Here is a 288,358-nt window from a genome sequence, read left to right on the forward strand (position 1 = left end):
CGACCATTGAAACAAACAAAAAAGAAAAGGTCCAGACCCTGATCCCCCTGAAAAACATGCCGTCCCCGGCTGAGCACAAGGCTGCAAGATATCTTGCCAGCCCACCCCCCCCCCATCCGGAACGGGGACTGCGCAAAAGACCTGGCCAGCTGCTCCAGACACCACCAGTCGGGGAACGACCCACCAAACCCTCCCCAGCTACAATACTGGGTGGGTTGGGAGGGATTTTCAGACGAACTTGACTGCTTCAGCCGAAAAAATGAGCAGGGAAGGAACAAACAGCGCGAAAACCCGGACGCTCGCTAACACGAGATCCGATTGGCCTGAGCCAGGCCAAGTCCTAAGGCAGCCAATCAAAATCGCTGATGGAAAATTAATAAACCCCGCCGCAGTTACTACCTCACAAGGGTGACATTACTGATATGGCAGAGGCTGGGACAATTAAGCTAGATGCCTTACTCCCCGAAACAGCAAGAAAAATCCCAGCCAAAAACGAACCCAAAAAGGGGAGACCCCATGAAGCCAAAAACGCTTTTGAATAGACAAGCTATTAAAAACCGCACATAACTCAAGAAACTACAGGACTTGCAAAAAATATATGATATTTGAATTCTTCTACACACTCGCTATGAAATGATCAATGCAATTTTTGCCAAAGTTCACTACCATTTGCAAGATGCTGTGAACTACCAAATCGCAACAGTTTAAAATAGTTGCTAACCTTAAATTGAAATATTTGGCACGGCATAATGGTGTTTCTGTACAATAAAGATCTGAAACTGTTATGACATACTACATGATTGCAGTGACATGGATCATGTTTGTTTTCTTTTTAAATGGTGAGAAGAATGTCAAATTTGAGCGTAATACTACAGCCGATGACATAAAATAATCAGGTACAGCTGATTAACATTAGACTCGGGGCGGGGGAGGTTGCGGTTGCAGATGTGCTAGCACAAATAGAAATTTATAACAAGTTGAACTTCTTCTGTGAATAACTGAATACAAATATCCAAAGTTTATAAATAAAAACATACTTTGACTGCTCAGTGCCAGAAGTAGGTAAGTGCAATAGCTGCCATGTGTGTAAAATACTACAAAATACATGTGTAAATTGCCAAATGTTCACAGGGTAGCTATTGCACTTAACCACTTCTGGCACTGAGCAGTCGACTTGTGCTCAGAGCTGAACACCTCACTTCACCGCTATATTTTTTTGATACATGTATGTGTGTTACCGTCAACTAAGCCGTTTCAACTGCTCTGCACCTCACTTCACCGCCATATTTTTTTGATACATGTATGTGTGTTACCGTCAACTAAGCCGTTTCAACTGCTCTGCAAAAGTCGCGTCCATTCACTCCCCATGTATTTATGGGGAGACGCTTTTTATGACCTTCAAGCTGAAGGTCAGGTTTTAATGACATGTGCCCTACTTTGTAGCTTATTTCAACAATTATTTTACAATTTAAATCGCTACACTATTGGGCTATTCCAGTCAGTTTTCTCAGCATAGAAAATACCAAATTTGCCTTTTCTTTAGTCATTGGAAGTTGATTTCCCTGATAAGAAATCAAACTTTCAGATTTGTTTCATCAGGCGTGGCCCCTGGAACTTATTTTTTGGAACAAGGCACTTCGACTGTGACAGCAGAGTCGGAGCGAAGTGCCAAAGTTTTGTGAGCTGAGGTTCAAAATAAGAAGTACGTAACCAGGTAACCTGGCCAATTTTGTGCCTATTTTTGCATTTTTCTCAAAAATTATAGTGCATGGTGGCAAGTAAGATATGTATATTATAGGGGCAAGGACAGCAACTACTGCACTGAAAATTTAGCAACTCAAGGCAAGTAGTTATTGATTTATTGATCAAATATTGGTTTTCCCTCATTTTTGACTGTAACTCCACAACTGTTGTCTGTGTTGAAATAAAATTTCCAGTGCAGTAGTTGTAGTCTTGACTCCTTACCCCTATATACATATCTTACTTGTCACCAATGCGCTATAATTTGTGAGAAAAATGCAAAAATAGGTACAAAATTGGCCAGGGGTGTAGTACCCCCTTAAATGTCTGGACAAAACTCTTAAATTGGATCATTTGGGCAACAGGCAACCAGTGGAGAGAGTGCATGGAGAAGAGGAGAGGCATGACAGCAACTGGGTTGCCTGAGGATACCCCTCATTACCCTGCATCATCACCCATCAACCGTTGCTCAGTTGAAACACATCAAATGAACAATTCAATACTCATAAACTTCTGATGTGGGTTTAAGTTCTGTTGCCTGCAATTTGTACAACTTTCCCAAAGGTGGAGGGATTAGGGAAGGGAAAATACCACACACAACATAGTTTTTGTTTTGTGTACACATGCCTTCAAAATCTGTGATTAGACATCAATCCGTGGGCATCAATCCCAACTATGACCCCATTTACACAGAGAGAAGTCTACTTCAATTGCGACAATCAGCGTGTTTATACTGAGCGTACGGCTTTTTGACCCGCTATTTTCCGGGCACAAAATACCGATCATAATCCGCCACCGTTACCCAGCTTATTTTTACTGAGACCAGAAAGCCGTGTCTCTTATACGATGCACGGCATTTTTTCCTGTAAACCGAAAAGTGCGGAAAACAGATTTGACGGTTGTATCCTAAATTTAAATGTCTCGCATGGCAGCTCATGGCATATGACCTACAAGTCACAATTTAGTGTTTTCGTAAAATACAAATTGCATTAATTTACCAGTGGATCTAGTAATTGGCTATTATGATAATTAATTTACAGCCAAAATATAACCAACTATAAAGAAGTAGGCCTAGACTAAGTAAAGTCATATCCATTTTACTTCATCAAGTTCATCAGTGCGAGTCACACATCATGCCAGTGTATATAATATCAGAAAGAAGGAACCTACTACATTATAGGCCTAGGCTAGACTATACAAGTATAGAATATAAATCGCGTTATTTTTGCAACACGCATGACCTCGACCCGGCAACCGATCACACGGCTCGTTTCTACTGCGCGGATTACACACTTTGACCCGGCATGATCCATCTCAAGAGGTGGATCACGAAAGGCGAGCACATGACCCGGCATGACACGGCAACCGATTACCCAGATCGTTTCTACTGGGCTTGTTACCCGGTATTACCCGGCACGGCACGGCATGGCACAGAATTTGGCCCTCAGTAGAAACACACAGATTGAATTAAGATGGCGACTAAGGATCAACATATTATTTGTTGATATGGCATTTACTCAGAAGTCAAGTTAGTCAACTTCAAAACAAATTGTGAATTTGACTTCTATGCCATCACTTACTCATGCATCAAATAACCATTAAATATGAACTCGACTTCTAAATTATAATTGCATCTTCGTTTACACTGCGAAAGTCGAGTTTGAATACAGATTATGATAAAAGTTTCTTCGGGTCATCATCCGAAGTCGACTGCTGAAGCCGAGTTCAAAACACGGCGACCCTGTTTACACACAAACGAAGTTGAGTTCAAATTGGACTAAAGTTGACTTCAGGCTCTGTGCCCGGGCTCTGTGTAAATGGGTCTATTCTAGCACAAACTAGAAGAAATGAAACCTTGAATTTAGACAAGATAGAATCAAAGGAGGAAAGGCAGAATAAACTGACCAATTTAAATATATGTATGACATGAGATTGACGTTGTTTTGAAAGCACTACAAGTGTAATTGTAGATTTTACACAGAATTTGAAGAGTTTAACTTAAGATTTCATGGCTCCACTCCAGAAACATGTTCAAAATATTGGTTTAATACTTCAAAAGTTGTAAACAATTTGGCATCCTAGCGGTAGTTGCATATATGTTTGAAACCAGTTTTGAATCAGGTCCTTGTTTTGATTGTTTTGCTTTTGTAAATAATACATGGTAAACAATCAATGAATTAAGGGTAAAATTTGCAATTGAATGTGTTGTGGATACTAGTTACTCTAGAAGTAGTGTTATGGTAGCGGGCAGTAATGTTACGCTTATCAGTAACCGCGTTTGACTAGACCGTACATATCAAGGCTATATGAGCGAGAGCCGCTATTGACATGTTCTCTCACTTGAGCAAGGTATGCTAAAAATAGACACAAGCTAGTGTAAACATAGGCTGTTATTGTCAGAGCATCTGAGCCTGCCAAACCCGCCTGACTCGATGAAACTGCTCCTCAGGCAGGGTGATAGAGGAAAAAATATGGGGGCCTTGAGAACCGTAGTGACGACATTATACGTCGCGTTGGTGTATACGATATTATGATGTGTTTAGTCACACGGGGGGCGTTTGTCTTGTGAGGAACTCCCTGTGGATGTATTCAAGCATAGTATTTTATGTGGTTTTTGTGGCTCGCACCCTTTTCACAGTGAGATGTTTTGGTTTTTGAATAATCAGTCTGATTATTTGCTGGGATGAGTGAAAATGGATGATAATGTGTGCGTGTGTGAGCAAACGAGCGCAATATATATAGACAACAGAGCTTGACTATATAAGTAGCTAGGTGTTTCCAGTTAGGATTTGTGTGTCTGAGTTTGCAGTCATGTTGGAGACATGGTGAGTGCAAGTGTAATACACGCTGTGATAAATCGCGTAAAGAAGCTTTAGCGGTCAGAAGGGTGCATTATTGAGTATTTCGCACTACTACAGGTTGATGCACAATCATCTTGGAAGGGAGGGAGGGGAGGGAGTGTGAGGGCTTCAATTGCTGTGATGTGATTGTTATCAATCTCGGTAATACTTTTGATTTAGGTATCTATAGGTGACAAAATTGGGAGAGAGGGAATTTTAAAATAATATCTCTAAACAACCACTGACCAGTCTGCTAGGCTTGAATTTGTAATATTAAGGGGGTACTACACCCTGTGGTAAATTTGTGACTATTTTTTTATTTTTTTCAAAAAATAATAACACACTGGTAACAAAAGTTATGTATATTATTGGGGCAAGGGATCCAATTACTACACTGAAATTTCAGTAACTCAAGACAAGCGGTTTAGTATATGATAGGAAATGAGGTACATCCTAGCGGTACCTTATTTCATATCATAAATAACGAACCGCTTGTCTTGGGTCACTGAAATTCCAGTGTAGTAATTGGATTTCTTACCCCTATAATACATAACTTTTGTTACCAGTGTGTAATTAGTTTTGAGAAAATGCAAAAATACACTAAATTTATCGAGGTGTAGTACCCTTAATGTGAATTTTATGTTATTGGAGTTTTGACAATTGTAATCAAAACTAGAATGAGAGTTGTAAGTGATAACATCAAAATAATATATTTGTCCGTCTTCAGTAGATGTAATCTGTGATGTGATGTGTACACATCAGCTTGCAATGTTTAGATTCTCTATGTGATTGTGTAATGATATGTACAAACAGGGGTCGAAATGAGATCGTCTGAAGCAAGAGAACCTTCTATTGAAAATTGCTTTGAATGTGGCTTTGTCTTGAACCAGGGGCAATTTCACATCAACCTTAGGCAAATGCAGAGCAAAAATGAATGCTGTTCTGAAGATGATTGTGCCTTTTAACCTGAGGCAGTTTTCAATAAAAAGTTGTCCCTACATGTATAGCAGTCATGCCAACTAGTACAGTTTCACCGTATTTTGTATGGTAAAACATGAAAAATACGGTGGTACGGTCTACTCCCGAAAAATATATATGGTATTTGATAATCTTGACCAAAATAATAATAAGTCATGCCTCATAAAGATAAACTGCTGCAGTAATAGACTACCGATCTGAATTGATATCGTTTGACCTGTTGAATTGCATGGTAACGTAGCTGTCATTTGATTGGTTGATATTTGTAAACATTGCATCAATTTGGCCTTGTCCAATCGGCACGATTGTCTTAAAAAGTATTTTGGCATCGTAGAGGCGAGCTCTATGCTGGTTCAATGCAACAAAGCACTTGTGGTGTGTGTTTGTGTTTGACTTTTCGTTCATGTGGGACACCACAAACGTAAATAATGGCATTCAAAGATAGGAAGAAACATGGAAGAAAACAATGTTTTAAGGACGAATATGCTGTGAAATGGAGTTTTCATTGTGAGGAATAGGAAAGACATTCACTGTGCACTTTAGTTGCACAATACATGATTTGTAGGAAAGGTACAATTTTACAAAAATACGGTTTTGGGGTGCAAAATACAGCATTTTGGTTGTCTGAGTTGGCATGTCTGCTATAGTCATGAAGATTTTCATGGGAAGCAGGGGCATTTGCAAGTTCAGCAGGAATTTATCCCTGGTTCCTGCGTACAAATTGGTATAATTTTATAAGTGTTAAAACTAGGAAAAATCCCATCATTGAAAACCAGCATTGTATTGTATGATATAGTTTGAAGGTTTTCCATGTTATTGTTTATGTTTTTCTTTGTTGCTAAATTGTGTTCAGGAATCATACATGTTTGTATCTGTTTAATTAAAAGAGTAAGGACTTCATATGGTAATGAAAATACCCAATCAGTTAGCAAACTCACAAAAGCCTCACATTTGTTTAAAAAAATCTCTTTTATATTGTTGAAGACATGGAGATGAATTTCTTTTCTCACATTCAAGTTGATTGAATGTTCACATAGAGATAGAGAGAGAGAGAGTGCTCATTTGACTAGCTCTATCATATGGCCAGGTATTGAAAAAATGTGTGATTTTGTGAGGAGATAAAGTAAAACAAAACTTCCCATGATGAGAGCAACATTTCCCATAAATCTTGATTATAAAGGTTTCTTTTTAAACAGACTTTCCCTCCAAATGTCAGATTTCCTTGGAAAAGCTGGAGCTTATGATTTTAGCGCCTCGATGTTTGGATGCTTGTTTCCTTTTCTTTCTTTCTTTCTTTACTTTTCCCCAAAAATATTTTGGAAAATATATGACAAGATTCATGATTTGACCAAAGTTGCAACTTGAAAATGTACACAACACTTGGAACCATGTATACTGGCCTTTGGAACCCCAGCAGGGACTGTCTTTTGGAATTTGCAGGAGAGCATTAAATAGCTCTTCTGGAGCCTTCAAGGAGAGCTGTTTAGAGCATTTACAATAGAATGTAAGGGGAGAATGGTCAACTACATGTAAGAAGAGCTAAAAATCACTCTCCTATATCAGATTTAAGGAGAGCAGCAGAGAGCGATTGCTAGATCGCTCTCCTCAAAAGGCAGTCCCTGCCCCAGGCATATTTTTTGTATTTGTGTGACAGAATAAAAAGTGTTTTTTAAATAATGGAAACTTAACTTGCGCCACAACAAAAATCGGGACAAAAATGTCGTTAAACACAGAATTAATTAAATTTTAACATCCTTAAATATGCCTAAATCCTTTTTCAATAACTAACTGTACAACAGAGGATGGTTACCACTCAAGAAGTCCCTCAAACTGTAAATTTAGGATGACTTATGTGCATGAATAGGGGGTCAGGTCTTAAATTTGCTCACGAACAGACTTTCGTTTTTTCCACGACAGTAAACCTAAACCTAGCACACCATACGTGACCATACACTGGGGGCTTCCGCCTGGAACCATAGACTGTAGACGGGCCAAGCACAACGGTCAAACTCAAACCAAGGGGAGTTAGTTTTATAAGTCTGAACATGGATATGATTTACTTTTAAATATATATTTTAATTAAATGATGTAAGCTCCACTTACTCTGCATCATGAGAGATACCACTTCTCAGTGGCATTTATGTAACAATAATAAGACTGGTCTATTTTTATGTCCATTCTCAATTCAACCACTTATATCAATAAAAGTTGTTTGATATATAGCGAAGTAACTAGATAATGGTGTGTGCCCGCTACATTTTGATTGCCTGTGCATCTTCCGTTATCAATTATCTAAATATATTTCATTTAATTAGGGATGAGTTTGTGTGCAATTATCACATCTCTTGACCAATAAAATATCTGATGGTTTCTCTGATAATATGGTGTCTATAGGATAGGCTAAGAGTTATGTAAAACATTTTGGAACTTGTGTTATCAATTCTAAAATGCATTTCATTTGTTTGCGATGTTTCTGTTTCTGACTGCTGAAATTATGTTTTCACTATTAGAGAAGCGGTGTAACAAACTAACTCCAGTGAAAACATAAAAGGTCAATTTCTATTTATAATTTGGTTTCATGGTCTGGTTGTACAGAATTTACATTGTTGAACCTTCTTTAACTTTATGATCTGATGATGGTTATATAGGCCTACATAGTTGGTGGAGCATTGAAATGGTAAACATACAAGGGGCAAAGTTCATGATTAGGAGCATCTCCAGTGGCAAAGTTCAATAAACTCCATTCAAGCATATAGCTCAGAAGTTGACCTCAAGTTGAAGAGTATGAGTTTTTGTACCCAATACACTCAAAGGTGATTCTCTGAATGTGGAAGCTGATTGGGGTGAAAGAACTGTGTACTGACAGATGAGTATATTTAGGATCCTAGTGAAAGTTATTGGCCCAGACATGTATTGTGACTGCTCAGTCACTTGGAATCCAGGTCTAGGATAGTCTCCATCACAGCCATTTGTGCTGGTTGTCACTATGACTCCGGCAATCACATTATGCCTTATATGTTTTAAGAAAGATTATTATCAAGCACGAATCACATGGTTTTATTTGAAACAAACTCATATTGACCATAAAAATGAATAAAAACAGCTGGCTCTCAACATGCGATATTCAAAATTCTGGCGCCAAAATTGTGCTCAATTATGCACCGGACAATTTTGGCAATATGAGTTTGTTTCAAATAAAACCATGTGATTTGTACTTGATAATTAATTATTATTGATTCTTTTAGTTATTGTGAGCTTACCTGATAAGCCATCTATTAAGGAGTTGAACCTGCATTTTTTACAGGACGGAGTGCCCGTCTCTCTATCGTTAGCAATTCACCAGACTCAAAATGTTGGGGGAGGGAGGTCACCACACCTCCTCCACAGCGGGTCTGTTACCTTCCCAGCATTTAAGAATGCTGGTACTCTATACTGCCAACTATGGAATTATGACAATTGCATGTGGTGATGTAAGTTGCAGTCTTACTTCCAGGTCCATGATCTCTCTCACCATGCGTAGGTAAGAGAGGTGGATTCCGGGTCAAACTCACAGCTAGGAAATAAGATTGCAAATCACAAGTGAGGTTAATTGTCACACGCTTTTCGCGAATATTAAACTAAAGTACAATTTTGTTACAAGTTACTGTGAGAAGAGACAGTCTAAAATACTCATTGTATCAATATCACTTTCAGAATACCAATTTCTACATTCTGGGTGATGATTATGTTGACATGCAAATGACAAAAATCAATGCAGGTGCCCTTTAAATTTGTCACCAGAACAATGCACGACCCCAAAGAGGGAGTGCATTGTAATGGGGAAATTTAAAGGGCAAGTGCATTGATGTGTGTCATTTGCACGTCAACAAAATCATATCAATCATTATTTAACTTAAAACCAGATCTTATTTAAAAAAAATCAAATCAAGCTCACCTGTAATTTACTTGACAAGGCCATTGCTACATATTTTATATGTGCGTTTGTCATTTAGTAATTATACGCAAACACAAATTTGTGTACTTGCATTCAAAACAAATCATGAATATTAATGATACAGAGTATGAATGAATAACATTGGCAAATCGATGGGGGAAAAAACATTAAAATTTTTTGATGGCCCGAAACACCGCACCAGCTTGTTGCCCTACTTCAACATGATATCGCAAAATCATTGTGGATCCAGTTGAGCATGGCTTGCCTATTGATTGGAAATCACACATTTAAAACTAATACCATGGGTGACATGTCCTTTTTAGGTTGAATGCTTACACAACACAGTCTACATTCCAGCACTAGATGTGATGAAGCTTTATGAATCGGTTGTCACACAAAATCAATAGTCATATTTCCGTACCATCTATTTGCCTAGTATAAAATGTGAGAGAATCCCCAGCAAATTGTGAGTCCAATGATACATGTGTGAAATGCTTTCTGCTAAAATCTTAGAAAATGGTCTTTTGGCAATAGTTTTAATTATTATATTTATTGTGATTTACAAGCATTATCATTATTTTCATCATCATTATAATGAAAACCTTTAATTTAACTTAAAACTGTAAATATAAATTTAATTTGAATAAACTGAGTAAAAAAAACCCCTTTTTTATTTTGGCACATTTTCTTACAATCATAGTCGTATACATGTGTAAACTTCACAATCCTCCAGTGTCACTGTAAATATTTGCCTTATGTTGCACATGGGCTCCTTTTCTAAATTTCACGTACAAACAGAGCTCTCCTCTGACAATCCCAACAAGAATTAAAGATCCTTGCCCTTATTTGATTTTTATGGGAGGGCACTTTCAGTTTGTGCCTAAAATTTCATTTAAGTCAATGGAGCCCATGTGTGCATAATTAGGCAAATTTTAACCCTGTTTACAGTATACAGTTGAGTAACATGCTAGAGTACTCAATTTAACCTTCCCTCTAGTTACTGGATGCCTAAATCTACACCAAGATTGCAGTGTCAATGCTTTCTGTGATCAGTAGTTGCTGATTTCAGTGATCCGTGAACTTTGTCTTTTTTAAAGACAATTCTTGTTTGTGTCTGTCTTGATTGCATTTTAATTATGTGTCTTTATTACATTTTAATTATCTTTATCTTGCTTTTGTTATTTCCAGAATTCAGTACGAGAAGCCATCCTTTTGAACTCTGCTTCGTATGTGGATGAGCTTTGTCAGTATTTTATGAGTCTCCGATTATTCTCCGTCAGCATAGAAGGACATCGCTCCTTTTGACCACTGAACTTTGACCTGAAAGGTGTCATATTGGAAGACAAGCACAGCTGGTGTACCCTATAAGAGAGGGTACTTGGTTGTCTGAAAGTAAGCGGTTGGAGCTGGAGGTGGAGTGTGCTGCAGAGATAACAGGAATACATAACAAATCACAATGTCATCTCCACAGCCACAAGGTAAGTGACAGAGAATTGAACATTTTTGCATTTCCCATAATGCATTGGGAAAACATTGAGATCATGAAATATTGGCATTGCTGTCACATGACACGAGGCTGTACTTTCATTTCCTGGCACAAAGCAGATACACTATTTTTTGTTTTGGTAAGCAAGTGACGTGCATTGAGGCAGCTGTTTTGCGCACTCATCTCTATGCGCACTGATGTCACTGACTCGCCGAGATTAAAAATAGTAGTGGAATGATGAACTTCAGAGTACAACTTGAGGATGTCCGTGCCCTTAACTAGCTGGAAAGTGCAAGGTTTTGTTTGTCTATATGCAACTTAGGCGGTGATTTATTGACTGTATGCTAGAGTTATAAGTGCAACTTTTTGCTTCACCTCAAGTTTGGTAGTGATGTAGGTGCATATTATGCTAGACCCAGTATCAAATTGTGCGCTTATTAAGTGAATTGTGCATTTATATAACAAGGGTGGTTTGGTCGATTGCTTGCAGCACAAACGCACAAAAGCGTTGACATCACTACTGTACGGAACTTGAGGGGAACCAAAGCATATTGCTTATATGTGTGCACCATCTGTACCTACCTTACAGAGGAAGCCCCACCAGAGCAGTTGTTCTGGGGTGAAACCAAACCTGCCTGGTTATCAAATAAATCAGTGACAAGGTTATTTCTGAATTTGATAGGTGCTAATTGATGTTTTAATGTTATTGCATCAATTAGTACCTGTCAAATTCAGAGATAACCTTGTCACAGATTAATTTGATAACCAGGCAGGTTTGGTTCACCCCAGAAGAACTGCTCTGGTGGGGCTTCTTCTTTAACAAAATATGAGCAGGGCTTATAAACTGTCCTCATATTTGTTAAGCCAAATGAGTTGTTTGTCATGCGTTATCAATTGTCCAATTTTTAGCATTATACATGTACATTATATCTTTGACCATTATAATCATGATGTTATTATATACAATGTATGGTTACTTTAACAAAGTTCATTTCCATTTATAAGGAAGTGTAATAAAGAATAATGGATCTGAGGAGGAAACCAAAAGATAGAGGAAGCCTATAGGTTTGTTACAAGGAACCATCTTCCTTCCCATCTAAAACAAAACCGGACTGGATGGTGAACTCGGTAGCATAAATTGAGAGGGTATAGGGCAAGGATAGGGTTTATAACTAAGTTACCGTAAAGATTCGCCTAATGGCGCACATGGACTCCTTTGCCTTTGGGTAAATTTCTGGGGAAACACGCAGTATGTCGTATAGCTCCCAGAGTAACAAATGTTACCTGCCATGGCACGGCATGAGACGCTATGATTTGGAAAATGGTGCTCTGTGGAAACACCACAGTATGTCGTACTGCTCCCAGAGTAACAAATGTTACCCACCATCGCATGGCATGATACGCTATGATTTGGTAAAAGATGCTCTGTGAAACATGCAGAATGTTGTTATTGTCGTACTGCTCCCAGAGTAACAAATGTTACCCGCCATGGCACGGCATTATACGCTATGATTTGGAAAATGGTGCTCTGTGGAAACACGCAGTATGTCGTACTGCTCCCAGAGTAACAAATGTTACCCACCATCGCATGGCATGATACGCTATGATTTGGAAAATGGTGCTCTGTGGAAACATGCAGTATGTCGTACTGCTCCCAGAGTAACAAATGTAACCCGCCATGGCACGGCATGATACGCTATGATTTGGAAAATGGTGCTCTGTGGAAACAGGCAGTATGCCGTACTGCTCCCAGAGTAACAAATGTTTCGCGCCATGGCCCGGCATGATACGCTATGATTTGGAAAATGGTGCTCTGTGGAAATATGCAGTATGTCGTACTGCTCCCAGAGTAACAAATGTTATCCGCCATCGCACGGTATGATACACTATGATTTAGAAAATGGTGCTCTGTGGAAACACGCAGTATGTCGTACTGCTCCCAGAGTAACAAATGTTACCCGCCATCGCATGGCATGATACGCTATGATTTGGAAAATGGTGCTCTGTGGAAACAGGCAGTATGCCGTACTGCTCCCAGAGTAACAAATGTTTCGCGCCATGGCCCGGCATGATACGCTATGATTTGGAAAATGGTGCTCTGTGGAAATATGCAGTATGTCGTACTGCTCCCAGAGTAACAAATGTTATCCGCCATCGCACGGTATGATACGCTATGATTTAGAAAATGGTGCTCTGTGGAAACACACAGTATGTCGTACTGCTCCCAGAGTAACAAATGTTACCCGTCATCGCATGGCTTCAAATCAAATGTGTATTCTAACTTTTCTGAGAATTTGAACCTGTTCTATGTCATTGGAAAAGGAATTCAAGTCATTGATGGTTATGAAAGCCATACCTAGGCCTTCTACATTTATAATCTCCATCAAGATATCACAGCAGAGGTTGAATCCCAGTTAAGTAGACTACATGATTGTATAAGCTTAGGTTTGCCACCATTCAGGACATACTGTATGTCAATATTTTCGCGTACAGATATTTTTGCAGTTTCAAGTATCACTGACAATTCCGGGAGGTGTTAAATTCGCGGTTGTTTGGCACCTTATATAATAAAATACATAAGAAACATATTCGCGGTTATTTTCGCGGGGAAATATTAATCCGCGAAATTCGCGAAAATAAAACCACAGCGAAAATTTCAGCGTATACAGTAAGCAATATTTATCACATATCTGTAGAATATAGATAGAGGGGGTTGTTAATAGCTTACCAGTAGTGTAAAAGAAAGTTAACCCTTACATTGAATTAATTATGTAAATTATGTGTGTCTGACTGCAGACCTTTTTGGCCTAAAGAATTAAGCAAATGTGATAAATTATAGGTGATACTGTCTGGTTAAGTCCTGGTCTCCTGAACAAAGCTGAAGATGTTCTCATCTGATCATTCTCAACTTTTAAAATAGGCTGTTGTTCTGTCTTGTCCAGCTTAATCAAATTTAGTACCAAGTGGGGATTAGCGTCAATCCGGCTTGATTGGGGGGAGGGGGAACCCTGCCAAAATGTTGAATGTGGCTGAAAAGAACAAAAAATGGGTAATTTTGCCGAAAGGTGGAGGGGACATCTCCCCCGGGATTGACGCCCATGCCCATGGGGCAATATTTTGTACGAAATATTTCCTGGTAGTGTACTAGTGTTGCACTTGTTTGGTTGTCAATCAATGGAGTAGAATAAAAAACAACAGAGTTTGACAAAATTCAGCCTTTATTGTGGGCATGAAAACATGCTGTAGAAAGATGCCGGTCTGATCTGACATTTAGAAAATCAGAAAAAGGGAGGGGTTTAAACTTTGTTGGTATAAAGGGTAGATTGATAAAAAGTGTGGGAGTGAAATAAAAAAGTGCGGGGTTGTTTCAATCCAGAATTGATTGTTTTAGAAAGGTTAAATCAGGATACCAAGAAAAATCGCCAAACTTACTTTCAAACATGTATATATCGCAAGAAAAAAAACTATCTATATTATAAGCATGCCCTTTCAGTCTGTATTTCTTGTTTGACCAAAGTCAAATCACAGTGATCATATTGGGCAGAAAGGGTGCTGGTTCGACGCTCAGAAAATCTGATTAAGGGTGGGGGTTTAAAATTTGTATGAAGGGTGAGACTGAAAAAAGGGTGTGAGTAAAATAAAAATGGGATGGTTATTACAACAGAGAATTAATTAAAGATAAAATTATCTTAGATGCTAATGTGTCAAATACAGGAAGGATTGCACCCAGGACCAGCCATTTGGCATGTTTGGACCATGATGTCAATGTTTCTTTCTTACTCAATGAACCTGTTATGATATGTTCCTAGACAACAATGTCCTTGCGTTTCCTATGGTATGTAATCATGTTACAGGCAACATTGAATTACAAGTATTTAAACATTGCAATTGCCACGCAATCAAGCTTAACTAAATTATTACTTGTTGTATGATGTCAATGCATGTAATATCTTGCTTAGGCCATGTCAAATTAAGTTTTGGTTCTTGTCCCCTAGTGCCTCAATTTCTGGGATTTTTTAAAAAAAATTTCAAAAATTTAAGACTTTGGAATGCATTAGGAAAACTTTATACAGAACAGGTCTTTGTGGTACTCTAAGGGGCAATGGGGCGTATCCCTAACAATCTCCCATTCAGATCCCATTTAGTTGAAATTTGTGGGTCCCTAACTTATTTTTGTGGGTCCAAATTACACTTTAAGCATCCGATGTATGAAAAGCAGAAACATCCAGAAATGCCAATATACTGGCGCACACGATAAATAGTGAAGTATTCTGAATTCGGCACCTAAAACCTATCCAAGTCGAGCCCAATTACTGGGTAAAAGATGACTTACGGTACCGTGATCGGCCGCCTTTTTCGTAATTAAACAATTACTACCTAATAACAACTACTTTTTAAAATCATTGGTTATTTTGTTATATTTGCACGGTTGAAAATACAACTACGGCGAAAACATGTTTTCACATTATCACCAGGAAATGTACCACCGACTCGGCTCAGTCGGCTCACAGCAAAACAAATGTATATCGAATAATATGATGGATAATAAAAAATGTGCTACAACTTGATTTTCATAAATTACATACAATTACTAAAATCGCTGATACATGATATACAGTGTGGGCTCACCCATCGCTATTTCATGCACAGATGTTTGATTAGCGATACGAGGGGAACTGTAGAAGAGGTTGACATGTGCAATTTTTCTTCAGATCGTGCAAATATTATGTGACAATAATGTCGATAATGCTATTTACAATTTCTTGGATGGGATTCTTTCCAGGTCCAAGTACAGCCTGATGGACCCATTCAGGTTGTAATGTAATCTTACTTTTTCTGGGTCCAGTGAGTACAAATAGTGTCCTGGACGCGAAAACGTGAAAAACTGTGAACCCTGCTAGCATCCCTCCCTCATCAATTCATGAAAATCCTCCGGACAGAACCAAAACATTAATTTTATGCGGCCTGATTGAATGCGCTACAAATTTACAATAGGCCAATAACTCCATTAAAACTGAACTTGCGGTTCCTATGATATAATCATGTTACACACAACATTGAACTACAACAGTTCAACGTTTCTTTTTACCATAATTCATATGTAAATATGATTCATAAAATCAACTTTAATAGTACCGGTAACAAAGACCGCATCAGGCTGGATTGCTTGCCACACAGGTGTTAAAATTGTCGTTGGGGAGGAAAAACCTCTTATGTGTCATTGGCCCCTAAACATGTTTAAAGCAAAACCTCTTATGTAACCTGTTGGCAGTTTTGTTTTAAACATGTTCAGGGGCCACAAGCACATAGGTGGTTTTTCTTGCTCAATGACGAAATGTTGATTTTACATAACATTATGTGGCAGCGACAGGCATTCAAAGATTAAACGGAAAGGGCATAACTAAAACCCTGAAAGAATGATATTTTTACATGCACTAGGAACATAATACAAATTATTTTTTTAATGAATAAAAACCTAACCAAAAAAAGGAACAATGAAAAAAATGAGAGTTGAAATTTGATAAATTTCTTCACATTGCACTGCGATATTGCAGCCATGCACGCTTGTGATTGGCTGCTGGAAAATCAAGGTCAGCAGAATGACCATATAATGCAGATTCCATATCGTGCCCGCTATATATCATTGCAGTATTTTTACAAGCATTGCATCGCGCGATGTGGAGTCAGAATCAACCTTTTTTTTCAACATAGTGGACATATTTATTGACTTAAAATATATTGCTCAAAACTATATTTTTTGGCCAAGGTGGAACTTACCTGTAGTGTACATGAAGTGTACTTTAAGCATGCAGTATAAGCCTCATGCATGCAATCTTCTGGACTGCGTAATACCCCTATGGACAGGACTGCATTATACGCCTGTGCCTGTGTTTATCGTGGAGTTACAAATGTGCCGAGTGTTCCATTTTAAGCATTTTTATTTAGCAAACAAATAACCCTGACACTCAGCCAAAATGAAACCCTAGTTGGATAGGTTTAAAGGTAACACAGCCTATTTGCAAAGGAAGTTCTTGGCAGCGTCTAATTGAATAATTACTGATTCCATCCAGTACGTCACTAAGAAACTAATGACATCACAAGTTCACAACATGGAAATCCTGGTTGCTAGAACATAATCCTAACAACTGCACCAAGTTGTCATACAGCAGGGACTCACTTTCGTAATACATCAATTGATTCTCATAAACTTACATGGCGAGAATCATCCAGTCGTATCTACTTCCCAGCTGAATGCAGGGTAACAATTCACATCCCACATATTTAGTGGGGAAGGAGGAAGTCCAGAAAATAGTTTTTATGACCTTCAAGGTCAGATTTTGAATGCTCGTACTCGCAGTAGGCTAACCTCCAATGTCATCCGCAAAATTGTCACCCGAAATGTTTCTGCTGCAAACGTTAGCACATATTCAAGCACCTCAAAAGGTGGTTGATGGATTCACTTCACCTGATCTGTTTCTGCTGAGGCCATTACCGCATATTCCTCACATCACCCCAAATTCACTCACATTCGCTGGAATTCACCTGCAACCGTTTGCTCGGTAGAAACATGCTGTTTCATGATGTTGTGTAGCTTGGTCTATATTTTAAGAGTTTCCATGTTTAAGATTAAAATTTACTTGCAAAATTGCTGAAACATTTTCTATCTCCCAAATCGTAACATTATAGTTTTATTCATGGTTCTGAAAAAAGAGGAAAGAAGTAGGGGGGGTAGAGAATGAAATGTGTATATACATATGAATGCATTGAGGTATTCCAGTTGAAATCCATACTCCCCCTATGGAAGACATGACCTTAATATTCTGCATGATAGGGGAGTGTGAATTTCATATTGGGTTACCTGAATAGGTGACTCCATTTCAAATCTGCGCCCCTTGACTCCATTTCACATCTGCTCCTCCCCCTGTTTTGGAGATTTAGATCACATCTTTCATAGGGGGTGTATGGATTACAACTGGAATAGCCTATTGAGTGAATGATGTGTTTTCCAGGAACACATCAAAATAACAAGGGTCTTATGATCCAGACAGACAGTTCAGATAAAGTTGTTCCTTGTGTTTCTTGATTTGATTTGCCCCTAGTGACTCAGAGGAAGTGACACAAATCAGTCACATTAATATCTTTTATTTTTGATTTATTTTTGATGTTCTGTGTGCTAAAACTGGGTTGAGCCATGTCTGGTCTTTTTTTTTGTGATAAATGTGCTGACTATAGGCACGTTCACAAGCTTTTTAGCAATGCGGTTGTTGTGCAAACACTTGAAAAATCCGCAATGTTGAATTGACTTGAGGACTTCGGTGCTTTTTGTCCTAAAATTGATCCCCCAATATATTCCCAAGAAATTATCTAGATTTTGTTAAAAAAGGATATATGAAACCAAGTCCAATGTTATTTGTTTGTTCAGCATCATACGTTTTATGAGTAGCAAATTGATGTACTGTATTCGTTCCAATAAGCCCCCCAAATTAGCGCCCACCAGGGTATTTTCAATTTGCGAACTTAAGGTACCATTAATGTTGAAGTGACTGATATAGACGTTGATCAGTTGATACAGTGAAATAGCTTGAGGATTTGAAGTCATGTATAAACTTGCAATACATTTACTACATCAGAAAAGCTACTAGAATGTCTTGGGACCCTATTATAACATCTAATTTGTCTCTAATATAAAACTGCCCTTACGAAAAAATTAGGTAAACCAGGTAACGATAAGCGCCCACCCAAAATGACTTTGTAAAGCACCCTGGGTGCTTATTGGAATGAATCACCATCATCATCAGACGGCTGCGGAGCAGGCGACTACAAGCTTTCTCCAACTATTGCGCTCTTGGGCAAGCGAAACAAATGTATATCAGAATAACATGATGGATAATAAAAAATGTGCTAAAATAAAGTAAATGTTGGTATTTATACAGCGCCTTTCACATGTGAACATGTACCAAAGCGCTTTACATTTATTCCGCCGTCGTTTGAATATGTCAGCTGCCATACAATGCCCAAGGCATGCTCATACCATTGGGCGGCGCTCAATGGACAGTATTCATAACAGCTCCCCATTTCACACCTGGGTGGAGAGGAGTAATGGAGATAAAGTGCCTTACTCAAGGGCACAACACGATGGCGTCGCCGGGGCTCGAACCCGCAACCTTCCGATTATGAGTCGTAGCCCGTTCCGCTCGGCCACCGTGCTCCCATAATTTGGCAAGAGAAGGAATCTCATCATAGTATGGGTAAAATATTTGGATTTAATAATAGTATCCCATGTTGGTAACAGATAGAGAGAATGTTGTGTTTGACTGTGTATTTCATTTGTTTATTCAGATTTTGTATGATTTTGTTCAGATGAGAAGGGAAAATATTTATGGTTTTCTATTTTTGACCACCACAAGTGAAGTGTGCACAGGATGTCCATAACACCACTCAAGCACTCAAGCAAGCCGAGGTATAGATATGTGTAATTAGTTAAATCCCTCCGAAAAAATAAGTCTATATTTAGCAGGTTGTTTGCACATCTATTTGCGGACTGTTGGAATTATAACAGGGGCCTAGTGCATTCATCAAACTCTCTGCAAGCGTAGGTACCTGGATGCATGGTTCACAATGGCGAAAGTGGATCCATTGTTTTTGCTCTGCGAGTGAATGCTGTGAGTATGAACAGTGGGGATCAGCGAACAAGCAAGCTGTGCACAATAAGAAAAGCAAAGGTCACATTGTGTGTAAATGGCATCGGAGGCTGATGGCTAAATACTGCACCAGCCTGCGCTATATTTAGCATAAACCGATTGAGTTTCCAGTAGCGGAGCGGCAATCCAAAAATAGCACGTCGATTTGCTGTGGGAGAAGTGTGGTGGTGATAATTGGTGGCTATTTATAGCAGGTCGCTGCTGCTGCTTCTTCATATTGTACCAGGCAACTTGCCTGCGCTGCGCTGCCTGCCTGCGCAGGCTTGCCTGGGTTATATGTCTCTGTAGTCTTGATTGCTTGTAGTAGATGCAATAAACCCTGCATATATTGTACAATGAGGACTGATAGGGAGTTTACTAAATTCTTCTTCAGATTTCCCCCTTCATCTTCTTTGCATCCCTCAACCGTGTTCTGCAACATATGGGATGACATTTAATTAGATTGCTTGCGATTGTTCCATGTTATTTTTATCCTTAGTAACTTGGTTAGAATTACCTGACGGTATTGTTACAAGACGAGCGGAGTCATTTAGTCGTCTTTATTTTGATTAAAAAAATAGAAGCCATTAAGTTGATTTCTTTTGATTTACTGTATGTATTTATTTTTAGCATAATAAAATTGACTTGTAGTTTAATAATAAGTTTTGTGTTGCGGTTTAAATGCATTGAATTTTGTATGGTACTGGTCAATTTTATGGCCAATGGTTAAGGTTGTTCAATCAAAAAGGGTTTGCTTCTGACATGTTCTTAGGGTAATGATTATAATGGAGTCTTTTTTTATCAATTTCTTCTTGTCATATGCTGTTATTTTGTCCGCAAATTATGCGTTGATGAAAATAGTCAAGAATGGTAATCCTCTGCTTTATCCAGAGTGAAATATACTTCCAAAGATTTACTTTATTACAGTTTTAGCAGGGGCCAACTGTAACAGGGGTCATCATCATCATCATCATCATAAATGCTTCTCGTCAGCAGTTTGACATAGCGCCATCAATAAAGTTTCTCCAAGTAGGTCTCTCTCTCAAAAGTTCAGTCGTTTTCTTTATGGTTAAGTTGTCTTTGATTTCTTTCAGCTCTTTTTGAATTGCTGATATCCACATAGTTTTTGGTTTCCCTCTTGGTCGTTTTACGTGTCGTTTGTATTCTTGAAGAGCTTGCTTTGCTGGGGTATTATCAGGTACGGTACCAAAGGAGCCGCCTCTTCTTGATTTTGTTATTCCTCTTTGTTTCCTTGGTTTTATAACAGGGGTATATCCAAGTGGGTCCACAGTAACAGTCTATGGTCCAACTGGAACTAACCAATAGGTCCAGGAGACATTTCTACACACATCAGAGTAAAATGTTAGCGATGCATGTTGTCAAAAGCTCATCCCATTACCACAAACAACTTTCCCCACCTCACAGTGTATAAATGCATGAAAATTATAAAAAAAACTTGCCGCCTTTTTAATTCTATTTTTAATCTATGCAATAACATACATTTATTAGCCTGTGTTTATTCATAAATGGTATGAGTTTCATACCCAAAATAAACAGGCAGTAATTTATTTGTCATATATTTACATTGTTGTTACAGTGTTGCTATGTTATTTCATGTTGTAGCACTTTTGTGTATGAATTAATTTCCCGAGTGCAGTGCAGCGAGTTGCATAATATTACCCAGTATGGCTGTCTGTTTTCATATGATGTGATTGTTTATAAAAAGGCTTGGAAACAGTGATTATTGCGGCAGTGTATTGAGCGTGTCAAATGAGATGATGAAGCATCCAGGGGCTGCAAAAAATCAATGATGTCACATACGGTTTAACACAATATATTTACAGTATTATATTTTTGTGATTTGAGCTATTTTGAACAGTTAGCGATTTCTGTTATTTGTGGTTTCGTAGAGCAGTGTCCAATACTATTCAAAAACCTGGTACGTAATACGCCAGAGGCGGACTGTACTTTACGGAAGAGAGAGAGAGAGAGAGAGCTATGAAGCAGGCCCGTACGCAGGATTTCATTTGGGGGGTGCTGATTTTGAAAAAGTGGACTTTTTTTCCAGGGGGGGGGGGGGCAATTTTGTGAAAAGTGTCCAAAAAAGCGTTAAAAAACTAAAATTTTTGGACTTTTTGTATACTTTTCCAAAATTTTTCAAATCATAATTTAAGGAGAGAGGAATGAATGATACATATGATTTGTGTTCATTTATTATCTTAATTTACTTGGGTCAAATAAATACAAGGCATTGGCCTCTCTTGTTGCTCAGGGAGCAAACATTAAAAAGACATGAAAAATATAAAATACAGATCTTAGTCAATGAATATGCAATAATAATTTGAAACTGACTTTTTAACTTTGAGTTGTTTTTGGACCACCCTGTACAGTGCAAGTGATCAAAATCAGACTTTAAAGCACCTTGAAGATATTAAAAAGTTTTTTTGGACTTTCCCACTAAATATGTCGGTATTCAATTGTTACCCTGCATTTGCAGTGTAGCAAGAATGATCTGGTTGACGGTGAGAGGATTAAAAATGCCTGGTAAAAATGCCTGGTAAAAATGCAGGCGAAAAAATGTGCGGTAATGCAAGGTGCTCAGTATATAAAACCCTGCGTAAAAATCAAAGACCCTTTTTGCAGTGATTTTCATGAAATGTACCCTCACTTTTTTAATGCGAAATCAAGGTCAAAATTGGGTAAAAAGTAAGGCGTATAGTGATGCAATTGGCGGTCTCCAAATTTTAGCAGGTTTTGGTCGCAAAATATGGTAATTAAGTACCTAATTTGCATAATTTATGTATATCAAGCAAAATAACCTTGTGCACAGATTATCTGGAGATCTGTACGAGTTACAGAGATGAAACTTGGCGGAGAGTAGCACAGCCAGAGGTTCTTGACCTGATTTGCTTTTCAGCGCAAAATATGCGTAATCGCAAGGTCTTTGTGAGGTCATTTTTTAATGCGAAATCAAGGTCAAAATTGGGTAAAAACTACCAATTTTATCTGAATTTTGCGGACAGTGTGACCTGAATACCCCCTATTTTGATGATTTCATGGTACACTCTACTGGTAAAAAATTAATCCCTTTTCCACATTATTTCAAAAAGCATTTTCAAATCTGCATTTTGCAGAAACCCCCATTGAAATTGAACAACCAGTTCAAAAGATATGAGCAATTAAAGAGTTTCCAAAACAACAGGAAACAAAAGGAAATAATTCCTTTCTTTGGCTATATCTCAAAATCAATATTTCCTGAGTTATGACTGATTTTGCTTGATCACATCAGATTTAGCAAAGGACAATATTGTTACCTGTAGAAATTGCATGAAAATGGAAGTAACAACATCTGCCAGCGAAATTTTGCCCCTTGATTTTGAAAGCATAAATCGAGGTCAAACAATGTGCACTAAATTTAGATTTGAATTGAGTGTTTCTCTGAAAGAGAAAGCCAAGTAGACTCGACAAAAAATGGCAATTGCGTACACAGCAAGGAGATGTTCTAAAATTAAACATTGTTACGTGGTTGACTCATTAACTGGACAAATCCAGCAAAATCTCACAGCACAAAGCAACTGCAAGCGCAAACATCCCATGTGATGCAATAGCGCAATTATCCGAGTACACATATACACATGAAAACGCTGGGCCAGGTCTTGTCCTCTGCACCTGACGGGTTCATGGTTCCAGACCGAAGCAAACAACTTTTCTCTTCTTCTCTGTCTTCCTTCTTTCCTTTCCCTTTGCCATAAAGTGTTAGGTTTAAGGTGGTATATGAGGATATTTCTGGAAATCAGAAAATGCTCTTTAGAAGCATGTTTTCAATTGATTGAGTAGGGCAAAGTACACTGATCAATATGCCTTTTGTTTGAAGCAAATTGGACATACGGTTTTCATAATACATTTACCTAATTTGTATTATGTAATTTTGCCAAAATTTGGCTAAACATCCATGCGTAAATGTTCAGGGTACTTTTATTTTGCATACTTTTGCTTTGAAACTTTGTCAAAGTTTTTCTAATATGTTAGAGCCGTTCCATTTATAGAGAGTCATGACCTATTTGTTAACATAGTGCACGTTAGTATCTATTGGTTACTGGTTCAAGCCTAGGCTCATACACCTGAATTATGATATGCCATAGATGTGCACTACGCCAGCAAATAGGTGTGTATTACAGTCCATTTCAAAAGAGTAGGGTTTCGCTGTTCCAATCTCTCTTGGTTGCATCCAAGAGAGGGCCTATATGGAAGCAATGTTTCCACACTAATTAATGACTTCCAATTATAGAGGTATGTCATAAGTAAATAAATACATGATGCGTGGTAAATTCTAATTAACAGAGCTATAATATAGGCCTATGTGCATGATCTTCTGAGACAAATTATTTTGTAGCTTTTTAAAAAAAATGTGAATATTATGTTCTTGATAAACTTTTAGATGTTAGACAAAACATCAAAGATACTTTCATTGTTAATGAGCATGTAAGAGATTAAATCTTTGCCAAAGTACACGTCATTGAAGAAACAAACATCTCAACAAACATCTCACACGTATCACATGTGCAATATCCGTTACCATGGTTACAACTGGACAGAATCCATAAAGTCAGATCTCTCCTCATTATCATGGTAATCAAACAAAATTTGCATATTGAGTAGATGCGTTACGTAACACGTTATTTTTTGTGCATTTCACATGCTACTAGGATTATGTGTGACCCATCACAGCAAAAACCAACCAGAATTGTGCTCATTTTCCCCAAATCATATTTGCGGATTTTACTTGCATGATTTTATTTTGTTAAAACGCCCACCTTCCCCAGCTAACAAATCTTTTACTAACAAAATGCATAATTTTTATCCGCATAATTTCTAGTTATTTCTTCTGAATATGTAATCCAGGGTGGCCCAGGGTTTGTTCAGAATGGGTTTATTGATGTGTGGGTGGGTTGCAAATGGCACCTACCCACTCCTTATTAAATGGCTGGGTTCAGATGCTGTAAAATATGTCTGAATTATTGTTGAACATGTTAATTTTGGGGACATATCACAGAGAAGGTTTTGAGTAATTAAATTGCCATGAGATTTGATTATACGAAGAAAGATATATCATGAATCTAAGCCAGGGACAGATCGAGAAGGGGGCATGGGTACGGTGCCGCAACTTTTGGTATATCGTTTGGAAATTTTGGGTGCTCCCTTGTGTGTCTGATATGGCATGATTTGGGCAAGTGGTTTCTTGAAGCAGATGCAGCAAGAACTTATACGATGTAAGAAATAACAGATGAAGTTTTTGATATTTACTCCTGCAGAGTGCTCTCTCATTTTCTGGGCCTTTTATAGCATGGCAGTTTTAGAATTTGCCCTCTGTGTAGCCATTCGCGATATTGCACCATACGATGATTTCGGGATGTAATTTTCCAAATCGCAATGCAATATTTTTTTAAGCTTTTAACGATGTGCCTATGATGTATAGCATTTAATATGGCGACTTTAAATATTTCCCAGTAATGCATTGCACGACCCGAAAGTGACCCCGAAGTGACAAATTCAACATGGCGACTTGCATGATTACATATGGTGGGATTGCATGTTTCTAAGCAAAACTTAGCTTATTTGACTGTACAGTCCAACCTCTCTTATCCGGACCTCTTTTATATGGATCTCTCTGTTATCCGGATGTGAAATCTTCACAGGGAAATATGCTTTTGATGATTTACCACAGGTTATTCCATGCTCTGAATGCTTAGAATGACATCTATGTTGCAAAAAGCTCTCTAAAGCCATCTTTTAGTGTTATTACACCGTGTTTTAACAATCTTTTGTTGTCACCATTTCACATGTTTCAGTACTTGGTACAACTTCACCATTTCACATGTTTCAGTACTTGGGACAGTCAATGCATAATTACATGTAATTCACTTATCCGGATTTTTCACTTATCCGGACAATGCTTGGTCCCATCATGGCCGGATAAGAGAGGTTGGACTGTATATCCAAGTAAATTTGTTAGAATCTGAAATAAAATTTGTGTAAAGCATACTTTCATGTCCTACCGTAAGTAATTTCATTGCGATAGTCTCAAAACTGAGCGCTTTTAGATGGTCAAGTTTTCCGTGCTCAAGTTGTTTTGAAACAACATGGTGATACAGCCGATATCGAGATTTGTTATTGCCACGATACGCGATATGGAAAACACTGGCGATACCCATGCTTTAGCTCTGTGAAGAACAAGTGAACTTTTAAGTTTAAATTTTTTGTATTTAAGGAAGCACACCTTTAGTAGTCATTACTTATATCTTGCGTGGATTCAGAGGCAGTTTCTACAGAACATTTTCATTTCTACTTAACGTTTTTTTTCTTTGAAATTAGTTGGACAATTTTTATGAACTGTAGCAGTCGGTGTACTCGATGCATCAGTTGGATTGGCAAACTCATTGAGTAAATGCATTTGCTGTTTCTAACCAAATTTCAAACCTTGAGAAGATACTAGTAACTAGTAATAACATTGTTATTTTTCTGTTTTTGTGTTCGTAATGAAAGTAACTCAGAAGCAATTGCATTACAAACACCCATTTCATTACATGTAGCGAACTAATACCCAATTTCTCACATGGGATGGGTTGTCAATGACATTTTTTAATAAATTGACATAATCATTCAGGTACGAACTGAGCCAGATGCGTAGGTGATGTATAAGGCTAATACAATGAAGGAAACATATGTACTGCTGATGAGGGGGAGCCCCTTGTTAAAGCGGAATTCCAGGTACTTCGTTTGCTACGAGGCACATCTGTTTTGAAGACACAAGAAGGAAAAAAGAAAGTGAAAGAGCATTAAGTAAATGGTCTTGAGACATGAGTGTAAATATCAAGAATTTTCTCAAGTGGAAGTTACAAGAAAGAGAAGTGTGTAATCAGCAGACAGTTTGATATAGCAAGCATTTAATGCCAAAATGTACAATTCATCTTGTCAAACCTGCCAAATTCAACAGGTTTGCACCCAAAAAGCTTAAAATAACAAAACAGTTTCAATCTTGATTTCATTAAGATATTCTCAAACAAAGTTTATTCCCAAAATTCCCATACGGCTGAGCGGTTTTGCCTGCTCTCTCCGACCATCATGCCACTCGCCGCCTGGGAATCCCACATGGTGCAACACTTGCATAATATGATCACGGAAAGCTTGGCCGGCCACCAGTGGCAAGGTATAGCCGTGCACATGTCTGGCACCTGAGGGGTCCCTGGTTCAAAACCTAATATGTTCTAATGTATTATAGTGAAACTGCCCTCCAATTTGCATATTTGCATAAATGCTAATTAATTATGCAAATTAGGGTGGCTAGCTAATTAATTATGCATAAATCATCTGGAATTTATCAGGAACTCTTCGACAAAATTTGAAGCCAATATTCTCTTAAATGTTATAAACATTTATGCATTGTTTTTGTCTTGCCTCGACTATGTTCAGGGAGAGACTTAATAATCACTATGGCGTGTGGGTGTGTCCGTGTGGGGGTTGGGGGGGGGTGCATGTGTGTGTTCGGAAAACCGTAAGTGCTATGATGATGAAACTTTATGGGGGTAGCATGACCCGAGGGTCTCGACCTGATTAGATTTTGAGTGCAAAATATGAGACTCAGTACACCGGTCGATCTTACCGTTTCCGATGTTGATTAAGATACTTCTTGCATCGATCCCGAGATGCGGAAAAAACCAATAGTCATTTTGTCCCACATAAATGAATAAATAACAAAACCCCGATCCCCGGTGGACTCACCCAAAAGGTGACGTCACACCATATGATCGCCCCTTATCCTCCTTGGTCTCCGACTGACACAGACGTGCCTATCGATTGTTCATAGCACTGTGTATCAATTTCTCGACCAAGGCAAGATATACGGTTGTAGTTTCACACCTTAGGTAAAACCAAACCGGTATTGTTCGCTGAGGATAGTTTTGACGGCATTTTCTGGCGAAAAAGTGACAAAAACGATCCAAAACTTAGCTACATATCGTGCCTCCGTTTGTATCACGGGACACACGAGCAATTCAAAATGGCCGCTCGTTGGCGCCCATTCATTTTGTTTCCCACGTAAAACAACCATTGCAGCCTGTAAGTTACAATAGATGTTTGTACATACACATTGTATTTCATGTACGGTAGGTTATTGTTGCTATGTTAGGGTGATTACTCTATCGTTATGTCTTCATTACCGTCCAATAAAGACGAAGTTAATCAGATATTCATACGGTGGGGATTGGTAGGGACCCGTCTGACATTTTAGTAATAAAGTTAGCCAGTCCTTACTTTACCACTAACGTTAGCGACCAGCCTCCGTGCTCAGGTTTGCTTACTGGGCTTGAGTCGCGTGTTGGGGGGTAGTGCCCCCTCCCTTTCTCTCCTCGCTCGCCTCGGCCCTGTCGGGCTTGCCCTTCCCTGGTGACGGAGCGGGACCCACACCCGCTCTGTTTCACCCACAGGGAGTGCTCACGATCTTCTAGATGTCTTTCTTTTGCTTAGGACTCTCCGAGTTCCAGCTTGACGATTGGGATAGGCTCCGTCCATCGCCATAAGACGAAGAAGAAATCTACCAAGGGCACTGGTAAGGTCGATCACGGTGGATTCTGCTGTGACAGCCCCTATGGGTCATGGCAGGTCTGCTTAAGGGGCTCCGGTCCCCGGACAAGCAGGCGGTTCCTTCGGGACTGCTAAGCGCGTCCAAAGGCTCAGCAGCCAGCGAAAGCACTGACTATACGTCCGAGCAAAGTAGCAGGCAGCAGAGCGGTAACCACCAGCGAAAACCCTAGCGGGTTTTGCAGCAGGAGGATACCAGTCGATCGGTAGATTCTGCTGTGACAGCCCCTATGGGTCATGGCAGGTCTGCTTAAGGGGCTCCGGTCCCCGGACAAGCAGGCGGTTCCTTCGGGACTGCTAAGCGCGTCCAAAGGCTCAGCAGCCAGCGAAAGCACTGACTATACGTCGGAGCAAAGTAGCAGGCAGCAGAGCGGTAACCACCAGCGACAACCCTAGCGGGCTTTGTAGCAGGAGGATACCAGCCCTCTAGCGAAAATCCTCACGGGTTTTTAGCAGGAGGACACCCGTCTGTCGCAGGCATGTCGACGGGCTCAAACAGCCACAGTAGTAGCCAGCGACGGGCAGCATGCAAGGGTACCCGGCTTGCCTGGGTTGAACCCTAGCATGCATGGGTTCAGCAGAGACGATACCGCGGCTAACGCTGTGGGTGTAGTCTTAGCAGAACCAACTGGGGTTGTCACACGGCAGCGTTCCATGGCGGGACCGCCGAGTGATACCCTGGGCCCTAGAATAGCTGCTGGCTGTCCACAGGGACTGGCTGGCGATTATTCAGGGGTTGGGCTCGCAGTCTCTCACGGGACAGCGACCCAGGTGCTTTCGGTGGCAGCTACAAAGACGAGCTACGGCTTGACTTCAGTGGTAGCCGCTATGCACCCGCCCATAGCTGCCGTGAGTGGTCCGCCACACACAGCGACCTTGGGCGAAGCTCTAGAGGGTACAGTAAGTAGCTTGAACAGCCTAGCTGATCAACAACCCACTTATGTCCTCGAGAGCCAGCGGAGCGTGGGTGATCCATTACCGTCAATGGGTCAATTACCCTCTCTTGATCGATCACTGTCAAATCAACAGGGCATAGCTCCATTGATTGACGCTGCCTATTCAGGTGGCGAGGTGATTGATCGGGGGTATGCACGCTCAGCTACCCGTGATACTAGGCAAGCTCCCTCTAGCCAAGGGACAGCCGGTATAGCGGGGTACCCATACACACGGCTTGATCCCCTTGCGGGGAACGCAGTGAGGCATGGGTACAGTGGTACACAGCCGGGGCCCTCACGGGCACCTACGCTAGTACCGCGCCGGTACCACGCCAGCACACAGCTTGATCCCCAAAACAGGGGACGCAGTGTGGCGAGGGTACAGCGGTCCACAGTTGGGAACCCTCACGGGTACCCACGCTGATACCGCACCGGTACCGCAGCACCGCTTTAGTCGCCACAGTCTCTGTGGCAACAAGGGGGAGGCGGTGCTGGTACTGCAGTACCATGGGGTTACCCTGGTGGCGGATCCTTTCAGGGTCAGCTGCCGGCTGGGTATGCCCGTGGTACCCGCCGCAGGGTGTTTCTTCCACGGCCTAGCACCGTGGCAAGTGTCGCCAGCGATGGCCACGCAGTACCAACATCAGCTGTTGACCAGGCCAGCCGGCATGGGGCTAACCCAGATCTTGATCAGGGTAGGCCCGGGCTGCTAAGCGCTAGGACGACGGCTGCGAGAGCATGCGGACCCAGTGGTGCCATGGCGGATACCTCAGGGTCTTGCGGGAGTACTCCCTCTTCTGCTGGCAGGTAGTCGGCGAGCCACACAGTGGTTATGCCTTCTTACCCGCTTTCAGATGCCCGTCCTCAGTTACCGTCATCATCGGAGCATGGTACGGATACTGTGGGCGAGGGAAAGGAGTCGGAAGCTGAGTCCGGTAGTGACATCACTACAATCTCCTTCCCCGCTGCCCCGCCGAGGGGAGCAACAGCACTGATCTTCCTCCGGACACCCCCTAAGGGGGAGTCCATGGAGGAGGACCAGGGGATCCTTTTCAGTAGGATGCTCAGCTGCTGCTTCCTCACAGGGGACGCCTGCACTCTCATTCCCGGCAAACCTCACGGGTAGATATCGTAGGGCTGTCGAGCTCAGTAGAGCTATGACGCCGCGTGCTTGCACGCTTCCTCTGCGTGTAACGCGGAGGACCACGGACCTACCTGAGGGGATCCGAGAGGGACCCAGATGTCGCCAGCGTATCACGCTCAGACAACATCTGAGCTCTTCCGCGAGGTGAGCCTATTAGCGGTGCTAACAGCTAGCCTCAACGAGAGCTCCATGGGCCTAGCCCATAGGGTGTCCACTCAGCGCCGGGGGGAGGGGCCTGCCACTCCAATCGCTCAACGCGATGGAAAGGCAGGGTCCTTTCTCTCTTTGGATGCTTCTGCGCTACGGTGGAGGACCGTGCAAAGAAGCTACCAACGGGAGCACTCTGAAGAGGTCGGAAACTGCCCTTACCATGGGTAGGAGCTCCGACTTCAGCAGGCCGTGCACCACCAACAGTACCCGAGCCCACTACCTCTGCAGCACCCATTTCTGGGAGGCGCAAGGGTAGCACAGGAACAGCTGGCAAGCCCGAAGAAGAGCAAGCGCTCTTCCAAGGGAAGCTAGGCAGAGCATTCCTGGGGGGCTCAGCGGTTTTTCCACAGGGGGATCTCCCAGTGGACGACCGCTTATGGCTTTCACCCAGAGGTGGGAAACCATCTCTTTGAGCGCCTGGGTATGGTCAGTGGTGAGTGGGGGTTACAGACTGGCAACCCAGTCTCCCCACATTCGTCTGCACATTTCAGAGGTCCACAGTAGTGCCGTCAGACGGCCCCCAGCGTCGGGCACTACTGACAGGGATCACACAGCTTCTCACGAAGCGGGCGATCGTCCCGGTCTACCCCCGTTCGACGGGTGATCTTGGGGCCATTGGCTCCAAGGAAGACCGGCGACGGGAGCCCCATCCGGAACCGCAGGCTGTTGAACACGTTCTTCAGGCCCAAGAGGTTCAGAATGGGGACTCTCGCCTCGGTGCTAGCCTGCCCCATCAGGGGCATGGGAACAGCATCGCTAGATCTCTCGGACGCCTATCTGCATATGCCAATCGCCTCTCAAGATCGGAGGCATCTGCGCTTCTAGGTACAGGATCAAAATTACCAGTTTTGATACCGGCCATCCGGCCTGTCCATCTCTCCCAGGGTGTTTAACACTCTTGGTCAGAGCGGTGGCAGCGTACCTGAAGCACAGGGGTGTCAACATCAGTTGCTGCCTGGACGTTTGGCTCATATACGGACGCACTCCACTGAAGACTACAGGTCTCATGGGGTTGATAGTCCGTGGGTGCGGGACCCTGGATTTTTGATCAGCTCAAAAAGTCCAGCGTGGTCCCGACGCAGACACCACTATTTGTAGGGGCCCAGATCACCCTCACGGAGGGGTTCATGGTGCTCTCACCCGAGCGGGTGATTTAACATGGTGCGGTGTGCCTGACTCTTGGCCGAGTCTCGGGCAAAACCCGCTGTGGCATGGATGAAGGTGGTAGGCCTAATGGCCAGTATGGTAGACCTCGTACTGTACTGCCGCTTTCTACGTTAGGCTTACCCAACTACACCTTCTAGCCTGCTTGCAGGCCCAGTCGTCACCAATATCCCTCGCGGTTCCGTTGTCGGAGATCGCGAGAGGAACTCTGGTGGTGGACCCATCAGCCCAATTTGACCCAGGGTGTCAGGTTTCCTGCACCCCGGTATGTCACGTAGTGAGCGACCATAGCGCCAAAACGGGGCTGGGGGTCCACATCCACGGAGACTCCGTCTCGGGCCTATGGGGGCCATAGAGACAGAGTTTCACATCAACCTCCTCGCTTACGAGGAGGTGATCGTGGAATCACATACCGTTGTCCTGACGGATAACACAACCGTGGTAGCCTACCCCAACAGACAAGGGGACTCCGGGCCACCACGATTGAGCCTGCATGCACGACACCTGATAGGGTGGTGCAAGTTCAGGCAGATTACGATGAGAGCGATACACATCGCGGGCGTCACCAGCATCCTCGCGCACAATCTGTCACGAGGAAGGGTGTCGGGACCAGCAGAATGGTCCCTTGCTCCGCAGGTCGCTCAGACGATCTTCAAGGGGATGTACCACCCTCGAAAGCTCTGTTCGCATCTCATCGCAATCATCCACTGCCGGTGTACTGCTCAAGGGTTGCGGACCCCTAAGCATTCACCGTGGACGCTCTGTCCATAGACTGGGGAGGATGACAGCTTATGCAGTCCCTCCGATCTCACTACTCATGAGGGTGGTGGCCAAGATCGGGTGGGAAGACTGCATTGTCATTCTGCTAGCGGCAAGGCCGCTGGCACTCCCCGAGGTACCAGATCTACTCCGGATGCCCGGAGCGGAGGTGTACCCAGTCTATCACTAGAGCACCTGCAGTTAGCTGCATGGCCCTTACCAGGGAACACGCAGCGGAGGGATACTTTTCATCAGAAGCTGTTTTTCTCATCGCCGGGCTAGACGGAAGTCTACCCTCCGTGACGTATAGCCAGAGTCTGGCTCCATACTACGCTTGGTGCAATGAGACAAATAGCTCTCCCGCTAGAGCCTCTGTGCTGCTAGTTCCGGAGTTTCTGACAGAAAAGTTCCAAGCAAGACTTCAGCGGGCCACTGGGGCCAGCTATAAGTCAGCTATCCTCTCCATTCACCGAGGTTTCGAGGCGGTCGACTATCATAGCCGATGGTTACCTTATTAGTCTACGCCTCGACGGTATGTTCAACGAGTGTCTACCAAAAGGAAAGTGATCCTCCTAAGGGATCCCAACACAGTCTTAGATTACTTTAAGGGTCACCCTTTTGACCTTCCGTCCAAAAGCGACGCTTAAATCGTAACTCTCAAGATGGCTTTCCGGTTTGGCGTTATTCGGGGCGCCGGTGCTGAGTTGCACACGGTCTCGAGGTTAGCTTCCGTGTTCACAAACACTGGAGCGACACTGTTTCGGCGCTCTGTTCTCGTGACTACTGAACGGTAGCGCTGTGCATACCGACATTCGTCCCTCTCCAATCCCCAGGGTTGGGCAAGGTTCGCTGAAGCCAAAGATAGGCTGGGGTGTCCGATAAGGCGCTGCAGCACTATTTCTTCCGAACACAAGCCTTGCGAGGGACTCACGACCGCATTCATCACCCTTACAGAGCCTTTCGGTCCAGCCGCTGTCGCAATGGCTGGTCCAGGTGTTGGTGGGGTCCGGGGGATCGCGAAGGTTTCGCGTCCCACGACCCACTCGACACGAGCTATCTCATCATCTTGGGTATACCGTTCGGTTGTCCCTTGAGGAGATCTAGCAGGCGGTGTCCCGGAAGCCACCTTCGCCCTTCTCTCGATACTTCCGCTTTACGTTAGTAATCAGAGACGGGCGGGAGGTTTACCGGGACATTGTTCGGCGATCATAATACGGTGGTGTACGGGTACCAGGTTTTCAGACTATACAGAATACTCAGCATGGTAAGAACCAGTGTCGCTATTCTTAACCACCAAACTTATTAAGTAAGGAGGTTTATGTCTGTGATCGCGTGGTCTTTTTTGTTTCCCGACCGTTGGGGGAAAAATTTCTGACCTCGCGAAAACCATCGTTACCCGCTCCCGATCCCTGATCAGATGCTGACCAATCTTGTACCTCCATCCGTCCGGTTACTTGCTAGATCGATCTTTCAGATGTTGATGCAAGAAGTATCTTAATCAACATCGGAAGCGGTAAGATCGACCGGTGTACTGAGTCTAGTCCCAAACAGAAATGTTTGGTAGACTCATAACCGGTCGATCTTACCTTTCCGATGTTGATTATCCCGACCCCGCCACCCCCTACAAGTTTGGTCCGGTAGGGGATCCCAAGTCGGATAAGGGGCGATCATATGGTGTGACGTCACCTTTTGGGTGAGTCCACCGGGGATCGGGGTTTTTGTTATTTATTCATTTATGTGGGACAAAATGACTATTGGTTTTTCCGCATCTCGGGATCGATGCAAGAAGTATCTTAATCAACATCGGAAAGGTAAGATCGCACCGGTTATGAGTCTACCAAACATTTCTGTTTGGGACTATAATTAAGGTTTGGGATCCGTGGTCACCCAGGGGTCAAATTACTAAAAACTGTTGTATGGGCACGAAACTTGATAGGTACAATCAACATTTTGAGTCAAATTTTTGGAAGGTCATTCCAGGGTCATCCAAGGTCACTCGGGTCATCGGAGGTCAAATTACTAAAAACTGTCGTATGGGCACGAAACTTGGTAAGTACAGTCAACATTTAGAGTCAAAATTTTGAAAGGTTATTTCGGGGTCATCTGGGGTCACCCAGGGTCATCTGGGGTCAAATTACTAAAAACTGTCCTATGGGCATGAAACTTGGTGAGTACAGTCAACATTTAGAGCCAAATTTTTTAGGTCATCCAAGGTCACCCAGGGGTCATCTGAGGTCAAATTACTAAAAACTGTCATATGGGCATGAAATTTGGTGGGTACAGTCAACATTTAGGGTCACATTTTTGGGGTCACCCAGGGGTCATCTGAGGTCAAATTACTAAAAACTGTTGTATGGGCATGAAACTTGGTGGGTACAATCAACATTTAGAGCCAACATTTTTAAAGGTCATTTTGGGGTCATCCAGGGTTATCTGAGGTCAAGTTACTAAAAACTGTCATATGGGCACAAAACTTGCTGGGTACAGTCAACATATTTAGAGTCAAATTTTTGGAAGGTCATTTCAGGGTCATCTTGGGTCACCCAGGGGTCATCTGAGGTCAAATTACTAAAAACTGTCGTATGGGCATGAAACTTGGTCAACAGTTAGAATCAAATTTTTGGAAGGTCATTTCGGGGTCATCCAAGGTCACCTAGAGGTCATCTGAGGTCAAATCACTAATAACTGTCGTATGGGTATGAAACTTGGTGGGTACATTCAACATTTAGAGCCAAATGTTTGGAAGGTAATTTCAAGATCATCCATGATCACCCAGGGGTCATCAGAGGTCAAATTACTAAAAACTCTTGTATTGGGCATGAAACTTGGTGAATACAGTCAACATTTAGAGCCAAATTGTGTAAGGTCATTTCAGGGTCACCAGGGGTCATCTGAGGTGAAATTAGTAAAAACTGTCTGAACAGTCGGATGGGCATGAAATTTGGTGGGTACAGTCACCATCAGCCAGGTAATCGTGCCCAGCTGATTTACCTCTACCAAAAATAATCGCAAAAGCAGGCAGTCGCGAAAGCAGGCGAGGCTCGTGGTTCGAGAACCGCCTTGTTTAACAAAAATATTGGTAAAAATTTTGGCCTCCATGGACTAGATTATGTCACAAATAATAAATATGCAAATAACTTGACATAAAACTATACAGCACATCAGGCCAATTCAAATTCAAATTCAGATATAAAGGCAAACATGGAGTAAAAAAAACAATAAAATACATATCACAAAACTTCATAAATTGAGAACCAAACTTGAGGCCTATGGTGTTTTCAATATATGTGATGCGATCAAGCAAAATCAGTCGAAACTCAGAAATATTGATTTTGAGATATAGCCAAACAAAGGACATATTTCCTTTTCTTTTCTATTGTTTTGGAACCTCTTAAATTGCTCATATCTTTGGAACTGGATGTTCAATTTCAACGGGATTTTCTGCAAAATCCAGATTTGTAAATGCTTTTTACTATCCTATAAGAAACTGAAAATTTGATATTTCCGAGTTCCGACTGACTTTGCTTGATCGCATCACATATGATAGCTTATGTTTGTATAATAAAGATAGTAATTATAGTAAGTCAATTTTCAAAAGGTCAAAAAAGTACATTGTCAAGAAGTAAAGGTCATACACCAGTATCACAACATTTAAAGTCAATTTGATGATCTAAAAAGGATACTATTGTTAGGTTTGGAAATTTCATAAAAATCAATTTTTTCTCTCCACTTTTGTATGACTATTTCTTGAGGGATACAGCAATAGCGCTTTCGTGAAAGTGTCATTTGAAAAGAAAGACACAAGAAGAAACAAATCTAAAAACAAAACAAAATAGCATATTAGAGCAAGACAAATGATAGAATAACAAACAAAGAAAATAAAAACAACAAATAAAAAACAATTTCTCCATGAAACAAAAGCAGAATCATCACCAGCATCATTATCACCAGCATCATTATCACCAACGACAACAACAATAACAACAACAACAACAACAACAAACAGGCTAGGGTAGGAAATATTAACATGCAAACTGCTAGTTGCACTTGAAGATGTGTCAGGATGGCTAATTAATGTGCCGTCTATCTCTTGTCACCCTGTGCTGGAGGACATGGCCAGCCAACGTTTTTAAATAACACTGAACTTTTAGTTTAATCTAGGCCAAGCCTGTGTGATCTTGATTCTAAATTTATCCTAAATACTTATTGCAAACAATTCAATGTATTTGTGGAATGGGCAAGAAGGCTTTCTTAATAGCTCTTTAATTTGGGTCCTATAATATTAGCATTTGCAAGACATAGATGAGTTTAAAATAGTAATTAATTTGCAAGCTGATGAAACATATTTTAATGATAGGAATGATTAGACTTATCCTGCCATTCTAATTACTTGATTGATTATTGCTGTGTTTTTCAGGACTGATATTTATAAATAGATTTCAAAAACATGTCATTGTGTAGTGGTTAAGGTGTTAATAGACTTCCACGCAGTCAGTGCAGAGATCTGTAGTGTGCAGTCAGATTAACTGTGGCTAATAATAGGTCTGCGAAGGAAACTATAGACAATATCCTGGTGATTATTGTGCTATGGGTTATTTTTAGTCAACTATGAAGGCTGAGTTAGGCAAGGAGCGAGCTCCTTTTGAGTTGGGTCACTGACTATATGCCAGCGTTGAGTGCTTGCCAGTGCCATTACATTGCATAGTTAGAATTACTCATACAAGCTGTTCTCACTTCAGCTTCAATCCGATGCTGCTTTCACTTAGAGTGCAGCAAACGTGAATGGAATCGTAATAACTCAGGATAGAGTGATAGTGTGCGGAGGATCACTGCTTTCCGTAGACAGACTTGGCAGGGTATGGATACACTTATCATCATATGAAGATCATAAGTCTTCTCCATGCTGGAATTACCACTCGCTTTCCCTTTTTAATTACGCAGACACTTGCCTTCTTTGATGAGCCGGTATTACTTTATCTGAACTTGCAACAGAAATGCTAGTGGATGCTAGTGGTTTGTTTCCATGTGAATAAAGAGTCAAGAAGGCAGCAATCTACATCTTGAGACAGGCAAGCAGGTCTTCTGTCCAACTGACTGGCTCGCAAGTTTTGATCAATCTACCTTTGATCGTGCTCATCAGGTTGAATTGGATTTACCAGAAATAGCATTGTATAATTGACGTGCGTGGGTGAGAGATATTCCTATAATTGCGACTTTTTATAGTCTTTCGTGAACTGGAAGTTAATACAACAACTTGTAAATGGACGACTGTAGGTTTCTTGTTCATACGGACTGTTTATAATCAAATCAGGTTATTTTGTCATCATGTTTTCGTCATCCTCCAAGTCTCGTGCGAGTATTAACGTCATCTGACGTTGACTCAATGTCAACTTGAAATACAATTTGGAATATATATCGAACAAGCTAGATAAAACGATTTTGTCTTCATCTCTTTTACAAGTAATATCAACATCGATACTTTTGTGGATAGTGAACTAACAAGGGTCATGAGGGAGAGGTTGCAAGTAGTTTACGAGGCAGCGGGTAAGTAGTGAATGGGCTCAATTATATTTGCGCATGTGTGAAACGGTGAAATCCAAACTACTGCAACACACATTGACATTGCAATGTGATTGGGTCAAGCAGTTGATGAAGAGTTTGTCATTGGTTCAAAGCAGTTGATGAAAAGTTTGTCATTGGTTCAAAGCAGCAATGTGATGTAATTGGTTTACAAGCAGCTGATAGAGTTTGTAGAGCATCAAAACTGACCTTATAGGTAGCATTTAAAATGTGACAAGGATTTGAATGTCTGGCACCATCTTGATTTCTTTGCCAAAGTGACCATACCTGTCCTTTCGGGCACATAGAGGTTCACATCACTCACATGACACGGTAAATTATTAGTCCCATGTAGTATTGTTTGCATGTAGATTCTTAAGGGGTCTGCTACAGAGGATCGTTTCCCCCATACTCTGCAAGGAATGGAATGCCCAATAAACCAGGATAGGTTCATTGTTGTCTTGGTGCAGATGTGTCAGCTGTTGATAATCTATACAAGCCTGGACATAATAATGATAAATATGTTTTTTCTTATATAGTGCATTGCACAAAATATCTCAAACTGTAAGTTACAATAATTAAAAGCTAACAAAATTGATATTATACAATGGTTAAAACCACATTACAAAAATACAGGTAGATTAACCCTAACCCTACCCGTGGTTTTTGTGCTATCGGAAGGGAAAGAAGGAACGAAAAAGGAGGGAAGATGAAGAAGAAAGTCACTTGGCACCCCCGGGATTCGAGCCTCGGACCCCTCGCATGCCACGCAGAAGATCCCTAGCATGTAGCTACACAGGTGACGTTGGCCCGGCCAACGATTCCCTGGGTATATATGACTTTGTCTGATTGCGTCATCAAGTCCCGTGGAATCCATGCACGCAGAGTGGTTTTAATAGTGAGCTTTAGTGAGTCCTAGTTGGGTTAGGGTTAAAGCTATTTCACTGCTAGGCAAGTATAAGTATACATTGGACATGGGTAAAATAGCAATCAGAGCAAAGAATTTGAAAAAAAATGCAGGACATAAAAAAGAAAAACAAATATATGTGCAAGAAACACACACAAAAAAAGATTTTGATGTCAAAACATTTCAAATAATGTTACACTTCATTTGAAAGCTTCATAGGACCAGACCGATATTTAAATTTCTGTTTATTCTTTGCCAATATAATAGTCTAGGTACACAATCATGACAATTGTGGTGACTTGTGTCTACTGTCCTTCTTTTGAACTAGGTTGGAATGATCAAATACAAAACCCTGGTCAACCTAGGACAATCTGTGTATTACTTGGAAAAGGTTGCCAGTTAATGCAGTTTAGTTTAGAGTGTTGCCGGTAAATGTGCTTAGAAACAGACCAGTCCGGCGTGATGCGGTGTGGACACCAGGCTACCGTAGTCCATCTTAAAGAGGTAGAACATGTGGTGTGGTACCTTGTATTTCTGCCAGTAGAAACACAATGGTTAACAGTTGCTAGGTGTTGCACATCTTTCATATACATTTTGTGCATTCCATTGGACCTTTATTAATGCAGCTTCGGAGTCGAGGAATTATACACACCGCAACATTCATTTTAACTTCAGCATCAGTAGAAACGTGCTTGGTGTTGGTGAATCAGATTGTGGGTTACCAGGTACTACTGGGTGCTCAGTATAAACACACAGATATAAATGCTACATTCTAGTCAATGTATTTGGCTATAGGCCTTAATGTTTAAATATAATGAACTGTCATATTGTTTACACTTAAAAGTGGGTGACCCAATTGACATCCTCATCCTTCACTTCACCCCATCAAAATTGAAAAATTTGGGGCAATATGGGTATCTGAAAAAAGTTATTTTTTCTCATAACCCCAGTAATATTTTTAGGCCTGAAATATGATTCTATGATGCATTTTTTCTTTTAGAATCTAAACCAGTGTAGAAAAACACAGCCACAAAAGACCCAAAGAAAAACTTGATAAACTAAAATCTCATTCATTGAAACTAGATTTTAAATGAGAAACTTAAGATATAAATATTGTGATTATGCAAATCATACTTCTTGTTAAAAGGGTTGGCCAGACATAATTTTATTTTGATAATCACTGGTATTAACAGATGTTCATGACATATGCATTTTATTGCATTATATATATTAAACATGAAAAATGTGTAGTCTATTTAGGCGAGATTTTATCTTGGTTAAATATAGCGGCTGATATCTATATTTGTCACACATGCTACAAATAGCCATTCAGTCATTGCTATGGTTTCCCTAATCAATTATAAGCCAGATCCCCATTCTTTGTCTCTTTCTTGCGGATTAGAAGCGATGAGTGAATCATTGGAAATCTATAAAGAGAAACGGCTTGGAATGATGGTTATAATTGTTGTAATATATTGTGATTCTGTAGACTTTGTATACCATAGAATTCCGTCTACAAGCATATATGACTAAATGTTGGTTTTTTTTTACGAAAGAGACAAAATTCAGCTCAGACACCCTCCACCTCCACAAAAATGTGATTTGGAGCTTGAGCAACTGTATTTTTGACACAGGCGGCTGTACAAACATGCATTATTGTACAAGACTATTGTAATGTTTTGTGGAGGAAATTGTCAAAAAAATCCTCATTTAGAGGTATACTATAATGCTTGCAGATGAAATTCTACGGTATGTCATTTATGTGTGTTTATTTGTTTACAAATGAGGCAAGGGCAACCTGGAAAGGGAAGTTGAATTAGGAATGTTTTTATCGTGATGTAAGAGAGTTCCTCTAGAAGTTGTAGGCAAATAGACGTCATCTATTTGTTGGCAAACATTACTAAGGCGAGTTGAAGGGAAGTGGGATTATGACTTTTTCACATACTGATTGAAGCGTACAGCATTTTACTATCCAAAAAAGTACCTTAGCTATCTTTGAGCCATAGTGTTGGCATTGTAAATTAGTTTAAAGCATTGGTGTGATGAGGAAGATTACTTTGTGATGTTTTGTGAAGTCAGAATCTTGCCATGTCTTTCACATGGTCATTTTTCTTTCTTGGAAGTTGAGATTTGAGGTTGATGTAAGAAAATATTCAAATCTCCCATTCAGTCACAACATCATCAACAACAACAATAACATCAACAACAAGGCACCTTATGCCGACAAAATGGCCTCGAGGCACTTTATAACATGAAGTCAAAATGATTAAAACTAGATATGTTAAATAATATACAGATTTAACAACCTATTTTATACACAATACTTACACGCATGCAACATTTAAAACAAAAATAGAATGCAATGACTGAGTAAAACAGAAATTTGCAATATAATAATAAGGCACTCTGTGTTATAATTCAGTTGAGATCCTTCCTCGTGATTTTGTATTTTTCCACTCTATAACTAAAAATAAAACGGGTTCAATAGAAACACTAAAAAACTTTGTAACATTAAAAGCAAACACTTTGAGTAATTGAAGCGCTGCTATTGAATTGTGCCATCTTTGCTGTCCCTTCATTCTGATTATTAACTCTGGTTGGGAGAAAAGATGAGTATGGCCGTAAATATGAAAAGGTATATATAAATATTGTATATGTATATATAGCACTGGTGATGTGATCTTTCTCCTTGAAATTGCCAAGGGACTGTATATTGAGAGTGTCTTGGCGATTAGTGGAGCCAGAAATAGATTCCACTCAGTTCTTTATCTGTAGTGTAATGCTTTTATTGCATTCAATGCTGCAGATTTCTAGATGCATCATCAATTTCAAGGATTTTGTTTCTTCTTTTATGTAGTAGGCCAGTGAAAGTCGATTTTGAGTTTCCCCGTCACCCGCCCTCACTTCATTTTCTGACCCTCACTTGAATTCATTATTGTGATTTTCCAAATAATACCGATAAAAACTGGTTATATTTGCAAAAACAATTATGAATATCCCTTTATTTTTTGTGGAAAAATCAAAATCAAAACATACATTTTGCTGTCAATATACTTTTGAACCTCATTTGGGATAAACATCCATCTTCAAGTGAGTGAGTGGCAAATAACAACACATTTTACATGCGTGTTGGTATAATGAAAGGCAGAAAAATAATGAATAATTAATAATGAAAAAGTTACCTCACTTGTTTTCAGAAATTATGTGACGGGAAACTCAAAATTGACTGTTAGGGGCCTAATGGATGAAATTTAATGCATTGTTTTTCATGTGATAGCACATTTCAGCCAGGGGTCACATCTAGGTTCCCCCTTCTAGCCACCCCTCATCCTTAGTACAGTCATTGCCCAATTTTTGTGCACTATATGCAGTCCACAAAAATTGATAAACAAATAAATTTTTGGTGGCTAAAACCACTGCAGAAAGCTATATTTTATGATAAACCATGTTTTATCATGGAGGAGGAAGTGATGTTGTGAAAAGTGAACCTTCCTCCCAATATTTGGACCTTCTTTGACCAAACAAACATTAAAAAAACCTGGAATATTTTCACATTTTCTGCATACGGGCTTGAAAGATCAGGAAGAAAGACTGTACCATCATTGTTTAGTGTACACTATGTTTCATGCTGATAGCTACCATGTTTGACATGAAGTGGCTAGTGCTACAGATGCATAAGTCAGTCACTTTATTAGGGGTGCTTATCACAGCAGCTCAAGGGAGTATCCCATCATGCATTGCAGTATATCTGCATGCTCCATAGCAAATGTATACAAAAAATAAACAAGAGCTGCTTAGATATTGAGAGCTATTGATAGATTTACAATACTCTATGGGTGATATTTGTTCAAACAAAATCCTAAGATTCCCTGATTTTGTGTACATTTTGTGGGATTTTGTGTACATTTTCTATGGCACAATCAGTTGTACTGTGGTACCGCAAAGCATAATGGGATACTCCCTACAGCTGCTGTGGGTGCTTTGGATGAATTGAGAGTCAAAATTGGGAATTATACAGAGTATCATATCTCAATAGTCAAAATCATCTTAATCCAAAGCTGGAAGGTTTAGATGGTAATTCTTAGACATTTGGCAAGTGTAATGAAATGGGCATGCATAGACAGTTAGTTGTCAATTGAAAAAAAAAATCCGTTCTGGGCACTTATTACAGAAGGGTGTTTTTTAGGTTGGTAATCATGAACACAAGATCCCAAAATAGTTGGCAGGCAATTTAATGGAATCAGTTACATTGCCATTGACATGATTTATTACCTTATATGGATTTTGACTACTTAAAATGGCACTAATTTGGTTCAAAATTCTTGAAAGCAAGGAAGTCACCATTTAAAAATAGGTACATGATATAAAAATAACAATGTGCTATGGGGAGAGTGAGCGAGAGAGAGAGTGAGTTGGTAAAAAAGCGGTTAGATCAGCCCGAACATGACATACATGTTTGTAGTGGCCTGACACATACCTGCAGGGGTAACAAACAGGATATAGGGAGGAAATTAGAGCGATAAAGACATTGAATAAAAATATGAGCAAACCAAAATAGAAGTTGAATTAGTGGTGGCTATTTTTTGCAGTAAATTTATAGTCAGGGGATACGAGGTGGATTTGAGTTGTCCATAAACAGATGTTAGATATCCTATTTAATGTAGCGCAAGGGGTGCCCAGAAATAGCAACATCATGAGGCCCATTTTGTATCCACAGATGAACCCTCAAAGTTTGGGGACGTGAACTTATCAGGAGTTCAAATTGGTTGCTTTTTATTCATTTTCACACTTGGCTTGCTTTTCGAAGTACCAGTATTTTGCATGCCATAACTCGGTTGGAAAAAGAATCCCAGATATTTTTGACATTTGGAAGAAAATTGGTATTTCCCAAATTTTAAAATTGAGAAAAATATTTGTTGGAAATTTTGCCCATTTTGCTGTATATATGTACCATTAATGGATAATATGTTCAATATTAATTTAGGCAAATTATGCAACTTTTGTTAAACTGATTAAACCGGAATTACACATTTTGATCACAAGGGATACTTGTGTGCTTGCATTTTCTTTGTGCATTGAGGATTTTCATGTTTTGCAGGGTTAGGGTAAATGCTTTTGTCACAATTTTAAGTTTGAAATCGCCTGGGCTACATGCAAAATGCATAGTGGCCCTCAGATCCAAAAAGGTGGGTCACCCCTTACTGACTGACCTGGTGAAACCATTCAATTGCTTCTGTCAAGAATAGCATAGTCATTATTGTTGTTATGAGTGAATGGCATGAAGTCAATTGTTTGAAAGTTCAATTTTTTTAGGGTCATTTTATTGCCAGTCCCGCTGCAGATCACATGTGCAATGAACCAAAAACAGGACAAAAAAAAAAATTCCATCTTGGTCAAAAATTTCACACAGACTAAGTTTTTGAAAAATATCTCTTATCATCTTAACGGACAAGTTTTATTAACAGGAATTTTTAAACAAAATTATGTGAAAAAGGGCATGGAAATTTATCCCAGTGTATTGCAATTTTGAACACAGTTGTACTTATTTAGTGTCAAATGCCAAAGTTTGCCAAAGTTTTCCTGGCCGCATCAGGTAATTTAAGGAGATAATAGTCTAGACATCAAGATTGTGACAGACTGGGGTAATGCTGCCAGAGATTATTTCTTACAGGTAGGCCTAGAACTTATATAACTGCAGATCATTGGGTTCCTGTAAAACTTAACTAGAGTAGTTTTTACACTGAACACAGATCAGCTATTATAGCAAGCATTTTTTTTCAAATGTTTCTTGAAAGAACTTTCTAGGGTGGGTTTATGGTGAGTCTCCTTCATTATCTATGCACAGACTCAAGGTGTGTGAGGAATGCCTACTGGTAATCCTGACTCAACACATTGTCATTGTCAGTGGAAAGTTCTGCTGGTAGTGCAGTTGCAGATTGTGGATTCATACCTCAAAACTTTTATCATTCGGGAGTAGTTTTCTTTTCACATCAGAGTTGAAGACAATTCAAGAATATTACACAGAAGTCAATTTATCATCAGTGGCAACAATAACAGGTATATAACTAGAGCAACTGTGCCCTTGGCAAGGGCACGAGGTAAGTTAGGCGGATGACTGTGACGATCTGATCCAGCAGCCAATGTGCTGGATTGTATTAATTTAATAAGACTGTTTACGTTAATTGCCGTTTTAATATACCTTGATCGTGGAAAGCTGGCATTTTGAAAACTTTTAAAATATTTAAAACATGTTAAGAATGTCATAAGAATCATTGCATTTAAATTTCAGCTCAATTAGAGCAATTTGAAACACTTGACCTTTGACTCCTTTATGACCCCTTAATGACCTTAAATGAATTTTAAAATATTTTCAAAATGTTTAAAATGTCATAAGGATCATTGCATTTGAATTTCAGTTCAATTGGAACATTTTGGAAACTTGACCTATGACCCCTTTATGACCACTTAATGACCTTAAATGAATCTTACAATGTTTTTAAAATGTTTAGAATGTCATAAGGATCATTGTATACAAATTTCAGCTCAATCAGAGCATTTAAAAAAATTGACCTTTGACCTCTTTATGACCTTAAATGAATTTTAAAATATTTGTCAAATGTTTAGAATGTCATAAGGATCATTACATTTAAATTTCAGCTCAATTGGACCATTTTGAAAAATTTGACCTTTGACCCCTTTATGACCCCTTAATGACCTTAAATAAATTTTAAAATGTTTTAAACATGTTTAGAATGTCATAAGGATCATTGCATTTAAATTTCAGCCCAATCGCAGCATTTTCGGTTAAAATGACCTTTTGTGACCCCTGTGACCCTGAATGACCTCTGACATTAAACAAATCCATAAGTTTTGTAGCCAGCTACCCAATACTGCTTGTGACTGAGTTTGGTCGAACTCCGATCAAGGATGTGGAAGAAGTAGCAAATTGTGAGAAAGAAAGAGGAAAGAAGAAAGAACTAGAGCAACTGTGCCCTTTGCAAGGGCACGAGGTAAGTTAGGCGGATGACTGTGATGATCTGATCAAGCAGCAACACTCAGTGCTGTGTTGGATAGTATTAATTTTAATAAGATTGTTTCATTAATTGCCGTTTTGATAAACCTTAATCGTGGAAAGCTGGCATTTTGAAAACTTGACCTGTGACCTCTGTATGGCCCCTTAATGACCTGAAATGAATTTTAAAATATTTAAAACATGTTAAGAATGTCATAAGGATCATTGCATTCAAATTTCAGCTCAATTGAAGCATTTTGAAAACTTAACCTTTGACCCCTTTATTGCCCCTTAATGACCTTAAATGAATTTTGAAATATTTTCAACATGTTGAAAATGTCATAAGGATCATTGCATTCAAATTTCAGCTCAATTGGAGCATTTTGGAACACTTGACCTTTGACCCCTTTATGACCCCTTAATGACCTAAAATGAATTTTAAAATGTTTTAAAATGTTTAGAATGTCATAAGGATCATTGCATTGAAATTTCAGCTCAATTGGAACATTTTTAAAAACTTGACCTTTGACCCTGTATTACCCCTTAATGACCTTAAATGAATTTCAAAATATTTTTTTAATGTTTCAAATATCATAAGGATCATTGCATTTAAATTTAAGCTCAATTGGAGCATTTTGAAAAACTTGACCTTTGACCCCTTTATGGGCCCCTTAATGACCTTAAATAAATGTTTAAAATATTTTAAACATGTTTAGAATGTCATAAGGATCATTGCATTTAAATTTCAGCTCAATCGGAGCATTTTCGATTAAAATGACCTTTTTTGACCCCTGTGACCCCTTGGATGACCTCTGACGTTAAACAACCCATGATGTTTGTAGCCAGCTACCCAATACTGCTTGTGACCGAGTTTGGTCGAAATCCGATCCAGGATGTGGAAGTAGAAGCAAATTGTGAGAAGAAGAAGAAAGAAAGAAGAAAGAAATGGCAAGAAAGAAATAAGTTAGGCTGCACGCCTAACTTAACTAGAGCAACTGTGCCCTTTGCAAGGGCACGAGGTAAGTTAGGCGGATGACTGTGACGATCTGATCAAGCAGCAACACTGTGCTGGATAGTATTAATTTTAATAAGACTGTTTCATTAATTGCCGTTTTAATATACCTTCATCGTTGAAAGCTGGCATTTTGAAAACTTGATCTTTGACCTCTGTATGACCTCCTTAATGACCTTATATGAATTTTAAAATATTTAAAATATGTTAAGAATGTCATAAGGATCATTGCATTTAAATTTCAGCTCAATTGAAACATTTTGAAAACTTGACCGTTGACCCCCTATTGCCACTTAATGACCTTAAATGAATTTCAAAATATTTTCAACATGTTTAGAATGTCATAAGGATCATTGCATTTACATTTCAGCTCAATTGGAGCATTTTGGAACACTTGACCTTTGACCCCTTTATGACCCCTTAATGACCTTAAATAAATTTTAAAATATTTTAAATATGTTTAGAATGTCATAAGGATCATTGCATTTAAATTTCAGCTCAATCGGAGCATTTTCGGTTAAAATGACCTTTTTTGACCCATGTGACCTCTTGGATGACCTCTGACGTTAAACAACCCATGACTTTTGTAGCCAGCTACCCAATACTGCTTGTGACTGAGTTTGGTCAAAATCCGATCAAGGATGTGGAAGTAGTAGCAAATTGTGAGAAGAAGAAGAAAGAAAGAAAGAAAGAAAGAAGAACTAGAGCAACTGTGCCCTTTGCAAGGGCACGAGGTAAGTTAGGCGGATGACTGACGATCTGATCATGATCAAGCAGCAACACTGTGCTGGATAGTATTAATTTTAATAAGATTGTTTCATTAATTGCCGTTTTAATAAACCTTAATCGTGGAAAGCTGGCATTTTGAAAATTGACCTTTGACCTCTGTATGACCCCCTTAATGACCTTAAATGAATTTTAAAATATTTAAAACATGTTAAGAATGTCATGAGGATCATTGCATTTAAATTTCAGCTCAATTGAAGCATTTTGAAAACTTGACCTTTGACCCCTTTATTGCCCCTTAATGACCTTAAATGAATTTAAAAATATTTTCAACATGTTTAGAATGTCATAAGGATCATTGCATTCAAATTTCAGCTCAATTGGAGCATTTTGGAACACTTGACCTTTGACCCCTGTATGACCCCTTAATGACCTTAAATGAATTTTAAAATGTTTTTAAAATGTTAAGAATGTCATTGCATTGAAATTTCAGCTCAATTGGAGCATTTTTAAAAACATGACCTTTGACCCCTTTATGACCCCTTAATGATCTTAAATGAATTTTAAAATATTTGAAACCTGTTTAGAATGTCATAAGGATCATTGCATTTAAATTTCAGCTCAATCGGAGCATTTTAGGTTAAAATGACCTTTTTGACCCCTGTGACCCCTTGGATGACCTCTGACGTTAAACAACCCATGACTTTTGTAGCCAGCTACCCAATACTGCTTGTGACCGAGTTTGGTCGAAATCCGATCAAGGATGTGGAAGTAGTAGCAAATTGTGAGAAGAAGAAGAAAGAAAGAAGAAAGAAATGGCAAGAAAGAAATAAGTTAGGCTGCACGCCTAACTTAAAGAAATGGCAAGAAAGAAATAAGTTAGGCTGCACGCCTAACTTAATTATGACCTTTTAGTCCTTTTACAGAATCAAACAATTAAGGTTATTATCAATTTTAAACTGTTGCGATTTGGTAGTTCACAGCATCTTGCGAATGGTAGTGAGCTTTGGCAAAAACTGCATTGCTCATTTCATAGCGAGGGTGTAGAAGAATTCAAATATCAGAGATATACTTGTGTAGGTGAGTGGTTCTTGAGTTATGTTGTAAAGAGGGATGAAACAACAACACTTTTGTAAACCTTACATAACTCAGTAACCATAATAAATTAAGCAAGTTTGCAAAGTATAGGATTTGTAGAATGAGCTTTTGCAAAACATGAAGGTGTTAGTTTTCAATAATATATTGATCTAGATAATGATAATTGATTTTTTGGTTGCTTCGACCAATAATACCTCGTCTACCCTTAAACAAGCCCTTTTGCACAATCAAACAGTGTTCCCATTTAGACATGATAGTGTACCACATGGAACCAGGCACTGGCAGTGAATGCTTGAATTGGTACCTATTGTTCATTAGACTACCTGCAACTTCACAAGAGATTTTTAACCTCAAAACTCAAGTTTAATAATAGCAGTGAAACCGGCACATTAAATTCAGTTCAATTCAATTCAATTCAAAGTAGTTTATTCACATATGCTTTTCAATCTTACATACTAGCAATAACATAATAAGGCACATGATAACAATATAGGGGGCCTAATACGGTAGTAAAATAAATGAGATATGTTTGAAATAATTATTTATATTTTAAAAAGCATGTTATACCATAGATGGTTATACTTAAATTGTATTTAAACTCAATATGAGTTGGATGATTAATAGAACCAAATAAGTTTGATCTTTCATTGATGTTTGGTTGATCCTTATTATTTACTAAATCAATTAATTGACTTGTTAATCGTAACGATATGGACTAATACAAGTTTACCATTATAATTAATTAGTTGATAGTTCATTAATGACTACACTGCAAAAACAAGTGTTTATATTTAAACACCATATTGTGTTTATCAGAGCAACACTTAATAAACACATAATTCATGTTAATGGTCTAACACTAATGTTAATTTTTCTAACACTAATGTTCATAAATTAACACTTGGTGTTATATTACAAACATTAGTGTTTGTAATATAACACCAAGTGTTAATTTATGAACATTAGTGTTAGACCATTAACATGAATTATGTGTTTATTAAGTGTTGCTCTGATAAACACAATATGGTGTTTAAATATAAACACTTGTTTTTGCAGTGTAGCATCAAAGCAGCATTGACTGGATCCAAAGATCAAACCAATTTGGTTCTAGTGCTTAAAAGCACTAGAACCAAATTGGTTTGATCTAAATTGGTTTAAAAGTTATAATAAAAAATTTATTTTTTATAAATACAATTATGTAAAGTGAAAAAAAGGTGGTAACATGCATATTAAAAGGGCATTTCGTGATCCACAGCCTCATCCCCCCACTTTTCTTTAAAAAAGTTGAGATTTTTATAGCACTGGAAACCTCTGGCTACATAAATAAATGTTTATGTACCAAAGATATCTTGCAGATTAATTCATTCAGCAAAAATATCGTCAAATTTGAATTTCGTTCTGGTATATACCAGAATGAAATTACAACTGCCTATGAAGCAGTGAAGTACACATAATCATGCATAACTCGCAAATGCAAATCAGAATCAACTGAAAATGTGTGAATAAGCTTTTTTTGTGGATATCTACTAAAAACGGTCACAAAAAGAGGATGCTAGGATCACAAAATCCTCCTTTAATTATTATGATTTTGTTCCATTTGGTCCTAGAACAGATGGTTCTATTAGGATAGGACACTGGAAAATAATGCTTGGATTGATACCACTACTACTAGCTACATGTAGCTATCCAATGGCACTGTTCCCACATTTGACATTCCTCATGGTATTTGATGCATGGCTAGGTCAAGGTCTTGTCTTGTCTTCTATCAAAATCACTCTTTGAAACTTGATAACCTACAACAGTTTGGTGGTAGATAACCTGTGCTATAAAGGAAGTGTCACTTCAGTCTGCAGAATTTGTTTCAAGAAAGCCATGTACCATTATGTCTACACAGGTCAGTGTATGCTTTTCTTAACTTTTAAAATACACTATCCTTGTGGGTAGAAAATCACTTTTGTAACTGGGAGCATGCTGGGAGCTTGTGTCCACATGACTAACTTAACTCTGCACACAGATCCTGTGCTCTGCATTAGTCATATTTTGCCATGCTTGAGAACTTCCCTTTCTAGGCTATTTTTAGCCAGTCCCAGCAGCTATAAATAAATAAATACTGTGGGAGGCGGAGCTTACCATTGATAAATATAGAGGCAGCTATAAATAGCTACTGATAAGTCTGGTATGAAGGTCAAATAAGGACATGGGATTACAGAGACCCAGATATGCACCTGTGAGGCATTCCCAGATGGCAGTACTATTTATAAACAAGCTGGGTTATTTAAGGAAACAGGTGGGTGGGGCTTACACCCATTGATCAACCTGAAATGACCTTATTTAGGCATTAAGGGCGGGTGTACCATTTTAAGTGACTGGAAATGTAGGGAAGTCCTTGGATTGGGGTATTTTGTTTGCTACTATTAACCACACTGCATAATATTTTATGGAAAAAAAATCACTTAAAGGAAGTGTCCGGTAATCACAACATTAAGCCTTATATGTTAGAAAAATAATTATCAAGCACGAATCACATGGTTTTATTTCAAACAAACTCATATTAATCATAAAAACGAATAAAAACAGCCATCTCTCAACACGCGATATTCAAAATTCCCGCGCCGAAATTGTCTAGAGCAGTGGCGTCCACATAGTTCAATGAAGCCTGTCGACAAATGAGCACAAATAACCATGGCGTCACTGCTCTAGAACATTTCGGCGCGGAATTTTGAATATCGCGTTGAGAGACGGCTGTTTTATTAGTTTTATGGTTAATATGAGTTTGATTGAAATAAAACCATGTGATTCGTGCTTGATAATTATTTTTCTAACATATAAGACCTAATGTTGTGATTGCCGGACACTTCCTTTAAAAAACCTAATCTAAAACCACCGACTAAAATGCTATTCAGTAGCCCGTTCAGTAGTTGTTACCAAGAGAAAAAGTAACATGGAAGGTACCGTATTTGACTTAAAGTCAGTCATTTTGTGAGGTGCCTAATTAAAAGTAAAAGTTATAAATGGGAATTTTTATGCTAAAGTGGAAAGTTTAGGTTTTTGTTCAGACTTTTGATGGAATTTCAGAATTTCTTGGAAGATTTTGTTGGGGCCCATATTAGTGGAGGGGTGCACATTAGGTCAAATACATTAGGCCACATTATATTTTTAAGAAACAAGAAGTAACAAGAAGAAGTTAGTAGGCAATACTTGCGTGTGCCCCCTGATCCAGGGTCTTCACACACACACCAGACAATGAGTAACAGCTCTGAAACCCCTATTTTTAGTGACAAGTCTGTGAACTCGTGACCAAATAACCGGTGTATCACTAGGTGATTTCATGACTTCTAAAAGGTCTGAAAATATCCATGTCAATAGAGCAGATATCAGACTGTAACAGGCTGTCAGATTATTTATAGAATAGTTCATCTTATCATGTTGGCGTGTTGGTTGACTGTCCACACACCTGTAAGAGCCGATCTTGAATAATAAAAATGAATGATTTGAAACTACTTGGTACTCTAGTTTGGTAAATCTTTCCCTGGACAAGTCCTTTTCAGAAGTCCTTTTCAGAGGGCTGAACTTTTGGAACTCTAGGGAGTGCCATCTTCAGGACATCATTTTACGATAAAAATGAATGACCAGTGCTATTATTCCATTGTGCTTGATCATAACCCCACTTTGTTTGGGAATAACAAGCAAAAGAGTTTTGAATTTATTTGGTAACAGATTTAAATCAAGATTTCTACTTGCCCATAATGGTTTATTAGGAGTTGGGCAAATGGACCATGAGAACACTTTGTTCTTTGGGGTGATGTTAGGGCATTGGTCATGCATAGAGTCACACACTTTTTGAAAAGAGGAGTATCCAGCAGGGTTAGCTTCAGATCTGGGGATTGGACAGATACGTACAAGACAAGATGATACATGTCTTGCATCCTTTAAAAAACTTCTCAAAAACCAATACAAGTACATATATCAAGTTGATGACACATTGTATCATGCTTGATATGCATAAGGTGGTGTGAACCTGTCACCAGGATGGTTGTTATAAATATAGCATTTACAGCCATTTTTGAGCCAGTATATCTATAGCATCCAGCCATACAGTTTCTTTTGGTACTGTACTATTTGTGGCAGGTCTTTCACAAATTCTTCCTTTCATATTATATAGGGTGGTGTGGTAGGTGTGCAACTGTGTAACTATGATGATGTATCACAAAAAGCGGAGAAGAATTACCTTGTTGTACAGTTTTGATGGGGGAGGGAGCATGATTACAGGCACAGTTGTCGGCTGTCCTGATGGACAGGATCAGATTGGAAGAGGGGAGGATAACAACAACATATGGGGGGGGGGCTACATTAACCCTATGCCTGGGCACGACAGGCCATAATAGATATAGCTGTATTTACATTGACATCCGATGTACACCGGGCGGATCTTGGTAGGCGCAAGTTGCTTGAGTAGCGGTAGGCGCTGCCAGGAGTAGTGGCAGAGTGAACGGTAGTCAGCGTAAGTTCCATCAGGCATATGTCAGATGATTTACTCCTGACAAAAGTCGGAACTAAGAAATTTATTTCGCATGGTTGAAAAAGGTCACAGAAACACCGGAAGTGGTAGCTTATGTTTACGCAGACCAGAAGTGATTGCTTGGTGAAACTGGTTGGTGTAGTGCTAGGAGTAGGCTAGGTGTGGACACGCAGTAGGAGTAGGGAAAATATTTGTAAGTTTATGTAGGGTGTAACTCAAAATGTGAACACGACTTATAACAACTTTTAAATAGGAATTTTTTTTTGACCTTCAAATTGAGGCAAAACTTCACCAAAAATGAAATATTTTGTATAAATTTTTGGTGACAAATCTCACCAAAGGGAGATACTAACCAAAACAGTAATGAGTTACAATTGAGGGGGTGGCAGCAGAGATCTGCAGTCCCTCCCTGTAGATAAACCCTGCAGATATGTAAGAGGTTCAAAATTTGTTTTGGATTTGTACAAAGGTACCGTAGGTCATCATTGGCATGAGTTATTTTTAATACTACCACTTCAGAAGAGTCCAAAGAACAGTGGGGCATAGGTTTAAAAACAAGTTATTTTTGAAAGTGTGATGACACTTCAATTGTAAATTATAGTAAAACCAGTCAACAAAATGCAAATATTGATTATGTGTATAGAGTGCATGTTGATTTAAAACGAAAGCAAAAATAGATAGACAAGTCACACCATAGACGGAAACGTTTGCAAACCAGGCCACTTGCGCCAGCTGCGTACGTGTCATATTGCACTCGCGTAAATTCACATAAGCGCTAACTAGTGACATGCATTACGCAAAGCGCAACACAGGCAACTAGTGCTAGTGCTGCGCCTAACAGCTGCGTGATGACCTATAATATAAAGTGGGTTATCATAAGCAAACGTCTGTCATACCTTCTTGGCATTTCGAGATATGTCCATTTCAGACCCAAAAGGTTAGTCAGTAAACATACACAAATATAAGGCTGATATCCTTTCATAGTTCAGCAAAAATGAACTTTTGAGAGTTATATTGGCTTTAATTCTTACAAACCAGTGCAGATTGAATTTTGAATTGTATGTAATTGAAAAATTGACCGTTCCCCTTTCCATGCAAGAACTTGTTACAAATTGTATATTTGCAAGCAGCACAATAAGTGTCCAGCTCAAGATTATAATCAGCTTAAATTTTTAAAGACAAAGAGTAAATTAGCAGTTTTATGAATGATTTCCTTTGACTCATTAGGATGGTCAATTTAATTTTGGCCATGATGATACCCACCTGGTACATGGCATGGACAATTAGGCTGACCATTGGGTTTTTCACATAAAACTTTGTGCAAGTGGTCAAGTCAGTTAATTTTGTAGTAGATAAAGGGTGAGAAACAGACCATTACCATAGATAATCGGTGTCTTGTTGAGGTATGGTGAGCATGTTGAGTCGCTCGAAGGCGAGACCCGAAGGGTCGAGCCTTCAGCGACTAACTATGCTAACAAGACACCGATTATCTATGGTAATGTCTGTTTTGAACCGTTATCTTACATATCTGATGAGCCAAAATAAGCGAATTTGTTGTTATGGTTTATTCATTTTCCAAAAGACAAAAAGAAAAGCTGATATGATTATCTTGTGTAAGTTTAGGGTTTTTCCAAAATAAAAACACACTGGGACAGTGTAATATTCTCCTCATGTGTCCTGCGTTCTCGAGTCTATGAGTCTTATTGTAAGTGATTTAATCAAATCAATACAGCATTGATTTCAATCTATTTAACGCGTTAAGCGGGAGATTCTATTTAATTCACTTTCGATAGCCTTATTAATTCTTTATACATATATTAAGTAATATTAATAATGAATATGTAAATAGTTCAAAGGTCAAATTAAAAAGTGGGTGTGTTTTACCTAGATATGACGGTAACTCATTTAACACCATAGAATATATATTTATCTTTAATATACTTATACAACAAATGTCCTGAACAAAATCAACGCATATTCCTGGGTACCCTCCTCGACCTATTTTGGTTGGGGTTAGGCATGGATTGTTGTAGTTACTAGTTTTTCTACATCTAATCTTGTGGCCTGTAATGTACTGCATTTTAAGTGCAAAATATCCTTGGTTGAACTTAATTTGTAAGACCTCATGGCTATGTTTTGTTACATACTTTGTCGGAATCTGCGTTAGTTGGGAAAGGGGGGACAAAGGTAGATTGACATCACCAGTCCTAATTATACAGGCTTTAAGAGACATAATACAAACTAATTTGCATTATTCAATAGAGGTGTTCTTGGTGTTATTCCATCTTCATTTAAATCTAATATGCATAAACTTGCATAATAATTTATGCTGATCGTGTAAAATATGTAAAAGTCAAAATTAGAGCCCTCTCTTGTTTGATCACGTCATAATGTAATGTGATGCATTTTAAGTTTGTTGAAATGTCCAAAAAAATCAAATAATGTGGCCAGTGTTTCTAAATATGAACATGTACGTCTCTTGTTCAAAATTTAATGACCTAACCAAGATTATCTTGACCTGACCAAGATTATCTTGACCTGTCCAGATTATCTTGACCTGTCCAGATTATCTTGACCTGTCCACATTACTTGATATAATCAACAGTTGACCAGACTTTGAACAAAAGAAAAACAATAGATAATGGAACAAAAGAAGAGGGCTAGACGTATATGTTTGGATATCATATTCATGGGTAAAATGATACTGAAAGTGTTTACACCAATGTGGCAATATTGGTGTGTAAAAGCCCGGCAAGTCCCAACCCCTACTACATGTAGCCGGGCAATTGCTGTAAACCCCAGCCTTTTGCCATGGCTCAAGTCCCTGCCCAAATTCCAAGCTCTTTGGACAAGGTCAACTCCCTGAACAAGGGCCGACACATGCCTGGCCCTGAATTTGTGACCACTCCCTGACCAAATGTTGTGTCAACTGCCTGGACATCTCCAGGCACCCAGGGGCACAGGGTTCCAATTGACAAGTGCATTAATCTTGAATGGTGCTGTTTCCTATTGTGGGAATTGTATAGCTGTTGTGGTAATGGTGTTTGTGTTACCCTTTACTCTGGATAAACAAACACACAAACAAACAAACAAACTTATAGAGACCATGCAGAAGGGACCAACAAACAAAGCACAATTAAGTTACACTCTCAAACTATGGGGACAACAGTTTGGTTTATGCATGTATCAGACCCAAATGTAAACACACTTTAGCACTGAAATTTGAAAGATTCTGCATTCTTTGCACACATGCAGTAAAATCACGTTGAGAGAGGGTCAGCAGGACCACTTTGCAATTTTGCCCCTCTTGTAAATTTTGCGTAGTGCGCTGCTCAGAATACTTGGTAAGAATCGCAGTAGCTTTGATATAAATGCACATGAAAAAGGAAGTCAACATTCCCAGTAGAAATGTAGCATTGATTAAAGCTTCAGTACCTTTAAAAGCAGTTGTGTTTTATGCAACTGAACTCTGCTAATGAATGGCCTTCAGTGGGTTGTTGCAGTTACCAAAATAGACACATACTTTAGAGGAAACAAATCCCAGGTACGCACCAATATTCAATCCAGGTAGATAGAGAGATAGGCAGCGATCAGAGAAGACATCAGACCCTTCCCAGAATCCTTTGAATCATGGTACATCACCGCATTATAGTAGTAGCAAAGGACACTCTTATTTGTATAGGTTCCCTTTGTTTTCATGTTGAGAATAGACTGGCTACACATAGGTCGATTGTCATGAAATAAACATATTCTATTGCTCTATTCACTACTTGATAGCGAATTAATACAGACAATTGAAATGGAAGAAATGCATTGTGGGAAGTGTAAGATATCTTGTGTGGGGAGAGATGTGTTTGAGCAGTATCTATTTGTGATGCGGCTTCTCGTTTTTGTTGATTCTTCAATTTATCTTCCTGGCAGGTTAGTATAGTGAACTTATTAATAGTGGGATTAAATTAAAACATCCAATGCACAGAGTAAAGTTTGTGAAGGTTGTACAGGGAGTATTAAAGTTGTCTAGCTTTGAAGGTAGGATTGGGCTCAAATACAGTGATAGCAATTTCTTGCATATATTCAGCGGTACCAACATGTTACCAGTGTTGGGTGTGTTTGTATTGACCAAGCAAACTTTGTCAGTAAAATGTGCAATGCTCCAATAATTTTAAAGAAATACATAGGATTTTGCCTGACCTGTTATTTTGTAGCAACTGACAGATAAAATTTGCATTCTGTTGGAAAATAAATCAACCAGCAACAAATGATATTGGAGCTGACCTGAATTGAATGGCAGCAAATAATAATATTGTGTAATGATGTATATTAGTAACGATAGTAACGATAAACGTAAATAAAAAGATTGTTGTTGCTAGTGATGTAGTACTAGGACACCTCTGATGACGTCACAGATGTTGATGATGTCAAATAGGAAGATGTTTTGCCACCCCCAGGGGCGGATTTAGAGGGGGGCGCACCCGGCGCGCGCCCCCTCTATTTTTTGCAAAGCGGCACCCGACTTAATGCATTTTTGCAGAGCGGCGCCTGACTTTGTGTGGGCGGCGAGCCGCCCCCTCTATTGAAAATTCCTGGATCCGCCCCTGACCGGGGGGGGGGTCAGGAGGTTGTCCCAGACAAGGTCGATGTCTAACCCTTTGTTAGACATCGTATATTGTGTTTTCAACAATAACACAGTCCATCCACTAGGTTTGGGAGGCAGGCAGGGGTTATCCCATCTCCAGGTCATAGCTTGTTCATTTAATGCAATTCTGTTGGTGTCTCTCTGAGGCAACAAATACAAAAACCTTGTTCTATAGTACCACCACTGGGTATTGTGTGATTCTTATGCAACACACTACACAATCAGTGGTAGCACCACCTCGATGCCCCCAGTAAAAACCCAAAATTTCCACTGTTTGCTGCTATTTTGCACAAAATTAGTCTTCGTCACCCCAACCCTAAATTTTTTTCTGTAGCTGCCACTGAACACAACCATTTTACCATCATGTTTGAGTGAGTAGCCAGTGATTTAACGTAATATGTGTCACAGTACCAATGGTTGAACAAAGCATCATTGTTGCCAAACAGCATCCCTATTATTGTTATTAGCAACCACTGCAAGGCAGGGAGGCACATTCTCTCTGAATTACCTCATTTTGTTGTTAAAAATTATCAACTTTTTTTAAAAACCACAACGTCATACCTGTGATATTGCCAATTAAAGGAGCATTTCTTGATCCTAGCTTCCTCTTTTTGTGACATTTTTCAGTAGATATCCACGAGAACTGCTTATTCCCAAAATTTCAGTTGATTCTGATTTTGCGTTTGCGAGTTATGCATGATCATGTGTATTACACTGCTCCATAGGCCACTGTGTTGTAATTTCAATTTTCATTCTGGTGTACCAGAACGTAATTCAAATTTGACGAAATTTTGTGTACATTTAGCCAGAGGTTTCCAGTGGTATAACAATCTTGGGAAGAACACATACGAGCCCGAACTTTACCCACACAATTTATCTTTTTTAAGGAGAAATACGCATAAATAAATTGCAACGAGTGTCAACTTGTAATGCAATAATTATTCTCTTCGAATGGAGATAAACTTGTTTTAGCCCTTTAATGTTGCAAATCTTTTTTCATCTTTTTGCATTACAATATTGTGATTGTTGAAGTTTTGTAGGCCCCTAATTGTTAGACAATGATGAAGGTGCTTCTATAATATAGGCCTATAGATGAAAATGTTATTGGCAGTATGGAGCTTTTTATAACTTGTCTTCATTTGCAAGTAATTAGGCCTAGACCTATGTGTGAAATTATTCACTTGTTTATTGCGGAACTCTTACATATGTAATCAGTATGACGTCATTGACCAGTTTAATGTTAATTACTTTGATAAGTCTAAAATCATTTTCTTTGTATATCATAAAGATAATATATCTATATTTTGTTGATCAAACATGTTCGTTATCATGCATGTATTGGATGCAAGCCAGCAGTTGCAAATAAAATTAATTATAAAATCAAATGGATATTTATGTACAAACATGTTAAAAATTGTTCATTGTTAAAAAACAACACCTAAATGTGGTGAAAAACAAACATTGTCTCTGAAGAGAAAGTATTCTGTGTTACTTGAAACTTCTCTTGAGGTAGTAACCATGGTTACGATGCCAATTATGTAAACACAATCTCCATGACTAGGGAGTAGGAACACTGTGGTCATGCGGATGGCCGTGAACTTTGATTAGATTGGATAAGAGTGAGTTAAAGGAAGCCAGTAGAGCATCAGAACTAGTTTTAGCAGTCATGTTGGGTAGTCATACAATCTTGCAGTCTGGTCTAGAAACTTCTTGACACTATTATACCAGACTTGGGTGTTTGCGTGTTGATCAACAGACTATTACCATTTAGTGTACAACTTTATCTGAGGTCCATCCAGCAGAATTGATGTTGGTAGGAGAGTGGAACCGTGTTGGCCCATTCGGGATTATGAAAGGTTGGTAATAAACCAGGGGTAGAACATGAATGAATACAACAGGTGCTCAGGGTTAGAATTGTGGACTAGAATCAGAAATTGATATCTTGTATGAATAATTGGATGAATTACAAGTTCATTTTGTACATTTTATTAAAAGTCTAGCTCAGATATTTTGCAAGAATCAAATGATCACAGAAATCCTTTTCAAGAATCAAGACAGATTCTTATTAAGACGGATTCTTGCACTGAGTGACGAAATTTAAAGTCTTGTATGTTCTGTTTATATAGGTTGTTTTTTTTGTTACCAGATAATATCATTGGAGAATTTTGATCATTTGTTGTTTTATGAATGTACTGATTGTCGGTGCAATTCTGTGGCATTGTTTAAGTTGATAGAGAGCTTGTTATTGTTAAATAATTATGGAAATGGTGTCCTGGTTGGATGGAATCATGATACATGAGAATTTTCCTGTTAAAACAGGGTTTCATGTTTTTTGTTACCCGAATTTCTGTGTTTTATTTATTTTTAGCCCATTTTTGAGCATTTTAAACAGATTTTTCAGGATTTTCCTATTTTCTCTTTGAAATGTATTATCATGCCTGTATATTGGTATCTCAAACTATGGAAGGAATTGCATTGTAGGCTTTGATGCTATTATGACACAGAAATCTGATAGGAAATGAAATGATTATCAGGAACCTATGAATGATATGAATACTATTCACGTTTCTCTGCATGAGTTTTAAAAATGATGAACAAAATTATAATAAAGAATAGGCCTACAATATTGTTTGGTTCTATGGATTTTTAAATGGCATACTATAGAAAAAGTATTTAACTCGTGTACATCGTGGAATATACTCTTTGCGTCCCTGTGCGTAGTAAGTTGTTTTACGCAGATAACTTGGCTAATATGGACGCGTAGAAATAGCGTTGTACGCTAGTGTATTAGCATGATTAGTCGCGGAGTAACAAGCGTAGTTGAATGTTCAACGATGTACACAAATTAAATAATTTTTCTATAGCAGTTGCTAGAAGGTGCTAATGCTGGTAGCATTTGGGATCAGCATCCAGTTGTCGCTAGCGACATAGCGACAAAGTTGCCTTCGTATCGACTATTTGCGATTTGACGCATACTAGCGACTTATTGATCAGATATTATCAATTGTTTTCTAATAGCGATGAAATTTACGTCACAAAAAACCCAGCTACGTTCCGTGTGATGACCTAGAATGATACGCCCTTTAGCCTGCAACATGTTTATGAGTTGCACGTGAAGTAGTGAACATGAAGTGTTGACCATACATGTCCTTGTACTTTGTTACTGACGAAATGTTGATTTTAATTACTGCCACGTACAAGAACAGGAACATTTATTCAAGGACATTGATCCCACTATCTGTAAAATGATTATCAATGAGCATGACTATAAATACAGCAATAGTAAACTCGGTACAAGTAAACAAAGTGTCCGACATGTCATAATGACGTCAAAATGTATACAGCCATATATCCAGTTACCATTACTAGCTTTGTTGTATGGTTTCTTTCTTCAGATTGATCATATTTGTCGTCTACAGAGTAAGGATGGGAGGAGGGCGAGGGGATTTTTTTTGACAAGAAGTACAGATTTTGAGACCAACCTACACATAAGCAAGACAAAAATTAAATTTTCAATTGTTATTTGCTGAATATGAACATATGATCATAGATTCAGAGTGATGACAGCAACACCTACTTGTTCCATATTGCCATGCATACATAAATACATTTGAGCTGTCTCATCGTTAAGAGGGATAGAGCGAAAGAGGCAGAGCAAAACATGTGTTTGCACAAGCGCTAAAAATAGTGTTGACTTTTTTTTTTTTGGGGTTGCTGAACTGTTGTCTTGTCCCTGTAAAGGTTAATTGGGTAATTTGTTACAAGCAAGTCCAAGGTGAAGTACCTTCCTTCACACAATTTAGTTCATACATTGGTACTCATATAAAAGATTCTGTAAAAGGTAACTTACTTTGCTTTGTAAAATAACAACTTGCACAGTTTCAAGTTTGAACAGAATGTTATTTGGACATTATACAAATGCTGTTTAATTGAAGCATGAAGAATATTAACTGGCATTGACTTCAGAATTGGTTTAACAACATAATTAACATTGATAACAGTATAAAATGAAGCCCAGTTGAAGTAATATGAAAACGCATTCTACTTGTACTAACTTTACTAAATACTAATTTCATATTGTTTTTCAAACTCATAACTGACCATAATCTGTTTCTTTTTTCGCATTATTTCCAAGTTCAAGATAGCTCTGCTAGTCCTAGTCCTAGAAGAGATCCTTTTTTGGGGACCCAATTCATCGGGTCGCCTAGTTACTATTAATGCCTTTGAAAACCAAAATCACTTGAGAACCAAGCTGTCTGAGAAATCTGTGCAAGTGGGTTCTCTGATGACATTAGATTTTGAAGGCCAGAATAATAGCAGTAAAGGCTGTAACTTGTAAGGTCAAGAGGAGAATGAATGGCCATGCTCTCCCATCAGACACTATCTTTATCTTCTCTTTTTAATTTTAGGTGAAGAAGGTTTTCCTTGATTCATTTAGAATAATGGGGACCTGTAATGATCTTTTGACAAAGATAGCGTACAAAGAGAGAGGGAGAGAATTTTCCACTCTAGCTCTCCTTAATAAAAATTCCTTTAAAAAAGGAATGGGGCATCCAATGGGAGCTTTGATATGATGTGCTGAAATGTAGCCGTTTGGATTAAAAAAACTTATTTAAAACAATTGTAACAGTCTCAACAAAATGTTATAATGTTGTCACTCAAATGTGCTACCATATAGCAAATTTGGCAATCCCAGCTACTTGGATGATGGAAACTCCTCCTGAGGTTGTTACCGTTTAAACCATATGATGTACAGTAGAGGCCTACATTGTTATTCTCTAAAAATGATGTAGTTTTGTTGCCCAATTGTGCTACCATATTGCGTGTTTGGCAATCTTGTCTGTGATTTTTTTCTGTGACAGTAACCCTTAATACAGATGTACTATAAACCCTTAAAAGACAGTGCACTACTAGTCCCCATTGTTGACCCATTGTGCTGACTTTGCTTTTGTGTTCCATTTTTCATGTCCACAGAGACTGCTGTGGGAGGGAGTAGGGGAGATACTGTCAACATTGAAAAACACTTCAACAGTATGCATCTGAAAGGTAGAGGGCTATTCCATTTTCAATGTGCACTCCCTATTTGCATGCAATTCTAGCAATTGATTATAATTTTTGTTGCACAGACAAAACCAGCCTTTGGGTTTGGTTTGGTTAGCATGGAAGCTCCATCATTTACAACAGCAAAGCTACCGGTCTTATTTTATTTTCCTCTTTTTTGGCAATATCCATCCTGTTCTTTTGACATGATCTGGGGATATTAGATATACAAAACATGAGAATCAAAACTTCCAACAATTTTTTAAGGATTTTTGCTTTTACCAATTAATTGGTTATATTCAAGCAAACTGTAGATTCAAAAGTAAAAGCAGGGACTGTCTTTTGGAATTTGCAGAGAGCATTAAATAGCTCTTCTGGAGTCTTCAAGGAGAGCTGTTTAGAGCATTTACAATAGAATGTAAGGAGAGAATGTTAACTAAGGAGAGCTAAAAGTCACTCTCCTATATCAGATTTAAGGAAAGCAGCAGAGAGCATTATTTTGCTCTTGCTCTCCTCAAAGCAGTCCCTGACTAAAGCTGTTTTTGCTTTCCTCACAGAATTGATCTGCAAGTTCAAATTGACCTGTTCCAAGTTCTAAACTTGTAGGCCCTATATTCTACATCAGAAATCCTTTCCTGATGCTGAAATGGATGCAAATTGCACCATAAGTTTTGATGTTTCAAAATGCACGTAATATCTTGTCATTCCAAACAAACAAGTTGTTGTCTATAAACAACAACAACTTGCGGAAAGGACATCCTCTACTTCATTGAACGAAAAGCTATTTTTGTATCACAAGCTAGCTTCCTCCAGCCACCATGATTCAGCCAATTCTATATATAATAAATAGTCTTGTGTTACGGGCCTTGTTGTGATGCAAAGACACTGCACAAAATACTTGGCGCTGTATAAGTAACGCATCCGCTGCACTTACTAAGTATAGATACCGCACCGCTTATTTGAATAGATTTTCTGGATTGTTCGTTTTAGTTATCCGTTATGGATTGTTTTAAGTTTGCATATAAACATTGGTAAATGCACTTTCGTTTACTGTAAATAGGATGAACATGTCTCGGGCAAAGTCTAACGGATTTCCAACTTTGACTCTCTATCCCCATAATGTAGCCGTTGGGAAGGTTATAAAAGGTATACTCAGGACTGCCAAAATAGGAAATCAAGAAAAGCCTTGCTGACGTTAATGTACATATATGGAGTGGTTGTAGTGGCGGGGAAAACAAGAAAATCTTAAGTGCAAATTGGAGTATGGCCAAGGTGTTAGTAGCAATATCTTGTAGAAGTTGAGTGTAAATATAGAGAGAGGGAGAGATATCGGTCAGTTAGTCATGTGTGAATGGCTAGTGTTTTTTTTCAAGGGAAGGGGACTTCTGAAGTTTCCCCTTCGGGCTTATTCAGATGGGTAGATTTATTGTCTATAGTTTCATCGGAGACAGATGTAAATTTCTTTTACTATCAGTTTTTCTCATTGCACAGGGGTGTTTTGATGGGAAATGGGAAGCGGATTTTAGAATTTGCCTGTTAAGGGTTGCTACAGAAGGACAATTTTCAAGTCATTACTTTCTTTGCAGACCTGCTGTTAGTCCACCTTGGTCTGGGGCGGACATTTTATAAATGAATTTAGAAGAGCAGCAACGACACCACTTGCATTACATTCCTGATGTTAAATCTACATCATATGCAAAATTTCAGGAAAAATGAACGAGTCCATTTTATTTTAGGGCCATTTGTCTATAACTGGTCTTTACATGTAGCCCTATGGAGAGAGTGCCCGTCGAGGGCGCTATAACCCCCATTTTAGGACCAAAATGTGATTTTAAAAAAAAAGCGGACTCGTCATGAATTTTCTAAAATTTTCAGAGTATGTAGTATGAACATGTAGAAATATAATCAAGTAGTTGCCCTACCTGCTCTTCTCCGAAAAAATAAAAAGTCCTATACCTCAATGATAATGAAACCTACAACTGGGCAAAGATTTGGAACATAGTTTTGAGGGATGGGGTGGGGATAAATTGCCTTCCTAACACCAGGTTACACCATATATTCAGATTGTCAAACATTTTCTGGCATTAGAATGAAGATACGGAATAAAACTTGATTTCAACAAAAGAAAACAAGTCTTAAGATTTGATTTGATACATTGAAAATGATGATGAACATCTTAAATCTCAGCATATTCCAGCAGAAAAAATTGCTTTCTAATGTTCAAAGAGTTTGCAAGTTGTGATGAAGTTGGTGAAACCGGTGATTGGTAAATGTACATGTAGTTGCTAGGTGTGGTCACAAAACTTTGGATGTTTCCCCTCTGTCTGAAATGATATCCGTTTGCACCAAATCTCACGTATATCATAAGGCCAAATATTCAGGGCAATTGCAAATGGACATTTAATGTTAATGAATCCCACATATAGGCCTTTATATCAGATATTGCTTAGAATAAAAAGCTGCCCCTCCTTTTAGGCCAATTACAATTGATCCTTAGTTTCCTGTTTCCCTCGCGCGTCCAAAATCAAGAATGGAAAAATATTTAATTATTTTATTTTTATTTAGGTATTTTCATCTTTTAATTGACTTTTTAATTACTTTTATTTGCTAATATCTGTTTTGATCATCTCAACTTTGATTATGAATATAAAACAAGAACATTGTAGGGTCCCCTACTAATGTTAATGTAAAAAATCAATTATAAAGGTAAAATAATTAAATCCGTAGTCTTAGTCAAAATGACCAAATGGACTGTTGATAATAGTCACGACCATATTTTCAAAATAAAGAAAGTAATAGATAATTAATAATTAATAATTAAAAGTCGCCTCGTCCTTTATTTTCAAACTTGAAACAGGAAACTAAGAATTAATTGTGAAGGGCCTTAGGTAGTGAAACTTACATGACAAACATACGGCTCTCAAACATGCTCATCTACCAGGTCACAGTTCTTTAACCTCAATATGTGAATACATATATAGATGACCTTTGAGTGTATTGGGTACAAAAACTCATACCCCCACATTCCCACAACCTGAGGTTAAATTTTGATCTATATGATACCTAAATGGATGTTAATAAACTTGTTATTGGAAATGAGAGTAATTTTGTTTGACATTGGATGTCATGTGACATCCAGGATGAGGATGTGGTCATCTATTCTTTTCCACATTTGAGGCGTTACCTGAACATAGTATGAATTCCTTCCTTTTCAGTAAGTATAGACATATTAAAAAATGCATTCTAGAAATGTAACCCACAAGTTCCTGAATGGGCATATATTGATATCATTTACTTGCTTTATAAACATTAGGCAACAAAAAAGGGGAAAAAAACCTGTTCAACCGGCCTGACCAACCCAGATTTTCCGGTTTTGAGATATAAAAAAATTGCTCTATGTATGTAAATTCAGCTGTGTTTTGGCCAAAATTTAATGGAAATTGTTGTATGCATGTAAAATCAGCTGTTTTGGGTAAAATGTAGATTTATTTTCACTGAAGAAAAAAATGTATGCAAAACATGGAAAAAATGCAAAAATTATATGTTAATTTATTTCCAGATTTTGGTGATTTTTAGAGTCATTTAAAAGCAATTAAACAAAAATGCCTGACTGACCCTCCCTACTAAAAGGTCTTAAAGGCCTTAGTGTGAGCTAAGTTTTTGAACTTATTTATAAAAATTTCCAATTTGCCTGAAGGGTCATGAATCCGAAATGGTTAAAGCTAGGGTTTAGGGCATTTTAGGTTAAGATTTAAGAGTTAAAGTTAGGGTAAGAGTTAGCATTAAGTCTGATTCTTATTCCACATGGCAGCGCGATGCGATGCTGTGATGCTTTTAAAACCTCGCAGCATCGCGCGATGAAATTAAAATGTACATCCAACTCCATCGCGGACCGAAATTTCCACCGCGCGATGAGAATTTTTACCGCCGAGCTCGTAAAAACCTGGCTCAGATTTCAGTTTTTATAGCATCGCAGCATTGCATCGCGCTGCGACGTGGAGTAAGAACCGGACTTTAGGGTTAGGCTAGGAGTTAAGATTAGAGTACAGGTTATTAGCATTATGTTTAGGGTTCGAATAGGTTATAGGTTTAGGGTGGAGTTTTGGGTTAGGGTAAGAACTAAGATTTATATCAACTTTTATTAGGTTTTGAACTAATGACCTTTCTGACTATCGTGGACCTATAGCTAAGAGGAGTGTGTGCTCTAATCTTTTTGAGAATTCCTCATTCAAACTTGCCTTTTTAGATCTTGTGCATATATATAATAAGATTTGATCTGATTTGATTTAAAAAAAGTGTGCCAAAGATTTCCTTGGGTTCTTTTTCTTTGGCATTTCTTGTTTTCTGTCTTTCCCGTTCTTGTGTTTGTTTGTTTGTAGACAGTAGGGGGAGGAAGAATATTGTTTTTGAATCCTATACTTCAATTGTTGCTACATTGTAATATAGTAGAGTATCCTATCAGACATCATGGTCCCAACCACCAAGTTGGTATTCAAATGGCTTCACAACATACCAGCCTGCCACACATGCATACCTGACTGCCAATCGCTTGGCATGATTGTACTGTTTATAATGATGTTCAAATCCCCTGCAGCACACTCCTTGCTCATTCGCTGCCTGACTTACTTGATCTCCCTTGCCCTCCCTGTTCTATTCTCTCTTCCCCCAGCAGTCATATACCCTGTTGACATTATACTAAGTAGCTATAACTCTTGTGACATCATTTCTTAAGTGACGTCTTTCCTTGTTATGACCTTGAAGAAGACGCGTGGGACTGGCATGTACACTTGATATTGCTATAGGGCTGAAAGGGTGGTACTGACATGTGACGTCATACATGTCATCCATATTACACATTGTGCCCAGTGCGTTCCCCCCTTGTTCATGTTGTTTACGCTAACAAAAATGTATTTTTGGCGGGTGAGAATGTGATATAAAAAGAAAAAGAGGACCTTTTTTTAATTATTGTTGCTGCTGACTGGAAAATAGTTTGAAAAACAACTCTTAAACAGCACTTAACTTGTCCCTAGAGGAAGTATAAATAAGGTACATAATGGTGCCCTTTAGTTGATCACATCATAGAGAGAAGAAAAAGGTGTCTATGATCACATACATGTATGATTTATACCAATACCATCTAGACATGAAATATTTGATTCTGAAATCACTACCATGGCCATCTTGAGGTTATAAAGACCCTTACATCTTGAATAATTTAATCCTGATATTAGTTTATGATAAATTGTGTGTATTTTTAGATGTGATGTTTAAGGTGGTATTGGATGCATTTTCTAGAAATTAGGAAATGCTTTGAGCATGTTTTAAAAAGATTAATTGAGTAGGGTAAAGTACACTGATCAATATGCCTTTTCATTGACGGACATACGGTTTCCATAATACATCAATTTATATGTTCTTTGTATCCTATTGTTTTTGTCAATAATCAATATAGTTAATGAGCTAAAAGGACTGCAAAGGCTCATTAATATGTAATTTTTGCCAATATTTTTCTAAAAATTAATGCATAAATGTTAATGGTACTTTTATTTTGCATACTTTTGCCCTGAAACTTGGTCAAAGTGTTTCTAATATGTTCTAATGTATTATATAGTGAAGCCGCCCTCTAATTTGCATATTTGCATAATTAATGAGCTAATTTGCATAAATGCTAATTAATTATGCAAATATGCAAATTAGGGGGCGGCTTCATTATATAATACATTAGAACACATTGGGAACACTTTGACCAAGTTTCAGGGCAAAAGTATGCAAAATAAAAGTACCCTGAACATTTATGCATGGATTTTTAGCAAAATATTGGCAAAAATTATATGTTAATGAGCTTCTCCAGTCATTTTAGCTCATTAACTATATTGATTATTGATAAAAACAATAAGATATAAAGAAAATATAAATTGATATATTTGAAAAACCGTATGTCCGTTCTGCTTCATACAAAAGGCATATTGATAGGTGTGCTTTGCTCTACTCAATTAATCTGTTTAAAACATGTTTAGAGCACTTTTATAATGCCTCCAATACCACCTTAAATTAATGAAGGAATTATGAAGGAGGGGAGAGTCACACTAGGATATTTTCTTGCATGTGCACATTTTGTACGTATTGTTGAACACAATTTGTGAGCCAAGTATCTTGGTATCTGCTTAGCATGAAGAATTTTGATAAGCTAGGTTTTGCCTCACCAAATAAGAAACCCAGTGAAGATTGATTTCTAAATTTATTGCCAAGTTTATAGTTTTTATTATACCATTTCCCTACCTATGTCCATATTTGTACTAATTCCCCACCACCCATACCACTGCCAGGTAATATATAGCTACTTTTATACCGCTTTCTAGTTATATGCAGCTGCATGTTTAATTACGTTTCTTTTTCCCTCTAAATTAATTTTCTAAAATAAAAGATAACTTGCATCTGGAACGTATTACAAGATTATACTTATTACATTCCAGGCAATATATTAATTTAGTAGATTAAATAGTTGAGCATTTTATTAAAAAAACACGCAAACAAATTTTGATAAAAGTTTTTTAATATTTGTTTGATCAAAATTAGATTACAGTATATTTCAATGAAAATCAATAAATGATTGGCATGTCAGTTTTATCTGTTGGGGCTAATGACTTCAAAAACAGTGATATGATGTTCATTAAAAGTCACACTGGCTAATGTATCCTACAAGAGAGCCTTACTCGTCTACATGCCCCATACTGTCCACAACTTGAAGGCGTCACAATCTGAGGAACAGAGCAAAGTGAAGTAAAGCCCAAACCAGTTGATATGTGGGTATGAATTTTAACTCAACAAGAAAGATTAATACTATTCTCTTGCAAGATTTAGAATTATAAAATTATTATTGACTTAAAATGATAGAACATTTGCAGGAAAATATCAAAGCGGTTTACATGAATTCGGCTACCACTAGGGTATAATCAAACCATGTTGTCAACGACAACGGCATAGGTAATACCACTAACGGCTCTCCATTATACACCAGGGTGGGGTGGAGCAAGCGAAATAAAATGTCTTCCCCAAGGATACAACATGTTGGACCTGATGTGAGTTGAACCCATAACCTTGCAATCATGAGTTGGATGCCCTAACCGTTAGGCCACCATCCTCCCTTGTAAACATATTTTAAGTCATTTTTAAATGACATTCTATTTATAAACTGCAGTATCAGTGACCCATTTCCTTAGATAGTTGAAAATATGAGCAGTAATTAAATGTTAGATTAATGTTTTTCCTGCATGTTTAATAATGGTTTTCCTGCTCATTTAACAATGTTTATAAGAAATATAATTTGTTCTTCAAGATATTCCCTTCACTTCATATACTTGTTGGTTTCAACAGCTTGTTGGTTGCATAGAGAGGTCTCATGTCAGTTTGAAAAGTGAAAATCCCTGGAAAGATACAAATTACGTCCGGGTGAAAATTGTTCTCGAATGCTGGCTTGAGTTTAGACAGCTGCTATCAGATGTTGATTTGTGCTAGTATTGGCTGGCTGGCTGGCTATCTATGTAGTAATTACATAGCTTGACTTGCACGCCTTGTGAAGCCTGGTGTGTTACGAGGCTGCCTATGCATAATAGTTCAGCTTAGTGATTGGGACGGAACTAGCAGGATAGCCAGGCGGATTGATTAGGTGTAGCGACAGTTATATGATTGGAATATAATATGAATGGGATTCGAGTCGGGTCCTGTTACAGACAGGGTAACTAACTTCTTGTTGCGTCGTTGCTGATTGTTATTATTGTTGTTAATTGCATGATAGGTTGCAACATGCATGCATGCATGTAATGTTTTAAAAGGTTGCATTGCTTGTTATAAGTCAGGCTTTGATAACATTTTGTTGTTGTTTATGTTGTTATTTACAGAGGACGTTGCCAGTGGGCAGCTGCCAACAGGAGAGGCTCGAGGCGTCAACAGGCATTCAGTAGGTCCTATGGATACCAGGCATCTACAGCATGAGTGGCTGGAGTTACAGCAACAGCAACAATGGCAGCAACAGATTCTTATGGCTCAGTTCAAGCGAAGCCAAGATCAGATGTTGAAACAGCATCAGAGACAGCAGCAGGAGTTCTTACTGGTAAGTTGCTGTAGGATACGCTTGTCCCCCCTCACAGGTTTGCATACATATCGGAACCACTTTTCAGCCTTAAAATTAAAAAAAAAAAAACAATTAACAAATGTACACAAAAAGAATCTTGATTTTTAATGTTACTGTTAAAATTGTACATTTTAAGGGTCCCCTTAGATCCCCATGAACCAATTGCAAAGCACTTAATCATATGATTTTTAAATACGGTGGTTGAGTGTGTGTAAATTATTTTTCTGCATAGGATACATTTGCGTGAAAATCATTATTGTGCTTAATTCCATACCAGACACTGGTTAGAGGTTATTTGGTTATTTGGAGGGCATTGTGAATAATCTAAACATTTTACCTTTGCAACCGAGGGATATTCCGAGGTCCAAAGCAAAATGTTTAGATTTCTCACAATGCCCGACATATTACCGATTAGGTTACTAATATTTACGCTGACTGTTGAATATTAGTGACCGTGTTCAGCGTTTGCGTTTTGGCAAATGAATAAAAATGATTGGATCGCATGTATCGCGTATATTAATGAGGTTATGAATTTACTCTACTGCTAGAGTTATTCCATGGCCTTGCACATAAGTAGAATGGCTTATTTCTCTGTAGAATTGATTGAAATATGTGCATTTTTTATTTGTTTTATTGACTTGATATCATCTTTTGAAACTTTTAGTCCAAATTTGATGGGATTTTGTAGGTTATCAATAGAACTAAAATGTTCAAATGTAAAGCTCGTAAGAATTTATTTGTTTGACAAACCACTGTTTGGCTGATTGTGTCGCATCTGAGTTAGACAGAGGATCAAGTAGGCCAATGTATGGATGAATGTTCATGCAAACTCACAAACGATGTAAATATGCATGGGCATTTATGTTTAGGCACACACACAAACTTTTTATTTAGGTTGAATAAAGGCAGAATTGCTGAAGATGTGGATATTTTCGTTCCTATGTTTAATACTTGTCTTATTATCTGCAAGTTATTTCAGATATTTAGCAACCTTGTGAAAATGTGAAAATGCTAACATCTAAAACCTATTCAGCATGTACAACCATGATTTTGACTTGCATAGATATGTCCAAATATGCTTCACCAAATCTGGTTTGCAGTTATAATACAACTAAAAATTGGCCAATTTATGTTGCAGAATAAAGCATATAAAAAAAATCACTCGACAGCGTTTAGCATTAATAGCTTTGGCCAAATCTGACGTGTGTATAATAATAATGCTAATAGCAGAATAGCTTATTGTTGACTGTTCTGGCCAAGTAAGCTAGCATCAAATTTCATTTAGTTCTAATGCCAATGATAGTTAAAAAAAATGACCCCTCCCCCCGAATACTTGATGGTTACTGTTTCTGCTATTGTGTTATGTGCTTTTCCCTCATAGTCACAGCAACTGCACCGGGAGAAAGTACTGGAACAACAGCGCCAGGAGCAGCAGCAACAGCAAATAGAACAACAGAAACAAGTACAGCAACTACAGCAACAGCAGCAACAAAAACAGCAGCTACAGCAGTTGCTGGCCAAGAAAGATAAACCAAGTAAGTGTTTCATAGTCAAGCAGTGCTTTTCATGCAATATTATGAATGTTTTGAGTCATCCAGTAGTATAAAATAGATAAAAATATGAATCAAATACTGGACTCACCAACAATTTTTTCAGTAACGTTGCGACCCGTTCACCAGGTCTTCATCAGACTGCGCAGAGACTTGACTGATGGTTTGGTCACGTGATGGTAATCGATGGTGAAAGAATTCATCCGGGAAAGAGCTGAGCAGCCAGCACTCAACAAGAAGGGGGGCCTCCGTTTCCTGCTATCACACGCCTGGGACCCCACCGTGAAACTACTTCCTCGCCGATTACCATCACGTTGCCAAACCATCAGTCAAGTCTCTGCAAAGTCTGATGAAGACCCGGTGAACGGGTCGCAACGTTACTGAAAAAATCGTTGGTGAGTCCAGTATTTGATTCATATTTTTATCTCTTTTCATGCAATGTATCCAGGGTTCAATTTACTTTGAAAAATGTGCATAGCCATTTTTAGGGAAAACATTATTTAGGTGATGTTCTTTTGATATTAGCATATGTTTACATTGTAAAAAATTGCTCTACAAGCTGCAATTTGTGTAGTAGGTTGTCCAAAATGGGGGTCATTTTGCTCTTCTGCACAAAGTAAATCGAACGCTGAATGTATCGTAAGTGTCTTAATCCATGTTCTCTGGATTGATACCCACAACCTTGAAGTACCTGTCTCAAGCAAGGTAAAGTATAATTTGCTCAATTCTGTCGATTTTTAATAATAATAATAATAATATTAATAATAAGGCACATATCCACTCAATTAAGAGCGCTCAAGGCACTAAAACAAAAAACAAAAACTAACAAGACAAAGAAAACTGGAACTAAATTAAGAAACATAACTTAAGAATTACAGAATGTCTCTGACATAAGATGAGTTTTTAACAACTTTTTAAACACAGTTACATTTTTAGCAGTTCTAATATAAATAGGCAGTTCATGCCATAGACGTGGAGCTGCGATTGCAAATGATCTGTCACCCCATGTGCGGTTGGATTTTCTTTCTTGAAGAAGTTTCCAGATTGAAGTGTACGGGTGGGAACATAATGTGAAAGGAGTACAGATAAATATGACGGAGCAATATCATTAATACATTTATGCTGGGGAGAGGTGAAAATATGAAATGCATCATGGGAAAATGTTGACATCCAAAGCCCGTGCAATATGAATAAAACACAGGAACATGTGTCATTGTGTGTGTAAATGTCGATATAATGATGATACACATGAATGCGCAGATTGCGCACTAATTGATCTCACAGAATCCTTTGTGGAACTGTTTTCAACATTATTATTATTATCATCACACATGTGAAAATCCTGTGGTGGTTAGCACTGTGATGTCGATCCTGGCAGGACAAAAATTGAACTGACCAGAGCAGCTGCTGGCGGTGCATCGTATTGTGAATCGCGAGAATTGCACTGTAACATGTTAGTGGTGATCAATGGGATTTGAACCTGCAACCTCACACTGCCTTAATTTGTTCACACATTCAGCACTGCACCATACCGTGCAGTGGTCACAAAATTGGTTTATTTTCATCTAATGTAATTAGATCCAAACAATAGATTGCTCACGGCTAGCAAGAAAACGTGATTATGTGTTATGTGTGCGACAGATATCAGAGACAGCAGGTGCGGAGTGTTAGGAAGTCATAATAAACAAGTGTTAATGATAAAACCCAAATTTCAACTTGCAGGATTCTTGTGATGCCTTATAGTTAGACCATTTGGCATATTGGGTTAGATTTTAGGGTTAGGATTTAGTGAATAGGGTGAGAATTACGGTTTGGATTTAGAGATTAAGGTTAGGGTTAAGATTGGGGTTTGTTGAGACGACTAACTATTCAGAGGTTGCCCCTACCGGAGGGCACATCAAAATTTTTGGTGGGTATGCTCCCGAATTTTGAGGTGGTGGGTCTTTGGGAGCTGACGGCGTGCCGGTAAAGGGGTCTTTGAGCTGCGAACCGGGCTGTGAACAAGTAAAATGGGGTCTTTTGGAGCTGCAAAAAGTCAAAATAAGGGTCTTTCTTGGCTTTTTGGTTAAAAAATCGCCTGAAAAAAACAAGAAATATGAGGAATGAGCAATTTTTTGGTCGTTTAGAGCTGAAATTATCAAAATCAAGGGTCTTTTCGGAGCTTTATTTTGGTCAAATATAGGGGTCTTTCGACTGCGAAACCCAAAAGGGGGTCTTTCCGGGGAGCATACCCGTATGGTCATTTGTGTTGAGTGCCCCCGGGCCCTTACCAAGTTGTATGGCTTCATATTCTGTGTTTACATGTTAGATCAACAGGAAACAGGAGAGAACAGATAATGTCAGCTGTGCTAATCACACAATGATATTAGTCAGTCAGGATTTGTCAGGTGTCTCTGTCCCCTTGGCCTACATGTAGGTCTGTCATGATAGGTGGTCAGTTTTACACATTAGCTTGATGAAACCAGTTCATCTGTGCCGAACAAAGAGCCATGCTTTGTCCCGGGTGCTTTGTACATCTTGCGAATAAGCTTAACCCATAACCTTGGTTTAGGGATTCAATCCTGTTTCACCGTTGTTCATCACCGTTTAACAACAATGTGCCCGTGTCGTCTGCGTGGTTTACTTAGCGAGGGCAGCTTTAGCTAGACACAAGCTAAAAGTGTTGGAAAATATAAGCATATATAAATGCATCAACCCCCAAGAAAAATGAACGTGTCCTAAAACACTGCGCGTAGTTTGCTGAGTTTGCGCCCGTGCATATACAGGGTATACACAATCAATGTATGGCTTGGATTTTTCTAGCACTTGCTCTGATTGGTTCTCTCTATCTAAGCTTGTATGAATGGTCAACGGTGCAGCTTCAAATAAAGCTGTAGGGCCTGCTGTTTGATCTTCGTTATTTTTCATGAAATGTGAGCAGTGCAATGTCTTCGTTAGCGTAATGTGTATGCATGCTTAATTAGTATCATGATCAATATTAATCTTTGTGGAAGCAAGAAATTTTCTAATGTGAACAGGGTCAAAGACCATCTGAGCATGCTTTAAGTAATATAACCAGGTGTGGTGGTATATTAAAGAGATCAATTAAACATTCATAGATGAAAAGATACAAATCCTGCAGCTGCATTGGTACTTCATTACGTTCAAATATTTCATACAAAGTTCAAGTTTAATTACATTTCCATATATATATATTTTTTAATGATCTCCAGACACATTTGTGTGGAGTTTTAAATGGTACAAATTTACAATCTAATTGCATTACCATACATATTCTTTTACGATCTCAGACATGATTGTGATAATCATGCAAATAATTCGAAAATACTGGTATATCCAACAAATTTGCAATTTAATTGCATAATTTTCCATACATATGTTGTAACAATCTCCAGACACATTTCTGGCAATTCTTGGTAAAACATGGCAAGATGAAATTTCGAAATTTAATGTTTAGTAGATCAACCAGATGAAAACGTATTGTGCGAAAGAAGCCTACTGTTATGTCCCTTGTCCCCCTCTTGCCCTGAAAAACTACCATTTGTACACCTTCATTTTTGGCACAAACATGATATCCAGTGGCATACCCAGGCCGCTCCTACCCGGGGGCCTGGAGAAAAGGACGGGGTGGGGGGCTACGCACTTAACCACACCTTTATGGTGTATCCTGTTACCTATAAAAGCAAGCAGTCAGATGTGATGAGTTGCCAGTCTGATGAAACCACTAGTGTAGTGGTAAAACATGAGTAAAAAAAAAACACTTTCATTTTTAGTTGGAATTGTTCAAAATGAACAAAATTCACATTTATATTTTTCAATCTTCCTCTCTTCTTGAGCGTGCATCCATGGCTCAATTGGTTAGAGTGTCTATGTGTGCTGGCTGCTCTGGGTAAAGATTAAAATTGTTCTGTTGGTTGTTTAGTACCCAACTTGCTGTCTAAATAATGCAATTTTAAATACGGATGATATCTGAACCACTTTGAATTAATGATGGAGAAATGGATTTGCAGTGGGGCACAAAACTAGCAGGCATGAGAATTTTCCTAATTAAGGTTATTAATTATTTTAAACTGTTGTGATTTGGTAGTTCACAGCATCTTACGAATGGTAGTGAGCCTTGGCAAAAACTGTATTGCTCAATTCATAGCGAGTGTGTAGAAGAATTAAAATATCACAGATATACTTTTATAGGTGCTGCGTTCTTGAGTTACGTTGTAAAGAGGGCTGAAACAACAACACTTTTGTAAAACATACATAACTCATTAACAACAATAAATTAAGCAAGTTTGCAAAGTATATGATTTGCAGAATGAACTTTTGCAAAACATCAAGGTATTATTTTTCAATAATATATTGATCTAGATAATGAAAATTGATTTTTAGGTTGCTTCGACCAACAATACCTTGTCTACCCTTAACCAGGACTATCTGTTTCTCTTGTTGCCCAAGTGTTTTTATTTATTTCTAACCTGGGCTTTTAGCCTTTTTTTACAGCATATATGCCAGATTTTATATGCTTCATGTTTTTCAGAATTTGTAAATTGTTTCTTGTTTCCAAATATAAATTATATTCTCATGCCTGACCTAGGCTGATGGTATTTTTTTTATGTTGAAAACATTTCATTACAAGTCAGCCCACACAATGATAGAGATAAATTGTATAAGTCATGTCCAAATTTAGCCTGCAATATTGCCAAATAACTTGAGTACACCGCGTACGTGTGAAGAGACAAATACCATTATGAAGTCAAGCCACAACCGGTCAATGCTAAGTCTCCCTCCCAAAATAGACGACTTTAAGGACCTATCTTCAAACACATGCTTTCTGGCAAAGGTTCAGAGAAGATTAGCTACTCAAGAAGGATATATGCAATTGTGAGAATATCAAATGGCAGAGTTTCTTTTGTTTTTTACTGAATGATGAAGAGATTATAAATATTTAGGGAAAACAGGTGTACTATTGGACTTGAACCAATTTGAAATGAAGAACTGTCGAGTAATGAGACAGACAGACAGACAGATAAAATCAGAAATGTTTTGTGTTTGCTTTTCCTTAGTCACTGAATCTTGTAGATATTTCCTCATTCTTCTTACACAGGGGTTCTATAGGAGGCCTGCGGGCCAGATCCGGCCCACGGGCAAATGGTGGTTGACTCTGGTTGACTTTTTTTAAAATTACTAACAAACTCTACTGTTTGTAATTAATTAAGGCTCAAAATATGAAAAATCAGACAATTTTGGTGTCAAAATGAATCAACTAACATTACAAAACAAATAAAATGTTGAACAAAAACTCTAAAATACATTTTTTTTACCATCTTCAGAATGCAAAAATTTGAAAAGAAAAAAAAAACTTTTTTAGGAATTTCCAAAATTAGAGTCAGTATTCTTTTGTACAGTAAATAGGAAAAACAACTGTTTATACCATATGATCAAATATTTGGCTGTCTATTTTGGTGGTCATATAATGTTAAAACCATGTAGAGAATATTCTAAAACGCAAGTACTCCTCCTGTTGAACTTGCAAGCTGTTGCGAAGTAAATATTCACTTGTTGCAAGCAATCGCATGGTGGGTGAAACTCAATCCAAGGGAAGTCATACTTGCTATGTTTCACGTACAGGTGTGGGATACATGCTGGGACGAGTCAAATCTGTGGCAGATTCACTGTGGATAATAGTCCCACATGCTCATCATCAGCAAAGCCACAGGAGAATTTTAATTGAGTTTTATTTTTGGAATTGATCAAGGCTTGACAGACAATAGTCGTGTTCATATAGTTGCATAAATCTCAAAAAGTTGGAAACCTTTACATTTTACTGAAACCATACATGTATATATTCATATGTTCATATTGTAGCTTAAATGTCAAAAAGTTGGAAACCTTTACTGAAACCATAACTGCATCCACAATTTTACAATTTATTGAGATTGCATAAAATATTGTTTTATTTTGTGGTGGCAACTCAGAGGGAGTTAGTGGTGAATAAATTTGTTGTAATCCTGAAGATTGCACATTTTCATTTCTACATGTATATTTACCATACACATACAAGCAATATCAATCTGCAGGGGTAGCATTAAGGCCCGAAAGTCGGGGGTTGTTTTCCCGTGTTTTTCACTCCCGAGCTTGCAGAAAATCCAAATACATGGGGTGAAAATTAAATCTCGGGGTGAAAAATATTTTGCAGTGTAGTCAGGGGTAGGAGTAAGGTCCAAAAGTAGAGGGTCAGAGTTCACCCCCGAGCTGGCACATTCCCAATATATGGAGGGTGAAAAATTAATATTTCTTAAATTTAGGGGGTCATTCACCTCCGATCGGGGGTTAACGCTACCCCTGTCAATCTGAGACAACTTGAGTGTTTATTATCCAATAAATGCATGTTTAATCATACTCTAAATAGTATTGACTAGTTTTGCCCAGTTTAAACCATGCTTTGACCGGTTTAAACCCCGGTTTTAATCACTTTGGACACCATGGAAGTTTTGACCACCTCAAGAGTATGGCACATGACAATTAATTAATAGTCTTACCTATGAGCTAATCGGTGTACACAAGTTGCGACCATGGGTTGTATTAGCAATGAAACGATAATGTCCCACTCTATACAATGTAGCCCTTCTAAGGACCATTATAGTTAGGGTTCAGAATGAATTTTCTTCCATTTGCCCCAAATCATACAGCAATGGGGCTTTATAAACTTAGTGTGATCTGTTGTGTTGGCAAATGTGGGTGTGACAGATGATCAGTGCACTGAGTCAATGAAATCCTAAGATGTATGTGGCTGTAAGAACACGACTTGTATGAGCAGCAAACTATGTAGGTTTCCTGTTTGACGTCATTTGCAGGTTAACTAACACTGTCCATAAGATTTCATTGCTTAATTAGCTTAATTAGGCAATGGTGTGATGAATGGGTGGGTGGGTGTGTGCTATCTGTGGCATGTGAACTACATTTACATGGCTAGATTGGTAATATTTTAGTGATTCCTTCATTGGTTCATTTGTTTGTTGTTTGGTTCGTTCATTCATTCATTCATCAGGGATGTAAGTTTTTAGGCTTTCGCCTCAATTTTGCTCTTTTATAGTCCAGATTTAAATGCAATTTCTTTTATTTTCTGCCCATTTTAAGGCCATTATAGTCATGTTCACGCTGTTTTTCAGGCTTTTTGTCAAAAGTGAACTTTCATCCCTGATTCGTTCGTTCGTTCATGAATCCATTCATTCATTCATTCATTCAATGTTTGTTGTTGTTGTTGTATTAATACTGGTAATAAATCTATTGATAGTAGTTGTTGCATGATAATTAGTTGACAAACCTTGTGATGATAGCTCTGTGCATCACGTCAGAAATAACTTGAGCGTGTGACGTTCACATAAATTAGGTTCTTCCTTGGTTTAGCTGATTCTGTGGTTAGTTGTACACAGACAACAACTTCCGGTTAACTGTAATTAGCTGTAATTCTGGATAACGACTTGTTGCTAGGGTTAGTTGTACATAGGTAAAAGTATGCAAGTGAAGCCATGACCCAATGCTCAAGTTATATCTAGGGCAAGAGGGTTCTTAAGTAAGTTGTGTGGATAAGCTTGAATTTTCAGTAGATATGGAATGGACGACTTGTATTATAAGCCAGAAGCCTTAACCTGTTTATTCAGTCTTCCTTTGTGTCTTTCTTTAATAAACCAAGTCATATTTGACTTCATTTTCAATTCAATATTATTAAAGCACAGAAATGTAAAAAAACAAAGATTTACTGTTTGTTTTTATGTGTGTTTTCTTCTTCTATACTCGCAATTCAAGTGAAAGCGGATTTTACAAACTAAATGAACTCTTTGACAGACTTAACATTCTGCCCACCCACTCACACTGTGTCCTATGCTATTAAATTACATGGATTGAGTTTCAGTATAAGAGACTGATGTAAGATGGTTAGAGAAAAAACCAATATAGATACGCTTTAGTTATAAAAATAGATTTTGCGCCAGTTAGTGTCAGGGTTATATATTTTTTACTATTTTCATCAATAAAATGTCTCCGAGTTAACAACCTGGAAAAAGGTAGAAGCTTTGTACTGTTTGTAACTCTATGTTCATTTTTATTCTGATTTAAAAGATTCACATCATTGTTATGTTTAGCCTGATATTTCAACAGCAAATGAGATTTATTCCAGGTGAAAATATCAAAGGGGGAAAATGGGTTTTCTAGTTTACGTAAGAAAAGCAAGCAGATTTCTTTTGCAAGAACAGTTCAAATTGCATGTTTTTTTAACTTTGAAATACATGTTTGTAGAACCCTTTCAAAATATCGTTCTCTCATGAAAATAAAAAGAAAAACCAATTTCTATTTTTTTACATATCCCTTAGTAAACTTATTTTGATATTATGGTAAAAAGATGTATTCAGTATCATTTATTTTCAGGTTTTTTATCCCATCAACTTGAAAAATTATATTTTGGGAACGTTAAGTTCCATTTCACAGTGGCATAGTGACCAGGGGGGGAGTGCAGTCTCAAGTTAAATCTCATTCAAATACATGGAGCCAATTTCTCTTTATTCAAAATGTCCAATTTTGTTTTTAATACACAGCATAGCAGGCTATTTTAGCATGTCTATTCTAATAACAAAGTTGCAAAAAAACTGATTTTTTACGATTTTCCAAATGAGCAAATCGCTGAATAGGCCTTGAATCAATTGCATCAACATTTTTGTGTACACACATGGATAGGGTCTATACCAAGCCACAAGTATGCTGCACTCCAAGTGGAATATTAATAGCTATATGATATGCTAAAAAAGTCAAATTCCATGCCCATAGCAACCATGTAAACTCACTTGCCGGGCTCACTTGGCTCGAGCCCAAGACACGGTCGATGCATTGCTTTCTTTGTTGAGTTTCCGGGGAAAAAACAAGAACAGAGTACTATTTATTGCAAGATTAAAAATAAAAATAGAATCTCTCTCTTTATAGTCCAACTAAATTTGAGAACAATGCAGAGGATCAGAAGCTCCATAATATTGCAAAAGTATAGTGAGAATATCATTGTTGCCTCTTCCATCTTGTGTCAGTGATGCCCTAAATCCAGCCATCAATTCATCCATTTATTTTTGCGTCCATCCCAAGCAACGTGTGACATGTAAACAGGATGTGTAGTTATATTTAGGTGGAGTGAAAGTGTCAGTCAGGTGAGGTGGATATCTCTAGTCTTATAATGCTAGCCACATGGTTATAGGGTTAACAAACCCACCAATTGGTTAGGTGTTTTTTTGTTGTTGAAGTTTTGCACTAACTTTTAAAACAGTAGTTCAGAGAAGTATTGGCTGACTTTTCCACTTTATAATACCATGTCCTTTGGTTGCTTAATTTGCATAGAGAAACTAACATGATGAAGAGAAAAATTTGTGATTTTTAACACTTTTTAACACACTGTTTAACACATTTTTAGCACCTTTTCTTCAGCCCACCGCTAATGGTTAAAACCCTTAGCGGTGGGCTGAAATTTTTAGCAATACTGCCCAGGACCATATTGTAAGTCGAAAATATTGGGGTGGCCATCAACACATTGGGGCAGCCAAAATCAGGTTTTGCGTCCAAATTGATATGATGTTATAAAGTAATACATAAGAAGTTGATCTTTTAATGTACAAAACGTGCAATGACAATGTTTCATTCCGATTCCAAGTTTGATGGTCTGCTGAACAAAATTGGCGAAAGGATTGGTTGTAGTGTTAATAACTCGGCGTCTGAGATACCTAAGGAAGTTTAATATTAACACTTTTCTGAGCAAGATTACCTGTAAGGCTTTGTTTGTAATTTTAACTTGGGCCTGGGGTGTTATTAAAATAGTCCCCCGTGTTTTTTTAGTATAAGAGAAGTGAAGTCGGTTAATTTAGTTACATCAACTTTGCCTGTGTTTGCCTGTATAGTGTGAGGAAAAGAATCCCAACTCAGGAAATGGTTCAAAGAATTTTGTAGAGAATTGTTGAGGTATATTGACTATAGTCTTATTGGGTCTTTACAGTAGGAATATGCTAAGCCAGAAAAGATCAGAAATAAAAGATGAATACTGTGCATGTTGTCAATGTTATATGGTTATTTTTTGCCAACTAAATAACAACTTCATTGAAGATATTCATCAGGACTGTTCATGATAAACTGGTATTTGTAATTTCTTACAACTAGTCCAAAGATTTCCACTTACTTGCAGACGTTTCGAAAACTGACAGTTTTCTTTATCGATGCTATTGTTGCAATGACGATCTGTGTACAGCTGATGATTTCTGCTGCTTCGCAACGGAGTTGCCAGTTGATTTTTCACTTATCAGATCGTCAAAGACGTGACTCAAGTTGTATTGCCCCTCGTCTCTGTTCATGGTATTGCCCCGCTTTCTGATGGTGATCGCCTCCTTAATCCATCTCTTATATCTATTACTCTCTTTGCCGACGATCCTAGCCTCCTCCCAATCGATGACATGATTGTTTTCTACTACATGATCGGTGATAGCCGATTTGTGAACAACTGATTGGGATGCTTTTCTGGTGGCTCTGGTTTTATATTATCACCAATTTTCTCAGCCTCAGTTTTGTGCTCCTCCAAACGTTTGCGAATTTCCTTCCTGTCTCCCGATATATGCCAAATCACAGTTCTTACATGGTATTGAATAGACGACGTCCGTAGAATGATGGGGATCCCGTTTGTCCTTTGGGTGGACAAGGAGGTTGCATAGCGTACAATGGGGCTTCATCGCGGTGGAGATGTTATAAGAGTTGAACACTCTCGAGACACGCTCCGAGACTCCCTCCACATAGGGAATGACAACAAGACCTTTCGATTTAAGCGGAATCGTCTTTCTTAGATCTGTCTTTCTTGGGCTTAGGCGTAGCCATCTGGTGTTTCACTTTTTCAATGGTCCAATCTGGGTATCCGCATTTTTGGAGAGCCCCCTTAATGTGAGTTTCCTCCTCTAACTTGTCTTGCTCTTCAGTGACAATTTTGTTCTTTCTATCGAGAAGGGTACGAACAACGCCTAGTTTCTGGTGAAGAGGGTGGTGTGACCTAAAGTTCAAATATTGGTCAGTATGAGTAGCCTTACGGTAAACCAACAACTTAACCGATCCATCATCTCGCCGAACAATCAAAGTGTCCAAAAAGGGGATCTTGCCATCCACTTCCTTTTCAAAAGTGAATTTGATAGAGTCGGTGTCGTCAGCTTGGTTCAGGTGGTCAGTGAGGTTATTCACTTCATCTTTACAAACAATTTCCAAGATATCATCCACATATCTCTTCCATAACTTAGGTTTACATTCCATAGGGGCAGTAGCGATAGCAATATTTTCCAGGTGTTCCATGAAGATATTCGCCGCCAACGGTGAAACAGGGCTACCCATAGCCGCTCCAAAGAGTTGTCTGTAAATCTTCCCCCGAAATGTAAAGTAGGTGGTGGATAAGATGAAATCTAATAATTCTACAACGTCTTCTGTTGACAAATTGAAACCGTTGGATTTGTTGTACTCTTTCAACCAGCCCTCTTTTTGAAGTCTTTCTTTCACAATGTCCAGAACTTTACTGATGGGCGTGCACGTAAACAAAGAAACCACATCGTGGGAGTTTAGTATATCCCCTTCATCAATCACAACTTCCACTAACTCCTCAGCTAATGACTTGGAGTTTAACACATGGTGAGTAGAATTTCCTACCATGGGGGCCAAGATGTCAGCGAGCCACCTAGAAGATTCATATCCTATGGTAGAGGTATAATCAACAATAGGTCTGAGTGGTGCGTTAGGTTTGTGAATCTTTGGCGTGCAATAGAGTCTGGGGACATTTTCCATGATCGGGTACAACTGTTTGTACTTTGCCTTACTGATCTTCTCCTCATTCGTCAATCTAGTCAATATGGCCACCAGTTTCCTCTTGTACTTTTGCGTGGGGTCAGCCGATAATTCCTCGTCGTTTTCTTATCACTTAACAAGATGTCTACCTTCTCATTATATTCCTGTTTATCCAAAACAACCGTGGCCTTCCCCTTATCCGCGGGTAAGATGACAATCGAGTCCTCTTTTTTTAGTACATTTATAGCTTTTCTTTCATGGATACTCACGTTAGATTTCGAGGTTTCGATGATCTGAGAGTACTGGCGACTTTGGATCTGAGTTGAACAGCTTCCGGTGCGGTAAGTTCTTACATGCTAATTCAGTGGCGAGCACGAATTCGTCAGGGCAAACATCTACGGGAGATACGGCATAATTCAGACCTTTCGCAAGCACCTTGGTCTGCGTATCATTTAGCTTGTATTTTGATAAGTTGATTACCCACTTTTTCAACTGTGTTCGGTAAGATCTGGTTCCGGTGCACTGGTCGAATTTCTGTGTAACTGGCCATTGTTTTGGTTCTTCTCTGCCAAATTCTGCAGCTTGCACTTGGCGACATTTGGTTTTCACAAGCGTGTTCTCGCGAACTCTCGTAAGATGGGACGAGATTTCACTTTCCAGGGGGGAGTCCGCGGGTATTACACATTTTAATTCACGTTCGAGAGAAGATTTGTTATCTTTTAAACAATCCAATTTATTGTTAATTACTCTTACTCTTTCGCGTAATAATCCACGATGAGCTTGGTTTATGATGTCCCTGGCTTTCTTGGTGTTGATCGGACACTTAAGTTTGAGGCTAGGAGGCGTGAGGTTTAGATCGCGGCATCTGAGAGTGTAGACAAGATGGTTTCGATGACGGGCAATTTTCTTTTCACAGTTCTCTAAGTCACGAAGATGTTTCACTGTGTTTTTACCATAATCATCACGCAAATTCTTGAGTCACGTCTTTGACGATCTGATAAGTGAAAAATCAACTGGCAACTCCGTTGCCAAGCAGCAGAAATCATCAGCTGTACACAGATCGTCATTGCAACAATAGCATCGATAAAGAAAACTGTCAGTTTTCGAAACGTCTGCAAGTAAGTGGAAATCTTTGGACTAGTTGTAAGAAATTACAAATACCAGTAAATAACAACTTATTTGTCGAAATATAAAAAAGTGATGGATCTAGAAGAAAATTGAAAGTTTCCTTCATTTGTTTGAAATATTTCTCTAGTTTGATTGATTTCATTGATTGGTAACACCATGATATATGGATACTTTTGATCCCATTCAGTCCAAATGTAGTTTCATTGAGATCATTTATTTAATGTTTGTTTCATTGGCTTTATCCTTTTAACAAATTTAACGAACCCAATAAAATCATCCGCTATCACATCAAGGTTGTTTTATCAGAGCATTGTACAAATAGAAATGAAGACACGCTAATGCTTTCAGGCTAAAATTAGCCATACTTCAGCGTACATTGTGTGCTAAATATAGGTTTATGTCAAAACATGTGCAAACATGAGTTAAATATAGATCTGCAAGAATGTAATGGATTGTGTATGGTTGGAAACAAGTCATGAACAATACGAGTGATATCATGCGTTGCCATGCCATAGGTTTGAGCAAATATTCAAAACACATTCTTTTGACATTTTTAATAGGCCTTTGTAGTGATTATTTTTTGTGTCAGAACAGAAAAATTATATTGTGAGTTCTGGTATTTATAAAACCAGGGATTTTTTGTTCACTTAAATGTTTTTCAAGTTTTTAGTTTTGTTAACATCCATAATCATTTGAGGAACCCTCTAATATTTTCACACATTACCTAATAAATAATATACATTGATAATTTTCCATTTCATTTTCATTTGTCAGAAAATATTGTTATAATATTGATTTTTAGCATTACCGGGAATAACTTAACATAACAATTTCTTCTCTTTCTGTCCTGACTTTGTCTTCTTTGATGTCATCCCCATAAATAGCCATAAATTCTTGGTAAAAAAACCTGTGGTTAGATAGATCCAATTTATATACATAATCAATTAAAATACAGTGTATTTAAGGGGGTACTACACCCCTGCCCAATTTTGTGCCTATTTTTGCATTTTTCTCAAAAATTATAGCACATTGGTGACAAGTAAAATATGTATATTATAGGCAAGGACTACAACTACTGCACTGGAAGTTTTATTCAGCACAGACAACAGTTGTGGAGTTAGTCAAAAATGAGGGAAAACCAATATTTGATCAATAAATCAATAACTACTTGTCTTGAGTTGCTGAATTTTCAGTGCAATAGTTGTAGTTCTTGCCCCTATAATATACATATCTTGCCACCAATGCGCTATAATTTTTTTTTTAATTGCAAAAATAGGCACAAAGTAAAAATCATCATAATTTAAGCCAGAATTTAAGCTAGTAATTTTGTTACTTTGACATTCAACAGAATTCAGGTGTACAGGTGCATAGACAGTTGCCATATGTCTTGTACTTTTTTTCTGCTAATAATGTTCAAGTTGTTGAAGTTATTTTAAGGCTTCTTTTCTTGTTATACAGGATATTGAAGATGGTATTTTTATTCGTAAAATGCATGGATACGATTGTCCAAGATTCTATACTTAAAGTGTTTTCCATAAAAATAAAACAATGAAAGTTGTTGAATTCTAGAATAATAATATAACTAATAACTAAATGAGTTTCGGGTGTACTACCCAGCCAGCACAAAAATGTTACAAACATGTTATAAAAGTGCGGCATTGGACAAAACATTTTACTAACATTTAAATGTCGGGTTATTTAAAGGTCCTTAGAAAGTTTTAAAGTTGTTTTATATGGAAAAATGCAACAACATCATTTTAAATGATATTTCAAATATTTTTGAGCAATTGTGTTTTCAAAATATTATGTCACCACTGTAATAACATTATATTTAGAATGATTTGCAGCAAGTTTTCAAAAATGTTTTTCAATGTTATTAAAATATTTTATACCCTTTATTATACCCTTCATATGCGACAGGTACTAAACATGTTCTGTAAGACATTTTGTGTTTGCTGGGTATAAGTTTGTTGAATTATAAAACAAGTCATAAATTGGGCAGGGCATAATATAGCTGATATCGCATAGCAAAATGCTCCACATTTTAAGAAAATTATTACACAATTTTATGGTCTTTTGCATGTAAAATACACAATTGCTATACAAATTTTGTTAAGTTTTTGCTGCACAAATTGCCTACACTAAATTATGGCCTGGAGTTGGGAGTACTATAGATTCCTTTCAAGTCGCAAGTGCACATCCCACACATAAAATGCATTTTCAGTTTTTCCTATTCTGAATTCAAGGAAATTTTGAATTACTTTTGGTTCGGCCCCCGCAGATTGCGCTGAATTTATGCATGTATACACTAAGTGAAGCCTGCTCTTAAATTGATGGTACCATTCCATACAAATCTTTGTATAAGGCCGAGTAAAAAAAAATACATGTTTTTCGTCCGCGCCCTCCTCATTTTTTGAAGATTTTTCAAATTTCTTTTTATTTTGTAAACTTTCAGTTATAACTTGTTGAAAAAGATGTTTCAGAAGTTGAAACTTATTTTACGGCTTTGTAAATGCATAATACATCATTTAAGAAGAGTTTTGTGATCACTAGAGGTGCCTACCTCTCAAAACAATAAAATAAAAAGGGCCTCCTCCTTTTTCTCAGATATCAATCTGTATGTCGAATACCCGAAATATGGTGCCAAATACAGGTATTTAACGTCGTTTTCCAATAAAAAATAAAAAATAAAAAGCCCCTCATTCTCCTAATTTTTAAAAACCCGGAAGAGAAACATGTTTTTATTTTTACTTGGCCTAAGGTGAGTTGTCACTTTTGCCAATTACGAGCATTTTATATGCACGTTCAAAATAGTTGTATTTTAAAGAATTAGAAAGGAGGAACAAATGGTAAATTACTTTTGATTGCGTAAATATTGTGGTGTTATTATTCCATTAATCTTGCAGCATGTGCAGTTAAGGCAAAACGGCATACCAAGTTTTGTAATATCAAAAACAAATATCAAAATAAAGTCCCCCTGCTGGACAATTCGAGCTAAACATCAATCAATCAATCAATCAATCAATTTTATTTTATCCATTCATCAAGCAACAAGCAACAATTGTAAGAACCGCAATACTTGTATAATTTAAGTTCAATTCAATCAAAGTTATTACTTTTCATACTGTTATTGTGACTGTCAACAAAATATATCTGTCATTTTTATGGATCCCGTAGTGTTATCTAAAAAGATTGAAATTTTTGTGTTGGTAGATGCATACGGTTTGCTAGCGATCAGTGTAAATGCGTAGTGGGTGGGTGCACCCACAAGCTACAACGTCAAGTTGTTACTATATGTATATAACCAGGGGTGTGTGGGATAATGGGCTAGTTGGATAATGCTATATACTTTCCCAGATATTTTTATCTTTTTGTAATCTTTGTTGCGGTGTTTTTTAATGAATCAGTTGTGGAGGATGTGATTTTAGAGGAGACAACGGATAGCATGAAACTTTTTTCTAATGGGACCCTTTTCAGATAGCTTTCTTGATTGTAAATATGGTTAGAATAATGAGCTATAGATCTTGTCTTTATATAAATGATATATTATTGTTTACTGTAACAAGGTGTTGAGGTACTATTTACAGTTTCTGTCAAAGATGAACAGCACTTGTTTACATTTTGAGAGCGTGCACAGCGTCAACACAGAACTGGGGTTCTGGTTGGCTGATTCAATCGTCTGACAATCATAACAACAGATGCGCTAATCTGATTGGCCGATTATGCATAGAAACATTGGTCAGCGCAAACAAAGCTCCGCGTACATGTCGCTCATTAACAGGGCGCTAGCGTCAATCTGATCAAGGGACTGCCATTCTTCTCTGAAACCAGAGAATAGTCCTAAGAATAGAGAATTTTGCTAAGAATAGAAAAATAATTTGTATTAATTTGGAGTGTTATTTTGGTTCAACAAATACAATTAATCATTAGTTTGTATCTTGTCAATTGCTGATCTAAAATTGGAATAAAACAATTTGAATATGTGTTATGATTTCCGTTACAAGGATATAAATAACAAGATATATTGGCCCATTGAACCACTAATGGCATGAAATAAAAGAAAAGACATCAAAGTATTATTTTGAGGTATTGTCTCTTCTTTGAAAACAGGATTGATGTTTTAAGAAAAAAATCTATTTTATGTATATTTTATTTTGATTAGATATACATTTCATCTCAGTTTATTGTGCATCTTCTTTGAAAGCAGGATACTTTTTTTTTTTAAATGGACACTGGTAAAAGTGGGTAATGGTGAATCCAAAGGGAAGGACATAAAGGACTTGAATATGGTCATTTTCACGGTAAAGGGTGTAACTTTTGATTTTAGGGTCAAAATTTCAAACCACTTAAATATGTTTCTGTTTACTGAAATCATGCATAGAAGCAACTTAAATTCAAGTAAAATAATGTTTCAAGGCTTAAACCTTTTGATTTCTAATAAAAATTTGACATTTGCATAACATTTTGGTTAAAATCTAAGAAAAATGTATTTTACATAACCTCAGAAAATTTTGACATGAAAGCTGGAATACATGTGAAATTCCATTCCAAAGTAAGTCAACAGATATAAGTTAAATTTTATACCATGTTTTGCTATGTTTGTAATTGCAGTTTTGAAAATTTTTAACATCAAGTGTCATTTACAATGGAAATTTCCAAACCGTAAACATATTTTTTAAGTTTTAATTGGGTTCCTAAAATAATTTGAATGTCTAACTTCATGTACAAATACTACTTGATGAAAGGAACCTCCCAGCCAAGTTTCACAGAAATTGGAGTTATTTTTTAGAATTGGCAATTCAAGCGATTTGTGTTTCGGAGGCTTCAGTTAACAACACAGGTGATCATAAAAGTAAAATATTTAGCTAACTACTACAAGTTGACATAAAAAAATAGGTAAAAAATATCACAATTACCAATTTTCATGCTTTGCTTCTAAGTATTGAATTTCAGTTGTGACAAAAATTAAATTATCACAGCAAGTCATTTTTTTTGTTTCGGAGGCTTCATGTTAACAATTGTTAAACATTGCAGAAGTAGTTTTTTGAAAACAACAGTGTTGGGATCATCTAAGCTGTTATTTTCTTGTGTGTATTGAATCAATGATTCTATGCGGCAGATATTGTAGATTTATCACACATTAATTTTTCACCCATTTGTTAAGTATGGTGTTTTTTGCATGTGAAGCCTCGAAACAGGCTTTTTAAGGTATCAGTATATTTTTCAAACATTAACCATAATGTCAATTTTTTTTTAAATTTATGACATTCTGCACATATCAAGTAATAATTACAATGCAGATATCAGTATGAAACACACCAATTTAGATATGCATAGATGATAATTAAGTTTACTGTTGTTTCGGAGGCTTCATTTGTTTCGGAGGCTTCAATTGTTAACGGAAAGTTTGTATTGGGTCCCATTTTCAAACGGTGATATATATCTCCACGATTTAAAAACATGTGACTTGAGGATCTACTTTGCTACATTTTGATAAATAGATTGGATGAGCTCTTTTATTTATATTTGCACAAGCTTGCTGAACAGTTTGTTTCGGAGGCTTCAAAAAAGTTAACGGAAAACGGCTATTTGAAGTCAAGATTTTATAAAAATTTTAAAAGCTTGCAAATCGGCTAATTTTTGTTACCCATTTCAAGTTAAGATAACAACTGTTATAAATCAAGAAGAAGTGAAGAAATAACCAAGAATTATGAACCAAAGCTACACCCACAAAGTTTGTTAACAATTGTTAACAGAAAATGAAGCCTCGAAACGACAAATATCAAGTCCGGTTCTCAAAAATACAGGGCCGTTCACAATTAAATCTAATGTGGCAGTGTTTACTGAACATATGACTGTACTTTCAGGATAAGAAAAATTATCCATGAACTAACTGAAGAAAACACAGGGTTTTACAAAAATGTTACTGTTTTTTATAGTTTTTCCAAATGGCAATATTAAGTACATTTAAGCCTGCTAAAACTGAACGCAGTAACTCCCAAAGCTGATTATGCTACCCAAGGTAGCTGCTAACTAGATGACTTATGTGGCTAAAAATTATGGAATTCTGTGGCTTTATTAGAACGCTACGGATTAAAATGTTAAAAATCCAAAGTTACACCCTTTACCGTGAAAATGACCGTATACAAACAACTGGAAAGAAAAAGAGCAAGGTACACCAACTTGATGGGGGAAACAAGTAAAATGCAGACTAGACCGTGTCTTTACTCAATGAATGCCAGTTTAATGGTATTGAAATTTTCACACTCCATATACACCCTATAAAAATGGCCCCCCTCCCAATTTTTCAATTTTCAGAGACGAACTCTAAATTGCATGGACAAAACCTATTATGACTCATACTTCCATTCACCAGTTCATAGTAGAATTTAACTAATTTCATCAGATTCTTGTTTGATGATGCATATACGGATGTAATTTTGTTGTATTTGTCGCATAAATATCATGTTCCACACGGTTCTGCGGGCACCGCCATCTTGAATTTGAAGCCGAAAGTGAGGGGATCTTCTGAAGTTTGCCGCCATTTTTGAAGGGTTTTTTTCACTGTATTTTCACTTCTAATAAACACCTTTTTGGAAAAATGCTACACACCGGGGCGTTTATTACAAACAATACGGTTTTTATTTTATGATCTTATAATTTACCTTCATTTGAAAATTCATATCAACAGCCTTCTAAATGTGGAAAGTTTATTTTTTGTTGTTGTTTACCAGGTGCAACTCCATCAGAAGAAGTGAAAGAAAAACTACAGAAGTTCTTATTGAATAAGAAGCAGAGAGCTGAAATGCAGGCCAGTGGCCTCAACCATTCCCCTCCACAGACATTCAGACACTGGTAGGTGACTTGGTGATGGTGATGGGGCAGCCTCAGTGTCAGTTGAATACAAGAAGGTCATAAGTGCATAGTGACAACAAAGCACTTTACAACCTTACTGCATTCAAGTGGCAATTATTTTTTGTACAACACAAACATGACAATCTCTGAGGACACGGTTCCTTAACCCTAATAAGTTTCTATACTCGTAGAATGACCTTTGGAAGAGATGGGTACAAAAACTCATGAAGGACAAATATTTGAACTATCAGTTATGACATTTTCGGTAAATCCCACCAGCCTTTGCAGGTAGACCTGAGATGTCGTCATTTGACATCACGCTGATGTTCACATTGTTTAGCGAACATGTGCGTATTGGCGTGACTGCATCACAGGTCTACCCTCAAAGGCTTATGGGATTTACCAAAAAGGTCAATTGCACCATTGGCTTATAATGGGCTATTCTATTTAATCCACACTCCCCCTGTGGACGATTTTGAAAATACCTTCTTTACGGGAAGTATGAATTTCAAATGAAATGAAGTCAATGAACACATTAGCAGCTCCATTTGATACATGCCCTTCATCAGTGGAAGATTCAGGTTGAATCTTTCTCAGTGGGTGTATGAAATTCAAATGGAGCTTCCTAATGTGTTCATTCCATTTGAAATTCATACTCCCCCTGTGGAAGATATTTCCAAAATCTGAAGTGGGGATTTTAAATGGAATAGCCCAATTTGTGATACCATCTGATCTACTCAGGCCAATGTTGGACATATTGAATATAAATTATAGGCAGAAATAAGGAGCATGAACACAATAGGAGTATAGAATAAGAAGCATATGTATGTCAAAATATCATAACTTCACAACCTGGTATGCTAAAGAGATGGGACGTCTTCTTGTAGTACTATATATAGAAAATGTTAAAGAAACAGATTGGTACACAGCCAGTTAGAAATAACATCACACATTATTTACCAGACCTGATAAATCAGGTTTCAGTTGTCTAATGAGGATCATGCCGCCACGTTTATGCGCATACAAGGTACTTTGGCAAACAAGTGTAAATAAGCCCTTGATGATGAGATGACTCGCAGTTTCCCCCATGATATTTGATGATACATTGTGTGCACCTATTCTGAAGTGTACTCTTTGTCTTCCACAGGACACCACCGGGGTCATTAGATCACCACTCGCCACCTCACATGTCGCCTCAGTACCATCAGCCACAGTTTGGCCTATTCGACAGTAGCAACTTACATCCCCTCAGAAAAACTGCCTCGGATTCCAATCTCAAAGTACGGTCACGATTAAAGGAAAAAGTGGCCGAGAGGCGGAGTCACGGAAGTCCTTTGTTGCCAAGAAGAAGAGACGTGATGGCAGGCCTTCAGAAGAGGAAACCACTCAATGGTCAGTGTACGTAGCAGATATTGTTGTGCAATAGGGCAGTGGTTGCTTTTCTTTTGTCAAATTTGATATTTTTTAGAACAATACCACATTGTTGGTGTTAGCAGCTTATGAAATCAATGAGTAAGAACTGTTCAAACTACAGTTATAATGTCAAGCATATATCTAGGCATTTAGCAGCTGAAATCAGGGAGATAACGCTAATGTAACTTCAATTAGGCCAAGTGACCTGGTGAAGGGGTTCGCAGTAGATAACAGGTTGGGGCATTTTTTCAGGACGGGCAAGTGTAGCTGACAATTGGGTGTTTTACCTGGATCAGAACCTACGGTACCAAGGTCTATATCATAGGTCATCTGCCTCGCTATTTCCAGGGGAGACGTGGGGAATTTTTTTGTCCTGTAGAGATTTTAACAGTGATCCAAAACCTTATAATACATTATGTAGTTGTGTTTATTTTTAACAGTGGATACATCCCCATCAAGCAGTACACCTGGCTCAGGGCCTAGCTCCCCCCTGAGTGGAAATGCACCATGCCCTGATGGTAGCAATGGCCTGGCTGCTGCAGCTGCTGTTCCAGAGGTAGGTTGCACAGTCCACATTGATTGATTAAAAAGAATGTAACATCCATATAAGGTTGAACTTTGGCAAGTGGGACTGTACTATGATACTTGCATCTTGTGTGAGAAGTTGAATATTCTTTTCTAAGTATACAAATTCAACCTAGGTAGGTAGCACATGTCATGTCCTAAGATACAAATGTAGACAATATTTTGTTTTGTTAATTATGTGCAAGTAGCAGTTGTTATGAGCCTAATTCTATGTGGACCCATAATTGAGCCTTGTGGAACTCCTATATTAATAAATAAATGTAGGATTGATATTCCAAATAATTGCAATGTAATTATCATATCAAGGGAGGACGGTTCTGCTTGTTAGCACACAGAAATCAACAATATTAATGGATTATTGTTGAGTTAGGAAGAAGTTTAGGAAGAAAAGGTAGTACATGAACATCATTGCAAGTGATTATATGCAAAGGCATAGGTAATGAAGTGGAAGAACTATAAAAATTAGGACTAAGATTTCTTAGAGAAAAAAAATCACTAGTTGCATTAGCCTATCAATAGCACTCTCTAGTACCCAGAGAATTATTGCCTGAATTCCATGTAAAATCACTATTTAGTGCTAGCTAGTATATAGTTTGATGTTTTGCCTGCTTCTTGCAACAGGTGAATGTAAAATGCATCCAAATGGTGTAGTCCGGTAGAATGTAAACACATCAAAAGAAATAAGTCCCCCTCTGAAAGTTTCGTCATAACATCGTAAAGTAAAACTTTGTACCAATAAAACTTACTTAGAAATAATTATATGATTGTTTACTAAGTGTTTTGTGAAAATGAAAGCTGTCCATGACTTCATGGCTGAATGAACCCAAATTGAAGACAAAAACTGCCCTTTCCAAAAGTCACAAAGTAGGCCTATGCTTGTTAACTGCAAGGCGTATTGGGACAAGGAATGGAACTGGCCATCATACAGATCACTGTGTTGAACTCTGCACCAAGGGGATCGATACACATTAGTAAATGTTCACTTGGTGAGGATTTTAAACTGCACTCAAACACATGGGGTTTTCCATTAGTAACAAGCCATGAATCAACTTTTGTGACAAGCATAGGCCTACTTTGTGACTTTTGTTGAAAAGGGCAGTTTTTGCCTTCAATTTAGGCTCATTCAGCCCTGAAGTCATGGAAATCTCTCATTTTCACACAGCACTTAGTAAACAGTCATATAATTATTTCAAAGTTAGTTTTATTGGTACAAAACTAAACTTACAATGTTATGATGACATGTTCAGAGGGGACTTATTTCTTTGATGTGTTTAGTATGCATTTGACACTCACCGATGGCAAGATGCACACAAAATAGTCAAACTACATATTGGCCTTTTCACACCCACACACTTCTTATCATATAAAAAACTGCAGCATTTTTGTTCACAACTTGCGCAGGAAAACTAGATGTAGAATATTACTTGTTCTGTCAATAAAACTGATGAGCTGAGTATTAGCCACTTCACTTCACCTACTAACTGCATGCTCCTTCTGTGGCCTGTAACAAAGGCTTACTTAACTTACTTTTTTACTGAATACATTTTCAGACTTTTGCATGTTTAGTATATGTAGTAGGTGTTCACTTAATTATGTACACATGTACTTGTATGCACACTTAAATAAACTGGCAGAAATGAGCAAGGGATATAATATGCCACACCAAAACCAAATTGTATACCAGTTACAATTGAGCTGGTGAGGTGGGGTGGGGGTGGGGTTTGTGTGGGGTGTATGTATGTATGTGCTTGTGAATGTGCACCTGTGCGCATATGTGTGGGTAAAATGTTCAATGCTTTAGATCCAAATTTAATTGAAAATAATTAATTCCGTAATGATTTTAAAACTTAAAATAATTAGAACAAAAGAAAGATATTTTTGAAATGGTTTTGGTTTGGAAAATGACCATAGTCAATAGAAAATGACTTCATTTGCGAGCATCACTGCAAAGTTTTATTATTGCATGTTCACATCAAGTGGCACAAAAACAAAGCCCTGTTGAAGCTGCCAATAACATTAGCTCAGCAATCTAAGTGGGAATATTTCTCTGATGAAATCCACAAGTTTTCACTGGAGTCCCTCGACAGGTCTAGAAATAGATGTAATTCTGTTTATATAAACAAAGTAGAGTGGTCTATCCGGGGAGCCAAAAATATACTTATGCATACAAACGAATGGATAAAACCGACCGGGAAGGTAGGCAGGTGGAGAACTTTTTCAGCAAAGGCCTACTTTGCTTCAAATCTCACAGGGATAAATACTTTGTGGGGAGCATTCGTTCATAAAGAGTCTGATAAACAGGTTGCAGAGTTTTCACAATCTTGAAATCAATATTCAACAAGTAACTTGTATATTCTAGAGTAGTGAATCATTAAATGATTGCATTTGTGTGTGGTGGGAAATGGGTCTCAGTGCATCTTGTGTTCATGTGCAGTGCATGTTTTAATTGTTCCATACTTGTAAACATTGCCCGCATTGTTGGCCTGTGTGTGTATTTGTGTGCTTTTTTTAGTGTTGATCACGTTCATAGCATTATCATATTGCATGCTTGTGTGCACTCACTAATTAATCCATTTAGGAATAAAGACAGCAATAAGTTCTTTATCCTTATGCAACTCACACCATATATATCCTCACATATCTCCCAGAAGACGGTATAAACTTTATTTATAGACTACTCGGGTTTTTATGGTAAAGGTTATACAGTACCCTAATTAGTTGAATGCTGTAAGTCTCAAAAAGATAATTATATCTTTTTGGTCAAACATCCCGTAGGGGTGCTTACAAAAGATGTAACTGGAAAATAAAGCAAAAATCAGTTAATTTTGTGATAATGTCATAGATGTATTACAGATAGCAAATTTATTGTATAACAAATTATATGTTTTATATTAATGCTTTTAAATTTAAATTGTAATTTAAAATTGTAGATCTGTGAATTTAGCAATAAAACAAACTGCTAAACCTTCTGCAACTGTAAATTGAAAACCGTACAAATTTCCAGCTGTAAAATATGTCATCCCTCGGCTCAACTTCTCAGTAAAGAATATCAAGATTAATGAATTGCCCGCATTCCTTGAATTTAAGTTAATATTTTGCCTGCATGCATTGATCATAAGAAGATATTTTAAGGAGACTGTATCCATGATGCATTGTTGTTAACAGTCTTCATGGATTAATTATGACAGTTGAACAGTAATGCCAGCAACTCATAAGTGTAAAACATAGGACATAGGCTACAATTTCAACTAACAAAATGTTAAGCATTAATGATATCAGGATATGTCTTGATATGTCCCATATGTACCGTATTTAGTCAAATAGTCGCCCCCCCTCAAATAAACGCCCCCACCACCACTTTTTTCAACCAAGATGTTTCAAAAATTCCAATATTTCCATGCTATCTTGTGTAGTAAGCTTACCAAGTTTCTCACATGGTTGATAATAGCAGCAATAAATGGCGAAAATCTGCATCGGCAACCCGGAAGTGAACCAAAAGTCAGTGTCAAAAGTTCATAGTTCGTCATTTTAGCGTGACTTTTAAGCTTAACGGGAATTGTCGTGCTAAAAATGACCTCTAATAAACGCCCCCCCCCCCCTTGGGAAAATGTAACGCCCCCGGGGGCGGTTATTTGACGAAATACGGTATTCAGAATTTTATTTTTCATTTTGATTGTTACAATTGTAATAAAAATCCGAACTGAAATAGAATAAATTATAGCACTGAGGGACGTGTAAGCCTATCTTAATTAGAGTGGATAGTTGTTATATTATAGGTTCTTTTACCAAAGTGACTTTAACATAAGATGTAAAAAATGCACAATGATTATCGTATGTGCATAGCTAATGGAACTGATAATGGTTTTAAATTCAGTGCTTTTAAAAACTCAATATGTTTGAATTGGGTATGCAGCAGGGTATTACATTATATTTTGACTGGTTTGGCAGCTTATACATATTCAATGATGTGATTGTTTTTTTATTTGCTTTTGATGGCTCTGATGTGGATTCTTTCTAAATAATGTGAATCTACAATGATCTGAACCAAGCTAGATTCAGTTTCATGTGTGAATCATCTTTGTCTGAGTGGAATGGAAGGCTGAAAAGATATGGTGGTTCCCCTGAGGCTGAAGACGAATATAGCGTTATCAAATTGTGGGGAGAATGTTTTTAAATAAGTGTTTATAGAAAGATGAATATAGAAATTGTTAATAATGCACATTTTGTGTTCAATTTCTGATAGTGTTTTCGATTTTGAAAAAGTGAATTAACAAAATATGCTCAATAAATTTTTGGTCACTTTTAATTGGTGTTCAGTTTTGAAGACAATTTAAAAGTAAAGAATGTAACAATGTTCAACAACACTCAAATTTGTTAAGAATTTGTAAGAATTTGAGAGAAGCAAATCTCGGCATACTGCTGCTGATTGACTAATTCTACACTGGCTGTCAGAAATGAACGGCACTCACTTGATCCGATTGGTGTGACCAACGCTTTGACGCATAATCAGCCAATCAGATTACTGGTCTGAGGATTGAATTAGCCAATCAGAACCCTACTTTCGTGTTTATGCTACGCTCTCAAATGTAAACAAGTGCTGTTCTTTTCTGCCAGCAAGTGTAATTTTTGTGGATATTGACAAAGTCCTTTTTGATATTTTGGATGGTGTTTCTAGTAGAGAGTCCTATATTTTTGGAAAGTATAAGGCCCTATCTCTCTTTGGGTAGGTTGGGCTCTTTTAAAATGTGTATGGTATTGGTAGCTCAGTAATGTCTGATACCCTATGATATATATAAACTCCAACTAGCTCAGTTCTAGCTTAGGAGCTTAGACCCAGTTGACAAGTAACTTGGAACTGGTGATTGGTTTGTTGCAACTGATGTGTATAGCAAATGTTTTGGGCGGCAAATTCCAAAGTGTTTCTTCCATGTGGATGTGACTGTGTCAAGCCATTTGGGTTGTCAACAACTGTTGAACTGAAGAGGCATTCCTAAGAGATCAAGAAAGGTTCCTGAGATTTGTTTTCAATTCTTTGACTATTTGCAACATATTTTTCAGGCTCGTCTGCTGCGCTCTTTATTTCACCTTGCTATATTATTGCATTTAAGGAACATATTTCCCCCACCCCAATTTTTTTTAATGAATTAAAGTCTAAGATTTTCCATTGTATAAAAAAGTGCCATCATAGTAAGTTAATTATTTTGCTATTCGATCTATACAGTAAATAATACTGAAATATAGTCTTTGACATATGAAAAATAAACATCTTAAGTCGATGCAAAGATGCTATCGAACATCCTGAGCACTCCGAATCAAGGTTAGGCTGAAAATAGCATTGCGCTATGTTATCGCGTTATCAATACACTTTCGATTGCTATTTGGTCATCCTTGTTTTCAATTACAACAACATTAAGCTCTCAGATTACTCAACAAGCAATTATTATCTTTTGTATTTTGATAATATGTATTTATCTATGGCTATTAATAGCTGGTTGTTTTTCTTACGCAAGGTGAAATCTTCCTGATGTGCGATGTTGACTTCTTTTCAAGCCGACTTTTTCTCATTTTGAGTTGAATCCAACTTTTTTGTTCTTTTTCGTAATAACATTCTATAGAAACATGCACAGAATTTGACAATTTATATTATTGCTTTTAATCAAATATTTGACAAGGCTATTCAAACGATGGATGTAATTATTAGTTAGTATCAAAACCAAAAAGATAACAAAATTTGTATCCAGCTAGCTGACTCAATGAATAACATTGCATAAGTGGCGTATTAGAGATGCGTTGATAAGATGTATGTGAGGGAGCAGGGCGATGCTATTTATGGCATCATAATTTAATTTCAGCCGGGATTATAGTGTTCTTTAGGTGCAGTCGGCTTGATAAGTTGATTAGTAAACCTACACCAAAAAAAAAATGAAGTTTACATTGTGTCCTGGATAAAAATATATGCTATTTTGTCATATTCGTTAGTATTAGCATGATTATGATTATTATCCAAAACTTTTCATGAGGCTTTTATCAAAGCCCAGAATGACAAAATGCTAGGAACAAAGTCTTTGGCATATTATGTCCCTATTTTATCAAATCATGCATTTGTAAGGATGTAAGGCATAGTTGGGTTTATAATACTATAAACCACTTGCAAAGAACTATTAAAATGGTTGGTTAGTCCCATGTTTTGAATCACCATTCACCTTTTTCACGGTGATTTCTTCCATACATCCGCCTTCATGATACTCTTGTGTTTGAAACACACAGTAGCATCCAATGTATAATCTGCCATCCTACATACAGAGCAGTAAATGGCAATTCCAATTGAAATCCCCACACCTACTGGAGATGTGACTTTATTAATATCCCACACAGGGGGGTGTAGATTTCAAATGGAGTCACCCATTCAGGTAACCCCATTTGAAATTCACACTCCCTGTGTGGAAGATTAAGGTCATTTCTTCCACAGGGGGTGTATGGGTTTTAATTGGAATAGCATATCACACTGGCCCAGAGGGTTGCTAAACATAGCAGAGTGTGCTTAGATTTAGATGCAATCAGATTTGAAGGCTGATATAACCAGTGTATTTTTATGTATCATTTGACGCGGATAAGTAAATGCGTATTGTAAACATTGTCATACCCAGAGGGCATGGTTCTATGACCTTGTTTCAAATGAAGCAGGCATTGGTGTCAGGTTTTGCTGTTCAGTTGATTTCATTTTCAACACAATTATTGGAGTGGTATATTACTTATTAGGGTAGATATTGGGTCCCTTTTAATGATCTCAATATTACCACATTATCTTTCTCTTGAACGAGAGCCAGCCATATTCAATATTCATAGCACTGCACTTGCACCCCTGTATGCAAGGTGATAGATGGGATCTACAATCATGTTTTCAATAAATAATCAAAATATGTGTCTAATAATATGACTAGCAGTGGGTGACAAGTCCATGCATATCATTATGTAACTTCACCAGTATTCAATCATAATCATGGTCGTGATTTTTGACTGTATAACTGTGTATGTCATGCGATGTTTCTGAACCACTATACTAACGATGTAATGTAGGAGTGAATTTGAAGTAGGATCATCAGTTTTAACAGTTAATATTTCTATTGATTTGACAATAAGAGCTCATAACATTATACCAATCACTTTGTTGTATGGATACATTGTTGATTAAGATGTGGACATAGCTATTAAAGAAATCACAATATTGATCATGATAGGTGAAAAAAGCAAGAGGGATTTAAGCACTTTGTATATTGTTTTAGTGTATAGTATTGTCTCTCTATATATATCTGCTCCTCACTGCATGCCTGTCATATCTTTAGGAATACGGAGGCTACCCAATGTTGATGAATCGCATGTATAGCCAAAGCACCAGTGATCTCAACTTGTACACGTCACCCTCACTGCCCAACATCTCACTGGGGCTACCTTCTTCAGGCCAACACTCGCCACAAATGGTACGTATGCACTTTGGGACCAAGGTATGAACCTTGAGGCACTCTCAGTTATTTCTTTAAGTTGTAGACACAAAGGCACACACAGATACACTCAACACAATATTAGAAAAGGTATGCATTATGGGACCAATGATTGAACCTTGGGGAACTCATCAGCGTTTTTCTCATACTTTTGTACAGCACTTTGTACAGCAATTGGTGTTATGTAAATCTGTGCTGTTCTGTACTGTATAGAATTCAATCGTCTATAAATGGTAAGATTTGTCAAAATGGCATTTACTTTCCTATAGGCAAATCCATAGATTGTATATAAAAGTAGATCATACATTTGAGAGATAACCAATTAATTGTATAATGGGAGGCATTTTTGAAACTTAACAGGATTCTCACAACAAGTTGTTCACTGTTTTTGAATATATTCATAGAAGTAACAATCTGTAGACTGTATAGCTGTCTCACGTGGTAGGTTGAAAACTTTGGGACCCTGAACGAATCCCTGTGGAATACCTACATTAGTTAATGTTAAATGATTATTTTATTTTTATACTTTCATTGTTTATCTGTTTATTTGGGACCCTGAACGAATCCTTGTGGAATACCTACATTAGTTAATGTTAAATGATTATTTTATTTTTATACTTTCATTGTTTATCTGTTTATTTGGGACCCTGAACGAATCCTTGTGGAATACCTACATTAGTTAATGTGAAATGATTATTTTATTTTTATACTTTCATTGTTTATCTGTTTGTTGTTATGTATGATGGTTTTATTGTGTGTTCTTGAATTTGAAAAGATACATGGAAAGGATTGTTATTGAATCCTAAGGAATCAGTTTTACAATGGGCATTGTGTATCTATCAGTAAAATTATAGTATAGATATTTAAACTTTAATAATGAAATGGCAAATATGGGAGATACTGAATCAGAAAACAACATGGTTTCTCAGCCTTTCATATGATAGGCATTAAAATGGTAAATATATATAAAGTTGTTATTATATATTGGTTGGTATACATTCTTTCTATTTCTTTCTAATCATCATCATATACCTGATCCCTCTTTCTTCTAGATCCCATCCAACCATCCTTTCTAAATCTTTGTCAGCATTGTGCTTGCATCTTGCCTGTTTTTTTTCTGATATGTTGTTGAACCCAAATATTCTCATCTGTAAGGTTTTACATATATGGTTTTGAGGCATTGCATTTAGTGAGCTTTACTGGGTAAGGTGCATTTTGCATATTTGTGCTCAACTATAGCCATTTCATCATAAGTGTTTCACCTTTTCAGGCTGTCCTACCAAAAATGTTTACTTTGGAATGTTGTTGACAATTTGGTTGGTCAATTCTAACTGAAAAGGGAAGACAGCAATTAAATAATTAATTTGTTAATTAATGATTAAACACACACACAGGTGTAGTGACTTGCCGGTAATAGATGAGAATATTTTGGTATTATGATAAGGTGTAGTTTGCATGATATTGCATATGGAATCTTTGTGACCTTGATGTTTATACTATGTGTAATGTTATGGGATAGTGCAATTGGTGGGTGACTGAAACAAGATGATGTTGACCACTTTTGTGTGAAATTTTTTGTTAACATTTGACACATATGATCTTTTCTGGAGCTCAAGCAACTCTAAAGATTACAAGTTGATTTTAAGATTGGTGATATACTATATGAGCTCTGTTTAACATATTGTTCATAATGTAAAGAAGACACATGATTCCAATCCAAGGTATTGAAATGATAATCAAAATACCACAGAGACAATATTAGTACATATATTATTAGTTACCCCTTGTTTGTTCATGAAATACAGGAAAATATCTATGGTCTGGTGCCATACACCAGACAATAGATATTTTCCCGTATTTTGTGAGAACAAACAGGGGGTAACGATTTTATCCTTTAGTGAACATGAATTTTATTATCTTCAGACTTGTTCGCAAACATTGCTGAAGATATTTAGTTTGATAATCTTGCTGAAAAGTAGGCTAGTTTTTCCATGCTTGTTAACAGTGCAGCCATGCCATGCGAGTCTTAGGATATTGCGCAGGTCATATTACGCAGACGCACGCTTGTTAGGACTACGCACTACACAGGTAATATGGGAAATATTACCTGCCTGTATATTAATGAGGAGTACGCAGGTAATACAGATTTTTATCCAAGTGGTGTTTGACCAATGAGATTACAGAATTCTTGTCAACTAAAGGATAAATATATTATATAGTTTTCTATTTGAGGTATACCACATAATCAAATTTAACATAGGGCCTACATGTAGTTTGGTCTGTTCAATGTAAACTTTTCTTCTGTTGTGTGTGTGTTTAAAATATGACCAAGAAAACTTACTTCAGGTCAAAAACATTTCATAAGACTGCTAACCTCCTGAGAACTACTGCATTTCTTACAACATATCTGATTGGTTGATCACACGATATACTCAGCTGAGTGAGCCAAGTAAAATACAGCTTCTAAATATTTAAGCTCAATCCGCAGTCAGCCCTACCATCATTCTTACCATGTTGCTGGTTGGCTCAAATCATAATAGTCCTTTTATTGGAACCAATGAGCAGGTAGTACTCAATGTTAAGTTTTCTTTTTGGTAGCAATATCCTTGAAACCTTTCCACTAAAAGGTCAAAAGCCTTTTATTAGGTAGAAATAGCATGGATTGATGATACGAAATTAAAAGGTTCCTACAGGATGTCGTTGAGTAAAGGAAGTAATGTTCGGATATTGGATTTGATTAGGAAAGTGATAACATTTTCTGCTCTGTTTATGTGTGCCATTTGGTAATAGTGAATCCAGAAAACCCGCTAAGAAACAAAAAGAAAACAAACTAGTCATCTATTTAAAGTTACAGGGATGTCAGTTTTCAGGCAATTGCCTGATTTCAGGCCTTTTGCTACTCCAAATTTCCGCCCTTTTATTTATTTTCAGCCCGCTTTGAGGCTTTATAGCCCAAATTTACGCTCTTTTTCAGGCTTTTCCTGCCAAGTCACTTCAGGCCACTTTCATCCCTGAAAGTTAGCTTTCACCTAGGAAAAACAAACTTACATGTACAGCGTGTTTGTATGAAGAACATGTTTGACCCGTTACATCCAAAATGGCAGCCACAACACACCCCTCCTTTTGTTAGGTACAACATGGTATGCCAAAATTCAACTTTCTGCGAGTAGATTTTTACAGTGTTACATAACACTATGTAACAGTTAAGTGCTATGGGTGCAAAAAGTAATAGTAATACAAGTAATAGGCAGGCAAGTTGGTAATGGTATGGCCAAACCCATGCTGGAAACGGTATTGCCAAACCCAAGTTGGTAATAACGGTATGGCCAAACCTCATGTTTTGCTGTATTGTAAGTATAAGTAGAAACACTGTTCTATTGTTTTGTCACAGTAAGATGGATTTGTAAAGTCTAAATGATAGCATTGTTTGCTTGATATTTTTCAGGCTGGATCTAAGACAGGGTTAGGAGGAGAGGCTCTGCGTCTGAGTAATCCCCTACCTCCTGGTGCAGTCATTACACCTGCATTCATTCCTGCAGTCCCCGCTGGTAAGTGCAAAGAAAACTTGCAGATAAATCTTGTATTGCGTTAAGGTTAGTGTATTGTTGGATGTTTGGCGCGCATCCGTCATTCTGCATGGTACAGCCTAGTAGAAGGTAGTGTGCATTTTACATCAGTAGTGGAAAAATACATGCAAAATGTACAACTATTTACTGACTTTTATAGTAATGGCTAAATGTGTTTTGCACATATGATACAATATACCCCCATGCAGTTATGTGAAAAAGTATCAAGCCGTCACTTGATGATGTAAATTTGTTTTGCAAAGAATTATCTCAAATTGATCAATTATTTTATTAATTAATTACGATGTTCATTATTTGGCAATGAAGGAATCCAAGAACTTGTGACCCATTAAAAGTTTCAGCCAACTATTTAGTATTCCCCGCTTTCCCCTCTTTAGAAGAACAAGAAGATAAAACAACTTTTTGTATGTTATTAACCATTTGAACAGGTGCAATAGGAGCCGCTGGTATCCCGTCAGGTATGATGGGTGGCGTCCCCCTGCATGATGGTAGTCCTCCAACCTTAGCCAACACACCAATAGCACAGAGACTTATACGGTAAGTTGACCAAATGTTTCAGGGGGTGTTCTACTTTATTTTGGCATGAGGTTCTTTTCTTGGCATGAGGAAATTGGAATTCTTACCATTCTGGTCCAGATGATTCAGTACTGGTATGATTGCTTCATAAGTTGAGGATGATAGTTCTATATGGGGTTTAAGTCACATTGGGCCTGTTTCTCGAAGCATGGCTAGTGGTCAGGCTTCCTAAGTCATCAGCCTTAAGCCCAATTAGTCCTATATACCAGTGCATTCAATTTCATATCATACATCACCTAAAACTTTAAATCAATAAAATGGATCCACTTGGTAGGACTAGCCTGCTGGCTTAGGAAGCCTGAGCACTAGCCAAGCTTTGAGAAATCAGACATCAGAGTGCATTTTGAGAAAAATGGTAAAGAAGATTGGTATGTCCATGTAGTTTCAGTGCAAGGTGGTGGTTATAACCATGCAGTGTAGATAACACCCCTGTTGCAGAAACTGACACTAACTCCATTTTCATGATTTTGTGACTTAAACTCATCCCTTTTAGAACTATCCTCCTCGAATTGCACTTATTTGTGACATTATATCTGATCCAACTAAGCCACATGAAAATATGATTTATTATCATCCTCGACTTGCGAAGTAAATAGGTGTGCTATTATTGCTGAAATCAGATCACCTCAAGCATACTTGTTGCAAAGTTAGGCAAAAAAAAAAAAAAAGAAGGTTTGTCTCAAAGCTCATGAGAAATTTAAAAACAAATGCGAAATGCCATTTTTTTTTTCCCCCAACTTTTTTTCATGGTATTTTGAGAAAAAAGTCTGATTTTCGCCAATTTTTTCTGGAAAAAACTAAAAAAAAAAAAATTTTTTTTTTTAAATAAAAAAAATGTCCGCATTTGTTTTTTGTCAAATCGTGGGATTTTACAAACGCGCGCGCAAGCTTTGAGACGAACCTTTTTTTTTTGGCCTTATAAGCATTTACAATGTACATTTTCTGATGTCTTTTCATCTCAATGATACAATTACCTCTTTGGCCATGGATCAGATTATGTTGCATTGGGCTATTAAAGTTAACATCCATACACCCTCTATGGAAGATATGACCTTAATCTTCCTTACAAGGGTGTAGATTTCAACTCCCTGTGTTGGAGATTAAGGTTATGTCTTCCATAGGGGGTGGATGGATTTCAACTGGAATAGTCCATTTCTCATCTTTTATGGAAGGGGGTTAACACTTCTTGTTTTAACCGTATCAGTTCAAATTTGGCCAAAATGCTTCTTTAATATTTGCTTATTAATAAGATACAATGATTTAACATGACTTGTGAATGACTTGATGGTAGTGAATCCTTTGTGGATATCCACAACCATGTGAAACCAAACATTTACTTGATGCACTCATGGCTTCTGAGTACTGCAAATTTTGAACGTAACTAATGTTCAGAGGATTCACTACCAGATTATGACGTATAGTGCCTGTTTACATGGAGAAAATGTTTCTGATTTATCTTTCTGAACAAAATCCCTCTCCCAAAAATGTTATTTCGAACGCTGCATAGCAAATTACTCAATTATTTTACTGATGAGTTCAAGTACAAAAAAAACATGAGACATTTTGGCACTATACATGTACCGTGTATTCAGTAGCATAGCCAGTTGTTGTTTTTCAAAGGGGGGAGGGGTTGGCTTTTAGAGGGGGCACATTTTGATGAAAATGATAACAAATTGTCCAAAATGGTCAAAAAGCCCTAAAATCTTAAAATTTTACCCGCCTGCATCCTACAGGTGGGCAAGATTTTTCATAAGGGGGGATTTTCCCCCATTGGCTACGCTACTGCATATTTTATGATATTGTAGTGATTTCCTTATTCTGATGAATTCCAGAGTACGTTGAACTGTCCTTAACCCAATAAGTGACCAGTGTAGGTAGCGTACATACGCAAGTGGCTTTGCACTGAACAAAATTGATAACATTGCCTTTTACCGTTGGTATAATACAACAGTTTATATAGTGTGTCTTGTCTCAAGTTGAGAGTAACGCCATGTTGGATTTCGCAATGGCAGATTGGAATAGGCGCCTTTTATGCCGTTACGTTGCCCCCGTATGGACAAATCACCCTTAAACGCATGTGTATAAGTCCCGTGGGATTAGGATAGCGCGAGTGATTCAAATCCATCACTGCGAAATAAAACAAGGTATTATTCTCAACTTGAGATGAGACACGCTACAGTCATCTGGATTTCATCAGTATAATAAAACCATGACGATATGTATGTTGTGTTTGAATCACTCACTCCACCCGCCCCATGTCCACATGTCCATTGCACCATTCCCTTTGATGTTATGTTGCATGTTATTTGTTGCTTCTATGTCATCTAATGCCACCTCTTTCGCAGATTTCATATTGTCGCTGTTCTGTCCAAACCTTTTATGTGATTTTTGACTACCTCATGGAAAGCTGCCACATCTACTTATTCTAAAAATTCTAAAGATTCTAAAATGATCATATTATTTTGATTGCACGGTAGACGGCCATATGCAATCAAACATTATTTGTGATCATTAAATCATTATCTGTGAGGTAGTCAAAATCATATATACAAGGATTTGACAGAACAGCAATGTGGGTGTCTTGCATGATGTTTGCAGTCTGTGGAAGAGGTCGCTCATCTTCTTTATAAAAGTTGTTTTGGCAGTGGTAGTGAGATGAACAGCAGCTAAAAGCACTTTCTGATTACATCTTATTGATCTGAAAATAAGCATAATGCAATAGAAAAACAAACAAGCAACCAGTCCATTTTGTAGATGTAAATGATTTTGATTTATTAGCCAAGTTGTGTACTGGCATTGGAATTTGGGGAAATAATAATTTGTGTGATTCATACCATCATCAATAACAAGCGGCCTCTAAAAACCACCTTAAGAAGTATGCCTAGACCTTTTTCAATCTGCTATGTTCTGCCAATCCTAAATTACTCAGGAAAAGTATCATTTTGCCAAGGCTCAGCGGAGATTAGCACTTGGCTTGCAAACCCAGATTTTTTGGCATGGCTTTATATATTTTTAGTACAGTTGATCTCTATAGTTTGATATACCAGTAATCCTAGGAGTACAAGCTGGCTCTGATGAAGTGGTATTCTTTGAAAGAAATGTGGACTGTTATGTAGACACAGTTTGTTCTGTGCTATTTTTACCATTTCGGTACAATCTTTAATTTGTGGACTAATTATAGTCATCTTCCTGGCACATACGTCTTGTTTCTAGATATTCACTCCTTAATGAAAATGTTTGGACTAAGAACAAGATCTTTTGTTGTCTTCAAACGTTAGTCTTTAATTTCTTCATCATTTTGTAACCCAAATAAAGATGATAATTGAATGAAGGTTGCTTGTAAGTTTCCATAAATGCTTAGTGTAAAAATGCCACTTTTGTAGCAGCTCTTTCCTAATTTGTTGAATGTAATTCTGCATGTTGCATTGTCCTGTATGTGTGTGTATGACTTGCTAACCACTTGGCCAACTTTGAGGATTTGTGTTTTGGCTCTGCATGGAATCTTATCTATGTGTCCAACTATTGAACAAAGTGTAGAGTACACACATTGTACACATAAACCAATATTAAGACAGGCTAAGATAATTGAAAATGGAGCTTAGGATCCTTTTGGCAATGGGCTATTCCAGTTCAAATCCATACACCCCCTATGGAAGACATGACCTTAATATCTTTCACCACACAGGGAGTGTGACATTCAAATGGGTTACCTGAATGGGTGACTGCATTTGAAGTCTACACCCCCTGTGTGGGAGATTAAGGTCATGTCGTACATAGGGGGTGTATGGATTTCAACTGGAATAGCCCAAAAGCTACACCTGCATTAATTGCAATGAGTTTTGCTTGATACTTCCCCCTCTGTTAAATGCATGTTACCAACCTACCAATAACATTGTATAATTTTTGTTAATTATAAAACAATATCAAAGATCAGTCAACTTAATAGATATTTAATTATTGATCAATCTATTTCAAATGAGTGCATGTTGCATGGATTTAAGTTATTATAATCTTAACACCGTTTTTAACTTTTTAATCACAATTTCTTCATTAGCAATTTTGGGAGTTTACAGGGTTGCATGTATGTAATAGTGTGGGAGAGATGATTTTGAGAATAACTGATTTTAAACCATTTAATGCATGCTCAGTTTGGATAAAGATTAAGGCAATGTAGGAAATAGAAACGAGAAAAAACAAGATATTTAAGGCTACAAATTCTCATATCCCTGAATAACAGAATTAGTTTGTTTTGATAAGACAAACAGCATGTTAAAATTAAAGTGTGTAAATCTAGCTGGTTGAGTCAATTGCTACCTAATGTGTGCTTGGTATGAATTGGTCGTCATGCTCCCCACCACACTAAAAGTCAGTTCCATCCTAGCCGGCCGATTTGATAGACCCTGATCTCCTTGGTGACAAAGTGTTAGAAGTCGTACATTTTGTGTTGATGTTGTTGTGTTTTTGTCTGCTTTTCCTTCCTATGCCGCACATATTTCATCCACCCTACCTCATCCTTGACAAACATTATGTTTGTTGGTACGTACGTACGTTGCACAATGGCTTACATAGAAGACCTCTTCACAGGCCCCTGGCAAGGACACAATCAGCGCCTCTACCCAACAGTCAACGAGGTCAACCCCCCTCCTCCATGCATCCGCAGCAGTTATTGTTACAGCAGCAGCATCAGCAGTTCATGCAGCATCAGCAACATCAACAGCAGATGATTGCACTGCAACAACAAAGACAGGTGAGTGGTAACTTTAAAATGGGTTGTTAACCTGCGGGCCACATGCGAGTCTCGACAATGTCCAATGCAAAGTCCTTTCTTGCAACAAATGTTATTATGAATTATACATAGCTACATAGCAAAAGTTTTGTTATTGATACAGTGATCCAATTCACTCAGCAATTGTTCATTGTAGAGAACACCTCATACTTGATAATGGCAAGTTTTATAAATAGTTCCGCTAATATGATAAGAAAATGGGGAAACAGCATTGCAAATTAATTAGTAATATCCATCAGTAAATTGAAGGTATTATGCTGCGCAATACAACAAAGAATACGAGTTCTAATTATAAAAATAGATTAAAGCGAGCCAAAAATGGATATACTGCTTTAACACACGCTGCATAGGAAGTGTCCAATCCTCTTTGATATATTTGTCCCAGGTTTTATGGTAACCAGGAGACAAACTAAGCATCACTACCTGATCAATCGTGCAGCTCAAATCGTGGGGTGATATTGAGGTTATCTCCTCATGTGTACCTATAAAAAGCATTTTGCAGACCTTTTGCCTTAAGTTCAGATTAGAAAGGACAGCGACTTTAATTCTTTCAGGAGAAGTTTATCTAGCAGTAGCATTCTGTGTATTTAATAAAGATAATAACATCAGTGACAGAGCAGGGAGAGTGTGGCTCAGTGTTTTAAAAATTCTTGCCTCTGGTGCATGATGGTCCTGGTTCAACTCATGGTGATGGAAAACTTGCTAAATTTAATTGGCAATATTTATAAAGGTTGCACAAAAAGTAACTCAGCTGTTATAAATACGCCTATAGATTCAGAACTAATAATTGTTTACACAATATTTCAACATAGAAAGAAGGACAATTTATTTACGCGCATTTTGATACCCCATTTTTCCAATATCGTTCAATATTAACATCACAGCAGTGTTTTCAAAGAAAATTACCCGAATTTAAAAGTTGCAGCTATTTGTATTGATTTGAAGTCAGCGCGAAGATAAATGGAGGGTGTTACGTGCCACAATGCTTGCGTAAAAACCATTGATCGCTGTAAACTGCTACTTTTAAATTCGGGTATTTTTCTTTAAATGCACTACTGTGTTGTTAATATTGAGCGACATTTGACAAATGGGGTATCAAAATGCACGTAAATAAATCGTCCTTCTTTCTATGTAAAAATATTGTGGAAACAATTATTAGTTCTGAAGCTATAGGCGTATTTATAACAGCTGAGTTTCTTTTTGTGCAGACTTTAGATTGAATTCAGACTTCTGCTCTCCCTGTGGTGCATGTAGAATTGGATATATGAACCATGAGAGAATTCCGTCCTTTGGAAGGAATGTTAAGCTGTTGGTCGAGTGTACAGGATAGCCATAACTGTACATGTAGCTCGCAGTCAGTTTCGAGATGAGTTGGATGTTAACCCCTGACTGTTCCCAACCGGTGCCAGTTTTCAAATGGGTCCCAATGGAAATAAGCTTCATAAGAGGCTTTCTTTGTTTATCTAGGGTTGTCAAGCCTGAACAAATGTGACGTGTCATGTCAAAACCAGACACTTTTGGGCAGGTTATCAATTTTGAGGTTTTTACATATCTTAAATTATAGAGATATTTTGCTCCACAATGCCATTTTCCCCCATGAAATCGGACATTCCTAAGCGAAGATATTGAGTTCGTAAGTTATGGTATTATAAAATTGGAAATTGGGATATCGGCCTTTAAAAATATTATTGACAATGTTGAGAGTAGGAATTACCTTGAAAATGTCAAAAAAACTTACCAGTTACCGGTCTGAAACTTCAGACAATATTTTTAACATCAATAACATCACAAATTTGCAACAACCCCAAATTGTGAAATTTTTTTTGGCTATTTCTCCATTTACGATCCTGCCCAAAAGTGTCTGGTTTTGACATGACACGTCACAAATCAAATCAAATCAAATCAAATGAAAACAAAACATCAAAATCTACACGGAGCACAGTGATTTGTAAATCGAAAAAGCTGGGGGAAGATGTAAAAAATATTGTTTTAATACCTACAACTTTAAAAATATCTCAGTGGTGGCAAAGTTTTGCCTTGACAGGGGCAGCCTATACAGTGTACTAGGTCAAATTAATTTCCAATAAGTAGATAGGCTTTCTCCATGGGAATTCATAACAAGTATTTCCACGAATAAGCAGTCGGTTATCACAGTACCGCTGAAGTTCAAGACACGTTTGACAAAAGCTTGACCACTTGCCCAGGGACCTACTGCACAGTTACTGTGATACCCGATGGCATATTCAAAGAAATACTATAACTTATCAAATTATCAATAGAGTGCCCTTCATGAGTGACACACAAACATGGAGTAGACTGACTAGGTCAAATCTATTTTGAGAGAGAGAGAGAGTGAATTATTCATAGGATGTTGATTATATTTCCAGGAAAAACAAACCAATTTGATTTCATCAGGACCTCATAATATATGCTCATCTCTCATGGCACAGCTCTTTGACCCCCAATATGCTTTGTACATTGATAAAATGACCTTTGATTGTCTTGGATACAAAAACACTAATTTAGGTCAGATTTTGAGCAATGAGTGTTCAGTGGGGTTTAATGACCTTTGACATTGGATATTAGCCTATTTTGACTTACAGTGTAAATCAGGAGTTTGTGGATATATAGGGCAACAGGCAGGACCAACCACACCAACCATTACAGCATCATTCATTCAATTATATTACAGAGATATGGTTTCATTAATAATAAGATATGGTTTTATTGATTAATGATGGTTTCATTAATAATTAGATATGGTTTTATTAATTAATTAGTTGTTTAATGACAATAACATTTTATTAGGTGAAGACAAATTCATACATCTCATTATTAGGGAACAAACCAAAAGTTTGATGATGTCCAAACAAAAGCCCTTTTGATAGGGTGGAGGAGGTCGAAAAGTCAAATTATGTTTGTAAAAAAACGAGTTAAAATGTAGTCCTTTAAGGTTGAAATTTTCAACATTTTAAACTTATATGTGCTGCTGTTCTGCATAGCTTGTTATACTATTGTGTGTGAGAATGTATGTCACATGCCACAAAGACCCATCTTGTAAAATATCTTGTCAAATTGACAAAACAAAAGCTCTCCTTATGGCATCAGGAGTGCTTTTTGTAGCTCTTAAGTTAATAATTGTATCCATCGTTTCTTTTCAATGTACAGATACAAGAAAGCGGAGTAGGGGAGACGAGCCCTGTGGAGCCAGAGAACCTGTCTCCACGCAGTAAGAGCAGCTCACCCCACCTCAGGGATATTACAGAGATCAAACAGGAACCAATTGAAATTGAAGAAGAGGATGAAGAGGAGGCAGAGAGACAAACACTTCTGCAGGTGAGTGTTAAGATGACTCGTACTGATGGGTGTCAAACAGAAATGAATAGAACAGGCAGGGTTTCAAATAAGCTCGTCGGTTTATGTGCTATTTCCATTTAAAATTCATACTCCCTCTGTGGAAGATATTTCCAAAGTCTTCCACAGGGAGAGTGTGGATGATATTGGTTCAGAACAAATTTGGAAAGATATGGACCTAATCCGCATCAACTTGTCTGATATCCTCTTTTAAAAACAAGCATCAATGTGCTAGTAAACTGTGCAAATGGCAAACATGAAAGCCAGTTAGGCTAATCCATTTGGAGTCCATACTCCCCCTGTAGAAGGTTTTTGAAATATATTCCACAAGGGGGAGTATGAATTTCAAATGGAATTAGCACATTAGCTAACTCTATTTGAAACTTACCTTCCCTCTATGGAATATTTAGCTTGAATCTTTCTCAGACTGTGTATGAAATTCAAATGGAGCGGCCTAAATGTGTTCATTCCATTTGAAATTCATACTCCCACTGTGGAAGATATTTCCACAGGGAGTGTGGGCTTTAATTGGATTAGCCCAGTCTAATAAAGACAAAATCTGACATTAACATGAAGGTAGGATGAAAGTATGTACCTTTATCACTCCCACACACCGACATCGCCTGGCTAATAATTATTTGGTGCAGCAGAGACACTAAAATGAATACACGGGATCGATACACGTGAATTGCTATGCACGATTTTGATATCAGACGAAAATCTTCGGATACTGGGTTAGAAAATGATGAATATCTCCCATAAATGATTTTTTTCTCAAGAAACCAGATGTGGTCTCATACACTTGAAAATACGTGTTGAACAGATATGATAGTCCATAGGGTGCGCTTTGAAAATTGGCCGTGCGCTTTGAACTCAAAATCTGACCAAAACTCTAATGTTATATTGCGTTGGTCCTGTATGGACTACAGCGCGCAGCAGGCTATAGCTGCACTCACTACTCAGTGGAGGCAGTATAACCATTGACCGCAATGTCGTATACAAGCTTACTCACACAGCGAGAAATCAATTACCCGGCTATTGTCAGTAGCCTTAGTCAGGTCACTTCGCTAATTATGCATCTCATAAGGTCCGAATAAAATGGCCATGGGTGGCTGTGGATTCAACCTACCATGGCGATTTCTACCATGAAGATATCGGGGCGATGTCACTGTGTCCCATGTGGTTGTCTAATTCAGAACATATATTAACATACAAATTAGAGCAATCAACACTGTGGTAAGCCATCAGTGCGTACAAAATTAGATAATCCGGTCAATACCGCCCTGTATATTGGGTCTATCGGCCATGTTGAAATGTTTACTGTATTCAGGTGCTTACCATCAGCACACAGAAAACAGGTTGATGTTTCTTCTCAAAGGTCTTGTGTATCTCTTGTGATAAAAATATCTTTGTGACGTCTTACAGTTAATGACCACACAAAAAGGCTTCATGAGGTATGTTTGGCGATGTCAGCAAGGTCTAATTATTCAAATTAATTGTGTTACAGCTTCCTAATTATAATGTAGAAATGCGCTTCTATTTTGACATGTAACCTGTACAAATATTAAAGATAATTATTTGGCACAGAGACGATTTAATTATTGGTGACCTTCCTCTTTTGCCAAGATTTTCGTTATCTACGTAGAAATAATGAATGATGATGAGAAAAGCTAATTGCAAGGTTGATTTCATATAGGACAGACCACATTTAATTATAGACAAAATAATTAAGAATACAATTTTGAGAAAGTCTTCTCCAATCGCTAGTTTCTTGTTCTAGCCCCAACAAGATCAATCAGTGAACAAGTTACAAAACAAGATATTCCATATTTACGTGGGAGACAATTGCTTTTTAGAATCAGTCTGTTCATAAAGGCAATATTTGTAAGTAAATTAGTGACAGGTCGATAGTCCAAAGGGTCATTACTCTGAAACCCAATAACTTAGTTATATAAACCCTAACCCTTGCGCTAACCGTAAAATTCTCCCTAAACCTAACCTATAACCTAAGCAATAACCCTAATCATAATTCTAATCCTACCATTTACCCAAACCCTATCCCTAAAACTAACCCTAATGCTAACCCTAGACTGATTCCTAATCCATCCTAACCTAAATGCCCTAAACCTTAACTTTACCCCTTCAATGACCCTTCAGACTAATGGGCATTGCAGATACTGTAGGCCTATCTGTGTATTGGAGATATATAAGTCCAGTAAAAGGCAGTATCTTGAAGTAATTATAAAAGCAGATATTGCGGTTTTACCTGGCAAGGCAGAATCATCCATATTATATGGCTAAAATTGGTTTTGAGTGGGTGATGTGAATGGATATATGGTTTGCATAGCTGTTGAAGATAATCTTTTCTGATAAAGTGCGGTTTTGATAGAGTTCATATACTTATATAGCACTGGAAACTTTATTTTTTATCTCTTTTCGATTCATACTTCTGGTTTCAAGTTCACACAAGTTGTTGAAGGAGGTAATTGCTCAGAACAATGATGATTTAATACAGTACAGCAGTTAAGCAAGGCCATGTTTGATTTCAGAACACTTGTAAAACTCTCCAAAGTAACCTATGAATGAAAGTTATATTTGCTATGTTAATGTTGGGAATGCAAAAGCAAGCTCATGCTTATTAAAATATTAAGAACATAAATGTTAAGGGCTAAATATGTACGATGCGTTGCTGTAATGTATGAACAATTGACGGTTACATGCCAAGCATTGAATTATAATCCCTGACTCATAACTCATTCAAGAAGGTCAATTGTGAACATGTGCATTCCAAAGACATGTTAACAGGCTGTACAAAGTAACAATATGTGGCCGGATCTGGTCCAATCAGGCTAAACTCTGCAATAATGAAACTGATACAGGCAAAAAGTGATGAGAAAAAAATTGACATATAAAAGGTTCATAACTTTGCCACCAAGTATTCAAGAGACCTGGGGATTCAATATTAGCAAGTGTATGATACCGAGCAAGTTAGTAATGGTAGTAACTCATTGTCAAAATTTCCGACTTTGGCCTGAGTAGATGTTATCTGTTTTGCGAATTACTAGCAAATGCTTTGTTTTACTTTGGTAGCATTCTGATTCAAGACATTCATTCGAAATATTTACCTCCCCAAAAACACAGTACCCGCTATGTTGTTTACTTGTAGATATATACAGCCTTTTGACTTGGGGAGTAAACTGGTAATAAAAACACCTGTCTCAAGTATCTTTTGTCAAATGGTGTTAGTGTAGTGGTTTTCTCACTCGCTTCTCACCACTGCGACCCAGGTTCAATTCCCCGCATTACCACATTTGAGTTTGGTTGGCGATCCATGCTCATACTCACTGGTTTTTCTCCGGGTGGTCCGGTTTTCATCCTGCGTCTAAAATCTACCTCTTTCCGTATCCCTTTCCAGTCATATTTGGTTGGCATCCCTTTAATTTAGTTGCCTCTGAGCACTATTGGGTTTTGCCTGGCTTTAACCGAATGTTATAAGTAAATATAAATAGCATAAAAAATCTGTTATGTTATTTAATTATAGATACTTGCATTTAATTTGCATAAAGACACACTCAATCCGAATTATAGCTTAATAATAATAAATTAAATGAATGAAAAGGTTTATTGATACTCTCTGTAATAGGATTATGAACTGATACATGAGTTAATGTTGTGTTGTATTGGAATAGATTTAATTTGATCAGTTGATTTCGATGATTGACGGCTGCTTGGCAAGCTTGAACATGAATCAGCAATTATAAAGAGAAAGCAAGGTGGCGTGTTTGGTGACTTTCACTGGCGTGCAAAATATATAGCTAGTAATTAAATTCCTGTGTAGTAATGAGGAGAAAATAGCAAGTTATGGAATCAAGTGAGTCACAAGACATATAAATATAGAACTTGTTTGAAGAGAGAGATGAGGTTGCTATGGCAACAAAACAAATTGAAGCTAGTGTGAATAATATATGAAGCCATAGTTCAGCTCGTAATCAGCAAGAATTGTTAGACTTTTATCACTATGTGGAAAAGTAGACCGAAGTTAACAGTGATATAGTTGACCTGTTTGGTCTATATTTTGCATGTTAAAAAAGCAGACAAAATATAGGACTTCAATTTAGAATTCGTGATGCATCTGGCGAGATATTACCAGACAATTCTCAAAATAAAATATATCGGTATTAATCTGCAATGTTATAAGGCCCGCCGATTACGAGTTGATCAAACTATAAGTAAATGTTTTTATTCATACCAAAAAGTTTGTACTGTATTTTGACTTGAAAAGTGTCATATGTGCCCACTGTACTTATGAATTTGTGGAATGTAATGTACATAGAATGTAGGCGTGGGGACTTTGCCAGACATAACAGGTCTTTAGGAATTTAGGCCCTATCCTGAGCAGTGTCCTTTCGTTGCTCTTACTGATGTAAGCATCCTGATTACTGCATGAAAAGAAGTGGGTCATGTCAGGGTCAAATGATGCATGCAACATTAACCCTAACCCGCCTGAATACTACAAAATACTACTTGATATATGCGCTGTTCGTGCATGCATCCCATGTGGTGTGATGACGCTTAATCGCCCTAAGTGATATATAGGCACGGTTTAGCTGGCCAGTGAAGCCCAAGACCCGTGGCAAAGTGTCGCCGACCGAGTGCTTGGCATGCGAGGGTCTCGGTTCGAATCCCAGCCAGAGCAAACAACTTCTTTCCTTCTTTTCTCTCTTTATTCTTTCCTTCTTTCCCTTCCCGTCGCCGAAAAGCCCTTAGGGGGTTAGGGTTAGGTTACCACTATCGAAACTCAGTATCGGCTTCCTTAACCCTAACCCGCATGAATACTACAAAATACTACTTGATATATGCGCTGTTCGTGCATGCATCCCACGTGGTGTGATGACGCAATCGCCCTAAGTGATATATAGGCACGGTTTTGCTGGCCAGCGAAGCCCAAGACCCATGGCAAAGTGTCGCCGACCGAGTGCTTGGCATGCGAGGGGTCTCGGGTTCGAATCCCAGCCAGAGCAAACAACTTCTTTCCTTCTTTTCTCTCTTTATTCTTTCCTTCTTTCCCTTCCCGTCGCCGAAAAGTCCTTCGGGGGTTAGGGTTAATCGGTGAATGAGGTGCATATTTTATAATGTGATTACCTTAGCCTATCGTGACCCCACTTCATCGGTGAAGCAGCCGGGGGAGGGTGGGGGGGGGGCAAAGGGGACTCTGTGGGATGCTGGATGCCCTGATTTTTAACTTTTTGTACTTTTTAAGTCAATTTTGGACCATTTTCATCCAATTTTGCCCGCCTTGAAAGTTGCCTTGCACCCTTTCCCCCTGCACCCTTTGCCCTCTTCCCTCCTCTAAAAACGTTCTGGCTAAGCCAGTGCACTTCATCATTAACATGACAGTGTCGAAGGATAGTAATCAATGGTGAAACATTGAAACCTTTTTGTATGTGGCCATTATTCTGACTCGCTTGCATTATTCTACCACATAGTTTGTATCAAAACGTGACTTAGAGTCTTCTATTTTTGAAATCCATGAATGAATCCATCACTTCCTAGATACCGTGTTTAGTGAGACAAGTGGCCGCCCTGTAAACAGCTATTTTGGCAGCGTAGCGTTGGCTTTGTTACAAGAAGGCATTAATACGTAACAATCTTGGCACGGGTTACACTTCCTGTTTGGACTAGCTTCAAGCAAGCCCCATTTATTTTTGGCTGTTGTATTATATTGTAAAGAAACCCCAAGAGGGTATTAAATGTGTGACCTTGACAGATATTTGCTATATACTGTTACTATAAGGCATGAATAATCTGTGTAATTTAATGTGCGATATATTTGTAATGAAATGCGATACATGCTAAACGATCATGTTATTTGTTTGCAAGATTCCTAGGAAAGATACAGTTGCTAATGTCATCATAGTAGCCTGAGAAACAAACAAAATGTTTGGGACAATACAAAGGACAATTCAAACAAATAATTGAATTCAGACTGTTGCCATTTGCACTTTGTGTTAAATTGATTGTATTGTGTTTGTTGTTACCATAGGAACAAGAAGAACTCTTGAGACAACAGTCACTTGGCAGGTTACGTCTGACAGAGCAAGGTAGGTTAAGCCGTCCCCTGCCCTTCCCTAGGGTAGCCATTCAGCAGGGCTGTGCCTTTCCCTAGGGGTAGCCATTGATTTTCCCCCTGCCTTCCATTGGGGAAGCCATTGAGCAGTGGATAACTACCCATGCCTTAGGGGGTAGCCATTGATGATATAAATATCATCAAGTAGTGCAAGAATCAAACCCAATTATCAAGGGCAAGGTTGATAAGAATAAGCAGATTCTATCAGAAGAAGCTTTGTGTGGTAGACTAAGGAAATGTAAAAAGTTGAAATCATTTTGAAAATTGATGGGGTAAAATGCAACATATCCAATGGCTCAAATCACTGGAATCATTATATTACTATAGACCAATTTGAAAAGATTGTACACGTATCACAAAATTCATGTATAATTGACTATTCTTTGCTAAACCCCTTTGTTATGACTATCCTTACATCAGACTACATACACACAGTAACAGATATTGCTGCTAATTGACAAGCACACACTGTACCATCCTATAAATAAACTTAATCGACCAAAATACCACCCTAGACTGAAACCGTCACAACTTGAAAAATAAGTATTTATTAATCTTTCTGAAACATTCATGCTTCTGAAGAAGCAAACTTGACACACACTTTAAAATGAGAATAAAAAATTATAACTGCGCAACAGAACAGAATGTGTTGCTGAGATAGAAACTGAACCTGAAGTGATCTACCAGCCCGTAGACAGCTCGTTTTAAAAGCAACTAAAGTATGGAAGCCGCCATTACCCTGCCATCGCATAGGCCTGGAACACTACCGCGATTTCTACCGGCCATATCGCGTCCGTGCTCTGCGTTCAAGTCATGAAAAATCACGGCTTGCTGCATCCACGGTTAGACTTTTTCAAGCCTGCTACAGTGCATTTTTTTCAAATGTTGAACAGGTTTTTGAATACTTTTAATTATATTTTTTAGCGCATCCATGAACTTAATTTATCATATGCATTAAATCAACCAACAATCCCGCTATCCGGGCCAAGATTTATACAAGAAAAATAGTGTTTCAATCACGAAAATTAACCTAAATTTCACGCATACACGTAAGACTTGGCGATAGTCTATTCAGATATTGTTGTCAAGCTCGAGGTGATTGACCCCTAATGATTGACAGTTGGGAACGCGTGACAGCGCGCGATGCTGAACGCGTAGTCGTGGTAGCCGGGTTCTAAAGTGGGTGCTAAAACCTCAAATGGCGACCTCCATGCGTGTACCGGGGGTGCTAAAGTGGAACCAAAACAACAGCGGGAATCGTGTGTTAAATCGACATAGAAAAGAACAGGAGGGATCAGCGAAATTTACTGTCAGCCCTCTGGATCTACTCACACAGTCTCAAACCCATATAGTCAGACTGTGACGTAACGCAAAGAACATCAATATATTCTAATTTGGGAGTCCCTCATTTGAATATATATTCATTTTCCCTCTTTTTTTTACTCACAGAGGTGCAAGCAGGTCACAGGTCGTTAACAAGAACACAAAGTTCGCCAGCCTCCTCCACATTACCCCTAGGCATTCCACCTGCTGAACACCTACCTACCAAACACCGCTTCACAACAGGGCTAGCCTACGACACGGTCATGCTTAAACATCAGTGTAATGCGTGTGGGGACAACGCTAACCATCCGGAACATCCGGGTCGTCTGCAGAGTATCTGGGCACGCCTCCAAGAAACACAAATTGTCAATAGATGTGAGGTAAGTGACTGCTATTTTGTTTGTAATACAACCTATGTGTGTATGCGTGTTTGCCGGCAAAGGTGGATGTTAATATGAAACGCAGCATTTCAAGTGTGGAAGTTACTGCAACCGGGGACTTTCCCGTTTAGCTGACATGTACAATTGACTGCAAACAGCTGAAAAATGCATTTGAGAGTGTGTCCCCTATTGTTGATATAAAAATTAGATCTGTTGATAGGTGAAAATCCAAAAAAAAATTGAGTATAATTATTTTGTGTAAAACAGGACAACATCCCTGGTTAGGTGCAGAATATTAGAAAAAAAAGAAATGTCCTCTCTCATCAGTCCAGTACAGAACCCCTATTTACCGATGAATGCATGTAGGGGGGTGTGTGTGTGTGTGGTGTGAGAGGGAGAGAGAGAGACAGACAGATGGATGGATGGATGGACATAAACACACAGGAACAGAAAAATGATGGAAATTGTGATTTGAATGGACAAGTTTATTGATGGTTTTTGTTGGTATTTTCTTTGTTACAGCGAGTAAGAACAAGGAAAGCTACATTAGAAGAATTACAGTCATGTCATAGTGAAGGTTATGTGCTTTTCTATGGAACAAGTCAGCCAAATAGATCCAAAATAGACACCAGAAAATTAGGTAAGTCACTGAAATTTATCAAAAGAACTTGTAGGAATTCAAAATTAACAACCTTGCAGTACTATATAATTTTTTTTGTCCTAAATTAGCAGTTATAGTATTGTGCAAAATTGCACATGTCCGAGAATGACTACTTAGTCATCGGACATGCAATTTTCCTAGCCAGCCTGTCAAACGGACACCCTAAAATGTTGCCACTATTAATAGTTTTGCCCACCTTTGAAGTTTTTGTCTGGTACACCACTGAAAACTAGACAGTAAGACAGTGTCCGAGCACCGATACATCAAAACCAAATATATACACAGGTTATTTTCAGGAAAGACTTGCTGCTTTTTTGCAGTATTTTACACACTGGCTGTTTACCAATTTATTCAATTATTAGTAAAAGTTTTGATGGTTTTAAGTCATCACATATATAGCAATATAATGGTCACCAAGTTAAAACAGGTCAAAGATATTTTGTTTTCAAAGACAAATTTACTACTGCTCTATGGAAATTGTTCATACATTCAAAATGTTTGATTTTTTCCCCTCCACAGCATGCATTCCGAAGTTAAATTTTACCTGGTTACATTGTGGCGGGTTAGGAGTTGACACAGACACTATCTGGAATGATCTTCACTCACCAAGTGCAGCTCGCATGGTATGTATTAACGTCTTTGCAAGAGACTATGCTTTCAATTTCTAATGTGATTATTATGCACATCATATATTTTTTTTCCATGCATTTAAATTTTTTTTTAAAGAAAGGATTTTAATCATTTACAATTACAATAAATGAGGGGGGTTAGCTTATAAATTTATTCTCCTTTATAATAATTTTGTGTAAATAATTTGAAGAACATAATTTTCATTAGTGTGATCTTGTGTATTTCATTTTGTGTGTCCAGGCGACAGGGTCCGTTATAGAACTAGCTTTTAAAGTGGCAGCTGGAGAACTGAAAAACGGTTTAGCGATAGTGCGCCCTCCCGGTCACCATGCGGAGAGCTCGCAAGCGATGGGGTTCTGCTTCTTCAACTCAGTGGCAATTGCGGCCAAACAGCTGAGACTCAAGTTGAAACTGAACAAAATCTTGATTATTGACTGGGATGTGCACCACGGCAACTCTACACAGAAGATCTTCTATGAAGATCCTCATGTGCTTTATATGTCCATGCATCGTCATGACAATGGTAACTTCTTCCCAGGGACGGGAGCACCAGATGAGGTAAGGTTTCTTTTGAGTTTCATTGACATAGCTTAGGACACAAAATGTGTCAAGTGGCACCTTTTTGCAGTCAACCTTGTGGTTTGTGTCATGCCCAAAATCATGAGTTTTTGTTTTATGATTTCATGATTTTGCAAGGAAGAGTATTTCAGCTTCATAGAAATGGAATATTGTTTGATTTTTTTTATACTTCAGTGATGAGAAAGCAGCAGACAACTTTGTAATGTAGTGTTTATTTTGTTATAATTAATTCAAACCTGCTGAGAATGAATACAGTTATAATTAAGTGAGAAAAAACACAAGGGTGAAAATTTGGACAATGTTGGTATCTGAGTGTTATTAATGAGTGTGTTGATTGGTATTTCAGTGTGGTTGTGGTACTGGACTGGGTTACAATGTAAACGTAGCATGGCATGGTGCTCTTGAGCCTCCAATGGGAGACACAGAATACCTCGCAGCATTCAGGTAAGAATTCAATTCCCTCTTCAGATGACTGGAGGCCAACTGACCCATTTTGGCTGAACAACTCCCTTTTTTGTCTTATTTGAACAAGTTTATTTATTTATTTATTTATAACATTCGGCCGAAACCAGGCTAATCCCAATAGTGCTCAGAGGCTACTAAATTCAAGGGATGCCATCAGGAAAAGATGGTGTAATCATTTGTTTATATTACTAATTAGCTGCAACAGGTATTGTTATTACTGCCAAGTTACAATGATAGTAGGAAGAAAAATAAATCTTGTTCATTGTATCATGTTATGAGTTAAGTAATTTACTCATTTCCCAAATAGAAAAAACAAGCTGAGAGCTCGAGTGTGAAGGGGAACTCTCTTTCAGTCATAGAGGCAAGTGGCCCCATGGGTAGACTGTCCAACTCATTTTGTTTATTTGTTTTTAATCAATTCATGGTTCCATCAGCCCCCTAATAAGCTCTTTGAGTAAGTCAGGCTTTGATTTGTAAAATAATTGACATTCATTGTTTGTTAGATACTTGACTTGACCTGCTTTGAGGATTTGATTGACTAATTTGCTATGTTGTTTTTGTGCAGGTCTATAATTCTACCGATAGCAAGGGAGTTTTCACCCGATGTAGTTCTGGTATCAGCAGGGTTTGATGCAGCTGATGGACATGCTAATCCACTCGGAGGCTACAAGGTTACACCTGCATGTAAGTTAACAACACTAGCATCCACAACATCTATCAAGGCACAGTTCTTTAACCCCAATACATTTCTACATTCATTGAATGACCTTTGACAATTTGGGTACAAAAACTCATATTCTGCAACTTGAGGTCAATTGTGCACTATGATTGTTTAATTGAGGTTATTGAACTATGGCATTGGGATGAGGTAATTGTGGTCCATAGTGCAACCTACCAGACCTATGCATAAAAGAATAGATTTGCATGTGGACAAATTGAGCTAGCTTGAAATTCACCATGACAAAGAACTTAATGCCAATTGTCCTGGTCTCAAACCTCAGTGAGCTGATCCTGGCTGTGATGGTTATGTAGGTTGACAAGGGTTCACTCCTGTATATAGCTGCATCCCTGCATGATGCTAAAAGTGATTTATAAGGGATGTCTTGGGTCAAAGTGTTCAGCAACTCTCACTTAAGTGCAATGATTCTATGTAATTGTAAATTGCTTTTGTTTTTTATTCAGAAGGGTGTCAATTTCACTCTGTAGTTCCAAATAATATAAAGATGCTCTTAGATCTGATCTGTGTCAAGCAAATATAGATTGAAAATTGTACCATATGAATTTTCTCACCTTATTTTGGTTTGCATTTAGTACAAAATTTGTTTTCCTTATTTCAATAGGCTTTGGGTACATGACCAAAAAGTTGATGGGTTTGGCAGGCGGCCGTGTTGTACTAGCCTTAGAAGGCGGTTACGATTTACCGGCTATCTGTGATGGAGCCGAAGTATGTGCCCAGGTACTTCTTGGAGATGAGGGACCACCGATAACAAAGAAAGCTCTGACTGACACACCAAACGAGAACGCGATTGAGTGCTTACAACAAACGATACGCATCCAATGTAAGTGGACTAACATTTGTTTTACGTTACTGTAGAATGTTAATTTTCGCACATGTAATTTTTTGCGCTTTGCCGATTTTTAACTACTTTTCTCAAATTTGAGTTTTCAAACATAGACCTATGCATAAAAGAACAAATTTACATGTTTTTATTTTTGTGGTGGCTGTGTTAAGTGCCAAAAGCGTGAAAATTAATGTTCCGCGAAAATAAAGGTAGATAAAGGTATTTGCCATGCTATACATTGGTTCACTAGTGACGTCAATGCTTTTTCACTGTTGCGCTGTAAGCATACCACAAACCACCTTTGAATGTGTGCGAATATATGCTCTGCACGATTATTAACTTCACACACACGATGCGAAACTGACCAGCAAAATACGCTCATACATCACTACCGAACTTGAGTTGAAACAAAGAATAATACTAGCAATCATCATTGTTTAATGTTCAATTTACTATGGTACATGGTATTTATAGTGTTCCCATTTTTCTTGTGGCTTTCAGCTGAGTACTGGACCAGTGTGAGAACAATGACCCAACTTGTGTCTTGTTCGGCGGAGGAGGCATTGAAGCGTGAGAAGGAAGAGGCAGACACAGTCACTGCTCTTGCATCATTGTCTATGAGGCATGTGGAGCTACCAGGGGAGGAACAAGCAGAGTAAGTCTTATTGGTTGCAATTCATTTGTCACATTTGCAGTGTTCGATTTTCATCTATTTTTTTGTGTAGCAAAAATTGCTACTCACTTTCAGATTTGAGTAGCAATTCCAAAATTTTGAGTAGCAGTTTGTTTTCACCATATTTTATCGATTTTTTTGTATTTTCTTATCTTCTCACAGATTACTCAATCCCAGTACTCAATGCATAAAAAAATGTTATGCAACTGCAGTGTTGCAGACCGAATGTGGTTCAAAATTCGGCACCTAAACTTCCTAAGCTGATTATCGTGTGCCCTTTCTAAACGCAAATTTTCCTTCAGTAATCAAGAGAAGTCCTCAATTTTTGAGTAGAGGAAACTCATTAATTTATTAGCTGAAGCATTAAAATAATGTGAGGAATCTATGAAATCCTAAAAATCTTGTATAATTTTGGAAGATTGTCACCAAGGACACACGATATTTCCATCTCACCACTGAACTATACACCATATAAACAGTGCTACTTCTATGACGTCATAAAATTAATATGCACGTTTTTAGTTATCTGGTAATACATGGAAGTTTGTAACACAACAATAAATTTTCATACAAGGGAGGATACTGTATTTAGTTTAATGGCGTAAACATCACCATTTAGGGACTTTTGAGTCATATTTTTGTGGATTATTTTCTTGGAAATAGAATTTATGGAAACATTTTTGACTTCGACAAATGGCAACTTGCAAATGATGGTATATCAGCGTGGTTCACGATCGCAAGTAGGCATTTTTCCCCAATTTTTTGGGATCGCATTTTTTGCTACTGGTCTGTGTAGTTGAGTAGCAGTTTGTAAAAAATGACTCGCATTTTGCGATGCGAATCCAGGTAAATCGAACACTGCACATTTGCACCTACATGTTCCAGCAGAACCTTATAAGAAATTGAATCGCCTTATAGTGGTGCTATACATGTACATATTATGGCTTTTACGCTATTGATGTATTCATTTTACTATTGCAAAGAGCAAAATCATGTGTGTGCAGTTTAATTTGATTGCAAAAAGTAACTCGCTGCTCTGAGTCTTCCAGGCTCCCCAGCAAAATTTGATAAATTCATATATGTGACATGATCAAGGGCAATGAGTCGCATATGTCAGCAATTTTCAATTAGAAGTTTTTTACATCATTTTCTGGCAGTGTACGAATGCTACATCTTGATACAAACCCCATCAAAATCGGACACATCTGGTTACAATTTATCAATGGGTGAAAACAATATAAAACAAAAGAATTTGAACACTGTTTTAGCCAATATCTCAAAAACAATATTAGCGACATCTGACTCATTCCCCTTGATCATGTTGCATATGGTTTACTTATGTAAAAAAAACCCAAAACTGATCTTGATATTTCTGCAAAGTGCCAAAATAAAGAACCACAGACACAAAACTGAGAAAAGTTGAATTTAATCAAGATTTTTTAATATTTGGCATAAAACAATTCAAAGAATTAGTTTAAAAGTGTAGTTGATAATTGTGCTGATTATTAATGGAGTATTTGACCCTTTATCTTCACAGATCATCAGAACCCATGGAGGAGGAAGCTGCACCCTCGTCGTCATAGTAACAGTGTTGTCAGCCATTCGGATGGTTAACCAAATCTAAATATGTATTGCTTACGTAGCTGCATGTAGAAAATTCTTGCCATAAAAAACTGAAACGGACAGAAGCTTGCACAGGGTGTAATGTTAGTGTTTACCCAAGCATGCTTGGAGCTAAGTGCAGAGAAGAGACGTACGCCATGGAAAGAAGAGTTATGTCGGCATTGGTACGCCAACATGATGTGACTGTACAACCAAGTGCTATGTTTAAGTCTGCTTTACCATTGTGCTTTAGACACACCAGCGGTTTGTACATGTGTTGAGGTGTTGGACTACTTTTATCAGGTGCTTGTGCAAGAGCTTATTGTACAAAGGCTACCTGTAAATTGATGTGCAGCTCTGTGATTGGTCAGTCTGTTTGTTACAATGGAGACCTTCATACCAGGGGGGTGCTCCTACAACAAGAGTAGTGTAGCAACTTGTATACACTGAATTTTTCAAGTCATGTTGTGAGTTTGGTGATTCTTGTAGACATGAAACGTTTCACAGATGTCAACCGGACACATTTTTTATCGTATGAAACTATTAATCATGTAGATTTTTTGTACAAGACTGGTACCAAGTGCAGTATTTATATCTTTAAGCAGCTCTGAGCAGGTTGAGTACGAGGTCAAGGTAAATTTGGCCAAAAATTTAGCTTAAAACAAGAGGTGTTCCACAAGGATCCATTAGTGGTCCACTAAGATTATGACAATCATAGATGGGTTGTGCGGTGCTGTACTTAACAAACTGGAGTTGGACAAGGAATCAAAGTAGTGCTTTTGTGTACCTATTTGAATCATGTAGAATTGTGGCAATTCAAACCCTTGTCCTACCTTTGTATTTTTGCAACCTGTGAAAAATTAACCAATCAAAAACAAGTTGTTGCCAGTATTCTGTGGTGGTTATAAGTTACTTTTTTTCTTGTCCATGTGAACAAAAATCATTGAATACCTCTTTGTAGTTGTTGAATATTGTGTTGGGTGGTTTTTTATAATATTATTGGGCTTTGTGGGTAGAGTACAAATCATTAATTCTTAGAAACTTGTGTGATTTCATTTTTTCCTCCCGTTTGCAAATGAGTGAATCAATAACGAGTGTAACCTAAAGCTTTATATGGGAAGACAATGGATATACAGGGATTGAGTTTTAACACTTGTAGGCACATCAGAATTTCTGTGGAAATACGTTTGCGTTTGCGAGTGCTGCCAGCAATGCATTTAGCCGTCAACTGGTATACTATTTTCAATTTAGAATGTATGAAAATACAGAGTTTGTATGGAAAATTCAGATTTATAAGATAGGGGAACACATGTGTTATAGTAGGTTGGCAGCTAGCTGTAGTAGAGATTCAAATTCACACTCCTACACGGATCATTTTTGATTTGATCAGTTTTGATATTGATTGAAAGGCGTGCCTTGTAACATTGGATGCTCTTGATATGACCACAAATTACTGTTTTAACACTCTTGGTAATGTTTATGTACAAATCAGATGGATCTAATGTTACATTTTGATGTAGCAGTCTTGGCCATAATCACTAGGACCTGATGGGTACCAATCAAAACAACCTGTAATGTAAGGTATGCTGTATATTGTAATCAAAAAGTTTACCATGATGTTGCCTGTGCCATGTAAAACTCAATTCCTGTAAATATAGCATTGTTTGTAGCAGCACTTTGAAACATTGTGTACATTTCATAGTAGGAGAGAGAAGAAAAGGGCATGGACAAACTTTTTTGTTGGCATTTTTGTAAAGGAATAAACCTGAATTCAGAACAGCTCTTACATTGTATCTTGCTCAAAGAAGAGTTTCATAGTTTACACGTCTGTATTTTCTCTTTACACCGTTTGAACTTGATCGTGATTATGAGAATTAGTTTTGCAAGCTGCACCCACCATCCCTTGCATCCAAGTGAAATTATACTGAAGCAGCTGCTATACTTACTTATTGTTTCTTTTTCTCATTCAGTCATTCTTTGTGAAATCTTGGATATTTATTTTAAAAAATCAAGTTTGTCTCCAATTTAACAGTGAAGTGGTTACACAAATCCTTGGTACCTGGATCACACACACTATAGGAATGATGCTACATGCCGTAGACTTTTGATCATGGTTCGGGACTCAAAAGCGTGATCCAGTTGACATAATGATAATCTGCTTACTATACATGATGTAACACTTTGATGGCAAATTTATAATAAAACTAATCATGTTATGTGTAAAGTATTCTTGCGATGAGCCTAATACAAATGCACTTTGAAAATATGCGACCATCCAGCGCAAATGCACTGTAATGTTGGAATTGTCACTTGTTATGATATTGGACAGGCAAATTAACCTCAAAATAAGCTTTACACTGATATATTACACATCCCCGATGCTTGTTTGCAGTAGTAGAAATGTTTGGAAATCCTTTGTAATGGTCTATATCTCAAAACAAGCTCTGTCTATGTTACAACTCATTCATGGTAGATGGTCACACATTTAAGTGTGTAGTGCTCACATCAAAACACTGTTTCATGGTTTTATTCAGAAATTCAGATTAAATGAACATTTCATTTGTTTGTTGTGACATGTAGATTTTTTTATAATGAAACCAGAGTTGATCATTGTAGGTTCTTATCATTAAGGTGCAATTACTCACACTAGATAAAAAAGGTGTTTTCTTGCTGCTGTGGTTTTTCAAGTAAATTAAGATACTTTTTTTTCATAGGGTCTTGGACATATTGTAGGAACAGACCGAGAAAATATGCTTTTTATTTTATCCATAATATATTTTGTTGGGATAGATTACTATGTTATTGAATATAATTTGACCTGATACTAAAGTGATTGCTGACCGACAACAGCATGATAAATTCACTTTTATTTTTGTCAGGGAGGGACGGGTGGGGGGGCACTTGGAATAACTGGTATCCACGTGGTATCTGTTTCGCTGAATGACCGCAGTGAAAATGAAACAACCAAAAAAAACATCAAAAACAGAAACGATTGTTTTATAAAACACAGAAGTATTTTAATGAATTATCTTTCAATTTGTTGTGGCATCAATTTTTTAGCTGACATGTAATTGGTCTTTTGAGAGCAGATACAGCATAAGACATTCCTACGACGCTGCTCATTGTTGTTTAGCTTCAAGTAATCCAATCCAAAGTAGCTCAGAGACCAATTCATAGAAATAAAATGTTTCAAAATGAAATTCATCCAATTTTCAAATTTGATACCGACAGGCTGATACTGCCTCTGTTTCTGCAACTCTTGGGTAATATTAGAAACCTTGTAACCACAATTCTTTTTGAGAAACTGTGGTGTGTAGAAACGCTCCTAGAAGCTGTGGTGTGTAGAAACGCTCCTAACTGCCTCTTTGAGTGTTGAGTGGAAAGCACTGTAATATTTGTGCATTATGGCAGCCATGCCAGGTATTTTATTATTTTTTTTGTTTTTCTTTATTTTTAGGACAGTACTGTGTGTGTTGGTACTGGAATATATTGCTGTATATGAAAAGCTGCCATTTTGGGAAATTGGCAGTGGATGACGTTTGTATCCCACCCATTATTATAGCTGTTAATATAACAAGGGTATCGATAAGTATATTATATTATTATGTATAAAGAAAAAAATTGATAGCTTTTGTTTGTGCGCGCATTGGATGATGTTTGCATTACAGTTCTGAGATTGTAGATGTATTTTTGTGCATTGAAATTTGAAAAGTATGTTATATCATTGTTTTTGTACAGAGAGTTCACACATAATCCTTTCTATTATACGTCTGCTATATGGTTGAAAAGTAGATGTTTCCTGTTTTTGATGGAGAACCAGGGACTTGTTTGTGCCGTGAGAGTTTACGTGTGTTGTTATTTTTGGCAAACTGGATGGACATAGAAAAAAAAAAAACAATTTTGTTTGTGACAAAAACAGGGTATTTATAGTGGAAACGATTTTCAAAAGGTAAATAGGGAAAAGCAAGTACTCACACTGAAAATGTACAAAGAAATATAAATGTTTTGGTGAGGACAATACTTGCACATATTTTATTTTTTCCATGAAAAGGTGCAAAAATTGTCAAGAATAGCAACGACACAAGAACGACACGGCACATTCTTTTATCCCAGAACATGTGCCTAATTGTACAAATATGAAAAAAACACAAAAAATAGTAAATAGTAAAAAAAAAGCCTAAATTGCGTACGCCTGCGTGTGTGCATATTTTAGCTGTATTGTATTGTACATAGTCTTGAGTAATTGTGAGGCATACTATGCCGCTATAATGTATACATAAACAGCAGTGTTCATGTGGCTACTTCATTTTGAGCATGTGTCTTCATATGCCTGCCGCTTAACGACTTAAAACTCGTTAATTAGTTAATTAACCGATACCAGAGTGATGATGTGACTTACCAGTGAAGCTTAATTTGCTTGCAGGTGGTGTTGTGTTTGTAATTAACATTGTAGTTTCCTATTGTTTTTGGTGTTTCTGCTATCATCAGAACAGCACATGTGATATCACAAATCTAGTGCACATACACTGATGACACTACACGCTTAACATACAGGCAGTCGATGTTGATGCGTATATGTATACTAGAGTTGTGAAAGAGACTAGTTTTTAAAATTAGTGAACGAACTGTGCAAACACCAAAATTGCCATTGATTCCAAAGAATTTGTAAATTCCAGTGGATTTTTATCTTATCATGTTGTCAATTTTTATACCATTGCCCCCTTCCACCCCCTACAAACATTGTGCCACCCCATACAAACATTGCGCATTGTGAAATGGCAAATACTTGAGTTTGATTCGACCTCCCCATGTTCTTGAACTTTGACCTCTTTCGATTTCATCAATGCTTCCTACATTCAGGATATCAGAACCAAGAAATGAAAAAAAAATGGACTGCAAATTATGATTTGTTAAAAATGAAAGAAAGATATCAACAGTAAACTGATATTGTGTGATTATCTTTGGTATTTACAAACAGAAGTAGATTACATAACTAAGAAAAAGCAAAAAAGATAGTGTTTTTATGAAAATACAACAAGAATTTTGGCATATGAACTGATAAACCGCCATTCAAAAATAGACAAAAAAAAATCTAGAAATTTCCAGGGTTTTCAGTGAGCCATATTAATGCTATTGCAGTAGAATAAGATTTAATGTTACTTGTTGTTATTTTGCAAGGAGTCTCATTCTCAGAGTGCACAGTTCATTACATAACTCCTCAACCCACTTGACTTGAGCTGTGGTTGTTGGTTTTCATTTGTTGGGGCGTTAGGATGATAGAATTGATATTTGTTGGCATGAACAGCATCTTAAATAATTTTTAGCCCAAGCAACAAACTTAAGTTTAAGAACAATTGAGAATGAATATTTATTAGATATTGAACTGTGTATTGTGGAGATGAGTTGTGTACATGTACTGAGTAGGTGGCAGGCCACCCATGTATATAAAACTACTCGTGCAGGCACATGATAAACAAAAACTATGTCATTTGTATATCTCTTCAAGAGTAAAAGCACTGCCCTATTGGAGATGAATAGGACTCCAAGGAACTGATATGCTGGTTAGGTCTCTCACCTCCAACTTTGAACATTCAAAGTAGTAATTTACTAAGTTAAAGTATTTCAGCGATTACGCCGTCAAATATCACAGTACTGGGCACAGCATGTCAACTTTCATCAGAGGTGTCTCTGACTTTGGAGACACGTCTGATGAAAGCACAATGACACACACATAGGGACCGGCTGCACTGGTACCATGATATCGGACGGCGTATTTGTTGAAATACTACAACTTAGTATGAATTGCTGTCAAGAAAGCTTATCTACTTAATAGTAATTTACTATGCAGTAATAGTTCAGTGTTTACACTGGTAAATTGCTCGCTTATTGCTATGCCCATATCAAGTGAATTTGTAGGCATGAGTACTGGTGAGAGTCCAGTAAGTGTCCAGCCAAGAACAATGCACTAGGAACCAGTGTTAGGAACAAGGCACTCTCGCAAGAGGGCAGTGTTCTGAAGAGTTTGTATTTTTTTGTAAGGTGACTCCACAGTTGGGTGCAAAATGATGGCAGTCAAGTCAATTTTATCTTGCATCATAGCCCATCATGTATGCTGATTTTGTGAAATATGTAAATGCAGAAGTGGAAAGATTTTTGATAACTTCAACATTGTCATTGTTACTTCAAGGTATAATAAATTATAGCTTTTTACCTACTTAAGAGGCATATATGAATATGATTTTGACTAGATTACTGAAAGGAGAGAAAAATATTTCTTGTAAAAAATATAAACATTTTTACTATGACTTTAATGACTTTATCGAGCATATGTGATGTGATTAAGCTAATTGAGTCGTTTGTCAATTTTGAGTTATAGCCAATAATAGTATTCAACTGTATTTTATTGTTCTTAAATACCGTATCTCTGAATGCCAATTCTAATGGGAGTTTTCAGCAAAAAAAACCACTGAAAATGGCACATACAAAGAAATTGAGAACTGAATTTTGATTTTGCTCAACTCATTTTGCTTGATCACATCACATTGATCCTTCAAATAATGAATGAAGGATCGTTTGTTTATGAGGGTATTACCAAATTAGCAGACTGTATTCTGAATTTTCAGATAATATACGAATAATTTCAGCTACTTTTTCCGCCTTTTGTCTGCATGCCATAAGAATGCCTGCTGGTGTTGAAACAATCAAAATTATGACTTGGAAACTTGATGAAATTTAAATAATTAAACAATCCCATTTTTGTAATCACCCCTGACGGGGATAATAGACTAACCACAGAAAAGCAGTTTTCATACTGATGATTAGGAAACTTCCACTTTCTTTTAGGGGTAATGCATCCAATTTGTAGTGGTCACTGCTGTGTTGTGTACATGGTGTATCATGTACAATGCATGTTGTGTAAAGTTGTATTTTGTAAAACCACAAATGTGGCTGAAAGTGTAAAAATACAAAATATAATGTAAGAAAAAACATGTGTCAGAGTTGATTCTTTTTAGGTGTGATGTGTGATTTTACCAAATGATTTCAGGTCCTAAAGGATGAGACTGGTAACATGCCTGCCAACCGTTCCGATTTAATCGGATTCGTTCCGATTTTTGAGGTCAAAGGTCACAAAAATCGGAAAAATCCGATTTTTGACAATGCAAAAAAAAAAGTTAATTTTAAAAAAATTGGAAAAAATTACGAACAAATTACAGTTTGTTATTTTTAATATGCAAACCATTAACCATTAACCTCTTCATGTAGCACATATTATAAATGCATGGAAAACCAATGCATCTATAATATGTGATACATGAAGAGGTAAACACTAGTTAATGGTTTACATATTAAGGATAACAAACTAACTTTTCGTAATTTTTTTTCAAATACCTGTGAATGATCTTAGCACTTCAGAATTTTCAGAATAGGTCCAGTGGTTCTCTAAAGTTGCCAAAAACTTTGAAATATTTTTTTTAAAAATTAGAAAAAAAAATTTAATTCAAAAATTTAATTTTTTTCCAACTTGGAATAACAAGTAATTTAGGGTCTATAACTTCTTTTTTCCAAAGTTTTGTTTCGCTTCTCGCTTTACTCTAATTAGACACCGACCTTTGTTCCAAAGGTTGGCAAGTATGTGCCATTACGGGTGAGCGCGTGCCCCAGGTCGTGCGCACCCTGTACAGATTTTTATTTTTACAATGTTGGCAGGTATGTGGTAAGGGGGGGGGGGGCTAAATTCCAAGTGATCTTGGGAACTGGTTAGAGGGGAGGACTTAAGACCACCATCCATGCAACTGGTAATGCATGTTGTGAGAGCAACACTTAAAGCCATATTGTAACTTTCCATAAAAAATACTTTAGTATTTCTTTCCCCCAAAATGTTAGCTTTTAATTAATGTCAGACATGTCCCCTTTAATTTTGAGCTGAACAATAAAGAAATTCGGAATTTGCTCCCAGCAGAGATGTCGCAGTGCCCGTTGCTCCATTTGTCGTGCTATGGCACGGTCCTTTTGATATGACCGACCCCATGTCTTATTTCTACTGTGTTAAGAACATCGCGTATGTGTTACACTCGTATATTTCCATCGTAATAACGATGGTTCCTGTGCTTTATTCAAAATCTTGGATTTCAACAAAACTACAGCACCGTGATTTTTGCAGGGTACACTACAATCGTGTAAAAAATATTGAGGGTGGCCTCAGCAAATGTTACAATATGGCTTTAATGCATTACCAGCGTTAATGGGGGTCACTCCCATTGTGGCCTGTACACCATTCGCGTAAAAAGGGTAGTTTTTGTGGGTAGGCATGATATGCGCGTATCGTATTTAGGGTGTCAAAACATGAAAAATTGTATCAAGATAGATTGATAGATAAATAACTTCAAAAAGCATGTAAAAAGAAATTTGTAGGCGAAATTTGAAATTTGCAAGGGTGTGAAATAGCGCAGCAATCATCCTTTAGGGTATGAAATTTGATAGAAGGAATGAACTCTTAGGAAGTGAAAACAGGCGTGTGTTATCCGTTTAAGGTGCTTTCTAAAAGTTGATTCTCGCAGATAGTGTAGAGGCTACAATGGAAGTGACCGCCCAGCGCTCCCTGCAAATGGTATCAAAATTCTCCACCTTTCCACTAACTTTATTTTGCAATTTTGTTTCAGTGTCCTTAATGGTGTTTGTTTTACATGTTCGGATACTTTTTGTGCCTAGTATGTATGCATTGCTGTCACTTCTATGGTTTATGTTAAAGGGCACTCATATTACCTTTATACTATGCATTTGGCGAAAAGGGATGACAATCTATATACATAAAAATAAAGACACATGAATAACGTTTCCAGTTTCACCGTAAGATATTCAACTTTTATTTGTCAAAGCAACATACAATATAGTTTCATTACTCGTACTGCTCTTATGATGCATTAAATATTGGGCAATTCCAGTTGAAATCCATACACCCCCTAGGGAAGACATGTCCGTAACCCCATTTGAAATTCACACTCCCTGGGGTTGTATGGATTTCACCTGGAAGAGCCCATTGTTAACAACTAACCTGAAATCCAATCCAGGAATAGAGATAGAGTGTTGTCAAAGAAGTTAAACAAGGAGATTGTGCATAGCATGGGAAATCGGCCATATTGGATGGTCAAAATGGGCACCAAAATTGTGTACCTCTGGCATTTTATGGCACATGTTATGCAGCAGCATGACAGCAAGCAATATCTGATACATGCACGCACCTAGAATAAAATGATCCAGAAGCACCCTACTTTGAGCGACTTGCAAACATGGCCGAGTCCAGACTCTCCTCTTTTAACTTCTTTGGCCTAACAGACAATCCTCACGCTTGATTATTAAAAAACATCATAGTGTAAGTTTAATGCTGTATTCGTGATACCCGTTAAAACCATTTAAACTCTCATTCAATGCATTCTTATCTACACACTTGTACGTCACCATATTCAGCCTAATTAGGGCCTGGGCACTTGTAAGTCATTTAAAGGGGTTGCTTAATAATGACCATTTGAAAGTCAAACTGGATATTCTTCCTGCAAAATAATGTTGTCGTTCAAGAAAATAGAAACAATACCATTAAAATAAACCATGATTTTGCCATGATTCACAGGGTGATAATTAGGTCACATTTGTCAGTTGAAGTCGTCAAGAAATAATAAGTGATCCTGCAAGATTCATGCACAATGTGCTCATCTTTACACTCAATTCACATGCTAATACAACCAATAAAGCAAGTGCCGCCTTAAGATATTTTGGGATAATCCAAGAACCACTGGACCACTTTTGGCAATGTATTTTTGCAAAGTTGAGCATTGAAAGAGTGCACTTTTCTACTCCATTAAAAATATATATTTTTACCAGACAATTTAAAAACAACAGAAAGGGTGCTGTGGTGTTTTGGATTATACCAAAATCTCTCGAGGCAGACTTATTTTGTTGACTGTAGATTCGCTGCTAGCTTAGTCGCAAGCGATGAGCAAATGTAATAAATTGACCAATGAACTATGCTGTGTCATCTGAAACCAGGAAGTATAATCCGTATCATTGCTCAGCCCTTAGGAATGAACTACAAGTACCAACAAGCTTGACGTATCTTCTCACCAAGAAACCACCTGTCTTTCCCAAATGCAAAAAATCTATCTTAAACAAGTTTAACGATCACTAGTTTTTCATCTATTTAGATACAACAAGCACACCCCTGCACACAAAACTCACAAATATCCTACATACTAACAACTCTTGCCATACTATAAAGCTACACAAGACATCAATTCACAACATTAAACACTTGTTGACAGTCCTGTATATAGCATAAAGAATAACAAGTAAACATTTTCAAAGGGCCCATTCACAATTTTTAAATGCACACATATCAATTTCATTCAGAGGTCATGACCTTTGTGGTCAACTTATGTTCAAATAGGGGTTTCTTCACATATGGTATACTGGACAAATGCCCTGTCCAAGTTTAATAAAATCATTTGGAACTAAAACCTGACCATTTATTTGACTTTCGCCAGATCTAGACTATCTATTAAACAATAATGCTGCCAGCAGCTGTTTCAAAAACTTTTCCCAACCATCTAAATTCTTTCATACCTCCAATACTGATAACTTTCAACTAATAAAACTTCAAATTCATACTTTTTAGTTGTTGGTTTTCATTAAAAAAAATAATTCAAGTTATAATTGTGAATGGGCTATAGTTAAAAAAAATACAAAATTCTAAATTAACTTGCAATTGTCATGTGTTTTTGGCAATTCTTTGCATTTTGAAAGTTATTTCCTGAAATTACCGTAACTATGCATGTGATGTGTGAATTATCAAGCCCAATGAGGAGGGTGCCACCAGTGTTTTTTTTAATTACGAGTCTATTATTCCAATCCTCATGTTCATTATTGTTTAACGGCCAAATAGTGACAACTTGAATTTGGTGCTCTTATGTCGTATGGCATTTCATCCAATAACAGCTGATTGAAAGTTGTTTATCACAATGCAGAATCTTGAAAATAAATGGACTATTAGTATCCCTATTTTGTTGAATTGAGTCACATCTTTGTTATCTTCAATGTTTTTGTGGCTGACATGGTTTAGTTCTCTAGGCATTCATTCCACAGTTCACATAACCTTAATCATCTACACAGGGAGTTTCAATTTCAAATGGAGTTACCTGAATGGGTAACTCCATTTGAAATCTATACCCATTGTATGGGAGATTAAGGTCAAGTCTTCATTCTTCAATAGGGGGTGTATGGATTTCAACTGGAATAACTCAAAGTACAAGATTTTCTAATTTGTTTTTTATAAATATATATGGGACTAGGCCAGTTGTCTTTTACTCATTTCTTACATTATTTTTAAACAAAAGGATGGCCTATAATCCCTCTTGAAAACAACAAAACAGTCAAACAATATTGAGTTCACTGATTTTACATCTGTAAGATGCACCAAAAGCCTGGCTGGGCTATTCCATTGAAAATCCACACTTCCCCTATGGAAGACATGACTTTAATCTTCCACACAGGGGGTGTAGATTTCAAATGGAAGACGCCTGCTCAGGTATCCCCATTTGAAATTTACACTCCCTGTGGGGAAGTTTAAGGTCATGTCATATTCCGGGTTAACTTTACAAAGACTTCCAGGACTTGCCAAAATGATCTCAATTCACTTACGACATAATTGCTGTATACAATTCATCATCAAAATTCAAAACGCATGTAAAATTCTTCACTGTTATTCAGTTTAGTCAGTAACAACAAAATAATAATAATATCAGATATTTCAAGTCCAACTTACAGGTCACATGATTATGTCAAAAAGTGCAATCAACTCCTGGTTCTGCCTGCCATCAGTAAACAATGATCAAGAAATTGAATGGACAAATATTGCTATATCATACCTGCCAACATTGTAAAAATAAAAATCTGTACAGGGTGCGCGCGACCTGGGGCGTGTGAAGCACACACTCACCCGTAACGGCGCATACTTGCCAACCTTTGGAACTAAGGTCAGTGTCTAATTAGAGTGAAGCGAGAGGCTAAACAAAACTTTGGAAAAAAAGAAGTTATAGACCCTAAATTACCTGTTATTCAAGGTTGGAGAAAAATTTTAAAAAATTTTCTAATTTTTTTTTTTAATTCAAAGTTTTTGGCAACTTTAGAGAACCACTAAACCTATTCTGAAGTGCTAAGATCATTCACAGGTAATTTGAAAAAAAAATTACAAAAAAATTGCAGTTTGTTATCCTTAATATGTAAACCATTAACTAGTGTTTACCTCTTCATGTATCACATATTATAGATGCATTGGTTTTCCATGCATTTATATATAATATGTGCTACATGAAGAGGTAAATATTGGTTAATGGTTTGCATATTAAAAATAACAAACTGTAATTTGTTCGTAATTTTTTCCAATTTTTTTAAAAATTAACTGTGAATAATCCCTATGATACTGGCACTTCAGAATAGGTCCAGTGGTTCTCCAAAGTCGCTAAAAACTTTCAAAAAAAAATTAATTTTTTTTTTTCATTTTTCAAAAATCGGATTTTTCCGATTTTTGTGACCTTGACCTCAAAAATCGGAACGAATCCGATTAAATTGGAACGGTTGGCAGGCATGCTATATGGTTGCAAGCACCATGAAGAGATTATATTTGTTCCTTAGCCATGAGATCAAGTCGCAAGCTTCAAAACTGGAGTTCGTCAGACTCCTTCATAGTAAGGCAGGCATGTGGCATAATTTAGATAAAAGATAGTGAGTGATCCAAATATGGTTGTGTTCCAAAAAGTTTGGGTACCCCTGACTTGAGACCAAATTTACTTTCGCTGTGACTTGTGCAGAGAGACAAATAAGGTATACATTTTGAACGATCTTTTAATAGAATGTGCAGTTTACTCATTAGAGGTTAATGACTGTGCATCAGTCGTCTTCAGGGTTTTGTGAAAAATCTAAACATTTTGCTCTGAAAACGAGGTCCATGCAAAATTTTGAAATTTTTCATAATACCTGAAAAATAACTGATGCAAAATCATTAACCTCATTCATAGCGCTCATTTTTATTTTTGATATTTATCTGTATCATTATTTTCTTCTTTTAGACTTGGAAGCAAAATTTAACTTTATTTTTGGAGTTTCCCTGTAAAATAATCAAACAACTGATGATTTATGTACTGCCAGCGACCACTTACACCAGTGCGCAATCATGTGATGTCCAAATATGGCGGTCAGCATGTGCGTATATTGTTCAATCGCATAACACGTCACATAACGCGGTCATTATTTAGTAACCAACGTCACAAGACAGTCATTACACTATTTCAATAACCTGCATTTGCATCACTTTGTTTACAAACAATAAAATATGATTGGATCACATTCATTCATGAGGTTATGAATATCTTATAATGGTCTCCAAGCGTGATGTTACTTCCACGTTTGAGCAGTCTATGAAAATAGACCATCTACAAGTACATGCACACAATTATCGTATTGGTCACTAGTGGCAAGTCCTTCGTCAGGTTTGAATGAAAGTAATTAAACAAGGAATAAAAAGAGCTATTCCAGTTGAAATCCATACACCCCGGAAGACATGATCTTAATCTACTACACAGGGAGTGTGAATTTTAAATGGGGCTACCTGAATGGGTGACTCCATTTCAAATCTACACCCCTGTGTGAGAGATTAAGGTCATGGAAGTATGGATTTCAACTAGAACACCCCATATAGTTATTCATCTCTATGCAAAAGTCATGATAGTATATAAATGGATTTGGTCAAGGGACACATGGTTTTTTGTCTCTGTAAGAACTTATAACAATATATGCAACCCCCGAATGTTTTCATTTATCCATTCAAATTCTGAAAGGCAAATATCAATTATATTGTCATAAGTCATTGGAAATTTCAAGGTAGATATATGCCAAAACATTTCAACAAATCAGTAAAAACAAGCAAAAGCACTATTTTCAAACAAATTCACTCATGTCTAGTCTCCACTTCTGATGATTTCAGTTAGTTCTGTCGTATTTTCAACTTTGTCCAAGTTCAGTGTTAACTGCGCAATGCGTAAGCAGAGTTTAAGCTTCCAACATGTCATAGGTTTTGTGGTTGCTGCTGTCTTGTCGTGCCTCCTTAGTTAGTGCAAGCCTCTGTCACTGTTCTTGTCAAAAACCATACTTACATATCACCACATACAAAATTGGGCAATGCTACCATTCTGTTAATTGCAAGTTGTCATTCCAGTTCTGTCTATTACAGCGTTTGTCTTCTGCGATGTTTGAAGGTCTGTGAGAAAGTTTGTCTTCTGCGACGTTCGAAGGTCTGTGATAAAGTTTGTCTTCTGCGATGTTTGAATGTCTAGGACAAAGTTTGTCTTCTGTGATGTTCGTAAGTCTATGGCAAAGTTTGTATTCTGCAATGTTCGAAGGTCTATGACAAAGTTTGTCTTCAGCAATGTCCGAGTTCTCCTGAAAGGTTTCCAATGTCTTGTCATTAACTATGTCCTCTGCTAGTTTTGTAATAATGCCGGTCTTAATGTAAGCCAGTCTTAACACTATTTCACCTACACAATATTTTGGTGAATAGTCTCCACATTATGCGATAATAAATACACAGGTCTTGAGTACTACACTATTAACTGTAATGAACCTAGTAGATGACAGACCTACCACTCCCCCTTTGATACACACCATGGTACAAATTCTACCTGTTTACGTCAAACATGTTTGCTTGCTTACTGTAAGTCACAGTGGCAAGTTTCCGTTTTCTTAAATGACAAATTCCATATTTTCTGTTTTCCAAAGATTCTAGGCAAATTGGACCATCAAATTTAGGTTCTAGAAACAGTCTGTAAACTGACATTACTATATGTTTTGCAAGGTCCTTTTTAAGCGTTATTCCTTGTGTACGCGCCACGACAAATGTGTACATAGGACCATGTTCAAAATAATACGCATTGGAGAGTTAACAGTACGCTTAATTTCTAAACGTAAATCTGCAAATCTGAGATTGTGGTACTGAACAGTCAATAAAACAACAAAATTATGACCACTGATTGCATTTTCTGTGTTCTCTGATTTCTACTCCAATTTCTTGATTTTGTTTCCATTTTTCATAAAACAGAAAACTTGCCACTTTACTCTAAGTGATGATTCTTGTCAAGTGTGATCAAAGGTAACAGATAATTTGGTTTTAAGAATAAAGTCAAACTATGTCAACAGTAACATTGACTCTGAAAAGTGAGCCAATATCGAGATTCTGTTTGGTACCAACACGCACTTGTAACAGAGTCTTGGTTCCCTTGTCTGAGCTGGTAATACGTTATTTATAAAGGATTCTTATCCATATAAAATACAAATGGACTTAAAGGATTGTACAGCTTTTTATGTTCTGTATGAATAATTGTATGATTCTATCTTTTGCACAGGGCCTGAAGGATTGGAAAGGTCAAATAGACTTACAATTTCATGTCATATCATTGACCTAAGTTTCAAGTAAAGTTCAAGAGTCAGTCTGTTTGGCAATTTTGCATGAACTTGATGATTCTTGTTACTCATAAAAATGGTCATCAAACAGTACCCAGAGTAGGTACTAAAGCTGGCAACATCCTCAAGTCTCTCTCATGTCAGTGTACGTTGACTCCTGGTAATGAGGTGTCATCCGTAATGTAAAACCTGTCATCTGGTATGTAAGGTGAAAGCAAGTCATTTGTTTTCTGCTGCGATGTCATCTCCAAAGGTTGAACGCGAGGTCATCTCAGCCGGGATGGTATTATGTTTGTACTTCTGGTAATGATGCGAAACGTCATTGGTAACGTAAATCCACTGTCCTCTGGTGACGTCATATGTATAAAAAGTTTAAATCTTGTCATCTCGTAGGTAAGGCGAAGGCCAGTCATATTTTCTGCTGCGATGTCGTCTGCAAAGGTTGGGAGCTAGGTCATCTCAGCTGGGACGGTATTATGTTTGTACTCCTGGTAATGAGACGAAACGTCATCAGTAACATAAATCCACTGTCATCCGGTGCCGTCATATGTACATAAACCTTAAATCTTGTCATCTTGTAGGTAAGGCGAAGGCCAGTCATATTTTGTGCTGCGATGTCATCTGCAAAGGTTGGGAGCTAGGTCATCTCAGCTGGGATGGTATTATGTTTGTACTCCTGGTAATGAGGCGAAACGTCATCGGTAAAGTAAATCCACTGTCCTCTGGTGCCGTCATATGTACATAAAGCTTAAATCTTGTCATCTTGTAGGTAAAGCGAAGGCCAGTCATATTTTCTGCTGCGATGTCGTCTGCAAAGGTTGGGCTAGGTCATCTCAGCTGGAATGGTATTATGTTTGTACTCCTGGTAATGAGGTGAAACGTCATCGGTAACGTAAATCCACTGTCCTCTGGTGCCGTCATATGTATAAAAAGCTTAAAATCTTGTCATCTCGTAGGTAAGGCGAAGGCCAGTCATGTTTTCTGCTGCGATGTCGTCTGCAAAGGTTGGGAGCTAGGTCATCTAGGCTGGGATGGTATTATGTACATTTTATGTACTCCTGGTAATGGCGAAACGTCATCAGTAACATAAATCCACTGTCCTCTGGTGCCGTCATATGTACTAAAAGCTTAAAATCTTGTCATCTCGTAGGTAAGGCGAAGGCCAGTCATTTTTTCTGCTGCGATGTCGTCTGCAAAGGATGGGAGCTAGGTCATCTCAGCTGGGATGGTATTATATCAGCTGAGATGGTAATGAGGCGAAACGTCATCAGTAACACAAATCCACTGTCATCTGGTGCCGTCATATGTACATAAACCTTAAATCTTGTCATCTCGTAGGTAAGGCGAAGGCCAGTCATATTTTCTGCTGCAATGTCATCTGCAAAGGTTGGGAGCTAGGTCATCTCAGCTGGGATGGTGTTATGTACAGTACTTATAATTTGTGTCAGACAGAAGCGTGGCGTCTAGAGCGGTGGTGTCTGTCATTCTTTGCGGGTTTATGTACATGTACAATCATCTGTCTTGTGTCGTCTGTCTTGTCAAGCCTGTCAGAAGAATGGTAAGAAGCGTTAATAAATGCAAGTAAAACATGTCAATATTGTCAATTAGTTATTTACTTCTGCAGCTGCTGCTGTGGGAGAAATGATGAAAATAACAACTTATTTATTTTGTTACCACAGAAGTAAAGATGCTCTCCTTTTAACATTGTATCAGACAAACACATCTTCGCACATGTGAAAAATATAATCTTTTGCACATTGCAAATTTTGTTGTTGGGCAGGAAACAAATGCCTTTGTGTCATTGGCCCCTGACCATGTTTAAAGCAAAACCTCCTATGTAACCTCTAGGCATGTTCAAGGGTCACAAATACATATGAGGTTTTTCCTGCATAACAACGAATTCTTGACTATCAAGTAGATTTACACATTTTATTGTAGAACTGGTGCGGTAAAGAGTGATCTTTGTTTGTTTTTTAAAGTTTTTTTTTTGGTTTGAATATCTCTGGACCTAGACCTAGATGCTAGGATTATTCATTGTTGACTTTAAAAAAAAAAAAAATTTCAAGATGTTTTGTATTTTTAATATGAAAATTGATATTTTGTATTCATGTCATACTCTATTAATGATATCAAAATGCATTGAATTTGAATACAAAAAAATACAAAACATCTTGAAATTTTTTAGGTCAACCATGAATGATCCTAGCATCTAGGTCTAGGGTCCAGGGACGCCAAAACCGATTTTTTGTTTGTTTTTGAAATTGAGTATAATCCCACCCCCAATTGTGAAAAATTTTCACCTAAAAAAACCGGTGGGACTATACTCGGACCAATACGGTAATTTATTTAATAAAGTAGCCAAGACAGAAAAGGGCATCAGTTTTTGAGTAATACAGTTTAAAGTTTCCTTTGCTACATCAGCAAATGGTGTACTAACTGTGGGATAGGGAGGACTTGCACATGGGACTCGAATACCAGTACAAAATTGATCTCAAATTTTATGGTGTGCACCGGCATGTTTTAGACCCAAATTCAATTCACATTGATTGTGTCCAAATTAGCGTTAAAAATGTATGCATTGTACAATTGTCCCAGTGAAGTACTTTTGGGGCTTGGATGACTTTGTAATTTTGCTCCGCTAGGAAATTTTGTCTGGTATACTATTGCACTTGAGCTTAAAATTTCAAATTCAAATTCTTGCATAATTAGGATTTCAAAGCATTCAAATTACAGCTCTAAAACCACACCAATTCTACAACAAACAGATGTCACTTACTTCAGTGTCTCCAATCATCTGGATGAAACAATTCCACAATAAGTTTGAAATAAACAAAAGCTTCCCAAATGTGGTCAAGTTTAAGCATTGAATGATGGGAAAATGTTCCCACAAAATGAGCGCAAAGTCGCAATTTGGTAGTTTTCAGACCTGAGTTGATGTTTTTTGTTTGACATGCACCTGTATGAGCCAATATATAGTATGTCCTTTATGAATGCTCCGCTGAGCCCCATTCACAAAGGACATACTACTGGCTTGCAGAATGTCAAGTCACAAAGACCTACAACTGTCTTGTATAGGTACGCATCAAATAAAGAACCCAAACTCACCAATTAGGTGGTCTTGAAACTACCAACTACCACACCACCCCCTTAACACACACATGTCAACTCTTCCAAATAAAGATATCAAATACCACACAGAGTGTGCCTACCAGACTCCCTATACTGCCACATACATTGGCGCTATCAGCTATGGGGGGAAAATTGGGGGCATTCGGGTCCTTGCAGATGGTACGCGGAAAGGAGTGAAAACAATAATGTATCTCATCTGAAACGTTTAGGTATGGCGCGTGCAAGTCGCACCAAGTGCATCTCCCAATTGCGTCTCATGCGATATCATGTATACATGACAATGACTGCCTCACACGCTTTCCGAGCTCAACCCCAAACCCCCAACTTTTTGCCCCATGCATGTACCAAGATTGCGGTCGAGTCCTGGTTCTCTGGTTTTAACTCTGTGGAGCCTACTCAAATGTTAACACATTCCCCAATCCACATGCCATACCTTGGACCAGGCAATAAAATGTATTGATTGGTCACCACTATACACTGCTACTGCATCACCCCTTAACACACACACATATCAGCATTTCCAAATAAGGGCATCAAATATAACCACATAGTGTGCCTACTCAAATATTATCCACTTGCCATACCTTGAACAAGGCGCGGACACACTCCACACACATGAAATTATACAACATCATCTTGGGTATGCAATTCATTGGTTGGTCACCACTACATAACACACACATGTCAGCTCTTAGGATATCAAATATAACCACACAGTGTGCCTACTCAAATGTTAACACATTCCCCAATCCACTTCCCATACATTGGACAAGGCGTGGACACACTTCATACACATAATATTATACAATATACAATGCAATCTTGGATACTGCACCATACCATCAACATGGCGGCCGAGTCCTGGTTCTCTGGTTTTAACTCTGTGGAGCCTACTAAAATGTTAACACATTCCCCAATCCACATGCCATACCTTGGACCAGACATAAACACATTTCACACACATGATATTATACAACATAATTTTCGATATGTATTGATTGGTCACCACTATACACTGCTACTGCACCACCCACTTAACACACACATATCAGCATTTCCAAAGAAGGACATCAAATAGAACAACATAGTGTGCCTACTCAAATATTATCCACATGCCATACCTTGAACAAGGCGCGGTCGCGGACACACCCCACACACATGAAATTATACAACATAATCTTGGATATGTATTGACTGGTCACCACTACATACTGCACCTTCCCCATAATATACCCCTTCCACACACATGTTAGCCCTTACACATGAGGATATCAAATATAACTACATAGTGTGTGCCTACTTAAATGTTAACACACATTCCCAAACTTCACACCTGATATTATACTAAATACATGGCATATACCCCTAAATGGGGTAGTGGCTTTAAATATTACCTTTACACATACATTCTCAAAGTCAAACTTCACACATGATATTATACTAAATACATGGCATATACCCCTAAATGGGGTAATGGCTCTAATTATTGCCTTTACACATACATTCTCAAAGTCAAATTTCACACATGATATTATATTACGTACATAATCTTGGCATGTCTTATAATATACCCCTAAATGAGGTAATGGCTCTTTTACATTATCAGATGGATGTCTTTGTTTTGCTGGGTGACCCTGGCTGTGAATTAAAATATCAAATGTGATCAAAAATGAGGCTCTTACAGATGCACACGCACACCCCACACAAAGTCATCCTGAGAGATTCAAAACAACTTGGATGCATGCACGCCACACACCTCACACAAGTGCACAAAGTCATCCTGAGAGATTCAAAACAACTTGGATGCATGCGCACATCCCCACATAAAAGCACAAAGTCATTCGGCAAGATTCGAAATAACTTAAGATACACATGTGTCACACACCCCATATAAACACACAGTCATCCTGTGAGATTCAAAACAACTTGGATGCATGCGCGCCACACACCTCACATAAGCGCACAAAGTCATTCTGCAAGATTTAAAACAACTGAGATGCACACACACATCCCCACATAAAAGCACAAAGTCATTCTGCAAGATTCGAAATAACTTAAGATACACATGTGCCACACACCCCACATAAACACACAAAGTCATTCTGCAAGATACAAAATAACTTGGATGCATGTGCAGTTGTGCACACCCCACACAAAAGCACAAAGTCATTCTGCATAACTCAAAATAACTTGAATGCACACACACACCTCCATACGAAAGCACTTTGAAGTCATTCTACAAGATTCAAAATAACTGAGATGCACACGTACACCCCCACACAAATACACAAAGTCATCCTACAAGATTCAAAACTACTTAGATGCACAGGATTGCACACGTGCTGCACACACCACGCAAACGCACAAAGTCATCCTGTAAGATTCAACACAACTTGAGATGTTCCCTTACATATATGCGAATGTAAAATACATCAGTATCTCTCTCACTCTCAATCTTACTCTTGCTCACTCGCTCATTTTTTTAGCTTTCATTACACACTGTAGCCCCTTCAATGCAAGGCACTGCTATCCTGGGCTAGGGGGACTTGCATTGCTCCTTTGCTCCAAGTTAGATATTAATTATTTAATTCAGTTAGGGAATAACTCTACTGTGTGAGTACACAGAATATCACTTACCTTCTAACAATTACAAAGACTGTCGTAACTTACCTATGTAGTACGAGGGCGCTTTCTGCTGTCATCCATTGGTTCAGCCGGTAACACTTTCAGTCTAATACCTGCCAATTCAGCACCATGTAATACTTCCATGGCCTTGTCTGCACTCTTCTTATCTGAGGCGGTAAGAACATACAAAATTGTCTTGCAGATTAATAAATTACACTGTGTAATATATGTCCCTGTCAAATTTCACATTTGTAATATGACCCCTAGATGACCTATGAACTCCCATCTGTTGACATCACTATTATCACTGTTCCCAAGGGTTCTTGTGTCCAAGTCCCATTTAAATCCATCAAAAAATGTACAAGAAATATGGAGTTACTTTATGCATTTATACCATTAAATTCAAGTAACATAGTAGATGATATGAGAGCAGGGTCTTAGCTAGAAATTGAAGGTTGCCCGTCATTTGAATAAATTTGCCTGTCCTAATTTGACCTTTAAAATATTTACCAGACATCTTTAGCCCATTGGGGGTTCAAAGAGTTCAAATATGTGCTGATATGGCCTTGTTCTACAGTTTGGGTCTAACTAAAAAGGGCAATTAGCTTTTCAAAACATACAATTTATGATATAGCATCTGTCAAAGGCATTAATTTTGCCCATCCCAGGAGCAAACTGGCCGTCTAAAATGACGGCCAGACGGGTGGCTAGCTAAGACCCTGTATGAGAGCAACCACGCCTGTTGAAACTGGCAATAGTTGCCTTGGTCAAATTGAGAGAAATGATATTCTATTAAAATTAGTGTTTTGGTGCAAATTTGTTACCAAATCATAAATAACGGCCTATTCCAGGATTATTTGAGTTGAAATTAACTTCTTTGTGTCATCTTAGGGAAACTTTTGAGGCTGTTTAGAGATACACATTTCAAATTTACTTACGGGGGTACTACACCCCTGGCCAATTTTATGCGTATTTTTGCATTTTTCTCAAAAATTATAGTGCATTAGTGACAAGTAAGATATGTATATTATAGGGGCAAGGACTACAACTACTGCACTGGAAATTCAGCAACTCAAGAGAACTTTGATTTATTGATCAAATATTGGTTTTCCCTCATTTTTGACTGCAACTCCACAACTGTTGTCTGTGCTGAAATAAAATATTAAGTGCAGTAGTTGTAGTCCTTGCCCCTATAATATTCATATTTTACTTGTCATCAATGCGCTATAATTTTTGAGAAAATTGCAAAAATAGGCACAAAATTGGTCAAGGGTGTAGTACCCCCTTAACAATCTAGTAATGTGGATATAGGGCTGGGCAATTACAAAATATCGATGCCATTCGACGGATCGTATGTCAAAATTTTAGCCTTGACCATCTTTTTTTCCATCTTTTATGACTGCCTAGATCTTGATCTTTAAAGAAAAAAAAATACATTTGAAGCAACTAGTCGCTTTTTACCCAAGAAAATTGTATTTCAACAGCTACCATTTTACACAACAACATATATGGTAATGTATTTGTGGTGTGGGCCCTTGTTCCGATCGCACTTGGCAGAAAAAATAATGAAACTACCCTTATGTAGGTCACATGTGAATAGATCCTATACAACAGCAAGACCTTTCTGACCTTATTATATCAATCCAGGTCAAAACATATAATGCATTGCTTGATTATTCCAAATGGCATTTCCAGGAGTTATCCAGGGTCCCTGTTGTGTACAAGATTGTGTAGGAGGTATAAAGGTGTTTGCACTTCACTCATGTGTGACAACAGGGACTCTTTTCTATAGTAATCCTCATCGAAATCAATGCAATGCATGACCTCAATGTTACTGCAAGCGTGACTTGGTGGGCTATTTTTACTAATTTACTCGTTTTAAAAGCAAGTTCTTTCAAAAAGACACTACCCCCTATACGTGTTGAGCATTGCCTGACCCATACGTCAATGGAGTTCTTTCTGATCTAAATTAATCCCCCAGACAACTTGACACTGCAAAGAAGTCGCAGGAGATTCCAAAAACCCGAATAACGCTAAAATGCCTGAAATGAGCGGATGTGTGAAACCGGTATAAAAACAAGAATATAGATTCCATGGTGTCACATAGTCATCACGATGTCAATGTGTGCTGGGGCTACCAAACACAAGTAAAACACCCAATTATTTGCTGATGGAAGTGGGGGGGGGGGGAATGACCAATGGTCACTGACCATAAAGGGATGTGAAACAAACATGTCTCACATTTCAGTGAAGGTCTATTTTGGTGTACGGATTGGTAATGTTTGAAAATTTACCAAACATAACTTTGAAAATTTACTAAAAAGGTGCAATTTAGTTTTTTTAATTTGACAGAAAATTTAGGCTTCAGGCAACAAAAAAAACATCTCGATTTGGCATTTTGGGAGATTCTTTTTTAAATTTTGCTAAAATTGTGTGAAATCTGCTAGTTTTTGGCCAAAACTGATTGATTTTGACTGGGAAGTTTTTAAAAAAATTCAAAACGTCTTCAAAATATGTTTGCAAATTATTTTGAAAGGTGTCCTGATAAGTCTAAAAAAAGCCTTCAAAGAAAACAAATAAATAAATAGTAAAAAAAATCAACCGACCCTATCTGAAAAGTCTGTCCGCCTGTAAAAAAAAGTTTTTTTACCATCGCCTTAGGTATAACCTTGGGGCCTATTTTCTTTGCAAATTGGTATAGCAATGGGTCAAGCTTTGATTTTTGGTGGCACTTCCGGCACCAAACCAAACTTGAGTACCCACTGGGTGTTCCGCACTACTTTCAACGGTTTACATACCTGCATACTTGGCAAATCCATGATTTCTATTATTCAACATGAACACTTCAATGAGATTGCCGAAACAGGAGAACGCTTCTTTCAACACAGCTGGTGCCGGGGCACGTGGAACACACACTATGAACAGACGCTCTGCACACTCACTAAGGGATTATAAAATAAAATGAAACAATTTCATTTAAACAGTATTTCACTGATAAATCCTAAATTAAAGCAATAATGTGTGATTTGCATAAAGAATAGATTCCTATTTAAATGTTTTATTTTCACTGATCACATTATCCCCTTTTAATTTTGAGCCAAAATTGCGATTTCATTCCAGGGCCTACAATGCGTGTACTACGCTCACCGATCGTAACATGTAATACTGCACGGAGCATCGCGCTCGATGTGTACACATAAGCTGACATCCACGGGAGATGTTAGCAAGCACTCGATCCATGAACTCCGGTTTTAATATAAAAAGTTAAATTTTAGTGTTATTAAAGCACTTCAGGCTTAGTCTTTTTAAGTGGTATTTTAGTACACCACTGGGCATTATAATTATGCAAAAAGTAGAGATCCGAGTAAAATTGAGGACGTCGCTGTGAAGCAAATCACACATTATGGCTTTAATCCCCATGAGCTCACATAAAAGACTACATTTCTAGGCATTTTCAAATCATTTTTGATAATGGTATCTTTGACCTTCCGTTAACAATATTTTGAAAGAAAATATGGTGTAGAAAAAGTTAGTGGTCAGTGAGGAGCAACATAATTACTCAGATTCAGTTCTAATTTACATCCATATAGGGTCCATTTCACTAAACTTGAAACTCTTCGTAACTCAAAGTAACTATTCGTAAAGTTACGAACACTCAATACTAGACATAACTTGTAGCAAATCTCTATTTTTTTCGAAGGGTGCCAATCGTAAGTAAGTTTAGTGAAATGGAACTTACGACGAGTTGTAAGTTATGAACGATTTTGAGACTTACAAAGCTTGTATTAAGTGAAATGGACCTCTGTTCTTACTGAGATGTTACCTCTTATTCCTGTATCATACTTAGCAATCTCAAGGTGCGTAGTGGTTTTTTTGCCAATATCTGATCGATAAGTCGCTAGTATGCCCTAGCGTCAAATCGTAACCAGTTGACTTGAAGGCAACGTTATTGCTACATCGCTAGCCAATACTGGATGCTGATAGTGATTGTGCAGACGCTACCAGCGTTTGACGACTGGCCGCTTTTGAAGCGCATGATGCGATTGCTAGGAAGAAATACCCTTTTAAGAGTAGGTCAGGTAAATTATACAGTAATGATAAAATTGCTTATATACAAATAAAACATTGCAGGCAGCCTACCTTCCTTCAGGAGCCATTGGTTGCAGAGGCGGCAAATCTACAGAGCAGGGAAACCTCATCACGGCTGCAGGACTAAACACACTCTTGCCATCGCTGTAACTGTAGGGGATAACATACAGTAAGATATTTGTTTTATATATTTGTTTGATAAGAGGTTTCATCCAGTGGCGTAGATTTCTTTTTTGACATTGTGGGATGGGGTTGCAAAAATATCTTGGAAGTATAGTGAATCCAGCACCTTTCGGCAAAATAACAAGTTTATGGTACAAATGCGTGAAGTGCACAAAACATTTTGCCATATTGAAGCTAAAATGGTGAAAAATGGTGCCAAGAGTGCAAAAATGTGCACTTTTCCAGTTAAAGTGGCCAAATATAAGATTAACTTAATCAGAAACCCACATACAGATGTCAACATGGGGGATGATTATATGGATCATCCCCAAACCAAAATATTAGGGGATTTATCCCCCCATCCCCTGGGATTTACACCTATATATAGTACAATCAGCCTTACATTAAGGGGGTGTAGTGTAGACTGGGGGCATTTAGTAACAAGACATCCAGCTATAATTACATGCCCTCTTCTGCATGGATATTAAGACAATTGACTGTTGGTCAGATTGATCTTCACAACTTTATTCAGTAGTTCAAAAAGCACAGTCCCAGATTTTCACTCCAGGAAATCCCAGCATCTATTTACTGCTGCACAGTTTTTCTGCACGAATCAGCATACACTGCTGAATGCGCCATTTGTATAAATCTACATCTTAGTGAGAAACCTACATACCCAATCTTGATAGCATCTTCCTCGTCCTGTAATCTGATTTCCAGTGGGTAATTAGGTGGGTATTCAAATCCATTCAGTTTCTGTTTGGCAAAGATGGCTGATGATGCCGATTTGTAACGCACATGAGCCACACCTACAAGCAAGTAGGGTGTTTTTAATGGCGATTCTTTATTATCAATGTATTCAAAGTATATAATGGTCGTCTGATTTATCAGTTGTATCTCATACGGTTGAATATTAAGTTTGGGGCATCCAAAGTTTACGAAAAATGGTTATCACATAGTGATTACTTCAATAGCAATCAATTAGATATGTTATGTGAGAAGTACAACAGTTTAATATTTTGGAAATAAGTTTCAGTCTTCTTTTAATATACACATGAATTGTTGAATTTTAATGCCGAAATGGGGCGAAATAATGACAATTGTGGCCTAAACATCACAACTTTGTCAATTTTGTCCCGGTATTTCGATGGGTGGTACGCCACTATATTGGTAACATTTCAGGGGTCTGTCAGATGGGCCGATTAGGAGAATAGCACGTCCGAAGACAAAAGTAGCTCGCCACTATATATACACTGCATTGAAAGCTGATGTCCATTCAAAAAAGACAAATGTACACAAAAATATTTGTGATAACCTAGCAATAACAATATTGATACAACTAACACAGGGCAGCGCATGGTCTACATGCGCATATCGCATCTGGTCTGGCTTATATAAATTCTCACCTTTTGGTCCCCATTCCCCCTGTTCCATTCTGAGATCACAGTATTCTAATCCTGGAATGATATCAAATAACTTGCTGAGCTGATGCTCCTTCACTTCTCCCCTCACCGTCACCTTCAATTTGGGTGAGATGCCACTGGTATCTGCTGAGTCAGGTACTGCAAGGGAAATCATATACTATGATGTTAATTAAAGTTCTTGCAATCTTATTGGTTCTTAGTCGTGTGATGTAACTCAGTATCTTCATTTATCATTGGGACGTTATTAGATGTCATTATGTTTATGATAAAGACTGAAGTCTTGCTGGCAGGACTAGTGATATGACACAAAATCATATGTGTTATATGAGACAACAGATGCATGACAGCAGCTAAAAACAATACCTTTATTCTCTAATTACAGAAAGCACTGTTTGTCGGGGAGTTAAACCACCACCCTTCCCCCACACTTTTTAACCAAACACTCTTTTTATCAGGAATTGAACCCCCACCCTTTTGTGAACAAAGCTTACAACTGTAGTTGCCGAATTCGGAAGACTGAACATTGGTGCTATCGCAAATTTCATAGACACTTCCAGGTTCATTATTTACTATCTGTGCCATCATTGTCCATTTCAGAATCCGAATTGATGCAGAATTTATCCTCATCTGACAAACACTCATGATTTTATTCTCCATCTGAATCATTTGCGACATTATTGGCACAATTACTTACTTTAGAAACCACCCTTCATACAGCATAATTTTAACCCCCACCCTTTTTATTGATTTTCAGAATTGCAAACCCCCACGCTGTAAAAAGTGTACCGGAAAAAACAGTGGAAGGGATTAAAAGATTGCACAAACCAGTCTCATCACATATTATTCTTAATTTGTTGAGTATGGAAATAACAATGATATCAATATACTGACCCTCTAAACCTCCTAGAGGAGTTGATGGACCAGCCAATGCAGGGGGTCGGTATCCCCCTGGTCCTCCAGATCTTGGACTTAGGCTATCGATATAACCACCATACCCACTGCCACCATATCCACTTCCACCATACCCACTCCCTCCGTATCCGCCACCGTAAACGGCATCATAATCTCTCTCGTAGTCGCGGGCGCCGCGGCTACCTCTGTATGGGTCGTAATCGTAGTCATGGTAGTCGTCTCTGTCTCGTGTACTAGCTCTTGAATCTCTCTCCTTGCCGTGTGTTCTTGGTTTTGCTAGGATGGCTTTAAAACCTGAAGAAAACAGAAATGCGGAGCATCAAAAATTGCTTGTATGTTAATTTTTTTGATTTCTTAATTTTACTTATAATATTCCCTACTGGACTTTTGTAAAAAAATCAATCACTACGTTTAGGTGCAAAAGTTGAAGTCAAAATATGCAAATAATCTCATTAATATTCATAAATATGCAGATAATATAAAACTAAACCACTTGTTTGACTTTTGAACAATGTAATTCAGCTTTCAGGCCGGCCGTGACTTTGTGTTAATAAAATCATATTATGTCCAATCATATCAAAGTATACAGCAACACAGGTCATCATATATATATATCACCCTAGCTGTTTTGGTTCATAAGATGTTGCCTGAAGTAGAGTGGATTATGATTTTACCTCCGCCTGTAAAGTCAGACAGCCAAATGACCAGGAAATCATTTATGCCATAACGAAAGGGCCACATAACACTATTGTTGATGGGCCATAAATTATGCTGTGAACCTGTACATATTGTGTAACTCTCTAATAATAGCGTAAAGGGCCATTATGTTGGCAGGTTAACACCTGATTAACAGTTATGCACAGAGTAAACATTAAACTTACCCTTATCACAGTTTTCTATGGCCAGTGCTGCTGATGACACTTTGCGATAGCGTACAAATGCGAATCCTTTGTTTTCTCGGCTTCCTTTGTCTCTTACTATGTTCACTCCACCAATGTCCCCGAATTCTATAACATACAAAAATAGGAATTTTGAGTCATTCATGAGGTAGAGCACAATATTTTCACAGCACGTAAGTTCTGAGTTCTGTCTCCCTGGGTTAAAAGTGCAGTACCTCCGTTGGTAACTACCAGCATACACTGTATTTTGCTTTATGAGCAGACAGATTGTACATTCAAAATGTCTACCAAGTAAAAGACAGTAACTGGTATGTTATTTACTTGCAGCTACCGCATTTCATTTTGGAGTACAATTGTTACCAAGGCAACAAAAAAAAACACCTGTTCTAGGCGAGTGGGCGGACTTTCCAAGTAGGGTTGGTCATCATGGATTTTTTTCTGGAAGAGGATAAATGACCATAAAAAATAACAGTAAAAAATAACGTAACGCTAGAAAAACTGATCATTAAAAAGTTTAATTTTTCCCCCCAAAATCTCCGTCAAAATCAATCCACTTTGGCCAAAAAACAGCTCTTACTTGCACACAGCTAAACAAATCCCCAAAAAGCAAATCCTGGGTCAGTCGGTCCAGTAGAACAGTGCTTTTATTGTGCCGCCTAAAAAGAACCACAAACAAACATACATACAACCACTTGCCTCCCAAGCAAATGTAGAGATGCCAATGGGTTATGAAAAAAAAATCTGAAATTTGCGAACGGAGGGAGCGAAGCGACGGAGGGAGCGAAGTCTCGCCCCCACGGCCGGGGGTCCAGGGGCCCGCTTAAGGGCCCCGGGTGGGGTCCAGGGGCAAAGCCCCGGTGTGGGTCGAGGGGGTGAAGTCCCCCGAAGCCAGAGGGTTTCTACACATTTTACACTGCAGGAGACACCATTTATGAGGGTAAAATTACATTGAAAAATAAGGTTATTTTGAGAAAACAAGCCTAGATTAGCAGTATTGAAGACTATCTATTATACATGTAATATTCTTTAAGGCTTGTTTTCTCAAAATTATACCATAAAATATGCAAATTAGGTACCTAAGCACAGGCAATTTTAGCAGAATTAGCACCCCAAAAGGGTATTTTAAACATAAAAAACCAGTTTTAGACTTTTTTGAAAAAATGCTTCCTTCATCCCAAAAAAGTAGTTTTAAATGTTCAGTTTCCTATACTTTTGTACATGTGAGACATTTTCCAAAGTATTTTTTGGCCTAATAACATGGCCTACATGGCTGAAATGGATATATATAATGCGTAATATAAAAACGATGATTCATCAAATTTTTTACCCCCACCCCTACATGGCTGAAATGGATATATATAATGCGTAATATAAAAACGATGATTCATCAAATTTTTGACCCCCACCCCTATTTTTTTGTTAAATTTTCAAAAAATATTTTTGGCCAAAAAAGCAAGTTATATGCCCTAAATTACTTCTTTTTTATTTAATGTTGGAAACTATAGAAATACTGCTGCTTAAAAAAAATGCCAATTTATGTTTACAAAGTTGGATAAAGTTGTACATTTTAATTACTTTTACTTCTACTGAACAGCTAGCAATGTATACTAATTCAATGTGTTCCTGACTGTTCAACAGAAGCAAAAGTAATCAAAATGTACAACTTTATCCAACTTTGTAAAATAAAATTGGCAATTTTTTTGTTTGAAGTAACAGTATTTCTATGGTTTCCACCCTTGAATAACAAGTAATTTAGGGCCTATAACTTGATTTTTGGACAAAAATATTTTTGAAAAAAAAAAAAAAAAAAAAAATTTTTTTTTAGAAAAATCTGATTTTTTGGAAAAATACAAAAATCGGAATTCCGATTTAAATCGGAAGATTGGCATCTCTGCAAATGAACAGTAACTGCTACATTACCTATTTGTATTTGGATTTAGGAGTACACCAAGTGTTTAAAATCAAGTCACTTTTGCTAATTTGATACCAAATGTTTTGATCCAGTTTGTATGCAGGTATGGATTCACATAGTATTACCTTTGAATCTTTCCCTGACATCTTCCTCTGTGAATGTTTTTGGAATCATAATGAATACTCTCATCAGTTCCTCCTGCTCATCTATATCTCTGTCTGTGTTGGAATACGGGCATTGGCTATCATGACCTGCAAAAAAAAGTCAAAATTCCATTAGCAAATCCCTGACTACTATTTCTTCCTGCCCAGCTGTTCAGTGGCAGCGTTGAACCAATCAGATTGGTCATTTCCAAATCATTTCCAAAACCCCTTCATTTGCTGATCTAATGAATCGATTAATTATTTTCATGCAAAATCACTATTTAGGCTTCAAGATTCCTTGTTTCAACTATCTTCCATCAATCAAAATTGTTATCAGAGGTAGGTGCTTGAAACTGCTAAATTGAGATTTTGTCAGTGCATAGTGCTCCCAGAGCACAAGGCCCAACGCTAAGTCAAGGTTGAAAATCATTGATTATCAAGACAAACCCTAATTATTTTCTCAAGGAGTGTAGGACATGTTGTATAATTTACTGATCCGAAATGGGATTGGATCGGCCTATTTAGCAAGCAAAATGATCGGTGATTGGCAGATTAAGATCTAGGTGCCACTACTTTCACGCTCTGTTGCTATAGTATACTATCTAAAGAGGTTGTCACAGCAACCCATGGTGCTCAGTCCAGCCCTTTTGGCCTTGCGTGGTCCGTAAGTCCGTAAGGGCCACAGAAGGTGGCTAATATATCAGGCTGGAATGGCTCATCCCTATTCAGTGGCAAGCAAACTTCAGTCTGTATTACTATTTGGCCTAAAAGAAAAACATCCCCGCAAAACGAACTAAAGAATTGTTTTATGCCATTATGAGACAAAATTTATCTATCTTTCAGGTCTGACACAAAGTTGCCTGAAATCATTTATTTTTCAATCATATTTTTTAAAGTGTATTGACAGGTTTGCTATTAAAGGTGGATTGCAATTAAAAATTGTGACTGATTAAAACTTCATATACCATGGCTAGAATTAGAATTTCAACAAGAATATATGACTCGATTCATGCAAAGATTATCTTAAATTTGTGTGAATCTAACTTGATTAGACTGGGTGAGAATCAAATGGTTATTGACAGCAACTATTGCAAGAATCCAAGTTTGGTTCTTGCACCATGCAACAAAAATTCTACATCTGAAAGCCTACACTTGCCTAAACAAACTTTTTTGAGCTTCTGTGTCTGTACTAACCTTAATGGTTCTGTTGTTTGATTGGCCAGGAAGAGGTCTGCCGTCAGATTCCTCCATGGCTTTAGCTGCATCCGAAAACTTGGTATACTTGACATAACAGACTCCTTTACTCTTATTGGTCACCTGAAACAAAACACATTGATATCAATCAAACTACATACGATGTACCATTTATCCATGGAAGGAGTGATCAAAACAATAAATACATCAAAGCATTGTTTTATTCTTGAAAGGACAGGATATGATCAGAAAACGTAAGTTTGATTGGTCTTGATCTGATGAATTTCTTTATGTCAAGGATATCATCAGCCTAGGTGCATATAACTAAATTTAGAAATATCACCCAGTAGTAAATTTAGAATTCCTTTACTATATAAATTACAGCTTTCAAAATGTGCTTTTTGAAGATGAAACATCAAAATGTCAAAAAAAGTGAACTTTTCACCATATAATGAAAAAACTACAGCATGTGTGATTTCTTTTATGTGTGATTTTAAGGGGAGTAGACATACTTCATTTATAAATTAAAAGAAATCCTTCGCTTCTTTCAAGCAGCAGGATGCTAAGAAACATGGATTTTGAAATATGTACCCTGATTGTGAAACAGCCCATATGATGTACCATTTATCCATGGAAGGAGTGATCAAAACAATAAATACATCAAAGCATTGTTTTATTCTTGAAAGGACAGGATATCATCATCAGAAAACGTAAGTTTGATTGGTCTTGATCTGATGAATTTCTTTATGTCAAGGATATCATCAGCCTGTGAATCAGTTCAGGTTTAACAATTTCGCTGACTTTGTTATCAAATAAATGTCTCCTACATCAGCGACTTTTACTTGGTCAATGCAGGCCCAAGAGAGAATACAGACTCAAGATAAAGACAATGCTCGATTATAATTGATATTTATTTTATAATTAACTACATACTGACTTATTATCGCTTTGAGGTTTGTGCATAATACGGACTATGAACTATTAATAATATCATTATTATACTCAGAAGAAATTAACTCAAGTTTGAGGGGTGACAACAAATTAGAATGAATGGATTTGTATCATGGCACCCTTTTTAAATCCCTCTCACCCAGTGACTTTCACCCTGTTGTTGTAACCTAATGACCCCCATTTCAATCATTGAGAATCAGTTTTTAATATTCCTGTATAAATTGGAATAAATAAGTATTCAATCAATGATACACAGTTCATATTACAAGATCGAACCTAATACTAGTCATGAAGGTCCTTCAATTCATCATGTTCATTCCATCTACATGTAGAGTCCACACCAGTGGCGTAGCCAGGATTTTGGAAACGTGGGGGCACAACTTGAAAATGTACCGACTGAAATATTTTTGCCGACGGAAGTGGTGATTTGTTGACCCAAAATTTTTTTTGCATGGTTTAAAAAAATTAAAAAAAAAAAACCTGGCCCCCCCGACTGGCTACGCCACTGGTTCACACATAGAAATAGAATGCACTCCCGCCTCATATCCCAGGAATGGTGAAATGGGCCAGCTTCAAAAAAGGAGATTATCCGATCTACTAGGCGCCAACCTGTTAGCTTGACCATAATGATAACAGCTGTTTCATCCCTTAATATGCATTGACACAAAAAACAGCACACGCAAACAAAAAACCTCATACCAGGTGCTCTGTTACCTATTAAGCAAGAGATGATTGTATTATGCCACTGGGAATGAGACTGAGAGCATTTTGGTTAGCTCAGTGAGAGACCTGACTCCATACCTTGTCTTTGACACACCAGATGTCTTCAATGGGACCAAACTTCTCAAAGTGTTCCCGCATCTCTTCCTCTGTGTGTGTTTTGGCACAGACGATGAAGAGTCGACTGTTAGGTGGGTTGTCCATGTTGCTTCTCCCGCCATCTCGCCGTCTTTTACCACTCCCATCACCAGAGTCTAGATAATAAATACAAACACAAGTGAAACTTGTCATTAACAAAAGCTGTTGATAAAATCAACACAAAACAGGGACATTCTCAGAAACCTTTAAGGGATCTGGAATGAGCGCTTTTGAGCGTTCGACAGTATTTTTGTGGGACATGAGAGCACATCAGACATATCGAATTACATTCTGAATATGAAGAATGTCTTTCTGATATCAAATAATTTTAATTTTTAAATTCACGATATAATACAAATTTTATGACAAATTATTAAAATTTGATATTTTTCACATTTTGAGATATAACAGTCCTCAAGTAAATTTTATAAATTTAATGATATATTCTTAAAGTGTATGTAGCTGGGAGGAAAAGCCGACCGTCAATTGAAAATTTTGACCTTTCATATTGAAGATATGGATTTTTTCCCAAAAAGACCTATTTTATTTTGGTGTTTTGGGAAAAAAATCCATATCTTCAATACAAAAGGTCAAAATTTTCAAAATGATCCTGGTGTCTTTGCATATAGGCCTATATTTATTACTGTAAGTCTGTCCTTTTTATATTATAGGCCTGTAGCAGGAATTGTCAGTTTGATGACTAGGCAAGTGAAAACAGATAATGCACCACAACCAAGTGCACGTGTTCTTTACAGTCGATCCTTTCTATTATTGTCCTTTAATTTGCTGCAAATTGCATGACCTTTTCTCTCAATCTGTTTTGAACATTTCAGAAGTTTTAATTTAACATTCAGACTCATAGAAACATATTTGTATAAAATCTAGGTCACCATTTGCTTCATTTATTACACCCAAATAAATCTCTTTACAAATGTCGTTGTTTTTATAACTTATTTAAGCCACATTTCAATTCTTATAAACTCTGCGCTAAAATGAAGGAAATGGTGAAATTATTAGTGGCACAAAATTATTTTGCCTGTTGAACCACCCCACCCAGGGACTGGTGGTGCATGCAATTGCCACTTTGCAGTTGCATGCAGCTGAACGATATACTTGATCAAGTCTTCATATTGCTATGCAAGTAAGAATAACCATGTTTTATTGAAATGGGAAGGTTGTTGATATATAGCAGGGCCGTTGCAAGCAAGGCAGCAAGGAGGCCATGGCCACGCCACTTGTTTAGAAATTTGTTATGTTTTTCATTAAATATCTTTATTTCAATTTGGGCATATATTTGCATTTTGGCCACCCCACTTTTTCAACCTTGCTACGACCCTAGGACTACCTAATTTGCCGTATATGGGCCGGGGAGGTCACTCCCATTGTGGCCTGTACACCATCCGCGATAATAAAAACGCGTAAAAAGGGTAGTTTTGCAATTGCAATTGCTAATACGCAGAAATGAAATTAAGGGTATGAAATTTGATGCAAGGAAGAAAATCTGTGTTTAGGGTGTGAAAACACTTGTTTAGGGTATCGCTTTAGCCAAGGGTTAAATCCTTGTTTAGGGTGCTTTTCAAAAGTTGATTATCATGGATGGTGTACAGGCCACAATGGGAGTGACCCCCGCCGGATATGGGCCAAAGTTGTACAGGCTGCTATAGACAATACCCCTGGCCTATACAATATCTGAATTGTAAATCATTAAAATGCAGCATAAGCCCCAGGCCCGTTGTATTACAAATTAAAAGTGGTATGGCCCACTTTGGGGGTGTGGGGGTGAAACCCCCAGCGGGGTTTGAAGGGGCAGACCCCTCATGGGGGTTCAACCCCAAGCACTTTTAAAAATAAAAAGTACAATTTCAACGGTAAGTTAATGGTACTAAACTTCAAAACTAGAACATTAAAAAAAAATTATAAAACATGTTATAAAATCATGATAAGACTCGATTGCAGTACACATGACACTAAATTCGTAAGTCACACCTCAAAAAAATAAAATAAAATGCAAAATCAACCATTCAAAAATCACAGAAGTTATAAAGTTTATCATACAAATATTGAATATTCATGAGTACAATGCCCGGTACAACGGTAAAAATATTTTCACGAGGTGAAATATGGACTGTTCCATTCAATTTTTTATTATTATTGTTTAGGCTGAAAAATGGTACGACCATGGCCGTACCGGCCGTAGCGGTTCCGACGGGCCTGATAAGCCCCATCCCTGAGACTGTTGGATCCCGGGAGTTGGATAAATGGTGTTGTTTTGTAGCGTATCAGCTCACCAGGACTTAGAGTAAGGCTAGGCCAATATACTATTACTGTATGTGACCTGCAAGCAAGTTAGTTTCACCTATGGCAATGCTCATATTCCCACTTGACTAGTTCCAATACAGACCTTCACCTACACAAGTTGACTTTCACCTCTTCCCACAGTACTCAGCTGTTCACATTCTAAATTCTTGTCTTCTTTACAAATGCAGTCAAGCATAAGAAATAAATACTTAGTACATGCCTGGTATAATAATTCTACCGGTCCTTTATAAGAAGATCGACCTGCAAAATGAACCGTCATAGTTCTTTTTTCATTTTCAATTGGCCTATTCACCATTTTCCCAGGTGAATGAACATTAATAGACCTAAAATAAAAATATAAAGATAGGCCTATCAAGCAAACAATTCGAACAAACAATTGGGTAAAAAAATTACCGTATATATTGTTTTAAATAGGCCAACTATTTATTACATTCTATCATTTCTATGATGGTGTATTGTCATATTCTGAATGCAGATTTTTATTGAAAATTTGCCTAAAAAGTACCATCAAATCGGGCCATTTTGATTTAATTTTTCTCTATTTCTCAGAGGGCCCCCCTCAGCCACACCCCTACATGTACATCGCTCAAGTGCTCAGCGTGGCACGAAAACGCTGATTAACACCTACTGCAAAAATGATCACCAGGCACCACTGGTGACTGCTCTCCCACTTTGTACAGAGACCCCCTGATAGGAGTACCACAAAGCACTATGGGATAGGTTATTTTCCCTGACTATAAAGGACAAGGATTGTGCAGTAAACTTGCCAGTAGTTTTCACAGAACCCATTTTCCTTATAAGCAACCATGGTTGCCACACAAGGTACCTGGACTGTGCAATTGGGCTACTTTCAACATGCACATATACCAGTATGTCTTCTAAACAAATTCTGACAATGACGGTTCATGCCTTAGCCTACTCCTTGTCCCTATAAAGAAAGCAGGATCCAGGACAGTACCTTGGCAGACCCAAAGGCGGTGAAAGACCAACAGTTTTGAGATTTTTAATCATGTTTTTTTTGTTTTGGGTAAAAAAATCACACTTTTTTGTTCAATTGCAATAATGTTGAATTTCTTTCTTACTTATTTTGAAATCCAAATTAGACCAGAAAACTGGCATCTCTAAAAATAGGCCCACAATTTGGCAACTTCTAAAGGACATTTTTTTAGTCTCCAAAGTGCTATACTGCTGTTGCATCATGTTTCTATTATTTTGTGACTATATTCACTTCATAGAGCCTGGACTTTGAAGCATATTACAATTAAAAAATCAAATTATCTTCCATTGTGTGATTTCTTTGCTGTGTTCAATTAAAGCACCAAATATTAAACTATTTGGTTTGGGTAGTACATGTAGAACTAGCCCCGTTTGCAAGTACTATGTAGTTTTGGGTTGCCTTTTCATACTTTGGACTGCATATTGGGCTAATAAGCAGCACCTGCCGCACCATGGGGTATGGTGGTTGCCACACTGATGAATTGTGGCAACTCTGACATGCAATCCACCACACTGGCACTTGCATGAACACCTTCACCTTGTCTCAGCTCCTAGAGTATACGTACTGGTAGTAGTGGTAGCTAGTGGTACTGGTAGTTTCTACTGGTGTATTTTCAGGGATTTTCAGTTCACAAAATCATCTTCTTCGGAGTTACACTCAGTTTTCTACTAAGGTGGTGTTTTGTAAACTGAACTATGACAACTGTGAGGGTGAAAGCGCACACTCAGACTCTGGTGGAACTGTATAAAGAGTCATCTCTATTGTGGGACACCACCAACCCTGATTACTTCAATCGGCAGAAGCGCCACCAAGCGTTATGCTATATTAGCGAAGCTATGGGACTCAGTGGTGAGTGATGTGGCATTGACCACTTTGGGCACTTATTCGCTGTAGAAGTGACGTCATAATCGGATTAACTACCGTAGCTATATGTAGGCCTATAGATTAATACCCCGGATTAATACATTGCACTTCACTTCAAGCAGGTTGCACTCATCACTTGTGTATATGTCTGCAATCATAGATTGAATACAATACTGCTCTTTTCAAAGATACTAATCTTACAGGTGCGAGTGATCAGCATATGGTTTAATGCATATACCGCTTGAACATTGTAGTGCAGGGCAGGCGTGGTGCAGGGCAGTTGGCTTGCAATGGTAGCCTATGTCACTTCTACAGCGAATACTGCCAAAAATATTTTGGCAGTATATTCACGGTTCTGAAATAAAAACCTCACAAATTTGTCTCATTATCAGTGGCGGCACCACGGGGGAATTACGATTTGTTGATTTTGCCCCCCCCTGAAATTCACTTTGCCCCCCTAAAACAACAAAAAAAAAATTCCTGGCACCGCCACTGCTCATTAATGATACAGTACATATAAAGGACAAAAAAAGGACACTAATACAACCTAGCTCTAGCTTGACCCCATTTACAAGAAGGAAGCAGGCAGGTGGAAAATCAGTTTCATTTGACACAATGGTTAGGCCTATACAAATGCAAAATTTGGTTTCCTAGACTGTAAAATATCAATGTATTTTAAAATTAACCCCAACATGTCTGTTTTTTTGTTAATATTGGAAGGGAAAAAAGAACGAAAAAGGAGAGAAGATCAGGATCAGAATTTTGCTTCACACTGCGAGAATCAGTCTTGATTCTTGCATAATAAATTTGCGGGTTGCTAATCAACTTCTGTGTAAACTACAAAAGTTTGTGAATCTGTTTTGTTGTTGCTAGGATTGATTCTTGGATACTCGCCAAAATTCTGACCCTGAAGATGAACAAACAAGTCACTTGGTACCCATAAATATCGAACCTTAGAGCTTTTTTAGACTTCTCACATGCTACACACAAGATCACCGACCTCTAGCCACTGGACTTTTGATGGCCTGGCCAGCAATTCCTTTCGTATGACCATGGAAGTACTATGGTATGACTTAGGGTGATTGCATCATGGCATGCACAGTGGTTTTCCTTGAAAGATTTTTTGTGGTATAAAAGGATTAATATTAAGAAAAACACATTTAGTTTTTAAATTAAATTTGCTAAAACTAGAAAACCTGCCATCCCATTCGCCTTTCAATTTTTTTATAATTTGGGGGCCAATTTTCAGATTTCCACTCCCAACCACACATATCTCTTATAAAGAACGCCCCTCAAGTTCTTCATTATTCTTTTCTAATTACAACAACTATTTAAGTCATCACTTTTATACTTTTTACTTCCAGTCCAAGACATCAAGAAGAAAATCCACAGTTTTCGCACCACCTACAGCCGACAAAAAAGTGCCCTCGCTGCCTTACAGCAAGCAACTCCCCTAGAACAAATCAAGTCAACTTACTACCTGTTTGATCATCTTGATGAGTTTCTGGCTGACCATGTCAATGCAAGGAACAAGATGAAGCTTAAGAAAAATGTGGTAAGTCTTGAAGTACTTCAATTTGTGACACTAAATTTTAATAAGGTTGTTATCAACGGCAGACTGAACACATTTTAACCCTTACCCAGAGTGGCCAACTGGCCAGCACACTTTAATTAATGTTAAAGGAAAAAGAACACAGGGGGGGGGGGACAAAACAAAAACCAATGCAACAGTAATATAAGAATCCCCTTCAGACCAGAGGGTGCAAGATGGAACAACCAAAGGCTTCAAAATGAATATAATCATGTACATATTCCCAAGGACCTTCCAACAGCAAGTCCTAGACCTTTCAACTGCGAGTCAATCACTCACATCAATCAAATAACTCAAATCATGACATTGCACACACGCTTGTAAATGTACGATCTGTAGAATCACATACAAGCCTCCAAATGTAAACTTTAACCTTGTTGATTTGTTAAAACAACTGCATACTAATTTTGCATCATTGCAGAAATCAACCAAAACTGGCGACAACTGCGCAGAGCCAGTAGGCTTTGGCGAGTGCTCCAACCAATCAGATAATTGCAGCATAGACAGTGGTAACCATGGTTACAGTAATGATGAAGATGAGGCTGACACCAACCCAGAAGTATGCATGGAAATCTATCCACAGCTAGATGCTCATGGGGCCAGGGACGATGAGGCTGAGCAAAGTTCGCAGTCCGACTCCGAATGTGAAGTTCATGACCAATTTGAAACAATGGATGCCGAATACATGAACAAGGTAGCATCTCAAATCAAAGAAGAACAGCAAAATGAAACTGATAAATTTACTGAAACAACTCAACTTCCCACTCAGGCCAGATTTCAGCCCAATGTAAATGAATTAGAACCAAGTCAATCCAGTCCTAATCAAAATGCAGCCACTGCTCTAACTCGTATGGCACGTACGAATAAATTAATGAGTAATGTCCAGACTTCCCATGCTCTGCTGCGGCCTGTTACATCCTCGAAAACAGAAAATAGGCGGTATCCTCCAAACTTGAGTCCTGAAATTCCAATTGACCTTTCAATTATCCCACCAGCAGCTGATCATGATCATCTCCAACACATTCGTATGATCACAGATGAAATTGAACACACCTCTTATCACCCGATCACAACCAAGCCGCTATTTTCACCGCAAGTACATACACTCAGCAATGCCACTCAACCAAACAGTCCTAACTCGCGCAAATTACCACCACATAAAAGTTCAAACACATTCCCTAGAAGGCCTCGGTCACAGGGAGATATGATGCCAGGTCCATGCAGGCCCATCAGTGCTCAAAATAATACACACTTTCCAACCGTACCACGTAATAGTCCACCATATCCCTCAAGCCTTGACAGGTTGATGATTGGTCAACCTGTACATCTGGAGAACAATGAATCTGCTGTATTTGGACAACTTGTCGCATTGGAATGGAGGAAGATTAAAGGACACAGAGCAAGACACACGGTGAAGATGAAGATCCAGGAATTATTGTATGCAGCTCAGCATGAGCACACATCAGAAGAGAGTCCTCTAAGGGTGCCCCAGTCACAGACCCAATCTTCATCAAGCACATCTAATTCCAGATGTATGGCTTCTTCACTTGCAGTGTGTCATTCGGCTTCACAGCACCATTGTACAGCCGACTGCTGGCATATATGAAATGAGAGTGTCATGGTTTTCCTTCAAACTTTTAATTAAATGCCTTTTAAAACATATACATGTGCCTTTTTAAACATCATTGAGTGCACTACCATTTCAGTAAACCATGCAAGTTTAAGGGTAGACAAGGTATTGTTGGTCGAGGCAGCCATAAAAAAATTGATTTTCATTATCTAAATCAATATATTATTGTAAAATAACGCTTTGATGTTCTGCACAAGTTCATTCCTGCAAGGCTGCAATTATGACTATAAAAGGGTTTATGTTTTAGGGAACAAACCAAAAGATCGATGACGTCCTATAAACGTAACTAGTTTCATTTCTCGGCCGACCCCCTCCCTCCCTGCCAGAAACGTAATAATGAAATGTTGAAAATTTTGACATAATAATAATAATGACACATTCTTCAGACCGATGTTTTTGTACAAACGTAATCGAGTATTTTTACCCCGTCCCACCTAAACGTAACTAGTTTCGTTTATAGGACGTCATCGATCTTTTGGTTTGTTCCCTTAGTGACAGTTAAGTTTGATATTATTTCCATTTGTAGTATCATTACAATTTAACATTTCCTGCGGTTATAGGCGGTGATGAAAGACATTTCAATGCGGGAGTACATAAATTACAGATCATATATGTAAATGCCTTATTTTGTATTTTAAGACAATGCAATTCCATGTTACTCGCGTTACATTTTTGATAAAATCAGCACATTCAATGTCATATAAATACAATTGAACAAGGAGTTGGTTTATTCATCTTCTCTCCACATGTACTTACTGACCCAACGTATCAAATCACATAAACTTTAATTTTGTAAATAACTAGATGAAACATTTATTAGCAAAAATGTGATTGTGACTCAGCGTTCTGAAAAATTACACCTTCAAAATTAGGCTTTTACTTGTTCAATATTTCTCCTCAAACAAACAGCTGCAGACAAAAGTTTATACCACTAAGTAATTACCTTATATCTCAGCTGTATTACAGAAACAAACACCAAGTATATTTGAGATTGGTATTTTTAAAATGGCCAACTTTAGCTAAATTGGTGCGTGACTCATACATTACGTGACTCAAGCGTTACGCTCACTATTTTGATTACATGGTCCCACTTTGAAAGCTTAAACACGCTCAATTTCATTTCCATTGTGGTCAATTTTACTTTAGCACTAAAAAAATACTGTAATTCAGCATTAAAAAGGGGCCCTCTCCTCTGGGGTGGGGTGGGGTGGTGGTGTGGTGGGGTGGTGGTAATGGGGGCTAATTATGGAAATTTAAAAAAACTGGCAATTTGAATAAGAATACAATTTTCATATACATTTATTACATAAAATGCATTGAAAAACTGTATGGAAACATTCATATACACCAGGCACAAAAAGAAACTTGTCAGTTATAGTCAGTCTTGCTGTTAAACAACCTGATAATTTTGGATTATTCTGAAATATACATTTTATTAATTGGACTTTGCTTTCTCACTTGACACCCTGTTCGTAAAAATTGAACAACAATTGACCACGACATGCACCTCCAAACTCTCAAACCCCAAAATTAAAAGTTGCAATTTCAACGATTTTCAATGGGATGCATCGTTGTGTTGTACACAAGCACCACGGGCCGATCAATAAAGCACACAGTACTAGTGTAACAGGCACAATTGAATCGTTAAAATTGCAACTTTCGATTTTGGGGGTTTGGAGGCACATATCTTGGTCAATTCTTGCTCGATTTTCATGAACAGGATGTCAAACGAGAAAGCAAAATCCAACTAACAAAATGTATATTTCAGAATAATGCAAAATAATCAAGTTGTTGAACAGCAAGGGTGACTATAACTGACGAGTTCTTTTTTTGTGCCTGGTATATGCAAAACTGATATAGACCATTTAAGGTTTGCAAAATGGGTTCCTAAAAATTTTCCACATGTGCAAAGAGGGGTAAGGATTTTTTGGCAGGCCGAGAAGAGGATCAAGCAATTTATGGCAGGCTGAGAGGGGAGGTCTGCTTATTGCAGAGCCCCTAGTAGCAAAATATAAAAGGCTGCCGCTGATCAATGTGGAACACATTCCTCAGACTTGATTTATTCATCTTCTCTTTACATGTATCAAATCACGTAAACTTGTAATTTGTGAATAACTCTATGTAACGATGTAACATTTATTGGCAAAAATGTGGTTGTGACTTTTGTTACTAAAATTACCCCTTCAAATTGAGCTTTTACTTTTCAATATTTCTCCTCAAACAAGAAGCTGCACACAAAAGTTGATACCACTAGGTAATTACCTTTTACTGCAGCTACTAGTATACTACAGAAGCAAACATTGAGTACATTTGAGTTTGGTATTTTTAAAATGGCCAACTTAGTGTGTGACTCGCGTTACGTTACATGACTGTTACACTCACTATTTGATAACACAGCCTAATTTGAAAGCTCTAAACATGCTCTATTTAATTTATATTGTGGAATTCAACTTTAAACATGTTCTTCTGTTCTGGGGTTAGGTGGAGAAACTGGGGTGGAATGGTGGTAGTGGGTGTTTATAATGGGTGTTTATAATGGAAAGTCAAATTGTGAATTTGAATTCACAGATGGGGACAAAAACGGTTTCCAGTCCTGCAATTTGTTAAGTGATGTACAATAATTATGAGTCCTGGGGAGGGTAAAATTGGGAGGGAGAAGTTTTAGTGATTATTTAGGGATTATTTTCTAGCCCTACTGTATAGAGAGCTGTATAATATGTGTGACTCAGCGTTACAATATCGTGACTCGCGTTACATTGTGACTCGCGTTACCATTTTGAATAGTCTGTCTCTGGTGGTACAATTGTAGCAAACCAAAAACCTTATGAAATAATTATGAGTTATGACCCAAACCAGGAGGAAAATGAAAGGGAACATTTATAACCCTTTAGATTTTTTACTGCATTAAAAAGTTGTTCTTTTTGTGACTCGCGTTACATGCTTAACATTATACAACTTGCCGTTCCATCCTGACCATTACCAACACAGCTTCCTAATTTTTATTTTTATTTTGACAAATTATGTATCAAACAACACTATCACAAAAAAGAATTGTTTTTGTTCCATATATATTAATGAGATAAAAAATTAATTACTTTTGACTATCTGCTATTAACAAAATGTAGGAAAATACATTCAATCCTTCAAATCAATGAAAAAAAAATACTGCAGCTGATATTCATTTGAAAATTTCTATTTTGTTAACTTTAAAGGGTGTATAATCAAAATATATCATCAATCATTGCCAATTGCAAAGTTCATATTTTTGAAAAAATGTCATTTTAACATGGAATTGCTTCGCTGAACCACTAGCAGGCTATGTTAGCACATCTATGACAATGACATAGGCACCAAAATCTGAATTTTGATGAATTTTGATCGTGCGGATAAGCAAATCACTGAATGGGCCTTTAATCAATCATAGGAATATTACCTGGGTTATGAGTTGCATAGGCTGTGACATTCATTCTACTGTATAGTGCCACATTTTGGCTAGGTTTTTATTTAAATTTGGTTAATGCCCTGAGCTTTTGATCCTACAGGATGAGGATCTTAATCAAAAGCAGAATGCTTTTCACAGTTTATTCCTGTTTGACTTTTAATGTTACTTGCATCAAAAGCACATACAGGCTATTGAGTTATGTGCAGAATATTTTTGCAATTTGCTAATGATCAAAAAACCTCCCTGAGAGTTGCTTATAATGTAATATTTTTGGCAAAGAATAACAAAATTAAAGTTTGATCAGGGGCGTCGCCATCTATTCTTCCCAATTGGAGATAAATTATTGCGATATTCAATGTGCTCGGCAGTATATTGATATGCGGGAATTCCGTTTTCTATTATGCCGAGTGCACTGTGCGGCATTTAACCACCTTGCTTGCAGTCGTCGTCTTGTTTCAAATAAAGTTGCTATGTTTTGAAAGTTGATAACTACATGTAGCTTATTCTGTACGAGGTGTCTCTATTTTTCAACCCCTGCTAAATATTAAGAAATGATATCATAAAAATTGTTGCGGACGTACATATTGAAATATTTCACAGAAGTACGTCCGCAACGCAAAAATTGTACGTCCGCAACAGAGAACATTGACATATTTTGACCAGAAGATAAGACTCATCGAAATAACTTTCATCCAAATTTCAACATTAACAGAATAAATAACCTCCGGCAGGGTCTTCGGCCAGTTTGCTCCTGGGACGGGCAAAATTAAATGCCTTTGACAGATGCTATATTATAAATTGTATGTTTTGAGAAGCTAATTGACCTTTTTAGTAGACCCAATTTGTAGAACAAGGCCATATCAGCACATATTTGAACTCTTTGAACCCCCAATGGGCTATTATAGATGTCTGGTAAATGTTTTTAAAGGTCAAATTAGGACAGGCAATTTTATTCAAATGACGGGCAACCCTCAATTTCTAGCTAAGACCCTGACCTCCGGTGTAAAAAATTGCACCGCTGTCCGACTGAAAAACAATGTAGTAAAGCACTCTAGCATCGAATGCGTAACTATTATATCTGTGCAAATTCGAAGCTGGAGTTCTCGATTAATATAATACCCGTTATGGTCGCATGTCATGAATTGGTCATCCTTTGTGTAACATGATGTAAAATGAGAAAAATATCACCAATTTTGATTAAATTCAACACAACTTTTAATGAATACATTTTAGACCATTATAAGTATATATTTCTGGAAAGCTTATATTACAAGGATGCCAAATCAACAAAGTATAACATCATAATACAGGGTGGGGAAGAAATATACAGGGTGGAACAACAACAAAATCAACATTTTTCTTGTCATGGCGAACTCCAAATTTTCCTTTTCTGAAAGCTATGTAGCTCAAAATAAATATGGATTCAGAAAGTCATTGCATGGGTCCTTCAAACAAATTAGGAAGAAAAAGTTTGGTATCTCTTGCGTTAAACATACAGGGTGGTTAAAAATTGTAAAATAATTTTACAATTTTTATGACATTTATCAATCAAAACTTTTTCCCTCAATTTCTGGCACTAAAACTAATAGCATAATTGAATTCCTCATCAAAATAGGTGTACTTTTGAATAAGCAGGGTGACTTGGGCAAGAGATAGACCATTTAGAAATGTCGGAGCATAATATGCACACTTTGCACAGTAACATATAGAGAAAACTGTCTTAATTAGCATTTAATTAGGTAATTTATTAGTTACATCTTTTGTTACAGTTGATCTACTATGAAGTAGATCTACAATCCAGGATGATATATGTGCAATTTGAGGTCCATGCTAGTTGTACTTTTTAAGATACAAAGGTTTGAAGTTTGTCATATTTTCACAATTTTGTGTATAACCCTATGGGGCTCCCCGACCGGCTGCTCCATTGACACATCTATATTGAGGTATAAATCTCAAAGTTGTTGTCCAATTGACTTAGAAGTTTTTGTATTTGAAAAAGAACATAATTATCTACAAAATGACACCACACTTTCTACAATAGGTATTACGGCTGCTCCATTTTTGGGTGACCTATTTGTGACATGCGACCTTATTGAAACCACTTTATAATTTTTAAACCACTGTATGATGTCTGTATCTAGCAAGCAGAACGCACGAGTCGAGTTCAGTTGACCAAAATGGTAGCTTCTGGTCACCTCAGATTCATATCACGCATGCGTAATGACGTCAGTACCAAGCTGCTCATTAAATATTCATGAACCCGATCACGTGGTCACAATCGGTGGATCGGAGTGGTTGGAATTAACGCGACGTGCTTGACCTTACAGGGTCAGAGATAGGCATATCATGTTTGAATGGCTGCTGGCTAAACAGCGATGCGGATATAGTATTCATCACCGGGACTGAAAAATGTGACATTTTCGATGTTTGTACCGGGACCGGGTATTTTCAGACAAGGATAGGTATGTCCACATTACTTATTATAGAGGGCGATGTTCAACTCAAAAAGCTCAAAAAGTTGCGACCACAGTAAATGGCTTAACTGTGTAATCCCCATAGGAAAATACAAAATTGTGAAATTTGGACACCAGAAACTTGGCAACGTACAATGCGTAGTCTAAGAAGTTCTGGTACTTTATCCTTGATACAGAAGTCATCATGCAGTGACAGTTAGATTTCATTAAATAAAATCGCCTTTGTGTAAAACGGATCGCCGTGGAGAAAAATAAAGTTTTCTAACGTGTAACGGTAAGAAAACAAATTTGACCCCACGCAGAGGCAATTCCGGTTCATACCGATCGGGTTTGTGTTTTCCCGGCCGGGTGTTGCCATAGCAGCGTGACAGCATCGTGTGTTGACCAATGAGAGCTGCCCTCTCGTCTGCGCTGGTCACTGTCGTTGTGTTTTGTTTTCATTACATTATTGGTTTCCAGAATGGATAGACGAGAAATTTTAATTCCCACCCACCTCTCCCAATTAAAGAAGAGCCTATGTGTTTGTCAAATATGTTAAGGGCTGGGGTATGAGCGTTTGGACAGTATTTATTTTGGGACATTAGAGCACATCAGACATATCGAATTGCATTCTGAATACTGAAGAATGTCATTCTGATATCAAATAATTTTGATTTTTGAAATTGCAATTTGATACACATTTTATGGTAAATCATTAAAAATTGATATTTTTGATATTTAAGAGTACTTGAAGTAAACTTTATAAATCTGATGATTTATACTAAAGTGTATGTAGGTGGGATGAAAAGCCGACGATCAATTGAAAATTTTGACCTTTCGTATTGAAGATATGGATTTTTTCCCCAAAACACACAAAAAAATTAGGTCTTTTTGGGAAAAAAAATCCATATCTTCAATATGAAAGGTCAAAATTTTCAATTGACCATCGGCTTTTCCTCACTGCTACATACACTTTAAGAATATATCATTAGATTTATATAATTTACTTCGAGGACTGTTATATATCAAAAATTTGAAAAATATAAATTTTTTATAATTTGTCATAAAATTTGTATTATATTGTGATTAAAAAAAAATGAAAATGATTTGATATCAGAAAGACATGCTTCGTATTCAGAATGCAATTCGATAGGTCTGAGGTGCTCTCATGTCCCACAAAAAATACTGTCGAAAATGCAATAAACGCTCATTTTGGATCCCTTAATGCAAGCACATAACTTTATTTCAAGCAAATCATAAGTTGTTTTAAAAACAAAAAGGCAGGTACTGCTTTCCTTACATAATTAAGGAAAACAAATTAAATAGTTGCATGATATATAGCATGCTTTAGGCATGCTATTTGAGCACAAATAATTATATGGGTAAAGAAAATTTTTATGGGATTTGGATTCTTCAGTCAGGTATTCACTGTAGAACAGAAATTGGGTTGAGTATTTTTACTTTTATCTTGGAATTCCATGAGGATTTGTATTAATTTTCCCCTGGATTGCTTTGGGATTCAGATTCCTCAGTAGTGTTACTGTAGAACAGAAATTGGGTTGAGCATTTTGCTTTCATCTTGGAATCTCAAATATCCTTGTTGATATAAAATAGCAAATAAATGATAAGCTCCCGACATGCGCGGTCAAAATTAATTATAATGCTATTTTTTATATATAATAGCAGCATAAAATTTAACTGCAGCTTATTGCATTATTACAACATCTGTTTTCAAAAAATTCTAACATAGAAAGGAGTCCTCACAGAAGACAGACTTATCGATCAAGAGTTAAGTCATGTTTAATTACATATAATACTTAGAGGACAAGCTATATACATGTACATGTATTAAACAAGGAGATGTTTGTTTTCTTTTATCTTACATCTTCCACTTATATGCACCTGTATCTCTATATTTCATATTAAGATACTGTATGCACTAATTATATAATGAAAAACTGATAGAGTGGAAAGTTTCGGCCATTATAAAATCCCTTTGTCGGGTTATTTGTGGGCTCCACGTTCCTCAGTAATGCCTACTGTAGAATAGAAATTGGGTTGAGCAGCTTTGCTCTTATTCTGGAGTTCCCCTTTGAATTTGCGATTGGGATTCATGATTCCTCAGTTGGTTTACTGCATGTCTAACAGAAATTGGGTTGAGTATTTTTACTTTTATCTTGGAATCCCATCCTTTTGATTTTTCCCTTTTTGAACTTGCTTGATTTGGGATTCATGATTCCTCAGTTGGTTTACTGCATGTCTAACAGAAATTGGGTTGAGTATTTTTACTTTTATCTTGGAATCCCATCCTTTTGATTTTTCCCTTTTTGAACTTGCTTGATTTGGGATTCATGATTCCTCAGTTGGTTTACTGTCGAACAGAAATTGGGTTGAGTATATTTACTTTTATCTTGGATTCCCATCCTTTCTGATTTCATTCCAGGGTTGTGTACAAACCCTTTGCTTGTAATGATATAATGGCTGAAATCTTTGTTCATGAAAATAAAATTATTGTCTATCCTGATGGCCAATAAGTATTGCCAAAAATTGCTGTTGCCTTGTGTGTCATTGTCTCCGTCTGGGGTTAATGATGCATTACTTGCTTTTTTGTACAGTAAGTCATTGTATGTAAGGCATTGTCAATGATGGCTGCAGAAAATTGCATAATTTTAAAAACAGACATTTGCCCATAACTTTGCTGATATTTGAGCTACAGACATGGTTGACCCCTCATTTTTTAAGTTAAATAATAACCTTTTTAAACAAAATAATTTACATGTGAAAATTTTGTGATCATGCCTAACAAGACTCCGAGACTTCTACAAATTCGTCCGAAGGTAACCAAAGGGTTGGGGATCGATCGCATTTTTAACTATCACTAAATGTTTTGGAATTGAGGTCAGCTAAAACGTAGACCATTTCGGGGACTGTAATTGGTGTACATGTCACATTTTGAACAGTGAGCTAGGAGTGACCAACTCGGCTGTCAGCCAGTTCCAATAATCGAAACTCCCGGCTCCGACCGGGAGTTCCAACAGGTGCTGTGTATGTGTTTGTATGTGTTAAATGTGCATTCACATACACACTTAGCCGTCAGTTCGAAGAAATCGTAGATCCAAAAATGATTGCAAATTACACATTTGTAATCATTTTCACCAAAATGTGACGTGTCATGTCAAAAGGAGACACTTTTGGGCAGGATCGTAAATGGAGAAAAAGCCAAAAATCTGCCCGAGAGTATTTTTTCACAATTTGGGTTTGTTCTTGAATTTGTGATGTTATTAATGTTAAAAATATTGTCTGATAGTTTCAGACCGGAATATAATTGGCATCTTATATTTTTTGAGACATTTTTCAAGGTAAATCCTACTCTCAACATTGTCAATAATATTTTTAAAGCCCGATATCTCAATTTCCAATTTTATAATACCACAACTTACCAACTCAATATCTTCGCTTAGGAATGTCCGATTTCATTGGGGAAAACGGCATTGTGGAGCAAACTATCTCTATATTTAAGCTATATAAAAACCTCGAAATTGATAACCTGCCCAAAAGTGTCTCCTTTTGACATGACACGTCACAAATATGATATGAAAACACAGGTGAGCAATGACAATGAATGTCTGAATATGGAGAGGTGATAAAACAGGTTATTAATTTATTGTCAATATTAATATTTTGCAACATTTATAATGAAAATAATTAACACTCTAGCCACCCTATGGCACCTTCTACAACTTGAGAAAAAGTCCTCAAACGTTCGAAATTTGTAGTTACTACAACTACAACTGGCTGTCAGCACAAGTACGGACTATTGCATGATTGGGGCGATCTTTTCTTTTAGACCACCCGAACTATATATGGTTAAAATTACGAATTTATCAAATTAAACTTTCGCATCAAGGTTAAACATGTTCTTAGCTAACAAACATACCTTTTACTTCGCCGAACAAGCTTCATTTTGTTCCAAAATCCATGTTTTTATCGCAATTTTTGACGTAAAGAGCTGAATGCAAAACCGGTGATGCAAACTTCAAAACTTTCGCGTAGCACGAGCTTTCGTTTTGACGGTGATTTACGCTTTCGTGTATCAAGCATTTTCAAGCCGCTTGACAGTTTTTACTGCCTGACGCAATTCTGCATTTATTCAAGATGGCGGATTCTCGAAAAACACGAAGTATTTTTCTTTAAAAATTCAACCATTTCACAAATTCTTTGACCACTTTCCACTCATCTGATCATCTTTTTATGTGTCGGAAGTGATGCTGATTTTATAAAGGTATGTTTCTTGCTTTTCCGATAATTTTTTAATTGTTTTTTGAGACTAAAACTTCTCAGCAGAATAGCCGTTTTCACTTGTTTTCAAAAAGTTGTTTTAACCTTGTTTTTTACCACATAATAGGTATAATACAAAAAAAATTGAACTTTTTTTGATTCTCATCAAAGTAATCTCATATTAAAGAGGTAAATGAAAGAAAACTGATGAGGCATAAATGAATGTCATACGACATGTGGTTGCGGAGATATGCTAATTTGAATGTCTCAATTTTTCAGCCAATTTCCTGTACAAACTTTTTGTGCATGCACATATTAAAATGCTTATAGGCCTATACTGTGCATTGTGAGTACACAATTTTAAGAAACAAGCACTTGCTATTTACCGGTACTGAACTGTAAATGTAATCCTAGATTGATTGAATTTGAATTGATGTGAACATAACGGCCTATCTTTTTCTTTGGAAGGGGGGGTCCCAAATATACAGGGGGGGGGTCATAATTTTTTGGAAAGAAAAATAGGGGGGGTCATAAAATTTTTTTTTACCAAAATGTAGGGAGTCGCAAGATGACCACAGATAGTGTGTTTATCTTATTCAAAAAGACTGAATACAATTTTAGCCTCTTCAGGGGGTACATGACTTGTAAGGTGTATCAGTGGGTTGGGGTCATAAAAGTTTGTTGCCAAATAGGGGTGCAATTTAATTGATGCTGACTTTTTGGAAATTTGGGATCCCCGCAGAAAATGATAGCCCCTAATATACAAATGAACATGTATGAGTAACATTTTGTTTTATTTCTGTTTTCTGATGCAGATTCCAGCTTTGACAGAGGATGGAAACCAGGGGCTGTCTTTTGGAATTTGCAGGAGAGCATTACATAGCTCCTCTAGAGCCTTCAAGAGCTGTTTAGAACATTAACAATAAAATGTAGTGAGAGAATGGTCAACTAAGGAAAGCTAAAAATCACTCTCCGATTTAAGGAGAGCAGAAGAGAGCGATTGCTCTCGCTCTCCTCAAAAGGCAGTCCCTGGGAAACCACAGTGAGGGCCAACAGCATATATATGCAAAAATAAAGAAAAACTTATTCAAAAAAAATGAAATTTGTGTTGAAGTGTCTTATTATTTTTTTGTCATTGAAAAACTCACGGTTTTGATACTACCCACCAGAATACACCTTTTCACTGATACAAGGGGGGTAATTTGTTTGAGGGGCACCCTTATGTTTAATTATTATAAGCACTAGCTGATGCATTCACCCCTCCCCCAGGAAAATGTTTTTGAGCAGGCACCCTTTGGAGCACTGGCTGGCGCATGCTCCCTATTCCGAAGATCATTGCGGACACTCGAGGGCCAGTTCACTTGATCATCAGAATGGGGTCACTCCTGCTCAAGTATGAACCCCCCTTTCCCCCAGCTTAAGTTTTGTCTTTGAGCAGGCACCCTTTGGAGCACTGGCTGGCGCATGCTCCCTATTCCGAAGATCATTGCGGTAACTCGAGGGCCAGTTCACTTGATCAACAGAATGGGGTCACTCCTGCTCAAGTATGAACCCCCCCCCACCCCTTCCCCCAGCTTAAGTTTTGTGTTTGAGCAGGCACCCTTTGGAGCACTGGCTGGCGCATGCTCCCTATTCCGAAGATCATTGCGGAAACTCGAGGGCCAGTTCACTTGATCATCAGAATGGGGTCACTCCTGCTCAAGTATGACCCCCCCCCCCCCCGCCCCGCCCCTTCCCCCAGCGTAAGTTTTGTCTTTGAGCAGGCACCCTTTGGAGCACTGGCTGGCGCATGCTCCCTATTCCAAAGATCATTGCGGAAACTCGAGGGCCAGTTCACACTAGTCTTGCCAGCAAGACTTCAGTCTTTATCATAAACATAATGACATCTACGGACCTGATGTTGAGTATGCTGAGTTATAGTTACTAGAACTACAGTTCACACTTGATCATTAGAATGGGGTCACTCCTGCTCAAGTTACCCCCCCATGACGTGGCGTCATAGGACTACGCCCCCCATCAATTTGAACATTTAGAAAATCAAATAGGAAAATGGCCAAAAACGGCCTGTATCCCCCCGGCCATCATACCCGATGTGCCCACAGTCATTCATGCGTCTATCATAGCAAAAATCTGATAGCGCTATGCATGATGGGATAGGAATAGAAAAGGTCCAAAGTTGCTTCTTCCCCCGACGCATAGTCGGCACAGAGTGAGAATCTATCCCAGCATCCACAGCATGAGCCCATTCAATTAGTAAACGCAAACCATGCCGGGTTAAACATGTTCACTCACTGGCAAAAGTAGCCGAATTCATACTACACAAAGTCCCCAGTTCACTCACTTTTTGCGCAAGGCATCCATCCATCTTTATTCACCGCGTGCTCCATTTAACTTACCGCTCAACTCCGTTATTTAGATATTTGGAGAGTAATTTCCGAAAAAAAATAGATCGAAATCGTCACTTTCAAACCCACTAGAAAGTCGCCAAAATTTGACGCGACCACGTGCGAATCATCTGACCTCTTCCAGGTTATGATCAAGTTCAACCTTTTGACTTGACCTTGTAAGCTTTGGAACTGTTTTTAACTCGATCTAATTCCCCCAAAATTTTTTTTCAAAAACATCGCCGTAAAATTTACTACCGGTAATGAATTTCCAAAATGGCGCCGGGTGCGCGATTTCCCTATGAAGGTATGCTAGGTGAATTTAAATTTGCCATCAAACTGCATCATTTTATATATCAAATTAAAGCCCTTGAGTAAACAAAGCCAAAACTGAAAACCATTTTTTCATAGCACTTTCCGTAGCAAAGTTACATCTTGTCAAAGATTGACTTTCATCAAAAAGTTTCAGCTAGCAAAATTCCCCAAAACTGCATTTCGGGGGTGTTTCTAGATCTTAGTCTCATTATGATAGCAGCTTTTTTTTAATGGAAATGCTATCCAAATCCCTCTAAAATTCCATGTGCGGGTGACTTATCACCATAAAAAATCATATATTGGGTCAAGTGAAGTATAGAAAACATATTTATGTAGGTTTCTTTCTTCGGGCACTTGTTTTAAATTTCTATGTAAAAATGCATTGACATTGTCGGCGAATTTGACTGACTAGCAAATGTGTTAACTAAGGTTTGCCTGGGTTACCTACCCTATGCTGAGAGAGGCTGAATATTGCGCATGCTCAGGTAAGGAATGCTCACATACCTACACATAATTTCCCTCATTTATCGAAGCCCTGCCCTCCTTCCAATACAATAAACCTTGACTTCAAAGTGTTCGGCAACTGTTTAACCTTGATGCAAAAGTAAACCTTGATGCAAAAGTAACAATTTAGTCCCTATACAGCGAGGGTGGTAAAGGAAAAAATCGCCATGATTGGGCCTTGCTCAGCCAATGTCAGCACATGCAGAACAGTAGTGCCGTACTCTTACGCTGACTTTCGTATTCGGCGAGGAGGACGATTTCGACCTCCTGGTTTGTTTACAAACAGAGAGGTAGACAAAAAACCGTTCCGCGTGTCCAAACACTGAAGTATCAGAAGGACGGTCCACAATAGCGTGATTCACGTAACCTGAATAGGGATTAAAAGCTGTCACGTAGAACCATGTGCTTCTATTGTCCAATTTGCCATCAAGATTTCATATGGAAACAGTTCAGACCCAGTACAAGATCATGTCAGAAATTAATTATTTTGTTCTGGGTCTGATTATTCGGACTAGCAGAACAGATCTATTTGTACAGTGATGCATGATGTAAATGATCATTTTACTTACATTCTCCGTAATCCCTTGACATTCTAAACGTGCTAGAACACGAGCGGGAAATTTCGTCTCGCTTCAGCTTGCTAGATGAGTTAAAATAACCTTAGAGAAGAAGATAAATCGTTGCAAGATGAGCCGGCGTTCTACTGGTCAATCTGCAAAATTTTCGCAAGAAATGAAGATGGACGCCAAAAGTGCGTTGACCCTCGAACTTGTCCTTTGTTTTCCACCTCTACAACACATTCCGAATTCAACGTTGTTGTGCATTGGATATAAGGTTGAGACGCTAGAGTGTTAGTAACAGAGTTTACACACAGGCTGCGGTGTCATTGTGGGCAGAGCTGTGTTTACCTTTGGTGTCAGCTGTCAGCTGCTAGATTTATTTGGTGAGTATTTTCCGGGATATTTTTTAATCTTTGAGTCTCTTTTTAGTCTTTAACGTTCCTAAATTGCTGTCGGATATGACACTTAATGTATATGGAAATATAGGTACAGTTTTCTCTTCCTCGGATTCACGAAAAGAGAAATATATAACACTTCAAACCGGGGGAGTTCAAACTCAAATCCATGAATCCAAAGTCATCATTCATGGTAGTCCGAATAATCAGACCCAGAACAAAATATTAATTTCTGACATGATCGTGTACTGGGTCTGAACTGTTTCCATATCAGTTCGGGGGCACTGCTAATTCAAAGACGTCTCTGATATCAAAGACGGGTCAGTGATTTCACATACGGGGATCTGTGATATCACATACGTCGTGCTTTTTTTACAGTTTGGGGCTAGATGCAGCATATCGGAAAGAGGTGACTGTATAGGAATATGCATTTCTAGGTGTAGCAACTATCTGCCCGTGCAAACATCATATCTATCTGTGCAAATTCTGACAAATGGTCCCAGAAACACTTAGATTGGCAAAATCGAGCCATATCCAACGTTTTGAAGTAACAAAAATCCCAAGTCATGGGGGAGTGAATATTTTGGCAAGACAAAAAATTTTTTGGCCAGTCAACGAGGGGGGAGGGGAGTGATTTTTGGCACGCATTGTGGCGGCAACTTTTCAAAAATATATTCAAAAATGACTTGAAAAATGGTAGGCCCCTACTGAAACGTTCAGACCTAACCTTGTGGCCTGACTCTTGCACACGTGCATGGGATGAATTCGGAGAAATATAGACACTTGTATTTTATTGATGGGGTAGGGTTATGTTATGATTAGGTGGCTCAAAATAGATCAACAAATTATGGTAAACCAGGCGCGTGCCCACTGCCCAGGGAGTGGGGCTTTGGGGCCTGCAGCCCCGGGTCTTAAAAAAAAATGAGGGAGAAAGAGAGAGAAGGGAAAGGGAGGGAGTGGAAGGGGAGTGATAGAGCAGTGGCATAGCCAGGCCCGTTTTTTTGCGGGGTGCTGATTTTGAAAAAGTGTTTCTTTTTTTTCCAGGGGGCGATTTTGTAAAAAGTGGACCTTCTTCACAAACTTTGGACCTTTTTTTGACTAAAAAAGCATAAAAAACATATTTTTTTGCTCACTACGGTCGTAAATTAGGATTTTTTGAGGACTTTTTTCACCGCACGGCCCCACTCTGCGTGCACGGGCCTGGGCATAGCCAGTTGGGCAGTATAGTGCCCCTACAAAAAATTGAAGGGCGGAAAAGGGAGGGAAAAGAAAAAGGTCTACTTTTTCGGTCTGATTTCCCAAAAATTGAAAGAAATAACCCGACAACTGAAAACATATATAAATAACTGCCAATAATACCGGAACGAAAATGTTACAAAAATCAGGACAAAATATTAGCAAAACTGGGTTGAAAATTTTGTTTTGCCACAGCCACCCAGGCTCATTTCAATATCCGGGGATTTTTAGGCAAACGAAAGGGGGAAAAGTGGAAAGAAAACAAGGAAGAAAACAAGAAGAAACAAGGAAGAATAGGCCTACGTTCTGAGTCATTGCGCATCATAATTATGTTCATGCTTGAAATTGGTGACGGGAAGTCGCATCCACTGGAAATCCATTCTAAAATACATATTATGCATTATCATGACATGGTTATGGCCTATAGGCTATGCTTAATCATGATGGTCGGAAAAATAAGTTAATAATAGGGGCCTAATGCAAAATGATGCACCAATTGGCTTTTAGTTTGAGGATAATATTCCCCTCACAAGTCGGGTCCGTTACAATCTGTTATGCCCAAAATAATACGAATAATATGTGTAAACTTTTACACCAAATGACTTTATTGTGCCTTTCATAACTTTTTGAAAATAATTCTCCAACTTCTGAGGGAGCACATCCCCCTCAGGCACCCTTCTCCGTCAAAAAAGAAAAGGCTAACTTGCATTTATCCATATAGGCCTAATTGAGCAGGTTCATACCCATGCAGAAGTCAGGTCCGCAGGAAATTTGTTAGGAATTATAGGCCTATCTTTCATAGATATAATGACTATAGGCCTATTATAGCACATCCCCCTCAAGCAAAACAGAAGAGCCTAAACTTTGGCTGAATTGAAGCAATTATTGAGCACGAGTGTTAAATATAGGCGGAGACTGGGGTAATTGTGGCCCCGGGGTAATTGTGGCCCCTTTGTCTTTATCAGGGTGTCTTTATACTAAGCATTGGTCTAGGTGACTTAACTTTGTATTGTATGAAAGAGTGGTCTTTATGTTACTGTTTGGTGAAAAAGTATTCAAATAGCATTAAAATTTTTATGAGGGGGTCTAATTAGCGGAGCGACATCGCAAAGGGCTCTAAAAAGTGGCAAGTCCACTTTTTATTCATAGGGGTGGTACTTATTGGTTGTACAATGTATCACTGACTATTTTGTATGTGTTTGACATGAAAGGTAATCATAACAGTTCCCATTGATATAACAATTTTATAAAAAAATTGTATATTTAATGAGCTAAATTTGCATATTATGTAATACCCGGCTTGGGATAAATGTGGCCCCTGTTCATGTCTTAAGCAAATTACTTGCATCTGAGCCCCTAAAAAGCTATTTTGGTCATTAATCTGTTATATGTTAATCAAATGAGCCATTTGGGGTCATTATTGAAACAAAAAAGACATATTTAGTATGTTTTCAAGTCAAAACAAGGAAGTATAATGAACAGTCAGATCCGGCCGCAGTTTCGGCATGCAAAAATTATAGCATATAACAAGTATTTTACAAAATGCCTTAAAATGCCCTTTTCTGGTAAATAAACCAGTCCAAATGGCCTAGAATTATCGCAATGACTGTAAAACATGTTATTAATAGTTATCAGGAAGAACTGGATTCACAATACTCTTTAAATTCTTTATTTTGTTCAGGGGCCACAATTACCCCACTTGGGGTAATTGTGGCCCCTAAAAACATGTTAATTATTATGCAAATTGCAATATATTTTCCAATTATATTGATCACATCTTATAGGTACTCATTGCCTCTATCCACTCATGCAGAAATTTAACTTCTCCAGTTCATACTTAAAGAATTACATGGTAAAAATGCAAAAGGGGGCCACAATTACCCCAGTTTCCCTAAGCCTAAAACTAAAATTCATGGCTCAGTTGGAAATCTGTAAAAAAATATATGCTCGAAAATAACCAATAAACAGTTTTGATGTGTCCGGAGAATTGAAAGTCTGCAAAATGTCGTCGAGGGAGCAAAGTTATTCTGCAGCATTTAAGCTCAATTATGAAAAAGAGCAGCATTTTTTTAGCATTCTCCGATTTCTCACGTTCACTAGAAAGAGTGTATCCCGAGCCCGCGATTTAATTAATAAATTGGATAGTAAAATTAGCAGGAGCTAGCAGGCACTTGGGCTAGCTACAACCCTGTGATCATGCTGATTAGGCCCACTCGCAAAATTATTCCCGTTGCGCCAGTTCACGTTCACAATATCGTTTGCGGCTGGGTTTTGAGACTAGGGAGTATGTGATTTATGAGACGACTTTGAATTATGATACTGTCAGGTGACTCGGCACTGAAGAGTCTTTGATATCAGAGACGTCTTTGAATTAGCAGAGCCCCCGAACTGATATGAAATCTTGATGGCAAATGGACAATAGAAGCACATGGTTCTACGTGACAGCTTTTTAATCCCTATTCAGGTTACGTGAATCACGCTATTGTGGACCATCCTTCTGATACTTGAGTGTTTGGACAAGCGGAGCGGTTTTTGTCTACCTCTCTGTTTGTAAACAAACCAGGAGGTCGAAATCGTCCTCCTCGCCGAATACGAAAGTCAGCATAATAGTACGGCACTGCATTCATGGTCTATCTAGTCGATAGTCCGAATAATCAGACCCAGAACAAAATATTCATTTCTGACATCCCGGTCTGACATGATCCTGTTCTGGGTCTGAACTGTTTCCATATGAAATCTTGATGGCAAATTGGACAATAGAAGCGGCTCAAAATAAGCTAAGGTGTCATAAAAGTGTAACACACAATTATTTTTCCAGCTCTTTTCTTTTGGTCTCCAACCAGGTTTAAATTATAGTATGCACATATATCGTTCATAATACACTAAAAGAAAGATAAGTTATAGACCATTTACTTCACAAATTTAATTTTCTAGCCCTTTATGTGACGTTATATTTGACAGACACAATTTTGATGATTTTCTGCAATCAAATAAAAATTTATAAAGTATTACATAAGGTATTTTGTGGTTATTTAGGTGTAGGACCTACAGCAACTGATTGTGGAAAAAATGTGTCCAAATATTACAATAAGGAGGATAAATTGTTATAAATAAAATATGTGTGTCTGTCAAGCCATAACATACATAAGATGTCTGTCAAATGTAACATACAGAATAATAATTTGGCAAAAACAGTAGTTCAAGATGGGAAATTGAATAAAGATCACATGCAGTTTATAAATCACATGTTTTAAAACGCTTTTATAAACTCTAAACTATCATCATAATGTGAACATCAAGTGATTTTTTATTTTTTAAACGTATTATGTATGTTACTTTTGACAGACACATACAAAACTTGCGTATGCTACTTACGTACAAATGTTTGACAGACAACACATAACAATGGATTGTGTCATCAAAAAAGCTTCTCCTCACAAAGTGATAGTGCCACAAAGCTAGGTGGAGCTAAATGATATGTCATGTAGCATAATTAGCTGTATCACCCTAGTTTAGCAGGAATTACAGCACCGTCTTGCGTATGTTACTATTTGACAGACATTTCAAGAAAAATTTTTAAATTGTTATATGTTCAAAAAAGATGGCAGCCACTTACAAATTGATTATAATATGGAGAAATGAAGTTATTTACAATAGATTTACCCTTTAGTTTATGCTTCAATCAAGTCTTTGTTTATAAAAAACTGAGGGACTTCAAAATCAATCCAAAGTTTGACAGACAATAGTAACATACGCAAGGCAAACTTTTAAATCCTTTTTTTGATCTGTTAACTTATAATTCATAATGCCTCTTTCTGTTTTTTTGATTGGTTTACTGCACCATTTTGGGAAACAGGTCACATGAATTTCTATAAGGATCCATAAAAAAAATTAAAAGCTGTTGAAAAAAAGCGTCTCTTGGCATGTTACAAATAAAAGTGTAAAAATAGGCATTTTTACAGCTATTTTTCATTTTTTTTATTATTTAGAGTGAAAGGATTTTACTTAAATTGTGTATGCTATGTCTTTACTACCTAAACTTGCCACTAAACTAGCAAATATTCCATTTCTATAATTATTATTTTTTTAAAAAGATGTCAAAATATATGGCTATAATATGACACCTTAGCATATTTTGAGCCAAGCACATGGTTCTATCCCTTACGAAAATGGCACGCTTTTTTTGCAAGCGTGCAGCATGAATGCGCACACATGTCGCACATGTGCATATGAAGTGTGCGCATGCGTGTTTTGAAAAAACACGCATGCACATGCATGCACCGTGCATGGTCTGCAAGCTGCACGCTTGCAGGAGCTGCATGCGTGTTTTTTTCCAAAAACACGCATGCGCATGCATGCACAGTCTGCACGCTTATATAGCATGCAGGAGCTACACGCGTGCAGGAGCTGCACGCTTGCAGGAGCTGCACGCGTGCAGGTGCTGATGATAATATACAGGTATTTATACACTTCATGCATGTCTGCTGAATTCAACACTAACCTCATAGACTATGGTTTCCTGGGGGAAAAGAATCGCAAAAAACAGACTTTTGAAACTTACGCAATTCGATTTTTCTTGCAGAGACAATTCTTGATATGCTCAACATCAACAAGACAATGATGAAACCCCTAAAATACACTTCAAACTTATAAATGTTCAAAATTATTGGGAGCTTCTGAGGAGCCAGCACTTCTCTGATCCTTGGCAGTTGGTGACCTCTGACATCCCATACTGCACTGCTGCTTCCTGCAATTATGCGTGCAAGTGTGCAATCGTGCGCTGCACGCTTCAAGTTTATGCAGAGAATATTAGGTGTGCAATCGTGCACTGCACACTTAAAACATGTGTGCAGGGGAAAATGTGCAAGTTGCGTGCAGCGCACAGTTTATTATGTGTGCAAATATGTGACCATCCACATCGAAACGCTCGTAAAGTCGGCCCCTGGTCAATTTTGTTTTCTTGCGTATTTAGAAAATATATATCATAAGCATTACAATGATATATCATTTGACTTCAAACAATATCCAGAAGCGGGGTTATGGCTTGTTAAACTTTGCTACTTCAGTAAAAAGTTACATTATTTTGGTGCTACAATATATCTCTTTTTCTACATTGCTGGTATTAAATATCAAATGGTCAAATTGGCGGTCACTTCAAATCATCCCCAAGTCAACGAGGTTCAGGAATGTCCTCTCATTGTTAATTGTTGGTTAACTCACCACTTCAACAGGATTTAGCGAAAGCAAACAAAGACGAAAGCTATTTACTATAAGTATAAGCTTATTATCCTCTTCAACAATAGGATTAAAGATTGGTATTTTGACTGGACTGAAATGAGACACTTGTAGGACAATTATTAGGTACATTATGAATACAAGCTTTGTACACATTTTGGACTGTAACTCGAAATACAATTTGCCGACTTTACGAGCGGTTTGAGATGGATAGTCACATATGTGTGCAATTGATACTTGCATGCATTGCCTGCATGCACATGGCTAGTTCGCACACATGAACACGCTCTTGCTCGCTTCTGCACACTTTTGCACACTTATTTAAGCGGTTAAGCGTGCAGCACGCTTCTGCACACGCTCTTGCTCGCTTCTGCACACTTTTGCACACTTATTTAAGCGGTTAAGCGTGCAGCACGCTTCTGCACACAATTTTTTTTGCCTGCATTTTCGTAAGGGATGTGACAGCTTTTTAATCCTAGTATTCTATTCATGTTACGCTAATTGTGAACCATCCTTCTGATACTTGAGTGTTTGGACAAGCAGAACGGTCTTTTGTCTACCTCTCTGTTTGTAAACAACCAGGAGGTCGAAATTGTCCTCCTCGCCGAATACGAAAGTCAGCGTAATAGTACGGCACTAGTCTATATCCAGTCTGGACACATCACACTTCATGTGTGATGTTATACGCAGAAAATGGTACATACTGTTTTTTTTCACAACAAATGACTTACTCACCAATATGTCTTCTGTGGCCAAACTTGATTATTTAAAGTCCTACTGCATTATAGTCCACTTAAAATATCAATTTGGTTGAAATTTGTTGCCAAAAACTGTGTTTAAATGTGTTTATTCCACCACATAAATTCTTGTGATCAAAATTCCCACCATTAGAATGTGCTATCTCTATAGCATGTAGCCCTTTACACATAGCATGTAACCTCATCTCTGCTTATAGAAGCTGTTACAGGCATGTGTATACAGCATGGTTACAGATAGGAGCACATTCAGGCTTGGTTAAAGTCTATCTTGTTATGATATGTTTGGTAAATTGGCCAATTAGGTCAAGACATGTCATCAATTTAACCTTGGCATGAGAAACTGTTGCCACTCATGCTTAAAATCCACCACATTATGGTGGATTAAAGAATAGCTTAATCTATTATGTACAGCTGTGTTTGGTCAAAAGAGTATAGGCCTACTTCATGACTTCTAATATTATTTGCCCCAACACATGTGTCTGGCACTTAACACTTTGGGTGGAATATTTGGAAACAGGTATTTATTTTTTTTTAGTCCACAAAATGTAAACATGGAGACATGTACAATTACAGAATTTGACTTACTGGAAATGGGTTTTTGCTGAACAAAAGTAAGTAAACATTAGGGATCATATTTTTCAAAAATGGATTAGGTTTCAGTGTATTTTGAAAATGATGGGTTTGTGTGAATTTTTAAAACTGGTGCAGTTATCATGTTTTGAAATATACACTCTTTGACAGCTTTCTCCGTGCCTGTTTGAATGCCTGGTTATACCATGTACCCATACACTAGGTATGGGTACATGAGACCAGGTATAGTGTGATGTGTCCAGCTAATCTATACAAAGACATACACGGATAACCTGGAGGAGCTGTCAAAAATACACATCTTTCAAAACAAAGATAACTGCACCCATTATGAAAATTCACACAAAACCATCATTTTCAAAATACATTGAAACCCCTTATTCCATTTTTGAAAAATATGATCCCAAATGTTTTACTTACTTTGTCAAGCAAAAACCAATTTCCAGTTTGTCAAATTCATGTCTCAGAATGTTTATATTTTGTAGACTGATAAATGTTTCCATATATTGCACCCAAGTGTTGGTGCTAAACCCCTCATGTGGAGCAAATAATATTACAAGAAGTCAATTTGACCAAACACATAAATAGATTAGGCTGTTCTTCCCCATCCATAATGTGTTTTGAAACATGACCAGGCAACATTTTTCCATATCCTTGAGTCTAGATGACAGCATGTCATAATTTGATTGGCCAACACCAAACATTTATACACATAGTAGCAGGGGTAGCATTAAGGCCCGAAAGTCGGGGGTTGTTTTTCCGTGTTTTTCACTCCCGACATATCGAAACCTTTGGGGAACTAAGATTTTCCGAGCTATTCCACACTTGAACTCCTATAGAAACACGAGCTAAAATCGGGTCTTTTTTTACATCTCTTGCCACCGAAACATAATTTGTAGCGATATAACCTGGATCTGCTAGTTACATGGAGCTAATACTGTGATCTTTTGATTTAAACAAAAATAAACATGCCCGAAACTTGTTTAGACTCGCGTATCTAGGGGTAAACTTTTTATTTTTAGTCAAAAATCATGAAAATTTCAGTGTGAGTTTCGCGTTTCTTGAAAAATCGGGAGCTTCTAGTCAGCTTCTATTCACCAGAAAAATAAACAGCGCCATCTAATCACTTGGATCTCTTGAGTAAAATTTCTTCAAAGTGACCGCTTTCCATTGATGTAACATTCATTTTGGTGGCTTCAGATTAAGACTCGCGTGTGTTCAAGAAAGAAAACATCGTGAATTCGAAGTCTGACTGAAATCTAGTCATCAGGCAGTCATATCCTAGTCTTTTGCACAGACCTAAACATTTCGACGCACTGAATGCGCCAAGCCAATCGATCAGAAAGTAAACAAACAACCCGCTGAAGAGGTTAAGTGAGCTATTGTGCATAACATGGACAAGCTTCGTCGCAAAGTTCGTGTAGATTCTATCGTATTTGTGGCCAAATTGTAAATAAATTTTTAATTTTTTTATTATTCTGTAACCGCAGTATTGTAAAATAAGTAATACAGAATAAAGGTGTGTATTTGTTTGCAATAAAACACAATATAAAGTGGTTAAAATAGCGATAAACGAGTCGTATGTCAAAATAAAAAATTTGACCGATAGTATCATAGATTTCAGTGCTTCGTTGACAGTATCGATCTGTGTTCACTATGTGTGACCTGTGCGTTCAGGCCAATTTTGATAGGGCCCTTTTTACTAAAAAGGTTTCCATATGGCATGCAGAAAATCCAAATACATGGGGTGAAAATTAAATCTTGGGGGGTGAAAAATATTTTGCAGTGTAGTCAGGGGTAGGAGTAAGGTCCAAAAGTAGAGGGTCAGAGTTCACCCCTGAAGCTTGCACATATTCCCAATATGGAGGGTGAAAAATTCATATTTTTTTAATTTAGAGGGTCATTCACCCCTGATCAGGGGTTAATGTTACCCCAGTACCTCTGCATGGTAGACCTAAGCCAAGCTCTTTCAGTGAGTATAGAAATCTCTGTTACCAGTGTATTGAAAAGCACATGGTCGGTGAAGTGCATCAAAGAAATAAATTGTTTTTTAAATAAAGACTTGATACAGATTATTAGGCTACAATCATGCTGTACATAAAGGCATACATGCTGCAGTTTGCCAAATGAAAATGGTGGCAAGTTTGATCAGAAGAATTTATGTGGTGGAATTAAAACATTTATACATCATTTTTGGCAACAAATTTCAACCAAATTGTTATTTTAAAAGGATATTCTTACAGAAGGACTTCTCCTTATCAAGTTTAGTAACAAAAGACATTGGTGAGTAAGTAACTTGTTGTAAAAAAATTACTTTCACCAAGTCAATCATAGGCCTATGTTTTGTTATAAATGAGTGCTAATTAAAACTTAAGCAGCCAGGGGGGCACTCAAATATAAAAGTTGTAAGCATGTGTGTGAATGCACTTTCAGAAAAGCACCCTTAAACAAGGACAACCATTGTGTCTTCAAAATGACCCTTAACAAGGATAATGGTTTGTTTAAAGGACAAAGTTACAAGTGGATTAAAAATACAACCCAGCAATGATGCATGATCAATTTTGAAGAAAAAAAGTAACAGATATCAACTTTCAAGGTTTCTTATTTCCTTTATTATTAAGATTACTCCAACTGGATACTTCCTAACTGAATTTGGTGCTCAGTTATCATTATTCACTTGAATGGGGGTAAGAATGTGATTGGATTTAACAAAAGATACCCTAATTATTTGCTATTTAATCAATAATTTTGAGACCCTTAACACAGGCCCGCGCGGGCCCGCTTTGCAGTAGAAAAACCACCTTTATTTCGCGTTTTTGTTCACACACATGCTTACAACTTTTTATATGAGTGCCCCCCCTGGGTTAAGCAGTATATACATGTTGTATATTGTAGCCTTTTATATACATCAGAGGCAAGTTCATTATTGATTGGAGATTATAATTATTTATTAGTAGGACCTATAAATAGACTAGTAATGGTATATTGTGTGTATGTGCTTTATTCCAGGTGAGGTCTTATATCAACTCTGCACACAGATATTGGAACCCACCTTTGTGCCTGAATTGTTACTGCATAGACTGTAACCACAGGTGAATGAAGATCTGAGAGTATTGGTACCGGTATCCCTGGTATTGGTAAGTAAAGTTTTAATATGTCATTCATAGCTGATTTTTGAGGTGTTATAATACCCTAGTGTAGAAGTATACTATAATATAGGCTTATCATGTACATAGCCTAGCATAAAAATATGTACTAGGTCAAGTATAAATAACATATCCGAATCATCTGGACTTTCTCAAAAATTGGTGAGGGAGACCTTTATATTTGTTAACGTGTAGTTACTTGTTACAAATTTACTATTCACTTATATATAAAATTGAAACTGCAAAGTCTTTGTCAACACATAAAAACAGGGAGGATGCCCCTAAGATTTTTGTTAGGGACCGTTCATTATTAAAGCTGAAGGGGGGGCAATTAAGAGAATGTTGAGCAATGGTCCCTTATTTCCCCAAAGCCCTACCCCTAGCGTGAAGAAAGTGATAACCAAAAACTTCTTATGTGTTTTCTGAAAACAGTTTTCATTACAACAATTTCAGAAACAAAGTAATGGGAGCAAACAAGAAAAATAACAAAAATATTTGAAAATATATCCCAAAATGGGTGAGGGCGGGGACAATACATGTTATTTATTTTACTTGGCGCTATATAAATTTATTACATGTGGCATTGACCGAAAGAGATATATATAACTCCCAAATGTACCAATGGATGGATGATTTTGCAAACCACAATAGAAATATCAATTATTTCTGCTGGTTATATTAGAAATGAAGTACTGAGTTGGACATTTTGGCAGTCACAAGTGAAAAAAGGTGAAATCAAAACGGACATTCTGATATAATATATAGACCCACAGAATGTGCCTTTTAGAGGTGGGAAAATTCTTTCTCTGGCGAACCATATTAGTTTGAAATGCTTAAAAGTTAATTCCAAAAAAATCTCACGTGCAAAGTTGAGGCCTATAAAAATCAAAGATCTTACATTTAACACCAGGATTTTTTTTTTAAAAGGTATATCCAAGTGCCATGTTTTGATCTGACATTACTGAAAAAAAAATTATATTGTATTTTATTTGACCGAGAAAATTAATTTCAAAGCAAAAAGATGTATATCTGAATTATGCTGATTTCAACATGCATTGATCGACTTTTAGCACGACTATGCATAACAATAGAGGATGGTCACTGGCGTACTGAGTGATTATATAGGCCTCTAACTGTATACAATCAAAGAAAAAAAAATCCAATGGAGTTAAAAACAAAATCTTAACTTACATTTTGTTGAGATGAGGGCCGATTGTTCCATGAAATGCAAGAGGCAAAACTGCTACGCACTACATATATTTTTACGGTCTATTGTGTGATCGCAAAGGCACGCAAAGCTCTATTGCATATGTGAAGGAATGCAACGCTGACGTGATTGTTAGACATGGCACAATGGAACAATTGGCCCTCATTAATATGCGAGAATTCACAGCATATGCACAGGGACTATGACTGTTGATACATGGTCTGTATCGTAGTAGTCTGTGGTCTTTTAAGACCATCAGAGAGAATCCAGAATATTAGGAATACAATAAGTATATAATTATGTTGATCCATTCATCTTCCCACAGCAAACAGATTGCATGATGAATAGAGTTCAGCTTGGTAGCAGTGACCTTCAGGTGTCTCCTATCTGCATTGGGTGTTGGCAGTTTAATGGTGGCAAAGCAGACGAGACATGGCCAGCTCAACAAGAACAGGTATGAGTTTAATTCTTTTTTAATTTTAAAAAGGATAGACTCACATAGATATTCTGCAGAGAAAGGTTTCCTGAAATCGATGTGTTTCTCTGCGCCTCCACATTGTCCCTGTGGAAAATCTTCCACATGGAGAGTATGGATTTAAATGGATTTAATGCATTATGCAACTCCATTTGAATTTCATACACCCTCTGAGAAAGTTTCAACAAGAATCTTCCACAGAGGGATGGTGATCGAATTTCAGAGGGAGTTTGTTTAATAATGTGCTAGGTCCATTTGAAATTCATACCCCCCTATGGAATTGCGATTTTTCCAAAATCTTCCACGAGGGAGTGTGAACTTTAAGTGGAATAGTCCATTTTTAGTTGGCCAATTTGTTTTTTTCATGAAACAAGCTTAAAATAATTCCTCCTGCAAGCCTGAATTGAAAATAAAATCAACATTGTGGTCCAAACAGATATTATTCTATTATTATTTTACTATAAGTATAATTTGTATCATGTTCTGTGAATTTTTTTCTTAAATTTATTTTCAGGTATCCAAATCCATTGTTGACAAGGCTATCGAGTTGGGTGTTAATTTCTTTGACACGGCTGAGGTAAGTTTAGAGTGTGCACCTATCACAAACATATGTTATATGTGACATGTAACAACATCACAGTCATGTGTACAGGGATCATAATATAAAGCTGCACATTGGGCTATTCCATTTAAAATCCACACTACCCCTGTGTAAGATTTTGGAAATATCTGCCACAGGGGAGTATGAATTTCAAATGGAATGAGCACATTAGGCAGCTCCATGCAGCTTCATTTGAATTTCATACACCCTCTGAGAAAGATTCTACCTGAATCTTCCCCTGAGGGAGGGTGACTTTCAAATGAAGCTGCTAATGTGTTAATTCCATTTGGAATTTATACTCCCCCTGTGGAAGATATTTCCAAAATATTCTACAGGGGTTGTGTGGATTTTAAATGGAATAGCCCATTATGATGGGTATGATATTTTTTCTGTAAAATTTCAATGTTGAATCAACAGAGTACTTATACTTATTGTTTAAAAATGGCTGGGAAGTGTTTCATTGGGATTGGTGACTTGTATGAAGTTAGCAAGCTGCAGCTGGTGGGTGCGTATATATGTACCATGGATGAAAAAGATAACAGACCAAGTACAAGCAGTCAAAGTCTCTGCATCACCCGATAATGAGGGCCGATTGTTCCATGAAATGCGACGGGCAAAACTGCTATGTAATTACCGCGTATTTTTATGGTCTATCGCGTAATCGCAAAGGCACGCATTGCTCTCTCGCGCATACGCGGAGGCACGCATCGCTCGCGTGATTTTTAGACACGGCACAATCGAACAATCGGCCCTCATGAATATGCGAGAATTCACACTATACAATACACTGGGACTTTGACTGTTGATACACGGTCTGTAGTAGTCTGTGATATGTACTCACAAAAATGCTCAATGTTTAAGTCATACATTTAGCACTCATCAGCATATTTGAGTATATCTTTGCTATCTGACATAATATTTTGATAATTTCCAGACAACAAATATAGTTAATAAGACAGGGATGATCTCTAAATTGTCACTTGGCAATTGGGTAACATTTTTGCTTTTGCTCGATGCTTAGAGACTTAAATTTTCAGATTGAGACTCTACCTTAAACGTTGCTGAAAAGCCTCCTTTTGTGATCATGCAAAGCAGACAGCAGATATAAATGAAATATACATGCATACAGATATACTGAGGTATAGCACATTTATTTTTGAAGCCACAGTCTCACTTAAGTGATCTGCACAATATACCCTTATCATGTTTCAAGTGCAAATTCTATAAAAAAAACCAAAAGGCTACATTTTTACTGCAAGCCTAAAATGATTGTGTGCATTTCTAGCTATCTGTCTGTCTATCTGTAATGGACTCATAGATATCCAGTAGTATATATGATTTCATAAATGTTGTGTTTTGTTTCTGACAATTCAGGCATATGGCAACCATGGTTCGGAAGTAGTTTTAAGCAGATGTTTAGCAGGCCGACGTAAAGATGTCATCATTGGATCCAAATATGGCCTACATAAAGGTGCACAAGCAATACAGTACTCAGCCACAGATATTGAAAAAGTAAGAATCACACACCCCGATTGATGACTTTGTTTACTGTTCTTCTATACAGGGTTATGGACGTCACAAATCTGAACAAGTTCTTGGGCAGTGTCTTAGTGGTAGACGAAGAGATGTTGTGGTGGCTAGCAAGTTTGGGTATAATAGTAAAAGTGGGAGCATCCCATATGATGCACTGGATATACAAACTGTAGGTTGTATGATTACACCTCATAAATATTCATGAGCAAATCATGCCACTTTATTAGTCTATCTATTTCACGGCGCACTATAGTTTCTATATCTACATGACAAGCTCAGTTTGATCAGAGAAGATGAGAAGAAATCATCTTCTCTGGTTTGATGTAATAAAATGAATACTACATGGTTTATATCGGCCCAGAAAATAGGGCAACTGTTTTTCCCCTGGTACTGGCTATCATGGCCTAACCCTTCAGGTTTGGGGTGATTGGCCTGTAGCTAGTACCTTGGGAAAAATAGTTTGCCATATTTAAACTATGTATGTAGTATTAATTTTGTATTCTCTTCACCTTCCAAGCAGCATGAATCTTTTGTCAAACAAAATCAGGGTTAATTTTTTCAATTTCAAATATTGTTCTTGTCTGGCACTTAGTAGGCTCCCGGGAGTAGGCTACCCCGGGGTAGGCTACGATCAGTGCTGGACATACTTGAACCTTCTTGCGCTTTTGCCAGTAGTGCTATGTAATTCTAATTGGATATTGGGCGCACTAAATAATTACAGGCATGAGACACAACAGGATGGCGCTGCATGATGGAACTGGCTAAAGTCTTTTGAATTTGCTAGGTATTGTTGGTGTTTTTTAATATGTTGATGGTTTTTTTGGTGTGTGTTGGTGTGGAAAATAAATAAACTTTATTACCCATATTGGACACTGCCCTCCTATTGTGTATGGGATGAAATCAAAACTGGACCGCCAGTTCCATCCGGTTTCTATTGTTCTAAACTATGGCAACCAGACAGAACCGAACGAACCAGTGGTCTACTTTATTCCAAATAAGGCGCAGTTTGAGTTTAGCAAATGAGTTTAGAGTTTTGGGAAAAGGTTAGAGATGCATTAGACCCCAACCTTTGACCGAGATAAGGAAAAGAATTGACCTTATACTGGTGACAGATCACCTGTCACTCAAAGTAGATACATGCTATGATTGGCTGTCTTGCTGATTGACCAACCCCCTACTTGCAACATACTTTGAATGATGCAGATACTTACCACACCCCTATGGGGACAGGTGAAGACTTTTCGAAATGTTACCCACCAAAGAGAAACCAAAGATTATTTTCATCCCAGTTTGTAAAACAAAACTTTAATTCTTTAATAAAATTTTAATACTCATTTCAGTGTTATTAGTCATAACATGGAAAGGCTGTGACAGATGACTAATTTAGCTTGATTATGACATATATGTGTAATCAACAGATTATCAAATCATGCAATCACATGTCACTTATTTATCATTTACCATCAGCTTACCACCATGCTCTACCAAACATCTCTTCTTGTTAATGATTTTTATTGTCATTGCTATGTTCATCTTGCAATAATTTTACCCAAGGAAATTAAATGGTTTGTGAAGTCTTCTAGCTCTTGAAATATTTATAAAGTTAAATGATTGCCACAACGTACAGCTCATTGTCCTGTTGTGACATTTCCTGAAGATTGGAGAACCACAGACCTGTTACTGTAATGAGCTACTCAACGAACCATGAAAATAAAGTCATTTGTTCTGCGTATTGTGATACCTCATTTGGCATGATGCGACTTTATTATTTTGAGTTACACCAAAAAGAGAGCATTCAAAAGTGACAAAATTGACATAGACTTTTCTCATAAAACATGCTAATAAATAGGCAATTTTGAGCACAGCAAGTGAGTGTTGATATATCAAGGTATAATGAGCCTGTTAGTATAGCCAGTAGGAATCACCCTGAAGGAGGAAATTTTCCATTCAAGGCAGTATAACTGGGAGGAAATAAAGTTGCATCATGCCAAATGAGGTATTAAAATATGCAGAACATCTATTGATTACTTTGGTAAATACTGAGTGTCTTTAAAACCAAAAGAGGACTTTTCCATCTGGTCTAATGACACTAATGCACTTAAACCTCAGTGACTAACCCCTCCCCTCCTCCTCCCCCTCCAGGTCCTTGATACAAGGCATACCCTGGCATTTGTTATTAATTGCCAACTCTTTTCAATGAGTGAGTCTACCTGGTGTTAAACACAGGGACCACCCCTGCCATAATTATTGTCACAGCCTGTTTAGCCATCATTCATTCAAGTATCCTGCACTAACTTCCAGTCACTCAGTCCTGCTGAGACTCAAACCCACGATCATTGACCTGGTGGTGAAAAGGCGAGCACCAGTGCATAGACCAAATGAGGACTTCCTCAATCTGGTATATGACACTATAAATACTCTTATACTTTGGTGACATTTATTATGCTAATAACATGTTAATTTTATTTCTCATGTGTTTTAACCAATCACAGGCTTTGACTGACAGTCTGCAGGCACTGCAAACAGACTACATTGATCTATACCAGGTATGTAAAGAAATGGGACCAAAGAAATAAGATTGGAGAAGGCACAATCTGCCATATTGGTTTGTTGAAATGGGAGACCACTTGAACGTTTTACCAGCGAATCCCCGGTGGCATGAAGTCTGTAATCGTGTGCATGGCACCCGAGGGGTCCCTGGGTCAAATCTCTTGGTACCAAGTGAAATCTTTGTTCATCTTCTTTCCTTTTTCGTTCCTTCGCTACCTTCTGGTCCACGTTAGGGTTAGTGACCATAACAAAATATACCAGTAGGTTTCCACTTTTGCAGCTGTACAGACAATAATTTTATTTAGGCATTTTAATGCCTGTCAGTACAAAATGCCTAAATAAAATTATTGTCAGTGCAGCATATAAATGAAGCAATTAAAATGTTAAAACATTTTAATTTCTTCATTTATTTTTAACCTGGGTTTTGAACTAAATTTGAATAAAATGGTATAACTACGGTGCAAAAAAATGGAATTCACTCCCAAATGTAATTAAAAACCAAATTCATTTTTGGAAACTGCATTGGTCATTTTCTATTAAAATAATAAGCACACATAATTCAACAGTAGTAGAACAATTTTATTTCATTTTTATGATATTTAATATTTAATTTTTCTTCAATTTCAGATGATAAAAGTGAAGAATCCCATGTCACATCACATGATAATGAATAAAAGTGTGTGAACAGAATTAAATGTTAAACTAGAGCGGTTCTCGGCTTTTCGCGGTTCTCGGCATTCGCGGTTCTCGGTAGTGTGGGTTGGTCCGTATGTGACGTTTCTGTTCAGAACCTTGTGTGACCCTCCCCCAGAAAAAAATCATCCGCCACCACTGGTTATAACAAGGGCCTTGTAAATGCAACTGGTGAGACAGAGCCTCCCATGACGCTTTGTGTTTTCAGTCTGATTTCAGTTCCCTAACAGGTACAAAGTTTACGCATTATCATTAGGCCTACCAAGTATTGTATGTCCTATAATCTCATATGTATGACATGGATCTTTACCATGATTGTGCAAGCCAAAAAAATATCATTTCAATACCCCAAACATGCGTAAGACCATGTTTTACACATGCAACCTCAAGTTTAGACATATAATTTAATTTGGCCTAAACCCTCATGCACGGAAAAATCATGCCGCCACCAGGGCATTTTAGGGTGCACACCAGTAAATAACCCCCACTGACTTTCTGTACAGACAGGGGCCGGAAAACAACTCAGTTCTTCAAAACTTCCCTTTCTGCAAGCAGAAGGTCAGATGACGACATCCATTGTGAAAATTAATATATATGGATTTCAGGATTTTTTTTCCAGAAATATTGTAAAAAGTTCAACCTATAACCCATACAGCTAACGCCACCTCACAAACAGCTTGGTGTTTCTGAAATGTAACACATTTTGAAAGTCGTCATAAAAAGTCGGATCCTGCTAAATTTACACAGACAATCTAATTTACAGGCCTAAATGAGGATTAAATATGAATCAGGGCCTAATAGTTGCCTTTTAAGCCTTTTCTAATGTATTACATTAAGTCATATTGCACATTTCCTCGTTTCAAATACTGTTTTTTTCACTTCCAGGGTGTAGCTAGACTTCTCCGTACTCCACTTGCCAATTGTGCTTCTGGCTATTGCATTTAAGCTTAAAACTCTGATTATTATTTGTGCACAATTGATAGATTTTCACATCTAATCTTTTCAGTCACCGTACTCCCTCTGTTTGTTAGCTTCCCAAGTGGACTACTGACTTTGGATTGGATAACATTTTTAACGCTGGATTCTATGGAGAGTTAGGCCAATTTCTGGCCTAACTAAAATTGGTCATGATGTAATGCATCTTTAAATGAATCTGGCTTGTGATTGGTCCCCAGATATCGTTATTGATTGAACAAATTCAGCAGGATCGGTAGAGTAAGCTAGTAAACCAGAGTTCGTAGTATCTGATCCAAGAAAATGCACTTACTGTGTACGCGTTTCAACAACCACTGTTGTCTTTGTCAACACTTGATGAGGAGTGACTGCAATGTACTGACAACCAACGCTAGAGGGATATGTAAAATCAGGCGGTTTTGGCAATTTTAGCCATTAAGCCCCCCCCACCGCATAAATCTGAAAGCCCTCTGAGCCCCCCTCCTGGAGACGACATTGCAAAATCAATGGAGAGAAACTATACTACCTTGTTTCTTAATAAAATGTAACGGGTACATCAGGCAACTATGAGAGCCAAAAAGGCCTCAAATTGAGCAAAGAAAGACATTAATTTTCACGTGCATTTAAACCAAGACGCTTCATTAGTGGTGTTCGCCCTTAATGTCATATTATCATGACCGTTTTATTTTGTTTTATGTTAAGTATATGTCATATTACATGTTTCACATTTGTACGATTTTAAATAATTCTTTATCATGTTTATAGGACATGCTCTGTTATATTTTTATATCCTCTTTTCATTCTTGGAAAGATAGATCATGCTTTTTATTTCACCCATTGTGTATTTCTTTATTAATTTGTGTTTATATGGCGATTTCAAGTGGGATAATAACTCCTGGATGACGTAAGCATAATGTTGATAGATTTAAATATCATTATAAATAGGCACTTAATAATAATGATATTGAAATAGATTGATAAATAGATAAATTAATAGATAAATAAATAAAAGATATATAAGCCCAGATAAATAATAAATATTTTGCCACTTCTTGTACGTTTTATCATTATTTTATCTTTTACTAATTCTTTTTTTGGACATTTCTTTATTTTTGTTTTAGTACAAGTGATCACTGAGTATGTTTAACTGTGGAAATATCGGTAGATAAGGTGTTTTTATTTCACCCTTGAGTATTATGTATAAGTGTATCAACATACATTTCACATGTCATGATTTTTCATTGTTTTATTTTAAAGCAATTCTTTATTGGGGTGCATGCTCTCATATATTAGGGTTTTTTTTTCATGTTCCTCTTGTCATTCTTGATAGATGGCTGTTTATTTATGTCGCGTGTTAAGTATTTTTTAAATTTTTGGTCGAAGTGTATAATTATCATCAGACACATGTCACATTTTTATGTATGATTTTGCATTATTTAATTTCAAATTATATAATTTTTAAACGATACTAACGTAGTTCTTTATTTTTGTTTCTGTGAATATCATCCGAAAAGTAGGCCTCCTGCACATTATGATTTTGCCTTGCTTTATTTAACTCTTTACTGGGGTGCATGCTCTCTGCTGGTTTTTTTCATGTTCCTCTTATCATTATTGACAAGATAGCACCTGCTGTACGCTGTTTATTTATTTCGCCCTAAATTATTTCTTTACTTGTGTTTTTAGATTTTGAAGTTTATATCATGATAGCACACGCTATGTTTTTATACCAACTGCGTTTTTTTCTTTTTGAAAACAGTTCTTGTTTCAAATCCTGGTCCGCAATGTCAACATTCAGTTCGTTCATAAAATATGGCTATTTATTTATGTCGCGTGTTAAGTAGTTCTTTATTTTTGCTCGAAGTGTATAAATATCATCAGACACATGTCACATTTTTATGTATGATTGTTCATTATCTAATCTTAAAATACATAATTCTTTAAACTTATTTCTTTTTTTCTGTTTCAGTGAATATCATCCGAAAAGTAGGCCTCTGCACATTATGATTTTCCTTGTTTTATTTAAACTCTTTATTGAGGTACATGCTCCTCTTATCGTTATTGACAAGTCAGCACATGCTGTACGCTGTTTATTTATTTCGCCCTCATTTTCTTTACTTTTGTTTTTAGATCTTTAGTTCTTTATCTTTGTTTCTGTGAATATCATCCGAAAAGTAGGCCTTCTGCACATTATGATTTTTCCTTGCTTTATTTAACTCTTTACTGGGGTGCATGCTCTCTGCTGGTTTTTTTTTCATGTTCCTCTTATCATTATTGACAAGATAGCACCTGCTGTACGCTGTTTATTTATTTCGCCCTAAATTATTTCTTTACTTTTGTTTTTAGATTTTGAAGTTGATATCATGATATCACACGCTATGTTTTATACCAACCGCATTGTCTGTTTAAAGACAGTTCTTGTTTTAAATCCTGAATACAATGTCAACATTCAGTTCGTTCACCTCACAATGCGGTGCGATGTTATATAACTGTATATATTGCAGGGTTGCCAAACCCACGATGTAATAGGCCTAGGGCAATAGGATGAGTTTTGAAGATTTTCCTCGCGACAATTTCCTGTCCTATAGACACCAATTGATGGTTAAGAAAAATATTGCATGACTTCTCAACATTGGCTTACGCGACTCCTGGTAATTTTTTTTTATCTCATAGAAACCAACGGTTGATAAAAAAAAATATTGGGCGACTTTTTCAATGATTTGACCAGGGTTTGCCCTCATTTGTTTGGCAACCGTGGTCTGTGTTAAGTGAATATATTTCGTAAGAAAACAATTATCATAGACCATGTAGACAGAACGGACAATGGTCATAGGCGCTCTCCTCCATTTTGAGAAATATACTTTTACACACACACTACATTTATAATTAAAATGATCAGACCATGTAGACAGAACGGAGAATGGCCATAGGCGCTCTCCTCCATTTTGAGAAATATACTTTTACACACACACTACATTTATAATTAAAATGATCAGCCTTAAAGTTTTACCTTTTAGTGGGTTAAGCCAAACCTAAGTGGATGAAATATAAATCAACACTTCTGGCACTGATTGGTTTCCGTAGTTGTTATATGGAATACGAGCTGTCTGTAGCTACAAAATTGTATGCAAATCGGCTTTTGCCGGGCTTCTCTTTTTCGGCGTTTTTCTCATTAAATTAGGGTCCCGTTCAAATAAAAACTAAACTGGTGTCTAGATGTAATCACAGTTAACACACCAGGAAAATTATAGAATATACAACAACCTAGTTACACCTGTAGACCGCGAACAAACATGCACCTGGCCAGACCTGGCCGTATCACTTAGTGTTCTCCCTACGGATACCCTTAAGGGTCACACAATGATGTTTATTACAATATAAGTTATATAATGCAAATAAACATTGCTGAACTACATTATGTTCACACAATTTTGTCCCTTTTTTTTTTTCTTTACCTTCTCAAGGACCCCATTTTCAATCAGTTATTAGGGCCTATATAATGACTTTCATGGATGATCCTGTTTTGACAATATTTATATTTGGAACTGGCAGTATTATTATTATTTATAATAAAAACTATTTTTAAAGGTGAAACTCATTGAAAATAAAGTTATATATCAATGGAAAGCTTATGATGTCAGGATACTAAAAACTATTTTTTCTGATTTTTTTGATAGCCAATAAAGCTGAAAAGTAAAAAATGAATGAATTTTTGGTCTTTTTAAGGTGCCCAAAAGCACCCAAATCGATCGTCTTTGACCTTGGGAATGCTCGTGACGTAAGCTCAGGGTTCGCAGTCACCTGATCCTACTCGGAAACATGTAAACAAGACTTGCTTCCTGTAATTTGCAAGCTGCCCGGCAAGTCTGCTTTTGTATGCATTTTCACAATAAAGCTTGAAATTTGAGGAATCTTCAAGTTGCTGGTTCTTATATATAGAAATAGAATTATTGTCAACACGTAACACAGCGACTCACTTCGTCTTCCGGTCGCATTTGCGCTGTGTGTTTATATTTGGAACATTTACAGGAATAAATTTTGCTGATGAAGTAGCAATAAGTTGGAAATATCAGAATGTGAATATCAAATCGGTCATTTTGTCTTCAAGTACAGTATGGTCACGGATACCGAAGAAACAATTAAAAAATCCTGTACATGATGTACCTTATTCTATTCCTTCATTTTCTCATTGTGATAAGTTCATCTCAACTTGGTGTGACGATCTGAACTGGAAGCACTAGCAGTTATTTTTTGCAGCCTGTTATTATTCCGGTTCTTCGGAATACTGTAATGTACTGAAATAATTCCTATGCATATCGTGGATGGTTTGGCGGGGGTTTGGCCTATGGACTCCGCAATTTCTTTGCAAAGCATCCCAAATCACCCCAGCACTTTTCCCATTTTTAAATCCACATACTTTATTCAGGAACTTCATTCTTGATTTGATCATGATGTTTCCTTCATGTTATTCTTATTATATTGAAGATATTTCTCATGTAAAGTAATTTGATAAGCTCAATATTGTTAATTCAAATAAACTCAATCAATCTTCAGGTAGCTATGCTACTGAGGTCATGCTATTTTGCTGAAAATTATATAAACTACATTACACACACTTGTGGCAGGATTTGGTTTGAAAAAACAATTTCTCAAATTTCTCAAAAACATCTCAAGTTTCTTGATTGCAATTATTGTACTTTGTTCTGGCTTTGTATATATACATTGTGCATCCTAGCTACATCTGAGGACCGGTACATCAAAAACCACATCAATCACTTGGTCCAAATAGCTATGCTTGATGCATCTAGGGAAATTGATATAGCACCAATCATTTATACACGCAGATTGAGCAACACTTGAAGGTTTGATCTATATAATTTCAAGACACTTAAAAATGCACAACAGTAACCAATATTATGCATTATCTGCAAATTCTTGGTTACCCCATCCCCAATCCTTTGCAAGTTCTACTCTTTGTGCTATTGAAGTAAGAACATTTAATTGATAGCTTCTTCCAATTGATGCCCATACACCCTCTATGGAGAGTGAAATTCAAATCGAGGCACCCATTCAGGTAATCCCATTTAGTGTACATCCATATCAAAAGCGATGCACTTGTCGGCTGCTACATGTGTCTCATTTCACATAATATCTGGAGTGAATGCCAGGCTTGTCTCAAGTGGAGGTCATTTCGAATCATCCCCAAGTCACATAGTTGAGGAATGTTCTCTGTATTCCTAAACCATGTGACTTGGAATGATTTGAAGTGACCTCCACTTTGGAGATGGGCCTGGTATTTGTTCCGTGGTATTGTGTGAGACACATGTAGCGGCCGACAAGTGCATCGTTTTGATATGGATGTACACATTTGAAGTCTACACCCCTGTGTGGGAGAATAAGGTCATGTCTTCTACAGAGGTGTATGGATTTCAATTTGAATAGCCCATGCTTCCTTTGTTGTCTTAAATTAATTCTCTTCTATTACAAAAATACAATAATTCAAAAGTTATTTTATGCTATTAAATTTAAATTTCAAGTAAAGCTTTTTCATTTCAACTTACAAGCCCAATTTCATTACATTCCCTGAGTACACTAATATGATATTTAGTCTGCATGATATACTTGTGCGTTACACCCTTTTCATGTTCATTTACCTGTGTAGGAACGACCTTGTTCATACAAACAGTCAAAATTAATAGGTAAATTTTCACGGGAATATTTTCTGGACATGTGACACCCATGGGCCCAGACATATTAGCATTATAGAATGTGACCCCGAGCATAGTGAGTTGTCTACCAATGTATTTGAATAAGAAGAATTCCTCCTTTGATGCAAAATAAGTAACTTGTCGCAAGTTAATAATATTATGGTAAGAGTTTCCATAGATAAATATTTTTTTCCGTAGGTAGATATTTTTGAAATTACGTTTTGATGATATTGTGAAGAAATTACGATTGCATGATATTCAATAAATTTGCAATACACAAATTTCTATAGAAATTGCAGCCAAGAATACTACTATTCCAATTCAAAATTACTAAGACTTGAATAGCGAGGTCATCGCCGGGGGTCAGAGATCAGGCTCGAGGTTACACTCACATTGATACGCATTGGTCACATGTCCAGAAAATTTTCCTGTGAAAATATACCCATTTAATGTTGACTGACAAAATAGGAAAAGATTTAGCATAACAAACGAGCAAGCCGTGAAATCAAGCATAAAAGCTATGGAGTGTAAACTGTCTCATTTATATTATTTTATTTTATATTTATTTTATTATTATTATTATTTATATAGGAATAACTGATAGGAGCCAATGCCCTTTGAACAAGTTAGTTACTATCTACTCTAGTTCTTTTGACAGGTTTAAATTCAATGTTTGTGGAATATGTTTCACAGCCTTCATCTGATGTTGACCACCGTAACATGTTTGTTGATCTCATTGCTATCTACCAAAGATAGCCCTTGGACAAGCCAGTTTACCTTGCATTTCAGGGTGATTTTGGTGCCCTTGTAGTTTCTTATGGTATTTCATGGTGTTTCAAAATAATGGAACAAAAAACAATGGTGTAACATCTTAGGTATGTGTGAAGCCGATTACTGACCACAGATCATGACATGAGTATGTATGTTGCAGCTCAGTTATTCCTATTCACACAAGTCATAGTCCATGGCCAGCTGGTAATTATGGGTAGGTGATAACTACAGTGGAATTTCTAATTGAATGAACACGGCCTGATATAGCGTGACGATTTTTTGCGTACACTGCGTGATGCGTGAATCCAACCATGCCAACGCGCTCGTGATTGGTTAGTAGGTCGTGCATTCGTGTTGTAGTTTGAAATGCGCAAAATACGATCAGGCGGGGTTGGATCGAATACAGCTGTTGAAAGCTGCATTTGAATACCTGAGTGGAAGAAGGGCCCAAATCCATCAAAACTGTTTCTGAAATATTAAGAAAAAACTTAATATTTGGAAAAGCTTTATAGACAGAATGTTTTCATCTTCAGGGGACCTTTAATACACAAACATACAATATTACATATATTCGAAATTATTATATATGATGTTTCCATAGCAACGTCTTAATAAGGTCTTAATACAAGCAGGAGTTGGTCCCTTCTTCCACTAATATACTGCAAGTGCCAGTTCGGTAAGCAGATATGTTATAAATAGCTACAGAAATTTGGTAATTATCCATTGATTGCATAAGTTTAAGCATGTACATGTAATATGTTAGAAAGAAAGTTTATTGTAGTGAAAAGCAGATATCATGGATGAACAAAATTCCTATTTTATCCAATATTTGTGGAAGAAGGGCCCAACTCATTGGAGTTGGGCCTTTCTTCCATGAAAACCATGAAAACCATGATTAAGTGTACGTGGAAGACTATTTAGAAAGTGGATTTTGACTCATCTTTCACACACAAGGAAGAACAGTCTGCTGGTAATAAAATGATGGGTCTAACTCATTTTTGTAAAAAATTGGAGTTGGGCCCTTCTTCCACTCAGGTATTCAATTGGAGTTCCCAATATAAATGTATTTGTTTTTATTTATGAATAGGTGCACTGGTCAGTTAACATGAAGGATGTGACAGAAACCATCACAGAATTGAAGCGTCAACAGTCCCTAGGACGGATCAGGCAGTATGGATTCTGTAACTTTGGTGAACAGGACATCAAGGACTTTTATGATGCAGGAGGTGTGTCATGCTCTAACCAGGTATGCCAGAATTTAGGTCATTTTTAGTGATGCTTCTCATTGCCAGAATGGGGACTAATACTAGGAAATACCCAGGAAACTGAATGGAGCAATTAGATGCAGTTCATGAGAGTCAGCATCAATGTTACAATGTTGTTTAATATTTTGGGACATATTTCCGATGAAACCACGTAATCCAATGGTTTTAAATGCTGTATTTTTTATAGTAAATTGTTTTAAAAAGAAAATAGTCACCAATAGTGGTTCAAAATGACACTGTACTAGTAGATTCAAGAGCTTTAGAGAGTGCATTGGGTATTTCTTGCTCTTTACTTTTATGTTTGGAAACAAATTTTCAGTTTAGATTTTGGGAAAGGTCATAAATGCCATTATTGGTGTGATCAAGCAAAATCAGTCTGAAGTCGGGCATATTCAATTTTCATTTTTGTATAAAACATTTACAAAGCTATATTTTGGAGAAAACCCCATGAAATTGAACATTTAGTTCCAAAGATATGAATAGTTGAAGTGTTTCCAAAACAATATGCAACAAAAACAATGATTGTCTTTGTTTGGCTATATCTGAAAATCAGTATATCCGACTTTTGACTGATTTTGCTTGATAACATCACATTTTAGTAAATTTTTGTATCTCATGAGCAAAATGTCATTTTCGTGAAGTGGGTCCTGAAAGACTCGTCTTGTGTAGAACTATCACAAGAATAGTTTTGAAAATCATAAAAAAAACATTGGAAGTGGGGGGGGGGGAGACCTATGTGCTGATTATGTTGAAATGCTTTTTATGATGTTAGAGGGTACTCAGTGGTTTGCAATACATTCTATAGTCATGGGAAGACAACAATAAATGTTCTTGTTTCTTATTTATAATCACTTTTAGCTTCCATATAACCTACTGTGGAGGCCCATTGAGTTTAAGATCCTGCCAGCTTGTCAGGAAAGGAACATCTCAGTACTTGCATACTCCCCACTCCAGCAGGGCCTCTTAAGTGGTCGCTTTCACCAAGCAGCTGATGTTCCTGAAGGAAGACGTCGCACCAGGCATTTTAGCAAGGATAGTACAACTATGTCAAGGCATGGGCAAGTTGGAGCAGAGACGGAGACATTTAAGGTGAATCAACATTTTTTTGAATAATTAGTATAAACAAGAACAAAATAAAGTTCAGTTATACATATATGTAGATTGGGCTTTTCCAGTTGAAATCAAATTCATTCCTAAGGCTGCGATCACATAGAAGTATATGGTATAAGGTATTCGGTATTCACTATACGATTAACGCTCATTCGATCAGGCTGAGTTCACATAGTATACTCATATGTGAACTCAGCCTGATCGAATGAGCGTTAATCGTATAGCGAATACCGTATGCCGTATACTTCTATGTGATCGCAGCCTTATGGAAGAAACAATCTTAAGCTTCCACAAAGGGAGTATGAAATTCAAATTGGATTACCGGAATGGGTGACTCCATGATTTGAAATCTACACCCCCTGTGTGGGATATTAAAGGCCCATTCAGTGATTTGCTTATCCAGACGATCATAAAAATCATCAGATTTTGGTACCTTTGTCATTGTCATAGATGTGCTAACATACCCTGCTAGTAGTTCAGCCGAAAGCTGTGTATTTCAGACAAAATAAGGCATTTTAAATGAATCTGTAATTTATATACTGACAGTATATAAATTAGCTACATGTATTTGAATGGGGCTTCAACTTCGTTAATACTGCTCTATTCTTTGTTTTTTTGCCAAATTTTTCATTTCAAAAACACCAAATGACAATTTGAATGACTTATCTTCACATTTAAGCAATTTATAAACAATTTTAATTTTTTTACACTTTCATTGGGATCACTGAATGGGACTTTAAGGTTGTGTCTTCCATAAGGGGTGTGTGGATTTTAAGTAGGACAGCCTATTTGAAGGATTAGTGTCAGGCACTTGGATTGTGGCTACATTGTGCGCATAATCATGTAATTGATTATATATAGACAGTTAAAGGAGGGTGGTCTGATTGTAACACATGTTTTCTACCTCCACAATCACCAAAACATAATTGTGACATGATCAAGGGGAATGAGTCACATGTCGACCCTGGTCAAAAATGAGTTTTACATACATTTCAAAAGAGGACATTTAGAGCTTTCAGAAACTGAAAACCCCATGTTGATACGACTTTTCTTTGCAAAGTTACGTAAATTTATCAATGGCGGAAAACAATATAAAACAAAAGAATTTTAACACTTTCTTTGCCAATATCTCAAAATCAATATTCATTTCCCTTGATCGTGTCACAATTTATTCAAAGTTTTGAGTTAGATTTCTCCAGTGGCTTGGATTCATTATTCTGATTCTAGAAGCAAAAAATCACATGTGACTTCTCTCTATAGTCCGAAGGGTCGCTAGTCTGAAGGTTCATTAGTCTGAATGGTCGCAAGTCCGAAAACCAAATTAAGTTATCTAATCCGAAGGTTCTCTAGCCCGAATTATAAGGGTTAGTGTTAGGGTTTAGGGTTGGTGAGCCTTATTCTATATTCGGACCAGAGAACCTTATTTATTATTCGCACTAGCGAACCCTCAGACTAGAGAACCTGATGTTCGGACTAGCGAACCTTTTTCAGAATTCGGACTAGCGAATGGTAAATTACCTGTTCAGACTAGCTAACCTTTGGACTATGAGCCTTCAGACTAGGGAACCTTCGGTCTAGAGAGTTGTCGCCCACTGTAGCACATAGAACAGTACAAGACTTCAGGGATATTTTTTATACTGTCCAAACGAAACATATTTCAGGCGTTAAATTTAAAGGGTTAGGTCTTAAAACAGTCTTTCAAATGACTATTCATGTGGAAATATGCACACAAATATTTGATATTCTCCGCTTGGAGGGGCACAGAATTGATCTAGGAGTGCTGAATTTGCTGATTCAGCTCCCAGGGCACATAACCTCCCTTGCCCCCTAGCTACACCACTGATTTTGCCACAATATTGGAAGAGCAAATTCAATACAATACAACACATTTCATGTTTAATATACAGCTTATTAATTTATCATCACCTGTATTATAGAAACCCAACAAAAACGTTCGGTTATATAAAGGGTTTGTCTAGTTATATAAAGGGTATAAAATATTTTAATAACATTCAGACAACATTTTTGAAAATATTCTAACATAATGTTATTATGTGTTGACAAAATATTCTGCAAATATGTTTGCTAAAATATATTTGGAATAGCAATTTGACCAATATTTTTAAAATGTTATAGTGTTTTTGCATATAAAACATTTTCAAAATGTCTGTATGACCTTTATATAACTCAACATTTAAATGTTATTAACATGTTTTGACCAAAACCAAAACATGTATATAACGTTTTGAAAATATTTTTGTGTTTGCTGGGAACATACTTTTGTAAAACATCATTATACATTTCTTTTTCCATATTTCATCAGACCATCAGTGCTATCCGTGAGCTATGTAACATGGCTGACATCCCTATGTCTTCAGCAGCATTATCATGGGTGTTATCCCAGCAAGGTGTAGCTTCTGTTATTGTAGGATGTCGGACACCAGAACAACTCCAAGAGAACTGTAAACTAATTCAGCTCTCTCAAGTAAGTGATCATTCCTGTAATGAAATAACTTGAACTTCATACAAAGAAAACATAATAATGTTTAACACTGAACTGTGGCAAGCCAAATGTGTAATTGGATCAAAAAAGATGGTGTATCTTCGTCATTCCAAGACTTTCCATTGAAAATCCAAGTTGGTTAATCTTGGTGAGAACCCATTTTTTGGTAATGAAATCAGATTTTCCAATCAAACAAAGATGTTTTTTTGGTGCCAAAAAATCCAGACTTTTTGAATGCAAATCGTTGATTTTTGACAATTAATCAGGGTTTTTGATTGAGAGATTGGATAAAACCTGGTTTCTCTATCAAAAAACCTGACTTATTGCCAAGAATTGAGGTGTTTTAATTAATTTATTCATCTGCCAAACTACTATACTGTAATACATTATTCTGGAAGTGGTAAGGGTTCATCGGGAAAGTTTAATTGAGTTTGAGTAGTGAAAGTTCATAGATACATTTAGTTACTCACATTTTTGTAGCTGATGTTCCAAACGGGAGGATTTAAATATTTTGATACCTGAATGACATGACACTTGCGGGAATTGAGAATATAGGTCAGCAATTGTTGTTTTTCACATTATCTAGAATTTTTTTATACCTAAGAAATTCAGAGGGAATTTCCCAAAATAATGGAAATTTCAATGAGTTTTTTTTATTATTATTAACAGGGTGAGGCAATGGGGGAAAACCAAAGTTTGGGGTGATTATGCCAAATTCAGATGTAAAATGCAATAAACGCTGTGCCATTTTCAAACTTTTTGAGATACGACCACCAACCAACATGTACCACATAATCCTACTTAAAAAAAGTTCCAAAGTTAATTGTTGAAAATATGACCAAACTTTGTAGGTAGTTTTTTATTTTCTTTATATTTGGCCAGTAATATTTGCCAATATCTCAAATTGAGGAAAGTGGATAAAACGTTTTTTTGCATCTGGACTCTGGATGCTGCCATTGATGAAGTATTCTTAGTCAGTGGGAGTGGTCTATTATGTCTACACATAATCTGATTGGACAATCGCATGATTTTGGGTGTCGTCTATTAGGCTGTAGAAGACCCCACGTCATCATGAGTGTTGATAACGTATAACACGCTCATAGAGGTGCGCGTATGTATCGCGTTGTATGCGTGACGAAAGTGCGGAATACTCACACGCTTAGCAGTACGTGCAACAAAAGATATGAAGTTGTAAACAAGTTTCGTTCATTTTAGAAAAAGGGGAGTTTTTACGATGGTAACTTAATTTTTGCTTTAAAAAATAGTTTACAGTCATTAAAATAATATTTAAGTGACTAAGAATGAGAATAAACGATAGGAATTTTTATTTTGACTATCTTCTACCTATGATAGATGACAGGCAGGTCCAATATTTTTATCATAGTGGTACCAGCTACGCCGGCATCCACTACTCAAAATATTGGACCTGGCTGTCGTCTATCATAGGTAGAGGATAGTCAAAATAAAAATTCCTCTTTATTCCTCCTTTATTCTCTAATTGATGTTTTGTCTTGTTTGTTGTCATTTAGGATATTCAAAAGCAACTCGGTGAATGCAGTGAAGAACTGAAGAATATGTTTGGACCAAACCCTGACATGTGGGCAGAAACATCAAGAGTGCATTAAACAGTACTGACCCTATCCAAGCCATTATAGGATTTCTTATCAAAATTTTATTTTGTCCCTACACTTTGACAATAAGATAAATATTATTAGTAATAAGTATAAGGAAGGTTTTCATTAATTTCAAACTGAAAATGATGAGGTAAAATGACAGAAAGACTACACCAGGCACAAAAAGAAACTCGTCAGTTATATTCATCCTTGCTGTTCAATAACTTGATAATTTTGGATTATTCTGAAATATACAGTTTGTTAATTGGACTTTGCTTTCTCATTTGACACCCTGTTCGTGAAAAACGAACAAGAATTGACCAAGATATGCGCCTCCAAACCTTCAAACCCCAAAATCAAAAGTTGCATTTTCAATGATTTTCAATGGGAACGCATCGTTGTATTGCACACAAGCACCACGGGCCAATCAATAAAGCACACAGTGTAACAGGCACAATTGAATCGTTAAAATTGCAACTTTTCATTTTGGGTTTGAGAGTTTGAGGCGCATATCTTGGTCAATTCTTGCTCAATGTTCACGAAACAGGATGTCAAATGAGAAAGAAAAGTCCAATTAACAAAATGTATATTTCAGAATAATCCAAAATTATCAAGTTATTGAACAGCAAGGATGAATATAACTGACGAGTTTCTATTTGTGCCTGGTGTACTTTAAATCTCAAGACATTTATGGCGTACGTACAAACAAAATATAATGGAATGAGACCCTCCTCCTCTAAGTGTGTGCTATAATGTGATGTGGGTTTACCATTGTGTAGCACTCAATTTATATATACCATTTTTCACCCTGATGTGGTAGTGATGTCGGTGCGCATTCTATCAGGCATAACTTCAAGTCACTAGCGTTTGTTCAAAGTGCTTGTGTACACACGCATGCGCTTAAAGACGCTGCATAGATGTGCAAGCGAAACAGCAGCTTCAAAGTGTTGACATCACTGTCACATCAGGGTGAAAAGGGGTATAGCAACGACTTCCATGTATACCAGATAAAATGAACTCCTTCATGTTGGAGGCCCATGAAAGAGAAATAATAATTAAAACATGATGATATTAGATATATTGTAAAATGCAACTCATCCTATTTTTAAGTAAATGTGGAAACCAAACATGAATAAGCAGTATCTTGGTAAATATTCCACAGATTTAAGATTTTAACAACCGTGTATATCAATTTTAAATTGATTCAGTAATCATGTATATCAATTTCAATTAGGCCAAAAATATGACTTTGTACCATTTTTGGCTATTATTTAAAACTGTTCGAAGAATGGACTATATACTTGTATTTTACTTGTTCTACATGTACAGTGTGTTTACCAAAAGTGAGGCAAAAAGGGTGTTTTTTGAGATTTTCTCCAGGTATTTTTACCCCAAATCTTTGGGATTTTTTAGATTCCTCGATGCGAAGAACAAGGTTGTGCGCACTTCAATAAAATGTCGAATTTTGTTTTTGTTTACATTAAGGGGGTCAAATTAAGTTAATTAGTTTCAAAAGCACTGAAAGCTCCCTGCATGCTAAGCACTGAGTAAACACTGAGTAAACAGTCACAAGAGTGAGGTCTTGAAACCATACCTCACGAAACAGTTCTGTAAAACTGCAATGTAATTTTGTTCCTTGTTTATAATTATAACCAAAAGATATATGTAATATAAAAGTCTGTCAATTTTGATTTACATTCATGTGATCAAGATAATGTGTTTCACTATCTAGATATAAAATTGGATGGTGTGAATCAATACACATATTCTTTGGTCGAGCTACGAGGTTAAAATATTGCACTTGAATGTTCAACGAGATGTAGTCAAGTCCAAGATTAAAAAACTCATAGCGAGACCAATAAATGTTTGTAATGGGTGTAAAATATAACCCTACTAATAGGGCTTTTAAACAAACTATATCCGAGAACTGCTAAAACCCACTAACTGCTCCACCCGAATTTCTGGGGAATTAAAAGTCACTGGGTTTTAGCAGTTCTCTGGATATAGCCAGGTGTTATGATATAGCATGGTTTTGGATCACCACACTCAAAAGGCCCTATACTAGTAGGGCTAGTAAAATCCATCCAATTTTATCATTATTATGTTCTATATTGAAATTGAAACTTTCAAATGTACTGAAAATTTTGAAAAAAAGTCACAATTGTTTGAAAATGTTATTGATTTTTTTTTTGCACAAAATTTGTTTGAAAACCAAAATGTTTTGAAACCAAATATTTTTGAACACATTGATTTCGAAAAATAAGATAATAAGCATTTTGAGCCCAAGTGTTGAAAATTGGACTCTTAAAACTCTTACGAAGTATGAGAAGGAAGATTTTGAGAACATGAAGTGCTACAAAGGATTGAACATATATATGTGGAAGTACATGAAGATTGCAAACAAATTTGCCAATCCCATGGATGGAAATTATGGGAGATGCATTGGACTATTACATTTGAAATTCATACACCTATGGAAGACATGATCTTAATCTTCCACACATTTTAAATGGAGTTACCTGAATGGGTGACTTCGTATGAAATCTGCACTTCCTTTGTAGGAGATTAAGCTCATGTCTTTCATATGGGGTGTATGGAAGCCTATTATTTTTTCCTCCATGAGTTGACACTCAAACATGGCAGAGTCAGACTTCTCAGAGTCTAATTCATCAGTGCAGATTTCACATCTTTATTTCACAACTTTGTAAAAGACAGTTGAAGCTGTCGGATTGTGCAATGGCTCACTTACAACAAGGTCAACATCTTTTGAGATAAATAATCGAATCATTCACTTCCAAAATTATTTATGTAAAGAAAAAAAGTATTTTACTACATATATAATGATAAAAAACATTTTAAAGTTGAAATAAATTGCTATATCTGTATAATATGAGTTTGTTTGCATTCATGATTAAAATTAGTTAATGTGACAAAAAATGAAATTTGCTGAAGCCCTCATAGCCCATCATTCCCAGAAGGAGGTCTAGTGTGCATGGATTGGCCCCCTCATTACTCTTCACAGTTACTGATTAGTTCATGAGACCATACCAAGTATAGTTAGTTTTGTAAACCTGGCAACAACTCGGGTAGATAGAGTTCGTGGAACTTTGTACAGGGTTCAAACTTATAATTTCAAGCTCAGTTGTACTAAAAATGTAAATTTAACCTTTCTTTTGTATTATCAACCACGGTAATGCTGTAGTTGTAAACTTCCATAGATTCAAAAAATCTGAACGAGTAACAGATTTACAGGTTTGTGCCACGTTTGGTGTATTTACTCCTTATGATATATATGTTGGGTGATTCCGTTTTAAATCCACACTACCCCTGTGGAGACAGGGGGAGTATGAATTTCAAATTGAATGTACACATAAGGCAGCTACATATAAAACTCACTCTCCGTCTCTGGAAAATGCAGGTTGAATCTTTCTCAGAGGGTGTGGCTGCCTGATGTATATTCATTCTATTTGAAATACATACTCCCCCTGTGGAAGATATCTCCTAAATCTTCCACAGTGGCAGTATGGATTTTAAATGTAATAGCCTATTACTTTGATTTACCAAAAGCTCAACTTTCTAATTCCTCCTCCGCCACATTAGACTACTATGCCATAGTCAATTTTTGATAAATAAAAATAAAAATAAATAAAAATATGTATTTAATCCTTTCACTTGTTTAAGACACAAGAAGCGACATAAATTGATCCATACAGGAGAAAAACCTCATAAATGCAGCTACTGCAACAAAACGTTCACTCAGTTAGGAGACAAGAAGCGACATGAATCGATCCATACAGGAGAAAAATCTCATAAATGCAGCTACATGTACTGCAACAAATATTTCACTCATTTAGGACACAAGAAACGACATGAACTGATCCATATAGAAGAAAAATCTCACAAATGCAGCTACTGCAACATACATTTCACTCAACTAGGAAACAAGAATCGACATGAATTGACTCATTACAGGAGAAAAACCTCACAAATGCAGCTACTGCAACAAAACATTCACTCGTTTTGTACACAAGAAACGACATGAGTTGATCCATACAGGAGAAAAACCTCACAAATGTAGCTACTGCAACAAAACGTTTACTGATTTAGGAAACAAGAAGAAACATGAATTGATTCACACGGGAAAAAAATCTCACAAATGCACCTACTGCAACATTTCACTCAACTAGGAAACAAGAATCGACATGAATTGAATCATACAGGAGAAAAACCTCACAAATGCAGCTACTGCAACAAAACTTTCACTGGTATAAGAAGCAAGAATCAACATGAATTGATCCATACAGGAGAAAAACCTCACAAATGCAGCTATTGCAACAAAAAAACCTTACAAATGCAACATGTATTTCACTCAGTTAGAAGACAAAAAGCGACATGAATTGATCCGTACAGGAGAAAAACCTCATAAATGCAGCTACTGCAACAAAACTTTCACTCAGTTAGGAACCAAGAAGCAACATGAATTGATCCATACAGGAGAAAAACCTCACAAATGCAGCTACTGCAACAAATATTTCAGTCGTTTAGGAGTTAAGAACCAACATGAATTGATCCATACAGAAGAAAAATCTCACAAATGCAGCTACTGCAACATGCATTTCACTCAGTTAGGAGACAAGAAGCGACATGAATTGATCCATACAGGAGAAAAACTTCATAAATGCAACTACTGCAACAAAACTTTCACTCAGTTAGGAAACAAGAAGCAACATTGTATTGATCCATACAGGAGAAAAACCTCACAAATGCAGCTACTGCAACAAAACTTCCACTGGTATAAAAAGCAAGAAGCAACATGAATTGAGCCATACAGGAGAAAAACCTCACAAATGCAGCTACTGCAACATGCATTTCACTCAGTTAGGAGACAAGAAGCGACATGAATTGATCCATACAGGAGAAAAACCTCATAAATGCAACTACTGCAACAAAACTTTCACTCAGTTAGGAAACAAGAAGCAACATGTATTGATCCATACAGGAGAAAAACCTCATAAATGCAGCTACTGCAACAAAACTTTAACTCAGTTAGGAAACAAGAAACGACATGAATTGATCCATACAGGAGAAAAAAACTCACAAATGCAGCTACTGCAACAAAACTTTAACTCAGTTAGGGAACAAGTACCAACATGAATCGATTCATATAGGAGAAAAACCTCACAAATGCAGCTACTGCAACAAAACTTTCACTCAACTAGGAAACAAGAACCAACATGAATTGATTCATACAGGAGAAAAAGCTCACAAATGCAGCTACTGCAACAAAACGTTCACTCATTTAGTACACAAGAAGCGACATGAATTGACTCATGCAGAAGAAAAGGTTCTCAGTGAAGCAACACAACAAAAGAGGTGCAATAAGCAACAAGAAATGTCTAAGAGGGCACAACACTAAATCACTGCAATAATCCTTTCACTTGTTTAGGACACAAGAAGCGACATAAATTGGTTCATACAAGAAAAAAACCTCACAAATGCAGCCAAAAAAACGTTCACTCAGGAGCCAAGAAGCGACATGAATTGATCCATACAGGAGATAAACCTCACAAATGCAGCTACTGCAACAAAACTTTCACTCGTTTAGGACACAAGAAACGACATGAATTGATCCATATAGAAGAAAAATCTCACAAATGCAGCTACTGCAACAGTCATTTCACTCACTAGGAAACAAGAATCGACATGAATTGATTCATACAGGAGAAAAACCTCACAAATGCAGCTACTGCAACAAAACTTTCACTCGTTTAGTACACAAGAAACGACATGAGTTGATCCATACAGGAGAAAAACCTCACAAATGTAGCTACTGCAACAAAACTTTTACTGATTTAGGAAACAAGAAGAAACATGAATTGATTCACACGGGAAAAAAGTCTCACAAATGCACCTACTGCAACATACATTTCACTCAACTAGGAAACAAGAATCGACATGAATTGACTCATACAGGAGAAAAACCTCACAAATGCAGCTACTGCAACAAAACTTTCAGTGGTATAACAGTGGACTTCAAGTATATATATAAATGCGCATTTATAAATGCGCACGTGACATCTACAAGTCGCCATACCATGTTCAACGATGTAAGGTACCCGGATGTGCACAAATTCCACACGCAAAAGTATAGGCGAAAATGACAGGTTACAAGGAAAATTGGTTTTGCAAAATAGTGGCATTGATTGCAAAGGGCAAAATAATTTGACCCGAAACATAAACTCTTTATTTGTATTTTCCATTACGGAAAAAAAAAATTTATGACGGAAAAGCTAGATATAGCTGATTTAAAAAGTTATATTTCATTATTTCCGTGCTAAATGGGCGTGGCAATTGGCCATATTGATGACGAAATGTGATTCTTACTGGCATTAAGGTCAGAACTGGGTAGCTGCCGATGATGTTATTTGATAATGTTTGCACGTAGGGAACTTAGGGGCTGTCATTTTCTTCGGAAGGAAGGGGTCATGGATTTATTTATTTGGGAGTCAAGATAAGTACCCCCCCCGTAGCGCCGCCAATGAACATAACTCTGACCCTAATTTTAACTCTAATTATAACGTAAATTGAGGAAACTATAACTTTAGCCCTTTTCGGTATAATGACCCTCTCAAACTAATAGGCTAGATGTCCGCGCCCGACCTCCTCAATTCTAACTTACTCATTCGCTCGCAAATGGACAAAAAACAAATTCAAAATGTGTTTTTAAGCACCTTTTTGTGTCCCCCATGCTAAATCGGTAATCTGTACACCCTTTGTCACCCTTTGACGTACAATTTAGAGTATAAACACGTAGATGACTGTACAGCTCAACTTACCGTACTTTTCCTAACCAGACAGTCCATGCCAAAATTGTTACTACACCTTTACATTTCATCGAATCTCTTTTTGATGTCTGTCATTTTGAACATCACACTTGAAAGATGTATGCTATGTAGAAACTTTATTTTGCAATTTCATAATTTGCATATTATTAGCATATTTTCAAGAAAAAACATGAAAATCAATAAATACCTATATTTTTCACAATTTCAATATTTTATTAGAAATTAAGCATGTAGGCCGTTTGTTATGACTTGATGAATGAAGCTGTTAAAACAGATTTTGATATTTTTGCCTATTTTTCCTTTTTTGCCCCAAAATGTGTAAAAATCAAAAATTTTTGGATGACCTATATTTTCTTTGAATATTTATCAAATTTCTTAATTTAGGTATAATACAGTGCAGAAAAAGATGTCAAAAAAATCTGTTAAACAGATTTCCAATAAATTTTCCATTTTGGGTTAAATACTCAATTTTCATGCGCGGGATCTTTGAAACATAAAATGAAAACATGTCCATTGCACTTTTTCCTCGAGATGTACTATAATATCAAGGTTACGGATATATTATAATCCTTCTTATCTTCACTGATCCATCAGATACCTATTGTTATGAATGATCAATGAAAAGGTTCAGAACTGGGCTACTAATGGTCTGTCAAGTATCTATAGTTATTTTCATGACTGTGTCAACTCAAAAATCATGCAAGGTCGAATGTAGGAAAAGTATGATCAGTTGAGCTGTACATGATCTAATCCATCCCGGCTGGAAGATGTTGAGGGAGACTCGTATACTATACATCACGCTCATACGTTATATGACAATATGACGTATAATCACGTATGTGATGCATGGTTTGAGGTTTATTCAGCTAGTAAGTTAGATCTCGCCATACACATTATTGTCATGGTATATTGTAATTCAACCTGGTCTCCCAACTAAACTGCCGTATATAGTCAGTTTACAAATGATCTTAAACTGATCATATGCGGCAGTTTATGAGAAAAAGTGATAGCGCCCTCTGTTGTTATTAATCGTATTTAATGCGTATTTACAACGTTGTGAATAAATATTTGACACCATAGAATATAAAAACTAGTAATTTGATAAGTTAAAATAAGATTTTTAACGGAATAAATCTAAATAATATGATTATGCAGTTTATTCCGTTAAATATTTACCCCATAATTTCCCTCATTCTTCAGGCCCTGCCCTCTATCGGGTGTTAATTTAAAGTTTAACCTTGATTGCTATTGTTTCTTTGTAAGCCTGCGGCGCAACCTTGATTAAGTTAGGCGTGCAGCCTAACTTATTTCTTTCTTGCCATTTCTTTGTTTCTTCTTCTTCTTCTTTCTCACAATTTGCTACTACTCCCACATCCTTTATCGGATTTCGACCAAACTCAGTCACAAGCAGTATTAGGTGGCTGGCTACAAAAATTATGGATTTGTTTAACGTCCGAGGTCATCCAGGGGTCACAGGGGTCAAAAAAGGTCATTTTAACCGAAAATGCTCCGATTTAGCTGAAATTTAAATGCAATGATCCTTATGACATTCTAACCATGTTTAAAACATTTTAAAATTTATTTAAGGTCATTAAGGGGCCATAAAGGGGTCAAAGGTCAAGTTTTTCAAAATGCTCCAATTGAGCTGAAATTTAAATGCAATGATCCTTATGACATTCCCAAGATATAAAAAATATTTTAAAATTCATTTAAGATCATTAAGGGTTCATAAAGGGGTCAAAGGTCAAGTTTTTCAAAATGCTTCAATTGAGCTGATATTTATATGCAATGATTCTTATGACATTCTATACATTTTAAAAACATTGTAAGATTTATTCAAGGTCATTAAGGGGTCATAACGGGGTCAAAGGTCAAATGCTTCAATTGCGCTGAAATTTAAATGCAATGATCCTTATGACATTCTTAACATGTTTTAAATATTTTTAAATTCTTTTAAGGTCATTAAGGGAGTCATACAGAGGTCACAGTCATCCGCCTAACTTACCTCGTGCCCTTGCAAAGGGCACAGTTGCTCTAGTTGCTATTGTTTCTTCGTAAGCCTGCGGCGCAACCTTGAACAATATTGTCGTTGAGTCGTTGATCCATACAGGAGAAAAACCTCACAAATGCAGCTACTGCAACAAAACTTCCACTGGTATAAAAAGCAAGAAGCAACATGAATTGAGCCATACAGGAGAAAAACCTCACAAATGCAGCTACTGCAACATGCATTTCACTCAGTTAGGAGACAAGAAGCGACATGAATTGATCCATACAGGAGAAAAACCTCATAAATGCAACTACTGCAACAAAACTTTCACTCAGTTAGGAAACAAGAAGCAACATATATTGATCCATACAGGAGAAAAACCTCATAAATGCAGCTACTGCAACAAAACTTTAACTCAGTTAGGAAACAAGAAACGACATGAATTGATCCATACAGGAGAAAAAAACTCACAAATGCAGCTAATGCAACAAAACTTTAACTCAGTTAGGGAACAAGTACCAACATGAATCGATTCATATAGGAGAAAAACCTCACAAATGCAGCTACTGCAACAAAACTTTCACTCAACTAGGAAACAAGAACCAACATGAATTGATTCATACAGGAGAAAAAGCTCACAAATGCAGCTACTGCAACAAAACGTTCACTCATTTAGTACACAAGAAGCGACATGAATTGACTCATGCAGAAGAAAAGGTTCTCAGTGAAGCAACACAACAAAAGAGGTGCAATAAGCAACAAGAAATGTCTAAGAGGGCACAACACTAAATCACTGCAATAATCCTTTCACTTGTTTAGGACACAAGAAGCGACATAAATTGGTTCATACAAGAAAAAAACCTCACAAATGCAGCTAAAAAAAACGTTCACTCAGGAGCCAAGAAGCGACATGAATTGATCCATACAGGAGATAAACCTCACAAATGCAGCTACTGCAACAAAACTTTCACTCGTTTAGGACACAAGAAACGACATGAATTGATCCATATAGAAGAAAAATCTCACAAATGCAGCTACTGCAACAGTCATTTCACTCACTAGGAAACAAGAATCGACATGAATTGATTCATACAGGAGAAAAACCTCACAAATGCAGCTACTGCAACAAAACTTTCACTCGTTTAGTACACAAGAAACGACATGAGTTGATCCATACAGGAGAAAAACCTCACAAATGTAGCTACTGCAACAAAACTTTTACTGATTTAGGAAACAAGAAGAAACATGAATTGATTCACACGGGAAAAAAGTCTCACAAATGCACCTACTGCAACATACATTTCACTCAACTAGGAAACAAGAATCGACATGAATTGACTCATACAGGAGAAAAACCTCACAAATGCAGCTACTGCAACAAAACTTTCAGTGGTATAACAGTGGACTTCGGGTATATATATAAATGCGCATTTATAAATGCGCACGTGACATCTACAAGTCGCCATACCATGTTCAACGATGTAAGGTACCCGGATGTGCACAAATTCCACACGCAAAAGTATAGGCGAAAATGACAGGTTACAAGGAAAATTGGTTTTGCAAAATAGTGGCATTGATTGCAAAGGGCAAAATAATTTGACCCGAAACATAAACTCTTTATTTGTATTTTCCATTACGGAAAAAAAAAATTTATGACGGAAAAAGCTAGATATAGCTGATTTAAAAGTTATATTTCATTATTTCCGTGCTAAATGGGCGTGGCAATTGGCCATATTGATGACGAAATGTGATTCTTACTGGCATTAAGGTCAGAACTGGGTAGCTGCCGATGACGTTATTTGATAATGTTTGCACGTAGGGAACTTAGGGGCTGTCATTTTCTTCGGAAGGAAGGGGTCCTGGATTTATTTATTTGGGAGTCAAGATAAGTACCCCCCCGTAGCGCCGCCAATGAACATAACTCTGACCCTAATTTTAACTCTAATTATAACGTAAATTGAGGAAACTATAACTTTAGCCCTTTTCGGTATAATGACCCTCTCAAACTAATAGGCTAGATGTCCGCGCCCGACCTCCTCAATTCTAACTTACTCATTCGCTCGCAAATGGACAAAAACAAATTCAAAATGTGTTTTAAGCACCTTTTGTGTCCCCCATGCTAAATCGGTAATCTGTACACCCTTTGTCACCCTTTGACGTACAATTTAGAGTATAAACACGTAGATGACTGTACAGCTCAACTTACCGTACTTTTCCTAACCAGACAGTCCATGCCAAAATTGTTACTACACCTTTACATTTCATCGAATCTCTTTTTGATGTCTGTCATTTTGAACATCACACTTGAAAGATGTATGCTATGTAGAAACTTTATTTTGCAATTTCATAATTTATATTATTAGCATATTTTCAAGAAAAACATGAAAATCAATAAATACCTATATTTTTCACAATTTCAATATTTTATTAGAAATTAAGCATGTAGGCCGTTTGTTATGACTTGATGAATGAAGCTGTTAAAACAGATTTTGATATTTTTGCCTATTTTTCCTTTTTTGCCCCAAAATGTGTAAAAATCAAAAATTTTTGGATGACCTATATTTTCTTTGAATATTTATCAAATTTCTTAATTTAGGTATAATACAGTGCAGAAAAAGATGTCAAAAAAATCTGTTAAACAGATTTCCAATAAATTTTCCATTTTGGGTTAAATACTCAATTTTCATGCGCGGGATCTTTGAAACATAAAATGAAAACATGTCCATTGCACTTTTTCCTCGAGATGTACTATAATATCAAGGTTACGGATATATTATAATCCCTTCTTATCTTCACTGATCCATCAGATACCTATTGTTATGAATGATCAATGAAAAGGTTCAGAACTGGGCTACTAATGGTCTGTCAAGTATCTATAGTTATTTTCATGACTGTGTCAACTCAAAAATCATGCAAGGTCGAATGTAGGAAAAGTATGATCAGTTGAGCTGTACATGATCTAATCCATCCCGGCTGGAAGATGTTGAGGGTGACTCGTATACTATACATCACGCTCATACGTTATATGACAATATGACGTATAATCACGTATGTGATGCATGGTTTGAGGTTTATTCAGCTAGTAAGTTAGATCTCGCCATACACATTATTGTCATGGTATATTGTAATTCAACCTGGTCTCCCAACTAAACTGCCGTATATAGTCAGTTTACAAATGATCTTAAACTGATCATATGCGGCAGTTTATGAGAAAAAGTGATAGCGCCCTCTGTTGTTATTAATCGTATTTAATGCGTATTTACAACGTTGTGAATAAATATTTGACACCATAGAATATAAAAACTAGTAATTTGATAAGTTAAAATAAGATTTTTAACGGAATAAATCTAAATAATATGATTATGCAGTTTATTCCGTTAAATATTTACCCCATAATTTCCCTCATTCTTCAGGCCCTGCCCTCTATCGGGTGTTAATTTAAAGTTTAACCTTGATAGAATATAAAAACTAGTAATTTGATAAGTTAAAATAAGATTTTTAACGGAATAAATCTAAATAATATGATTATGCAGTTTATTCCGTTAAATATTTACCCCATAATTTCCCTCATTCTTCAGGCCCTGCCCTCTATCGGGTGTTAATTTAAAGTTTAACCTTGATTGCTATTGTTTCTTTGTAACGTATGTGATGCATGGTTTGAGGTTTATTCAGCTAGTAAGTTAGATCTCGCCATACACATTATTGTCATGGTATATTGTAATTCAACCTGGTCTCCCAACTAAACTGCCGTATATAGTCAGTTTACAAATGATCTTAAACTGATCATATGCGGCAGTTTATGAGAAAAAGTGATAGCGCCCTCTGTTGTTATTAATCGTATTTAATGCGTATTTACAACGTTGTGAATAAATATTTGACACCATAGAATATAAAAACTAGTAATTTGATAAGTTAAAATAAGATTTTTAACGGAATAAATCTAAATAATATGATTATGCAGTTTATTCCGTTAAATATTTACCCCATAATTTCCCTCATTCTTCAGGCCCTGCCCTCTATCGGGTGTTAATTTAAAGTTTAACCTTGATAGAATATAAAAACTAGTAATTTGATAAGTTAAAATAAGATTTTTAACGGAATAAATCTAAATAATATGATTATGCAGTTTATTCCGTTAAATATTTACCCCATAATTTCCCTCATTCTTCAGGCCCTGCCCTCTATCGGGTGTTAATTTAAAGTTTAACCTTGATTGCTATTGTTTCTTTGTAACGTATGTGATGCATGGTTTGAGGTTTATTCAGCTAGTAAGTTAGATCTCGCCATACACATTATTGTCATGGTATATTGTAATTCAACCTGGTCTCCCAACTAAACTGCCGTATATAGTCAGTTTACAAATGATCTTAAACTGATCATATGCGGCAGTTTATGAGAAAAAGTGATAGCGCCCTCTGTTGTTATTAATCGTATTTAATGCGTATTTACAACGTTGTGAATAAATATTTGACACCATAGAATATAAAAACTAGTAATTTGATAAGTTAAAATAAGATTTTTAACGGAATAAATCTAAATAATATGATTATGCAGTTTATTCCGTTAAATATTTACCCCATAATTTCCCTCATTCTTCAGGCCCTGCCCTCTATCGGGTGTTAATTTAAAGTTTAACCTTGATAGAATATAAAAACTAGTAATTTGATAAGTTAAAATAAGATTTTTAACGGAATAAATCTAAATAATATGATTATGCAGTTTATTCCGTTAAATATTTACCCCATAATTTCCCTCATTCTTCAGGCCCTGCCCTCTATCGGGTGTTAATTTAAAGTTTAACCTTGATTGCTATTGTTTCTTTGTAAGCCTGCGGCGCAACCTTGATTGCTATTGTTTCTTCGTAAGCCTGCGGCGCAACCTTGAACAATATTGTCGTTGAGATAACGCCCCGTAGCCACCCCCAGCCAGCCCCATACCTCATTTCAATTTTTAACATACCAATATCCTGCTTTTTATATTCCATAGTGTCGCACATTACCTGAAATATTATTCACTACAATGAAAATACGTTCAACAGAGGGCGCTATTCAAGATATCTTAAACTGCCGCATATGATCAGTTTAAGATCATTTGTAAACTGACTATATACGGCAGTTTAGTTGGGATACCAGGTTGTGTAATTGTATACGTCAATTTTGTTCAGTTTGATTCAACCGGCTTATAAAGTTTTACTTTACACGGAAGGGGAAAGTTAGCAAAAAAAAACCAATTAATTTATGAGTGTAAAAGGGGGGAGGGGTGGTTTTGGGGGAAGGGGGGGGGGCAAATAATATTTATAAAAATAATTATAAGTAAGGTGAGAAAGAGAGAAACCCTGTTCTACGGGCGAACGGACCTTTCAAGTAGGGTCGGTCGGGCGGTTGGTATTTAAAAAAAAAAATCTTAAATAACCCAAAAAATCACAAAAATCTGTAAATAAATTTCAATTTGAGAAAATACAAAAAAAAATTGTCCTGAAATTTCCGAAATTTGGGGTCGGCATTCATTTGTACAGGAAAAATTTGTTTCCCAATTTGTTTAAAATAGAACAGGGTTTTCGTTTTTCGTCGCATGAATAAATAAATAAATAAATAAATAAATAAATAAATAAATAAATAAATAAATAAATAAATAAATAAATAAATAAATAAGTAAATAAGTAAATAAATAAATAAATAAACATTAGTTATGTTTGTACATGGGGGGTGCTGTGCAATAATCATGATCCTTTGATATCCATGATTTATCCTTGCAAATTTATAGCATCGAACCTCCAGCCAATGTTCCTTGCCAGTGCTAGCCACGAAACAAGGTTACAACTGTAGCCACTCCTTCAATGGTCGCCATTTCAGTGATTGACAGTGATGTAATGCAAATATGGCGCTGGCCATCTGGTCACGTGCGCATTTATAAAAGCGCATTTATATATACACAACCGAAGTCTACTGTATAAGAAGCCAGAAGCAACATGCATTGATCCATACAGGAGAAAAACCTCACAAATGCAGCAATTGCAACAAAACTTTCACTCATTTAGGAAACAAGAACCAGCATGAATTGATTCATACAGGAGAAAAACCTCACAAATGCACCTACTGCAACATGTATTTCACTCAGTTAGGAGACAAGAAGCGACATGAATTGATCCATACAGGAGAAAAACCTCTTAAATGCAGCTAGCTACTGCAACAAAACTTTCACTCAGTTAGGAACCAAGAAGCAACATGAATTGATCCATACAGGAGAAAAACCTCACAAATGCAGCTACTGCAACAAATATTTCACTAGGTTAGATGACAAGAAGCGTCATAAATTGATCCATACAGGAGAAAAACCTCACAAATGCAGCTACTGCAACAAATATTTCACTCAGTTAGGAGACAAGAATCAACATGAATCGATCCACAAAGGAGAACAACCTCACAAATGCAACTACTGCAACAAAACTTTCACTCGTTTAGGAGACAAGAACCAACATGAATTGATCCATAGAGGAGAAAAACCTCACAAATGCAGCTACTGCAACAAATATTTCACTCAGTTAGGAGACAAGAACCAACATGAATTGATCCATACAGGAGAAAAACCTCACAAATGCAGCTACTGCAACAAATATTTCACTCAGTTAGGAGACAAGAACCAACATGAATCGATTCATACAGGAGAAAACCTCACAAATGCAGCTACTGCAACAAATATTTCACTCAGTTAGGAACAAGAAACGACATGAATTGATCCATAGAGGAGAAAAACCGCATAAATGCAGCTACTGCAACAAATATTTCACTCAGTTAGGAGACAAGAACCAACATGAATTGATTCATACAGGAGAAAAACCTCACAAATGCAGCTACTGCAACAAATATTTCACTCAGTTAGGAGACAAGAAGCAGCATGAATCGATTCATACAGGAGAAAACCTCACAAATGCAGCTACTGCAACAAAACGTTCACTCATTTAGTACACAAGAAGCGACATGAATTGACTCATGCAGAAGAAAAAGTTCTCAGTGAAGCAACACAACAAAAGATTTAATCACTTGAGGTGCAATAAACAACAAGAAATGTCTAAGAGGGCACAACACGAAATCACTGCACATTAATACTACAATATTTTTCACTCACCTGGAACGTTTTCACTAGTTCGACTAGCGTCTTCAGCAGATGGTGATGCTGTGATGATATCTTGTCTACAATAGTGTAGTGTTGAAGTTTTAACTCTTTAATCATTTTATCTACCACTACGTATGAATATCCACTCGTATAACATGTATAATGTAAATTTAGTGTTTGAATATTGAAGCATCGATGAGTTGACTTGTAACGTCATTGCCTGGCTCACGCATCATCACACTTCTCATTGTGCCTGGTAGCATGCAATAATAATATAATAATAAAAATGACACGCCTTATCAAACAGGTCAAAGCTCTTTACCAGAAATGAATCTTATTCTAAATTCTTACGCTACCATCTTATATTACAATCATAAAACACTCATACAGATACAAATCTGTAAAATGCGTTGGAAGCAGAATTTATTTCTGCACATTTTGACACCTCATTTGCAGCAATTGACTAAATATTGACGTCACAGCGTACATTTAAATCAATGTAACCCAAGATTTGAAAGTTGCAGTAAATTGTATTGATTTTGTATTCAGTGTAATGGAAGGAAATCTGTGTAATCTGAGTGCTTTTGTATTATAAAAATTTGTATGTAAGTGCAACTTTCAAATCTGGACCTCACTACATTAAATTGACCGGTGTTCTATTGTTTTCTGGGCTATCGTATTAAATGAGGTGTCAAAATGCGCAGAAATAAATTATGCTTCTAACGAATTTTACAGATTTGTAATATAATGAATAATGACCATTATTTAAGGGGGTTAGTTACTTTTTTGAGATGTTTATATACATTATTAAAAAAAACATAACGAGAAAACCAGGAAACTACGCAAGGCGGAGAACTTACTTAGTAGTATTTTGGGAATAGGTGGAATTTGGGAGATTTCTTGAAACTTTGTATGGTGGTACATTGACCATGTTGACGAATATGAGCAGGAAGATAGTTCCAGAGACGCAGAGCAGTTGCATGGAAAGCTTTGTCACCAGCAGCCCGGCTGTTGAGAAGATATGCTTCATCACCTGATCTTAAGTTAGATCGGCGCTGGATGTACTGAGTAAGGAGGTCGTCCAAGTAAGCTGGAAGATGTTTGTTGAAGCTTTTGAAAGCAAATAACATGAGTTTGAATATAATCCGGGCATTTACTGGTAACCAGTGGTTCCCTTCTGTTGGATCTGAAAACAATTTTTGCCGCCCTGTTCTGGAAAGTTTGCAACTTCTTCATGTCTTTCGCTGAGATGCCATAGAGTGATAAATTAGCATAATCTGAACGTGACAAAATCAGTGATCGGACAAAGTGATGGCAACTATCAACTGTGATAAAGCGACGCGCATCATATATTCTTCATGCACGCGCATCATATATTCTTCAGGGCCCGGTGCTGCGTGCAAAACCACATACCTTTGCAAAATATGATATTTTGCATATGCAAAATTACATACTTTCCAAAAGTATGATATTTTGCATATGCAAAACTACATACTTCGGCAAAATATGTAGTTTTGCATATGCAAAATATCATACTTTACGGTCACTATGAAAAAATACAAGTTTTGCTGGGAAACCCCGTGCAGTTCGTGTTTGTGAATAAGGGCGCATGTCACAATGATTGGTAACTTATATTTTAAAAGGCAAAATATAGCGGACTGTGTATGTAACAAATGAATTAGCAATATCTGTATCTGTCTCCACAATCCTAAAGTATTAGGCTACATATAATATAAATTATTCTTTGAAAGTAGAGAATATTAGAACAGTGACCGTATGGATCCATTCTGCCCTAAAGCGGCCGATACCGAACAACACATAGGGCCTACACGGCCTTGACCTGCAGTTTTCTAAATTCTGAGGATTTGCATGCTGGTCAGGTAGAAGATAAATAACAGAGTGACCTTCAGCTTCTCCGTGTTTGGTCAGACCTACCGTATAGGCGTAGGCTGCATGGGGTGTATCCTGCATAAATTAGTGTTCTTGTTCAAACCTGAGACTAGTATACCTCAGGTTCAAACACATGTTTCACACTTAAGTGTACGCTGCATGACTGTATGTTTTCAGGGATGATTATCCTAATGTCTAATAAATGATGAGGACATTAATTTGGTGGTATGCACCCTTACAACACACATCGCGCGGTGTTTCTTTATGCAAAATAAAAGTTATGCAAAACATCATACTTTGTTAGTATGTAGATATGAATGCTATACCGGACTTTAAATAAATCCCGCCACATCACAATAATGCTACTTAGTACATGGTGCTATGGGTTTGGGGTTTTATATTCCTACATTTACTGGAACCAATATTTTTTGGCATCTTTAAACCTGAAATGATAAAGATTTGATTGGTTCCATTTTTTCTAAGTCCACTGTGGTTTCCACGAGGGTCACAGTGGGCCAAAACTTAAAAATAATTTCACCATATTGTAATGTATTCGTGAGTTATTACCAAAATTTGCAGTATGATTGTAAGGGATAGGAATTGATATTTTTGCAGTTAGACAAGTGTCTTGAGTGAATTTGTATCACTGAAAAATATTTGTGTTAAAACTGAAAATGCAACTTATAACCTCTTTTGAATTATTGATACTGGTATAAAAAAATCGAAATGAGCAGATTTCCTTATCATATGGATATTGGGCTATTCCATTTAAAATCCATAAATGTCAAATCCATAAATGTCAAATGTAATGAACACATTAGGCAGTTATATTTAACAGTCACACTGCCTCTGGAAAATTCAGGTTGAATTTTTCTCCTTGTGGAAGATATGTTCAAAATCTTCCACAGGTTAAATGGAATAACCTTGATTGCTTTGATATAGTACCACTGAAAGGTCCATTCAGTGATTTGCTCATCCGGACGATCGTAAAAATCATCCAAATTCAGATTTTGGTAACTTTGTCATTGTCATGTGCTAACATAGCCGCCTGCTAGTGGTTCAGCCAAAAGCCGCGTAATAAGACAAATTAAGACATTTTACATGAATCTGTAATTTACAGGGTGTCCCAAAAAAAAGAGGCCCCACATTGCGCCCTCTTTTTCTCCTATTTCTGAAACGTTGATCAAATATATTTTGGTATGTAAAGAAACCCTCAATCGTTAGCTTTAATAAACCAAAACAATTCTTTCAATCGGCTCACAATTTTTGAAGATATGCCCTCTTTAAGAAATGTACCCGTTTTTCACTCTGTCCACGGATGAGGTTTGGCTACATCAAAGATTTAAACGAAACACACGGTTAATGACATGGATAGATAATAGCGTTAGTCTTGGGAAAGCATTCACTATAAGCGAGGATCACCAGCTAGCTTCAAACATCTTCGCAGCCCCGTATTACTGCTGCATTCGCAAGTATCCGGCGCACAAGGCCTTAAGGATGGTACGCAACGCAATTAATGCAATGAGAACTAGGGCTGAAACCTGTATTCCTCACAGAGGCAACCAGGTAGAGGGCAGAGCAGCACAGTAAACTCACTTCAAAAGAACCAAAGACAAACTAAATAGCCCTTTTCAGGGCTACCTTTTATTCCAAAAAGAGAAATGACCTATGTTGTCAATAAAAAGAAAGCAAGAAACGAGAAAAACATAAGTAATTGCAAGTATAGCAAAGGAAGTCCCATCCCACATCAATTTCGCCCAAATTAATGACACTTAACAAAATCCATAACCCATAAGCCCACCGGTAAGCCCATATCCTTTTAATTTTATAAAGTTATCATCGAGGAATGTTTTATATTTATGCATGAAATATGCACTTTTCAATCTTTGAAGTAGCCAAACCTCCTCCGCGGACAGAGTGAAAAACAGATACATTTCTTTAAAAGGACATATCTTCAAAAGTTATGAGCCAATTGAAATAATTGTTTTGGTTTATTAAAGCTAACGATTGAAGGTTTCTTTACATACCAAAATATATTTGATCAACTTTGGAGAAATAGGAGAAAAAGAGGGTGCAATGTGGGGCCTCTTTTTTTTGGGACACCCTGTATATACTGACAGTATATAAATTAGCTACATCAATTTGAATGGGGCTTCAATTTCGGCAATACTGCTGTTTTCTTCATTTTTTACCAAATTTCCAAAATGACAATTTGAATGACTTATCCTTCACTTTTAAGCAATTTTATTTTTCAAAAAAATATTATTTTTTACACTTGAGCTGGGATTAATGAATGGGTCTTTAAGGGTAGACTCGGTATTGTTGGTTGAAGCACAAACACAAAAATCGATTTTCATTATCTAAAACAATATATTATTGCAAAATAACACTTTGATGCTTTGCAAAAATTCGTCCTACAAATCATATACTTTGAAAAGTTGCTTGATTTATTGTTGTTAATGAGTTGTGTACGTTTTACCAAAGTGTTGTTGTTTCAGCCCTCTTTACAACAGAACCCAAGAACCACAGGACTTGCAAAAATAAGTATATCTGTGATATCTGAATTCTTTTAGACACTCGCTATGAAATAATCAATGGAATATTTGCCAAAGCTCGCTACCATTCGCAAGATGCTGTGAAGTACCAAATCGCAACAGTTTAAAATAGTTGCTAACCTTAACCTGATTTACTTATTAGCTTACGAGTTGTCATAAATGTGAGACCATCTATAACACAATCAAACAAAAAGTCAGACATCTGTAAAATAGTTTTCTGAGATAAAGCCAAAAGTTTTCAATTTCTGTACTTTTTATTTGATTGATTTCCGCAGCATTAAAATCCTTATATCTCAGAAATCATTATGTGATGGCCTTTCAACAAATTGTAGCTTGTTACGGCAAGTCAAAGAGGTGCCTGAGTTCGCAGTGTTTGTGCTAAAAACTATATAGGGAAAGGTGAATGTGAGATACCAAGGCTTATTGTAATGGGGTTTATGTGCATGATTTTCACTGGGAGGGAGAAATAGCAAAAACTTTCGTTGTGACATATTATTTGCCTTAACTCAATAACTGCAATACATATGGAAATATGAATGAGACCTGTGGCTTCCTAGACTATGCCATAGTCGAATTTTATTAAAAATATGTTATTATTAGTCATGATGAACCCATTTCGTTGAACTCAAAATTATACTGATGATTATTAAAATTAAAATATTCAATAGTAAAATGGTCATAAAGAGTTAAAAATATCAGACGATTAGTGACAATAAAAGTAATTGAATGCAACATTATCTTGCATAATTATAACGGCTCACTTTAATACTGAACAATTCTGATTTTGGAATCTACCAGTTTATTGATAGCGAACCCCGAAATTTCCACTTGGGAAGCTAACAAACAGAGGGAGTAGGGTGACTGATCAGATGTGAAAATCTATCAATTGTGCACACATTAATTAAATCAGAGTTTTAAGCTTAAATACAATATCCAGAGTATGCACAATGGGCAAGTGGACTACGGGGTAGTCTAGTGGCTTCCTTGACTCATTTCCTTGTAAGATCAATCAATGCATTACTCTGCTGTGATAAACTGTATCAGTAATGCGATTGTGTACTATAAACATGGTTTCTTTCGAGGAATTGAGTTTTTTTGATATGTATGTAATGGTGTGTTTTTTTTTCAATAAATTCAAGCAAAGAAAATACAGATTTGTAGCAACTGCATTTTTTATGGATTTTATTTCATTATTTCACCCGTACTCGCAATTAAAAATTTTGGGCGGGGGTACAACCCCCATAAATCGTAATAGAAGAAGAAATAAATCAATTATTGCCCTTTGCATCGTCCTTTTTAGCAGGAAAAACACCACGTTTTTGGCCCAAATAAGGCATAATTGCAAAATGTTGTGCGCTTGTGCGCATTGGCCCATTAAATAGCAACACATTCTTCATTTCAGGCTTAAGTAAAGTTTCGAAAATTGATACCATAGGTTTTAAAATGATATATCAAACAATGTTTGACTTCAAACGATATCCAGAAGCGGAGTTATGGTTTGTTGAAATTTGCTCCTTCAGCAAAAAATGCTACATATATCTCTTTTTCCATATTGCTGGTAATAAATATCAAACAGTCATAATTGACGGTCACTTCAAATCATCCTCAAGTCAACGAGATTCAGGAATGTCCTCTCATTGTTAATTGCTGGCTATTACATACTTGGATAAATGCAATGCTTTGTAACCCACCACTTGCACAGGATTTGACCAAAGCAAACAAAGACTAGAGAATTTAAGAATTCTATTCGCCGTAGAAGTGACGTAAATAATTGGATTAACTACCATAGCAATAGAGGAAAACAATGTTGAATAGATCGCCCTCCACTACAAGCAGGTTGCACTCAATACCTGTGTATGTCTGTAATCATAGATTGAATACAATACCGCTCTTTTCAAAGATAATTATCTTACAAGTGCGAGCATAATAGAATCCCTGGTGCGAGTGATCAGCATTTCTTTGACATCTATGGTTAAATGCATAGGTACCGCGTGAACGTTGTAGTGCAGGGCGATCTATTCAAAATTGTTTTCCTCTATTGCTATGGTAGTTAATCCTATTATTACATCACTTCTACGGCGAATACATAGGAAGAAGCTTATTATCCTCTCCAACAATAGGATTAACATGAATGGTTTAAAAGGTGTTTGACTGGTAGTACTGGCAAAAAGTTGGTTATACACGGCAAAAATAACCAAAGTTACACAAACTTGCATCAAAATGCAGAAACTTTATGCTTAAAGTAGTGTCAACTACAACTCTTAGGGAGTGTTCATAAATACTGGCACATATTGTGCACTCTCGAGCTTCAAATAACAAAATTAGCGCACTTAACAATTTGGATGTATTCACTATAACACCAAAGAGTAACAACTCCAAATGGAGTTAATAACATATATTTTTGGTTTCCTTTTTTAGGACATGAAGGGGAATCAAACAAATTTACACCACAAAAAAGGGCTAAAAACACCTTTTTTTAGGGCGATCTAAAATTTTTTGATGTAGGAGGTTCCAACTTTTCAAACCCTCACCAAAGTATTTATTTTTACACTCCCTTAGTATGTTGCATTGCACAATTTTGTAACTTTTGTAATATTTGCCCAAGTTAGTACTTTGTAATTGATCGACTTTTATTATAACATCGGTGGTGTTTTGAAGGTAGCCTTTGGACTTCATTTGATTATTTGGTATTGATTGTTCCCGTACGTGCCGCACTGGAGGTTCTGGAGCTGAACTTGTTGGTTTTTGGCTTCCGGCGTCCGCAGCGGAGGATACGAAGGAAAGCCCCCTTGAAAAGAGGGTTGGCTACTGCGTAGCAAAACGGATCCAATGTACTGTTGACGTGCGCCAGGTACACGCTTGCCTGTAACAAAATTTAAAACAAACAAAACAGTTAGCATCCTGGACAACCGATTCTTTTGTTTGGCAAGGCTCACTCAGTCATTTAATGAGGCAATACAAACGATCGAATTTGGTGTTGAAATGAGCTAAATTTTTAGTTACACCTTTTCGATGTAAAATTAATTTTCTCGGCCAAATGAAAAGCAATCATTTTCATTTTTTCAGTAAATTTCAGGAAAAATTATAGTGCTTGATACTGTATTTTTTTTTCAAATTCTAGTGTTAAACTTAGGCGTGAAATTTAGTCATTTAGTGTAAGATTTTCGATTTTGATAGGCTTAAACTCTGCCCGCGAGCCTTTTTTTTTTTGATCAACCTTTTAGCTTTTCAAAGTAAGATAGTTCGCTAATGAAGGATTTTTCCCAACTTTCTAACGCACATCACCGTGAGCGATATATCATAGTTTTGTCAGAATTTGCGTTTTCATTTCACCATTTTTACTGCCGGCTGACCATTTTTCAAAATCATCGAGTGAAATCTAAGGCTAATACTAGCATTGTGGATCGATATCCCTGGGTTTAATAGGAATACCGGCATGGCTACAGTGTTGCTAGAACTTCAATATAGCAAAGAAATTCCCAGGCCTATAGCGCTCCTACTGATCATGTTTAACCAGAACACTCAATTGGGGATTTGGGCTACCAAATCGCTGGTCGGGCAATTTGCTTTCAATGGAAAATTGACCTGGATAAACAACAAAGGAAATATCGACTATTTCTGCTGGTTGCTCTCGAGATAAAAGTACTGAGTTAGACATTTTCGGAGTATGAAGGAAAAAGGGTAAAATAAAAACGGAAATTCTAACAAAACTATAATATATAGACCCACACGATGTGCTTTACAGAGGTGGGAAATAATTTTAACACCAGGATTTGTAAAAAAATGTATATCCAAGCACCAAGTTTTTAACTGACATTACTGAAGAAAAAAAAAAATATTGCTTTATATTTGACCGAGAAAATTAATTTCATAGCAAAAAGGTGTATCTCTGAATTGTGCTGATTTTAACATGTATCGATCGACTTTCAGCGCGACTAAGCATTTCTAAAGAATCGGTTGTCCAGGTTGCTAACTGAAAAGGTTAACTTAAGATAAAATTCCATCTTCATTAGTTTATAGTTCAAGCGCCATGCATGAGCGATTGATTACGCGCAAAAGAGTAGACGTAGGGTCAAAATATGGCTTGAATTATAATATTAATTTAGCATAACTTACACGCGTAACCAAAATTTGAAGTCGAGGGGCAGAATAGCGAATGTACTGACTACCGATGGGGGCACAGGTCAATAAGTTTTTGAAAAACAAAAGTATCGGATATGGGTCCAGATATTGTGACAAATACTCCATTTTCCGTTTGGTACAGACGCGATTCTTGGTTGTTCGTTAAGGGGGCAGGCAGGAGTGGGAACTTTTAGACATTGTTTTGTATTGTATCAGTACCGGGTATGCGTCACGGAGTATCTGAGGGGCATCGAATAGAAAACTGATAAAGACGTAATTAAAGCCATTACGGGGAGCCTTGTTTTTAGCATTGTTTTAAACAAAAAGTGTATGAGTGTCCTTCATCCATATGGAGGGATCTGGAGGTGTCTGAGAGGGAATGTGCCACCCTGAGTATTTGGAAAAATGTCAAAATAAAGTCCCAACTGAAGCCATTTCGTGGACCATTTTGACACTATGGCTGTTGTCATTGCTTAAAACAAAAAGTGTACGGATGTCCTAAGAAGAAGCTAAAACGGACACTTCTTTATTCATACGCAGGGAGATGTCTGAGGGGGATGTGCCCCCTGGGTATTTGGTAAAAATTTCAAAATAAAAGTCACTGAAGCCATTTCGTGGACCATTTTGACACTATTTGTTATCATTGCTTAAAACAAAAATGCACGGATGTCCAAAACAGAAGCCAAAACGGAACTTCTTTATCCATACGCAGGGGAATGTCTGAGGTGTGCCCCTGAAAAATCCCGAAATAAAAGCCCACTTGAAGCCATTTTGTGGACCATTTTGACACTATTGTTGTTATCATTGCTTAAAACAATAAGTGTACGAATGCACTTGCCACAATTTGTATTTGTCTTAATGGCAACCCGCCTGTGGAGGCAATGATTCGAAAGATGTCTCATAAAAAAATTCATCGGAAATACGCTGCGGCAAGATACCATTTAGCCTAGTATATAGCCTGACATTTAAACGTTTTCTGTAAAACGTATATTTGCTGGGATAGTGCTGATAATACTGCAGGCAAAACAAAAAGAAAAGACATGATCAAAATGAATGAGACAAAATGAATGGGCTTTGTGTATCACAATAATCCGCTATCTAGGAAACTTGAGAAAACTTAATTATTGTGAAGACCTGAAACATATCACAATACCCATTATTACATCATTATGTTAATATTGGTGACCATTGCACTCTATGAGGCACGAGCATGTCCCATATCAGATAATATTGATTCAGTTTGGACAATTTGGATGGGACAAAAGGCACACCAATAATATAAATTTCTCTTTGATTGAAACAATCTATATTATTGATTCGGTAAGGGGCACAAATACATTGGATAGTATTGAATACACACCATCATATACCAGTCTAATCAGTGAACGAGGAAATTATTCTTCCAACAATTTTCAGAAAGGTCTTTCAGCAATAGCTCTACCTGTACCCTTCCACTTGCCTTTATAGGAGAAAAACACCATAATTCAGGGCTCAGCATCTCAAGACACTGCCACGTACAACAAATGAGAGACAAAGAAAAGCACAAATGAGTTACAAAGTTCCTGAGTTCCTGAATGTATATATTTCTAAAAGTATGTGATGAAGAAATGAAAGCAAAAGAAGCTAAATTAACAAAATCACTTTGTCCATGATGCAGTCATGTCTACAGTAGAATTCATCTCGACCTTTGCAGGACTTAACCCCATTAAAAGCTATTAAACCAAGATAACACTCATTGAAACAGCTCAACTGATTAAATCGGATCTTCTCTGGTTGTGCACAAGTGACTGTTTTCATGTGCGATATCGCAATAAAGCTGGTATTCATAGCTTCAGTTGGGTAACCGATTACAAAGGAAACGAAAGGAAACAATGTTATGTGTGGCTTTGTTCACGAAATCAGACAATGTCGTGCTTTTTGTAAACCAGCATTCTTGAAAATGAGCAACATAATGATTTTTGACTTAACACGGTTTAGAAATAATTTCTTCATATTTTTGGTGTTATCTGTCGTTTACATGTCCTTCCTAAAACACAAAAGTACGACCCTCTCCAAACACCTAAATTAGCTAAAAATTTAGGACATGTTACAAAACTTTATTTTCTAGAACCTATTTAGAATAATTTAAATGTAGCTTTTACCGGTTTTTTGTGGCATCCTTCAGAAGTGAGCGGTCCGATACCAATATTTTCGGTCAAATCTCCATTCAAATAACACGGGGAGTTGGCTAGCTATGCCTTGCCCTCACTCATATTTTACAAAAGTACGACCATTTCTGAACATCTAACCTAGCTGTAATTTTAGGTCATGTTAGAGAAATATATTTGCTAGAAGTTTTGGAGAATAAATAAAATATTGGCTGGTTATTTTTCACACAGTGATGTTAACTAGGCAAGTGTCCATTCTCCCAACATACATCATTTGTAGGGGTCACGCGTCAATGGTGAGAGCACTGTGTATTGTGTATAGGAAAACGGACAGTAACTGCAGTATGCCACACGTAATTCAATGGTATGTGTCCGATTGCTAAGAGTACGGCATACATGTGCGTTAGGCAAACATGTAATTGGTAAACACGTTTGGTTTGTCTTTGAAAAGTGATGATTGTTTTACATGCATGAAAGATATACAATCGATTTTAACCCCCATTTACTTGCCATGTACTCGAACTTCACTCCTGTCATTGACCAACAATTAGCATAAAAATTACAAAGGTTTTATCTGGCGCAATTTTTGAATTCTAAATAGGCCTTCGTGCATTTTGTGACTGCGTGGCTTATTGCTAAATAGGTTTGCAAGGTGTCAAGATAAGGCAATTCACAACACAAGAGATGACTTTTATGGCAGAGGTATACTTAATTAAAAACAGAAAGCTTTTCGGTAGTGCAGCGTCAATTTCGGATTCGTTTCCCGAACGTAAGATCCCACCGAAACCTACAATAACTCTACATACGAACAACTTTCACAACCTCGGGAGTGTGATGAATAGATGCAAAACACGGAGCGGACGTCCAAGAATGGTTGTTCAGCTGCAAATATTGCAGCGGTTCAAAGGGAACTTGCAGCTAACCCCAGAGTCAGTTGTTGACGCAACAATTTGCCGAACATACCACGAACGCAATAAGTTCAATAAGTTCAATAACTTCAAACTTTCTTGTAGACATTTCGTAATGAAAAAAAAAAAGGTCTGAGGTAACAATTGCTTTGCGCATATTTGAAGAGAATTGTGTTATCTTTGCTGCGTGAAAGCTGCATATCATGACAAAATATCATAGCTTGACATTTAAATTGTTCATGTTTGATTTATTTGATTGTGTTATATAAAATTGCTGAGCAAATGTGTGCGTATACTGAGCGGTTCTCATTCTTTATCGAACTCGCCATTGCAAGTGATGCGACGCGACAGATAGTAGGCCTTCGCGTGGACAAAGTTAATTTTGACTCTTTGATTTAAAACTAGCGTCACATTTTTAATTTAATATATTTTTGGATAGTTTTTTCACCAAATACTCTAAAGAAGCTGTTCTTTACGAATATGTGAAAACAATTTGCAGCAGACTTTTTAATTTTGAGATATGAACCTTTTAAATTGGGTAAAGTTGTTTTTGGCCCACTCTGTACATTAATACGCTTTATAATGGCTGCGTCATGTGGCGTGGTATGCGATTGTACAATAGATACGCGAGTTGAAGCCCCATTCAAATACATGTTGCTAATTTCTCTACTTAAGTAAGAGGTATTAGAGTTTCATGTAACATGTCCTACATGGCTTTCGGCTTTTACTCTAGCAGGCTATGTCACTGAGCACATGTATGCTAAAACAATGAATTTTGATGAGTTTTACAATTTTCCGACTGAAAATATTGCAGAATATATCAAAACGTAAAACTATACATTCTGTCCATATTAGATCATGCCATTTAATTTTTGTGATGAATTTGTACCAGGCAACATTTTGAAGGGGCTGAATCCCGGGGCTGATGAATGCTCCAAAAATTAATTTATTGCGACAGTTGTCCACATGTGAAATGTATTGTTTTCACTTGTTTGACCTTTAATCAAGAGGCTGTTTGCATAAAAGAACTTATGAAGAGGATATCCAAGAATCGACCCAACAAATATAACACAAATCCCCGGGCACAAATCTAAACCATTTTAATGCATTTGTTTTCCAGATACAATGGCTACAAGTGCACAGAAGCAGGAAGGGAACCTGTCAATCCCCCTAGTGTGCAAATACTGCCAGATGAAATTCCGTCCAGGAGACATTCCTCGATACTTCTCCCATCTCAGACATCATGAGCTGAAGATCAAGCCATACTGGTATATCAATCCTAACATGCCACCAAAAGCTGGTTGTAGTAAGATTTACCGAAACCAAGAATCAACCAAATGTGATGAGAAGGATCAGAAGACCGGAGATCAAGATGCATTACAAGGGACAGGTTTTATAACACTTCAGCAAGAATCAAGGACTACTTTTGATCACCAGGAAAGAAAACTAACAGAGGTGTACGAGATTTGTAATATGACCACTGCAAAGGTAACTGCTTACAAATTGCAAAATAAGATTACATGTAAATATTGTAATAAGCAATTCCTGCACATTGCAGTCAAGCGCAAACATGAATCAATGAAACATAAACACGATAAAGGAGAAAATTGTCTGAAGATCTTTGGTGAGAGCGAAAAACATATTTTGAATAATGGTAAAGAGAAATGGATGTTAGGTTGCAATAGAAAAACAAAAACGTTTGCTCGTTTAGGAGACAAGAAGCAACATGAACTGATTCATACAGGAGAAAACCCTCACAAATGCACCTACTGCAACAAATATTTCAGTCATTTAGGAAACAAGAAGCAACATGAATTAATCCATACAGGAGAAAAACCTCACAAATGCAGCTACTGCAACAAATATTTCATTCAGTTAGGAGACAAGAAGCAACATGAATTAATCCATACAGGAGAAAAACCTCACAAATGCAGCTACTGCAACAAATATTTCATTCAGTTAGGAGAAAAGAAACAGCATGAATTAATCCATACAGGAGAAAAACCTCACAAATGCAGCGTCTGCAACAAGACTTTCACTCGTTTAGAAAACAAGAAGCGACATGAATTGATCCATACAGGAGAAAAACCTCACAATTGCAGCTACTGCAATAAAACTTTCACTCAGTTAGGAAACAAGAACTAACATGAATTGATCCATACAGGAGAAAAACCTCACAAATGTAGCTACTGTAACAAAACTTTCACTCAGTTAGGAAACAAGAACCAACATGAATTGATCCATACAGGAGAAAAACCTCACAATTGCAGCCACTGCAATAAAACTTTCACTGATTTAGGAAACAAGGAGCGACATGAATTGATCCATACAGGAGAAAAAACTCACAAATGCAGCTACTGCAACAAATATTTCACTCGGTTAGGAGAAAAGAAACAGCATGAATTGATCCATACAGGAGTAAAACCTCACAAATGCAGCTACTGTAACATATATTTCAGTCATTAAGGAAACAAGTACCAACATGAATTGATCCATACAGGAGAAAAAACCCACAAATGCAGCTACTGCAACACATATTTCACTCATTTAGGAATCAAGAAGCGACATGAATTGACTCATACAAGAGTAGAAATTCTGCGGCAACCAACACTGTAGGGACTGTAGTATGCATATTTACTCAAGACACATGAATAGACACTGCAATCAAATCTCTACTGATGTATGTCACAAGAAACCACATGCATTGTCCCACAGAGGAAAGTTATCAGAAAATGTAGCTGAAACAAATCACACAGTCATAATGGCAAAAATAACACACTCACACCAAACATACATGACAACGTGAAATAATACAAATTTGATAGTGAATAAATCAAAAATAAATACATGAAGAAAAAACAATATCTGAAAACTTTCATTAAGATTAGCAACTAATTTAAGGGGTACTACACCTGTGTAAATTGTGACTATTTTTTGCATTTTTCTCAAAAAATAATAACACACTGGTAACAAAAGTTACGCATATTATTGGGACAAGGAATCAATTATTACACTGAAATTTCAGTGACTCAAAACATTCGGTTCAGTATATATGATAGGAAATGAGGTACATCCTAGCTGTACCTCATTTCTTATCATAAATAATGAACTGCTTGTCTTGGGTCACTGAAATTTCAGTGTAGTAATTGAATTCCTTGGCCCTATAATATACATAACTTTTGTTACCACTGTGTTATTAGTTTTTGAGAAAATGCAAAAAAAGTCATAAATTTATGGAGGGGTGTAGTACCCCCTTAAACTGTTGCGATTCGGTAGTTCACAGCTAGCATATTGCGAATAGTAGTGAACTTTGGCAAAATTTACATTGGTCATTTCATAGCGAGTGTGTAGAAGAATTCAAATATCACAGATATACTTTTGTAGGTCTTGTGGTTCTTGAGTTATGTTGTAAAGAGGGTCGAAACAACAACACTTTTGTAAAACGTAACAACAATAAATCAAGCAAGTTTTCAAAGTATATGATTTGTAGAATGAACTTCTGCAAAACATCAAAGTGTTATTTATTAATAATATATTGAATTAGATAATGAAAATCGATTTATTTGGTTGCTTCGACCAACAATACCTCGTCTACCCTTAACATATTTTGGGCTGCAAAATATAATGAAGTTGAGAGCCTCAGGCCATGCTACCCACTACCAAGTTACATGTATGTCAGTGTACCCATACAGATCTCCAGACATTGAGAGACGACTGTTTTAATTCGTTTTTATGGTCAATATGGGTTTGTTTAAAATAAAACCACGTGATTAGTGCTTCATAATTAATTTTCTAACATATGAGGCATAATGTTGTGATTGCCGGAGTCATCCTTTAAATCTTCCACCGGAGGTATTATGCTTGCTGGTGGTCTGCCAATATGGCTAAAACCAGAGGTAGAAAGGCCCAAGGTTCTTAATCTGATTACATTAAGTAGCTCATTTGCATAATATATGGGTATGATTGTGGTTTTCTTTTTCCCAATATCTGAAAATCTGTATGGGTACACTGACATACATGTAACTTGGTAGCCGGGCTTGGTAGTGGGTAGTGGGGAGTTGGTAGCTACCAATATCATACAGATTTCTACAGATGGCTCAATGGAAAATCTCTCAATTGAGTTTCTATACTGCATTTATACCTGTTTTGTGAACCCAAGTTCCAATCAATTTCTTCAACAAAATCAAGATGTTAAACTCTCAATTTACATTCAATAATTTCTGTTGGAGAAATTCCCCTTAGAATTGAATAAAAATGTCTCGGAACTTTATCTGCTTCAAGACGTTTACCAGAAACCATCTCAAAACTAGCATCTAGACAAAAGTAATAATTTTACATTCATTGTTTCAACTTGCTCTTATTAACCAGCTTTCAGCTACTGTCTGTCGACATAGAAGTACAAACCAAATCTGTGACATCGGGGGTCGATGCTTTGCGTCACACGCACTGCGTGTTAAAAAACGCGACGCGTAAAGAGCATGGTGCGCTCGGCAAGTACAAATCGCGCAGCAGTTGGCACGCCAAAGAAGCATTTACACACGCATTGCACTGAAATAATTATTCCATACCTCCAGTTTCCGAGGTCTATTTATTTTGTACTTCTATGTGGACAGACTGTAGCTCTGGTTTTTATTAGTTTGTTTCTTTGTTCATAAACTTACTTGATAGAGAGCCAATGGAATGCATTCATGACACATGCTAAAGACTGGTACCAACGCAGACCACGGAGCAGACGACATGACCATCGCAATAAATATCAATGTCAGTGTTTTATTGGCGCGAATGTTTTCCTTCTTTATCGAGCTATCTTCTGGTGTGTCATGGCGGAAAATGTTTCGGAACCAGGTGGCTTGATTTTGGTGAGAGCCCTTGCCCATGTCTTCGACAGCATACGCGTTGTTATAATGACCGTCATTATTTAATGTTCCATCAACCGTTGTGACGCTTTTGTCCCTGGTAATGTGTTCTTTATCATTCTCGTCCACCATTACTGTTAGGCTTGTTGACATGGCGTTACTAAGATTTGTCAACTTTAATGGTCGGCGCCTTGTGCTTCTCCTCTCCGCCGACTTTCGAATGATGACAAATATCCGCCCGTAAAATACACTAATGAATAGCAACGGAAACCAGAAAAAAATGCACGGTGCAAAACAAGTGAAGATCAAATTATCCACATATTGTGGATAACATAATCCTGGCTTAATCGTACGAATCCCTACCATGTAGGGCCACAAAAGGCATATTGGCAACCAAATAAGAAAAGGTATCATATACGATAAAGTAATCAAAAATATGGCGTGTTTCAGAGTGCGTTTTCGGAGATGTTTTATTGGCATTTCTAAGGCCTGCCATCGGTCATAGGCAATGATGACAATAGACATAACGCTGATGTGAATGAAAGAGTGATTTAGATATAAGTACGCATCGCAAAGAGCATTGCTGAACGGCCAGTAGCCTAAAATCCAATACACAGAGTACAAAGGCATAGTAATGGCGCCAGCGACAATATCTGAGATGGCTAAACTTACTAAAAAGTAGTTGGTGTATGTTTGTAATTTTTTAATCGTGCAAAAAGCGTGTATGATGACGATATTACCGAAGACGGTAATGAAGCTTATGAGAAAGCTGAACACAGCTACTGAAATGCTGGCATTCCGTGACAAACCCGAGTGTATAGGATGATCATCACGATCTTGTCCTCCAGGGTGAGTTGTAAGATTGCTGGTGAAAAGTTCAGAAGAGTATATGGTGTTGGATTCAATTGAAGTGAATGTGATGACGCTCCAGGACCCAGGGCTGGTAGTACTTGACGCCATGCTAATTAATATTGCGCTTTTTTTTTTTATATCAAGTCGTTTTTAGCAATGATATTTCTTGAGAAAGTTGACAGCATTGATCAAACCGGTAATATGCCTTCCGTTGCAGCGAATAATGTTCTCTCTGCTGTCTCTGGTTCTACACTCACCCGATAGGTCGGGTGCAATAATGATCACTATTGCGTTTTGACGACTGAGAAGTTGGTATTTAGGTACAGGTGCATCAAATAATAATTATGTTGTGAAACCTTTACGGGTGCGAAGTAGCCGCTGCAAAGCTAAGCAAAGAAGCGACGTCACGAGATGGGCGAGTTAATAATAAGTCAACGATTTCTCTTGCTATGATTGGTAGAATATAAAACTCAAACACCCCTTGACAATACCCATGGAGACCAACATTTGTAGTGGGTAGCCACTTGTAAGTTTGTTATTATGGTTACCGTTTCAACATAATAACCAGGCTTTTTTCATCTTTTAACTCTGAGCTAAAATGATCTGATTTCTATGGCAACGTTTAAAACCCACATTCACAGTCATTTTGCTCAGAATGTCACCTCAAGTTGCGGGGTATGAGTTTTTATACTCAAGACATTCAAAGGTCATTATATGACTGTATAGGTATATTGAGGTTAAAGAACTGCGTCTTCTTCGATGGGCATGTTTAAGATCCTGCCTGGTGTAAATTGACGCGTAGGTTTACCCTTCTCATGCGAATTTCAATTCAGACGATAAGTCAATAATCTGAAAATCAGATTTATTTTCCTTTGTAATAATAGCCTACTAGGTTACCACATTTTTAAAACTTTAATATTTTTAAAACTTCTGAAAATACATTCATATGAGTACAAACATGCCTAGCGTTAGTTCAGTGAAATTTCTGAATTACTGTTGACGTTTAAACGAATCAAATTAAGTCGACGTTTATGTATACGTATAGTGTAGTGTGCTACTGACAACGCCGCAGTTTTATTTGCACATGGCAAACATCTTCCTCAACAAATTGAGTGCGTACTGAAAAATGTGTGCTTTATTGCAGCCACTGTGAAAAAATATATTAATTGAAAATAATGATGGCTGGGAAAACCGCACAATTATAGGTTTTATTTCTGAAAAGACACAAGTTTAGTGCACAAGAAATCCCATCTTAAACCGTTACCATGTGCAAGAGATCATCATTCAGCTAAACTCAACCCAGAAAGTATCGAAACGATTATAGATGGTCAGATATATAGCTATATATCGGGAACAGAAATATATAGCAAAAACTTATTTAATGTATATAAAGCGCAGCTCTCTCTTGCGCATTTTGATACCTCTTTTGTTGCTCTACGATTATATTTGGTCGAGTTATGGGCGCTTGAGTGGCTTCAAGTCGGATTTTCGGCCCTTACGAAACAGATTTGTAAAACAATAATGTAAAACAATAATGTAGTAACACCAAAATTCCAGGATTTTACTTCTATTATTATTATTATTATTAGTAGTAGTAGTAGTAGTAGTAGTAGTAGTAGTAGTAGTAGTAGTAGTAGTAGTAGTAGTAGTAGTAGTAGTAGTAGTAGTAGTAGTAGTAGTAGTAGTAGTGTATTTGCGCATGCGCGATCCAATTACGTAATGCGTGATTAGTCACTATGAGATAGTTCCTAATGATTGGCTATCACAACATCCCCTTCTTTCCAAAAGTTTGATAAAAGTTCACAAGTCCAGGAAGGGGTGTTTACTTTAGCAAACATTGTATCACATAATAAAGTTTACAGGTGTTTTTCATGTATGTATTTGAAAACTGACAATGTCAATACATACACATGAGTTTTCATTTTGGCTGGCAAATGTACATGGGTTTTTCAATTTGCCTGGTTCTTGTGTGTTGAGTGTGACTACATGTATATTTGGTATACAATGTGTAACACTGCAATGTTACAATGTAATTCATGCCAAAAGTGAGTTTCAATAAAAAAACTTATGAAATTTGACAAAAGTTTGTAATTTTGGCTATGTATTATTTTGTTGGTGTCACATTTTGTATGTCAGCGTGTATGTATGTACACATCCTTGAACACATAAATTTTATAAAACAATTGGCTTTGTGCTATAAAAACACATGGTCACAAGTAACAGGTTGGCAGGTTACAACTCATCCCTGTATCGAGTTGGCATTCGGCTTACTCTCCCAGACCGGGTAGTCGTAACATCCTTTCCATGTCCTGGGTCTACTGGTTGCTGCTTCTCGATACTGGTTTCTTTGGTACTTGGTGAGCTGATTGGTTTGTCTTCAAACCGGACCTTTCTTGGCTGGATCTTGTTTGTTTCACTCTGAGGCATTCCCCTGATGTGTGCGCGGTTTCTTCTCAGCACAGATCCATTTGGTGTGGTTACTTCATATGATCTTGGTTCTTGCTGTACTCCAGTAACCACTGCTGGTTGCCAGACTTTGCTATCAGAGTTCAGCACTCTGACTCTTTGTCCATCATATAGAGGGTCAAGGTCCATTCCTGCATGCTTGTCATAGTCCTGTTTCATCTTTCTCTGCTTCTCCTTCAGCTTCTCATTTGCTCCATCTCTCTCGTGAGTCTTGTCTGCTAAATGGAAGCTGGGCAATGTAGTGCGCACTGGTCTTCCGAACAGCAATTCAGCTGGGGACGGTATTCCAGTATCCACCGGTGTTGCTCGCAGGTTTAACATGGCTAGATGGAGATCCTGCTTGGTTTTCTTGCATTTCTTGATCAGGGTCTTGACAGTTCTCACCATCCGTTCTGCCATTCCGTTAGACTGCGGGTATCTTGGTGAAGATGTGGTATGTGTAATTCCCCATTTCTTGCACATCTGCTGGAATGCTTCGCCTGCGTACTGGGGTCCATTGTCGCTGACGATCTCTCTGGGTGGTCCTAGTAGGCTGAAGATTCTGGATATCGCTTTGGCGATTGTCTCGCTTCTTGTGTTGGGTAGCTTATGCAGTATCGGGTACTTGGAGTAGTAGTCTGTCACTAGGAGGAAGTCCTCTCCATCCAGTGCAAACAGATCGCTTGCTAGCTTCGTCCATGGATATGAGGGTACTTCATGTGGTTGGAGTGGTTCTTTGTGTTGTTTTGGCTGGTATTCTTGGCATACATCACAGGCTTTCACCTGTTTCTCGATGTCCTTGTAGATTCCAGGCCAGTAAACAGATTCACGCGCGAGCCTTCTAGTTTTCTCCACTCCTTGGTGTCCGATGTGAAGCTGCTCCAGAATGTCTTCACGGAGTGATTCTGGCACTACTACTTGTCTTCCTTTGAATACAGTTCCGCTGGAGATTCCGAGTTCATCTCTACAGCACCAATACTGTCTGAGATCCTGAGGCAATTCTTTGAGGTTATCTGGCCATCCTTCATATATAACTTGTGACAGTGCCCTCAGGATTGGATCTTTGGTTGTTTCTTCTTGGATGGCATCTTGCTTGCTCTGACCAAAGTTCATTAGGTCCACTTGTATGTTCTCCACTTGTATGTCCAGTGGAATGTCTTCCATGTCTTTGGGGTTTGGGAGTCTACTCAGCGTGTCTGATAGGATCATTGTTTTTCCTGGTTTGTATGTGACATCCATGTCATACCCCTGTAACTTCACTAAGAGTCTCTGTAGTCTTGGTGGAGCACTGGTCAGGGGCTTCTTCCATATCATCTCCAATGGTTTATGATCACTTAAGGTAGTGAAGTTCTTCCCAAATAGGTATGTATGGAACCTGGTTACGCCGAATACTAGTGCCAATGTCTCTCGCTCTATGTTAGAGTAGTTGCTTTGTGAGCAGGATAGGGACTTCGATGCGAAGGCTACAGGCTTTTCTTCCTGGAACAAGCATGCTCCGAGGCCTTTTTGTGAAGCGTCGACTTCCAGCATCGTTGGCTTGCTAGGGTCATAAAACTGAAGACAGGTATCTTCTGACATGGACTTCTTCAGGTCTTCGTAGATCTTCTGGTGGTCATCATGCCAGACAAATGGGGTGTCTTTCTTCAGAAGATCTCTCAGTGGACTGGCTTTGGCTGCAAAGTTCGGGACATATGTTGCTAGGTATGTAACAAATCCCAAGAACCGCTGTAGTTCATCTTTGTTCTGTGGTGTAGGCATTGCTTGGAGGTCCTCTATTTTCTGGGGATCCGGTTTGATTCCATCTGCTGTATACAGAGATCCGTAGAAGCTTATGCTACTCTTCTTGATAGCACACTTACTACTGTTGAATACCAGTCCTTCTTGTTTGGCTACCTCCATCAACTGGGTGAGGTTTTGTCATGCTCCTCCTCAGTTTCGCCAAATATCACAATGTCATCGGCGATGCTCACACACCCATCCACCTGTTCGGTGATGCGGTCCATTTCTTGCTGGAAGATGTCCTGACTAACTGATAGTCCAAATGGCAATCTCATGAAGCACCATCGGCCGAAGGGTGTGCGGAATGTTGTTAATTCCTGCGATTCCTCTTCCAGGGTTATCGACCAATAACCTGCCTTGGCGTCAAGTTTGGAGAAAAACTTTGCCTTGGACATCTGCGGGTTGATCTCCTCCAATGTGGGGATCTTGTGTTGGCACCTCTTCAAGTTAGAGTTTAAGCGCTTGGGGTCTAGGCAAACCCTTATCGACCCGTCTTTCTTGATGGTCGTAGTGAGTGAGCTGCACCAGTCTGTGTGGTGGGTGATTTTCCTGATGATGCCTAGTTCCTCCATTTTATGGAGTTCAGCTTTTATTTTGTCTCGCAGGTGCACGCTGCACTTTCGTGGTGCGTCAATGCTTGGAGTCGCATTGTCTTTGAGGTGTAGTGTAGCTTTGTGCCTGAAGTTACCAATGGTGTCAAATTGTTCTGGGAACCGATCCTTCAAGTCTGTTACAGAGTTGACTGCGATGGCACAATAACTTGTAGTGTCATTCTCAGGTATCGGTGTCTCGGGCACCACATTGATGGTAATTAGCTTCATTCGTTCGCATGTAGGTAGTCCAACAACTGATGGACCTGGAACATCCACAATGTAGAACTTGTGTGTTGACCAAGGCATCTGGCTATACTTGCATACTATACGTATGTAACCTAGGCATGGTATCTTTGTGTTGTTATAAGCTGTAAGCTTATCACTTGTGCGCTTCATCGCAGTTTTCCATCTGTTGCGAGGGTACATCTTCTTTATGATGCGAAGGGGTATGGTGTTTCCACCGGCACCTGTGTCCAATTTGAGTTTCAGGTGGTGCTGTCCTGTTTTCTCAGGTAATACTATGTCAAGAGTCGTAAACACCTCGGTTCTTGTATCCTCTTGCAGGCACATATCAGATACTCTTATGTGTATACCGTAAAATGTGTGGTCTGCATCCGAGTTGTCTGTTGTTTCCTCATCTGTCTGTATAGCATTCACCTTTGGTCCCCTATTTGCTGGTCTGTCTCTGCGCCTTCCTCTTCTGTGTCTGCTTTTGTCCCAGCTTTTGTCTCTCTTTGCACTAGTGTCTGCTGTGGGTTTACCCTGCTGCCTGCGTGTTTTTCTGCAGCAGCTGGCCCAGTGCCCCTTGGCTTGGCAAGCGTTGCATGTGGAGGTATATGCTGGGCATGCTCTGGGCTGGTGTCTGCGGGCACAGTTCCCGCACTTCTTGTAACTGCTCTGGCTTCCGGTAGTGATGCCGCTGATATTTGCGCTAACACCGGACGATAAGTCTTTAAGGTGCTTCTTGCCAGCCTTAATTGCTTCATGTTTCCTTCCTTCTTTGAGCAGTTCTGGTAAGGTAAATCCTTTCTCCTGTTCTAAGAGAGTCTTTTGTAATTTCTCATTTGGGGTTGACGCTATAACAAGTTCTATGATTCGTTCGGTCAACTCCGCTTCACTAAAATCGCATTCACGTGCCTTGATGCGGCACCTGTTCACAAACTCGTCCAATGTTTCAGATTGTTTTTGGCGGAAGCACATTAACTCGAGTCGGTGAATGCGGAAATTGACGCTGAGCTTCAGCTGGTCTTCAAAAAGCTTCCAAAGTTTGTCAGGGTCCTTTTGATCATCCTCGGACATTCCAGAGGCGTTGATTTTTCTCAAACCTTCAGTGCCCAATGCCAATGTTATTTTCACCGCCTGCTTCGCCTTGTCGGTGACGTTGTTGTCCAGTAGACAAAGATTCATTCTTTGTTTGAAGATTTTAAATTCATCGCCGATGTCTGTGATGGACCAATTCAAGGTTGGGTATTTATACATCTTGTAGTCTGCCATGTTGCGATGTTGTCGGCTACACGGTCAGGGAGGGTGCTACACAGGGTACAGAAGTAACCACCAACCTTGTTACTTGGGAGAAAAAACAATGAATTGGGTGTGATCAAGGACGGTGTTATATACTATGCAAGTGTGTGATGTACAGAATATGGTGTGATAAAAATTTGTGGCATTGAACTTAAAAAGTACTGTGGCGTTGTGCGTGTTGTATATTTTGTGTCAATTTTGTTGTGACTGGGCTACATGAACATGTATGCATGTGAATGTATTGTAAACAGTGTGTTGTTGTTGTGACCAAAACTGTGTGCTATGCAATGTATGTTGTAAATTACTTGTAATAATGTAGATTGTACTTGTAAACAGTGGTGATTTGTGGTAAACAAACTCTGAGATTAGGAATGTGTGTGCTAGAAACCGTCTTGTAATTTGTATGTTGTGTTTTGCTTGAATTTGTGTGTTGTGTGCAATGGTAACAAATATTAAAAAACAATTTGCTTTTTTTTTTTCTTTGAAAAAGCAAAAGTAAATAGTCAGTTATACTTTTCTTTCAGTATCAAAAAAACATTAAAATACAATTATGATTAGGAAACACTATTTTTGAACTTGACCTTTCAGAAAAATAGTCGCGTAATATTTATCGCGCAAACTTTAATATTGCGCAAGCTTTATCGCGCAGGCTTTAAGACACAGATTTAAATATTGTTTGAAAATTAAAGTTCACAGTTGCCACTGGTAGTTGAGTGCTCTTGAGATAAAGTCACGGTAAGTCTTGCTTCTGTTAACACTTGCTGTCCTGAAACTTGCGATTTCACAACACGGGCGACACGTTGACTTGCAAATTGTTGTCCCAAAACGGGTACTGGTAACAGTTCATAACAGACGGCAGATTGTCTGGACGATTGGTCACAGTTGAAGAAAATTCTTGGCCTTTCGACATGCAGAACTGGTGCTTGTAGTACCACTGTCGGGGAAGGGGGGGGGGTACTGCTATCAATGCTCAGCAGTGACTGGTACAGGGCGATGGGCGATAGTCTGTGAGGATATTGACAGACTAAATTAAGTTTTAAACAGGTACGTGCAGGTAAATTTGCACAGTTTCACTTAGTTTTATTTACATTCAGATCAATTAATGGATGAATGTTTTTCATTGCTTGGCATGCAATAGAGTTTATGATGATCACCTGGAGTAGTTCTGGTTCGACTTACACAATTGCAGTGGGCCAGTAAATCTTACTTGCTGTAGTTTCAGTTGCAGACTAGACGTAGGTACAGTCAGAAAACAATCAACTACGATGATTTGGCCTTAAAAGTCGGGTAGGTACTCAGATATGTTTGTTTACAAGGGTTTTATGGCACCTTTATTTGACTCACGCACGAAGGATTCACTGTGGTACAGCTGAATTTGGCAATCGTCGCGTGCCTACTCCCAGGTTATGGCGTTTAGTACAGCGCCGAAATGTTGCTACGCACGCTACCGTGTGCAGGAAATGTTGAAAATACACAGTCTTTTGAGGCGATTTATCACTCAAATATGGCATCGATGCAGTTCAGTCTTGTCTAGCGTGGTCCTGGTTATCACTAGCACAGCTAGCCACCATGATGTAATAGTCAGACACGGTAGGTATGGTTCAAATATACACTTTAATGACAACTTATCAGGTTAGCATTTAGGTGATTGATATCTGGTAGGCGTAGTGATATTTGCGCATGCGCGATCCAATTACGTAATGCGTGATTAGTCACTATGAGATAGTTCCTAATGATTGGCTATCACAACAGTAGTAGTAGTAGTAGTAGTAGTAGTAGTAGTAGTAGTAGTAGTATGGTAGTTAATCCGATTATTACGTCACTTCTACGGCGAATTGAACGGAGTACCTGTCTCATGATATCATTCTAACACTTCGAACGAATCGAAAGTGACAGAGGTGTGATCGAAACTGGAATGGATAAAAAATTGGTTATCACTTGGTACCGGTTTCATGAAAGAGGATCTAGCATTTATAGTCATTGGTTTCAAAATAGTCACAAACTTAACCTTAAGCCACATGTAACATTTCCATAAGAAATAGAATTGTTTTTTCTTTTCACAAAATGTTAATTTCACTGTCAGATATGTCCTCTTTTAATTTTGGCCCAAACATATGAGGCAATACAAAGAAAGAAGTCGCTATTATACCAGCGCATATGTCGCCAATGCGCCCCACTCCTTCGAATGTGACTCGGGTCGGTTCTTTTGATATGTTACAACTGCCCGCACTTACAATGTGTACGTACTGTGTTATGAACAACTGTGTTATCGCGTACGAGTTAGACTAATATTTCCATCGTGATAATAAATCCTGTGGTTTATTCAAAATCTTGGGTTTTGACAAAACTACAGCACCAAAAGTCTTGGTTTTGGAGGGTAAAAAAAACAGAATTTTGAAAAAATTGAGGGTGTCCTCATCAGCAAATATTACAATATGGCTTTAAACTTGTTGAGATATTTGAGGTCAACGTGGTTTCTCTAAAGCTAACACAATAATGGTTGGTTAAGCATGACATGTTGGACGCATTGCAGTATATAGCTAAATCATCAAGCTAATCCTTGCGATGTCTAAAGGCATCTTTTCATGACGCCGTTCTTGACCTTTAAATGATGGATGATAACGTTGATGAATTCCTTAACATCAATATCAACACACGGATTACATCTGTACCTTTTTTAATTGATTTAGTTTCAATCACTCTAGCCAATACGTAAGCATAAGTCAAAGTTGTTAGCATAAAATAGATCAAAATACAGTTGATTAAACAAGAAATGGTGAAATGATTGAACACAATAGTGACGTACTACGGGTTCAGCATAAACACATAATCACATAAACTAATTACCCTCTTCATTTTGAGATAATAACTCAATATCTATGCAACAAATTTTCACACCAAAATAACAAAAAGAACCCCAATTTAATTTTTGCAGACTTTGATGCCTCACTTATCTCAATACCTCAAAATTTGCTGCCATGAATGAAAAAGATGCCAATTCAAAAGTTGCACCTAAACCCATTGAAATTGGCCTATGTTGCTATATAGAGTGCAAAGCCATATTCTACTTCAAATAAAACTTGGTAATTTGTGCACTGAGGAAAAGTTCTTTATAATCCACAGATTAAACATGTCTACGCTGAACAAAAGAAATGAACTCACAAGTGCCTGTCGGCATAGGAAAAAACACAGATAGACATGATTATCAATAAGTTTGTCTACCAACTTGAAGGACCATATAATCAATCAATGATTACACTTGACTGACAGCTTTACTGTATCCTCATAAATCCTCAGGAATTACGGTGAACGTTCTTCGTTTGTCCGCGTGGTCTATGTATGACCAATTGCTTTTGCAGGAAGCAGGAAAAGAATGCTTCAATCGATCTTTCGGCTGGATTGGATCTTTTGAGGAGCCATGCGCGATAAGTCTTAATTGTACCACCATGTATATCAACACGAGAGCTTCGTCTGTAGTGGAAATACATGTGGGTATCTCATCATCATATGGAAATGTATTGCTTGATCCAGCTAATCTCCATGAGTCCCAAAAAAATTAGTTTACATCAGTGTGAAAATGTCAAGATCTTTGATGAAATTTTTCTATACTATCCATTTACATATTTTGAACTAGAAGAGTACAATCCATCTCTCAAGATAACTTTAACTGGTGATCCACACTTCAAACTAGAAGAATTACCTGGATTAGACCTTGGCCTTCAAGGTGACATACTTCTGGCTGAATTCCCATCATGTCCAATTATTTGTTTTTGTTCTCTAAACTTTCATTTATTTCTCACCGACTGCTCCGATATATCTGCTACCAAAAACATTCTGCTAATGTATCAGCCTCCTGATATGATTCTCGTGAACTTAACGGTAATAGATCTCTCCCACAGACAGGTTACTCAAGTGGAACCAAACATCTTCCTCAACATGACAGATATTATCATTTTGTTGCTGAGTCATAATAATATTAACACCATCGGACCAGGTATATTTCAATGTTTTCAAAACATTCATACACTGGATGTTTCTTTTAACCAAATATCAAGTATAAAAACGGGCTCATTTTCACAATTGTATACACTAAAACGGTTATATATAAAGGGAAATAAGTTAACATATATCTCACATAGTTGGTTAGATGATTTAGTCAATTTTACAAATACTGTATATAGGTGGTAATACTATCAATGGAGTAGAAACAGGCATATTTTCTGACGTGAAAAGTTTGCAAGTCTTGTCAATAACTGACTCGCATTTAGCCCAAATGGAAAACCTCCCTCGTAAAGTTTTCCAACGGATCTTCCAAAGAACTTGACCCACCTGTCATTTGACAACAATACACTTTCTCTCTTGAACCAAACAATATTTGAAGATATATACACATTAATATCACTAGACCTATGAAACAATGACATTGTGTTAATTCCAAATGACACATTCAGTCATCTTCATAGTTTAAAACGCCTAAACTTATATGATAATAGGATAGAGAAAATTCACATTGATCTGTTCAAGAATTTGACTAGGTTAGATATATTGGCCATGGGTAACAATAGCATTGAATCATTGCAATCAGGGGCATTCAGAAATCAACCTTTATTACAAGAGCTTTGGCTAGACAAAAATAGTATTGAATCATTACCACCAGGTTTATTCAGAGACCTGCAATTATTGCAAGAGCTTGGTCTGGATAACAACAAACTGAAGATGATTCAAACGGACCTTTTATATGGGTTGACAAAGTTAGAGATATTAAGTTTGTTTAACAATAGCATTGAATCATTACCATCAAGTGTATTCAGAGATCTCCAACTAATGCAAGAGCTTTATCTGCATAACAACAGACTGAATATGATTCAAATTGACCTTTTCTATGGATTAACAAAGTTACAGGTATTATATCTGCATTACAATAGTATTGAATCATTACCATCAGGTGTATTCAGAGATTTGCATTCATTACAAAAGCTTCATTTGTATTACAACAGACTGATTATGATTCAAACTGACCTTTTCTATGGGTTGACAAAGTTACAGGTATTACCTCTGTACAACAATAGCATTGAATCATTACCATCAGGTTTATTCAGAGATCTGCATTTATTGCAAAAACTTTGGCTGAATAACAACAAACTGAATGTGATTCAAACTGACCTATTCTATGGGTTGACAAAGTTAAAGGTATTAGATATCGGCAACAATAACATTGAATCATTACCATCGGGTGTATTCAAAGATCTGTCATTATTGCAATATCTTGCGCTGAATAACAACAAACTGAAGATGATTCAAATGGACCTGATCCATGGGTTGACAAAGTTACAGATATTAAATATGGGTAACAACAACATTGAATCATTACCATCAGGTGTATTCAGAGATCTGCAATTATTGCAAAAGCTTTGGCTGAATAACAACAAACTGAATATGATTCAAACTGACCTATTATATGGGTTGACAAAGTTACATGTATTAGATATGGGTAACAATAACATTGAATCATTACCATCGGGTGTATTCAAAGATCTGTCATTATTGCAATATCTTGCGCTGAATAACAACAAACTGAAGATGATTCAAATGGACCTGATCCATGGGTTGACAAAGTTACAGATATTAAATATGGGTAACAACAACATTGAATCATTACCATCAGGTGTATTCAGAGATCTGCAATTATTGCAAAAGCTTTGGCTGAATAACAACAAACTGAATATGATTCAAACTGACCTATTATATGGGTTGACAAAGTTACATGTATTAGATATGGGTAACAATAACATTGAATCATTACCATCGGGTGTATTCAAAGATCTGTCATTATTGCAATATCTTGCGCTGAATAACAACAAACTGAAGATGATTCAAATGGACCTGATCCATGGGTTGACAAAGTTACAGATATTAAATATGGGTAATAATAACATTGAATCATTACCATCAGGTGTATTCAGAAATCTACAATTATTGCAAGAGCTTGGTCTCAATAACAACAAACTGAATGTGATTCAAAATGACCTTTTCTATGGGTTGACAAAGTTGTAGATATTATATCTGACCAACAATAGCATTGAATCATTACCATCAGGTGTATTCAGAGATCTGCAATTATTGCAAGAACTTTATCTGAAGCACAATAACAGATTGAAGATGATTCAAACTGACCTTTTCTATGGGTTGACAAAGCTACAGATATTTCTTCTGGACAACAATAGCATTGAATCATTACCATCAGGTGTATTCAGAGATCTGCAATCATTGCAATAACTTGCTCTGCATAAGAACAAACTGAATATGATTCAAATTGACCTGTTCTATGGGTTAACAAAGTTAAAGGTATTAGATCTGAGATACAATAGTATTGATTTTTTACCATCAGGTGTATTCAGAGATCTACAATTATTGCAAAAGCTTGGTCTGAGCCAACTGGAGATGATTCAAACCGACATTTGCTATGGGTTGACTAAGTTGCAGATATTATATCTGACCAACAATAGCATTGAATCATTACCATCAGGTGTATTCAGAGATCTGCAATTATTGCAAGAACTTTATCTGATTCACAATAACAGATTGAAGATGATTCAAACTGACCTTTTCTATGGGTTGACAAAGTTGCAGATATTATATCTGAACAACAATAGCATTGAATCATTACCATTAGGTGTATTCAGAGATCTGAAATTATTGCAACAGCTTGGTCTGGATAACAACAAACTGAATATGATTCAAATTGACCTTTTCTATGGGTTAACAAAGTTAAAAGTATTAGATCTGAGATACAATAGCATTGAATTATTACCATCAGGTGTATTCAGAGATCTACAATTATTGCAAAAGCTTGGTCTGAGCCAACTGAAGATGATTCAAACTGATCTTTTCTATGGGTTGACAGAGTTGAAATTATTACATCTGCGCAACAATAGAATTGAGTTATTACCATCAGGTGTATTCAGAGTTATGCAATTATTGCAAGAGCTTCATTTGAAGAACAACAGCAGATTGAAGGTGATTCAAACTTACCTTTTCTATGGGTTGACAAACTTGTTGAGGTTATCTCTGAGCAGCAATAGCATTGAATCATTACCATCAGGTGTATTCAAAGATCTGCAATTATTGCAAGAACTTTATCTGGATAACAACCAACTGATGATGATTCAACCTGACCTTTTCCATGGGCTGACAAAGTTACAGCTATTAACACTTTATGAAAATAAAATTAACACACTTTATGTTATCAGTTTGCAAATTTGACAGGTTTGATAGGTCTTTATCTTAATCATTCAGAGTAGATCCCTGTTTGGTCTAACCAAATTGAAATACCTAAGGCTTGAGGAAAATGATTTAACAAAGTTACCAAAACCTCTTTCACAGGAATGATTCTACAGAAGAACAGCTACCTTAGAGTGGACATCCCTGACACATGTTGCTTTCTTGAACCAACAAATCGGTCTCAATGTGTTCCAAGAAATGAAAAATCTCCTTACTTGACATGTAAGCAGCTTCTGCCATCTACAGGAGTTAAGTGTTGTACATGGATTTTTGGCTTTTCTGCTTTGTTTGCAAATACATTAGTGTTTATATGGGGATGTCAAAAGATAAAGTCTGAACCAGCAAACGAAAAAGAATTGAAACAAATTGTTTTTATCACAAATTTAGCTTTATCAGACATATTTATGGGTCTTTATTGGTTAGTTATTGCATCGGTTGATCAATACTATAACGTGTACTTTCCTACGTATGCTAAACTTGGGAGAAACAGTGTGTTTTGCAAGGTAGCTGGATTTCTATCAGTCTTATCGAGTGAACCATCCCTTCTATTCTTAACCATTATAGCTGTGGATAGACTTTGGGCATTCAGAAAAATCTTTATAACACGTAAGCTTTTTGGTAAAAGGACACAAGTATTGCTAGCAATCTTTGTTTGGGTTACTGCTATTGCATTTTAGAAACATTGACAGAAATTGGCTCACGAATAGGAAACTATTTCTCAATTGTTCTTTTTCTTGGGCTTAACTTTCTACTATGTTTGACGATTGCAGTATGTTACACGCTCCTATTCATGAATATTTGGAAATCAGGATTTGCGCTGCTTAAAACTGATTTCAAAATGGCTATAAAGATGGGTGCCATTGCGTTGACTGACCTCATGTGTTGGCTTCCCATTGTCGTTCTGGGTATTCTAGCCCAGACTGGAGTTAAGGAACTCCCGCCTGAGTGGTTTCCATGGATTACAGCATTTGCTTTACCAATCAATTCTGTACTAAATCCATTTCTGTATGCTACTGTAGATCGTGTATCGAAACACTATGTTGATCGAGTACACCCAAACTGCTATAATGAAATGGAAACAATGATGTAGTTCAGTAGATTTCGTTTGATCAATGTGACTTTCCTGCTGTCGTCAAGTTACATTGCATCTACCCAGAACTTGAGCGAGGATCCAGGGCGGAAGAGAGTACGTGGATGTTTGGGGTGGTTTTTTTGGAGGGGGGAGGTGGGGTGGGCGTGTGAGTGTATGTGTGTCGAAAGATACGTATTGATAAGATGGCAAACGTAGAAGAATAGGATGATAAAAAGAACTTACAATAACTATTATTTATTATTATTATTATTAGTAGTAGTAGTAGTAGTAGTAGTAGTAGTAGTAGTAGTAGTAGTAGTAGTAGTAGTAGTAGTAGTAGTAGTAGTAGTAGTAGTAGTAGTAGTAGTAGTAGTAGTAGTAGTAGTAGTAGTATATTATCATTATTATTATTATTATTATTATTATTATTATTATTATTATTATTTTTTTTTTTTTTTTTTTTTTATTATTATTATTATTATTATTATTATTATTATTATTATTATTATTATTATTATTATTATTATTATTATTATTATCATTGTTATATGTTTATATATTATTTGACTCAGTAATAACATCAGGATTGTCTACTCCTTGCATCTCTGCACCTTCTGATCTAGTAGAAGAGCAACATCCGCACACATAATGGCCACACCAAACGCCGAATTTCCTGCTTTCCTTCCCATTTTGTGGCCCACTTGATGATTGTGCTGCTCCTTTTAGTTCGGTCTCCAACTAAAAAATAAAAATACATGATAGAAACTCGGTTGACCTAAAAAAGAAGGATACAAATCGCTTGCCTCGGCCTGCCCCCTCTTGCATATGCCAAATGTTTAAGATTCCAATTTGCAAACCTTACATGATCTACATATATGTTGCGAGCGCAGCAAGCATGACAATTTGCATATTTGTTTTCGTACTGTTTTCCTAAGCCTTTTTAGATTGTTTCATTTAAAGGCACCTCATGAACGTGTGCCAAATATCGATTTTCCCCCTCTCGGCTAGCCCCTCTTTTTGGATAGTCCCCCCATTTTACCATCCCACCAGGTCTCATATGGTATTTATTGCACAGCGCCTATGTATATATGCCATTTTAAGTTGAATACCTTTACTATTTTTGTAATTTCAATTTCCTGCATATTATGCTATTGGAAATAATTAGTTTCCTGATTATTTCCAAATGTTGAGTTGAGTTGGTGTGGAAGATGACCGTGCTGGTTGAGCTTTCAAGCTTTATTGGAGAATTAGGCCTACTTTACGAGGATTATCGTGTAGACGGGTTTGCTATAAAATAGGATAGATTCAGCGCATATTTATTGGTCGAGCTATACGTCTCACCCAATATTTTAAAGCTCATAGCGAGACCAATAAATATTGAGGGTAAATCATCCAATTTTATCATTATTTATTGGATCCAATATTTTCACACACTTGGGATTCATCAAAACATAAAAATGAGTCAAAATTAGTCCAGCCAAGAATTACGCCCGTGAATATTTTTTTCGTTACGTGAGATTATTTGTAGGCCTACGGTATGGTAAAATCGTTATTAGGTGAGGTTTAAGTGTAATACGGATTACGTCTAATCTCGGTGTCCGTATCACCCCCAAACCTCACCTAATATCTAAATAGTATTGCTTATAAGACTGGTGGCCTATTGTATACTCATACATGTAAATAAAATCTCTCTATTTGGAGTGAACTAAGCTGAACTTAAATCAATATTGTTTTGTTTTCAATGTAACGCTTTAGCGTTTTGTTGTTGAAATAAATGAATTATTTGCCTCGGGAAGGGGTTTTCAGTCCTTACCATGCTTAACCCTGATAAAATAGTTTGCCCTACGTCTTGGTCTATCGAAATGTCTCCACTGTCCCAAAAAATATCTGCCTTCTTTCACAGGCCAAATTAATAACTTCACAGGCCTTGGGTGTGGGAATACATGAATACAGACGAAGACGATATGAGATGGATCGTATTGTTGACAGATGAAATAAATGAATTATTTGCCTCGGGAAGGGGTTTAAAGTACAGTAAGAGAACACATTATTCGTGGTAAATGAAGCATAATGCATCAAAGATGGATTTAGCTGATTGGTCAGATTCCGTATTCTCTCACCGCAATTGCGCCAAGACTAAACAAAATCATCCAAATAGTGCTTATACCTCATGAATTCTGGTTTGTAATTTCTGGATGTCCTCAGACGTGGTGTTGGTATTCTCCTTACTGGATCCAAGGAGGTCGCTGCTTCTTCTTACGCAGCTTACTGGTCTTCCTTTTGGATGTTTACGTACAGAGATTACCTGTTCATTAACAAAAAAATATGTATAATACTCTTTGATACTTTGTGGAATACTTAAAGAGAAGAGAAAACACCTATTAGTATATAGATAGATTTCAGACTCAAAATACGTCTAAAATTATTGGCCTAACCTTAGACGTCCAAAATTGTTCAAGATGCAAACCTAGATGTCCAATAATTTCGTCGTGATATACTTAAATCAATGCATCACCGGATATTAGAAATCACAAACTGCCAATCATCTTAAGCGTACCAACAGTTTTGAGCCTCTTGGCAATATATGAATTGCCAAAAGGTTAAAAACACGCATAAGATCATACTTGAGATTGTACTCGTCTCAAATTATACGCAAAAGCATTTAATTACCTTTGGTACAAATAGAACCACCAGAGTCAAAGTTGCACAGAAGATGATAATGCATGAAGTAAAGATGAACAGCGCCGCTGTGTTATTAGTTATCAGGAAACTAACGGAAACTCCCACAATGCATAGCACTACGGTGTTGTACACACAAATCCCGATCAGTTTACTGTCATTGAGTTCTGGAATGTGGATCTTAAAAATACAGGGAAAAGTAGATTAAATATATTCGTAAAAGCAAGGGAAAATGTTTCTACAACAACTAAAACAAATACCAAACTTGCATAGCTTTTAATGTGAACAGAACACACCGTCTCAAAGCGCCGTTTTGTATTGAACAACAGAATCAATTCATCCTCCGACTGCAATTATTACTAGGCGTAACTGAGGAAGGTACAACTATAAATATTAACATGATTAAGAGGAAAAACAACCCATCCTTACCGTTCTCGTCTCCCATGCCAAAAACGTGCCAAATATAAGTAGCAGTCCTTTATAGACGTATAAAACAGCAAACCAGTATCCAATCTTGCCTGAAGTGCATTGCTCGATATATGGTATGATAACTTGATTGGTTATGTCAGTTTCCTTAAAGTAGAATAATTGTTCACAAATGCATCTTGGATTCGGAGCTAATATGTATTATTTTGATAAAGTTTTTAATCACTTTCTACTGCTGCCCTCTAAATACGCTACTCGATGCAGGATCGAGCCTTTTGGGCTCGCTATTTCGAAACTTGAGTACATGACAGGATTCATAATAGGGCAGTGGGATAGTCCATTTTCCCGGAAGAAGTAAATAATCACTTCTATAGCCAAGTAAGCCAAATGCCATAAAAAGTAGCATTATTTGAAGTCGAGATTGGTTAATGGTCCTTGTGTAGAATTAATATTAATTTCCTAGAGGAAGAAGGCTTAATGAAAATACTGCCACAGGTGGTCAGATCTGTGGAGAAAAGGGAAACTTACCCTCGAATAAAGATCAATAACTTGTACATATATCGGATCAATTATTTGCCACAGTGTCAATACTAATACATCGATAGCGAGGAACACGGCCACCATAAGAAATAGGTGGTTATCTGTTACTGCCTGTAATAAACAATAAACAATAAACGCAAACGTTATTTTCATATTTAATGTAAAAGAAGGTAATTATGTTTTATAGATGGGCATGTCGGGTGGGGTAGGCGTGTCCCTCATGCTTCAAAATGAGTCTTTTATTATCTTTTCAGCAAAAACAAATGTGAGATACACAGATATATAATGAAGCGTCTAGAATCGTGCGCATCATGCATTCCTTCCCTGTACATTTAATACGATATAATAGGTATACACAACATAACCAGACCAAAACTCCAAATCTTTAGACAAGCGGCAGGTAAGGAAAAGTTTCGCTTGTCTTGTCTACATATACTAGTACATGAATAAGGAACTAGATGCTAAATGTTGAGCAATATAAAAGCGTGTGCGATTGAAGTAAATCGTGCCGATCTCCCGTCTTACCATTTTCTTAGGAGTTTTAAGAGCAGCTATTCGATACACACGCCACGTCTTGGCGAACATTGAGCCAAAGCCGAGCACAAAGCCGGTTGAAATGAGCCATACACGAACCTTAAGAAAGCACAATACAATAAAAATCATAAGCTTTTTCACATCACATGTGTTACAGTATTGCTCTTTGGCTGTGAGTCCTGGGTGATATCTACTGACATGGAACATAAGATCAACGCTTTTGCGACATCATGTTATAGAATAATGTGCATCACATGTCAGTAATGAATATACAATCACCAACACTGAGTCTCTTAAATATCATTATTCTATCAAATCATGACAACTATATATCCTGAAGATGCAGGAAGATAAGATGAACTCTGCAGAAGATATACTCTCTAATACCCCATTACATGCTAAAAGAAGACCAAAAAGGCAAAGAACATCCAAAAGATTTTGCACATAAGAAGTATTATGTGCAAAATCTGTTGGGGACATCCACAACTTTTTACTGCCAGTTGCCATTACCGCTTTGGCTTCAAATCGTAGTACATGGAGAAATTTTGTAGTCGCCTGCTTTGCAGCCGAATGAATGATTGTTGGCGATGAGGCTAATATAGATTAAAAACATGAGTGGTCCCAATATTGTTCCCCTTACATGAAATGGTTCATGCTTTCCCCAAATGACAATCATTTGTGTTCTAGAGATGAACCAACAGTCTATCCAAGTTGAACTGACATACAATATGAAATGGTCTCATCACATAAACAATATCACAGCAAAAGCAAACCAAGCATTGTGGTTCCCCCGCAGAAATATGGAGATGTCCAGTAGCGGTAAAACAACAGATGTATTTTGCTCTGGTCAGACCCTTGCTTGAATTCGCGTACTCCGTTTGGGACCCCCATACAGCTTCGAATGCTTGAGACAAAATCGAAGAATGGAATCACACTTAACCGTTTTGTTTTAAATCATCCAACAAGCTCTTATTGCCATATCCATACCGTATTTGAATCAGAATCAAAATCAGAATTTTATTGGCAATCATCCAAACAAAATAGGTATAAGTCAAAATAACAGATACAATACAGGAAAGAACATAGAGTACCATGTTCAGAAACAGACAGCATTCCAAATGCTTTAAATTCAGTTTTTACCCGCGCACCATTCTGAAACTCATTACCAACTTCAATCCACAATATTCAAAACATGAATGGTTTCAAAATTGCACTCGCAGATCATCATTAAATTCATTGTTACTTTCATAGTTTTATGTTCTTATAATCGCAACACTGTAATTTTACCTGGCACATCACTACAAATGTCTCAATGGAGACTATATTGCCATCAAGACCGCCAATTATCACACATAGGTAGATAAGAATACTTCCCAAGATGATTAGATTATTCAGATTTGGACTGGACATCTTTATATTTCTGAAATAAATGGTGATAAATACGAGAACACGTTTTCAAGAAGAGAAGATAGATATTTTATATTCCCAACATCTCCAATGTCAGGAAAAGCAGTTGTAGATGGATTTTCCCCACACCAACTTCTTGATCATCATGATAATCGTCATGATCATGATCATACATCGTCATCGCTATCGTCATCATCGTCAACAACATATCACCACCACCATCACCATCCCAGCCAACATACTACGTTTTCCCAACTTAGGTTGTCATCCACGTTGATACGTAAATTTGTGAACTCGTGTTCGTGTTGTGACAACGTCAACGTTGTGAAATTATTACTCAAACGTCCGCTCGATCGTTGTAACAACGTATGAATAATACGCTCACAACATGACGTCGAAACAATGTCATAATGACGTTATATCAACATTCGAAAATCAACGTTGAAAATAACGTTGTCACAACACGAATACGAGTTCACAAATTTACGTATATACTACGTAGATGACAACCTAAGTTTATCTGTTTATACGACGCTGTAGCAACGTAAAATTGTTGGCTGGCATCCCCATCATCAACAGCAACATAATAATCACCGTCGTCATGATGGTCTTCGCCGTCATTGCAGTTGCAATCGTCATCATATCTATGTAATGAATAACATACCTTTGTTCTTTATGTCTAATGTTAAACCCCAGAAAGAATCCAGCCAAACATATGCCAATTCCAGCTACGATACACATGGTCAAATACCAATATAAACTAATTCCTTCATTAACTCGGATAATAGCAGTATAGTCACTTGGAATGTCTCCCCCTAGTGGTGAAACAATGAAACGAGTAAGTTTTCGTTATTCAGTATAATAAGATGGTGGTGGGTGTGTGTGTGTGTGTGTGTGTGTGTGGGGGGGGGGGGTGTTGGGTGTGTGAAGATGTGTCTTCACAGTCAAGAAAGTCTTTTGTGAGAAATCTATTAAATATGCAGGTATAAAGCTTTGGAATGCTATTGATACTGGTATCAAGTGCTCGTCATCAGTGAAGCAATTCCGGAAAAAGTATAAACAACATCTTATGCAAAGCTATTCTTAGTCTTTCAATCATGTGTACCTCACCAATATTTGGTTCACTAATTTCATTAATTTACTTTCAATAATTAGTTTTTGATATGTGCATTTTGTTTTTCTTTGTTTTTTTTTTTTTCCTTAAATGTTAACATATGATATGTCATTGATGGACATGACAGCTGGTTGGTTGGACTCGGCATTTTTGTTGTCTACCAACCTGCTGCCATGTCAAATAAATGCCATATACCTGTATCAAGGGGTTACAGAGCTACAGGCCTTTACTGTAATTCCTTCACTCATCGTTGTATTATGCATTTCCATAGTTTATTATATATGTATTATTCCTGATATCTTTTATAATGTATTATTCTTATGTATTATTCTTGTATCATGTAATGAGTGAAAAGATAATAATAAATCTATCTATCTATCTATCTATCTATCTATCTATCTGTGTTTTTCTTTTAATAATACCTTTCCACACTACTTGACTTAGCCATTCCATTGTTCCATCAGTTCCGTAATGCACAGCAATCAAATGAGCCTCGTTTCCTGTGAAAATCAATGAGGTAGAATCAAAGAGTATCGACTCCGCCATGTTTGTGTGTCGCTCATGAAGGCAACCTAACGTACTGCCGGATTATTTCGCAAAGCGCCCGGGAAACTTAGATTCAAAGTGCGTGGTAGTTTGCGTTTTGTGCGTAACATGTTGTGTCAAAAACTCGCACCTAGCCTGCATGCACAAACCTTTGCAACGGCCACGCTAAGGCCTAAAAACGCAAAATCGTTCTACTTTTGGGTGCTTCATGCCGATAAATACCGAATGTACACTCTCTCACTATGGACCACAATGGCCTCATTCTAATGACATAGTTCAATAACCTCAATTAAACAACCATAATGCAAATTTTGACCTCAAGTTGCAGAGTATGAGTTGTTGTACCTAAATTTTCAAATGTCATTGAATGAATGTACAAATGTATTGGGGTTAAAGAACTGTGCACTATTAGATGAGAATATTTTGGATCCTAGTGTCTGCCCTCCATGAATGACAAACCAATATGGCGGATTTTTCTCAACTTTAAAGATTAGCACTGTTTTGAGCAATACAACAAACGACATAATCAACTATAACGTATATAAACACCTTGAATCTGCACAACTGTCATATCCCCAATACGGTCACCATTCTCGAGCCGGACATGCCCCTGCATGAGTATTATAGAGAAAGAGACAATAACAGGACAACGATCATTAAAAACTTTTAAGTTTTGTTGTCCTTGTATTGTTTTAAAACAATACAAGGCCCAGCAAACACAAAAACGTTTTAAAAACGTTTTAAATAAGTTATATTTTGGCTTTTGGTTTAGGTAAAAACGTTTTAATAACATTAAAATGTCGGGTTATATAAAGGCCATGATAACGTTTTAAAACGTTTTGTATGAAAACACACTACAACAATATTTTTTAAATGTTTTCAAAAAATGTTATTGTAAACTATTTTTACATACATTTTGCCAAATATTGTGTCAATACTTAAATAACATTATGTTAAAATGTTTGAACCCAGCAAACACAGAAATGTTCTTAAAATGTTTTTTCAAAACCTTTTAATAACATTTAAATGTCGGGTTATAAAAGGTCATGAAAACGTTTTTAAAACGTTATTGAAAATATTTTGGGCAAACATTGTTCGCAAAATATTTTTCAACCCCAAAATAATATTCTGTTTAGAATGTTTTGTATCATGTTTTCAAGAATGTTTTTGGAATGTTATTAAAACGTTTTATACCCTTTATATAACCCGACATTTAAATGTTTTCTGTAAAACTTTTTTGTTTGCTGAGCAGTAGATTATCAAAAAATGTTTTTTAAGGTTATGAAAACGTTTTATACTCTTAATATAAACTTTATATAACCCGACATTTAAACGTTTTCTGACAACCTTTTATAACCTGATGTGGAAAACGTTTTGTGTTTGCTGGGGGACAACAAAACGAACACTCAACTTGTTTTTGATATATGTGTGATTTGTCGAGCGCTGGCCCGGATGTGCGATCGCGGGGTAGGGTATTGTTTTTTAAACATCACTTTAAAAAAAATAATGTTACTTGTTATTTTTTGTTAATATTTTGAAGAAATGAGAATCCCAAATGTTCTGGTATGTATAAATGGGCAAGCGGCCCTCGGGCATAAACAACCGTTTAGTCATAAAAATATATGAAAGAACTCTAAATTTACTTACCGACATCCCGACAAAATCTGTTTCGTTCAACAGTTCTGCGAATAGAGACCCCATTTCCGAGTCATCGTAAGTGAAATTTTCTAGTCGGCGTTTTTCACCATCTGCAAACACCTTGTTTTTAAGCACCTCAACACTTTTGTTGAGCATCAGGCCAACAGCCCACGCAGCATCATATCCAAATCCTACATAATCGCTTTGAAATGTGTATCGAGAATTTTCTTCCCATTTCATCCTTTCCCGAAGTTCAAATTCAAGTTGTTTTGATGTCTTTCGATAGTAGGATTATTAAATTTTAAAAAAAGAACATAATTATAAATTTAATAGCAATACTTTGTGTGCTTATGGAAGGACGTAGGCATGGGTGTGAAGCCTTGATCTACTCTACTAGTATCAGAGCGTCATTTCAAGACAAAACAATTATTGATACAACTTGCGTTTTCACAATAAAATATACGCTGGAGTAATACGGTAGTGACAATATACCAGGCCACCAGGTTCCGCAGTCGCATAGTGATTTATGATAGGATAATTAAAATTCAATTCGAAACTAAACATCTCGAATCTGTAAAATGCGTTGGAAGCAGAATTTATTTTTGCTCATTTTGACACCTCATTTGTAGCAATTGACTAAATATTGACGTAACAGCGTACATTGAAATCAGTTAATTCTATTGATTTGTATTCAGTATTAATGGAAGGAAATCTGTGTAATGATATCTGAGTGTTTTGTATTGTTGTAAGTGCAACTTTCAAATCTGGACCTCACTACATTAAATTGACTGGTGTTTTATTGTTTTCTGGGCTATCGTATCAAATGAGGTGTTAAAATGTGCAGAAATAAATTCTGCTTCCAAAGCATTTTACAGATTTGTAATACAATAGCCCGTTTGTTGAATAATGACCATTATTTAAAGGGGGTAACTACTTTTTTGAGATGTTTATCTTGGAACCCCGAGATATTTTCTCTCAGATGGAATTGCCCGTAAAATACTACAGTCTTTCTTTCACCCTGTATAGAAATACAAACTGAATTGAATTTACTTACAAATCCTGCGATTGTCACTTCTTCTTTAGTACTGAGCGACAACCTATTCAAGGCGAAAATGTTGGTTGACGATATAATTTCGGTCATCTCCTCTACCGTGCATTCAATATCGTTTGTAACGGTCCACCATTGGTCACGATACCACCCATACACAAACCATACGTATCCTGTGCCGACCATACCCTGCTTGTAAGCCTGCAATATTTTAATAAAGGTATCATTAATTATTATTATTACACACACACACACAAAAGAAGCCCAGTGTCAAAGCTTTCGAGCCCTGTAGACGTTCTTTATCAATTACTTGAACGAAAACATTGAGAAGAAAATAGTCACGCACAAAAACAGAATATGAAATCTGGGAACGTTTAACCCAAAAGGGCGGTCACGACGTCACTTTGATTGCTTGCCCAAACAAACTGTTAGTCTGAGATCATTCACAGCATGTTTAGGATATGAGAAATGGATGGTGGCTCTATGGTTATTCACTTACTTCTGATACCATCACCTGTCGAATTATTATTAATTACAAATACATTTTTAATCGTCCTCACTAGTCCTAAAGAGTAACTACTCATTGATTTATGGCCACAACTTGTTATTATCATACCTCAATTGCCTAATTTTGAGTTAACCCTAACCCCGAAGGGCTTTTTGGCGACTGGATGGGACAGAAGGGGAAATAAAGCGAGAAACACGAACAAAGAAGTTGTTGGCTCTGAGTGGGATTCGAACACTCGCATGCCAAGCAGTAGACCGCCGACACCTAGCCACGGGTCTTACGCTGCCCGGGCCAGCGAATTCGTGCCCATATATCACTTAGGGTGATTGCGTCATCGCATCCCGTGGAATGCACGCACGCGCCGTGAAGTAGTTTGTAGTGTTTTGTAGTACTCTGGCTTGTTAGGTGTATAATATTAGTCAAATCTGAATTGAGGTAGAGGAAAAACAGAAAATGTTGTTGAGGGTTGACAGCCGGAATCAACATAATGGAGTAAATGTCATTCCAAAGGCCAGAAGAGAGTGTAGTGAGTACGAAGTGAATATCACTTCAAGCGGAAGGGAAACCCATTGCAATCATTCAATAAAGGAACCTCCCAAACAATCAGGCAAGATATATGTCTGTTTACAATGACATATCTGGAAACCCTTTTTTGTTGACATTACAACATTGCGGGAATTTCCTGACCAATCAGTACATGACATACGCGTAATGGAATTCCAAGGTATGACTAAAATTATATAGGAAAGCAATATATTTATTTCGTTGCAGCAAACGCTAAAGGTAGCTAAAGGTAGTACGTACCTCACACAATATTTTCCTTGCTAGACCTTCAAACATAGACAAAAAGACAATCTTGGCATCGTTTTGCTGAAATTCAAAATAAAAATCGAAATAAAAACACGAGTTACGAGTTGTATGATAATTTAATAGGCCATATGGAGTTATATATATAGAATGTCCATACGTTGTGATGCCATACGTTGTGATGACATACGTAGACCTTAAATGGGACCGTTTTGTCGTACATGTATTCCCGGCAATCTGGTACTATTTTAGGAAGGAAGAGCCATTGAGAAGCTCTCTATTGGTGTGAAGTTATGGCGAGAACTAATAATGAAAACACAGCAGTATACGCCAAAATAAGATTGTTTCTAAAATGTTTTTAGAATAAAGATGTATTTTAATGCTAATATATTGCAAACCTGATTACCTTGTTGAAATAGCCAAGTGGAATGGTTTTGAATGAAATATTTTAATGTCAAAACTGAGCATCCTATATAAAAGAATATATGAATATTAACTGTACATCATTATATAACGATTCCTGATACTCAATCGAAGTACAATTGATCTTGTTTAGAGGGCAGAGTATTTAATTTTAATTTTATATACGCCAAAAAATATTTTGTTGAATTTAGTGAAAATGAGACTGAAACAATGGTGAAAATCTAAGTAAAAATACATATAACTTCGCTTAAGATTACTGTTTCGTTTTTCATCTAACCTTCAATTTTCTGAAATAATACTAATTACCTTAATATTTCCAACGGAAACTCTCGGGTCTTCAACAATAGTCTCTGACGTCACTAGGGTAAAATTTGCAGCCTTTAGTAAAGCTACGAAATATTCAACGGACTGTAAGGTAGGACCAAAAAATAAATAAAATAATGTGATTCAGACTTGCTAATCAAGGATATACTAAATTAATAATTAATATTTTCTAATGAGACATATTTAAAATTCAATAACAAAATGCTACTTACTAGAATAAACAAATCTTGGTTTTGATGAATTGTAGCAATTCGTGTCCAGCCGTATACTTGCATCAAGCCAATTATAGGTGCACCTAACGCATTAAACACTGTAATTGTTCGGTAGAAGTACGGATACCGTTGTCTGTTGGAAAGGCCTGGAGACGAGGCACTAGGTGAAACCTGGTAAATGAAATAGTTGGATGGTTTAATAAATATCGGTTTGTAACGAAATTTAAGAAAATTAATAGAATGTTACAATAGTAACCCAGTTAAGTGACCGAGTCATAACCCCGGAGTCACGATCCATGCACGGTCATGACAGTCATTATTGAGCCCAACTCTCTCCCTCGTGTACGGAATAAAATGACCAAAGTGACCAACAAGCGTTTGCGGAATAATTATGACCAAAGTTGCACAATCGTTAACATAATAAATTATAACCAAAGTGGCTAAAAATCATTGACATGGAATAATTGTAGTGACAGTGGTCAAAATCATATATAAGAAAATGTAAACACAATTATTCACAGTTGGTAGTGTTGATCTGGGCTAGCTAGCTAATATGCTTACAGTCCAATTCCTTCAAAGAAAGCAAATTGCGAACCAGAATTAATTTAAGTAGCCAATGCACTACTACCTGCCAGTGTTGTCGGAGAAGATCTAGAATACGTCAAAGAACGTACTTCATCCAAGAAAGGAATATAAATTCTTCTGTCGACTCGCTGAAGTCTGGTTCATGCATAGATTATCCAAATATGATGATCTATGGTTTTTGATACAACACAGCTGTCAAAATAAGTGGGGACAACTGCATCGCAGTCCTGCTTCCTGAAGATATTGTGTGAAAGGTGGAAATAGCACCAAGTTTGGAGAAGGCAGCGCAAGGAGTTAAGTTTAGAGAAAGCAGCCCAAGGAGATAACGGTTTGGAGAAAGCAATGCCATTTTTGTGTGAGGATTTCATACGCAAGGATATTTATAAACTCAAGTGTACATTGGACTTCGCTGATTTTCGCAGGACAAGTGAATAAGGATATATTACATCAGTCGTCCAGAACATTGCAAGAACTGTGTGATCACCAAGAAAATGAATGCTGGCTAAGTACTAAATAGATAAAGGGTGATTATATTTGATTATTGTGTATGTGCATTTGTTGTCATATATTATACAAATCATAACGTGCTTTCAATTAAAGACTTAGATTTTAACGTTTTTAAAACGTTTTTGTGTTTGCTGGGGATATACAATATTCCATGTATCATGTCTTTGTTATCTAATTTATTCCTATTCAAATTCCAGTAATGTTTAATGAATGTTTGATGACGTAAAATCGGTAATAAAGTTTCATCAGACATTTGAAATAATATATTATTAATTATCGAATATTCGGAGTCTGTAATCCTGTATGGCTCTTAATGCCCGATTTTTGTATGGAAAATTTAGACTTTTTTTTGACTCTACCAAAACAGTCCAGTGACTCCAGAATCGGCCCCAAAATAATTTTGGTGGCTATGTGATGGAAATGTACCACTGGGCCCCCAAATGATTTGGGCCAGACACCATTCCCCCCCTTAATATTTAACATCTGAAGCCTATATTATATCTTACATACTATAATTGAAGACTGAATTAAATAAAGACTAGTTTGAGTATGACGTCCTGTCAACCAGGACAAAAATGCCGTACTGCGCAGGTTAGCAACCAATCACGCCACGCCATTGCCCTGACGTCAGATGCAAAATAGCCTTTTTAATTCGGTCTTCAATTATAATGGGTCTCATTTTAGTAAAGAGTAGGTATAGATGATCAGTTTTTGAAACCTCACGGGACACATGCCCGTACAAACGTGTTTCAGACCCCACCCCACAATTGATTTGCATTTGCACACACACACCCCTACCGAATGATTATACACAAAGTATACACACTAATGAAAGACTCCTATTACTATTACTGCATCTACCTATCATGATGTTTTAAATATTTACTTTAGAATACACAATATGGCATCTTGAGTATGCGCTTGAGTGATGATTTACCGTTATCAGATTCCAATGGTGTGCAATTTCTGCAACATTTTCAGCAGTAGAGGAGCATGCTGGTCCAATAATCAATAACTTCTGAGGCTTGCTGAAGAGATGATCAATAAATGCTTGGCCACCTAGAGCAGAATTACACTGTAAATTACAATACGGCAAATTTAAACAAACTTTTGCACTTTGTAATGTTACCGATTTAAAAAAGGAAGAAGTGTTAAATAACGTAAAATGTTGATATTCTTGACTTCAAATTTGATTTCAGTTACATTTTATGCAGATTAAAAGTAATCTTTAAATTCTAAGAAATTAGAATGGGAAATGCGACCAAGTGAGTTTGAATTCATTACGCCGTTTCATTTTCACTTGATTTGACCTGTTATCATAACTAATTAAACATTTTGAGGTCTTTTCTGCTGCTATCAAGACACATCAAATTTTTCTAAATGGTTTACTGATTTCTTTTAGTATTTTAATTTGAATAGCTCTTTTAAAAGCTTAAAAGCTATTCTATATTCTATATTAAAATATTTTAATAAAAAGCTTAATTATTCAATTATCAAGATAACCTGAGCATTAATTCGAAAGTCCGGCTTTTATGATGGGCTTAAATGCACTGGACAATGAAAAGTCATTAAAAATAGATAAAAGTTATTCTATATTGAAGCTTAGTTATCAATTAGTAATATAACCTGTGTATTTATTTGAAAGTCTGGCTTTTATGATGGGATTTAATGCATTGGAAAATGAAAAGACTATAAAATATATAGATAAAAGCTATTAAAAGCTAAATTCTATATTGAAATATCTTAATAAGAAAAGCTTAATTATCAATTAGCAAGATAAATGTGTATTGGAAAATGAAAAAACATTAAAATAGATAAAAGCTATTAAAAGCTTTGCTATATTGAAATATCTTAATAAGAAAAGCTTTTAAGCTTAAAATTATCAATTAGCAAGATAACATGTGTATTTATGTGAAAGTCCGGCTTTTATGATGGGCTTTAATGCATATGTAAATCAAAAGACATTAAAAAGAGGTAATTCAAATGTATTCATATTGTTGTAACAAAAATGCTCAAGATGTTGATGTTATTATTATTATTATCATTATTATTATTATCATTATTATTATTATTATTATTATTATTATTATTATTATTATTATAAATATACATTTCATCTTGTCAAAACCAATTGTGTTTACTGACCTGACAGTTTTAACCATCTTGGGCGATGGCCATCTTCAGAGTGATTTTGTATCCAACTTTTGAACACCAACAGAAGGCGCACCGTCGCCCAGAAGTGGATCGTATACACGACTAAGATAACGGGCCCTTCGTTTCTGTTCATAGTGTTCGGTGCTCTCTTCCTTATCCAGATCCCGGGGGGGGGGGGCACTCCCTATCTGAAATGGCAGGGATGTGCCTCGGCCATGTTAAAAGTAGGGGGCATTCAGGTCAAATGTACAATTACAAAAATATGGGGTCATTCAGTACACAACCTAAATGTATGAAAGTATGAAACTTTGAAAAAAGGATGGTCATTGGGGTAACCAATTGTAAAATGGGAGTCATTGGGTACAGGATTGCCAAAAGAGTATCATTAAGTACACATAAATAAGTGCCAAACTGCGAAAAAACAACTTGGCCACCTTGGAAATTTGAGAAATCTCATTATTTCTGGAGGAGAACACAAATACCACCTAAATTTGGGAATTAAAAAGGGGGGTCATTGGGTAGCAGGAAATAGAACAAAGGGGGTCATTGAGTACATGAATTTTTTTAAAGGGGGTCATTGGGTAATAGGTAGGACCATAACACAAAAAAGGGGGTCATTGGGTACAAGCCGGTTTGAAAAAGCGGGTCTATCCCGAGGCACATGATGCATATCTGTTATGGAAGTGCCCCCCCGGGATCCAGATTGCTTCTCTGATACGGCGGGATCCCGAATTGCATTCTTTCTCAGGGACTTGGTCATCTTTCCAATTTATGACATGATTTTGTTGGACGGCCTGGTTCACAATTGCTGATTTGGATTGTTCACTGATCGATTGTTTTCTTGTTCGGCGAGTAAAGGTTCCTTTACTATGAGCTACTTTATCAGTTTCTTTTTTGTGCTCTTTCAGTCTTGTTTCAAAGCGACACCAGTTTCTACCACTTGCTATCACAATTTGCACAAGGGATTTCATAAATACAATCCGTGGGGTCTCTTTTGTCCTTTTGATGCACCAACATTTTTCTTAATGTGGTGTGGAGACGTACTGCAGTGGCTAATCCATGTTTTCTAAAAATGCGAGTGGCTGTCTCATTTTTTCAACATAAGGTACGATCACGTCAATTGGACAACTACTTTGAGATTTATACTTCAATATGTAAGATGTGCCAATGGAGCAGCCGGGCGGGGAGCCGGGACGGGGGAACCCCATAGGGTTATACACAAAATTGTCAAAATATAGCAAACTTCAAACCTTTGTATCTTAACAAGTACAACTAGCATGGACCCCATATTTGCACATATATCAGCCTGGATTATAGATCTACCTCATAGTAGATCAACTGTAACAAAAGAAGTAACTAACAAATTGCCTAATTAAACACTAATTAAGACAGTTTTCCCTATATGTTACTGTACAAAGTGTGCACGTAATGTTACGACATTTCTAAATGGCCTATCTCTTGCCTGAGTTACCCTGCTTATGCAAAAGTACACATATTTTTATGAAAATTTCGTAAGGAATTCAATTATACTATTAGTTTTAGTGCCAGAAATGGAGGGGAAAAGTTTTGATTGAAAATGTTATAAAAACTTGTTTGAAGGGCCCATGCAATGTCTTATTTATTTATATTTATTTTTTATATTATAGCTTTCAGAAAAGGAAAGTATGGGGGTTCACCATGACAAGAAAGATGCTAATTTTGTTGTTGTCCCACCCTGTATATTTCTTACCCACCCTGTATTATGATGTTATACTTTCTTGATTTGGCATCCTTGTCATATAAGCTTTCCAGGGATATATACTTATAATGGTATAAAATGTATTCATTAAAAGATGTGTTGAAGAGAATCATAATTGGTGATATTTTTCTCATTTTACATTATGTTAAAAACAAGAAGACGAATTCATGACATGCGACCTCCAACGTATTTAGCACTTTATTTACACCGCTGTTCAAGGCATTCAGACAACCCGCGTTTGAGCACAATTTTAATTGTCCTGTACCGCCTTACTATAAAATGCTTTCTCAAAATTTGCACAAAAAGCATAGAATAACCCATAAGCAATTATTTTAGCATATAATTTAGACATTTTGAGCAATCATGGTAATTAAGAATTAATTAAGACATAATTGCGTTTTCCCTGGGCAATTTTCGTGATATTGCTCTGTAAATGCAATGTTTTATTAATGTAGACATATATTGCATTTTAATATTCATGTCTTTTTTTAAACCACAAACAGGACGTCGTTACTATGTTTTTTGTAATACATTTTTTTCAATAAACGGCGTTTTTGCATGAAGGAAGGTGCTTTAATATGTCCCGTTTAAAAGCTCTAAAATGTTTGGGCCGGTAACTTTTCACCACAGAAACAAATATAGGCAAGCAATATATGAAAGGTAAAATAAAAAATATCAAATAGCAAATATAGAAGATAAAAACATTTCATTTCAAGAGACTGGAAATTAAAAGAGAGTATAGATGACCGGCATCCACGCCCTCAGCATAAAAGAACATGAAAAACAATATTTTTAATGCAAGCAAAATCTTAACCTGAACAAACAACATAAATCATGATACAAACAAAATATTCGTAAATGAGGAGATCGCCAGTACATGCATCCTCAGCCTAGATCCTTAGCATCTGGATTTCTAAAAACATGTATCTTACTTAAACGTTCATGAAAGTTCATCTGTGTTGGTATAAATCATGATTTTGATTTAAACTTTTGATCCAAACACAAGGAATTAATTCCTACCTCGGAATTTTCAGATGGTACTCCATCTTTCATCAGCGAGTGAGTGACTGTATCAGGTCGTGATCTTTTTGACCTTTGACCTGATAACAGACTCGTAGACACGGATCAATATCTGAATTTCGCCTCGAATCACCCCATTGATCATAAACTTGGAGTCATCCGAACTTTGTACCATAGGGCTGATACTGTAGTCACTAACCACCAGGATCGCGAGGACGAGAAATCTCATGTCAACAATGCTCTAGCGAAATGTGGATATTCCAAATGGGCACTGGATAAAGCGAATCAACCAAAATCTCACAAAACGCGTGACGTGGGCGATAAACGCCCTAATAAAGGCCACGTAGTGCTACCCTACATCAAAGGCACCTCTGAAGCTATTAGAAGGACATTTAGCAATTACGGTGTCAGCGTGTTCTTCAAACCAACTCGCACACTAAGACAAATCCTAGTGTCACCAAAGGACAAGACAGAAAAGAAAGACATTACAGGTCCGGTATATTACATCCCATGCCAGGGCAAAACTGTAACCGGACAGTGCAAAGAATCTTATATTGGTGAAACTGAACGCTCCTTAAAAACACGGTTTCAGGAACATAGGAGGCCCAGCAGTACAGCATCAGAGGTCTCTAACCACATCCATATCGAGTCTCCTGGACATTTTGTGGACTTGGATAAAGTTCACATACTCGATAGGGACAGCAGGTGGTTCCAACGTGGAGTCAAGGAAGCAGTTCACATCAAAGCCAACCAACCATCTCTCAACAAAGACGGGGGCCGGTTCAAACTCTCAGGAGTCTACGAGTCTGTTATCAGGTCAAAGGTCAAAAAGATCACGACCTGATACAGTCACTCACTCGCTGATGAAAGATGGAGTACCATCTGAAAATTCCGAGGTAGGAATTAATTCCTTGTGTTTGGATCAAAAGTTTAAATCAAAATCATGTATCTTACTTGTGTATCGTTCCAGACCATCTTCAATTCATATTCTGATAAGACATCCGTCCTCTGATTGATATGATCTAAACCCATCTGCATGGCTGGCAAAATTCCACTTCCATCCCAAATTCCACCCAAACTGAAAAATCCACCGAGATAGAGCGGAATTTTGTTCTGGTTGCTCTGTTGGATTGAAGGAGCTGTAATAATGCTACTGTTGGTTTCATTGGTTGAACTAGTTGGCAACACAGACGTGTGTTGTGAAACTATTTTGTGCCATAACCCTGCAACCAAGACTAAACCAACAAGAGAAAATTGTGTTATCGCCATCATCCACTATGAGTACATAGGAGCAGAGAATTGGTTTAGAATGAGACACGTTTGTTGAACTCAATTCATTTATCAATGTACTGTCGGGTGATCACATAAAGCAATAACCGTGCGTGACGCACACCGACACCGCCTGGCTAATAATTATTTGGTGGAGCAGAGACACTAAAATGAATACACGGGATCGATACACGTGAATTGCTATGCACGATTTTGATATCAGACGAAAATCTTCCGATACTGGGTTAGAAATTGATGAATATCTCCCGCAAATGAATTTTTCTCAAGAAACCAGATGTGGTCTCATACACTTGAGAATACGTGTGGAACAGATATGATAGTCGCTAGAATGCGCTTTGAAAATTGGCCGTGCGCTTTGAACTCAAAATTTGACCATTTTATATTCATGATATTGCGTTGGTCCTGTATAATGGACTACAGCGTGCAGCGTGTAGTACAGCTGCACTCACTGTAGGCAGTATAAAAGTCGATGACCATTAACCTCAATGGGGTATACAAGCTCATTCACGCACAACCAAGATCAATTACACGGCAATTGTGAGTAGCCTATAGTTATGTCCCTCGACTAATTATTAGTTTTAAAGAGCTTTAAAGGTTTGAACCAAATGGCTAATCGTGGCTGTGGATTTAACCTACCATGGCGATTCCTGCCATGAAGATATAGGGTCGATGACACTGTGTGACGTACCTAGCCAATCAGATGGAACCGCACTAACCGTGCGTGACATGCCTAGCCAATCAGATGGAACCTCACTAACCGTGCTTGATATTCCTAGCCAATCAGATGGAACCTCACTGAGGCATTGAATTTGAGATTAGTTTAAACCTTTCAAGGCGGCGCGATCTTTTGTGCGTAATTTAGAGGGCCAGGGGATTCACTCTATCATTATAAAATTATTTGAAGAAATCAAAGAGCCCTTGGAGTAAAACAAATTGTAGTGTAATGATTGACAGACACAATTTCAATCAATGGCACAAATAATTTTTGTAATCGATCAAAAAACAAACGTTTTATATCAGTTTTGAATTTAGCCTGAATCTGTAAATATGTCACCTCTCGCCCTTTTTTTAGGTCAATGCTGTTTAACTGTTATACAACAAACCAGTGTTAAAGCTATTTCACATACATGTTCAAAAAACTCTAGAGAAAGAAAGAGGCTATTTACTGTTTTTTATGTCAAATTCCGTAAACCAAATCCAAACATTGCGACGCAGAGTTTTCCCGACATATACTATTTCATCATCGTATTAGTGTCTTCATTATGAGACCTTCTCCAAATGTTCGCGCTATTTATAGGTAGAACAGCCAATCCATCTTTACAAAATGTGTTATTTTTCTGTAAATAAAAGGTTAAACATAGCATTATGAGATTTTGCTATTATTATTATTTTGTTTGATCATTATACTTAAAAAGTGTATGCAGAAGCAGCAAAGGCAGTGTTAAGAGTACAGATAGTAGCTAAACTAAGAGTACTAGTATAGTAACATTGGCGTATAATGGGTATGTATAAGGTTACATACCACTAATAGGCCTGGGCGATACATGGCAATCTGAAAAGACTGCATTAAAATCGCTGAAATTGATCAAGTTATATAGCCAAAAAAGTACTTTTTAGGGTTTGATGCTTCAAAATGGTATATGTTCTCTTATTATATGACATTTTTGTTGTAATAGTACCACAATTCATACGCACGGCTTCAGTTTTTAGTAAATATTCGCCCTACCATATTGTAACTTTCAGCTTCGAGGGCGCACTGCCATTTTAAGGTGTTTACGGTTCAGTGCGTTAAAACAAGAAAAGTCTCAGGTCAACCTATGTTGAGTATATCTAAATCTAAATCATATAGTTTCACCTGATATTAGTGGCATTTAACTGTGAGGGTTCTGAATATGAGAAAATTCCACCCGAAATTAGCCAGTTTCCCATTGAAACCCTTGTAATACATAATTAGTGGTATTTAACCGTAAGAACAACCACGAGTGCACAAATTTGGTGAGAGTGAGAGTGAATACGTGAGAGTTTTAGGGTTGGTTTTGGCTTTGGTCACGTGATTTCCTATTATCCTACCTAAGCTCTTGACTGACGTTAGTATCAATCTGTACCATTTGTTAAAACTTAAAACTTGTAGAAAGGAGTTTCGGTTTTCAATTCAGTTTGTTATATAATCGTTCGAAATCATAGTATACAAAAGAAGTCTTTAATTTTCGCAGTCCAATGCTCAATTCAATTCAATTCAATTCAAGTTTATTTGGTTTCTTCTCACATATATACAAATTATTATTAAATACAGATAATCAAATACATTATAAATTATATGAGATGTGGATGCCATCAAGAACGCTGAGCGTGTGGCTGATGGCACCCAAGGTTACATGAAAATATTACAATGAAAGACATAGAATTTAATAGTTTATTAAATATAAAAATAACATTTTTGCAAAGAAAAGAAAAACAGTAAATGGATGTCATATTAGGTACATGCATATACCACATGAATATATTTGACAAGAATTCCTTTGATATGAACTAGAACATCCATGAAAATGAGGGTGCAGAAAAAAAAAAAAAAAGCATCAAGGGGGGGGGTAAGGAAATTTACATGATTGATGCGTACTCGTTATTGACGGTTTGAGAGTGGTATTGATCCAGGATATAATTTTTCATTCGTTTTTTAAAGGAGGATAGGAAGCAAGAGTTTTTAATGTCGTCATTCAGTGAATTCCAAGTGGTAGGTCCCTGGGTTTTAATTGTGTTTTTGGCTAGCAGTGTGTTTGTCGTCGCGATGTTAAGGTCAAGGGCCTGTCTGGTCTCATAATTATGAATTTCAGAATTAGTCATGAAATGATTATTTGGTAAGTCCTGTGGGAGGAGGTCATGGTGGTAACGATACATATGAGTTGCTAGTTGAAACGTGTAAATATCACGAATTTTAGTTTTTTTAAGGAAATGAAAAGAGGGGTTGAATGATCCAGCCAAAGTGAATAAGTGCATGTTCTGATGATTTTCTTTTGCATAATGAAAAGGGATTCCAAGTTACTATTATTTTTATCACCCCATACCATTGTACAATAGGATAGGTATGGTAGCACCAGAGTGTTGTAAAGTGTTTGGAGGAATCCTGGTTTAAAAATGGTCTGACTTTCCTAATTATGCCGTTATATTTTGAAACGATTTTTGATATATGGGATGTATGGGACTTCCATGAAAGGTTGTTATCAATTAAAATACCTAGGAATTTAGTTACTTCTACTTTTTCGATATCTTTATTATCAATTGCAATGTTAAAATTATGGTCAGGTTTATTGTTATATTTATTTTTAAAGATCATGAAGTTAGTTTTATCTATATTTAATGAAAGCTTATTTAATTTAAACCAGTTCGAGATTTTCTTGAGTTCTTTATTTATTAATTCTTCAAGTTGTTCTGGGTCTTTGTGGGAAAAAAGAATGTTGGTGTCGTCAGCAAAAATAATAAAATGGGAGGAAGGAGATGAAAGTGGGAGGTCATTTATATATAAAAGGAATAAAAGTGGCCCAAGGATTGATCCCTGGGGGACACCGCATGTTATGTCACCTTCTGCAGATTTCTGGTGGTTATAAACGACATACTGTTTTCTTTCACAAAGATAATTTTGTATCCATAGATTGGCAAGACCTCTGATACCGTAACTATTTAGTTTGTGGAGAAGTATATCATGGTTGAGGGTATCAAAGGCCTTGCTTAAGTCTAAGAATATCCCGAGACTATGCAATTTTTCGTCTAACGCACCTGTAATTTTACAGTAAAGGTCATTTATTGCCATATATGTGGACCGGTTTGGTCTAAAACCATATTGGTGGGAACTTAAGATATTATTTTTAGCAATGAAATCAGAAAGGCGGGTGTAAATTATTTTTTCAAGTATTTTCGAGACAGAAGGTAATATTGAAATCGGCCTATAATTACTACAAATCTGATTATCACCCGATTTAAAAATTGGAATTACTTTTGCGATCTTGAGTAAAGATGGGACAATGCCTGTGAGTAGGGACCTATTGAAAATATGTGAGAGAACAGGGGCTATTTCATTGATTATTGTTTTGAGTAGTTTAGTGCTTATATTGTCAGAGCCACTACTGTTGCTAGCCTTAAGTTTTTTAGTTATTTTAATTATTTCGTCAGGGGATGTTGGGTTTGAGAACATACTGCTATGCTGATTTAATGAATTTAGTGGAGAGATGTAGTCATCGTCAGGAGTAGTTATTTTCTCAGCTAGCTTAGTGCCTATATTGGTAAAAAAAATATTGAAGTTATCTGCTATTTCAGTTGAATTGGTAATTTTTTTGCCATCTTTATCTTTAAAGAAGTCGGGTAATTTGGTACGTCTGTTTCTACCTAGAAGATTATTCAATGTTTTCCAAGTTTCTTTCATGTTAAATTTATTTGATTCAATTTGGGCGGTAATATGGGATTTCTTGGCTGTACGTAGTAAATTATTTAATATATTTCTATATTTAGTATATTTAAGTTTATTTTCTGATGTAGGTTTAGAAATGTACTTTTTATATAGTTTATCTTTAGTTCTAATTGATTTAACAAGGCCTGTAGTGATCCAGGGCTTACGTGGTGATTTACGTTTGGACATTTTAGTTGTTCTTATAGGGCAGTGGATATCTAATAGGCCAGTGGTTTTATTAATGAATTTCGTGTATGAGTTTTCAGGATTATCGTCGTGGAGTATAAAATCCCAATTGACAATAGACAGGGAGTTTTGAAACCTTTAATATTATTTGGTTTGAATTGCCTTGTTTGTTTAGTTATAGGTTGAGAAATGTTATCAAAACGAGAGCCTTTAACAGAAATAAAATTTGGGAAATGATCTGATAGGTCTGTAACCAAGTTGCCAGATGTTATTTGGTTATCAGTATCATTTGTAAAAATATTGTCAATTAGCGAGATTGTAATACCGGTCTTGGTTGTGTAGACTCGGGTGGGTCGATCAATACAGGGGAAAAATGAATAGGCGTACATCAGATTAACGAATGTATTGACTTGATGGTTATGGTCAAATTTTAGGAGATCAATATTGAAGTCGCCTAAGACAAAACATTTTTTCCTTTC

General features: G+C 37.2%; 6 protein-coding genes and 1 long non-coding RNA gene across 15 annotated transcripts; 3 read left to right on the forward strand and 4 right to left on the reverse strand.

Annotated features, from left to right (window-relative positions):
* The first annotated feature begins 10,826 nt into the window (after positions 1–10,826).
* LOC140150809 (histone deacetylase 4-like) lies at positions 10,827–130,532 on the forward strand. Of its 8 annotated transcripts, none has more exons than XM_072172943.1 (22): positions 10,827–10,970; positions 62,952–63,023; positions 70,916–71,127; positions 72,530–72,683; positions 92,390–92,510; positions 93,658–93,908; positions 94,364–94,479; positions 101,852–101,986; positions 105,453–105,555; positions 106,023–106,131; positions 110,740–110,917; positions 114,125–114,292; positions 120,354–120,411; positions 121,887–122,140; positions 122,663–122,780; positions 123,321–123,424; positions 123,672–123,989; positions 124,357–124,454; positions 125,041–125,159; positions 125,816–126,034; positions 126,539–126,692; positions 128,248–130,532. In XM_072172943.1, the coding sequence occupies exons 1-22, from the start codon at positions 10,949–10,951 to the stop codon at positions 128,291–128,293; spliced, it is 3,129 nt and encodes a 1,042-aa protein (XP_072029044.1). In that variant the 5' UTR covers positions 10,827–10,948; the 3' UTR covers positions 128,294–130,532. The 8 variants fall into 8 exon arrangements, with proteins under 8 accessions (XP_072029044.1, XP_072029047.1, XP_072029042.1 ...); XM_072172941.1 differs by lacking the exon at positions 10,827–10,970 and adding an exon at positions 37,172–38,052; XM_072172938.1 differs by lacking the exon at positions 10,827–10,970 and adding an exon at positions 59,656–59,833.
* Positions 130,533–143,099: 12,567 nt separating this feature from the next.
* LOC140150810 (RNA-binding protein 45-like) lies at positions 143,100–183,634 on the reverse strand. Its single transcript, XM_072172947.1, is given in 13 exon segments — positions 143,100–145,357; positions 149,613–149,734; positions 152,366–152,508; positions 153,708–153,806; positions 154,495–154,627; positions 155,225–155,380; positions 156,134–156,448; positions 157,036–157,161; positions 159,091–159,195; positions 159,198–159,216; positions 160,303–160,425; positions 162,055–162,227; positions 183,458–183,634. Coding segments are annotated over 12 exon segments (1,536 nt in total). The 5' UTR covers positions 183,480–183,634; the 3' UTR covers positions 143,100–145,357.
* Positions 166,017–169,734, forward strand: LOC140149772 (uncharacterized). The gene is made up of 3 exons (XM_072171819.1): positions 166,017–166,276; positions 167,656–167,846; positions 168,304–169,734. Exons 1-3 carry the CDS (start codon positions 166,123–166,125, stop codon positions 169,486–169,488), a joined length of 1,530 nt encoding a protein of 509 aa, XP_072027920.1. The 5' UTR covers positions 166,017–166,122; the 3' UTR covers positions 169,489–169,734.
* Positions 183,635–183,786: 152 nt separating the features above from the next.
* On the forward strand, positions 183,787–216,274 carry LOC140149773 (uncharacterized oxidoreductase YccK-like). 2 transcript variants are annotated; one of them, XM_072171820.1, is made up of 10 exons: positions 183,787–183,831; positions 194,670–194,797; positions 196,339–196,467; positions 197,003–197,065; positions 198,464–198,601; positions 201,115–201,168; positions 210,383–210,541; positions 211,419–211,649; positions 213,994–214,155; positions 215,703–216,274. In XM_072171820.1, exons 3-10 carry the CDS (start codon positions 196,351–196,353, stop codon positions 215,796–215,798), a joined length of 1,020 nt encoding a protein of 339 aa, XP_072027921.1. In that variant the 5' UTR covers positions 183,787–183,831; positions 194,670–194,797; positions 196,339–196,350; the 3' UTR covers positions 215,799–216,274. The 2 variants fall into 2 exon arrangements, with proteins under 2 accessions (XP_072027921.1, XP_072027922.1); XM_072171821.1 differs by lacking the exon at positions 198,464–198,601 and adding an exon at positions 198,654–198,791.
* A 31,731-nt stretch (positions 216,275–248,005) lies between these two features.
* On the reverse strand, positions 248,006–249,172 carry LOC140150113 (muscarinic acetylcholine receptor M3-like). Its single transcript, XM_072172117.1, has one exon. It carries the CDS (start codon positions 249,170–249,172, stop codon positions 248,006–248,008), a length of 1,167 nt encoding a protein of 388 aa, XP_072028218.1.
* Positions 249,173–264,307: 15,135 nt separating this feature from the next.
* Positions 264,308–272,879, reverse strand: LOC140150114 (gamma-aminobutyric acid type B receptor subunit 2-like). Its single transcript, XM_072172118.1, has 11 exons — positions 272,649–272,879; positions 271,551–271,611; positions 270,878–270,955; positions 270,006–270,156; positions 269,222–269,354; positions 267,926–268,033; positions 267,389–267,511; positions 266,864–267,007; positions 266,426–266,614; positions 265,923–266,060; positions 264,308–264,493 (listed from the first exon to the last, which is right to left on the reverse strand). Exons 1-11 carry the CDS (start codon positions 272,877–272,879, stop codon positions 264,308–264,310), a joined length of 1,542 nt encoding a protein of 513 aa, XP_072028219.1.
* Positions 272,880–273,787: 908 nt separating this feature from the next.
* Positions 273,788–275,758, reverse strand: LOC140149774 (uncharacterized). The gene is made up of 3 exons (XR_011858731.1): positions 275,732–275,758; positions 275,000–275,065; positions 273,788–273,888 (listed from the first exon to the last, which is right to left on the reverse strand). It is a non-coding gene; the product is annotated as an uncharacterized lncRNA (long non-coding RNA).
* Between the last annotated feature and the right edge of the window lie 12,600 nt (positions 275,759–288,358).

This window comes from Amphiura filiformis, chromosome 4 (genome assembly GCF_039555335.1).
Source record: "Amphiura filiformis chromosome 4, Afil_fr2py, whole genome shotgun sequence".
In the NCBI taxonomy this organism is placed as follows: Eukaryota; Metazoa; Echinodermata; class Ophiuroidea; order Amphilepidida; family Amphiuridae; genus Amphiura; species Amphiura filiformis.

Excerpts from the sequence above, each read along its gene's own strand:
- LOC140149772 (XM_072171819.1), top strand. The coding sequence starts at position 166,123 with ATGACAACTGTGAGGGTGAAAGCGCACACTCAGACTCTGGTGGAACTG. Across the intron at positions 166,277-167,655 it reads CGAAGCTATGGGACTCAGTG|TCCAAGACATCAAGAAGAAA; the intron begins GTGAGTGATGTG and ends TTTTACTTCCAG. Across the intron at positions 167,847-168,303 it reads TGAAGCTTAAGAAAAATGTG|AAATCAACCAAAACTGGCGA; the intron begins GTAAGTCTTGAA and ends GCATCATTGCAG.
- LOC140150113 (XM_072172117.1), bottom strand. The coding sequence starts at position 249,172 with ATGGCGTCAAGTACTACCAGCCCTGGGTCCTGGAGCGTCATCACATTC.
- LOC140149773 (XM_072171820.1), top strand. The coding sequence starts at position 196,351 with ATGATGAATAGAGTTCAGCTTGGTAGCAGTGACCTTCAGGTGTCTCCT. Across the intron at positions 210,542-211,418 it reads GTGTGTCATGCTCTAACCAG|CTTCCATATAACCTACTGTG; the intron begins GTATGCCAGAAT and ends AATCACTTTTAG. Across the intron at positions 211,650-213,993 it reads CAGAGACGGAGACATTTAAG|ACCATCAGTGCTATCCGTGA; the intron begins GTGAATCAACAT and ends ATATTTCATCAG.
- LOC140150809 (XM_072172938.1), top strand. The coding sequence starts at position 59,785 with ATGTTGGTAGGAGAGTGGAACCGTGTTGGCCCATTCGGGATTATGAAA. Across the intron at positions 59,834-62,951 it reads CCCATTCGGGATTATGAAAG|AGACTGCTGTGGGAGGGAGT; the intron begins GTTGGTAATAAA and ends TCATGTCCACAG. Across the intron at positions 63,024-70,915 it reads CAACAGTATGCATCTGAAAG|AGGACGTTGCCAGTGGGCAG; the intron begins GTAGAGGGCTAT and ends TGTTATTTACAG.
- LOC140150114 (XM_072172118.1), bottom strand. The coding sequence starts at position 272,879 with ATGAAATGGGAAGAAAATTCTCGATACACATTTCAAAGCGATTATGTA. Across the intron at positions 271,612-272,648 it reads CAGATTTTGTCGGGATGTCG|GGGCATGTCCGGCTCGAGAA; the intron begins GTAAGTAAATTT and ends ATACTCATGCAG. Across the intron at positions 267,008-267,388 it reads TTATTGATCTTTATTCGAGG|GAAACTGACATAACCAATCA; the intron begins GTAAGTTTCCCT and ends TTCTACTTTAAG.